At 43.5% G+C, this 288,358-nt stretch overlaps 1 protein-coding gene across 3 annotated transcripts; it reads left to right on the top strand.

Annotated features, from left to right (window-relative positions):
- The first annotated feature begins 33,050 nt into the window (after positions 1 to 33,050).
- On the top strand, positions 33,051 to 219,260 carry LOC137378062 (pleckstrin homology domain-containing family G member 4B-like). 3 transcript variants are annotated; one of them, XM_068048123.1, is made up of 24 exons: positions 33,051 to 33,838; positions 92,975 to 93,172; positions 109,199 to 110,525; positions 125,025 to 125,222; positions 130,080 to 130,203; positions 136,649 to 136,742; positions 140,048 to 140,134; positions 143,064 to 143,180; positions 157,574 to 157,672; positions 158,807 to 158,955; positions 161,615 to 161,753; positions 162,772 to 162,894; positions 165,722 to 165,913; positions 171,724 to 172,550; positions 173,905 to 174,157; positions 175,942 to 176,031; positions 182,892 to 183,116; positions 184,007 to 184,177; positions 188,344 to 188,521; positions 193,349 to 193,465; positions 197,085 to 197,312; positions 210,581 to 210,798; positions 216,403 to 216,467; positions 218,488 to 219,260. In XM_068048123.1, exons 1-23 carry the CDS (start codon positions 33,836 to 33,838, stop codon positions 216,445 to 216,447), a joined length of 5,202 nt encoding a protein of 1,733 aa, XP_067904224.1. In that variant the 5' UTR covers positions 33,051 to 33,835; the 3' UTR covers positions 216,448 to 216,467; positions 218,488 to 219,260. The 3 variants fall into 3 exon arrangements, with proteins under 3 accessions (XP_067904224.1, XP_067904225.1, XP_067904226.1); XM_068048124.1 differs by having other exon boundaries at positions 210,584 to 210,798; XM_068048125.1 differs by lacking the exon at positions 193,349 to 193,465.
- Positions 219,261 to 288,358: the final 69,098 nt, after the last annotated feature.

A 288,358-nucleotide genomic window follows, 5' to 3' on the forward strand; every position in this document is an offset into this window, starting at 1 on the left:
CACTGTTTAGCATGCATGTAGTCCTGTGTTGTATCTTTAGCAGGTTGGTTATGTATTTTTAGGTGTGCCTGATGCTGCTCCTGGTATGCTCACCTACACTACTCATTCAACTAGGATTGGTCACCTGGCTTGATGGCAATGGTAGAGCGAGGGACATGTGAGACCATGAGGTTACAGATTGCAGTGGAGTACAATTCCGTTGCTGCTGCTGGCCCACAGCGCCTTATGGATTCCCAGTTTTGAGGTTTTAGCATGGTGGTAGTGCAATACATTGGAGGGTAGCCTCACACTGAAGACAGGACCATTTGTTGGCCTCGTTGTCACTCCGACCAATACTGCCATGGGCAGATGCATCTGTGACAGGTAGATTGGTGAGAACAAGTAGATTTTCCCTTTGTGTTGATTCTCTCACCATCAGCAACCTGCAACCGCGCCCCTCCCACCCCACCCACCCCCCCACTGCCTGCTGGTAGTCCAGTTTTATGCTGATTCTTCTTTTTTGCAAGAGTTTGATACAACTGAGTCACTTGCTAGGCCATTTCATAGGGCAGTTAAGGGTCTGGAGTTACCTGGAGGCCAGATCAGGTAAGGATGGCTGGTTGCTTTCCCTGAAGTTCAAATAGTTGGGTTTTTACAACAATCTTCATGGTGACCATTGCTTTGGATTCCATTTTGTATTTTAATTAATGGAATTCAAATTTACAAACTGCTGTGGGTTTTGAACTCATGTCCTCTGGATTATAAATCCAATTCTCTGGATTACTAGTCCAAGAACAAAATTGTACTTGTTCCTGCATCTCTTAATAGCCCTTAGTTAGGACACATTTTAAAGTCTATACAGCACAAAACAAAAGCTATAACAGGTATTTAATCAAAGCACTGTCATCTTTCCCTTTCTCTCACTCTTACACTCACACATACCTCTTTTGAAAAAAAGATCAATATAAATGTTATCTCTGCAAAACTTTTGAAATTTGCCCACTTGTTTTCAAAATTATTTGAAGAAAAACTGTTGGGCAGCAAGTGCTGGAAACTAAGGCTGGAATTTAATGGTGAGGCGGTGGCCCCGCCCACCAGCTGGAAAGCCAGGGGAGAGCCCGCCTTCACCGGGCCTGAAAGCCACACTGCTATTTTGCACACCCTTAATTGGCTTCAGTCGGGGCCTCCATCCTTCTGAGACAGTAAGTCCCACCTCTCAGAGCTGCCGACCAATCAGAGGGTAGGGGGTGTTGTTTTGGGAGGTGAGGCCCGTGCTTCTGGTGGGGCTGTCAATGGGGCACAGAGTGCCTGATGAGGAGGGCCCCCCAACACCCCACCCCCAGCCTGCAAAGAGGCTGCCAGGTATTACTGGGCAGTCTCCTCAGGTGCTGAGGTGCCGGACTGCTGCTGGTAGAATACCAGCGGCGGTGGGAAGAGGCCCACAAGTGGCTATTAATTGTCCACTTAAGAGCCTCAACTGGCCTCTGGATGGGAAGGCCATTTATGGTCTTTCCTGCTCCCCAACAAAATCGCATGGCAACAGGAAGGCAATGGGCACTCCACCCTGCACCTTCCGTCGCTATTTTATGGGCTTGCACGACTCCGTTCCCGTCCCTAGCTGACATCCTGGAAAACTAGGCAGACTGCTCATGCTCAGACTGAACAAGCCAAATTCTGCTCACACAGTCACAGTCTGGATGGCATCCTTCCATCTACGAAAGATGATGGACATGCAGCAACCAATCCATTTAGATGGGGTGTCTTCTCTTGGTGAATCTTTGTTGATGGCTGTGAAGGCCAATCCTTGAGAGGCAGGTTCTGCCTCAAGTGCTGCACGTGAAGCTGCTAAGTGGCACAGTGAGTTCTTGTTTTTAATGTTGTCGCCTGGTCATCATGATAGTGGACACCAGTCCATAGGATGTGTCACCATTTCCTTCTTTCGCCATCTCGTGACTCCCAGGTGCGATAGCCTACATTTAGGGCCTTCATGTCACGCTTGCAAGCATCCTTGAAGCGGAGCTTTGGGCACCCCACTAGTCATCTGGCCCTGGTTACCTCACCATACAGAAGGTCCTTGGGTATGTGACTGTCTTCCATCCCGCGGATGTGTCCGATCCACTGATGCCGCCTCTGTTTGTTTAGTGCTAACACACTTGGGAGCTCTGCTTTTGAGAAGACTGCCACATGTGTGATTTTGTTCTGCCAGGATATACCCATAATGTGCCACAGACAGTGAAGATGGAAATTATTGAGCTTCTTTTCCTGGTAGCTGTATGTCGGCATGTTTCACAGCCATACAGCAAGGTGCTGAGAAGATAGGCCTTATAAACCATCAGCTTGGTCTTCAGGGTCAGACAGTCACAGTACTGGGAAAAAATATCAAGTTCAAGCTCATGCAATTGGAAGAGGATGAGGATTTCAAGTAAAAATTTTAGCAAAGGATTAAAATACACTAAAGAAAATTCAGCGCATATATGCATATATATCATATTATTGTGAATTAAGTATTTTTAACATTTTGATATTTGGCTTAAACCCTTATTTATGATATTAGAAATTTCAGTTATTGAGGAAATAAAGGCAGCTGGAAAATATTTTCAGAAAGCATTGTGAGCAATTTATGAGAACACAATGATGAGATTGTGCAATCTCAGGACAATATATTATAAATATAAATAGCAGCTATTGTCTGACATGCAGCGTGACACCTTTAACAATAAAAAAATCATCAAAGCATCCCTTACTTACCATGGGATTTCAATGCAATGGATTAGCTTTTTAACATGTGTTCACGCTTGGGGTTCATCCAAAAGAGGGATGTTCAGATGCCATAACTGAGAGATAGGAGATTCCCATTCTGTGTTGCAGAGTATGGTCAGAAATAATTATTCTTCTGATATCATGTTCGTCACCATGTCCAAGCATGATATTAATAATAGGAAAAGTTCTGTTCATTCCGCAGGAACATGTGCATAAGTGATAATATATAATCATTTGTAAAGCTGCTGCCATATGTCATAAAACCTCTGTTTTAGAACAGTTTGAGATAAGCAGATAAATAAAGTTTGAGATTTTGCCCCATGAGGAACTATATTCAAGCTGGCGATCACCTTTCGGATTAAGCAGCTGGTTGGAATCTATTTCCATTAACAATACATCAACCGTGAAATCTATCAACACACGGAAGAGCCTGGGAGAAAAAAACCTATGACAGCATCAACAAAGTTCGTAATATGCATTTCTTACTTGCTACTATACTCAGTTTCAAAATGCAACATTAGCAGAAAGGGGTAATGCAATTGTGCAAAAGCATGACAGCCGTTTTATTGGATAAATTGCGAAGTAAGAGGCTCCCCACCGAGTTCCATCTCAGTTTTTTTTTCAATACCTGACGATATTTGTTACAGCTAAGAGCTCATGCTGTTTGTTCCACTTAATAGTTACGTTCTGTTGGTGGGGAGGCGGTGACGTAGTGCTGGTATCACAAGTAACCCAGAGCCCAGGCTAATGCTCTGGGGACTTGTGATCGAATCCCATCACTGCAAACTTGGAATTTGAATTCAATTAATAAATATGGAATTAAAAGGTAGTCTAATGGTGACTATGAAATCATTGTTGATTGTTGTAAAAACCCACCTGTGCATTAAAGTCCTTTAGGGAAGGAAATCTGCCGTCCATACCTGGTCTGGCCTACATGTGAGTCCAGAGCCACAGCAATGTGGTTGACTTTTAAATACCCTCTGAATTGGCCGAGCAAGCCACTCAGTTGTACCAAACAGTTAAAAAGTCTAAGAAAAGGAATGAAACCGGACTGATCGCCCGGCATCGATCTAGACCGGAAACTACAACGGCAAACCCAGTCCTGTCGACCATGCAAAGTCCTCCTTACTAGCATCTGGGAGCCTTGTGTCAAAATTGGGAGAGCTGTCCCAAAGACTAGTCAAGCAACAGCCTGACATAGTCATACTCACGGAACCATACCTTGCAGACAATGTCCCAGACGCCACCATCACCGTTCCCGGCTATGTCCTGTCCCACCGGCAGGACAGACCCATCAGAGTTGGTGGCACAGTGGTATACAGTCAGGAGGGAGTTGCCCTGGGAGTCCTCAACATTGACTCCAGACTCCATGAAGTTTTAGTTTTTAGTTTTAGAGATACAGAACTGAAACAGGCCCTTCGGCCCACCGAGTCTGTGCCGACCATCAACCACCCATTTATACTAATCCTACACTAATCCCATATTCCTACCACATCCCCACCTGTCCCTATATTTCCCTACCACCTACTTATACTAGGGGCAATTTATAATGGCCAATTTACCTACCAACCTGCAAGTCTTTTGGCTGTGGGAGGAAACCGGAGCATCCGGAGAAAACCCACGCAGACACAGGGAGAACTTGCAAACTCCACACAGGCAGTACCCAGAATTGAACCCGGGTCGCTGGAGCTGTGAGGCTGCGGTGCTAACCACTGCGCCACTGTGCCGCCCCTCATGTCATCAGATCAAACGTGGGCAAGAAAGCCTCCTGCTGATTGCCACATACCACCCCCCTCAGCTGATGAATCAGTACTTCTCCATGTTGAACACTAATTTTAAGAAGCACCAAGGGTAGCAAGGGAACAAAATGTACTCTGGTAGGGGGACTTCAATGTCCATCACCAAGAGTGGCTCGGTAGCACTATTAGTGACTGAGCTGGTCGGGTCCTAAAGGACATAGCTGCTAGACTGGGTCTGCGGAAGGTGGTGAGGGAACCAACATGAGGGAAAAACCTACTTGACCTCATCCTCACCAATCTACCTGTTGCTGATGCATCTGTCCATGGCAGTATTGGTAGGAGTGACCACCGCACAGTCCTTGTAGAGACGAAGTCCCATCTTTGAGGGTACCCACCGTCGTGTTGTGTGGCACTACCACTGTGCTACATGGAATAGATTTCAAACAGAAGTAGCAACTCAAAACTGGGCATCCATGAGGTGCTGTGGACCATCAGCAGCAGCAGAATTGTATTCAACCACAATCTGTAACCTCATGGCCCAGCATATCCCCTATTCTACCGTTACCATCAAGCCAGGGGACCAACCCTGGTTCAATGAAGAATGTAGGAGGGCATACTATGTAGAAGAATGTAGGAGCACCAGGCATACCTCAAAATGAGGTGTCAGCCTTGTGAAGTTACAACACAGAACTACTTGCATGTCAAACAGCGGAAGCAGTATGCAATAGATAGGGCTAAGTGATTCCACAACCAACAGATCAGATCTAAGCTCTGCAGTCCTGCCACATCCAGTCGTGAATGGCGGTGGGCAATTAAATAACTGACAGGAGGAGGAGGCTTCACAAATATCCCCATCCTCAATGATGGGGGTCCCCAGCATATCAGTGCAAAAGACAAGGCTGAAGCATTTGCAACAATCTTCAGCCAGAAGTGATCCGATTCACTGCACGTGATATCAAGAAATGGCTGAAGGCACTGGATACTGCAAAGACTATGGGCCCTGACAACTTTCTGGCAGTAATACTTGTGCTCCAGAACTTGCCACGCCCCCAGCCAAGCTGTTCCAGTACAGCTACAAAACTGGCATCTACCCGGCAATGCGGTAAATTGCCGAGGTATGTCTTGTACACAAAAAGCAAAACAAATCCATTCCAGCCAATTACTGGTGCTGAACATTGTGCAATCATCAGCGAACGTCCCCAATTTTAACCTTATGATGGAGGGAAGGTCATCAATGAAGCAGCTGAAGATGGTTGAGCCTAGGATACTACCCTGAGGAACTGCTGCAGTGATGGCCTGGGACTGAGATGATTGGCCTCCAACAACCACAACCATCTTCCTTTATGCTAGGTATGACTCCAACCAAGTGGAGAGTTTTCCCCCTTATTTGCATTGACTCCAGTTTTGCCAGGGCTCCTTGATGCCATACTCGGTCAAATGCTGCCTTGATATTGAGGGCAATCACTCTCACTTCACCTCTTTTGTCCATTTTTGGACCAAGGTTTAGGGCAAATATTCCAGAGCTTGGGGCCGAGGCAACTGAAGGTGTGGCCAACAATAATGGAGTGATTAAAATTGGGGATGTGGAACAGGTCAGAATTAGAGGAGCGCAGATATCTCGGAGGGTTGTGGGGCTGGAGGAGATTAGACAGATAGAGAGGGGGAAAAAAAGATTTACAAAGAATGTTGCCAGTGCTTGAAAGTTGCAATTATGAGGAAAGATTGGATTGGTTATGGTTGTTTTCCTCAGAACAGAGGAAGCTGAGGGGTGACTTAATTCAGGTTACAAAATTATGAGGAGCTTTGATAAAGTAGACGGGAAGAACCTGTTTCCCCTAGCGGAGAGGTCAATTACCGGGGGCACAGATTTAAGGTGATTGGTAGAAGGATAAGAGGGGACATGAGGAAAAACTTTTTTACCCAGAGGGTTTTGGGTGTCTGGAATTCACTGCCCGGATCTGTGGTGGAGGCAAAAACCCTCAACTCTTTTAAAAGGTACCTGGACATGCGCCTAAAGTGCTGTAGCCTACAAGGCTACGGACCAGGTGCTGGAAGGTGGGATTAGATTAGGCGGCTAGTTGTTTCAGCCGGCGCAGACATGATGGGCTGAATGGCCTCCTTCTGTGCCATAACATTTCTATGATTCTATGATTCCTGATCATCAGCAAAGTGATGGAAGGTGTTGTCGACAGTGCCATCAAGCGATACTTGCTCTGCAATAATCTGCTCAATGACGCTCAGTTTGGGCTCCGCCAGGGCCATTCAGTTCCTGACCTCATTCCAGACTTGGTCCAAACATGTTCAGAAGAGCTGAACTCCAGAGGTGAGGTGAGAGTGACATCAAGGCAGCATTTGACCGAGTATGGCATCAAGGAGCCATTGCAAAACTGGAGTCAATGGGAAACGGGGGAAAACTCTCCGCTGGTAGGTGTCATACCTAGCACAAAGGAAGATGATTGTTGTTGTTGGAGGTCAATCATCTCAGTCCCAGGACATTATTGCAGGAGTTCCTCAGGGTAGTGTCCTAGACCTAACCATCTTCAGCTACTTCATCAATGCTCTTCCCTCCATCATAAGGTCAGAAAAGGGGATGTTTGCTGATGATTGCACAATGTTCAGCACCATTCATGACTCCTCAGATACTGAAGCAACCCATGTCCATATATAGCTGACCTGGACAACATCCAGGCTTGGGCTGATAAGTGGCAAAAAACATTCATGCCACACATGTGCCAGGCAATGACCATCTCAAACAAGAGAGAATCTAACCATCTCCCCTTGACATTCAATGGCATTACCATTGCCGAATCCCCTATTACCAGCATCTTCGGGGTCACCATTGACCAGAAACTGAACTGGACCAGCCACATAAATGCTGTGGCTACAAGAACAGGTCAGAGGCTGGGAGTTCTGCAGCGAGTAATTTATTCCTGTCTCCCCAGTGCCCCGTCCACCATCTACAAGGCACATATTAGGAGTGTGATGGAATACTCTCCACTTGCCTGGATGAGTGCAGTTCCAACAACACTCAAGAAGCTTGACACCATCCAGGACAAAGCATCTGCTTGATTGGCACCCCATCCACAACCTTCAACAACTCCCTGCACAACCGATGCTCAGTGTGTACCATATACAAGATGCACTGCAGCAATGCACCAAGGCTCCTTCGACAGACAGCACCTACTAAACCCACGACCTTTACCACCTAGAAGGACAAGGGCAGCAGATGCATGGGAATATCATCACCTGCAAGTTCCCTCCAAGTCATACACCATCCTGACTTGGAACTATATCGCCGTTCCTTCACTGTCTTTGGGTCAAAATCCTGGAACTCCCTGCCTAACAGCACTGTTGGAGTACCTGCACCCCAAGGACTGCAACAGTTCAAGAAGGCAGCTCACCATTATCTTCTCAAGGGCTATTAGGGATAGGCAATAAATGCTGGCCTAGCTAACGACGCTCACATCCCATGAATAATCAAAAAAGAAGCTCAGTGACATTGGTGGCACAGAATTTGCCTTCTGAACAGAAGCTCATGGATTCAAGCTCGGCAGTGAGCTTCCTCACTTGTCAGCCCATCTGCTAGAATACTGAATACATTACTCATAATATGATTGCTTGCCTGGGTGCACTTGAATGGGCAACCCTTGGCCAAGAAATTGCAAGTTGAAGTCTGCTTTTTTGTGAAGCTTGGAAAGTTGGAAATACACTTCACCAAGCTGTTGTCACACAGCAGTTGTGAAAAGCATTAAATATTTACATATTGGCTTGAATATTAAAGATTAAGGGGTGACCTAATTGTGGTATTTAAGAAGATCTAAGGAGTTGATAGGTTGGAGAGACAGAAACTATTTCCTCTTGGGCGAATCCAGAACAAAAGGGTATAACCTTAAACTTAGAGCTTGGTCATTCATGGGTGACATCAGAGCACTTTACACAAAGGTTGTGGAAATCTAGAGCTCTCTCCTCAAAAAAACTGTTGAGGCTGGCTCACTTGAGAATTTCAAAACTGAAATTGATAGATTAGGCAAGGGTATCAAGGGCCAAGGTGGATAGATTGAATGAAAGTGCAGATCAACCATGATCTAACTGAATGTTGGAACAGGTTCAAGAGACTAAATGGCCAACTCCTGTTCCTACGTTCCTTCCTACATTTCCATTTCTGCAAGCACCAGCTTCGTAGATGTGTGATAAGGAATATTGGCAAGTTAGAAGGGGAAGTCTAGTGTTATGACCAGGTGAGAAAGGTGTCTAGGGGTCTCTTTCGCTTCCATCTGGTCTTACTGTAAAGGGATTTTGTTTTTAAACACATTGTGTGTTGAGCTCCCCCTTGGTGAATCCGTGTTCATCGCTTTCCAATTATAAGGCAAAGAAATGAGCACAAACAGGCTTTCTTAGGTTTAAAGTAGAAAAGCAAAATTTATCAAAACTTAAACTTAAACTCTAATTCGCCTACGGATACACGCCGCACCCCACGCTAGCATGCATACGCGATACGCACACGCAAATAGAGACAGAACAGAGCAGAAGACAAATAAAGTGAAAAAATTTGAGGCAGTCTCTGAAGGTTTTTTTTTTTACTGTGCTTCAAGCTCGCTGCAGAGTCCTTGATTGTAGGTAGCCTTGCTTTTCGTTGAGGCCCAGTATTCTTCTTAAACCTTGTTCACTTTGGGAGGCTTTACTCTCTTGGGGTTCATGTGTCTTCAATAGGTCTTCAGTTCCATGAGAAAGAGATGGAAACAGACAGGAAAGAGATGTTCTCAGTCCAGGAGCAAAGAGCTTTCTGTCTTCCAAAACTCTGTGGCCAGTTCAAATTCAAAAAACTCAGGTTGCCCAGCAGGTTAGTCATGTGACTGGGGGGGGTGGTTGGTGCGTGACCACGTCCGTTTGTGTATTCGGCCATCTTAGCCGTCAATCTGGAATGCGAGCCCCTCCACCCTCAACGTCCGGTAATCAAAAGTCCATTGTGGATTGAATGTGTCAGGAAATGGTCTTTTGTCCCTTTTAAGCACTATCTGTAAATACGCAAATGTCTTTCCAGTCAAGGGTTTGGTGTTGCTTTCTTTCAAAAAAGCAAGTTTTTTTTTTACGCCGGTAACAGTTTAAAAATCAATGTTTGTGTGACAAAATATGTGTGCCTCATTCTTGGCAAGTGGGTGCCTGCATGACACGAGGGTTCTGACTCATCCATTCCTCTGGTGACAGAGCTCTATGCCACAGTCTTTCTCAGCATGATACTTGCTCTGGTATGATAAAATTTGACTAGGTATATGGTATATTTGTGACTAAGGCTATTGACATTTACATAGTTCCTTTAAAGTAGTAAAATGTCCAAAGACCCTTCACAAGAATGTAATCAGACAAATAATGACACCAAACTAAAGCAGGAGACAACAGGAGAGGTGCCCAAAACCTTGGTCAAAGAAATAGGTTTAAAGGAGGAGAATGAAGTGGAGAAGCTGAAAGATTTGGGGAACAAATTCCAGAGCTTAGGGCCTAAATAGTTGAAGGCACAGCTGCCAGTGGTAGAGTGAAGAAAGTGAGCGATGCACAAAAGGCTAAAGTTGGAAAAGCACAGAGTTCCCAGAGATTTGCTGTGCTGGAGGAGGTTACAGAGATCGGCAGGGGTGAGACTGTGGAGATATTCAAATACGTGAATGAGAATTTTACATTCAAGGCATTGGAGGACCGGGAGCCAATGTAATTCAATGAGCACAGGGGTGATAGGTCAATGGAATTTGGACAACTGAATTAATCTGCAAATGCTGGAAATAGAAATTGAAAATGCTGGAAATATGCATCAGCATGGAACAGAGTCAAGGTTAATATTTCAGGCTGAGCCCAACTTCAGAAGCAACCATATTCATGTTAAGACACTTTTAAATTGCTTGTTCACCTTTCATTTTTCAGTTCTGAGGACAGGTTGAGCCTGTAACTATGTTTGTTACTCTTACAAACTTGCAGGGGTGGGGGGGGCAACTGTCATCTCACTGTTAACCATTTTCTTGCAGGCCCCCAGCTCCCAGCCCCACACTGGTCAAACACCCCGGCACGCCGCCTCCATGCACGTGCTGGGCTTGGATCTCAGTGGGGCTGCCATCTGCCACCAGGAAGTTACCAGCGACAGCCCCAAGCAGCCCAAATATGAGCATTTAATTAATTTCGGGAGACAGGAACACATCGGATTTCTCTGAAATTCCTCTTGGTGATGCCCAGAAGCATGCCCCTGTGGGACTGGGCAGAGTCTGCCCTATGGGCCTGGGTAGTGAGACGACCATCAGAAAAAAACTTACCGTCATGTTTCCCCAACCACCCCCCACTTCCCCCAACAAGGTCTCCCTGTTGTTTCAGCTCTGTGGAAGCACTTCCGGAATTTTCAATCATCAGTGATAGCTTGGTGCTGACAGTTTGCTAATTTCATTTAAATGAGGGCTAATCACCAAAATCGATTGGTCCTCCTGCCGGCGACATTAGACTACCATGTGAATGCAAGCTGTAAATGAAAATCAACCCCTACTTTATACCTGCACTTGCTTGCTGTAAGTCCAGTAGAATACTGCAGTTCTGTGTTAAATTGTGATTTTACAACTATCTTCAACTTTGCAAAACCTCAAGGAAGATAGGCATAGTTTAGTTCTGTAAATTATTAAAGAAATCCAATAAGTTTTATCCTTTTCCACTTTTACACTTATCACCAAGGCTGTTGATCAATAACCGTCTGCAAATAATGTCACAGTCTTGTTGTGCAATGCCTTTAGTTAGTTAGATTAAATCAATAGATGTATAACTTCCTCAGAACATAATAAAGCATGGTAACCAGGGAGTGCACTCAGGAAATGTCATGACAATTGAGTTTACTTAGGTGTTCAAAGAGCCTGTTTATATGCTCCAGACTTTATCACTGCAATCACTAACTCCTTGTCACTTTTTCCTTTGTTGCATTCCTTATCTTTTAAGGGTATATATCAATAACAAGCCACAATTTGAGAGTGTTCTTCATGTGCAGAAAAATGTCTTCTTGCTCTTTATAAGGCAGAGGAAAAGAATGGATACTGAACAGGAGGAAAAAAGAGAAAAATAGTAGGGTTGATCTTGATTGTATATGATAAACTGGATGACAGCGAATCAGCAGCTTATTATACATCACTCCCCATATAGAATTACTTCAATGGAAATAAAAATTGGGAGAGATTGGAAAGGGGTTGCTGATTTGTTATCGCCCATTCTACATGATTGAATAAAGTCAGGGTCTACCTCAGTGTGTCTGGGGTGTTGGCAAAGTCAAAGGTGAAGACTAAGGTTTTTAGGAGACTTTTGAAATCAGGGAGGGAGGTAGTAATGTGGAAGAATTTAGAGAGTTGAGATTCAGAGAACTGGGGCATAGCGACTGAAAGAGCAACTACCAATGGTGAACTAGAAAATGAGGAATAAGCGAATGTTGTAGGAATGGTGTGTAAAGTGAGGGCAAAGATCTTGAAGTTAATTTCTGGGCACTGGGAGACAGAAGAGCTTGGGATAGATCAGGAAAATGGGCAGGGTTTTTTTTGCACGTGAGACTACCTATCAGCTGTGGTATTATCTACGTGTTGTGATTAGGGAAGGGTGGAAATTGGGATAAAAACAGAAAGTGCTGGAAATATGCAGCAGGTCAGCCAGGAAATTGGGATGCTGGCTGCAAGACCCTTTCAGAGGTTGAGCCCCTAAGTCTCAGCAATGATGGGAGAAAGATAGGGATGAAAGCCAGAGATGCTTTGGAGTTGGAATAAAGTAGACTCAATGACAGATCAGATGTGAGAGAAAAGCCTTAGTTTGAGATTAAGGAGTGCACCAAGGTCCTGCACCTCCAGACTAATCCCGATCAGACACCCAGAACAATAGTGAGAGTCATATGCAGAGAGCCGTAAAGGCTGGCTTCAATTTTGCCCACAATTAAATGGGACAATGTTATTGCTTATCCATGAAAGGCAGTTGGAATGTGTAGCATTGTCCTTGGGAAAACATGAGAGTAGATTTTATGAATTTGCACTTCCAGCACGGAGCTTCGTGCATTGGTGTACACATGGGGAGTTTAAGTGCACAGGTCAGCATCCATGCCGGGAGTACAAATTAATGGAGCCATGAAAGAGCAGTGGCATGGGAATGGATTGTAGTGGAGAGAAATTTAAGGAGGATGGAGTGCTTGATGGTATCAAAGGCAATGGAAAGGTCTGGGGAGATGAGGAATACCAATGTGGGAAAGGCCAGAACAGTACCCGAAGCTCTTTAACAGAGATTGATGGGAGCATAGTGAGAGATATTTTGAGAAACCAAATGATAACAGAATGTTTTGAAGTGGTAGAAAATAAGGAAAGGTTGATGGTTGGGCTGCAGCGAAAAAGTTGCGTTGCCAAGGGGAGGTGATAAAAAATGCAAGCGGTGGACACATGATGGAGATAAATTTAACGAATGCTAGGAGGTGAGATTGAAATGTGTGAAGGGGGAATGTAGCAGGCAGAGGCATTATGAAATATTGGTCATGATAGTCTTTTGGATTCTCGCCATGTTTCTATTTTGTCGGTGAGCTGTGTGTATTGAATATTTGCCCCTCTGTCACTTTCCCAAGCTGGCAGGTAAGGCCAGTCGGGGATGGGGGAAGGTGCAAATTCATGCATGGGTTGGAAATGGGCTGGAAGATTTTTGTGGTACTCCTCCTGCCCTCACAGAAATCTTAAAAAGATTAACAAAACCCATAGCTTTTTGGAAAGGCCTCCAGAAATCCCATTAAAGATCAGCAGTTAGACTTTTCAACAATTAAAGAAATGGGATGGCTTGAGCTGTGCTCCTATTTCCCTTTGAAAACTGCAATCGTGTTCCTGCAACAGGCATTGGACCCCAGTTTGCACAAGTAATCAGTCTCCTGCATGCTTTGGGCGGGAATGTCGGCCATCCATGTAAAGGCTCGCCTGAAAGTTGATTCAGATGGGAAAATGGATGCATAGGATTGAAATCTTAGGCCCCCAAGAGGGGCAGATGGGCATGGAATTTTGTACCACTACAGTGTGCCAGCTTCCTGGCTCCATCCCTTCTCCGGGCCATTTTCCCAGAAGCAGGATGGTGGGGGGGAGGGGGTTGGGTGGTGGGGAACAGGATAACCTGCCTGCAAGTGGCGGGTAGCCAAACTGACCTTGTTAATGGCCTATTAAGGCCTATCGCTGGAGGCCAACTGGAATTGTGGAGGCATCGGGGAACTGTGTTCCCTCTCCATAATGGTGACCCGGCTGCTTAGGGTTTTTTATATTTGAAATTCAAAAGTTGAAGAGAGGGCACCTCCACCTTGGGGTGCCCTCTCCCTCAGTTATCTTAGAGTCATAGAGTCATACAGGCCCTTTGGCCCACTGCGTCCATGCCGACCATAATGCCTATCAATACTAATCCTACCTGCCTACATTAATTCCATATCCCTCTATGCCTTGCTCATTCTAGTACCTGTCCAGATGCCTCTTAAATGTTGCTACTCTTCCTGCCTCCACCACCTCCTCTGGCAGCTTATTCCAGATACCCACTATTCTTTGTGTGAAAGATTTACCCCTTTGATCCCCTTTAAACCTCCTCCCTCTCACCTTAAATCTATGCCTTCTAGTTTTAGTCACCCCGACCATGGGAAACAGACTTTGGCTATCTACCCTATTTATGCCTCTCATAATTTTATATACCTCTATCATGTCCCCTCTCAGCCTCCTTCGCTCCAGGGAAAACAGACCCAGCCTATCCATCTCTCTTTATAACTCAAGCCCTCCAAACCAGGCAATATCCTTGTGAATCTTTTCTGCACCCTTTCTAGCTTAATCACATCTTTCCTGTAGTGCAGCGACCAGAACTGCACACAGTATTCCAAATGCGGCCTAACCAACGTTATGTACAACTGTAACATGACTTCCCAACTCTTGTACTCAATGCCTCAGTCGATGAAGGCAAGCATGCCATACGCCGCCTTCACCACCCTGTCCACCTGTGTTGCCACTTTCAGGGAACGATGTACTTGCACCCCAAGGTCTCTCTGCTCAACAACACTCCCCAGGACCCTGCCATTCACTGTATATGTCCTGCCCTGGTTTAACTTCCCAAAATGCATCACTTCTCACTTGTCTGCGTTAAATTCCATTTGCCAATCCCTTGCCCATTTTCCCAGTTGATCTATATCCTGTTGTAAACTTAGACAACCTTCTTCACTGTCCACTAAACCACCAATTTTGGTATCATCTGCAAACTTACTAATCATGTCCCCTACATTCACATCCAAGCCATTAATATATATGCCAAACAACAGGGGGCACAGCACCGATCCCTGTGGCTCACCACTGGTCACTGGCCTCCAATCTGAAAAACAACCGTCCACTACCACCCTCTGCCTCCTATCACCAAGCCAATTTTGTATCCAATTGGCTAGCTCACACTGGATCCCATGTGTTCGAAACTTCCGGACCAACATACCATGCGGGACCTTGCCAAAGGCCTTGCTAAAGTCCATGTAGACAACGTCCACCGCCCTTTCCTCATCAATCCTCTTGGTCACCTCCTCAAAAAGCTCAATCAAATTCATGAGACATGATTTCCCACGCACAAAGCCATGCTGACTATCCCTAATCAGACCTTGCCTTTCCAAATGCATATAAATCCTGCCTTTCAGAATCCCTTCCAATAACTTTCCCAGCACTGATATAAGGCTCAACGGCCTGTAGTTCCCTGGCTTATCCCTGCTGCCCTTCTTAAATAAAGGCACAACATTAGCTATCCTCCAGTCTTCCACTACCTCACCCATGGCTAACGATGATGCAAAAATCTCTGCCAGGGCCTCAGCAATCTCCTCCCTTGCTTCCCATAGCATCCTAGGATACACCTGGTCAGGCCCTGGGGATTTATCCACCTTAATGCACTTCAAAACCTCCAACCCCTCCTCCTTTGTAATGTTGATATTCTCCAGGATATCGCTGTTCCCTCCCTTCAACCCATTAGTTTCCATGACCTTCTCCATCGTAAATACAGACGAGAAGTATTCAGTTAAGACCTTGCCCATTTCCCGTGGCTCCACACATAGATTACCACACTGATCCTTAAGGGGACCTACTCTCTCCCTAGCTACCCTTTTACTCTTAATATACTTCTAAAATCTTTTAGGATTCTCCTTTATCCTATCTGCCAGGGAAATCTCATGGCCCCTTTTTGCCCTCCTAATTTCCTTCTTAAGTGTACTCCTACATCCCCTACTCTCCTTGAGGGACTCGCTTGATTCCAGCTACCTTCAATCTAACAGGAACATGCCGGCCCTGAACTCTTCCTCTCTCACTTTTAAAAGCCTCCAGCTTGCCAGACGTCCATTTACCTGTAAACGGCCTCTCCCATTCAACTTTTGAGAGTTCTTGTCTGATGCCATCGATTAGCCTTCCCCCAGTTTAGGACCTCAACTTGAGGACCAGTCCTATCCTTTTCCATAACTATCTTGAAGCTAATAGAGTTATGGTCCCTGGTCCCAAAGTGTTCCCCCACTGACACATCAGCCACATGCCCAGCCTCATTTCCTAAGAGGAGGTCGAGTGTAGCCCCTTCTATAGTCGGGCCATCCACATACTGCTTCGGAAAACTATCCTGGACGCACTTAACAAATTCCTCCCATCTGATCTCTTAGCGCTAAGGCAGTCCCAGTCAATATTAGGGAAGTTAAAATCACCTACTATTACAACCCTATAATTCCTACACTTATCTGTGATTTCCCTACATATATGCTCCTCCAATTCCCTCTGACTATTGGGGGGCCTATAGTATAATCCCATCAAAGTGATCACCCCTTTCTTATTTCTAAGTTCCACCCATATGGCCTCGCTGGACGTTCCCCCCGGGATGTCCTCTCTAAGTACTGCCGTGTTGTCCTCCCTAATCAATAGTGCAACTCCCCCTCCTCTCTTACCGCCACCTCTGTCATGCCGGAAGGATCGGTACCCCGGAACTGCCAGTCATGCCCATCCCTCAACCACATTTCCGTAATAGCTATAATATCACAATCCCATGTACCGATCCATGCTCTGAGTTCATATGCCTTACCTGTAAGGCTTCTTGCATTATAGTAAATGCAGTTTAGCCTACCAGACCTTCCACACTCCCTGTCCTGCCCCTGCCCGGCCTGCCTACTGGACTTGCTTGTTTTAGCCTCTACATTTGCCTCAACTATCTCATCGGAGAGGCTACTAGTTTGGGTCCCACCCTCCTGCCAGACTAGTTTAAACCCTCCCGAGTAGTACTAGCAAACCTCCCTGCAAGGATATTGGTCCCCTTCCAGTTTAGATGCAACCCGTCCCTCTTATACAGGTCACCTCTGCACCAGAAGGGATCCCAATGATCCAAGTAGCTGAAGCCATCCCGTCTACACCAGCTCTTCAGTCACGCATTCATTTGCCTTAGCCTCTATTCTTACCCTCACTAGCATGTGGCACAGGGAGTAATCCTGAGATTACAACCCTAGAGGTCCTGCTTTTTAACCTTCTGCCTAACTCCCTATATTCACTTTGCAGGACTTCATCTCTCTTCCTGCTTATGTTGTTAGTACCAATATGGACCATGACCTCTGGCTGCTCACCCTCCCCTTTCAGAATGTCCTGCAGCCGCTCCGAGACATCCTTGACCCTCACACCAGGGAGGTAACATACCATCCTGGAGCCTCATTTGCGGCCACAGAAATGCCTATCAGCACCCCTTACAATAGAATCCCCTATCACTATAGCTCTTCCACCCCTTTTCCTCCCTTGCTGTGCAGCAGAGCCCTCCGTGGTTCCACAAACTTGGCTGTTGCTGCTTTCCCCTGGGAGGTCATCCCCCCTCAACAGTATCCAAAGTGGAATATCTGTTTGAGAGGGGGATGGCCACAGGGGACTCCTGTACTACTTGCCTGCGCCTACTACTCCTTCTGGTGGTCACCGATCCCTTTTCTGCCTGTGCAGCCATTACCTGCGGTGTGTCCACCTCACTAAACGTGCTATTCACGATGCTCTTGAAAGGCCAGCTTCTGCTTCTTCAATACTGGAGGGCCTCCTTTTGATCTCCCAGCCTCGAGAGACTGCCTGCTTTCCTTAATTGAATAGCGAGCCCACCCTCTGGTCACTAATTGGTCAATTCAGGGAAAATGACAGCCAAGTGACTGTTCCGTATATGTGCTTCTGACCCCCACTTGTGCCAGAGGGAGGGGTCCTGAAGCCTGAGAGGAAAATCCTGCCCATAATATCCATATCAGACTTTCAACTGCCGATCTTCTGTTTTTTCAGATGAGAAATGTGCAGTCACCAAATGTTTCACCAAATCTAATCAAGGAGCAGTCTTGGATATATGCTAAAAAAGCATTTCCCCCTTTGACTGCAGGCATTTCCTTTATTCCAATCTATCTTGCGAGAGTTCAAATAGCTCATCTCCACATGTTTGGTGGTCTGTTTTGCACACAAGTATTGAACTATTTCCCTTCCTATTTCTTAATTCTTTCCATATGGATTCTGTCTTAGCATAGCCCTTAAATTCTAGTGCTGTGATACAGTCTTTAACTAATACCACCACCCAACCACTTGTTTCTCTCCCTATCTGTCTGAAAATGTTACAACCACAACATTAAGTTCCATCCCATGCAAATCTAAGTCACATTGTTAATAATGCTTTTAACTCACTAATTTTGTTCTGAATGCTTTATACATTTACATACATACCACTCAATTGATTCCTTTCTTGTGGAACTTTGTCTCCTATTATCATGCTTAGGTTATTTCCTTTAATTCTGTTGTTCTGATATAGCAGTATTCAGGAAACATGATAAGGAACTGATCGCTATTTGTTCAATTGCATGACTCTGAACTGAATCATCCCAAATACCTCAGGGTAAAGTGTGCTGGCAGCATCGCTGATACATCAAGAACAGTGAGAGGCTGGAGTAGTGGAAGATGAGAGGGAAGAAATGTGGTCAAAATGCTTGAGTTCCTGGACAAATATTGAGCACAAATCATTGAATAAAATTCAAAAATCATTTGGTGAAAATACTCCCATAATTACCACTTTACTACATGAATCAAGGCTAAGACGGGTTTTTGTGCAATACTCGAAGAAATATATACAAAAGTTAAACTTTAAAGTCTTACAACACATTCATATTCACTGAGCTAGCTATGTAGTAAATCTCCTCACTCTTGCCTCTGTATAATTGTTTCCATTTGTCTCTGCATATAGTTCAAGCCCTTTGCTGCCTCCGCACAGTGCTGCTCTGAATTTGATTGGCTCCCTCAGCTAACTACTTACCGATATCTTTTTTTAAATAATTTTTTTTAACCTCACACTATTGCTTTCTTGGTTAAAGTGTTTTCAGCTGGGTTTGCACATCCTCAGTGGACTAATAAAAAGAGTTAAACAAAAGAGGAAAAGGGGAATAAGGAGTAAGGGGAGACGAAGAGTTCAGAAAACTGCAGTATTTAAAGATAAGGTTAAGCAAACTAACTAGAAAGAAAAAAGAAGACCACAGGAAATGAAGCCAAAGGTTAAAAGAAAGCAAAGTGAAATGTGATATAATTTCCCCGAATTAATAATGGGAATAATAAAGTACAACGAGGAGATGAGATCAAAGGAAAGAAAAACAAGCAAAATATCCGGAATACAAATTGAATCAGAAAATGAGACAATAAATGAGAAAATGCAAGTGGAAAAAGGGACCTTGAACAAAAATGTAAATAAGAACAATGGAATCTAAAGAAACTAAGCTGTAAGTTGATGCCTTACTGGAGCAATGGTACCTGAATCATACAGTCTTAGAATATGCCTGCTAGAACCCTAGTTGGTACTGAGCTAGCTACGGCAGCAATTGGCCAAAGTATCATCAGGGTAGGGAGGGAAATTCAGCCAGGATTCCTGTTGCTGGTCATTAGGTAGGAAGGTGGGATTTTGAAGTTTTCTTTTGCCTGTGCAACCAATACCCCAATATGAGTCAAGAAAAAAAAAATCACTGCCGATTTGTTATCACCCTTTCACCAAAGACCAGTTTCACCCCCTACGTAAGTACAAGTTGCTATTGGTTAGTTCTCAAAAGACTGTGAAGAGGCGACAAGTACAGGCCATAACTTTGGTGGATGTGCCGTATACACAGCTGTAGAATTTAAACACTGAAACAGACCATTCAGCCCAACTGATCTATTCTGGTGTTTCTGTTCCACATGAGCCTCTGTCCACCCAAATTCATCTAACCCTATTAGCATATCCTTCTGTTCCTTTCTCCCTCACGTACTTCCCCTTAAATGCATCCACACTCTTCGCCTCAACTACTCCATGTGGTAGTGAGTTCCACATTCTAACCACTCTCGGGATAAAGAAGATTCTCCTGAAATTCTTATTGGATTTATTGGTGATTATTTTACTTTTGGACTCTCCTACAAGTGGAAATGTAAACCAGGTGTTTCCACTCGATTGTACTAGTTTTGTTGATGGTATTCCTCACAATTGCCCTAACTGGCGAAAAAGACAGCAGAATTTTAAGTGCAAAGTGCATTCAGTGCAACTCGAGTTTCCACAATCTTTTGCGTTAGTTTTAAAAACATCGTTCCAGAAGCCCCCAGGGTAAATTAACCTCAATTGAGAGTTTCTGCTAACTGTGCCCATTTGCAGGCCTTCAAGGAGGCTGCAACAATTAAGCTGGATCTTTTAGCTATAAGGACACTAATAGGTAGGTTTTGAATGCATTTTTTTTTTATTTACTAAGGAACTGACTACTTTAGCCCAATCTAACTAGAAAATAGTTCTGTATAATTTTTAAAAGTCAAATCCCGTTGGATTACTTCCAGATGATGGATTGACAACGTGTTCATTTTTGTCATGAACCCATTTTCAGCTGTATTAATCGAACTTTACCAAGTTACCACATCTTAAATATATCAAGGAATATTTTTTAAAGCAAAATTGGAAAAAAAAGTTAAAAAAAACTGCCCGAATGCACTTTTTCAGGGCAGATTTTGTGTGTGACAATATGCAAAGACATTTGTGTGGAAACTTGGTGGGAGAAACAGCACCTTTCAACATGGGTACAAGTTGTGGTGGAATCACCAATTGTGCTTAAAATAGAATCTCCACCCCATCTTTTCTACGACTACCCTGCCGAAACTCTTCATCGTTCTGAAGATCTCTATCAAATTAACTCTCAGTTCTTCTCTTTTCTAGAGAAAAGAGTGTCAGTCTGTTCAATCTTTCCTACTAATTGTACCCTCTCATTTACATCATTTCTCCAGGAATTTTTACCAAAGTTACAGTGGATTTTTCCCAATGTAAATTCTGTCTATTTGTACAAATGGTGATTCAGCCGCGTATCCACACCATCACCAAGTCTGCTTATTTCCATCTCTGTAACATCGCCCAACTCCGCCCCTGCCTCAGTTCATCTGCTCCTGAAACCTTCATCCATGCCCTTGTTACCTCTAGACTTGACTATTCTAATGTACTCTTGGTGGGCTTCCCACAGTCTGCCGTCCATAAACTTGAGGCCATCAAAACTCTGCTGTCCATATCCGAATTTGTACTAAGTTCCATTTGGCATCCCGATGCTTCCGGCGAGACAGAGGTGGAGGAAAGAGAGGAGGGGGAGTTGCACTATTGATTAGGGAGGACATCACTCCAGTACTTAGAGAGGACATCCCGGGGGAAATGTCCAGCGAGGCCATATGGGTAGAACTTAGAAATAAGAAAGGGTGATCACTTTGATGGGATTATACTATAGGCCTCCCAATAGTCAGAGGGAATTAGAGGAGCATATATGTAGGGAAATCACAGATAGGTGTAGGAATTATAGGGTTGTAATAGTAGGTGATTTTAACTTCCCTAATATTGACTGGGACTGCCATAGTGCTAAGAGATCAGATGGGGAAGAATTTGTTCAGTGCGTCCAGGATAGTTTTCCGAAGCAGTATGTGGATGGCCCTACTAGAGAAAGGGCTACACTCTACCTCCTCTTAGGAAATGAGGCTGGGCATGTGGCTGATGTGTCAGTGGGGGAGCACTTTGGGACCAGTGACCATAACTCTATTAGCTTCAAGATAGTTATGGAAAAGGATAGGACTGGTCCTCAAGTTGAGGTCCTAAATTGGGGGAAGGCTAATCGATAGCATCAGACAAGAACTCTCAAAAGTTGAATGGGAGAGGCCGTTTACAGGTAAATGGAAGTCTGGCAAGTGTGAGGCTTTTAAAAGTGGGATAGGAAGAGTTCAGGGCCGGCATGTTCCTGTTAGATTGAAGGTAGCTGGAATCAAGCGAGTCCCTCAAGGAGTGTAGGGGATGTAGGAGTACACTTAAGAAGGAAATTAGGAGAACGAAAAGGGGCCATGAGATTTCCCTGGCAGATAGGATAAAGGAGAATCCTAAAAGATTTTAGAAGTATATTAAGAGTAAAAGGGTAGCTAGGGAGAGAGTAGGTCCCCTTAAGGATCAGTGTGGTAATCTATGTGTGGAGCCACGGGAAATGGGCGAGGTCTTAAATGGATACTTCTCATCTGTATTACTGTGGAGAAGGTCATGGAAGCTAATGAGTTCAAGGGAGGGAACAGCGATATCCTGGAGCATATCAACATTACAAAGGAGGAGGTGTTGGAGGTTTTGAAGTGCATTAAGGTGGATAAATCCCCAGGGCCTGACCAGGTGTATCCTAGGATGCTATGGGAAGCAAGGGAGGAGATTGCTGAGGCCCTGGCAGAGATTTTTGCATCATCGTTAGCCACGGGTGAGGTAGTGGAAGACTGGAGGATAGCTAATGTTGTACCTTTATTTAAGAAGGGCAGCAGGGATAAGCCAGGGAACTACAGGCCGGTAAGCCTTACATCAGTGGTGGGAAAGTTATTGGAAGGGATTCTGAGAGATAGGATTTATATGCATTTGGAAAGGCAAGGTCTGATTAGGGATAGTCAGCATGGCTTTGTGCGTGGGAAATCATGTCTCATGAATTTGATTGAGTTTTTTGAGGAGGTGACCAAGAGGATTGATGAGGGCAGGGCGGTGGACGTTGTCTACATGGACTTTAGCATGGCCTTTGACAAGATCCCGCATGGTAGGCTGGTCCGGAAGCTTCGAACACATGGGGTCCAGTGTGAGCTAGCCAATTGGATACAAAATTGGCTTGGTGATAGGAGGCAGAGGGTGATAGTGGACGGTTGTTTTTCAGATTGGAGGCCGGTGACCAGTGGTGTGCCGCAGGGATCGGTGCTGTGCCCTCTGTTGTTTGTCATATATATTAATGACTTGGATGTGAATGTAGGGGGCATGAGTTTGCAGATGATACCAAAATTGTTGTTATAATGGACAGTGAAGAAGGGTGTCTAAGCTTCCAACAGGATATAGATCAACTGGGAAAGTGGGCAAGGGATTGGCAAATGGAATTTAACGCAGACAAGTGTGAAGTGATGCATTTTGGGAAGTTAAACCAGGGCAGGACATATACAGTGAATGGCAGGGTCCTAGGGAGTGTTGTTGAGCAGAGAGACCTTGGGGTGCAAGTACATAGTTCCCTGAAAGTGGCAACACAGGTAGACAGGGTGGTGAAGAAGGCATATGGCATGCTTGCCTTCATCGGCTGAGGCATTGAGTACAAGAGTTGGGACGTCATGTTACAGTTGTACATGACGTTGGTTCTGCCATAATTGGAGTACTGTGCAGTTCTGGTCGCCGCATTACAGGAAAGATGTGATGAAGCCAGAGAGGGTGCAGAAAAGATTCCCAAGGATGTTGCCTGGTTTGGAGGGCTTGAGTTATAAAGGGAGATTGGATAGGCTGGGTCTGTTTTCCCTGGAGCGAAGGAGGCTGAGAGGGGACATGATAGAGGTATATAAAATTATGAGAGGCATAGATAGGGTAGATAGCCAGATAGCCAGAGTCTGTTTCCCATGATAGGGGTGACTAAAACTAGAGGGCATAGATTTAAGTTGAGAGGGAGGAGGTTTAAAGGGGATCAAAGGGGTAAATTTTTCACAAAAATAATAGTGGGTATCTGGAATGAGCTGCCACAGGAGGTGGTGGAGGCAGGAAGAGTAGCAACATTTAAGAGGCATCTGGACAGGTACTTGAATGAGCAAGGCATAGAGGGATATGGAATTAATGCAGGCTGGTGGGATTAGTATCGATAGGCATTATGGTCGGCATGGACGCGGTGGGCCAAAGGACCTGTTTCTATGCTCTACGACTCTATGACTCTATAACACTCTTCACCCATGTGCTTGCATTGGCTCCTGGTCAAGAAACGCCTTGATTTTAAAATTCTCATCCTTGTTTTCAAATCCTTCCATGACTTAGCCCTCTCCTATCTCTGCAATCTCCTCCAGCCCTACAACTCTCCAAGACATCTGCCCTCTTCTAATTGTAGCCTCTTTTAATCGCACCATGACTGGCAGCTAGGCCTTCAGCTGACAAGGCCCGAAGCCCAGGGAATCCCTCCCCACACCTCTCCAACTCTTGACCTCTTCTTTCTCCTTTACGATACTCCTTAATGCTACCACTTTGACCAAGCATTGGTCATCTTCCCTAATATGTGGCATGGTATGAACTTTTGTTTTATAATGCCCCTGTGAAGAGCTACATGAAAACAAGTTTTTATTGTTGTTATTGTGGTGGTGGGGGTGGGTATTCGAAGAGCAAGGCTTGAGGAACTCTTGTGCAGCTCTTAACATTGTTGTTACAACAACAAAAAGTCGTCTACTTACTGATTATGCAACAATGTCTAACACACAAGTTTACACTCCCAGCTCTGAGTTATGTAGGTTGGCAGCACGTTTCAAGTCTTTAGGTCTGGAGGTGCAGAACAACAACAATAGGAACTTATATTTATATAGTGCCCTTAAGATAATAAAACATCCTGAGGCATTTTACAAGAGCATTATAAAATAAACTATGGCACCAAGCACGAAAGGAGACATTAGGTCAGATGGCCAAATGCTTTGTCTTAAGGTTTTAAGGAGAGTCTTCAAAAAGGAAGATAAGGTGGAGAGCTGTATGGAGGCTATTCCAAAGTTTGGGGCCTAGGCAACTGAAGGCACGGCCACCGATGGTGGAGCAATTAAGATCAGGGATGCACAAGATTAGAGGATTAGAGGAATACAGATATCTTGGAGGGTTGTGGGGCTGGAGCAGATTACAGAGATAGGGAAGGCGAGGCCATGGAGGGATTTGAAAACAAGGATGAGAATTTTAAAATCAAGGCATTGCATGACCAGGAGCCAATGTAGGTCAGTGAGCACAGGGCTGAAAGAGAAATGGGACTTGCTGTCAATTAAGACACAGGCAACAGAGTTTTGGATGACCTCAAGTTTACAGAGTGTAGAATGTGGGAGACCAGCCAGGATTGCATTGGAATAGTCAAGTCTAGAGGTAATGAAGGCATCATTGAGGGAGTCAGCAGCAGATGAGCTGAGATGGAGTGAAATTAGGCACTGTTACTGAGGTGGAAATAGGCAGTCTTAGTGATGACACGAATATGAGGTTGGAAGCTCATCTTGGGGTCAAATGTGACACAAGGTTGCGAACAGACTGGTTTAATTTCAGACTGTTGCCAGGGAGAGAGAGATGGAGTTAGTAGCTAGAGAATGGAGTTTGGAGCAGGGACCAAAAACAAGTGGGGGAATTTTATCCTGACGGCAGGGGTCTCGATGCCCAGAGGAACCATCACCAAGATCCTCATGTGGCCTCTTCTGTGGAAGGCCTGCCGAATTTAGTGCCAATCTGGGGGGCGAGGAGTGCCACTAGAACCATGCCTCAGGTAGGACAGGACGGGAGGGGTTTTGTGGGGTAGAGGTTGCGTAGGAGGAGGGGGGGCTGGTCAGCAGCAAGGGCAGGGGGGTGGCCCTCAGCGGTCCTCTCCCTACCCGATGCCGGGTCCCTCCTTCATGCACTAAGTGCCTTTTAATGAGGCTACCTCCCTGCCCCCTGTCGGAGCTGGGAAACAGCCCGCACAGTTTTTCTTCCCGTGCTTCCCATGCAGCGACAGGGCCGCTTGCTGCAGGGCTAATTGCGGCTATGGTGAGAAGAGGCCCTTAATTGTGGTTTAGTTGCCCAGTTAAGGGCCTCAATTGGCAGAGTATTGGGAAGTCCGTTCACATGCCTTCCCGCACCTGAACTAAATTTTGTCATAGGCGGGATGGTGTCAGGAACCTCCCCTCTGCCACCATTCCACTTGATATTGTGCTCTCCCCATCTCCAAACCTGCTGCAGGGGAGTGCATAAGATTCCCCCAATGGCTTCTGTCTTCCCAATATTTAATTGGAGGAAATTTCTGCTCATCCAGTACTGGATGTCGGATAAGCAGTCTGATAATTTTGCCACAGTGGAGGAGTAGAGAAGTGATGGTGAGCTAGACCTGAGTGTCATCAGCATACGTGTGAAAATTAATGCTGTGCTTTCAGATGATATCGCTGAGGGGTAGCATGTCGATGAGAAATAGGAGGGGATGAAGGAAAGATCCTTGGGGGACACCAGAAGTAACGGTGCAGGAGCAGAAAGAGAAACCATTTCAAGTGATACTCTGGCTATGATTAGATAGATAAGAATGGAACCAGGTGAGAGCAGTCCCACCCAGCTGGATGGCAGTGGAGAGGCATTGGAGGAGGATGGTGTAGTCAACCATGTTAAACGCTGCAGACAGGTCGAGAAGGATGAGAAGGAAAGTTACCATTGTCAGAGTCACATAAGGATGTCATTTGTGACTTTGACAAGAGCTGTCTCGGTACTGTAGCAGAGGGGGGAAACTGATTGAAGGGATTCAAACAGAGTTCCAGGAAATATAGGAATGGATTTGGGAGGCGAAAACACGTTCAAGGACTTTGGAGAGAAAAGGGAGGTTGGAGATGGGACGTTAGTTTGCAAGGGCGGTGGGATCAAGAGTTTTTTTTTGCAGAGAGGGGTGATGATGATAGATTGAAAGTAGAGAGTGAGATCACCTCAATGCAGCCCAGTCTCTGCCAGTCATGATGAGCTGGACGAACAGCCAGCAAAATTGGAGCTCAGTGATGCCATTGATTCTCTAGCCAGCGGAAAAGTCCCTGGGAAGGATGGCATTACCCCTGAAATAATCAAGAGTGCCAAGCCTGCTATACTCTAGGCACTCATGTTACTGAACTAGTAGTCCAGAAGTTTGGACTAATGATCTGAAGACAGGAGTTCAATCCCACCATAGTAGATAGAGAATTTAAATTCAATTAATTAATTGATTAAATCTGGAAACAAAAGCTAGTACCAGCTACATGATCTTGAAAATGCTGGATTGTTGTAAAAATCCATCTGGTTCACCAATCTCCTTCAACGAAGGAAATCTGCTGCCCTCACCCAATCTGGCCTACATGTGCGTCCAGACCCACAGCAATGTGGTTGACTTTTAAGTGCCTTCTGAAATAGCCTAGCAAGCTGCTCAGTTGTATCAAACCACTATGAATCGAATAAGAATATGAGTCTAATAAGAATAAAACTGGCTAGATGACCTGGCATCGACTAGGCATCAGACATGACAAAGGCACAATGAGTTGTGCTTCTAGCTAAAGCTGTTCCAGGACAGCTACAACCTCATATCTACACAGCAATGTGGAAAATTGTCGAGGTTTGTTCTATCCACAAAAAGCTGGACAAATCCAATCTGGCCAATTACCAACCCATCAGTCTACTCTCAATCATCAGCAAACTGATGGAAGGTGTTGTCGACAGTGCTATGAAGCGACACTTACTCACTTACTAATAACCTGGCCACCGATGCTCAGTTTGGATTTCGCCAGTATCACCCTGCTCCAGAGCTCATTACAGCCTTGCTCCAAACATGGACAAAAGAGCTAAATTCCAGAGGTGAGTGAGAGTGACTGCCCTTGACATCAAGGCAGTATTTAACCGAGTGTGGCATCAAGGAGCCCTAGTAAAATTGAAGTCAACGGGAATCAGGGGGGAAACTCTCCACTGGCTGGAGCCATATCTACTCCAAAGGAAGATGGTTGTGGTAGTTGGAGGCCAATCATTTCAGCCCCAGGACATTGCTGCATGAGTTCCTCAGGGGAGTGTCCTAGGCCCAACCATCTTTAGCTGCTTAATCAATGACCTTCCGTCTATCATAAGGTCAGGAGTGGGGATGTTCACTGATGATTGCATAGTGTTCAGTACCATTCGAGACTCCTCAGATACTGAAGTAGTCCAGGCCCACATGCAGCAAAACATGGACAACATTCAGACTTAGGCTGCTAAATGACAAATAACATTCACGCCACACAAGTGCCAGGCAAGAACCAGCTTTAACAAGAGAGCATCTAATCATTACTCCCGAACATTCAATGGCATTACTGTCTCTGAATCTATCACTCTTAAGATCCTGGGGTTCACCATTGACCAGAAACTTAAAAGGTCCAGTCACAAGAGCAGGTCAGAGGCTGGGAATTCTGTGGTGAGTAACTCACCTCCCAAAACCTTTCCACCATATAAAAGGCACGATTCAGGAATGTGATAGAATACTGTGCACTTTCCTGGATGAGTACAGCTCAAACAACACTCAGGAAGCTCAACACCATTCAGGACAAAGAATCGCACTTGACTTCCATCCCATCCATCACCTTAAACATTCACTCCCTCCACCATCACCTGCACAGTGGCAGCAGTGTGTATCATCTACAAGATGCAGTGCAGTAACTCGCCAAGGCTCCTTCAACAGCACCTTCCAAATCTGCGATCTCTTCCACCTGGAAGAACAAAGGCAGGGCATGGATGGGAATACTACCATCTGCAAGTTCTCCTGCAAGCAACACACCATCCTGACTTGGAACTATATCGCTGTTCCTTCACTGTCGCTGGTCAAAATCCCGGAACTCCCTAACAGCATTGTGCATATGCCTACACAACATGGACTGCAGCAGTTCAAGAAGGTGGCTCACTACTACCTTCTCAAGGGCAATTAGGGATGGGCAATAAATGCTAGCCTTGCCATTGACAACCACATTCCATGAATGAATATAAAAAAGAACTCACACCTGGTGCCCCACCATACATTCTCACACCTGAACCATCAGCATTTATTCTCACAGCCAAACCCCCCATTAAGCATTCTCATACCTGAACTCCGAGTATACCTTACCACATCTGAACCCTCAGTACACTTTATCACATCTGAACCCCCAGTATACATTCTCACACCTAAACCCCCAGTAAACCTTACCACATCTGAACCCCCAGTAGACAGTCTCACATCTGAACCCGCAGTATACCTTATTGCATATGAACCCCCAGTATATATTCTCACACCTGAACCCCCAGTATACCTTATTGCATATGAACCCCCAGTATATATTCTCACACCTGAACCCCCAGTATACCTTACCATATCTGAACCCTCAATATACATTCCCACACTTCCTCCCTTGACTCTATTCCTATCAAACTGCTGGCACTCAACTTTCCTTCCTGACCTTCATGTTAGTTGATATTGTTGATTGTTCTCTGTGCTAAGATACTGTTCCTCTCCCCATTATATCTGCCATCAACACCCTGCTCCTCAAAAAAACAACATTTAACCCCACTGTCCTTGCAAACTACTATGCATATCTGCAACCTCCCTTTTATTTCCAAAGTACTTGAATGTGTTGTCGCCTCCCAAATTCATGCCCATCTTTCCCGGAGCTTCATGTTTAAATCCCTTCAATCAGATTTCCACCCTGCCACAGTACTGAAATGGCCCTTACTAAAGTCAAAAATCATGTCCTATTTCACTGTGAACATGGTAAACTATCCCTCCTTGTCCTTCTCCATTTGCCTGAGGTCTTTGACATGGTTGACCACGCCATTCTCTTCCAATGCCTCTCTTCTGTTGTCCAACTGGGTCTGACTGCACTTATCTGGTTCCATTCTTACCTATCCAGTTGTAGCCAGAGAATCACCTCCAATGGCTTCTCTTCCTGCTCCTGAACCATTACCTCTGGAGTCCCCCAAAAATTAAGTTGCTCCTTAATACCTAACTCTCTGACCAAGCTTTTGCTCATTGGCCTAATATATCTTTATGTGGCAAATTTTGTTTGTTCCTTTGAGGCACCTTGGGACGTTTTACTATGTTAAAGGCTCTATATATAAATGAAAGTTGTTGTTTATGTTGATTCCCAAGTATGCATTCTCATTCATAAACACCTCATATTCATTATTACAAATAAACCCAGTATGTATTGGCCATGTGTGCAAATTGACTGCCACATTTCCTACATTACAACAGTGACTGCACTTCAAAAAGTATTTAATTGGCTGTAAAGTACTTTGGGTCATCCGGTGGTCATGAAAGGTGCTGTATAAATGCAAGTCTTTCTATCACTACATTCTCATAAATAACTTCCCCCCACCCTGCCCACCCTCACCAAATACATTCTCACACATAAGCCCTAGTATACAAAAAAGAAAGAGACTTGCAATTATATAACACCTTTCATGACCACTGGATGTCCCAAGCACGTTACAGCCAATGAAGTACTTTTGAAGTGTAGTCACTGTTGTAATGTAGGAAGCGCGGTAGCCAATTTGCACACAGCAAGTTCCTGCAAACAGCAAAGTTCTAATGCCTAGATAATCTGTTTTTTATGATCTTGATTGAGGATAAACATTGGTCAGAATACTGAGGATGACTCCTCTGCTGTTCTGTGAAATAGTGCCATGGGATCTTTTACCTCTAACTGAGGGGGCAGGCGGGGCCTCAGTTTAACATCTCATCTGAAAGATGGCATTCCCAACAGTACAGCATTCCCTCAGTACTGTCAGCCTAGATTTTTACGTTCAAGGCCTAAACCCACAGCCTTCTGATTCAGAGGTGAGCGTTCTACCAACTGAGCTGAGGCTGACACATTCTTACACGTAAACGTAGAATACATTTTCATACATAAACCCCAGTGTACATTTTCACAAATAAACCCAGTACATATTCTCACACATGAATCCCAGTACACATTCCCACACGGGAAGCTGCATAAACATCTATCCCAGCTTGTTTTTCCACAATTCTGTTGCCTGTTAGATTATAGAAATAAATTTGATGATTTAGCAGACCAGTCAAAGCTATTCACCTGACAATAATGCATGCCCAGGAATACAGGCAGAGCTGGATTTTGTGAAGGAGGCAGGACTCCCAATGCTGGAATCGAAAAGGTGGGGGGAATCCTAGCTCCACCTTTTCGTGCCCCGCCCCCTGCCCCCAGAGTGATCCTCCAGTATTTTCAAGCTTGTGGCCCGTGCCAAGATCTCGGTTCCTTTAAAGACGGGGATCCTGTTTCCAAGAGCTGCCAGCCAATCGCAGGGCCAGCTGCTCAGCAGTATCAGCAGCACCACCGGGACCAGTGGCTACTGCTAATACTGCAGAGGCCTTGGGCCCAGGCCAAGTGCTGGAACCCAGACCTCAGGTAAGTGATGCGGTGTCGCTGGTGCCCATCTGGAAGGTCCCAGTGAGGGAATTGGGAGGGTGGGCGTGACATTCAGGGGAGAGGGAGACATAGAGTTGTAGGTTTTGCCAGCGGGGGTCCTCTGTGGGCTACAGATTGCCCACGATGGAGGGTTCCCCCCCCCTCCCCCAAGCCCACAGGAGGAGGCCTCAATTGGCCTCTTGGCAGTAAGGCCCTCGTTGGCCTATCCTGCCCCCAGCAAAATAACTTGGCGACCGGGTGGCGATGGGCCCTCCATCCCTGCCATCCGTCGTGATTCTATGGCCCCCTTACCTCCAACCCTGCATCAGGGGGGCCCATAAAATCCAGCCATGATTGTCATGTCAATGTGTGCTACGTTGGGAGAGCTGAGTTACAAAATGCAAAATGTATGTGCTCGGAACAAAGTTGATGAGGTCATCGATATCAACAATTTATGAAAGTTCTTGGAAATTGCCATTTTTAGGCTGACATCACAACCCATATTGCTTATTCAAGGATACGGAAAATTTCTGCATCTGACAGGAGAGGGTTGATTAGATTCAGCGTAAAAATAGTGACCAACCTTGACAATTAGAGACAGACATCTGACAAATAATTTATGGAGAACAATTCACCAGATTCTAGATCCATGGGGAAACATTGAAGAACATTAACAAAGTAAGCACACTATAGTCAAACCAGCACGGATGTTTTTAAGGTAGGATTGTAGGATTCCCACCTATATATATATATATATATATATATATACATGTACAACATACCTGCCTATATATATATATATATATATATATATGGGCAGGTATGTTGTACATGGACAGCCAATGGGTCTGATACCAGTGATGAGCTCGCTGTACAATGCGTCCTTGGGGATCCTGCCATCTTCCATGCAGCTCACATGGCCAAGCCATCTCAGCGCCGCTGGCTCAGTAGGGTGTATTTGCTGGGGATGCTGGCCGCCTCGAGAACTTCTGCATTGGAGATAAGGTCCTGTCACCTGATGCCAAGGATTCTCCGCAGGCAGCGAAGATGGAATGAATTGAGACGTCGCTCTTGGCTGACATACGTTGTCCAGGCCTCACTGCCGTAGAGCAAGGAATTGAGGACACAGGCTTGAAACACTCGGACTTTTGTGTTCCGTGTTAGTGCGCCATTTTCCCACACTCTCGGCCAGTCTGGACATAGCAGCGGATGCCTTTCCCATGTACTTGTTGATTTCTGCATCGAAAGATGGGTTACTGGTGATAGTTGAGCCACTTGAACCACTTCCAGAGCGTGGTCGCCGATATTGATGAATGGAGCATTTCTGACGTCCTGTCCCATGATGCTCGTTTTCTTGTACAGCAAGCTCATCACTGGTATCAGACCCACCGGCCCACCCATGTCTCTGCTTTAAAGACATCTGCAAACGCGACATGAAGTCCTGTGGCATTGACCACAAGATGTGGGAGTCAGTTGCCAGCGATCGCCAGAGCTGGCGGACAGCCATAAAGGAGGGGCTAAAGAGTGGCTAGTCGAAGAGACTTAGCAGTTGGCAGGAAAAAACACAAAAGTGCAAGGGGAGAGCCAACTGTGTAACAGCCCCGACAACCAATGTTATCTGCAGTGCCTGTGGAAGAGTCTGTCACTCTAGAATTGGCCTTTATAGCCACTCCAGGCGTTGCTTCACAAACCACTGACCACCTCTCGGCGCTTACCCATTGTATCTCGAGACAAAGAGGCCAAAGAAGATGTTGTACAGCAGTTGTCAATTGTGGCACAAGATCAAAACAAGGCAAACATGGCAGAAACGTAGCGGTGTGCATCCCCAGACCCATTTCCTGCCTGCCCACCCCAGTGTTACAATGTTATCAGCCTATGCAGTACAAAGTTGTTCCATACCTCACACAAATACTACAAAGTGCCAAGAAGTTGGCAACTAGCCATTAAAATTCTTGAGAACAAATCCTTTCGAGGGTGCATTTAATAGTTTCATAATCTATCACAGAAGAGGGAGCCGTTCCCTTGTCAGGAAGTCCTGGCACAGAGGGCTGGAGGCGGGGTTACTTGGTTAGTGAGTGGAAAGAGGAGTGCCGGACTGTACAGTGGCACAGTGAACCACAGTAGTTCAGACGGACCTGCCGGCTCTGGCAGTTCTAAACTTAGTGCTGGATATTTCAGAATTAACTTAGGCTTTATACAGCTGTGGGGCACAAAATAAAAGCCAGCCGTGATATATGAAAGGGGCTTTGTGCTTCCACAAGCTGTAAATCTATTTACAATGTGGAAGAGAGAATTTAACACATTTTTCTCTGGCTCTGTGCGCACTATAAAGTTGTCTGAGAGGAGCAGGGGCTCTCGGTGACAAGTGCAAATATTTGCTGCAAGATTAATGTATCCTTTGAATATAGTGACAAAAATGGACTTGTGCGTAATAGAGTAAGGTAACATTAATTTACTTGAGCGGGAAAACCTTCATGGAACCCTTTACATTTGGAAACCTTTAAAGAACTATGAATTCTCAAGCCATAACTGGGATTTCAGTGCTAGCTGAAATGTTCAATTGATTTTTGTTTAACTGGTTCAGAGGCTTCAAGCTTTGGGAATTTCTGAAGACAGGATTTATTTTCCCAGACCTCCTCCACTCCCCCTTTTTATCAGCCTCGTTGTCCACTGAAGGAGTCACATTCATGCATCGCTTCTCCCACTGCTAATCACTTTTCTGAGTTCAACAGAGCTCTGAATTCATTGGGTCATGCTGTATTCTCCGAGGCTGCTGCTCTGGGGAGACCTTACAATGTGTGCAGCTGAATGCAGAACTTTGATCGTCATGAGTGGGGAGTGCTGACCCTTAGTACAGGCTTGTTCTTCTGAGTACTGACGGTGTAGGCGGATCATACATCCTGAAGCGATGCAGATATTCAATGGGATGTCAGCTATACTCTGAGGAAGATGGTAAAGCTCTTTTTCAATTTTAAAATGCTGACCTAGAAAAGTTTATAGCTGCATAATTGGCTGGATATGTGACACTTTAAATGACTGAGGACTGCAGTAACATTTCTAAACCTAAATAAACAGTAGAACAAGGTTGCAAGAAATTGTAACTCATTAAGAAATATTCTTTGGAATATAATTCAATATTAGAAAAGTAGAGGAAAGAATGTTTTGTGTATTATGTTTACTGAGCTTTTTATTGACTGCAGATATTCTGTACTGTATTTTTGTCTGGTAATGTTAAAGTGTTATGCTTGCTAATTTTTGCAAAAAGCTGAACATAAGTAAAAAGTGGTGAGTGCTTCTGGCAGACTTGTTTTATGAATAACGTTGGAAATAATTACATTTCAAGATTAATAGATAGTTAATTTCTCTTCAGTATTTAACTTATTATTTTGAATATCATAACGAGACACTAAATGGGAAGTGATTGATTCATCTTTGGGGATGGCTTGTGCAAACCAAAGCTGGTTATTGTCAGTGACTGGTGTAAAGTTACTGTCATTGGTCTTCATTATTGCGTTATCATAGCCCTCGATTTCAAACTCCTTCACCCCCAATTGGCAGGAAAGGGTCAGGTGAGGGGTTACAATCTTGAAAATAAAAATCCTGTCTCCAACCTGCTGCGTTCCTGGCCCCCATAATGTTAATGGCGGAGATTCTGGCCCTCAGAGAAACTGTCTCTAAAAGCAGGCCGGGTCTACTTAAGGTACAAAATTCGAGCCCTGGTGGTGCCAGACTGTAATAATAATTTCAAGCCGTGGGTGTCCTACATGGACTGCAGCCTGGCAGCAGAACAACTGGCCAGAAGTCACCAGGGTAAGTTTTAAAAATGACCTTCCCTTGTGAAGCAGAGTGAGCAGGAATCCTCCCCCCAGACTCCTCATGAAGTTCACGGGCCTCCCTAACCCCGGCCTCCCAAGTAGAAAATACTATTGAGAACCAGGCTGAATATAGAAAGTCCAGAGGGGAAGTGAGAAAGCAAATAAGAGAAGCAAAGAGAGAGCACGAAAAGAGACTGGCAGCTAGTATTAAAGGGAATCCCAAGTTTTCTGTCGACATATAAATAGTAAAGAGTGGTAAAAGGAGGAGTGGGGCCGATTAGGGACCATAAAGGGAATTTATACATGGAGACAGAGGGCAGAGCTAAGATATTAAATGAATACTTTGCATCTGTCTTTACCAAGAAAGAAGATGCAATCCAGGCAGTGGTGTAAGAGGATATACTTCAGACAGTAGAAGGGTTTAAAATGATAAAGAGGATGTATTAGATAGACTGCCTGTACTTAAAGTGGATAAAGCACCAGGACCAGATGAGATGCATTCAAGGATACTGAAGGAAGTGAGGGTGGAAATCGCAGAGGCATTGACCCTAATTTTTCAGTCTTCCTTAGACTCGGGGGTGATGCCAGAGAACTGGAGAATTGAAAACATTACACCCTTGCTCCAAAGAGGATGCAAAGATAAGCCCAGCAATTACAGGCTTGTCAGCTTAACTTTGGCAGTGGGGAAACTTCTAGAAAAAATAATTCGGGACAAAATTAATAGTTACGTGGACAAATGCTGGTTAATTAAGGAAAGCCAGCATGGATTTCTTAAGGGAAAATCATGTTTAACTAACTTACTGGAGTTTTTTGAGGAGGTAACAGAGAGGGTTGATGAGAGCAATGCTGCTGATGTGGTGTACATGGACTTTCAAAAGGCGTTTGATACAGTGCCACACAACAGACTTGTGAGCAAGGTTATAGCTCATGGAATAAAAGGGACAGTAGCAACATGGATACAGAATTGGCTGAGTGACAGGAAATAAAGATTTGTGGTTAATGGATATTTTTTGGACTGGAGGATGGCTTGTAGTGGAGGCCCCAGGGTTAGTGTTGGGACCCTTGCTTTTCCTGATATATATTAATGACCTAGACCTTGGTGTACAGGGCACAATTACAAAGTTTGCAGATGATACTAAACTCGAAAGCATTGTGAACTGTGAGGAGGATAGTGTGGATCTCCAAAAGGACAGAGACAAGTTGGTGGAATGGGCAGACAGGTGGCAGGTTGCAGTGATTTATGACTTTAACCCCTTATAGGGACTAAACAAAATCAGGTATACGTCCTTATGAATCTCTTTAAATATCAGTCATTAATTTGGTGGGGACTTTCTTGCATTGTTTTTCATGCTTTAGCAAAAAGCTGCAAATATTTTAAAAAGTACATTCCACCCCACGCTTGGTCCCTTAATATACTGCAGGCATTGACAGTGCTGTAGGAACGATCATCTATAATGACAACTCCCTCCCAGCCTTTTCCTGTGTCAGTCCAGCTGCTGTGCTCCTCTTAACACCTCAGCAAACAGGTGTGTCCAGGTCTCCATGGGGAGTTCCCATACAGGATACTGAGTCAGACCAAGGACTCATGCAGAGCAAGAATTTCCTAGGTTCCATGCTTTATCTATGATCATCTCAATTAGTAAGGGAAAGGATCCTTCAACTGGTCTCTGCATCACTAATGAGAAGAAAAAGAACTGAAGTGGCTGTATTTTTGGTATTAATAGATGTAAACCTCCACTGAATCAACAGAAACTCATATTGATGTAAATATGTGTTCAAATCTCACCATGGCAGTTTGAGAATTCAAATTTAATTTTAAAAATCTGTAAAAGTGGCCTTGAAGCTATCAGATTGTCATAAAAACTCAACTGGTTCCTTTCAGGAAAGAAACCTGCCATTTTTACCTGGTCTGGCCCAAATGTCTTTCCAGTCCCATGCCAAAAAGTGGTTGATTCTTAACTGCCTTTTGAAGTAGTCTAGCAATGATACCGCTGCAAAGAATATCACACAGTTCAACAAGGCAGATTCTTATGGTTTATTAACTCTTTAGTTATGACCATGAGCATTATATAATGTTGTAGTACTTCTTAACTAAGGTAAAAAGCAGTAAGAATTACTTATTTTACTTCCTAATAATCTGCACTACACACAGAAGCACCTTGGGACATTTTATTAAGTTAAAGGCACTATACAAATACAAGTTGTTGTTGCTTTACCTCTAAATGTAGTTATTATCTTCTGTGACTATATTTATTTGCCTATATTAGTTCACTACACTTAAATGCCCTTAAGAATCCATCTATATTGCACTTTCTTAAGATTTGGTCTAAAGTTTGATTAAATAAACTTACTAGATATTGAATAAAGGGCCTAATTTACTGGACCTACAACCAACAACCTTGTAGGTGCCTTAAATAAAAGCAAAATACTACAGATGCTGGAAATCTGGGCGGCACAGTGGCGCCGTGGTTAGTACCGCAGCCTCACCGATCCAGTGATCCGGGTTCAATTCTGGGTACTGCTTGTGTGGAGTTTGCAAGTTCTCCCTGTGTCTGCATGGGTTTTCGCTGGGTACTCCGGTTTCCTCCCACCACCAGAGACTTGCAGGTAAATTGGCCATTATAAATTGCCCCTAGTATAGGTCGGTGGTAGGGGAATATAGGGACAGGTGGGGATGTGGTAGGAATATGGGATTAGTGTAGGATTAGTATAAATGGGTGGTTGATGGTCGGCACAGACTCGGTGGGCCGAAGGGCCTGTTTCAGTGCTGTATCTCTAAATAAATAAAAACAAGAAATGCTGGAAATAGTCAGCAGATCTGGCAGCCTCTGTGGAGAGAGAAGCAGAGTTAACGTTTCAGGTCAATGACCCTTCATCAGAACCGGCAAATATTAGAAATCTGAAAAAGAAACAGGGAATGCTGGAAATACTCAGCAGATCAGGCAGCGTATTTGAAGAGAGGAACAGAGTTAACATTTCAAGTGAATGACCTTTATCAGAACTGGAATAAGTTAGAGGTGTACCAGGTTCTATGTGAGTACAGTGGCAGGGAAAGGCGGTAGGGGAGGAAAGAACAAAAGGGAAGGTCTATGATAGGGTAGAACACCGGAAAGAGGAAATGACAAAAGGGATGATGGCGCAAGGCAAAAGGGGGTTGGTAATGGAAAAAGAAAAGATAGGTTTAAAGCTGTAAATGCTTACAGGAGAATGATTAACAACAACTGCTGTTGAGAAAATGGGCACAGCAGTTACAATCTGAAATTGTAGGAACTCAATAGTTATAGAGAGATACAGCACTGAAACAGGCCCTTCAGCCCACGGAGTCTGTGCTGACCATCAACCACCCATCTATACTAATCCTACATTAATCCCATATTCTCCACCTTCCCTCAACTCTCCTACCAGCTACCTACACTAGGTGCAATTTACAATGGCCAATTTACCTATCAACCTGCAAGTCTTTGGCTGTGGGAGGAAACCAGAGCACCCGACAGAAATCCACACAGACACAGGGAGAGCTTGCAAACTCTGCACAAGCAGTACCCAGAACCAAACCTGGGTTGCTGGAGCTGTGAGGCTGCAGTGCTAACCACTGCGCCACTGTGCTGCCCCAATGTTGAGTCTGGTAAACTGTATAGTGCTTAATTGAAACTTGAGTTGCTGTTCCTTGAGCTTACATTAAGCTTCATTAGAACAGTGTAAGCGGCCGAGAAAAGATCATAATGGGAGTGGAGTAGAGAATTAAAATGAGAAGCGATCGGAAACATACGTCCCGCTTGCAGACTGAACGGGGATGTTCCACCGAGCGCTCATCCAGTCCTGTGTTTGGTCTTCCCAGTGTAGGGGTTATTGTCCATTCCTAGTTTCCCTTGAGAAGGTAGTGATGAGTCTTCTTCTTGAACCTTTGTGGTAATGGTATTACCTCAATACTGTTAGAGTGGGAGGTCAAGGATCCTGCTTCTTTTCTCTCTCCAGTGCCAATTTGCATAATTGAATCTCATATTACTGCTTGCACTTCTTCTCCAGCTTACAATGCTCCTTTACTTTTTCATCTTGGAAAATTTTCTTCACAAATGATGTTGGCTCTCCTCTGCTGCCAGCCAAGCTATTTCTAAATCTTTTTGTGCCCTTAGTATTGCCATTTCTTTAGTTAGTTAAATTAACCATTTTTTAAACACTGTCTTCTTCTGTAAGCAATATATATTCCACCAACTATCACCAGTTACTGATAGTGTCTGTAAGTTGTGCGTTGCTTATGATCTAAAGTGTTGGGTTACTTTGCTTCTTGTTCAGGCAAAGCCCATAGACCTGGAGATTAACAATAATCCAGTTTATGGTATTGCTACTGGATTAAGTGCACATTCCTACACTCACTTCAAATTGGTACGAATACATTGCAGAATCTCAAGATTCCTCAGGATTATACAACTAATAATTCAAATATATTTACAAATTCATGTACAGTTTTAAAATGCAGAAAATGTAACTAATGCTAAAATAGAGGTGTAAATAATTAAAACATTCAGTTCACTAAGAGCCCCTATCAATTAGAATAGTCTTTTGGAATAAAGTAGGCAAAGTACTACAGCAACAACTTGCATTTATATAGCACTTTTAACATAGTAAAATGTACCAAGGCACGTCACAGGAGCATTATCAAACAAAGTTTGACAGTGAGCCACATGAGGAGATATGTTTAGTTTTTAGTTTAGAGATACAGCACTGAAACAGGCCCTTCGGCCCACCGAGTCCGCGCAGACCATCAACCACCCATTTATACTAATCCTACACTAATTCCATATTCCTACCACATCCCCATCTGTCCCTATATTTCCCTACCACCTACCTATATATATATATATGGAACAGATGACCCAAAAACTTGGTCAAAGATGTAGGTTTTAAGGACCATCTTCAAGGAGAAAGAGAGGTAGAGAAGTTTAGGCAGGGAATTGCAGAGCATAAGGCCCAAGCAGCTGAAGTCATGACCACCAAAGCTGGAGCAATTAGAATTGGGTATGCTCAGGAGGCCAGAATTGGAGGAGCACAGCTATCTTGGAGGGTTGTAAGGCTGGAGGAGGTTAAAAAGATAGGGAGGGGGCGAAGCCATGGACAGATTTGAAAACAAGGATGAGGATTTTAAAATGGAGGTGTTGTTTAACCAGGATCTAATGTGGCACTGATGTGGTGAATGCTAACAGTTCAGACTTCTCATGCCCCTTGGTAACTGAACGTTGTATTCAGTTGTATCCCTTAGATAGGGAAGTTTATGTGTAAAATATGAGTTAAGTACTCATACAGCAATTTCATCTGATCAGCTTTCATTAAGAAGCAAAGGACAGGAGATAAAGGAGGCTTTTATCCACCCAGTTCTGTTGAAGTAAGAAAAACACATGAATTTGAAATCTTTTATTAAACCAATATGTAACAGAATAACAGTGAACACTTGGGAGAGTGTTTAGCTATTTAACTCAATTGCACTTACTCAGTTTTGAAATACAGTCGTAATTAAATCATCTTTGAGTCTAACGTTGCATAATGATGACTTTCATAGAAGTAATTCTTGATAATGAATTGATTGGAAGGCACCAATTGACAAAGTCTTATTTTAACAGGGGTATTAAACCATTATGTTAGAGATTAACACCTATGCTAAAATAACAAACAGGAGAATTTCATACAAACGTGTTTGCTAATTTAGGCTGTAGTCATTTCTGGGGTTTTGTTTCCCAAAAGTAATTTGAACAACCTGGAACTTGGTTTTGATGAGTGCCAGTGATACTATTGTGCTTGCCACTTTGCAGTTCCTGATGGGACTTTTATGGTGCCAGAAGGAGTTACCCTATTTTGTGTTGGGTGGAATATGTTCCAGATGCTTAATGTGAAAGCTATATATAGATAGTGTCATAGTGACTTAGCCACCAGGAAGTTGCAATAGACAGAACCATTGAATGTCAGAAGTTTTCCAAGTTCAGCTTAATAGGATGCATGTTTTTCCTTGAATGGGCTATTTTGAATAATGCCTTCATATAAGTTGACTGGGTGGGGGATCCTTCTGCAGCCACCTGTCTTGATGGATTTGGTCCCGTTGAGGTCCAAAATGGAAGGAAAGCCCAGGAACAAATCTGCAAGATCATGCTTGTTGATGATTTTGATCCATCATCTCCAGTTTAATAAATAACAATTGTGGAGTTCAGGGTTAATTTATTATCCACACCCAATGCTTCCATAGTGCACAGCTCACTATGCACATTTAGTTCAGATCTCTGAAGGCAGAAGGGCAGGTTAATAGGGTGGTGAAAAAGGCATATGGGACACTTGTCTTTATCAAATGAGGCATAGATTACAAAAGCAGGGAGGCCATGTTGGAGTTGTGCAGGACTTTGGTAAGGCCACAGCTGGAGTACTGTGTGCAATTCTGGTCACCACATTATAGGAAGGATGTGATTGGAGGCGGTGCAGAGGCGATTCACCAGGATGTTGCCTGGGATGGAACATTTAAGCTATGAAGAGAGGTTGGATAGGCTTGGATTGTTTTAGCTGGAGCAGAGAAGACTGAGGGGTGACCTGATCGAGGTGTACAAGATTATGAGGGGCATGGACAGGGTGGATAGGGAGCAGCTGTTCCCCTTAGTTGAAGGGCAGGAGGTTTAAGAGGGATTTGAGGAAGAACATTTTTACCCAGAGGGTGGTGACTGTCTGGAATGCACTGCCTGGGAGGGTGGTAGAAGCGGGTTGTCTGACATCCTTTAAAAAGTACCTGGATGAGCACTTGGCATTTAAGGCTATGGGTCAAGTGTTGACAAATCGGATTAGGTAGACAGGTCAAGTGTCTTTAATGCATCGGTGCAGACTCGATGGGCCGAACGGCCTCTTCTGCACTGTATTATTCTGTGATTCTGATGAACTTTTTTTGTGATATGACTGCTGTTGCTCCTGTTTTTGTACAAATCACTTAATTTGTATTGCTATTTGCCTTTGACAGTAGTTAGATCCCATTTTAAAAGTGTGCAAACTGTAATTACTTCCCAGGAGCCAGTACCCTCCACAATGGCTGGCATTGCTCTGTATTGGCCAATGGGAGCATCCTCATCTATTTGGGAAGGAGGTGAGATTTCAGCTGCTCAAGCTGATGATAAAAACAAAACAATCTCCTGTACACCTCCACAGTGAGCTATTTCATATTTATTCTGCAGGAGATAGCAATGTCAGTGGTGCTGCCTGACATCATGGCTGGGATTTTAGACCTCCCAAACGAGTGGGCTGGTGTTGGGGGTGGGGGTGCGGTGGGGGGGTGTTATAAAATTGAGTGGGAGGTGGGGGGGCCGTTCCCAACCCCCTTTGCCCCCGTTGCAATTTTACACAGGGGTGGCGATGGTGAGAAATGAACTACCCACCCCTGGCCAATCAAGGCCCTTAATTGGCCAATTAACTGGCACTTAAGGGCCTCCACCCACCGCCGTGGGTATTTTACCCTTGGCTGGTAGGCTGCTGAGGCCTCAAAAAGTACACGGTAAAATTAGGCGTCCTTCTTGTGGGCTGGTGGGGGTACCTCCTGATCGGCAACCCTGTGCCTCATGGAGGGCCTGCCCCCCGAAGCCCCAACTGCCCCAATGCACAACAGTTCCCCTGCCCCTTAACCGACCCCCCCTTGCCTCGCTGGGGCCAGACCGATTGTCTCCGATGAGGCGCTAAAAACTTACCTTAGTTCCGGTGCTGTCCTTCATCTTCCTCCTGAAGCTGGGTGTAGTCCCAGCAGTAGCCACCACTCCCAGTGGTGCTGCTGGGACTAACAGCTGCTGGCCCGCTGATTGGCCAGCAGCTCCATTAGGCAGGACTTCCTGCCTCAAGGAAGTGGAAGTCCTGCCAAAGACCAATTAAGGGCCTGGGGAGCGAAAAATCCCGCCTGGCTCAGGTCCGGCAGAGGCCTGCTCGCCACCGACTTTTCGACCAGTGGACTTGCCTCCCCGCCTAATGAAAAATTCTGGCCCTTTTTGTTAAGAGATATATACTGTCTCCAGAGGCTAAAATTGTGTCTTGTGCATCACCAATTTGTCACCAAAATGATGGGTGTAGCCCCAGACCCAACAACCTCAATAGCTTCTAGGACATAATGGTTTGCTTGATTAAGCTACCATTCAACTCAATATGACCCCCCCTTTCATTACTAGTGCACTGTGGCTATTATATGTACTATATACAGGATGCACTGCCGCAACTCACCAAGTTAATTCCACAGCACCTCCCTGCACTCAAACTTCGATTATCAACAAAGACCAAAAGAGCATCACCTTCACGTTGACATCCAAGTCTCACACCATCCTGAATTGGACATATATTGCTGTATCTTCATTACCATTGAGTCAATATGGAATTCCATACCTAACACTACTGTGGGAGTTCCATCACTTAAAGGACTACAGTGATTAAAGGAGAAGATGCACCATTAACTCTCAAGGCAGCTAATGATGTGTAATAAATATGGTCTTGCCAGTGTCGCGCACATCTATAGGATAAGGGGTTTATAAAAGAAGTCTAGCCATCCTTACATTTTAATTTTGAAGTGTCTTTTATTAATTGTTTTCTGTTCATCCTGTTAGTTACCTTGCTTCACTCTGGTCTACATATCCACTGTCTTAAAATGCAGTTAGATAGTAAATAAAAGATACTTCTTAGAATTTGTTACTATTGCGTAGAATGTGCTTAAAGAAAATAAATCCTCCAAGCAGTGAAGATCAGTAATTTAGTTGATTTTGGCAGCACAACTCACTCAACATACTGGTGCAAAACATATTGGGAAGGAATGGACTGCCCATGGCATCGAGCAGCCCATCTAGCTTATCACAAGAAAGACAGTGCAGTTGGCCAGCCATCCATTTTAATTGCTACTCACAATCGCTATATTCCAGAACAAAGCAAGAAGGTGCAGGAAGCAAAATGGAGAATTTCCATTAAAACAAATATAAAAGATTGCTAAAACCGTATTTGGAGCAATGCCATCCCCATTTTGGTCAGAAAGGGCATTAGAAAAAGGATCAAAGGCAATAAGGAACAAGTCTTAAATTAGAGAGAATATAAGGAAGCTGAGGAGGAAGGCAGAAAGCATTTGATTGAAATGATGAAGTATTGCTATGACTGAGGTGGGAGGAGTGCACTGTCTTTTCTAGTTCCACTACACCACAGGTCACAACATATATTTAAATATTTGCCCAGTTACCGATACGGTCAATCATAGACTCGACTGTTTATCCCAGAAGAAGATACACCAGCCAGGTTTCTTTAAAAACAGCAAAATTATCAGTTTATTGTGCAAGACATAACCAGTAACAGAGCAAAGCATTAACACACAGACTGAAATATGAAAGTTCCCTTTTACCTTAGCCCCTAACATACAAACACACACACACCGGTTAACCAGAAAAAATAAAGATTTGCTTTTAGGGTTCTGTTACAAAAAAAGACAAAAAAGAATACTTTGGCCAAATCCTTGCTAATTCCTGAAGAAAAAAAGAGAAGATATGGAAAGGTTTTAGTGGTCCCATTTTTGGTTTGGCATCCCAAATACGTGTAGACAGTAATCACTGTGATCTTTGGAGCAATTTGTTCAGGTGGTGTCGTGGCTTTATCTGGCAGGCTTTTCCAGCATCTCAGGAGAATTGTTGCAACGGGGGTTTCAAGTAGACCTTTCAGGATGAATGTAGCATCAATTTCTCTATTTATTACACTTGCTTCCAAGTGCTTCTCAAAGAGATGGCAAAACTGGCAGGTTTTCAAAGAGATGGAGCAGGCTGAGCTGGGTGACTGCTCTCCTGATTTTAAAACTCCCACTGAAAACACTGTCCATACCCCAACTGTCTGCCCAAAGCGAAACCAAAATAATATCACAAGAATCAAGCCTCCTGACCCCCATAAATCTTGACCTGTCACTTCTCCGTAAGCATCTCCCTTAAGGCAAAATGCTCCTGCTGGGTATTTATCTGAAGACAGGTGACTCCCAGTACATGTTGTTTGCAAACAAGACCTCTCAGTCCTTTCAATGACCTCAGTGAAAAAGACATCTGTGTAATCCTTTTCAGTTTTCCCAAATAAAACACAAGTCCTCAAAATGTAACAAAAATTGGAAGTACTTTCATAACAGTATCAAAATATGAGTATAGGGGGTACCCTGAATTATTCCTAAAGGCTTGAGCAGTCAGGATGTTTAGATCCCATCTGACATTTTTGGAAGAAGATTGGGAAGATTAACCAAGGCAGGTCGTACAGCACTTGAGGTGTACTAAGCCCATCTGTTGCTACCCACACACATATGTCATAGATCCAGAACTAGACAGCTGATGCGTTTGGCAATGTTATCTACCCCCATTGATAGTTCTGAACAAGGACTTCATAATAGGTGGCCAATCTGCTACAGTTGAGCTCATCCAAACTCTGTTGCCTGCATTCTAACTTGCGCCAAGTCCCATTCACCCAGCACCCTGTGCTTGTTGACTTATGCTGGTTCCCTTATGCCGCAATTATAAAATTCCCATCCTTGTTTTCAAAACTCTCCATGGTCTTCCCCCACCCCCAATCTCTGTAATCTCCTCCAGTCCTACAGCTGTCTGAGGTATCTGTGCTCCTCCAATTCTAGCCTTTTGCACATCCCTGATTTTCATCATTCCACCATTGGCACGTTTGCCCTCATCTGTCTTGGCCTTATTGTCTGGAAACCGCTTCGCCTCTCTACCTCTCTTTCCTCCTCTAAGATATTCCTTAAACCCTACATCTTTGACAAAGCTTTTGGTCATCTAAACTGATATGTCTGTTTGTGGCTTGCTGTTAAATTTTGTTTGATAGTGCTTCTGTGAAGCATCTTGGGACATTTTACTACATTAAATGCAAGTTGTTGTTAGTTTTCTCCCACAGCTAAAAGTGGAAGTTTCCCCCATTGTGTTTTATTAATATTCAGCAAACTATTAACTATTCTGCTGTTTCCATACTTGGCACGTTTTCACTTACAGGAATGTAAAGAAATGCATCCAGGAAAATGATTAACAGTATAGATGAAAAATGAGGAAACATGAGCTGTAGACAGGAAAAGCTTTCTCATGATCTATGAGCAGTAACCTAACCTGAAGGTAGTTAACGTTCAGGGAATGGCTGATAAACACAGATAAGGTTGTTGACTGACTGACACTGTAGCAACTAGATTATGGATTTTTCTCATTGGAATCACATTTTGTGCAGAGAACCGTGAGTTTGTGTACATTTCACGGCTGGCCCCTTGAGTTAATGCTTGTTTGAAGTATTGCACTGCCCTGTCCTACCCTCAGCTCCTTCTCTGAGTCCATGACCCCATTCTGAGACTTGTGTGCTGGGAGTTGATTTATTCATGTCTCTCCACCTCATGAAAAAAAATGGGCAGTCAAAATGCTTTTGTATAAATAATTTGTAAAACTATCGTGGTAGCATTTTGAATTGGAGTTTCCATTCACTGGGCTGTCTTTGAAAAGGTCTATTTCCTGCAAAACCCAAGTTGACTGCTAGGGAAATTTTGTGCTACAGTTGTGGTGTGACTATTTCCATCATAGATTTAGTTATAATTCTATTTCTTAAATAAATAAAAATGCTTTTCGTTTTGTGCATCTCAGAGGACTGAGCCAATGATGGTTCTCCACGGATTGATAGGATTTGAACTTGCATTTATATAGCACCTTTTCACATCATCTAGATACCTCACAAAGTGCTTCCCAATCAATGAATCACTTTTGAAGTGCAGTCACTGTTATTAAGCAGGGAAACAAGGCAAATAATTTCCCAACAAGATCCCATAAGCAGAAAATGAGATAGATGACCAGTTAATCTGCTTTTGGTGACATTGGTTGAGAAACAATTTGTGAATTTGTGACCGGTAGATCTGGAGGATCTCCTGTTCTTTTTGAATAACGCCATGAGATCTTTTGTATCTCCCTGAACAACCAGAAGAGGCACATTCAATGCTTTATTTGAAAAATGGCATTTCCAACAATGCAGCAATCTCTCAGTTTTGCACTGAAGTATCAGCTGGGCTTAGTTTGGAAGTGGGGTTTGAACTCCAAATATTAAATTCCCAGTCTCAATGTAATTTTCTCTGTATGGCAGTGTAAAATCTGACACCATTATAGCATGATTCCAATCTAACCATCTGATCTGATCCTTCCTCATAGATTACAAAATTTAATGGCATTGTTCCAGGAGACATTGGATATATATCTTGAAGTTGGTGATAAACCTAATAGATAGACAGTGAGCAATGCTTCCTCAAATAATATTGTGACACCGGGTGTAATTTTGCTTTTGGGAAAAGCGCAAGGCTTAGTTTAAGGAGATTAGTGAATTAAGGTTCTTTAGGTACCTTGGGTTTCCAAGACTTTCAGCTGATCAGGATGAGCAACACTAGAACAGTATTGCGCAATAGAGATTGCTGACTAGCTACAGGTGTGATTGCAGCAACACGTCTTTCGTCATTAATTCTATTAGAAAACGCCCAACAGGCACTCACACAGTACTGGTATATGTACTTCAGATTGTGTGTGTTTACTTAACAAACATCTATCATCATTTAATAATCAAGGAAGTAAAGCACTCACAATGATTAAAAAACATTTGCACACTTTGTCGCCTTACCATTTTACCAATAAATGCACAAAAATGTTAAAGTACGTGCCGTGTGAATATTGAGATTACATGCCCAATGATGGGACCTATTAATCATTTTTTATTTATTAATCAAAAATTCAATTAGTCATATTTGGATTCCCAATGAGCAACATGTAGCTCATGCATAACAAATTGGACACCACCGCACTGTGCAGCAGTGTTAGCAACATTGTGCAGATTTCAGTTTCTTTAATGCTCACAAAGGTGATTGCATCAAGTGCATTCAGGCCAGCTTATCAGATCTGGAAATGAATGCCATCTTGCAGAGGTTTACTGTTCAAAATCATATGTGTCTGCCAGTGCATGACAGTTATGGTGAAAATAAAAGCAGATACTTTTAATGGATTCTGCTTGTATTAAGTAGAATTTTGGCAACCACCACTCAAAAAGTAGAACAGGACTATTGATGCTTTCTAGTGGTCCCTTAAAAGACAGTGAGAATTCCATTTCATCTTCCATGTTTCCACATTTGACTTAAGAAAAGGATTTTATTTGGGATGTAATGAAATTCTGTAAAATATGGACACTGTATCAAGTTAGCATTCATCCATTAGCATACCATGCCTTATTGTATTTTGATTCATTGAATTCACCAACCAACTCAGTTTAAAATGTGCATTAAGTAGACATTTCAAATGTCCCTGTAGAAGGTAAAAGTGTATAATGGTCGCATATAAAACTCTGCTGACATTTAAAAGCAATACAAGCACAATGCTTTGTCCTGGCAGAAAGCGTTCTTCAATTTGAGGATTGCTGACCAGTTAGATTGTGGGATTGGTATTCCTAGATATAAATGTTTCTGTATTTGCAATTCTTGACAAACTGACATGGAGAAGCAGCCAATTTTTAAAAACTTTCTCAAGATATTATTTCATTTTTAAACTGTTTCCTCTGCTCACTTTATCCAGCAATTTTTCAGCATTTTTGGCATCTCCTCGAATCTCATTTCTGTCCATTTTACCTCACGTCTCCCTGTTATCATCTATTGTTCCCCGTTGAAACTCAAGGGCACACCTGTCTCTGACTTCTCTTTCCAATGTTAGTGCCAGATTTTCGAATTCAATTTTCAATCCTAAAAAAATGTCTATACTTCAATTCAGTTTGACATGCCTGCAGCTAACATAGTTTCCTTGAATCATTTGCTTGGTATCTTTTACTTTGAGTATTGTTGAAAATAGAGACATGTTGTCGAAGCTTTTCGTAAGCAAACAACTGTTTCTACCTTTTACTATTCTGCTCATTCTGCCTGTGCCAGTGAAGCAACTGATGTTATGATGCTATTTCAGCTGGCATGGAAGGTTTCATACAGCACCTTTCTCCTATCATATCTTGTACTGTACTTTGATTCAATCAGTCTACCATTCAATTGCCTGATAACAATTTTTCCTATCACAACTGAATAGTAGTAATGCACTGTTTAAGCTGTTTAAAACAAAATAAATGGGTTAATGCCTATATTAAAATAGCACACATGGGCTGAATCTTCAGCGCCCACCGCCGACATCAGTGGCGGGCAAATAAAACAGCAGCCCGCCCGTGCAGGCCGCATGTCGTGGGCCGCCTCAATCTTCTGTTCGGCGGCTCATGTAAATAGCCGAGGCGGGCGGTGGGCGGGCGGCCCCTCTCCCCTCCACCCCCATGCCTAATCACATTGAGAGGGCTGGCTGTCCGTCCCTGGCAATGGCATCAGTTGCCTCTGCGCATGTGTTGATGCCATTTTTAAAGGGCTTTCAGCCCTACTGGGAAATTTAAATATTTAAAGGTAAAGTAAATAAAAAGAAATACAGACATTTCTTCTGCCCCTCTCCCCCCCACCCCCCCCCCCCCCCCCATAACAATTAAATTAACTATTTGCCCTTTCCCCCCCAAACCACTTACCTTTACCATTTGACCTTCCGGCCCCACCCCCCAAACTGCATAAACTTTAAACTACAACTCTTCCCACCATCCCCTACACCGTGATGTTAATTTAACCCCGTTCCCCCCCACCCCAGCACTGATAAACTTACCTCCTCCCACTCTTCACCAGGGTGGCATCTTGTTTCCCTGAACACGGATCTGAAGGCATGAGAATGCCAGCCACCGGACCAAAGGTTGCAGCAGGACATCAGGCAGCGATGTGAGCTTCATTAATTAATTCATTTAAATTTCTTTAAATATTCGAATGGGGGCCCAGTCGCCCAGTGGCGGGGGAGGGGGTGGGGGGGGGGGGGGAGTGGGTGTGCCACTACAAGGCCTCGCCACCGGCGGTAATATCGGGCCGGGCCCTCCCGGAGGCATCTTCAGGCTCTCCTGCCACGGAACCCATGCCTGGGGGAGAACAAAATCAAGCCCAAAGAAATTTTACACAAAAGTGTTAACCAGTGCATTATCAGAAGAAATTAAACATCTGGCAGCCTGATACAAACTAATCCAGCATTTTTTCAGTTCATAGGCTCTGTAAACTTGCTGCCAAATGTAACTTTATTCAAAAGCTGTGTCAAATAAGAGGTGATCTTATTGAAACATATAAGATCCTGAGGGGAATTGACAGGACGCTGAGAGGATATTTCACCTTATGGGAGAGACTAGATATAGGGGACACAGTTTAAAAATTAGGGGTCTCCCATTTAAGATAGAGATGAGGAGAAATCTTATCTCTCAGAGATTTGTTAGTGTTTGGAATTCTCTTCCCCAAAAAGCAATGGAGGCAGCATCATTGAATATTTTTAAGGTTGAGTTAGATAGATTTTTGATTGACAAGGGAGTCAAAGGTTATAGCAGGTAGACAGGAAAGTAGAGTTGAGGCCACAATCAGATCAGCCATGATCTTATCAAATTGCGGAGCAGGCTCAAGGGGCTGAATGGCCTACTCCTGCTCCTAATTCGTACTTTCATCTGTAACTGTTATCTTATTGTCTATCCAGACAGTACCACTTCTGGTTCCACACCAAAATTGTCTCTTGTAATCTGTATGAATCAGCAACACAACTTGCAATTAAATGGCACCTTTAAATGGGCGGCACAGTGGCGCAGTGGTTAGCACCGCAGCCTCACAGTTCCAGGGACCCGGGTTCAATTGTGGGTACTGCCTGTGCGGAGTTTGCAAGTTCTCCCTGTGACTGCGTGGGTTTTCGCTGGGTGCTCCGGTTTCCTCCCACAGCCAAAGACTTGCAGATGATAGGTAAATTGGCTATTGTAAATTGCCCCTAGTGTAGGTAGGTGGTAGGGAATATGGGATTACTGTAGGGTTAGTATAAATGGGTGGTTGTTGGTTGGCACAGACTCGGTGGGCTGAAGGGCCTGTTTCAGTGCTGTACCTCTAAATAAATAATATAATAAAACATTCCAAGGTGTTTCACAGGAATGTAATCAAACAAAAATTGACACCGAGCTGAATAAGGAGACATTAGGACAGGTGACCAAATGCTTGGTGCGGTGGGGAGGGGGGTGTGAAGGAAGTTGGTGAATGCACAAGAAGCCAGTGTTGGAGGAAACTGTGCTCTCCAAGGATTGTATGGCTAGATGGGTTTACAGTGATCGAGAACAATGAGGCCATGGAGAAGCTTTAAAATAAGGCATTGCTAGACCAGGACCCAATGTAGGTCAGTGATTACAGAGGTGATGGGTGAATGTGACTTGGTGAGAGTTAGACCAGTAGTCTTTAGCACTCCAAATCAGATGCAATTTTGGGCAGCGGGCCCAGATGGAGAGATCCTAGGACCAAAGTTAATGTGGCATTGGGCTTCGTCAGAATAAATAAAGACAGCTATGGGTGTCAATCAGGGCAACCGAGCAGCTCACCTGTCTGGGCCTTATGAAGTTCAGCCTGCATCAAGGCCCGGAGCCAAATCAGGGAAGGGTGGGAGGAAGTGCAAGGGTGGTTACACATGTAAGGAGAGACAAAACGATAGGGTGATTTGAAAACATTATGAGAATTTTAAAATCGAGGCACTGCTAGATTAGGAGCCAATGTCGGTCAGTGAATCCTGGGTGATGGATGAATGGGATTGTTGTGAGTTAGTATATGGACAGTTTTAAAAGAGCTCAAGATTATAGAGAATGCAAAGTGGGACTGCTGGTGGGGCTGCTGAAGCCTGGAAATGCTAGTCGGTGCTGCCAGGGCCACCTCTGGGCTGCTAAATTGGTTATCGCTGTGCGATTTTGGGTTTATAAAATGGGCACAACAATGTTATATTTATAATCCTAATATTTCTTTTGAGAAATACAAGCATTTGTTAAATATAAATCCCTTGGTCTTCCGATGGATTTCTTCATCCTCTTGTGATGGGAACAGGCTACCCAGCAACAAACAGTAAATGAAGAAGGTGGGTAAAAGGCTTATAACAGCGTTGAACAGAACTTATTAAAACAAAGCTGTTAGTGTTTGGGCTACCAAAGGCATTTTCAGCATGAAAAGCATAACAGTTTCCAACAATTCTGTGAGGAGAATTTTTATTTACTCAGTGGATTGTTGTCTCTTGAGATCTGCAGCAGGGTTCTCTATGCAATGTCATTAATTAAAACGCTGGCCTTTTCCACTACATTCAAAGACTTTAAACATGATCTTTGGATTCATTTTCTTCACACTGAATGAACCCATTCACATGGAAACTCAGGCTTCCCAGGTTAATTCAAAAAGACTCTTTAATTTAGTTTATTCCCTGTTTACACTGCAGACTATGTTTTCACAGGGGAGTCACGGAAGTGTAGTTACAAATCTATAAGACCTTAGTTATTCTATCTTCAGCAATTTGCAAGAACAGACTATTGGGGAGAAGGAGTAAATGTGAAATGGGAAGAAATGTCTCACAACCGTCTATTTTACAGAAAGCAAAGTATTTACTCAGCAAACAAAGTCTATTTTAACAATACACTGCAGCAAACAGTCTACAGAGTCTATTTAAAAGGAATGTCTACAAACTATGGCAAACAACTCATGCTAAATGCAGCAATGTCTTCCGATAAAAGCAGGGTGGTTGATTGTTGCAGCAAAATGCAATGAGTGGAGGATAGTTACATAATACATTGATCATTTCTCCAGAAAAATGTAGTGGGCAAAGGATAGCTACATACAAATTATGTGAATATCAATCCCAGTCACTTACAGCAATGATTGACTCCAGTTGTGTTTGATGGGGGAATTTACCAATTTTCGCCATTCTCATAGGGAATAGTGGTGTCACTATATGCAGTCCTAAAGTTGAGATGCCCTTTCTCTAAGAACCCTTCGAGATGTTACAATGAGAACTCTGCCACTTAATCCCCATGCTACATATACAAAAGAACAACAGTAAGGCAACTACTATAAAAGCCTCAATTACAGAATCATTAAAATTGGTTGAATCTATTCAATTGAATTGGAAAAATATACTATAACACTTGCCAGTTAACTTTTCTTGATATCTCTGTCAAGACATGCTAGCAATTCTTAGCATATTGACTTAATACTGGAATGTTCCAACATCTGCCATAAACATGACAATTAATATCTGCCACCAACATACACTGTAAATTATTTTCATCATTTGTCAACATCATTAACTTCTATGTTTAAATTAAATGCAGGTTTAAATCCAAACAAATAGTAAAGCTGTTGCATATTCTAATTTCTTCCTGATCTTGATTAACAATAATAATTAAGTGCCCCTCTGCCATTACATCATCTAACACAGCGAACAAACTATTGAAACACCAAAACCAGTCAAGGACAATTGTACAGCTAATAATATCCTGAGATAAGAGCTTGCTTTAAGATGGTATTTCAGGCTAATTTGATTTGACAGAAAGAACAGATCAATTCCCTGCTTTGTTTACTTTCAAACCCTTTCATCAATCACTCAAATCTTTTTGGCAAGACAGGGAAATGCTGAATGAAGTGCTGAGGCAACATGCAGGTACATGAGAAAATAGTTGACAAGCTGTGCTAGATTCAAGCTGTGAGTTTCTGTCAACCACAAATATAAATATTTTAATATATTCTTTGTGTTTAAATACTATGATTTTCTGCTTTCATAGAGACCTTTTATTCCAGATCTTAATCCCAGCAGAGCTGCAGCACTTATGTGAGTTATGGGGAGGGACCACAAGGCTGGTGTGGTTCCACTTATTTTAATGAACTTTAAACCTTAGGCAAGCCTTGGAGCTGATTTGAAGCTGCCTGATCCAAAACTGTTTCCTGCCAGTTGTATTTACAGCAATACGAAGCTTTGTACAAGACAATAATTAAATGCACGTACATTAAATCGGCTAAGAGCAAACAATGGTTGTGTAGTCCTTTGGCTTTACTATAGTTTAAAAGATTCTTTCTAATCACTTTGCTAAACAGCTCTGTGAAATGTCATCTATGTTATACTTACTTCACTGAACATCATCTTCATATAATTAATTATGGTGTTAAATATTTTTTAAGAATAGCAATGCTGGTGAAGATGCTCTGAAGGCATTTGTTCTTGAGCCTATATATGTTGATGTAGGGGATTTGATGGCAGATTTATTTTTGCTCTCTGGGTTTGTTATAGTGTGACAGAAAATAAATCTCCTTGGTGGAAAAACTCAAAACCAATGGAGAACAAAAAATGTTACATGTAGTTACGTGCAGATGCATTCATGAATATTTTCGCTGGTTGGTATCCCTAGTAAAATCGTTAAGTGTAATCTTTCCAAACAGTGGAAACCTCCATGAATACATGTACCCATGTTGCTATAAATAATGACTGCACCAATCTTTTCCACCTACCACCCAATATTCATAAGTGTTGAAATGCTTAATGTTTGTTGCAAATTTATTTTTACACACTTAACAGAAAGCTCAATGTGTTGGTTACTAATTTTCAGAATCATGGACTTGTCAGAAAATCCACTGACACTCTAGTCTAACACTTGTTTTTAATATATAGCAAATCTTGACGGCAAGATGAAAGGTTAGGTATCACACCAATAAATCAATCTAATAAACTTTTGTTTCTGTCTTGTGAATCTAAATGAGAAACGAAAGGGTAATTTTTATACTGCTGCTGTTAATAACTGATTTGTTTGGCTGAGATTAACTCACCATTGCATGTGCTCATGATTGGCCTGTTATCTTTAATGGGCCATGGTAGTGATAGATTTTCTTTGTAGAAGAGCTGCTGACAGGCTAACAGTGAAATATCAGTGCGCACACCTATGTTTTAGGTAGAGCACTCAAAGCATTAGATCAGATTAACCTTTGGTCTGTTAAATGACATGCAGTGGGCTGATGTTCAACACCAGCAGCTGGCCTCCTAATTCACTCCCACAGATTTATTGGAAAAAACTATAGAGTTTCATTTAATTGAACTTCTTTAAATGTCCAACATTGTGCTGGATTTTCAGTGCCTACTGCCGGGGGGTGGGGGAGGGTGATAAAAATGTGGGCCGTGCGCCGCTAAGCCGCCGTGGTCTACCATGCAGCGGCTCATTTAAAGACCTGGGTCGACCCCCCAATCACATGGAGGGGGCTGCCTCTGCACCATGGAGCCTCGCCAATGCCGGAAGGATCGGGCCGGGCCCTCCCGGCCTCAGGCTCCATGGTGGGCCACTGCTGGAACAATATTCCAGCCGTACCCCCCCCCCACCCCACCCCTGCCACAGAGCCCGATGTCGGGGGCCCTATAAAATCCAGCCCATTGAATGTGATAAAGGAGGGAAACATGCAGAATATTTAATTTACATCAGTGAGTGGGGGAAATTTTAGCCCCAAAAAAATGAGTTGGCATGGGTCGGTTGTGAGGTTAAAATGTTAAAAATCTGAATCCCGATCCCAACCTGCCCACTTCTGATTTTAACGGAGGGGGAATGCGAGGAGGGCCACCAACCTCACTCCCAAGAGGAAATTAAAATGTTATAATGAGGCTGGCAAATTTATTTTTATGCACCATTTTAAATTTAGTTCTGCACAGCCAGGTCTCCTGAGCGTCAGAACAACCTGGTTGCTATGGGGTGGCAAAGACCGTTGGATGCAAGAGGTAAGTGCCTTTCCACTTATCTGCTGGATCCAGTATGCCAACCTTGTTAAGCTCTCAATTGGAGTTCCAAACCTTCCGATCTCCTCATGACCTCCCACCACCGAGGCCTCTGACCTCTGCTCCACCGAAGGCCTCCATTCCCCCCTCCAGAGCTCTGATCACCCTTATATGAGTCAGGGTTCAGATCCACCTGGTCCTGCAGTCTCTTCTCCAGTATTCCTCACCAGACTGAGGCCAAGCCTGTCAAACAGGCTGACGTCCAGGAAACTGCCAGTGATGTCACTTGCAGGAATTAAAGCTTCACAGTATGTGGGGAAACCTGGACGTCTAGGTTCCCTGTGCACTATCTGCACCCCCGCCCCACCCCCACAATCCCTTGCTCTTGACGAGTCAAAACATTTAAATTCGCCCTGAGTCTTACTAATGCTATTAGTTAAGAGGTTGTGCATTAATCCATGTTGTTTTTGCTTTAATCACCACTTTCCTCTTCTCCTGAAATTATTGACTGAAGATTGATTTATATTTACTGGGCACTCTATGATATTATGCTCAAATGTCCATTATTAATGCGTGAATTTTGACAGTGAGAGTCAGCAAGCTATTCAACCACAAAGGTGTCACAGCCAAGCCCAACCCTGCCCTTGCTCAATGCCCACACACAAACACACGTGAGTGTGCACAGATACACAGATACACACATGCACACGTGTGTGCAAAAACACACACACACACACACACACACACACAGTGCAGGCACACATGCATACACAAACATACACACATGCACACACCCACACGCATACATATACGAGGACATGGGTGCACATGCTCACACATGCATGCACACACATACACACACTGTTGTTACGAAAGTGCTTCCATTTTTTGTTAAATTTTGAGGACTTGTGTTTTAAAACTGAAAAGGATTCCATGGATTTTTTTTAACAAGGGTCACTGAGAGGTTGTTTGAAAACAGCATTTACTGGAAGTCACCTGTCTCCAGATAAGTACACTGCAATGGCTTTTTGATCTGGGAGATGTTTGCAGAAAAGTGACAGGTCAAGATTTATAGGGATCAGGAGACTTGACTCTAGAGATATTGTTTTGGTTTTGCTTTGGACTGTCAGTTAGGGTGAGGACAGTGTTTTGAAAGGAGTTTAAAAATCAAACTACCAAAGACAAAACCCTAGCTCAGCTGTTTCCATCTCTTTGAAAAGCCTGCCAGCTTTTCCATCTCTTTGTGAAGCTCTTAAAAGTGAGTGCAAGAAATAGAGAAACTGATGCTGCATTCCTCCAGGAAGGCCTGCCAGAAACCCGTATTACAGCATTTCTCCTGGAAAGCCTGCCAAAATGATCTTCAATATTGCCTGAAAAGAATTGTTCTAGAAAATTCCCGGTGACAACCGTCTACACGTATTTGGGACACCAGAATAAAGGGACAACTGACATCTTCCCACATCTTTTTTATTCTTCAAGAATTAGCAAGTACTTGGCCAAAGTATTCTTTTTTTGTCACAGAGAACTCTAAAGAGAAAATCCCTTTATTTTTCGGTTAGCCAATGTGTGTGTGTGTGTGTGTATGTGTGCGTGTGCGGGGCTAAGGTAGAAAGGGAACTTTTATATTTCAATCTGTGTGTTAATGTTTTGCTTTGTTACTGGTTAAGTCTTGTTTCTAATAAACTGATAATTTTGTTGTTTATTAAAGAAACCTGGTTGGTGTATTTTATTCTGGGATCTAGAGTAGAGTATGTGATTGACCGTATCAGTAACTGGGTAAACATTTACATAATATGTTGTGACCTGTGGAGAATTGGAACTAAAAAAAACAGTGCACTCCTCTTGCCTCGGTTGTAATACTGTAAACACTTGCACATGCACACACAGATGTACACACACACGTGTGCATAGGCACACACGCACGCGTGTACACACATGTACACACAGACACACACACACAAGCACACACACACGTCCACATATACACATACACACATGCAGGTGTGTGCTTATGTATACACACACGCATGCACATACACACCTACACACGTTTGCATGCATACCCTTGCACACACAGATGCAACAACAACAAGTTGTATTTATATAGGGCATTTAAAATAATAAAACATTGCAGGCACTTCACAGGAGCATTATAAAATAAAATAGGACACTGAGCCACACAATGAGATATTAAATCAGATGACCAAAAGCTTGGTTAAAGGGATAGGTTTTAAGGAGTGTCTTAAAGGAGGAAAGGTAGAGAGACGAAGAGGTTTAGGGAGGGTATTCCAGAGTTTAGAGTCGAGAAGGCACAGCCACCAATGGAGGAGCGATTACAATTGGAGATGCTCAAGAGATCAGAATTAGAGGAGCAGAGACATCTTGGATGGTTGTGGGATTGGAGGAGATTATAGAGATAGAGAGGGGTGAGGTTTTGGAGGGATTTGAAGACAAGGATGAGAATTTTAAAATCAAAATGTTGCTTGACAGGGAAACAATGCAGGTAAGTGAGCACAGGGGTGATAAGTGAATAGGACTCAGTGTGAGATAAGACATGGGCAGCAGAGTTTTGGATGACCTCAAGTTTATGGATGGTAGAATGTGAGAGACCAGCCAGGAATGGATTGAAATAGTTAAGGCTAGAGGTAACGAAAGCATGAATGAGGGTTTCAGTAGCAGATGAACTGAAACAGCGGCAAAGTTGAGTGATGTTACTGAGGTGGAAATAGGCGATCTTAGTAATGGTGCGAATATGAGTTTGGAAGCTCATCTCTTGGTCAAATGAGACACCAAGGTTGCAAACAGACTGGTTTAATCTTAGACAGCTGCTAGGGAGAGAGATGGAATCAGCAGCTAGGGAATGGTTTTTGGAGTAGGAACTAAAAACAATGGATTCAGTCTTCCCAATATTTAATTGGAGGAAATTTCTGCTCATCCAGTACTGGATGTTGGATAGGCAGTCTGAAAATTTAGCAACAATAGAGCAATCGAGAGAAGTGGTGGTGTGGTAGAGCTGGGTGTCATCAGGATACATGTGAAAACTAGCATTGTGCTTTCAGATGATATTGCCGAACGGCAGCTTGTAGATGAGAAATAGGAGGAGGCCAAGGATAGATCCTTGGGGGCACCAGAGATACTGGTGTGCATGCTGGAAAAGGGGCCATTGCAAGTGATACTCCCGCTACGATTAGATAGATAAGAATGGAACCAGGTGAGAGCAGTCCCACCCAGCTGGATGACAGTGGAGGAGAAGCATTGGAGGAGGATGGTGTGGTTAACTATTCCAAAGTCTGCAGGAAGGTCGAGAAGGATGAGGAGGGGTAGTTTACCTTTGTCACAGTCACATTGGATGTAAATTGTGGCTTTGATAAGAGCTGTTTCATTACAGTGGCAGGGGCGGAAGAAACCTGCTTGGAGGGATTCGAGCATGGAGTTCTGGGAAAGATGGGAATGGATTTGGGAGCTGACAACACGTTCAACGACTTTGGAGAGGAAAGGGAGGTTGGAAATGGGATGGTAGTTTGCAAGGGCAGATGGGTCAACTTTGTTTTTTTAAGGAGGGGGTGATGACGCAACATTTAAAGGAGAAAGGAACAATATCTGATGAGAGAGAACCGTTTTCAATATTAGCTAACATGGGGACCAGGAGGGGAAGTTGGATGGTCAGCAGTTTAGTGGGAATAGGATTGAGGGAGCAGGAGGTGAGTCTGATCAACAAGATGAGTTCAGAGAGGGCATGAGGAGAGATAGGAGAGAAACTACAGAAAGATGTAATTGCAGGGCTAGGGCAAGGGGCAGCATTAGAGGAAGTTTGGCCAGGTTGGCTAGTGGAAGGGAAGGACGCGGCAGAGGCAGCCAATCAGATGGTCTCAATCTTAGTGCCAAAGAAGTCAATGAGCTCTTTGCTCTTATTGTTGGAGGTGAGGGTAGAGGGGACTGGGGGGCAGTGTTTAAGAAGTCAGTTTGCAGTAGAGAAAAGAAGGTGGGGTTATCTTTGCATTCCAGGATGATCCTAGAATAGTAAGCAGTTTGAGCAGACGAGAGCAGGACCAGATAGTGCTTTATGTGGTTCAGCTAGATCTGGCAGTGGATGGCTAAACCATTTGTCAAGCATATCCTTTCAAGTCTGTGTCCCTTGGATTTAAGGGAGCAGAGGTAAGGGATGAATCAGGGGAACGGCCAGGGTAAGACAGAATAATAGTTTTAATGGGGACTAGGGCATCAAAGGTGGAGGTGAGGTTGCAGTTGTCAAATCAGTAGCTGTGGAAATGTTGTTGCGAACAGAGGGCCAAAGACTAGATAGTTGGGATTTTGAAATGGCAGTGTAAGTGAATTAGGGGATAGTTTTATCCAGAGAAGCATACAGAAGGAGGTAGGGTTAGGGTGTGGAAGGGGATGTCGGTAGTGACTAATGGAAAAATGTGATCTGAGGCGGCTTTATCTGTAATTGATATGACTAGCAAGACCACATTAGATGGCAAGGTCAAGGGGGTAACCGTGAATATAGATTGGGGACTTTACATGGAGGGAGAGATTTAGGGAGGATAAGAGAACAGTGAACTCAGAGGAGAGAGTAATGAGTTGAGATTGAGGTTGAAATCACCGACAATGAGAAGTCGTTCAGTGCAGAGGCTGAGGTAGGAAAGCAGTGAAGATATCTCAGTGAGAACATTTTTATTGTACGTGCGCGCACACACACACACGCATGCACATGTGCACACGCACACACTCACACATGCCTGCATGTACATATACACACCAGGCAACTCAGCACAGACTGCAGATTGAACCTGGGACCTTGCTGCACTGTATCGCTCAGATACTCATTGGATCAACTCACAGAGTATTGGGGTAGTATTCTTTGAGCAAATCTAACTTACTTCAGCTCAGTAGTTAGACTGTATTTGGCTCAGGGTATAATTTCAATGTGATAAAGTGCGGTTAGAGAGTTTCTATTTATTATTGGGCTTCTAAGCACTATGTATAATTTCTATAATATGTAGACTAGTTTGTGCATTGGTATTTTGTCTATTACAAGTGGCTGTCCAATTTATCCTTCACACTGCCATTCACTGCAAATAAACTGACAGTTCAGCAATAAGGTAGAAGTAATATAGAAGCATTACCAGCTCAAACGTGAGTGCTGGGATCAGCTGATGTATCAATTGTAGCTGTTATGCAGTCCCCAGACAAAGTATCGTTACAGTTGATACTGCTGGTCTTCCACCCGATACTACAGATGATTTTCGTGCTATAGTGAGAGTTTGTAATGTTATTCCTCCTAAATAATGTTCAACAGTAATTACCGCTGGCAGATTAGAGCTGACCTTACTGCTCAAGTTGAAGAATCTTGTATAAAATCTTGAATGTCAGATCATGCCAAATTGAATCGATTGCTGTGGCAAAAGAATATTTGTCCATATTCCTTTTCATTGCATTTGCTTAAGGGATTATCTATGGATGTTATTTATATGGAATTCCAGAAAGCATTCAACAAGAGATTGTTAATAAAAAAGAGAATGCATGGAATTGGAAGCAAGCTATTGGCTTGGATGGGGAATTGGCTAAGAGGTAGGAGACAGAGAGGAGGGCTGATTGGTGTGTGTGCTTTAATTAGCAGGATGTGACTAGTGGGGACCCCAGGGATCTGTACTAGGGCCTCAGCTTTTCCCTATAGTTTTGAATGAATTGGGTGAAGGAATAGAAAGCCATATGTCTAAGTTTGCTGATGGCATTAAGTTAGGTGGCACCATGCATAGTGTAGAGGGAAGCAGAAAGTTGCAAAGGGATATTGATTGATTAAGTAAATGCGTGGGCAAAACTGAGGTAGATGGAATTTAATTTTGGACCTAAGAAAACTAGATCAGAGTACTTTCTAAATGGCAAAATGTTGGGAACTGTGGATGAACAGAGAAATTTAAGGATATATGTACAGAAATAATGAAAGCTGGTGGATAGGTATAAAAAGAATTTAGAAGTCTAATGGAATGTTGGCCTATATCTCAAGAGGGTTGGAATACAAGGGGGTGGAAGTTATGTACAGCTGTAAAAAGCTCTGGTAGGACCCCACTTGGGGCACTGCATTCAGTTCTAGATACCATACATCAGATATGATATATTGGCCTTGGTGGGGGTGCAATGCAGATTTATCAGAATACTGATGCTAAAGGGGTAAAATTATGAGGAAAGTTGCATAGACTAAACTTGTATTCTGTTGAATATGGAAGATTATTTATTTAGAGATACAGCACTGAAACAGACCCTTCAGCCCACCGAGTCTGTGCCAACCATCAACCACCCATTAATACTAATCCTACATTAATCTCATATTCCTACCACATCCCCACCTTCCCTCAATTCCCCTACCAACTTCCTATACTAGGGGCAATTTATAATGGCCAGTTTACCTATCAAACTGCAAGTCTTTTGGCTGTGGGAGGAAACTGGAGCACCCGGCAAAAACCCACGCAGTCACAGGGAGAACTTGCAAACACCGCACAGGCAGTACCCAGAATTGAACCCAGGTCATTGGAGCTGTGAGGCTGCGGTGCTAACCACTGCACCACTGTGGTGATCGAATTGAGGTAATTTCAGATGATCAAGAGTTGATAGTTTCTTCCTTTCTGCCCTATTTCCTCTGGTGGGGGAGTTCAGAATAAGGGGTTATAACCTTGAAATTAGAGCTAGGTCATTAATTGATCATGCCAGGAAGCACTTCTTCACACAAAGAGCAGTGGAAAACTGGAACTCTTCCCCCACCCCCCAAAAAAAAGTTGTTGAGGCTGGGTCAATTGAAAATTTCAAACTGAGATTGATAGATGCTTGGTGGGTAAGGATATGAAGGGTTATGGAAACAAGATGGGTAAGATGGAGCTGAGATACAGCTCAGCCATTACCTAATTGAATGACAGAATAGTCTTAAGGGAGATAATGGCCTACTGCTATGCTCTTATATTTCTGTACTACTAAAAGCAGCATCTAAGCAGTTACCACCCAAGATAATACAAAGTATTCATGTCAGCAGAGCAAACAGTTAGATCAGACACAAAAACAAGAAATGCTGGATTCACTCAGCAGGTCTGGCAGCATCTGTAGAAAGAGAAGCAGAGTTAACGTTTCGGGTCAGTGACCCTTCTTCGGAACGAGTTAGATCAGACAGTTGTCTGAGGAAGGCAAGTTTGTTTTGGCCCAAACAATGATGGTTTGCAGAGTTAATTGGTTAATCATCCTGGGCGGGGGATCATTCTTTATAAGCATCTTGTTCTATGGTCAGACATAACCCATCGTCGCACAGAAATTTCATTACGACACCTAGCTGATGAAAATCCTTTATTCAATTTGCAGAGCACAGTATGAAGTTAGTCAGACTTTTGTAAGCCCGCTTGTCACACCTCCAATGAATGGCCACCAAACTGGGGGACAGTGACTGTTTCCGATACTAATGGGAAAAGGTCTTTAATTAGCTGGAGCCCTTTGTAACAGACAACTCAGGGGGCAGTGACTTTGGGCTGATTTTAATGTGCAGGAGTGCATAGGGTTTGGGACTGAATGGAGTGTTAAAACTGGGGAAACTGACAACGCTTCAGGAAGTTGGCTTCAATCCATTGAATTCCATATGTCACTGCAGTGCGATTAGCTGTGTGTGAGCAACTTCCTTGGGAGAGGTGGGGTGTGAATTTCATTATGTTAATCACTCAATTACAATGATATTAACATGGCTTTTGCCATTTAACTGTGGATCCACAGGTTTCGTGGACTTCGTGGACTTGCAGTTAAAGCAAGGCAAGAGCACAATGGCAATTGAGTGGGTTGAAGACATGACAGTGGTAATAAGTACTGAAACCTCACAGCTGCTACCTTGCCTGCTTGTGTGAAAGGCTTTGTTTACAGTGCTTGTGCTGAGAGGTTACTTCGATAACTTGGGAGATGGTATGCCTGATCTCCAATTTTGGATTTTTGATCGATCTGATCAGCATGGGGGCTGCTTATGTTGTTCTACTTTGGGCCTCAGATGAGGACCAAAGTGACCAGCAGTGGCAGCAGCACCAGCAGGAGCAGCAGGGACAGCACTAGCAACACTAGTGGTGTCATAAATAGTGAGGAGGAAAGCCTTAGATTGCAGGACAATACAGATGGGCTGGTAAGATGGGCAGAGCAGTGGCAAATGGAATTTAATCCTGAAAAGTGTGAGGTGATGCATTTTGGGAGGACTAACAAGGCAATGGAATATACAATGGATGGTCGGACCCTAGGAAATACAGAGGGTCAGAGGGACCTTGGTGTACTTGTCCATAGATCACTGAAGGCAGCAGCACAGGTAGATAAAGTGGTTTGGAAGGCATATGGGATACTTGTCTTTATTAGCCAGGCATTGAATATAAGAGCAGTGAGGTTATGATGGAGCTGTATAAAACGCTAGTTAGGCCACAACTGGAGTACTGTTTACACTTCTGGTCGCCACACTATAGGAAGGATGTGATTGCACTGGAGAGGATGCTGAGAAGATTCACCAGTATGTTATCTGGGCTTGAGCATTTCAGCTATGAAGAGAGACTGGATAGGCTAGGGTTGTTTTCCTTAGAGCGGAGAAGGCTGAGGGGAGACCTGATTGATGTATACAAAATTATGAGGGGCATAGATAGGGTAGAAAGGAAGAAACTTTTTTCCCTTAGCGGAGGTGTCAATAACCACGGGACATAGATTTAAGACAAGGGGCAGAAGGTTTAGAGGGGATTTTAAGAAAAATGTTTTCACCCAGAGGTTGGTTGGAATCTGGAACACACTGCCTGAACGGGTGTAGAGGCAGGAACCCTCACAACATTTAAGAAGTATTTAGATGAGCACTTGAAATGCTATAGCATACAAGGCTACTGGCCAAGTGCTGGAAAATGGGATTAGAATAGATAGGTGCTTGATGGCCAGCACAGCCAAGATGGGCTGAAGGGCTTGTTTCTGTGCTGTATAACTCTATGACTGTATGACTCTATCAGCAGCAGTAAGAACAGGAGAAGTGGAATCTACATCAGCCTGCTCCTCACAGATCTTCAGCTCCACATGAATGAGGGAATCAGCAGAGAGGTGCAGGTGGCAGGGGGCCAGACTGGCCACACAAGCTGTGCAGGCAAAGGATAAGCTTCCTTAACCTGTCAGAACACCAGTGTCTCAGGAGGGTCCAGGTCTCACATCAGGTGGTTACTGACATTTGCAGCCTGCAGGAACAAGACCTGCTGCCAAATGGACCTGGTGGCCATGCTTCACCAGTGACTGTCAAAGTCGCCACTGCCATCAGCTTTTTTGCCTCTGGACCTTTCCAGGTTTCTGCCGGAGACATTTGTAGAATCTCGCAGCTGCTGGCACAGAAATGGATAAGAGAGGCGACTGATGGCTTGTTTGGCAGGGTCAGCTATTGTGTCAACTTGGCCACTGATGATGTAAGCCAGAGTGAGCGGGTGCTCAGGTTTGCATCTCTGGCAAGTTTCCCACAGATAGAGGATGTCATTAACTGCACGTATGTGGCAATTAAGGCACCTCCCCCAGATCACTCAGGAGTGTTCATTACTGACTTCCACTCCATTAATGTGCAGCTGGTGTGCCAACCACAAGATGTTTATGCAGGTGTGAGAAAAATTCCTGGGCAGCTGTCATGATGCTTTTGTTCTGCGGCAGCTCATTCTCCCTGATCTGTTTGCACCTCAAAGCAGGCTTATCAGCTGGCTGCTCGGAGACAAGGGCTACCCAGTTAAAATGTGGCTGATGACCCTATGAGAAACTCAACTGATAAGGCCCATGAGTATTACAATGAAAGCCATATGACAACCAGATGTGTCATTGAGCAAGCCATCAGCATACTGAAGATGTGCTTCTGGGATGGGTAATAAATGCTGTCCTAGCCGGCGACTCCCACATCCTATGAACGAATAAAAAAACAGGTGCCTAGACAGATGTGGAGGCCCCATTCATTATGCACCAGCCAGGGTCTCCAGAATGGTCTTGGTGTGCTGCACCCTGCTTAACAACGAGTGTTGAACCTGCAGGAAAAACAAGGTACAGAGTATAAACCCTCTTCCGATGATTTCAAGGAGGAGTAGGTGGAACATGATGCAGTGCACATTGTTGCCCAGGATGCCCTCACTATTGCGAGATTCAGTTAGGTTCCACCAGTGCACCCATCTGACAGCTACATGCAAAGGCTACTTCCAGCTCCCCACCGTCACCTGCACATTTCCCTGATACAGGGAAGTCCTCCAAACAACTATGCATCAATTTCTCAGCCCCGCCCATTGCTTGGCAAGTGAAGTGAAAAGGCCTCTTGTCATGCAGCAAATAAAAATGGGCAAGAAGGGAAAGTGGTGGAAAGAAATTATATTTATGTGGCTCAAAAATAAAACACAAACTTGTGAATCTAACACTGCGTAAAACACCCTTGTATGTTCCCCTGTGCAACTACAAACCTTTAGTCTGATTCTTCCTAACACTCAAAGACCAAAGACTTGCAGGTTGATAGGTAAATTGTCCATTGTAAATTGCCCCTAGTGTAGGTAGGTGGTGGGAATATGGGATTAATGTAGGATTAGTATAAATGGGTGGTTGATGGTCGGCACTGATTCGGTGGGCCGAAGGACCTGTTTCAGTGCTGTATCTTTCTATGACTGTATGACTTCAATGTGATACAACTCTTGTGTCTTCAGCAGAGGTCAAGACAGGCTGCCAGGATCCCTGCTCAGACTGCTGAGATTCACTTGGTTGATATTCTGTGAGTTTTGGCGACCATGAGGTCACTGCCAAAGACTGCTGTACCTGCACCTGTGCAGGGGAAGACTTGGCCACTGGGAGACAAGGCTGAATATGGGGTATTGGCTGAGATCTGGGAGGCAACAGATAAGAAGTGGAAGCTCTTTGAGCTCAGTCCCCACTTCCAAGCCCCCTTTCACTATTATCCCTCTCGTGGCCCACCTGCACTTCCAGCAATGAGTTGCAGAACACTTTGCTGTAGACCGATGGAACAATGAACAGCCTAGACTCGGCTATCATGCCGGTGAAACAAAGAAAGCAGGTTGCCCATGAGGTCAGCAGCAGCAGTGTGGTGCCATGCTCATGCATTCAATTCCAAAAGTGGTTTAATGACTGAATCAGGGTGGGAAAGATGTGTACAGTGACACATTCACTGACATCCTGATGTATGTATCGCTCCAACCCCCTCACTCTGTCTTTTCAAGCCTATTCCAGAACATCACTTCTCACACCCACTTACAACAACAGCAAAAACTTGTATTTATATAGATGCTAGGTACGTTGGCTGGCCTGACAGAATGCCTCCTGCCACTGTTGAGGAACATGGAGGAGTTCAGTGCATTGTGCCCCAGTGAAGCGGTGCACGACCTCTGTAGAATGGCCGCTAGTGGTGCTATGACAATGTATTTCATACCCATTGTGTCTTCATTGTCTTATATATGAGGGTAGTAGGGAAATATTTATTTATATATCTTGCTGCACGCTATTCGTTCATATATATCTTGTAAACAAAATGGTCCAATCCCAAGTCTCAATTCAGTAAAGGTATTTGTCCAGGCTGTTGCCCATACAGAAAGGAGAATTCACAGGAAGGCACCTGATACCTTACAGTAGTTGGTATACAGAGTAAGCATTCTCCTCCAATTCTGGCCTTTTGCACATTCCCACCATTAGCAGCATTGCTTTGAAATACCTGGGCCCTAAGTTCTGGAACTCCCTCCTTAAACCTCTCTGTCGCTCTATCTCTTTCTCCTCCTTTACGAAGCTGCTTTTTGACAAAGCCTTTGATCATTTATTCTAATATCTTTACGTGACTCAATGTCTTTTTGTTTGAATACGCTCCGGTGAAGCTCCTTGGAATGTTTTACTACGTTAAAGGCACGATAGAAATACAAATTGTTGTTGTTACAATTCTGGAATCATCCTATGATTTATCTAGATACTGGGCAGTAAAAGTTGTGCTATGACAATCAGGCTGCTTACAGGAATAACCAGCAATAGTGAATCTGAGAAAATATCTAATGTAAAAAGCCCAAAAAGTGAAACGAAACAATGGATGTTGTAGGTGTTTCACAATGTTAATATTGATTGTCACAATTTGACGTTGTCACAATTTGATCGATTGGATTGACCTGATAAGGCAAAATGATTGCAAGCAAACCTAGACAGTGTTACTTTGCAGGTAGGCATGAGCTAATGGGACTGAATGATCTCAGCCAATATGTATTTGTTACATTATCAGGTGTGTTTGCTAATCTGAATCAGGACTGTGTGGGTGTGAGGGTGGGGCCAAAGTCGTATGAGTCAAAAGACATGTATCAGCTAATGTTCCGACGATTTAGCCATTGCAACCAAATGTTTTGATTATTTGTCTGGAAGGGAACGATAGTCACGTAAGTATTTAATTTTATTTTCACATAATGTGTCTTTTAGACAGTTTGTAAAGATGACCTTTTGAAATCTCCCTTTACATTTGTCATTCGTTAATTCGTGAATGAGAACATGTTATTCATTTCTTGTAAAATTGGGGTTAATTTTGGGATAAGATGAAGCTCACCATATACATTGTCATGATAATATGTAACTTTGCATTGTGTCTAATAAATTACAGACTTCTGTGCTTGTTTTATTTTAAATGTTTTACCTTTATTTAAGATAAGTGTTAAAGCAGGTACTGATAAGATTTTGCCGTCCCTGATTATTTGAGTGTCCTTGATTATCACAGCCATCAGAGTGGGATCAGGGAATTGAAATGTTCAGAACGCAATTGTTTTCAAACACTTGTATATCCTATCAATGAGGTACAGTGTGCACTTACTTTATGCTTCAACCCAACCCCCTAACCTATCTAATCATATATTTGATGCATCTGTTTTGTGTAATGTTAAATGAAAAGTGCAGATTCGGAATATATATACAGTCTTGAGCTTGACAGCTCAACAGACAATCCTTATTGATTCAGAAATTCAAACTGAAGGTTTAATCTGGCTTATTAGGTTTGCACTTTCATCAAGGCAGTTATTTTTTGTTCACTTTAGAGGAAATAATACTGCAAATCTTGTGGAAACTTGTATGTGTATTATCCTAGGATCTAAACCACTTAGAAATTTCTTAAGACCTTTATTTAAAGTGTTCCTTCACTGGCCAGAAGCAAACTCATTTTCTTAGAGAAAAAGTCGACGAAATATCAGCCAAAGGTCAGTTTTCCTAAGTGCTCATTTATTTGAGTTGCTGAATGTAAATTGTTTATCTGTGTGATGACCTCTTGAACATTTATGTAGATAAAGAATTAAACTTATAAACATTACATGAATGGTATTCAATTTAATTGCAGGAATCGATGTCGGTAAACTTTAATATTTAATCAGAAACCTTTGTGCTGTGTTTAGTGTTTAGAGATACAGCACTGAAACAGGCCCTTCAGCCCACTGAGTCTGTGCCGACCGTCAACCACCCATTTATACTAATCCTACACTAATCCCATATTCCTACCACATCCCCACCTGTCCCTATATTTCCCTACCACCTACCTATACTAGGGGCAATTTATAATGGCCAATTTACCTACCAACCTGCAAGTCTTTTGGCTTGTGGGAGGAAACCGGAGCACCCGGAGGAAACCCACGCAGACACAGGGAGAACTTGCAAACTCCACACAGGCAGTACCCAGAATTGAACCCGGGTCACTGGAGCTGTGAGGCTACAGTGCTAACCAGTGCGCCACTGTGCTCTGGCACAATTTCTCATTGGCTGTGTTTCCATGGAAAATGCTTCTCCCACAGTCAAGAGAGGTAGAGGAAAACAGTGTTATGTTACAGGATAGTGAAAAAACACAGGGCGAAAGCACTTCAACACCTCTTGCTCTATTACTATTTGTAGCAGGAAATGAAGAAGTGCTATTGTTTTGCTGTGCTGATGCAATTGACATTACACGAGTGTACTGAAGCAAAATTTTATTCTACAATGTCGTACAAATAATGACTGAGTACCCTGTACTTAGTCTTGAAAAACATCACGATATGCTCACAGTGCCCATGCAAAAGGCAATAGAATAATTCCTCTACTTTGCTTGGTTAATTTCTTTATAAGAAATGTTAGAGTGAAATCATGTGCAAATGGCTTAAGGACTGGGAATAAAAAACTTAACTCAGATGTTAGCCTCCATTCACTATAACCTCCTCCAGTCCTACAACCCTCCGAGATCTCTGCGCTCCTCCAAATTTGGCTTCTTGTGTCTCCCTTACTTCCTTCACACCAGCATTGATGGCTGTGCCTACAGCTGCCTAGGACCACCCTGATCCCCTGGAATTCTCTGCCTAAACTTCTTAGCATCTCTCGCCTCCTTTAAAACACTCCTTCAAACCTACTTCCGTCCTGTCACTTATGTGACATGGTGTCAAATTTTGCCTGTGAAGTGCCTTGTGTGGTTTACTACATTAAAGGTGCTATATAAATGCAAGTTGCTGTTATTGTTAAGGAGGTTCCACATTGTAATTAGGCCAAGGGATTTTGTCACTATTGTGAATGTTGCAAGTTTTCATATTGGAGTAGATTTATTTTTTTTTGCTGCTGTGTGAAATTTTCTCAAGGCTCTGCACATAAGTTTTTACCAGACTGTTCCAAGAACCCAGCCAACCTTTCAACATGATGATGCCATTCTTTTAAAATTGAATATTCAAAAAGAGATTGCACCTTTTGAAGCAGTAATTTTCTCCCGTGATTTTATCTTTACCTTTGATTTGATCTCTCTTAGCTTGGAATCAGGCCATAGCGTTTTCCAGAATTCTTACTACTTCACAATCAGCTGACAAAAGAGTTAGTTGTAATATAAGGAGTGCCATTATTCTCTCTACCCTGTGCTATTTTGAGGAGCCTGGCAGGTCAGCCTTGGGGATTCAAACACCATCTGATTTGGAAACCAACAGTATCACTGGGTTCATGGTTATTTGACTACATCTCAAGAAGCTTTTAATAGTCTATAGTGGTTGCATGATAGCTCTATGCAGAGAAGTCTGCTGCTATGTACATCATGCAGCAATATTAGGAAATACTAAATTAGGTTTAGGCTTCTAGTCTATCATGGTTCATTTATGTACTAAGGAAATAAATAGACCATGCAGTAAATGTCGCAGACAATATTCACAAACTATCTGAAATACTGCCCTCACCAATGCAGAAGGACTTGTATTTTGCCCATGGAGCATTCTTAACATGTGTGCTTGGTTGAAGATTTATTGTTGAATAAGGTTGGCTCCAGTATATGTTTCAAATCCAAACCAATGCATCCTTTCTGACACAAGAATCTGTACCCAGTGCCTTTGTCATTCCCATTATGCCAAAGCAGTACTGTCAGTCTTACTGAACTTACACTTTCTAACCCAGATTCAATATTGGACTTTTACAAATGTGAGAGACGGCAGTCTTTCATCCCATTAGTCTAGGCTTGGTTACAGAATTAAAATTGGGATGTTTTAACTACCTGCACCACTCAATCTCTTAAGATTAAGTTCATATTCAGGAACTAAATGCAACATTTGGAGGGACACACCTTACTATTAGTGATCCTTAGAAAGATACAGAGGTACATTTGGCCCCAATTGTTTCATACAAGATTTGTGATTGGTGCCCACTTTGCTTTACTGTTAAAAAGGTTTTGTTTGGCTCACAGCTCCTCTGTGTAAATATTAGTGAGTATTGAGTAGCAAAGGTGGTGCTGGGTGTGGGAGTCAACTGTAAATTTTTACACTATAGGCACTAATACAATCTTCTTCAGAAAGCTAGTTGCTACATGCATGCAGAAATTTCTGGCCTCTCATAAGCATAGTCCTGCCGTCAATGCTGTTCAGCTGCAGCAATGTTGATGTTAATGTACGATAATATTACTGCTTAGGAGAAATCTTAAAAAATAAACCCGCTGAACAGTCTATAACAATTCAGAACAGCTGAAGAGTGCAAGTTTTGAACTTAATATGGTCACTGCAAAAACAGAGCTGCCAGTACACACTTGACTACAGCTGACCATGTCCATCACCTTTCACCCCCAACTAGAACCCAAGAATAAGATACATTTCACCAGTTACATTGTCACAAATCTAATGTAAGCTACCCTTTTTCTTGTGTCCTTTTCCTTCCACAAAGTTGGTTGTGAATTATAATATAAAATACCTTTACTGGACTCCCAGGAAAGCTCACCAACTGGTAACTGGGTGCTTATTCATATTAAGTGCTTCAGGATCAAATACACTGCCCCTCTCAAACAAAAAATTGTAAGGACATATCTGCAAAGCAAAAGATTTGAATGCAATCCATAAGCAGTCACATACCTCACAGTTCCCACTTCCGGCCACGGAAAGCTGTATGTTTTATGGCATAATAACATATGCAGAACAGAGAAGAACAGCACGTGCCATAAGACATATGGTTTCTCTTTGCATGTGTGCTTGGTTATGTTTTGTTTACTGCTGCTTATTTTTATTTCTGAAATACCTTCAATTCAAAAGTGGCCATAATAAATTTAATTTTGACAAAGAGTTTGGATTAACACTATTCAGCCTATGTTGGGGAAGAGCTATAGGTTGGTGAATTACAACCGTCAATGTAGATCACACACTTTAGCAAATTGGTCAATAGTCATGGGAAATCAGATCATTTTTGTTGAAGTGATTAGGTTAACTGCTGGAGGCTGTAATATAAAACATTCTTTAATAATACAGCAGTAAGGCCTTTCAGTGCGGTGAAATTGCAAAATATGGTTTATAGTGCGCTTTTGCTGAATAGCCTATTGATCTGTAGTAAATGAGGTTTATTATTGATACTTCACCAATTGGTGTATGAATGTTCATTTGTTACTGATTAAAATGCCAAGTATGCTGTACTTTGAACAAACTCTCTGCTGAATTGATATAATAAAGTATTGTGTCTCTAATGTAACATTTTAGTTCAGTTGAAATTTTGTTTTAAAGTAGCATTGAGGCAGAAAAGCCAAAGGTTGAGATCCCAGCAGTTGTACTTGGTGGTATGGGGGGTGGAGGAAGGGTTTGCCCAGGCCCTTTCCCCCAATCTTGATAACGGTCTACTTGATCCACTCTACTAGGGGTTCAATCTTTCTTTTACTCCATGTCGGACCCCACTGGTGAGTGGCCCAGATCCTCACCTCACTCGGTGTACCATCCTCCAATAATATGCTGGAACCAGACTTAATCAAAGGAACAGGAACTCCCTGCGTACAGATTCCCCATTTTTGGCTTCTGCCACAAAATGGCAGTCCTCCTGCTGTCATTTGCCTTGTAAAGGGTAGACCGAGGATTTTCCAGAAATTGCACAATTGGATTTCTGTTGTTTTCCGGAGGGCTTTGTCAGCTCCTGGCACAGTCGTGGCAGGAGACTGGCAGAACTGCTCTGGAATTTTGCACCCATTGTCTCCACAAAAAAACGTTTGACAACCTATTCTGGTTCACAAACACAAGGTAATAATATGTAAATGACATTCAAACCTTTCGTTGTATCCATTGCATGTAATGGTACCATGATAAGAATGATTTCTGATACTTCTGGATCATGAGCATTTTCCTGACCTGTTTATTTTCCTGGAAACAATGCTTCTTTAAAAGTGTGCTCTCGTTTGTTGGGGATGATGAAAGCAGGACTAATGTTGGCCACTATGAAGGTCAACATACCATTTGCCTTTTTTACTGCGTGTTGGACCTGCATGCTTACCTTCAGTGACTGGTGTACGAGAATACCCAGGTCCCGCTGCATATTCCCCTCTCTCAGTTTATAGCCATTCAGATAATAATCTGCCTTCCTGTTTTTGCTACCAAAGTGGATAACCTCACATTTATCCACATTATACTGCATCTGCCATGCATTGGCCACTCACTCAACTTGTCTAAATCACCCTGAAGCCTCTCTGCATCCTCCTCACAACTCACCCTCCCACCCAGTTTTGTGTCATCTGAAAATTTGGAGATATTACATTTAGTTCCCTCATCTAAATCATTAATATATATTATGAATAACTGGGGTCCTAGCACCGATCCCTGCGGTACCCCACTAGTCACTGCCTGCCATTCAGAAAAAGACCCATTTATCCCTACTCTTTGTTTCCTGTCTGCCAACCAATTTTCTATGGCGATGGAGTGGCATCCTTTGCAAGAAAGACTTGCATTTATGTATGGCCTTTCACTATCTTGGGACATCACAAAGCATTTTACAACCATTGAAGTTCTTTTGAAATGTAGTTACTGTTGTAATTTAGGAAACAATGCAGCCAATTTGCACACAGCAAGTTCCTACAAACAGCAATGACCAGGTATTTTTTTTAATGATGGATAAATATTGGTCAGGGCTTGGGGAGAACTCTTCTATGCTTCTTTGAATAGGGCCATGGATCTTTTAAGTCCACCTGAGAGGACACACGTGGCCTTGTTTAACATCTCAAAACTGTACTTCTGACTACATTGAAGTGTCAGTATAGATTTTGTGAACAAGTGTCTGGAGTGAGACTTGAATCCGTAACTTTCTGACTCGGGCAAGAGTGCTGCCGACTAAGCCAAAGCATTATGCAGCTGGCTGCTCTTGATACTCAATTTATGATTTCTGCCCCTCCCAGTGCTGAACGCACTTCGCTTCCCTTTAGTGTCTCAAACAGACTGTGATGAATCATCAGTGAAAACTCATTCCTTGGGGCATCATATTGTTACATCAATACATAAATTGCCTGAAGTTTAAAGAATTTACTGAGTCTAATTTTCGACTAGAAACACTAGTCAATCTTCTCCACTGTTGTATGTGTTTCAAACTTGAATTATTTTTAAAACTCATGAGTAAATATTTCATGGGACCAGATGATTGCACTGGTGTGAGAGCTGCAGAAGGAACTGTTGCCTATAGAAGGCAGCAGAGTAGGGTTGCAGGAAGGCTAATTGGATTTATTGCCTGATTATTATTGGGATCAAAGAGCATTTATACAGCATCTCAACAAAATCGAATTGAAGCCACGATCATGTAAATTATATGTGGTCTGTGAAAGGAGCAGTAATAATGAGCTGAATGCTTTTTCCTCATGTGTTACAGAAGCTATTTTTATATAACCTGACTTTGGTGAATCTATTGCTCTTTTCTATTTTAAAATTCAACTCTTGATTTTGTGGCTGTTCTGTATTTACAAAAATTGATAACGACAGTGTTTCTTTAAAATGGGAATCAGCTCAAAATATCACATGCGAAAGAAATTGGATCAGAAATTCTAATCTAACTTTTATGGTTTTTGCCCTTTCTGTTGGAAGTAACAGCAAGATGAGGGATGAGAAATATAATAACCAACACCTGGAAATGAAACAGCAGTAAAATGTCTGATAAGCACTATCAGTAACACACATCAAACACATGATGGTATTTGATGATATTTGTCATTTGTTAGTAACATAAGTTGTACAAAACAATAGGATTAGATGAAGTAGAATGAGAGGAGGCTCATGTGAAGCATAAACACCAGCTTGAACTCATTGGGCTGAGTGGCCTGTTCTGCACTGTAAATTCTATGTAGAGTTCTTATTTTATTTATTTAGAAATGCAACGATTTAACTTCTTTAGGACTTTTCTCCCAATTTAAAAAAATCACATAAGTAGGCACTTGGCGTTTTTGCATTAAAACAGTAGCTGCATGTGAACTATATCATGCAAAAAAAACCCCAGGTTATTGGGGAGGCTGCCAGAATTCAAAGACAAAGGCAATATTATAACAGTCTTGCAAATAGTATTTCAAAACACTGAGTCAGAATGAATTGCATGCAATAATCATCACTGTAGCATTAAAAGCCTAAGGCGTGCTTATGTATATAAGTATGTATCATATCCATGTGCGACTTCTGCATTGTGACCCTTTCTATTATATCGCAACCATACTTCCTATGCTGAAGAACTGCTCATTAAATTTCTCTTGAGTCACAATCATAAAATTTATTCGCCCAACTTCTTTTGCTCTCCTTCTCTCACTCAAACCAGTGCTGTCAGAGTGTTACGCCCCCATTCCCCATTGCTGTCATGTCTAGGTCCTCCTTCCCTTGTCCGTTTCCCTGTCCTAACAGACACATCTCATCCTTTGTTCAATGAATCTCCAAATCCTTTCCATTGTCCTGCCCTCCACCATGATAACAAACCCCAGCACCCTGATCCCCGAGATGGCAAACTCCAGGACCCCCTCTATAGTTCTGCAAAACCCCCAGTGAAATCATCCCACTGTTACCAAAGTACATGACCAATGCTATGTTTTTATTTATTTATTTAGAGATACAGCACTGAAACAGGCCCTTCAGCCCACCGAGTCTGTGCCGACCATCAACCACCCATTTATACTAATCCTACACTAATCCCATATTCCTACCACATCCCCACCTTCCCTATATGTGGGTGGCGCAGTGGTTAGCACCGCAGCCTCACAGCTCCAGCGACCCGGGTCCAATTCTGGGTGCTGCCTGTGTGGAGTTTGCAAGTTCTCCCTGTGTCTGCGTGGGTTTCCTCCGGGTGCTCCGGTTTCCTCCCACAAGCCAAAAGACTTGCAGGTTGATAGGTAAATTGGCCATTATAAATTGCCCCTAGTATAGGTAGGTGGTAGGGAAATACAGGGACAGGTGGGGATGCGGTAGGAATATGGGATTAGTGTAGGATTAGTATAAGATGGGTGGTTGATGGTCGGCATAGACTCGGTGGGCCGAAGGGCCTGTTTCAGTGCTGTATCTCTAAACATAAACATATTCCCCTACCATCTACCTATACTAGGGGCAATTTATAATGGCCAACTTACCTATCAACCTGCAAGTCTTTGGCTGTGGGAGAAACCGGAGCACCCGGCACAAACCTACGCAGACACAGGGAGAACTTGCAAATTCCGCAAAGGCAGTACCCAGAGTTGAACCCGGGTCGCTGGAGCTGTGAGGCTGCGGTGCTAACTACTACACCACTGTGCCATCCATGTTGTCAAGTGCAGTAACCTCCCCTTTCAGTATTGCAAAGTATTAATTAATTACCTGAAATAGGTACATCTTCTGTATCATCTTGCTGTGCATCTTCAATTTTAAAATTGGCAATGAGTAAAAATTAAGTACAAAGATAAGGAATGTAAATATTAAAATGTGCCACTCATTTACAGTTTTTCTTAACGGTTGTAGAATCCAATCACTAAGCAGTAGTTATAATCCTAGCGTACAACGTAATGTCCCAAAATGGAATGACAACCTTATTGGTATAAAATGATATGAATTCCGACTCACCATGAGCAAAAACATAACAATAACTTGTATTTTTACAGCACCTTTAACATAATAAGTAATGGACTGGGTTAGGCGAGTAACTCACCTCCTGACTCCCCAAAGCCTGTCCACCATCTACAAGGCACAAGTCAGGAGCATGATGGAATACTTTCCACTTGCCTGGATGGATGCAGCTCCAACAAAACTCAAGAAGCTCAACAGGATAAAGCATCCCACTTGATTGGCACCCCATTCACAAACATTCACTCCCTCCACCACCGACGCACAGTGGCAGCAGTGTGCACCATCCACAAGATGCACTGCAGCAACGCACCAAAGCTCCTTAGACAGCACCTTCCAACCTATGGCCTCTACCACCTAGAAGAACAAGGGCAGCAGATGCATGGGAACACCACCAGCTGCAAGTTCCCATTCAAGCCACACACCATCCTGACTTGGAACTATATCACCGTTCCTTCACTGTCGCTGGGTCAAAATCCTGGAACTCCCTTTTTCACAGCATTGTGGGTGTACCTACCCGACATGGACTGCAGTGGTTCAAGAAGGTGGCTCACCACCACCTTCTCAAGGGCAATTAGGGATGGGAAATAAATGCTGTCCCAGCCAGTGATGCCCACATCCCATGAATTAATAAAAAAAATGTCTAGAGATAACAAAGGTATGTATAAGGGTTTCAGCAGCAGATGAGGTGAGGCAGGGGTAGAGTCAGGCATTGGTACAGAGGTGGAAATAGGCAGTCTTAGTGATAGAGTGGATACATGTTCAGAAATTCATCTCAGGGTCAAATAGGATACCAAGGTTGTGAACTGTCTGGTTCAGCCTCAGATAGTTTCCAGGGAGACATTGGCTGGGGAATGGAGTTTGTAGCGGGGACCAAAGACAATGGATATTTCTATTCATCCAGTACTGGATGTTGGAAAATCAATCTGACAATTTAGAGACAGTTGTGGGGTCGAGAGAGGTGGTGGTGGGGTGGAGGTGGGTGTCGTCAGCATATGTGTGGAAACTGATGCTGCCTTTTTGTATGATGTTGCCGAGGGGCAGCATGTAGTTGAGGAAATAGGAGGGGGCCAAGGATGGATCTGTGGGGTACATCAAAGGTAACGGTGCAGGAGCAGGAAGAGAAGCTATTGCAGGTGATTCTCTGCCTACCATTAGATAGATAAGAATTGAATCAGTTGAATGCGGTCCCACCCAGTTGGACAATGGAAAAGCATTGGAGGTGGTCGGTGCGGTCCACCATGTCAAAGGCTGCGAACAGGTCGAGAAGGATGAGGAGGATTGTTTATTTTTGTCATTGTCACATAGGATGTCATTTATGACTTTGATAGAGCTGTTTGGTATTGTGGCAGGGGCAGAACCTGATTGGAGTGATTCAAACATAGAGTTCCGGGAAAGATGGGACATGATCAAGGACTTTGGAGAGGAAATGGAGGTTGGAGATGGGATGGTATTTTGCAAAGATGGAGGGGTCAAGGGTTGATTTTTTTTTGAGGAGAGAGGTGACAATGGCAGATTTGAAGGACAGAGTACATGAAGAGAGAGAACGTTAACAATATCAGCAAACATGGGAACCAGGAAGAGAAGTTGTGTGGTCAGCAGTTTGGTTGGAATAGGGTCAAGGGAGCAGGGGAAGGGAGTGAAGTGGCAGAGGCAGCTGATTGGATGGTATCGATCGTAGTGACAAAGACGTCCATGAGCTTCTTGCACTTATTGTTGAAGGTGAGGGTGCAGAAGATAGGGGAGAGGGGTATAAGAAGATGGTTTGCAGTACACAAAAGAATCTGCAGGTTATCTTTGTATTACAGGATGATTATCCAGTTCCTAGCAACAGGAGTAGGTCATTCAGCTCTTTGAGTCTGTTATACCATTCAACTAGATCATGGTTGATTTGTATCACATCTCCATTTATTGGGCTTTGACCAATATCCCTTGATATACTTCACAAAAATCTATTGGTCCCAGTCTTGAAAGCTTCAATTGCCCCAGTGTTCACAGCCTTTTTGGGGACAGAATTCTACATTTCCGCTATTCTTTGTGTGTAAAAGTGCTTCCTGATTTCAATACTGAATGGCCTAGATTTAATTTTAAGATTGGACCTCCTTGCTTTGGATTTCGCCACCAGAGGAAATACTTTCCCTGTATCTACTCTATCAATTCTCTTATCATTTTAAACATCTCAATTAGCTCACAGCTCAACCGTCTAAACTCAAGGGAATACAACTTGAGTTTGTGCAACATCTTCTCATCATTAAACTCTTTAATCCCTTGTATCAATTCGCTAAATAATCTGTTCAATAACACCCTTCAAGGCCAAAATATCCTTCCTGTGGTATTGTGCCCAGAACTGAATACAATACTACAAAGGTGCTCTGACCAAGGCTCTGTACAAGTGAAACATCACTTCCTCTCCTTTGTCTTCCATCTTGCTTGAGATAAAGAACAACATTCAATTAGCCTTTTTGATTATTTTTTTGTACCTGTGCACTAGCTTTTAGTGATTTGTGTACCTAGATATTCACATACCTTTGCTCCTCCAGTTTCTATTCTCTCGCCATTAAGAAAATATTCCGATATTTCTTTCTTGGATCCAAAGTGGATTACCTCTCACTTCCTCACATTGAACTCCATCTGCCATAGTCTTTCCTACTCACTTAATATATCTAAGTCCCTTTGTAATTATCTGCTCCCATCTACTCAACTTACTGCTCCTCCTAACTTACTGTGAACTGCAAACTTTAATATTAAAGCCTGTATTTCTTCATCCAAGTCATTGATATATATAGTGAAAGGTTGAGACTCTGGTACAGATCCCTGGGCAGTAACACATGTTGCACTCCCTTTATACCTACTCTGACTACCTTTCAAAACAAATGTTCAACCCCTTTCCTAAAGTTACCTCCAATTCCATAATTCTTACAATTTTCATCTTTCAACAATTACCATTATAAATTTAAATATTGTATGTTCCTATAAATGAAATTGAGTTTAACATTTGATAAAAGACTGCAACCCTGAAAGGGTAAATGCTGCAGCAAGTGAGATCAGTGAATTAGGGGACAAAGAACATGAAATGACATGTGTCTGTACGCCTATATAACCTTTATTGGACATACTTAATTTAAAAATAACACTTAGAAATCCTGTGTTTCCTAGGAACACAAAGAACTACATTGAGTCCTTGGCAACTTAAATACAACGTATCATAAACCCACTTGGTTTCTGCCACCTACTCCCATGTCAGCCACTCCTGAAACTTCTGTCACACACATCGAAACTGCAATGATACAACATTCACGGAGTAACTCTGTAGAGTTATGAGAAAATGGACTTTGTCTTTAAAAAAATGAACCTTTATTTTAAAAAATGAGCAATGGTCCACACTGGCCACTGAAGGTAAAAGGGATTAGCCTTTTTGTGTATCCAAACAGTCTGACAAAAAAAAAGGTGTTAATAAAACCCATTTTACACCTATCCTAAAAACATTCCAGAATTGAATGTCTTCTTCGAAAAAATCCAACATCTATATTGTACAGCAGAGGAAGCTGAAAGTGACCCACCATCTTCAACAGAACCTTCAGTCAAGAGAGAAATCTACAATCATTTCAGGCCTGCAACCATCTAGAACTTGAGTCTCAAGGGAATTCAACAGGTTTATCGCAACCTTTCTCCCCGACTAAAAACCACCTTCCTTTTTTTCTTTTCTCTCTGTTTCTTCTTGTGCATGTGTATGAGAGTGAATGCGTGAGTGAATGCAGTTGCGACAATTTTGGGATAAGGCATATTGATCAATAAACAATTGACTTTCTGTTTTTTAAAACCTACAAGAAAACTTGTTGCTGTATGGTTATTTGAAAAATAAAACACCTAGGTGCTAAGCTCTAATACAAATACATTTACTGCAGTAAGGTGGAGAGTTGAACAGTAAGAACCACCCAAGTCACACCACATGGCCATAAAACTTCCCTCTCAAATCTGTGCCTCACTACTTGAGCCATCACAGGGAAATTCCTTCCATGCTATTTCACACTGCACAGAGGGCTTCCATGTATAGGTTGCTTCTACACACTATCCACTTCAACGTCTCATGTACAGACACACGTCAACTTGCCATCTAGCTGAGGTAGATGCCATAATCGAACACTCTTTATCCAGGAGGCCTTTTCTGCACCATTGGAGATCTGAGGTGTAAAGAGTTGCACAGAGCAATAGTATGCAACATTTTTTGTGATCTTTTCAGCCCAGAGGAGTCCATAGCCCATGTATCTATTGAGCGTGAGAGATTGCACCTCCTATATAGTTACCTGACTGGACTACTCCTCAACTTTTGGTTACACATTGACCCCATGCACCTAATCTTTGGCTGGCTGGTGCAGATGGGGTTGGAGGGGGTTAAGCCAGTGGATCTTCTCTTGCACCTGTTCCAGCTTGACTAAAACAGCAATTTCTTGGTCCTGGATGGGCGGGATACATGGGAGAGGGGGATGGGGAGAGAGGTGGGATTTGTTCTGGCTGTGTGCCTCTCATCTGGGATCCTGTCCATCGTGCCCAAATGGCCCTGGAAAGGGAGCTTGCGGTGTCCACTGGTACATTTGATGCCTACTGCAGGGTGCAGTGTATCTTATAGATCTTGATAACATTATGATTTAGTTGGGAAAGCTTTCTTTGTTTTCATTCAGACTTTGTTACTTATTTTGGCTACTTTTAGTCTGATTGGACCACATGTTTCTTCCCTAAAAAGGGGCATGTGCTGTGATGATTCTCATTTGGTTGCCTTGGGGCAGCCCAGTATTACCCTTATTAGTCCAACAAAAAAAGGCCCATTCTGCCCCACTACTTACTTCAGTGAGCAGTCATTCATCAGCCTTATATGGGACTTCTCACCTGTCCTTGACCCTTTTCATAGAACTTTCAAGAGTTGGGCATTAAACTTACCTTTTCTCACTCTGTAATATCCCATTTTTCAGTAATTCTGCTAAAAAAAAAGAATTCTTGGGGCAGATTTTCCCTCTGGGGGCAGGAAACAGGAGTCGGGACTGTTTCCAGGTCCCAAACCTGCCCCTGGGGGAAGCAGATACTCATTGGGATATTCATGGAGGCACCCCTTTAATTGACATGGAGACAAGTTCCCTGTCCAAGTAAGGGCAGCAAGCAGGTTCTCGAAGCTGGAGGGCTAATCACAGGCTTTCCAGCTTAAGAGGAGCAGCAGCCTGCAATCAATGATAAGTAACTGAGAGGGCACTTCAGCAATGCTGTCACCAACTTTTCAAAAAAGAAACAGATACAGTAGCCAGGCCAACACTATTGGGGGGGGGGGGGGGGGGGAGGGCGGGAGGGAGAGCGGAAAGGGTGGCTGGTTAGTGGTGGGGGTGTCCCTTTACAGGATGATCTTTGGTTGCACCCAGACCCAGGCAAGCAGGGAGGACCCGTAAGACTGCCCTGCATCTCTATTTTATTTAATTAGATATTAATTTGTTTTTCAAATTTCCGACTGGTCTTTAGTTTTTAATCTGTAAAATATTTTTCCTATTCACCTTTAATCTGAAATCAACTTAGAATAGGTAATTCAACTAGCAGTTACTTTGCAACCAATGAACTTACGGTTTTCCTGTGATGTCACTCTTTGTTTTTTTCTCTCTGTTTTTACTCCCTTAAAATACCCTCTCTCTCTCTGTGGTCTCCGACTCTGTTCCTTTTGGCGCACTTTTTAAAGCTCTGCTCCCACTGTGTTTTCTCTCTCTCTCAAAAATAAGTTGAGAGAAAAAGGGCTGGAGATATAATTCCAGCACCCACAGTAAAAATGAAAATTGAAGATTTACAACTTAGCTTCATGGTCGATACAGCCGCAGCTGTGTCTGTTATCTTGGAAGGAAAGTACAAAAAGTTGCTAAGTCACATTCCCTTATAAAAAAATTCATGTTCAACTGACTAGATATTCCAATAACAGAATTCCTGTATTAGATAAAGTGAGTGTTAAGGTGGAATACAATGATGCTTCCTATTTGCCATTGGTAGTAGTAGGAGGGAACAAATTCTCCCTGATGAGAAGAAATTGCTTAAGGAAATATGTTTAATTTGGGCCGTTATTTATATTAGGGATTAGTAAGAGGATGTCTGACATCAAGGAATTGAAGACTAATTCAATTTTAGCCCATGAGTTACCTATAAATTACTTCACATACACAGATGACATGCCAGCATCTGCCAAATAAATTTCTGATGAAACTCACAAGGATGTGGTGCTCAGTAAAATACTCAATTATGTCATGAATGTTGTGTGATTGCCTTTAAGAGTGATGTCCCTTTAAGATCTTATTATGCTAATGAGCTGGGTACTAGGATGCAGTCATGTGACTACATGCCAGTCTCACTCTCCTGCTGTTATACTAAGAGGCATGTTCGGTAAATAGTTAGATTTGCACTGTATATACTTGTTATCTGTTAATAAACCTGTATTGAGATATTCAATCAATTGAACTCCACGCATCTCATTTATGTTGCATCAGACAACATAAACAGCTTCTCATTACATGGTGGCAGCTGTGGTGAGAAGACAAAATCCAAGACTGAAAATCACAGGAAAACAGCTTTAAAAACTACCTACAGCTAAAAGAGAGAAAGTTAAAAGAAACACTGGCCCAAACAGTGCAAAGAAAATAACTCACCTTCAGCTGTCGAAGGCAGAGCACTGAATGATAGGCTGCAAATCAATCACTATGAGCAGGTAAGTCAGTGTGCCAAGATAGAGAAATCCCAGTTTAAAAAAAAGAGAAGCCTTGAATTGTTCGAAAATTATTTTTTTTCTGTCAATGGCTTCCTGGGAGAGTACAAAATACAGGGAAGACCCAATCCCTTTCTTAGGCTGATCGAGGTAGGCGCCATTACAGGAGGCGCCCAACAGCAAAAGGCTCCATTCATGTAGCTGGCAGCTGAAGCTATAAAAAGAAACCCATTAAATCACCCCAACCTGAAGAGTTTTCATTCACTCAGCCAGAGTTTAAAAAATCTTTATAAAACCACTCGAGCATGAATAATCACAGCTGTGTAAACCAAGAGGCTTGAGTACTGCAAAAACAAACTCTTGATAAAAGAGCATTGGAAGCTAGATAAACAGACAAACTACTCCTGTCAATCAAACCAACCAGACTAAAGAACTGAGATTTTTTTAAAGGGAAGCAGTGGAGTCACAGAAGCAGGTTCTTAAAGCAAGGTTAAATTTTTTTTATTTATTTAGAGATACAGCACTGAAACAGGCCCTTCAGCCCACTGAGTCTGTGCCGACCAAGAACCACCCATTTATACTAACCCTACAGTAATCCCATATTCCCTACCATCTACCTGCACTAGGGGCAATTTACAATGGCCAATTTACCTATCACCTGCAAGTCTTTAGCGGTGGGAGGAAACCAGAGCATCCGACGAAAACCCACGCGGTCACAGGGAGAAATTGCAAACTCCGCACAAGCAGTACCCAGAATTGAACCTGGGTCCCTGGAGCTGTGAGGCTGCGGTGCTAACCACTGCGCCACTGTGCCACCCCAAAAGAACAGCAGGAACATGGATACCAACTTTCCCAGCATGAACTGGAAAGCCTTGGACATTCTATCCAAGATCAAACTGTTCCAACAGAGAATGCAATTATGCTTTACAAATCAAGTAATTGTAGAAATCAGAAGAACAGGCTGTAAAAATAATGATAGCAATTGGAAATGAGGGATTACATAGAATCAATACCACAGGCAAATCTGAAGAGGACCAGAAAGATCCTGCAAAGATATGGAAAGTGATGGAAGATCAGCTCCGATTGAAAGTGAATTTTTGAATTCACCACCTGGAATTGATGCCCTATAGGCAACAGCCACAGGAATCAATAAACCAGTTCATCAGTAGATGCTATAGTAAGGGCAATAAATGTGATTTCTTAAAGTCTGAGCTGTCAGACTGAATAATGGAGCTGGTGATTGTCTCAACACTTATTGAAGCATTTCAGAAGGACCTCTTGGGGATAAAGAAAGATCACAGCTTTGATGCACTACTGGAAGATGGAAGGAAATACAAAGTCATTGTAGCTGGGCAACAGCACCTGCAAGAACTAGGTGCAGCTAGCAGTAGCGGCATGAAAACCAGATCGAAAAGGGCAAGCAAGCGGTGTAGTAAGTGTTCCGATGAAAGTTCACAGACCTGAAATGTTAACTCTGCTTCTATCTTCTCAGCTGCTGCCAGACCTGCTGAGTATTTCCAGCACTTTCTGTTTTTATTGCAGATTTCCAGCATCTGCAGTATTTTGCTTTTATATTAGTGTAGTAATTGTGGTTGGCCCCACTCACGGTGAAGTTGTCCTGAATTTTGTGAACTGTACAAGGCGTGAGGTGCAAAAGGACACTGGGCCCACCTATGCAGGAATTCTGGCTCCAAAGACACAGTCATAAGTCATGACAGGATACAGGCAAACAGAAAACAGGCAAGAGAAACAAACAAAGCACCAGAGACCTGTATAAATGCAAGCCGATACACAAAGTCAACAGCAAAGCAGACCTGAGACGAGACCCAGAGAGAAGCAGTTCTCAGACAGAAGACGAACAGGCATTCCATGTTGTGAACCTGACACATCACATTGATGAAGTCCAACAACTGGAAGCTTTTGCCACGATTAACATCATGTGCCCAAGGAAAGCAGGCAAACATACACTCTAGGTCAAGATTGACACCGGCGCTGGTGAAAATATCCTACCAGTCCAAATCCTCAAAGATATGTACCGGAGTCATTGGAAGTCTATGATACAACCGACAACTGCCAAGTTATCTGCATACAACGGGTCACCCATCACTTACAGTGGCACATTAACAATGCAATAAAGATACGGAAAGTCGGTATGGAAACCACAAACGTTCTACCTAGTAGACACAAGCGGGCCAGCAGTGGCAGGACTACCAGCGTGTAAGGACTTCAACATCCTAACCATCCACACAGTCACCAAGGTACCCATTACAGCAGAAGAGACCAAGAATACCCGCATTGAGTCAGTCCACAACCTACAAAATATGTCCCTGGACAGATTTGACATCATAGGAAATTTCAAAGGCGATGCCATACTGCACCTCAGAGAGGATGCAATTCCATCAGTCAATCCTCCCAAAAAGTGTAGCGTGCATATACAAGAAAAACTTAAGCACATGTTAGATGACATGGAATGCAATGGCATCATCCATCATGTGCATCATCATACAGACTGGTGCAGCTCAATCACATGCGTACTGAAGAGGAATGGAGCAATCAGGGTATATCTAGATCCAAGGCATCTAAACCTCTCCCTAAAGAGATGTCCTCGCAAAATTCCGACATGAGAGGAATTGAATCCCAAGTTCACAGGAGCCAAATTCTTCCTCAAGTTGGATGTCAAACATGGATATTGATTGGCACATCTAGCTAAGGAATCTCAAGAATTCACCACATTCAGGACACCATTTGGAAGATATTGCTTCCAGAGACTACCCTTGGCTTGTCTGTCAGTCAAGATCTGTTTCAGTAACATATGGACAGAATTATAGAAAACATGCCTGGCTGCATATGCAATGCCAATGACACTGCGGCAATGGGCAAAACCAAATAAGAACATGATCAAAATCTCTATTCCCTGATGGCGGTAGCTCATCAAGAAGAGCTCATTTTTAACAGCAAGAAGTGCCAGGTGAATGTAAGTCAGATCAATTTCTTTTGCTCCATCTATTCTGGTTGCAGAATCCATCCTGACCCAGACAAAATCAAAGATGTAAGGCATATGCCAACCCCATAAAACAAGGAAGACCTCCAGAGATGTCTTGGATGTTTCAAATTTTTGGCACCATACATTTCAAATTCTTCTGACAAGGCATCATCACTGAGAGAGCTCTTAAAGAAAGATGTGCCATTTCTATGGCAGGAGGACCATCAGCATATGTTTGAGTCACTCAAGCAAGCATTGTCAGCAGAAACCTATACCCTGCAGTACTGCGACCCAAGGAAAAAGACCATTCTGGAAGTTGACATCTCAGAGAAAGGGCTAGGAGCGTGTATCCTGCAGGATGGCAAACCAACTGTATTCAGGTCCAAATGTTTATCCCCAGCACAATCCAATTACTCAAACATAGAGTGTGAAACACTTGCTCTGGTATTTGGGATCACAAAGTTCCACACCTACCTGTTCAGTAAGCAGCTTATGATGGAAACTGACCACAAACCACTGAAGATGATCTGGCACAAACCATTGACAAGTTCACCACCTCAACTGCAGTGACTCTTAGTGAAAGTACAGGGGCACGACTTCAACACCTGCTAAAAACCGGATGCTAAAATGGTCACCTCGGATACGCAGTTTGCCAAACCAGAGCAAGAATGAAGAAGTTCCACTGGATCTACAAGTAGACAGCATGGACATCGAGGTGGATGATGTGCTCAAAATTGACTTATTGTATTTTGGTCATTACAAATGTGACCAACTACAATCAGAAACAGCCAATGACCCACAACTGAAGGCATTGTGGAGAGTCGTCATAGAAGTTTGGCGTGACATGGTAAAAGAGGTACTAGAAACCCTCAGGTGCTTTTGGCCTTATAGAGATGAACTCGGTATCTCGAGAGGCGTCACCTTCAAGGGAAAACAAGTGTTTGTGCCCAAAGCTCTCCGACAGGACATCTTGTCACAATTTCACCAAAGCCATATGGGCAGAGAGCAAACAAGACGACTGGCGCGAGACACTGTTTATTGGCCAGGGATCAATAATGACATTGAAAAGTTAGTGCGGATGTGTGAGGCGTGCCAGAACCACCAGCCACAACAACGTGAAAAACACCTACACCCTCACGAGATTCCATCAGTCCCAAGGTTCAAAATTGCCATGGACCTATTTTCTGTTAATGGAGAAGATTTTATATAAGTCACTGACTATTTCTCCAAATTTCCAATTGTCAGACAGGTAAAAGACACTTCAAGCGCAGTCATCGCAGACACATTAAGTGCTATATTCAGTCTATTCGATGCACCTGAAGAAATCATTTCTGATAATGGGCCACAGTATACAGGCAAACCTTTCAGGGATATCTGCGCCAAATGGGGCATAAACCATGTAACATCCTCACCACATTACGCTAGGTCTAATGGTCTTGCCGAGCGAATGGTCTGCACAGTCAAAGCACTTATCCTAACGTGTAGGACCACAAAACAAGATCTTCTTGTTACCACTTCAGAGCTACAGCTATGGATATAGTCTTACCGCCACGAGCAGAGATCATGTTTAGCAAACAAGTGCGAACGACTCTGCCAAGCCATCATCTATCCAGATTCTCTGAGGTGCAAGAGACACTGCTCAAAAACAGGGGAGAATGAAGATGGTGCATGACCAACATGCAGGGGTGGAACTATCTCAGCTGCATGTAAGACAAAAGGTCAGGGTCAGACAACCCACTATGAAAACATGGTTGCCTGCAGAGGTGGCCGGAGTGTGCAGTGAGCCTAGGTCCTATGAGATTACAACATCTAGCAGAGCGGTGTTGAGAAGGAACTGAAGCCAACTGAGAGAGGTATGCAGTACTCCAGTTGTGCATGGCGGACTCGAGGGAGCACACTCCGATGGTGGGGGTGTGACAGATCAACAAGACGGCAGCAAATGCATTGACAACATGCCTGCAAAATCAGGACAGCCAAGGCTGAAAACCATATCCCCAGAAGGTTATACCATAACCAGATCTAGAAGAGTTGGCAAACCACTGAAATGATACATGGACTGTTGAGCCTTTATATTTGTAAATTTCACAATCTCTATCCATGTGTAAATAATTTTGATGCTATCTAATTTTATGTATTCTTACTTTTAGCATAAGAGACTTATCTTTGGAAAGAAGGGGGATGTTGTGTGATTGCCTTTAAGAATGATGTCCCTTTAAGATCTTAGTATGCTAATGAGCTGAGCACCAGGATGCAGTCATGTAACTACATGCCAGTCTCAGTCCTACTGTAACACCAAGAGGCAAGTCCTGTAAATAGTTAGCTCTGCACTGTATATAGTTGTTAGCTGTTTAATAAACCTGTTTTGAGATCTTCAATCAATTGAACTCCATGCATCTCATTTATGTTGCATCAGACAACATAAAAAAGCTTCTCATTACAATGAATGGCTGGTCTAAAGCGTGTGATGATGAGAAATTGCAGGAGTATTTCACACATAGAAATGAACTGAGTGTAGATCAAGGCTGTCTCCTATGGGATTTAAGAGTCATTATTTCACCAATGTTTAGAGAGAAATTGTTGGAGAAGCTTCATCAAGAACACACAGAGATAGTCCATGTGAAAGCAGTAGCAAGAAGCTATTTTTGGTACCCAAAGGTAGATAGAGATATAGAAGAGTTTGTGAAACTGTGAAATGTATCTCAAAATGAGAAATGTTCCAGCCAAAGTTCCTTATATTCCATGGTCGAATACAAGAAAACAGTGGGAACAAGTACATGTAGATTTCTTTGAAGTGGAAGGTAAAGAGTATTCTGTTTTGGTCAATAGCTATACCAAGTGGATAAATGTTGAGAATATGCCCAATACCACAAGTGCCAAAACTAGTGAGGTTTTGAGAAGTTGGTTTGCAATTTATGCATTGCTAGAAGTGTTGGTGTCGACAGTTTATGTGAGAAGAGTTTGAATTATTTCTCAGTAAGAATGAAGTCAAACATACTTTAATACCACTGCATCTCCCAGCATTGAAAGGTAATGCAGAAAGAAGTGTACAAATTGTAAAGAGGTCTTCGCAGAAATATTTGCTAGGTGACAAGCTAGGCAGTAATTTCCATGTTTCGCTTTGACACAGGATAGACAAGTTTCTGTTCTCTTAAAGAATGACTCCGCTGTCTACAACAGGTTGCTTGTCTTATGAGTTAGCATTTAAACACGTTCCTAGGGCAAGGTTTAGTTTGCTTAAACATGTCGTCAATAGCAAAGTAAGAGAAAAGCAAGACAGAATGAAGATGAGTCATGATATTTGACTCATGAAACTTAGAGAGTTCAGTGTTGGTTAGAAGATCATGGTGAAAAACCACTGAGCTAATGAAGAGAAGATGTAAGCCATATGCCTACCCCACAAGACAAGGAAGACTTCCAGAGGTGTCTTGGATTTTTCATCTTTTTGGCAGCATACATTCCAAATTTTTCTGACAAAGCATCATCACTGAGAGAACTCTTAAAGAAAGACATGCCATTTCTATGGCAGGAGGACTATCAGCAAATGTTTGAGTCTCTCAAACAAGCATTGTTGTAAAAAGACTAGATGCATTCACATACCTAGTGAAGGTTGGAAAGATACTGTCAGTGGTGTGTAGATCATTTGCTTGAAAGAGGAAATCTGACAATGGGAGAGCACGAGAAGCCTCTTCTAGTCCAAGTTCCTACAATTCCAAGCCAAAGTCGAAAAGAAAATGAAAGTCACAAAGAAACTGAATGTTTGCTGGTATCAGAGACTCCACCGGTAGAGCAAAGTGATTCAGGATCTTTGATTAAGACTAATCAATCAATTTCACAGTCCCAACCATGATGTGGAGTTGGTAGTCAAAGTTCAGAGTCGACATCTTATGAGATGTTAGGAGAGCAGAGTCAAGCTAATGGAAATGGAAGGAGATATTCAGACAAAAAGAGGAAGAAGCCAAGATAGGTTAATTGAAAGTATGTAAGAAGAAAGAAGAAATCATTTCTTCCTTTCATTACTTATTGTCAAATTATATTTTTGTTAAAGACATACTGGTGTTAAGGAAAAACAACTTTTTTTACATGTAAATTACTCTGCAAGTATTGGTTATATATGATTTATTTGTGATTACAGTAACAAGCATGCAACCCAACCTGTTAAATTTTAGAGTATTGTTATTGTATTCTGGGAAATTATGTACAAGTAATATTTCACATTTAATGTAAAACCAAAATTAAGTGGGGAGGGAGTGTGATATATTGTTATATCTTTTGTATACTGCCTTTCTGCTGCCCTTTCTGTTGGGAGTTCTAAATACAAGTTTCCACCATGGCTGCTCTCAGTAAAGACATCAGGAGGAATTTTATGCTCTCGCATGCATCAGGTTTTGAGGTGGGGACAGCATAAAATCAGGCGGGATGGTAGTGGAGGGGACCCCCTGCCGCCCCCACCAATATTAAGTCTGGGGCGGGAAGGCTTGTGAACGGCCTTCCCGCTCCACTGCCAATTAAGGTCCTCAACTGGGCAATTAATGCCAATTAAGGCCTCATCCCACTGCCACAATTAGCCGTGCGGCTGGCAGCCCATTTGCCACACAGGAAGCACGGCTGGAAAAACGATGCCGGCTACTTGCCAGCTCTAGGGTGGGGGGTGGGGGGAAGTGGGGGGGGTTCCTTGTTAAAAGGCACTTCATGCCTGAATGAGGCACCTGGCATCAGGAAGGGGGGGGGGGGCACTGAGAGCCAAGCCTTGCTAATGACCCCCATACACTCCCCTCCCCCACAAACCCAACCCACGAGATCCCTCCCACCCTGTTCTACCTGTGGCTTGGGTCCAGCGCCACTCCTGGGCCTCTGGTAGGTGCTCCACTGGCAGTAGCCATTCCCTCTGGACTTCTGGTGCTGGGGTCATTGATCCCATGGAAGGCCTGTCGCTGTCCACTTAACTGCCTAATTGGCACTAGATTTGGTGGGCCTTCCACAGAACAGTCGACGTGGAGCTCGCGGCCTCCCTTATTCCTGACGTTGAGACCCCCGTCACCAGTATAAAATCCCAGCCCTCATGTTAGTTTTCTCTGAATATACAACACCTACACTTTCTGTAATCTTGTAGGCTTCCAGGCTTTCTGCAGTATTAAACTCTCGGTGTCTGATATAAGCTTTCCTTTTTGCCTTAGCTTGCCATCTATGCGCCTTGTCATCCAGTGGCTCTAGATTTGGTTGTCCCACCCATTTTCTTTGTGGGAATATGTTTACCCTGAATCACTTGAATCTCCTTCTTGAATGCCTCCCATTGCTGTGACATCAATTTACCTTCAAGTAGCTGTTTCCAGATCATGTTTGCTAAATCACTTCTCAGCTTAGTAAAATTGGCCTTACCCCAATTTAGAATTTACCCTATTGTTTTTACAAGACAAAGAATATTATTCTTTAAACTGAGGTGAAAGACCAAGGATAGCATTAGGGTTGAAAAGAAGAAAGGAAAAGGCAAGATAAATCAGAAGACAATGATTTTGTTACACCAATTTTGCATTTTAAAATCATGAATGTTGTAGGGTGAGGGAAAGATCAATGGAGACAAAGGGTTCCAGTTTGAAGATTCCAGGAAAGAATGAGTTGATGTTGGAGACAGCACAGTGTACTTTTGGTCTTCGACACAGTGAGAATGTTGACAGGAGAAAGTTGGTGTAGGATGGTTAATTTGAGCCTTAAAATCAACAAGAGAGGCAAAGCAAAGATTATTATAAACTCTGAGAATGGTGTTAGAAGAATAAGGAATCATTGGATGAATTCACCATTTCTGCACCCCCTGAAGGAAGCTATGCTCAGGGAGTGCATGGGTCAGCGAATCAGGGCTACAATGCTACCATCTTATTCCCTATCCACATTTCCTCCAAGTATGGTCCCCACAGTATCAATTAATTTAACTGCCTGAATGCAAGTGCACAGTTTTGGCCTGTAAGAGGGAGCCAAGTTATTTGGAAGCAATGTTTATAATGTAGGATTTCCATTTGAGATTAGAAGAGATCCATCTCTACTGTACCTGAAAGACAAAGCAGTTCTTGTTATATATGCATTATATTCTTTTAATAGAGAAAGACACAGTAAAAGCTGTGTATTAAAGATATTCCTGAATTCTCGAGATATTTTGGATGTTAGACCTCAAGAAAATTGCAAAGGATCTTTAGCTTTAAATCTGTAAGCTCTTCTCTGTTGTAAAATGCAGTGATTATTATTAATGTGATTGGCATGCTGTTACTTTCTCTAGGGAAGCAGTATCTTTGTGAAAAAGTATTTACTCCGCTTTTTTGTTTTTGTTATAGTAGTTTAATTTGTTGATATACATCACTGAGTCACTTGCATTTAAAGCCAACTAACAAAATGATGAAAGCCAGTACAGCATTTTTCCACGTATTTAGTAGCTTTATCATAGGAGAAGATTTACTCTGTGTACTATGTGAAATTAAATCATAACCATGTTCTTTACAAACAATTTTCTTTCACAAAGCACAAGGCACACTTAAGTAAGTTCCCTGTAACACCCATCTGTTTTTTGTCTAAAATTAATAATTAGTCTGTGAAGTTGAGTCGTTGTAATTTTGCATCACTTTGGAAGAAGTTGCTGATGCATATTTATTCTTTTACTCAGAATTCACAATCACTGGACACCTGTATTCAACGCATTCTCTCTGCTTTGTACCCTCCATTCGATGCCACTGCTCCCACAGTCCTCAGTCAGATCTTCAGGGTCATCGACACAGCGTACAAGGGAGATGGCCTCTGCTGTTTACTGGATTTCTTGATTCCAGCAAAACGTATCCTGGAGACTGTGCAACAAGAGGCTTGTGTAAGTGTAATGAATGACAATGTGTCTGTCTATTTGTCTTTTAAAAAAATTCGCGAGGAAAGAGCGGGAAGACCAAGGATAGCATTAAGGTTGAAAAGAACGAAGGAAATGCCAAGATAAATCAGAAGACAATGATTTTGTAACACCAATTTTGTATTTTAAAATCATGAAGGTTGTGGGGCAGGGAAAGATCAATGGAGACAAAGGGTTCCAGTTTGAAGATTCTAGGAAAGAATGAGTTGATGTTGGAGGCAACACAGTGTACTTTTGGTCTTCGACACAGTGAGGATGTTGACAGGAGAAAGTTGGTGTTGGATGATTATTTTGAGCCTTTTGGGCCTGTCTCCCTAAATAAACCTCCCCTTATCCCCAACACCTGCAGCACTAACTCTGAACCCACATTTCCACATTGTTCACCAATTTCTCTCTTATCTCTCCTCTTGCCCTCTCAACTTGTCCATGAGACCACTTCCTGCTTCCTTGACCCCAGTCCCACTAAACCGCTGACCCCCAACCCAACATGTTTGAACCCCTGCAACATCATTGAATAGGCCTTAATCAAAGACATCTTCTGTGACTGCTACCATGGTGGACTAATCTTACTTGTCCTCCTTGACATTTCTGCAGTCTTTGACATTATTGATCATGCCATTCTCATCCAGTGCCCCTCCTTTGTCGTCCAGCTCAGTTCAGCCCTTGCTTTGTTCTACTTCTGCCTATAAAATCATAGCCAGATCTTCTTTCGCAATGGCTTCACTTTGTGACCTGTCATCATTACCTCTGGAGTCACCCAAGCATCTATTCTTGGCCTTCTCTTCCTCATTTACTGCTACATTTTGCTGGCATCATTCAGACATTCCAGATGTACACTGACAATACTCAGCTCTACCTTTCTATCTCCTGCTTTTTCAACATCAACCTTGGATGAACCACAATTTCTTCCAGTTAACATTGTGAAGACCAAAGCCATCATATTCAGCCCCTGTCACTAACTCCATACTCTCGCCATCAATTCCCTCCCTCTTCCTAGACACTATCTCAGGTTGTTCCAGACTATCTGTAACCTCAGCATCCTACACTCCTGCTTTTCATTGAAAAATGCCACAGAATCTTTTGCATCGAGCTGAGCAGGCAAATAGGGCATTGGTTTAACATCTCATCTGAAAGACAGCACCCCTGACAGTGCACCAGACCCTCAGTATTGTACAGACATGTTTGTCTAAATTATGTCCTGGAGTGGGGGTTGAATCCTTGACCTTCTGACACAGAGACAAATGTATATTACTGATGGATTGCTGCACTTTTGGAGTTGCTGATACTCAGGCACGGACATCATTGGGGGAACATTGTCATCTTTGGAAGTATTCTCAACTCTGGATTAGAAGGTTCTGAGTTTGAGTCCAGCCCAAGGACTTCAGCACATAATCTAGTGCAATACTGAAGGAAAGCTATATTATTGAAGGTGCTCTCCAAGTGTTGAAATATTAATCTGAAGCCTTGTATGCTTGTTCAGATGGATATTAGATTTTTCAAATTGCTTTGAGATTTAGATAGGAGAAGGTGCTTTATAAATACAGGCATTCATTATTATTTTAAATATATTAAAAGAGTTTAGGATTATGTAAAGATTCTAATATATATTTACTCTGCCAAGATTTTAGTGCTTAATGAATAATGAGCTACTAAACTGGCTCAATTAACATTTTACAGATTATTATCTTCAGAGGGATTGCTATTCTATTACTTCAGTAGATTCCAAAGCTGTGCACTTAAGCGATTTGCTGCTTACTACAGTCTTTATACAGCAAGGTTAACGAACAAATTGATAGAATCAGGAGCTTGTCTTTGAACATCTACCTGACTGAGCTGGTACACCTCATCCTGTTCAAGAGAAAATGGAAACCAAATACAGTTCAAAATCTTTGTGGAAACTGTCGGAATCTGAGGTCATTTCACTAGCTAAACGATCATTAATCATCATTCTGATAAAAGCCTAAAGGAAGAGAGAATGCCTTATAACAATAATGATTCAGTGTGCACTATGCAGTACAATAGAACCCAATCAGAGGTTAGGCTTATTCTTTCCTGATAGTAGGTGAAGCAGCTAAATAATACAATACAAGCAATTTTCAGGGTATCAGCGGGCCTAATGATTTACTGATTGTGGTAAGCATATAAGTATTGTAGACATAGCCTGATAGTTAACTTGCATTGTGAACATAAAACTAGGGGACACAAATGCACAATTAATAAGCCTGAAGTGACACTAGCGATTAGAAGGAGTAGTAGATGTAATAGTGGACAATAGAGCTTTTCCTAAATTGACCATAGGTTTTTTTCCCCTCCAGTTGTCTGCATGTTCTAGGAGATTGCATGATTGCGTGGGCGTGGGGAGTGATGGTGTGTGAAGGATATACCATGCCAAAATGGGACAGGCTCAATGGACCAGCTGGTCTTTTCCTGTCAATTTTGATTAGTTTGTATGTTAGAATAGGCTCCCAACACTGTGTCAATCAACTCTTGAAAGAAAAGGTAAATAACTGATCATAAATGGGACTGAGGATTAAAGGGTTAAATATTGACACAGATAATGATATAATCCATGGTACACAATGATTCCTGCATGGAAAATATCATCCAGATGAAGCAACCAACAAGAATTGAACAGTGGAAATGAGTAGACATTCTGAAGTTTCACTTGATTACCTTTGAGGGTCAAGGAGGCATTCTTAAGAATCTTCCATCAGGCGACTAAGTGAGTGCACAGAGTCAGTGAAATGGCAGATATGCGAGGTTACACATCTTCTGTAGAAGAAATGGCTTAAAGTGCTGAACAACATTTTCAAAACCCATGCTTTCTTATGTTCGTGATTGTTGGTTTCAAATACAGCTTTTCTGTTGCACAGGGAAGCAGCTAACTTCTACTCATGACTATCATACAACCTTGACAGTTGGAAGGATGTACCGACATAAGCAAATAGATTTTAAAATAGTACGTGCCATCCATTCCATCCCATCTTCTAAGACCGGGGCCTTGAAACATGAAAAAAGCTAAACATTCTTGCCCACATTATTGAAATGTTATACCTTGTACGAAAAGAATTATCAGCAAGCTGCCCCATTGTATATCTGCAGAATCATTTTCATCTAAAGGCTGTTTTGTAGCCATTTGTTTCAGCGCTATAGGTGCCATTTTGGTTCCAAAATTGCATCCACAGTGCACGTGTACATTTCTGGTGTGGTTGCGCTGTACTCCACCTTGGGTACAGTGTTCGTATGGGCACAGGGATCGTACAGCGGAAGTATGCAATGTGGGCAGATCGTGATGATAATCAGCGTGTATTTGACACCAGTGCTGCCATTTTGGACCTCACCACTCTAGCTGATGGCCTCTCTTAATTCTGCACAGTTGAATATACATTCAGCAGCAGCAGCAGGAAGGGCCCCCACCCATGCCTCCACACTGCCCCCAGCAGAGCTATTTTTAGTGAACATCAACTTCTTTCAGGTTAGTTGCCGATTGATTTCCATTGGGTGTTGCTGAATTTGTAGAAGTGTTTGATGGTTTGTACTGATATTGAAAGTTGCTGAAGTCTGAAGTGAGTGATGTGGCTACTGGGTAACAAGGGCTATCCTCTGATCACATGGTTACTGACTCAGGTACACAACCCATGCACAAGTTGGCAGCGTACATATAATAAAAACCATGATACAAGACAAGATGTTATACAGTAGATCATTTGGTTGCTTTGCAATGCTTCTGCTGTCTGTACCGCTCTTGAGGAGCCCTTCTGTACTCAGCCGAAAGAGTGGCAAGATTCGTGGAGGTCTGCTGCATGCTGCACAACCTCACTGTCATGAAGACACAGCCCTTGCCACCAGCTGAGGAGGCAACCAGCTGAGAAGGGGGAGGAGGAAGAGGAGGTGGGAGCAGGGAGGAGGCAATCAACACATCCCCTTCTTTTTCTTTAATTGTTCTTGGGACGTGAGCATTGCTGGCCAGGCCAGCATTTATTGCCCATCCCTAATTGCCCTTGAGAAGCTGATGGTGAGCCACATTCTTGGAACCAGTGCAGTCCATGTGGTGTAGGTACTAACTCAATGCTGTTAGAGACACATTGAACAACTTTTCCTTTAACTCCAGTTATTTTCTCCAAATAAAAGATGCTGCTATGGGGACCTGCATGGGTCCTAGCAGTGCATGCCATTTTTTGGGACATGTGGAACATTCTTTGTTCCAGTCCTATGTGGGCCATCTCCCTTACCTTTTTTTTCAGTACATTAATAACTGTGTTGGTGTTGTTTCCTGCTCTCGCTCTGAACTGGAAAATGCCATCAAATTTGCTTCCAATTTCATCCTTTTCTTATGTTCACATGGTCCATCCTCCTTTCCCTTCCTGGACTTTTGTCTTCATTACTGGGGATAGGCTATCAACCAATATTGACTATCAGCCCACTGAATCCCACAGCTACCTTAGCTACACTTCCTCACACCTTGCTTTCTGGAAGGACTCTATTCCATTCTCCCAGTTTCTCTGGGCTGAAATTTATGTTGCGTGGCGGCTGTAAACAACCGTGGCCCTCATGTGCGGGCCGAGCTTCGAGGAGCCGCTGCAATATTAAACACAGCTGCTCATTTAAGTCGTCGAGGCGGACTGCTCCCCCTGATGATGGCGTGGGGGTGGGCAGTCTGTCCCTGGCAACAGCATCAGGTGCCACTGCCAGGCGCCGATGCCATTTTTAAAGTGCTTCGAGCCCTTTCACTTCATTTAAATATTGAAAGATATATTTTATTAAAATTGAATAAATAAAATGAAATAAATGTTTATAGCGTCTCTCTCACCCCACCAATAACCACAGAATTCATTCCTTGCCCTCTCCCCCACTGCAAAAAATACTTACCTTGTGCACCTGACCTTCCCCGCAACCCCCCACATAGTTCACAAACTTTAATCTTTACCCCTTCCTACTATCCCCTACACCAATTGGAGGAGTTTGATCTTGATCCCTCACCCCGCATTGAGAACATTGCCTGCTCCCTCCTATCCACCATCGGATCCCCGGACGGGTATCCGAAGGCGCAGGAGTGCGATCGGCACCAATATGGCACTGGAACGGACGGCGGGAGCAGTTAAGTATTTAATTTATTTATTTGAATAAATTTCCCTATGCTAGTTTCGGTCCCGTCGCCGAGTGGCGGGGGGTGGGGGGAGAGGGGGCTGCCACGAGGCCTCGCTGCCACCAGCAATATTGGGTCGGGCCTTTGCGGTATCGGGCCTGTACAATTCAGCCCTCTGTCTCTGTCACATCTCTTCTGAAGATGAAACCTTCCAAACTAGCACTTCCGATACGTCTTTATTTTTCCTCAACAGAGGATTTCCACCACTGTGTTTGACAGGGCCCTCTACTGTGTCCATTCCATTTTCCTGTACTTCTGCTCTCACCCCTTCCCCTTCCTCTCAGAACCATGATAGGGTTCCCCTTGTCCTCACCTCCATGCCACCAGCCGTCATATTCAACAGATCGTCCTCTGCCATTTCCACCACCTCCAGCTTGATGCCACCACCAAACACATCTTCCCCTCCCTTTCAGCATTCTGAAGGGATCCTTCCTTCTGTGACACTCTAGTCCACTCCTCAATAACTCCCAACACCCACTTCCCTTCCCATTGCACCTGTCCGTGTAACCACAGAAGATGCAACATCTGCCATTTTACCTCCTCCCTTCCCACCGTCCAAGGCTCCCAACAATCCTTCCAGGTGAAATAGCAATTTACTTCTTGTAATTTCAATTTCGTACACTGTATTCGCTACTCATGATGTGGTCTCTTCTACATTGGGGAGACCAAACCCAGCATTGGTGACCGCATTGTGGAACACCTGTGTTCAATTTGCAAGCATGACCCCAAACTTCTAGTTGCCTGTCATTTTAATTCTCTACCTTGCTACCACTCTGACCTCTCTGTCATTGGTCTGCTGCACTGTTCCAATGAAGCTCAATGTAAGCTCCAGGAAAAGCACTTCATCTTTCAACTGGGCACTTTACAGATCAGCAGACTCAAAACTAAGTTCAACTATTTTAGACCGTAGCCTCTGCTCTCATTTTGTTTCCTTTTTCTTGGCTGGTTTTGGTTTTTCTCTTTTGTTTTGCCTGTTTTTCATTTTTTTTTTGCTTTTGGACAGCAGCTATTCATGATTCTGCTATTCACACCTCCTCTAGGCACATCTTTTGTTTCTTTACTTGTCCCATTACCACTCCCTTTGGCCTTGCACCATTAACCCTTTTGTCATTTAATCTCTCCTGCCCTCCACCCTATCACAGACCTTTCCTTTTGTTCTTTTCCCCACCCTCTCCCTTTTCACTTGCTTAAAACCTGAGACACCTCCAACTTTTTCCAGTTCTGATGAAAGGTCATTGGCTTGAAATGTTCATTCTGTTTCTCTCTCCACAGATGCTGCCTGACCTGCTGTGTATTTCCATAATTTCCTGTTCTTATTTCATCCCCTCTGTGCCTGGGCTGTCCATGATCAGCTCATCTGACTGCGGTACCCTCAACTGCAACCCCAATTTCCCATTCACCAACAGTCCCACACCTTACCTTTCCTCTGTTACTGACCATCACAGCATTCGCTTGGCCATAATGCTAAACAAACATTTATAAATTTATAAATCAAACCATCCAATATTCCATCCAGAAGTCTATTTATCACCCTTGTGCATTCCCTTAGTGCCTGTCTTGCAGGTGCCTTTGCCTGCCCTAGTGCTTCTATGCATTGCTACCCTAGTCGTTGCAACATGGTTGGTGAAAGGCTGCTGATTTTCACTGGGGGAGACTGTAGATGGCCTGGCAGGACACTCTCGAGCGGCTCTGGCCAGAAATGGCACGACTGCAGACTGCATCATTCTGGCATTGCTGACAGCAGTCTGGGCTAGCTGGCTGACAGGAAAGAGCAAGGGCACCAACGGAGTGGCAGGGGAGGGAGCATGAATGCTGTCATCAGGTTTGTACTCCACGTCGTCATTGCTACTGACCCAGCTTGACACCTCAGCAATCCTAGCAGTGCCTTGGAAGACAGATTGCTGGACTACAGTGACACCCTGTAAACTCCATTTGAGCACTGGCATCTGCAGCTATGATGGCAACAGTTTGAGCTTGCATGATTTCAGTCTGAGCTTCCTCTGCAGCACCCAAATCTCGGGTGACTCCTGCTTGTACTGCAATGGAAGTTGAGACATCAGCTGTCTGACACTGCATCAGGGATGGATCCGTGAGTTATCTCATGGAGCTGGCCACAACTTCCACATTGGAGCCAATGTGTGAAGTCTTGTTCCAAGTTGACACTGGACTCCTTCACGTTCGTGACATTGACTGCAGGCTTTCAGGCAAACTTTCCAATGAAGAAGCATTTCATTGTGCATATCCATCAACCTTTTTCTGTAGGCCGCTCCATTGAAGTCCACACGTGAGTCCTGTGCAGCAGAACTCATGTGTGACCTCACCCTCTGCCCTGGCTGCAGGTTAATAATGCCCAGTGTGCCACCACCTGCAGATCCTGCCTCTAAACTATCCTCTAAAGTACACTCAGCATCAGTATCTGAGCCAGAGGCTGTTAGTCTGAGAGTGAGTGACGATGTTTCCTTTTCATCACAGTCTTCCTACTCTTGCTCTTACACCACTGCCTGGCCAGGTGGCAATTCTTGGGTATCTGAAAGGAGAAAGGCACAAGGGTAGGGTTATGATGAGGGGAGACGTGGAAAGCAAGAGGTGCATGCTTACACGATTTGAAGCTAATAAATCAATAAAGATTATAAGAACTGTCTCATCTATGGAGGCAAGGACATGCAGCCACGCCTGTCCCCAGACTGTTAGTTGTTGCTTCCTCCAGATATGCACTACCTTGTCCTACAAGAGAGAGGGATGTATGTCAGTGAGTGTGATGCAATCTGTTCAGGGATTGTCGCTGGCATGGTTGAATAGCTGGCAGTGTGTGCAAGCTGAGAGGTGTAAGTGTGAGGCTTGCAGCATTGCGAAGTTTGTGAGGGTGAGGTGAAGCTATGGATATTAGGTATACAATGTTGTTGATGGAGATTTTTGGTATGAGTGATGGAGGTGTGTAGAATTAAGCAGTTTGTGAGGCCAGTGGTTAATTTGGTAGAATATGATATTTGAAGATGCATTCACTGACCTTAAGTACATGTGTGAGTTCATTGAACCTCGTCACACTGCATCCAGGTCCTCATAGCGATACTGCTGGCATTGACCACAATGGCTATCTGGTCATACTGCCTTCACGATGTCTGTCTGGAGGGCCTTCTGTGGATAGATGACATCTCTCCTCCACTCCACCTCTTGCACCAAGACCTCTAGTGCAGTGCCTGAGAACCTTGGAGGCCACTGTTCCCTTTGTTACACCTTTCGTCACTCTTCTTGCAGGTCAGACAGTCTTCCCCATTACTTCCATCACCTGCTCCAGCCAGAATGCACCTCTCCTTTAAGAGGTGCAGGCTGGCTCTACATACTGTAGGCCAGCTTTAGATGGCATTAATCTCATACAAACTTGGGCCCCCTGCTGTGTCATGCAGCCACTCAACAGCATGCTTGGCACTGGGCTGCAAGCTACAACTATTTAAATGAAGTTTACATACTGCCTGCATCGGAAGCAATGGGCGTGGGTTAATCGCGCATCATAGTCACAGTGCTCATTTGCAGGGGCTATCCAATTTTGACCCTGAGTAATTGGAACTATCCCAATTAGGTCAAAATGATAATTGGGGAATTTATTTTTGAATTATCCTAATTACAATTAATTCTGATTTAAAAATCAAGTTGGAGTTCATTCTAGAAGAGGAAGAGATCAGATCCTGTAAGTGATAGCGCTGAATTATGATCAGATTTGTGCATGTGGACTGCGTGCAAACTAATTTGACTTACACATTTGACAACCAATGGGAGAAAGACAACGATTTTTTTCTATCTATTTGGTGGAGTAACATAACTCAGTTCTCGGAGGTGAAAAGGCAGTATTCTAATGGACTCAGTCTTTCAACTAAAATTTCTGTATTCCCCCTTCATATCTGTAGCTGTTCTTCCACAACCATTAAGAGCAGCTCATAGTCTTCTTCATAGGTTTCATCTTTAATATTCCCCGAAATGCTGCTGGGAAACATGAAGCTGCTCCCTGTGGTGCATATTCTACTCAGATCCTCATTTGGAATGTGAATTTGCATTCTAAGCTGCTTTCCCTCAGGACTCCATTGAATCTGGAATTTATTGTTGATCACGTAATCACATTTTAACTTTCAAATAGTCACTACATTCAGATAATGTACACTTTGGGAGATAGCAAAACAATTATTAGATTGAAATGCAATAAATAAATAAACTGACAACAGTTGTGCTGTTTGAGAACAAAAATGTTCACAATTGTTATAATAGAATTTTGGGTAAAAGAAATAAAAACAAAAAATGCTGGAAATACTCAGCAGGTCTGGCAGCATTTGTGGAGAGAGAACCATAGATGCTGCCAGACCTGCTGAGTATTTCCAGCATTTTTTGTTTTTATTTCAGATTTCCAGCATCTGCAGTATTTTGCTTTTATTTGGGTAAAAGGAAATAGGTTTAAAATTCCGAACTTTTGTTTTTAAATAAATAAACATATCTTGTGAGGTGAGTTGCCTGTGAAGGCACAAGAGACACCATCGGTTCACCCCAAAGATGAGGCCTGAGGCCCTTGGGCCTCTCTGGTTAGGTGAGAGTTAGGCCTGAACATGGATCCCAGGCTAATTTGTATCCCCCATGATGTTCGCAGAAAGGAGAAGCACTTGTGGGAGCATTGTGTAGGAACACAGCAGAGGAAGATGAACTGCATGCCTGTGGTTTCCTGCAATGCACTCACTCCATGTGAGCACCCCTCCCTGCTGACAGCACAAAATTGGTGCTACAATGCAGAAATAGGGCTAAACTTTCCAAGGTCCTATGCCACTGGCCGAACCTTGCATACAACAAGCAATGGCTTGCTTTGTCCTCCTGGTGGTATGAGGCCTCAAAATCCAGCCCAGAGAATGTACAATTACACCAGCATTCAAATCAATGAAAGAAACATTTAATGAGTGATCAAAGACTGCCAAAATCAATACCAAAGCTTTACTTTCAATGAGCGTTGTTTGCCTACTCCACAAATTATCTGAAATATTTACCAACACAATGATACCTGGATGAGCACAAATAAGCAGATTAGTAATGACTACTTTCAGGCTTTACTCAAAAGAAATAAAAGCTTTAATTGGAATGTTTGATTATCAAATTGTAGAAGATACAGTTACGAAAAATGTAACTCCATTTTTCCCATTAGTGTCTGATCAATAACTGAGGTAGAAGCAATACTTGAGTTTGAGGATTGCACTTCGGATTTTAAACTGAGTTTAATTTTCTATGTGAATAAAGAAATAGCTCCAGACCCTGAAGGTTTTCACCAAAATAAGTCTTGACATGTTCTCAGCCAGATCATCCTGTCAAACAAACGTACGGAATCAATCATTAAAAGCTGAAAGAATTCACTTCGTGAAAACTGTTTTGATAATGCACCATTTAAAGATATTTAGTTCTTCTATGCATGTGTTATGGCTGTAAATAAATGTGGCTTATTTTTTAAAGTAAAGAATAATGAAAGATATTAATACTAGTAAAATATGATACAAAAATAGATGGAATCTAAATCCTCCATCTAAATTGCACTGGGCATATTGTTAAAGTCAATGCCAATTAAATAGCCAGTATTTCACTATGGAGGAGTTTAGGCTCTAGGAACAATAGATTACTTGGTAAGCTTTGCTGATAGTTTGCTAACTGGGGAAGGTTGCACTGGAAGAATATGTGTATTCAAAATGATGCAGTGCAACCATCATCCATGCTGTAATGTCATGCCTTGCACACAGGTGACAATGTTGCTTTAACTCTTCCTTTGCATACAGAACCCTTTTTTCACTTTTTATCCTCACAGTGGCCGTACCAAATGCTCTCCACTCAGGCATGGTACAGATCGAATGCAAGGAAAATGCACCCACACATTGTACTAACAAAATGCTTTGACTGCATGCAAACAACCCTCACTGCACCAGTCTGCTATTTCCTTTTCTCACAGTCTTTGCCTCTTTATTGTTACCTCTTTAAGCATGATTGTCAAATTAGTGCCTGACATGAAATTAGATTTTCTTTTGTGTTGCTGACGCCTGACTGAATTGAGATTGACCTAAGCTAATTTTAGTATTATGATCCTTAACATCTATCAGAGGCGAAAAATGTTCAGCTCCAAAGTGACCAACCTACAGATTGATTATCTCCTGTATCATCCGCCCTATTTCTTTGTGAACGAGAGGTGGGTGTATTGGAAAAGCACTTGTGTTTTGGCCCATGACCAGAGGAATGTTGAATGCAGACATTGTTAGTGGGATACACAGCTGGTCACTTGGAACTGAATTTCTACACTGCTGCGACCCAAAAGGAGGAAAATAACTGTGTAGCGTCCATATGATTCATTTGTTTTTTCTGCTGATGCATCACAGAAATATAACAATTTAGTGTGAATGTTCAGTTCGAAGCTTCCTCCAATTACAAGAAGGTGAAAGTTTATTTGCTGTTTATGTTGGAAAGAGGCCTTCTTTTTGGAGAACATTAATTAACTAGTGTTAATAGGAATGTTGCCAAAATTTCAACAAGAGCAGAACTGAAAAGTATCGCCATAAATGATTCTTCAGTTTTCCCTGTAATTCCCACCAATTGAATATTACCTCTGCCTCTTCCCCGATAACATTTCAGCTTGTAAATAGTTGAGTTTATGTTTGGCTTAATCCTATAGATTGGCAGCACTTTATAACGTGCTCAACAGCAAACAAGCATTGCACTTGCATGCTAATTCTGTTCAAGCTCGCATCTGTTTGGTGCATTAACCACTGTGGTCTGTTGAGCTGTGCCAGGAACCCACATTGGCACTAACCCAGCTCAAACCTTCTGGCTCCTGATGAAGGCTCCATTCAAAATGTTAACCTTTTCTTTTCTTATTCAGATGCTGATGAATCTCTTCTGTATTTCCAGAACATTCTGTTTTGATGTCATTGTTCAGGATCTCAATCCTTGCTGTCAGATCTGAACCAGTTGAGAGTGCAGGCAACAAAACAAGAATGTGGCTTTAAATCCCAACAGCAACGATAACTTATATTTACATAGCATCTTTATTGTAAAGAAACATTCCAAGGTACTTTGTAGGAGCATTATCAAACAAAATTTAACACCGAGCCACATCAGGAGATATTAGAACAGGTGACCAAAAGCTTGATCAAATGGTTAAGTTTGGGGCAAACTAAGTGGTCTCCTGATACAGCAGAAACACATTTTTGTACAAATTAACCAAATCTGCTATCTGGTTAAACTAAACGTGCTACTAAAAGTATTATTTTGCCAGTGGGGACAGATATTTAGTTTGTGAAACAAAAACAGAAAATGCTGGAAATGCCCAGCAGGTCAGGCAGCGTCTGTGGACAGAAAGATGTTTAATGTTCCAGGTCTGTGTGAGCTGTTTTCTTCTTACAATACAGTCTGCTTAGTAATAGGGAAGATGACTGAAGATGAATTAAGCTAACAGTTCTGCAATACAGATTGCTTGACCAGTTTCAGTGGCAGTGCTATTTAGGGAGGTCCCTCTCTTGAAACTGTTTAGAACATTTTTCGTGAAATCAGAGCAGGTTTATTTTAGTCAGCCGACTATCATAAACAAACTGGCCACAAATGCCACAAGACTTTACTATTATGTGTTCCTTCTGTCAGTTCCTGTGGTTTTCTGTCTATTGTCAGCCTTAAATTCATGTCCTCTTTTTCATAAGGTTTTACAGCATGTCATCTCAGATTTGATCTTTTGTTCAGTATTTTTGCAATTGAGAAAAGAGTGGGAAGAATGTGGAGCTCTTTATCACCATGAATACTTGTGGTAAATAGCATAGATTTATTTAAGAGGAAGCTGGATAAGCACATGAAGGAGAAAGGAATAGCAGGATATACTGATAGGCTTAGATGAAAAGGGATGAGAGGAGGTTCATTTGGAGCATAAATGGCAGCATAGAACAGTTGAGCCAAATGGCCTGTTCCTGTGCTGTAAATTTTATGTACATCCATGTACTAGAGAGGCATTGTGTCACCTTTCAAAGGTAGTTATCATGACACATTTATCTTACCCACTGTATTACTTTCTGTTGTTGGACAAAGATCATCCTCATTACTTTAGTGTTCGTTGTTCTACTCTCTTAGCTGATACTCCTTGCACAGTGCAACCCGAGATATCCAAATTCTATCTCTCTGATCTGTCTGCTGTCAGTTGCTTACTAGATGGTTTACCATCATATTCTGAAAACAGTTTCAAACAAATTATTCTGTAAGAGACCAGGCTTGTAGCATTCAAGTTAATGATGGTGAAGCATCTCTTAAAAGATCATGTTATCATTAGAAAAAAGCATACATACTGGCCAGGTTAAATGCAATGTTAACTCTTATTTTATGGGTATCTTCTATGTTCCTTTTCAGGCTAAAATATTAAGTATAATATTTTCCTGTTATTTCGGTATCCCTGTCTATGAGAAGGAAAACCTTTCCACCTCCCCTGACAAACTGTGCACATAGTCCATGTTGCAGTCTAATAAAATTCTGCCTCTGATTTTATTCATAAGGATGACCAAGGTGCTCTCTACATGGAACTATTTTTTAGTTTACTTTACTCACTCTGTCCAGACTGGAGGCCAAAGGCAAAGTGAGATCTTATTGTATCTGTCACTACCATCTTTGAATGCTGCTTCAAGATAGTGCTGTGGGATTAGTCCAGAGCCTCAAACCTTCAGCAGAGGTTAAGTTTTTATTCAGTAATGAGAGTACAGAGTACAGTATAGCATTACAAGTGGAGTGTTAAATCTTATATATGTTCCTCTCTTGCTTGATGCCAAAGTTATAGAAAATTCATTAGACCCTGAGGAGAAATGTACCTTATTTTTGAAGATCTAGTCCACACCCATCCCCCCAAAAAGTAGAGACCTTATTATGTCAACAAATCAGTTAGTTGTGCATTTTCATTTGCAACATGACGTCTAGGCCCCTGATGCTTTTTAGTCAGTTGGTGTGCAGGTCCAGAACTATAGCTAATTTTCATGGAACAAGTTTCCACACAACCAATGGAAGGTTATGGAGTGAAGTTTCCGTTTTTGGGCGTCATCAGCAAACTAGATGCAACTTGCGCCTGGAATTGCACAGTGAAGTTATGGTTCAAGTTTCTGCCCAACCTCATTTGCATAATTACAAATGTAAAATCTTCCATGAACCATCACAATTTGGCAGCATAGTAGAATGTAATTGTTTATCGTTTCCTTGAAATAACTGTATATTTAAGAGTCATAACCTGGTGCAATTGAAAATGGGTTTATCACAAAGTATAGACATTTTTATTAAGCATGTCTAGTTCACCAGCTCTGAGTAACCTGGTCTTAAGTCACTGAAAATGATGTAAACATACTATACTGAACCATTTACTAGTTTCATATTGGTGTAGACTAGCCAGTTTCTTAATAAATTAAATACTTTTAAATATGCAAAAACATTTAAAATGTTCCCATTAGAGCCTAAAAAAATGATCTTAATTTGAAGAACCTTCTCAAATGGTTACAAACAGGCACTGTTATATATGTATATATTGTTATAGGAACTAATTAGCTCGGAACTAGTTGTTATGTTTAAGTGTTCCAGTAGGGGGCCTCACTCATACTGCATTGGGAAGTCATATTATATGTAACACAAGAATCAGGCACTACTGCACAAGCATGCTGCTGAAATAAACCAGCCTGACTCCAGCCTTTTCCAAGATTAAAGTGTGATTCATTCCAACATCTGGGAACCAGAAACAACATAAAGGCGAAACAGGCGCAATCAGCAGAAACTCGCCATTCTTGTTATTTCGGCCTGGGGGTATGGTTGGTTTTGTGGATGGGTGCTGGCTTCCAATGCAATATTCTTTAAACTAGCATTAAAGATTTATGCTTAATGTAAACTTTCACTTAAAGTTTCTCATTCAATGGTTTGGCCGATTACTGGAGAATTGCGCTGGTAAAAGTAATGGAAACCCTCGCTTGATACATTTGTCATACTTTTAGTTTGGGTGTAGAAAAATCAATTCATTTGAAATCAAGGATTACAGCCATTGGAAAAAAAAATCCAAGAGCAGTAAATTTAGCTAAGAAAAGATTGTTAAGTGTCTGTTTAATTAGGTCTTGTATAATAATTAGGTGCAGTAGCAATGCAAGTACAGCTTCATTTAAACTGGAGATACAGCACTGAAAGCACAAGGATAATTACACTATAGTATAATGAGCTCCTTGTTCAGTGATTAAAGGTTATATGTTAACATTTTGTTTTCATTAATCAATAATAGCAACATGCACTCAGAAGGCCTGCTGGTTACGTGAATAGGGAAATTGCCTGAATCTCCAGTAAACCCGATGTTCTCTTTCTTCTCTATCCTGCTTATCAGACACACTGACTAAAACCAATAATGTTCATATCCACAAGCACTTATATGCCTTAAAATTAAGCTCTTTAAACATGAACATGTGAATACATAACATCCTCATGTTCTAAAGTTATGCATCTTACTTAATCAGCCTGAGTACACAGACATCATTAGCTGGCTGAGTTTAAAATGAATAAAATCACACATAAACCTGCTGCAACAGTTTTCCCATTCAGACCTGTGAAAATGCAACTGGCATCCAATTGACACTTCAAAACCCTGTGGGATAAGATCACAGATGGGGGGAGCTGGGTGACTCCCAAATGGATAGCAACCCCTCTGTTTTAACTGCCCATGGGTGGGTAGGATTAATATCCACCTCCACATTAAGAACGAACCTACTTAAGTAGCTCAGTGACAAGTTATTTATATAAGTATTTTGCTCTAGTAAGTTTCTTATTAATACAGCTTGCATGTTCTTCTCCCTCAGGCTAGATATTCAAGCCTCCTGTTCCGTCATGAAGGCTGGCCTTTGTGTCTCCATGAGAAGGTAGTGATACAATTGTCATCGTTCAACATCTTTCTTCTACGCCCTGGCGATTTCTATCTACAAATTCTACCTGTTGGAGGGCAGTCTGCACGAATTGTGCTGAAATGCCTGGGCAGAGACCTCTGCAGTGTGGAGGAGAAGCTTGTACCAGAAGTATCCTACACCAATATTTTTACAGTGGAATGGCTGGCTATGATAAACAGTGAACGTGCTGGCACACCATTGCACACTTGCCTGTTAGCCACAGAGAATGGAGTTGTGAAGGTGCTTTGGACTAAAATAGTCAATCCTGAATTTGTAGCTAAAGACAAGGTAACACCAGCATCTGGGCAAAAAACCTGTTCTGTTCAGGAAGCAGAAAATGACTACGGTTCTGCTAGGATGACATTACAGACCGGTATGGAAACTAAACATTTGTTTAGGGCTTCTGAGCAAGACTCTGATACTAAAGATGATAAAAGTATATTCTCTAACTTGGCTCAAATAGAAGGTGCAAAATGTCTGAGTCAACAGCCTGTGATATTGGGAAAGGTCTCCCCAAATCTAAGTGAACTTTCCAATGAAAACGTTGAAGGGGATTATGTGGATTTAATGATGTTTTCCAAAGAAATATGCTCTGAAAAGAAGACCACGCATCCTTCATATAAGAATGGAGAATCTTCAGTGGTTCCAATGAATGGCACATGGGCCTGTGGAGGGACAATAAGGTTTGCTGCAGAACCTTGCACACCATGCTTAAGTAGAAGGTCAAACAGAGATTTTGAACAGCAAGAGATGAAATGTCGCTATCGTGAATCTTACATAGAAGCTTTGCAAAACCCTTTGAACTTTGGGTTCAGTTTACAGGAGACAGAACCTTCTAAAATGAACAAAGAACAACTCTTGATTAACCACGACCGCAATAGTGGTTCAAAAAGTCCAGTCTGCTACAGGCAAAACCAGGAATTTAAGAATTCCAGTAGGTCTACTGTCACATCACCACGTAAGGCAACAAATGAGGACAGATTGTTGGGACATCCCATTCCACATCCCACCTCACATAAGGAACCATATCGTTCTATAGCCAAATGTGATCCTCATATGTTGTCGCCATCTTCAGACACTTCCAACAGACATTCAGTTCCTTACGGTCAAAGGTCATCTTTGCCAACTCGTGATTCTGTGTCCTCAGAAATTGTGCCCAATAGGAAAACTGTGCAAGTTACAAAAAAGTGTTCAGTTGGTTATATATCTCCAAGAATTCGCAGATATAAACCCCAGGGAAAAGGTAAAAATATACAGACTTATGCATATATGGAAAATCTGCAAGTACATAACTATCAGGGCTATTGGCTGAGATGTTACGAGAAATAAAACACAATCATCTTATTTTCCTTTGTTTGGAAAGATTTCAAAATTTAGATATACTCAGATAATCCCTTCTGAAACTAACATAGATTAGAATAGTGCTGAGCTTTCTTTTTGCAAACCATTAGATGAAAGAGTAAGAAAAGCAAGTACTTGCCCATAAAAAAGTGATGTTATTCAGTGTTCATAAACTCAGAAATCCATGGCCCTGCCAGAGCACTTGACTTGTAATTTAGGTGGGAGTCTGCTGGAAGGGTCAGAATTTAGGCCTGGACATACTTCGCTGCAAATTTTTATGACCATTCAGCTTTATTCTGGTTTGCATTGAAGACACTTGAATTTTAGTAGTATTATAATTATTAAAACTATAAATATTTTTGTTGTGCATCTCAAGTGTTGATACTTCGCATGAATGCCAAAAGTAATATTGTACATGTTTTCTTATAGTCAATTCACTAGAACATTAACATTGATAAACCAATAGTTCCTGTTTTAAATGCCAATATTCCAATGTATCAATTTACTTTATCATTTAATTTCAGATTATTTATAAGAAAATACATATCATCTTTCTTTTCCCTTTTGTGCTAATTATCAGCAGTTGGGATGAACAGCAAAAGTATTTATGGGGATGACTTTCCTTGGGGCTGCTCCTATTCTTTCGCTGTAACCTTGGCGTCAATGGGATTTCCACTGAACATCCACTGAAATTATGGCGATGGGGTGAGAGGAGCTCTGAGAAACTTATGCACATATTTTCAATCAATGGCATAAGTAAAAGGGATTGTTTATTGGGCATAATGCATGCATATGTTTTTAGAATCATAGAATCATACGGCACAGAAGGAAGTCATTTGGCAGATTGAGCTGGATTTTGTGGCAATGACGGGGCTCCAGGTGCTGGACCGTAAAAGTGGGGAGAGCCCCGTCTCAGCCTTTCTGTGCCCCCAGTGCAATCTTCCATTGTTCAGGCATTTAAGTGCCCGGCACCTGGATCTCTGTCCCTTTAAAGACGGGGATCCCGCGTCCAAGAACTGCCTGTCAGCAGCATTGGCAGCGCTACTGGGAGTGGTGGCCACTGTCGATACTGCAGAGGCCTAGGTACCAGGCAAAGTGCTGGAAACCTGGATCTCAGGTAAGTGAGGTGGAGTCGCTGGGGCCAGTCTGGGAGGCTCTAGTGAGGGGGGGTGGGGTGGGGGTTGGAGGGTGGGCATGAAGCTCGGTGGGGGGGAGGGGGGGTCCGTGGAGGTGGAAGTGGAGGTTTTGCTGGCGTGTCATCTGTGGGCCACAGATTGCCCATGGAGGAGGGGCCCCCTCAAGCCAGCAGGGAGGGTGCCTTGTATTACTGCTGGTTAAATCCCAGTGGTAGGGGGAAGAGTCCCTTATGTGGCCGGTAATAGACCACAAGGGCCTCAATTGCCCTCTGGATGGGAAGGCCATCATTGGCCAATCCCACCCCTGGCAAAACTGCTTGGTGACAGGCCCTCCGCCTCTCATCACGATTCTCTGGGCCTTCTCACCTCTGTCCCCACCTCAGGGGGCCAGTAAACTCCAGCCCATTGAGTCTGTGCCAGCTCTTTGAAAAAGCTATAATTCTCCGCACACCCCTGCTCTTTCTCCATAGCCCTGCAAACTTTTCCTTTTTTAGGTCATATTCTTAGACACTTTCATTATTTGAACAAATCATCATAGCAGATTTGTTAAAGTGGAAAAAAAATTTTCTCTTTGGTCAGTGGTGATTTGGGCTGTGCATTTTCTGTCATATTTGTACTTGTCCATGTTATTTTACACCTTCCATTGTAAGAAATTGCATACTCACATTCATATCCAATTTGCTGTTGTGATATTAGCTATACACCCAACATTATGAAAGCATTAACCTTGATGTTAAAGGGCAGTGGGTGGTTGGCACTGGCATGGTGCACGCGTGTCTCAAAGTGGGTGGTGAACTCAGGGAGTCTGGGGACATGAAGCGCCAGCTGATAGTAATGGCTACACCTCATTACCTTAAATTTTCTTGGTGACCTGCCCGAACATAGTCAGATCCAAACACTGGCCAATGGGTGGGAGTGGGAATTCAGCAGCAGGACGTTGAAACCATAGCCCATGGGAACAGTCCCGGCAGTCAGGTAAATGGTGAGGGATGCTCTCTGTATGTGATTGGAAGGGGTCAGGAGCCTGGACAAAGGAGGCTGAAGGCTTCTGTCTCTCCTGGCCTGCAAACAACAGCACCCCCCCCCCCTTAAAAAGAATGCAATAACTTACCTACCTGAGCGTCTTCTGGACACGAGGGGCTGGATTTTACCAGCCCCTTGACATTGTGGATCGTGGCGGGGAGGCCCGCTTGCGCGAGTGGCCCGCCACGACCCACGATGCTGTGAAGGCCCCGCCGGATGTTAGCGGTGGCAGCGAGGCCTTGGTGCAGCCCGCCGCTGCTTGGCGCATGGGGCCTTCATTAAAATATTGAAATGAGGTTAATAAAAATGCAAATCCAGCTACCTGTTCTTGGTGGCCATCCCACACCGATTTTACAGACGCTGGCCGCAACTTGCGCGCCATCGGAACTCTGTACTGAGTTCCGAGGTGAGACACTGGTGGGAAGGGGGGAGGAATAAAACGATCAGGGCGGGAGGGGGTGTGGGAGCGGGAAAAACAATCCTTATTCATGATGGGGGGAGGTCGTGAGTGAGAACTCACTTTTTTGGGGGGTTAGGGCATAAAACTAAGTATTTATGCATGGGGGGAGCAGTGGGAGAGGGGTTTGCAAGTGTGGACATACCTTTTTTGACATTTTTATGGACCGGCACCTTTAATTATTTAAATCTCTCCTGAAGAGCTTGAAGCCCTTTCAAAATGGCACCAGCGCCTACGCAGTGGCACCGGACGCCGTTGCCAGGGACGTGACAGCCGCCCCCGATGACGTGGAGGGGGCGGTCGCTCCACCCCCTCCATTTAAATGAGCCCCCTCGTGTAATATTGCAGGGGCTGTGCGGTGGCCGCTCAGTTCAGGCAGGCTGCCAACTTCAAATTCCAGCCCAACAGGTTTGTCCTGACAGGGAAGGCATGACTGCTCCTCTGCTCAGGCCTCCAATTAAAATTGCAGATTGGGTGTGAGTGACATCATTGGGATCCATCTGCATTTTTAAATAGGATCACATTTCCTTCCCATGAATAGTCCAATCATGAGCAGGCTAACATTGGAATACAATAGGAGGACAGCAGGACTGGGGTTGAGGGGTGAGTGTTGGGGGGTGAGTGGAGTAAGCCGCTCACCTCTTTTTAAATGCTCCCCCCAGCCTTGTTTCCGCCAGACAGTGGGTGTTAAAATTAGGGCCTCCAAGTTTGTCCTTCCCTAATCTTCCTTTTGCAAGATAATATCAGCAACAATGTTTTCCCCATATGGCTATTGTTGCCCAGCTACAGAAAGTGGAGTGTGTATTCAACATGCTATTCCATGATGTCCGATGTATTTCGCTATGATGTAATTACCGTGTTTTGGATACTAATGATCTAAGTCATGCCATTCAGAGGGAAGCACTAAACAAAAAGTAAACATAATATGGTGGGAGAACTGTTTTCTGAAAACAGGAATTCTTATTTTATCACATAATTAGGTGTGCTGAACATCTCTCTCCAAGTTGATAAGGGATATGCATTCAAATCTTCAGATAGTTAATCAATTTCTCGGTGGATGAAACTTCATGAATGAAACTGACACAAAATTAAAACAAGTTGAAGGGGCACTTAGATTAGGAATGAAAGGCCCTAGTGATAAAGTATGTGAGTTATCAGAGCAGGATTGCTGCTCTTCTGAGCATGGATTAGAAATACGTTGTAAGTGTTATTAAAAAGGTAGAATGTTGCTTGGTGTAGTATCAACATCCTTACACAAACTAGGAATACTTTAAGTACAAATTGGATAAATAGTTTACTTGTTCTACTCCTCAGCGCTGTCATCCAGGAATGAATTAATCTTCCGTAGTTCAACAATTTTGTTTGAAACACTTTGATGCAAATCTTTAGACTGTTAAGCCCACCTCAGACTTTAGTAAACCTTTCATCACTGCTAATACTGCCCTAAACTTTCTGAAATCATAACAGTGATCAATGAAGCAAGATATTGCAGCATCCATCTTAGTATCAAACACCCAAGCCTTAGGCCATTCATTTAGACTCACATGCATTAGCTAGTATTGAACTACCATCGTTTACAACAGCCAACACCCTGATGCTCTTCCAATTTGATCATCTTCCAGTTCTTCAGTATAAACGCTTCAGGCTGCTACAAGCAGAGACTACGGTTTAGAATGACAAACGCACAAGCTTCCTTCTGTGTTTCAGTTTTCAATCATACTCAACCATGCTTGAACGGGTCTTTTATATGGTCCTGTATATCATGCTGCAAAGCAGAACTGTTGCATAAAGAGACTATTTGCTGGCATCTTACTCTTTTCGCATTCCATTACTTTGAGATATTGAGACAATGTTTTTATAATGTTGTAAAAATTAAGCCTATCATTTTTTTTTTACCATTTCAAATCATTTGTTTAACTGAGATAATCCTAATTAATCCAGCTGGATTCTTGGCCCACAAATGAAAATAGTGCATCAAGAGGAATATTTATTTAATTCCAATTCCTTTTTACAAAAGGTATTAACTGTTGCCCTGGTATGAACTGTAGGAGGCATTCCATACACGTCTGTACATGTTCTCTGCTGTAATGCCAAGTATATATACTTCTCACTAGGGTCATTGGATAGTAATATGAAGAGGAAACCCTAGCTGATGTCCCCTTCCTGTCTTAGGGGTATTAAGCCAAATGTCACACATTTACCATCATCGCAGCTAAAATCAACGAATTCACTATAGCCTGGGGAACAGAAGCCATCGCTTTCTTGGTCTGTATGGTTCAATTCCACATTGGGCAGTGAGCTACTAATAATATTATGTTATAGAAACATAGAAACATAGAAAATAGTAGCAGGAGTAGGCCATTCAGCCCTTCGGGCCTACTCCACCATTCAAAAAAGATCATGGCTGATCGTCTAATTCAGTACCCTGTTCCCGCTTTCTCTTCATATCCCTTGATCCCTTTGGCATATATATCTATCTCCTACTTGAATATATTTAATGACTTGGCCTCCACTGCCTTCTGCGGTAGAGAATTCCACCCTCTGAGTGAAGAAATTTCTCCTCATCTCTGTTCTAAATGGCATACCCTGTATCCTGAGACTGTGACCCCTGGTTCTGGACTCCCCAGCCATCAAGAACATCCTCCCTGCATCGAGCCTGTCTAGTCCTGTTAGAATTTTATAGGTTTCTATGAGATCCCCTCTCATTCTTCTAAACTCTAGTGAATATAGGCCTAGTCGACCCAATCTCTCCTCATACGTCAATCCTGCCATCACAGGAATCAGCCTCGTAAATCTTCTTTGCACTCCCTCCATGGCAAGAACATCCTTCCTCAGATAAGGAGACCAAAACTGCGCACAATACTCCAGATGTGGTCTCACCAAGGCCCTGTATAACTGCAGTAAGACATCCTTGCTCCTGTACTCAAATCCTCTTGCAATGAAGGCCAACATACCATTTGCCTTCTTAACTGCTTGCTGCACCTGAATGCTTGCTTTCAGCAACTGGTGTACAAGGACACCCAGGTCTCGTTGCACCTCCCCCTTTCCCAATCTATCACCATTCAGATAATAATCTGCCTTTCTGTTTTTACAACCAAAGTGGATAACCTCACATTTATCCACATTGTACTGCATCTGCCATGCATTTTCCCACTCACCCAATTTGTTCAAATCACATTGGAGCCTCTTTGCATCCTCCTCACAGCTCACAGTCCCCCCCCCCACCCCCCCCCCCCCCCCCCCCCCATCCCCCCAGCTTTGTGTCATCTGCAAACTTGGAAATGCTACATTTAGTTCCCTCACCCAAGTCATTAATATATATGTGAATAGCTGGGGCCCAAGCACTGATCCCTGCGGTACCCCACTAGTCACTGCCTGCTACCCGGAAAAAGACCCATTTATTCCAACTCTCTGTTTCCTGTCTGTCAACCAATTCTCAATCCATGCCAGTATATTACCCCCAATCCCATGTGCTTTAATTTTGCACACTAACCTCTTACGTGGGATCTTATCAAAAGCCTTCTGAAAATCCAAATACACCACATCCACTGGTTCTCCCTTATCTATTCTACTAGTTACATCCTCAAAAAACTCCAGTAGATTTGTTAAACATGATTTCCCTTTTGTAAACCCATGCTGACTTTGCCCAATCCCATTTATTTATATATATAATTCATTAAATTGAAGCAACACTTTTATATAGTGAGTCTAGGAGAGTGAACCTGCAGAGCATGATAGGGTATTTTTGGTATTTGTGTGGTCATTTTAATCCCATTGCAGATGCTTCTAAACTTTAGTGACAAGCAAAGACGAATGGGAAGTATTCAGGATCTCCGGACACAGCTGCAAAAATAGTGTGCTGAGTATCTTCAGGATAGTGAGCATTACGTTACTACTAGGCGAGACACACTGCTAGTCGGTGACCTGTGCCCCAGCTATACTTTTTGATACCAATATCATACCAAAACTATTTTTGGAGCAATGAAGTGTTACATAGCTGGCTACACTACTTAAAATTAAGGAAAGCAGAGCTTTGTGCAACCATACTTAAAATAGATGCAACCTCTAATAGTTAGTAAATATTTAAATTTAAGAGTAGTCAGCTTTATTTCTATTACGGAAATTTCAAACCATTGAGTGATTGCTAAAATTGTCTTGATAGATATGTTTTAAAAATTCTGCCACACTCCTGTGGCTGTTATTCTTTAGGCAAGTACACCTCTATGAGGTGGTCACAAACAATCCAAAGAATGCTGCATTATAATGCAAGTTTGGCAGGATAGCTGACATTTACACTTGGCATTTTGCAATGTGAAAACTATTTTGCACTGGTTCAGAATATGCAGTATAACTGCAGAAAATTATATAAGATGTACAGCACAGAAACAGGCCATTTATTCCAACAAGTCTCTGCCAGTAATAAAAGCAAGAAGTGCTGGAAATACTCAGCAGGTCTGGCAGCATCTGTGGAGAGAGAAGCAGAATTGACGTTTCAGGTCAGCGACCCTTCTTCAGAACTGGCAAATATTAGAAATGTCAAAGGTTATAAACAAGTAAAGCATTTCCAGCACTTCTTGTTTTTATTTCAGATTTCCAGCATCCGCAGTATTTTGCTTTTATTTTAGTCTCTGCCAGTGTTGCTTCACATGAGCTTCCTCCCGCCCCTCTTCATCTAACCTGGCCAGCATATTCCTCTGTTCCTTTCTCCCTGGTGTATTTATCTAGCTTCCCCTTAAATACATCAATAAATGCAGCACATTTGGTAATAGTTTAAAATTAGTTAAATGATGCTGAGTTGTCAGGATACAACAACAATGCTTCTACAAAAATCCACTACGGACTAGATGTTTCATATAAATATTTAAGTGTTTTATTCACAGTTATATTGTGTACATACAGAGGCATTGCCCATGTGCTGAGACAAAGTACATTAAAAAATGTAGCTCTATCTGCTCAACATTTCTAGCCTGCAGTCCAGCCACTGATGAATTTTTGTGAGTGAAGCTGGCAACCAACTGTTTCATCATCTCTGTCCTCAGCTTCCTGACCATCAGTCTTACTTAAATCATGATCAATTTTGCCAGATGAAAGAGAATTCACCACTGACAGTTTTATTCTGTAGCGTAAATGTGGTGCCTTTGATGATGATAAATGCAAGTCACAGCGAAGCAGTAGCAGCCCTTCATCTTGAACCATAGACAGATGGATTCAATGGCAGAGGTCATGTCCTGATGTCTTGTGAAACTAGAATAAGAGATACATTTTCAATTCCTGGTATCGGAGTGTGCCCAGAGCAGACAGGGACAAAGCGATGATGATTGTATGCACTGTAAGTGATGTTATCAATGGTATGGTATCTGGTACATAAACAATGTATCATAACCTGAAGACAGAATTTTGCTGTCTTGACAAGTGTTTTGAAACAGAAGAAATAATCAGATACATAACTGAAATTGGCAACTTATCTACAGTCCTTTAGCCAGCCGAGGTAGTGGATGCATTTAAATATCCTGGGGTAGAGATTCCACTTTGGATGCAATTACTCAATTGCATTTGTGGGCAGTGCCTGATTCAGGCAAATTACATACAAACTTACAGATTAGGAGCAGGAGTAGACCACTCGGCCCCTCTAGCCTGCTCCACCATTCAATAAGATCATGGCTTATCTAATTGCAGCTTCAACTCCACATTCCCGTCTACCTCCAATAACCTTCCACCCCCTTGCTTATCAAGAATCTATCTACTTCTGCCTTAAAAATATGAAAAGACTCTGCTTCCACTGTCTTTTGAGGAAGAGAATTCCAAAGACTCACAACCCTTTGAGAGAAAATATTTCTCCTCATCTCTTAATAAGGGGTCTTAAATGGGTGACCCCTTATTTTTAAACAGTGACCCCTAGTTCTAGATTCTCCCAATAGGGGAAACATCCTTTCCACATCCACCCTGCCAAGACCCCTCAGAATCTTATATGTTTCAATCAAGTCGCCTCGTGCTCTTCTAAACTCCAGCGGATACAAGCCTAGCCTGCCAACCTTTCCTAGACAACCTGCCCATTCCAGGTATTAGTCTAGTAAACCGTCTCTGAACTGCTTCCAGCGCATTTACATCCTTCCTTAAATAAGGAGACCAATACTGTACGCAATACTCCTGGTGTGGTCTCACCAGTGTCCTGTATAGCTGTATACCTTCCTACTTTTGTATTCAATTCTCCTCGCAATAAATGATAACATTCTATTAGCTTTCTTAATTACTTGCTGTACCTGAATACTAACCTTTAGCAATTCATGCACTAGGACACCCAAATCCCTCTGTATTAAATTAAATCTTGAACCAGTGTAAAGGATCATGGAATACATGAGTGTAAATGGTTTGAGGTGTAACTCTGCTATGTTTCAAATTCCCCAATCTTTTGCATTGGTTTGGCTGATTATACCCAGATTATGCTGGAATCTGGGCACAAAACTAATGGAAACAAGTAGGTACTTCTCCACCCACCCCAACACATTCCTTTTACTGGATTTGTAGCATGTTTTAAGGAGGAGGTGGTTTATGTTTCTCTTCCAATTTAACAGTGCTTCCCTCAGTTAAAAGCACTCTGAAGTCGAGTCTACAGACATATGTAGACCCTCCAGACTTATAACTTTTTATCTCAAATGACCTGACCAGGGCTGGCAAACTCAAGCTGAGGCAGCCCAAGTATGAATGACAATCTGGGCTGGGGTAGATATTAGGCTCTTGTTATATGAAACATTGCCTGATCTTGGCAGAAGCTCCATGCAGTCAGCAAAGGATCTTAAACTCAGTAAGGTGAATGCTAATATCAATTACTGTCCTAAACTAAGGTTAAAATTAACAAGAAATCAATATCTTACCTTTAGTTTTGCCTCTGTGCAACTCAACTTTATTGCCAAATATATACTCACTCTTAGAAATCTGTATAATTGACTCATCAAAAAAATTCTATGACTGTCAACTGTGCCCTATTTATTAACGTCCTTAAACCTTGTGGATAATATGTCCCATTCTGCCACTCCTGTTTTCTGCAGCTTTAGTCCAAGACTTTCCTTTCAGTCCCATTCCTGATACAAAGCCCTGTTTGCAGTTGGTCAGATTGCAATAATAACGGGTGTCATTTGTTTACACATTCTGCTCTAGTTAAAGCCATCGACAACATGCTTTTAATTTTAAAGTATGTTTTAATAACAAGGGCAGGATCTGATTGAAAATGAGATTGATAATGGATCATTTGCAATAGACATTGCAGTTATTTTTTCATAGTTTTATACAGAAAATGGGAAAAAGGCTGTTCCAGTTGTGTTTTCTTGTGGTTCTTTCACTCACTGTATTACATTTCTTACTGACAGCATGTGCAAAGGCATCAATAGCAACAGTGGACTCAAAGTACCATTTTCCCAACATTTGGTGGTGGTGGGGGTCATTCTCTCTTATTTGAAGAAACCTGAGAGCAAAAACAACCTAAGAACCCTGTCTCCTTACACACAAAAAAAACGAGTATTCAATGTAAGGTCGATAGGAGAGAAATAGAGTGCTTTCCTCACTCTTCCTTCTCATGCTGTTAATGTTCTTAAAAGGATCACTTACATAATAAAACTTATAGGAATGAAAAGCTTTCCTAGCTGTAGTCAGAATTTATCTATTGCATGAATCGCTATACAAACTAAATTGGAATCTAAATCCCAACTAACTGCAGCATATTAAAGTTTTGCTGAGATATAAAGAAGTGTATTTGGAATCCTGCACTCTAATTGATAGGTATCACACCAGTATATTGTTACTGAATATTTATGACACTCCCAAAACTGTTTAACTTCTTTTATCATTGTAGTTTTGTTTCTTGCAGAAATCCAGACACTTGAAAATAGTATTTGGCCAAGAAAAATACAAAATATATTTAACAATTACTAAATTTAGTTATCTCATCTGCTTCCAAACTCCCCCACCCCACAACGAACTGTATACACGCACAAACACAGTCACACTTAGCTCTCTCTATGCAGTAAAGCATTTCCAGCCCAAAGGTTGAAACAAAACCTGGTCCAGATAGCTCTGCCACTGACCACCATAAAGCCCAGGACTGTGATATGGGTTGATGTCCCCTTTCATTTGTTTGCTCTTCCCTTCCTGCAAGAATCTGCCTTCTGTGCATAGCATGATGGGAGCTTTGATTTCACTTTAGGTCATTTATTGAGAAATCTAGGCGAAGCTCAAAGGTCATAGTGCAGGATACCAATGTTGAAAAGAGTAAAAGCAAGGACAAGATAAATTAAGAAGTGATTAGCTGACACTAAACCTTAGTTTTAAAAGTCGTCAGATTATCGATGGAAGTGGAGGACAGAATTCTATCTTTAGTCATATGCTATTCCTCGGGGTTCCATTGGTTTTTGGCCAGACAGCCCCGTGGAAATTCCAGGTGCATGTTTATATCTTGGATGGAAAAAGAGAGGGAAGTTCAGATGACCAATGACCATGAAGTTATCAAGAAAGTAGAGACAAGAAAGTTATGATAAAATTAGAAATAATGGAGGCTGGAGGTGATGAGATGGGTGTTTAACAGATGACAAGCTTTCTCCTTGGAATAAATACAAAGACATGACCAGCAAGTCTGTCAACATCTGAAATGAGGAAAGATGTATTAATGTTAGATCCTTCATCAGAATTCGAGAAGCCTTTTCTTGAACTTGTTCAAGTTGTAGGAGATGTTGGAACAGTCACTTCATAGAGAAACACTGTGCTAACCTGCAATCTACTTTGCTACAGCTTTATTTTCATCTCCTCCCCAGTAAAAACTAAAACAGTTTAATTTTCAGGTATGTAGAAACACATTTAATAATGCTGACAGTAAACATGTCCTAAAGGCACAGTTTTATCTAAAGATTAGGCTTATCCAGAATAGAAAACTCCAAGCTTGATATACAAGTTACTACTAGTGATCACCTAAACCACTTTTTTAAAAAAAGATAAACATCCTCAGGTCACCAAACTCTTTGTGCATTGCTACAAAAAGGACAACTTGTAAACTCAGCATGTGATACAATACAGCAATCTATTGAACAGGTCAGGTAATGTCATAAACTACAAGAGCAAAGGTCAAACCGTTTGTTCACATCTGCTGTTCCTCAAGATGTGTCGTTACCCTAAACACACTCCAGCTTATGTTCTTTTTATAACAATAGCAGATCCCCAGTCTTGTCTGGAGTACAGTTGTGATGTTTCGCTGCCAATCTGGCCTGTCTCTTTAAAGTCATGCTCAAGTACTCCCTGTGGAGATCCAAATATTTATGGATGATGGTAAATTTATTGAAAATTTCTTGCTTGTAAATTTCTTGCTTTTGATTTAAGACTCCTGGGCATATTACAATGCTTAGCTTTCTTCTTTTTTTTTAAAGATTGTTTCACATCCATAGCACATGGATGTGACTGATGTGTACTGGCTGCAACACTTACATATATACACCAGTAAATCTTCATTGTGCCCTTCATTGTACGTTGAAGATGCATTGTTTTATAAGGGCAACCAACAACAATAACTTTCATCCATATAGTGCCTTTAACATGGTAAAATACCCCAAGGCAGGAGCAACATATACCACACATTATAGTATTCTGCTGCAACAGTAGAGTTGCATGCAGTTTTGTGTGTTGTGTTAAGGCCAACAATACCTAATTGTTGTGCATTTTGGTAGTTAATTTGTTAGGCAGATCCATAGTCCAGTTTTATCAATTCTATTACAAATACAAAAATGTTTCGCCTACCACACATTTTTGTCCTTCATACTTCAAACGTCAAACTTGGTCATCACATTTTTCTGTATGCAAATTTTGCATCACAATTGTACTTGATTGTATCAATTTAATTTTATGAAACTGCTCGTAACTAAGCGAATAAGGAACTTACTAACTGGCACATAGCAAACAGGAAACTGAAAAAAACTATTTAGCGAAAGTGGATTGCCAACAAAACACTGCTAAAAGATAACTCTAAACCAATCAATTCAGCCCAAGAGTTTTGCAACGTTGATTTGAGCCAGCACCTTGAATTGTCCTCCAACTAATTTATAGCTAACAGTAAATCATATCACATAAAAAGCTCATAAAAATTAACCAATTCTGCACAAAATACTTGTTTTTATTCATACATTTGTCTCTATTATGTCATAAATCCCTGGAAAATGTTTTCTCAGAGATGCTTACTCTGTTACAAGCCTGAATAATTGATTCAAGCTTGAATTATTGGTTTGGGTTTTGTTTGCAATTTTTGTCCATAACTGTTATGGTTTATTGTAATTGGCTGTCTGTCTGTGTCAATTCAGGCAAGACTTCCTCTCGTCATTTTAGTTCCAGGTTGCACTTAGGGCTCCCTCCCTTTTGAGTCTAATGAAATTCAAATAGGAGCATAATGAGTCTCAGGTTAGTGGGGCGGGATGCAGAAATTAGTAACTGAGACGGGCAAATCCTTTTTAATATTTTGAACTTGACAATTTGTAACTGAACTAAATGAGTTTTATTGTTGCTTTGGTAATTATTTGTGCAATAGGTCTTGAGCCCCAAGGATGGACAAAGTGACCTTTATCCTTTTTACTACCGACATTAGATTTGAAAACAGTTGAATCCTGATCGGTCCATAACTAATTTAACAAAGAATGTTCTGCTTTAATCAGATGAATCTTGATAAACAGGATATACATACCATGGACTAATGGTTTATGCAGAATAAATTGCAGACGGGTGCTACCTACATAATTAATGAACAACATAGTATTTTAAATTATATTGTTCAATGTACAAATAGGTTATTCTCTGTTATATTATTATAATAATATAACTTACTTTATATTTGTTGAACAATCTTTAGAATTTAAATACACATTTCCTATTTCCTCCCAAATATATCTTTCTTTCTTAAGGCAGCTAGTCATTAGATTTCCATCGTTGCTGGCTATTTCCTGGTACTCACTGAAATAGATATTCTTCATGTGCGAGTCTAAACAGAGTGCATGCAGGTTGTTAAACTATGAGAGGCATCAGAGACAAGCCTGATCTAGCCCTTCCATTTGTTAATACTGTCACATTTTCCATTGATATTAAGTAGATAGAAATCTGGAGTGAGGACTCTTGCAATGATTTTAAAGTGAATCTTCGTGCCAATCTCAAATCAGATGCCTCCATAAAGGCGAGGGGGTTCATTTTCACTTTTGATCCAAGGCAGGCGACTGATGGTTATAGATGTGTTGCCCCATTGTACACCCCACCTGATCTTCCTTTCTACTGAAGTTGATTCACAATAACCAGTTTTCCACCCATTGTCCAGTGAAAATGACCCTTTGGGGTCTTCCTTGCCTGTGTGGTTAAGAATATAACCTCACAGCCATTGGAGAAGCTGCAGTTTTTACTTTTCATGATTCCAATCCCGCACCAATGTGGTCGACTCTCAAATGCCCTTCATAGTGGCCAAGCAAATCACTCAATTGCATTAAAACCACTACAGCACTCCTGAAAAGGCCCACCGCCACCACCACCACCACATTATAAGAAAACTGGGTAATAAGTGCCAGCCTTGCCACTGGTGGTCACAATAAAAGAAAATGTTTGAATGACAATTAGCTGCGGTTAGCTGTGTATTTACCTGAGGATATTGTACTCTGTAGGGAGGATAATACTTGTTCTATTTTATCTATCTCTATGGAAATCTGCTTATCAATGTAATTTGGGATGTGTCACAGTGTTTGGTGCATTAACCACTGCACTCCACTCTTTTCTCCAACAGATTTCAGTACAGAGGTCAAGACTCATTCAGATGCACCCCTCCCATTGAGTCAAAAAGCTGAGATAATCTTACCGTCTCCTGCTGCAAGTTTATCAAACAGTGAACTTTCCATATCAGAACATCACCAAAAGAGGTTTGCTACACAATCCTTGGATCTCAACAGTGATTTGCTACATTCAGGAGTCGCTTGTTTACCAGGTACCCTCTATTCCAATCAAATTGTCAGCATTAAATGAAAAAGCACAGATACATAGGGTTAAATTTTCTGGCGGGGCATCAGGACCCTGACGTCAGGACGATATGGCCGTCCCAAGCCCACACACATTTTAAGGGTGGCCGCAAGTGCAACCTTCTGGGAGGTTTGGCCACCTCTGCGTTTGCTGACGAATTAAGGATGGTGGGCAGGTTCCCGAGGTGGGAGGCCCAATTAGAAAGCCCCACAGCACAGGCTGGCTGGCAGTCCCACCAGGATCGAGGATTGTTGCTGCTGCAGGTAGGGGAGTGTGAAGGCGCCTTGGGTTTGAGCCACTCTCTGCACAGTTCTGAAAAGTTAAAAATAAAGAGTGGCCACAGCTGTCAGACCATCATTGTGGATGAGGGAACCTCTCCACAGGATTATTTGTGACTGTGGCTGTGGTCCTCTGATCCATGTGGCTCCGTGATGGCGACTCCAGGATGGGAGAAGTCATAGGATGTGTCGATGGCCCCCTGGACTGCCTCTGGGAGGCTGCCTGCAGGCAATTGCCAGGTTTCGGCCTCAGAAGGAGGCCTGTCCCAGAGGTGACACTAATTTTCCCCCAAGTGGGCATTTAATTGTCCTAGTTAGCTACCTGCTTCTGTTGGGCAGCTAACTGGTGCCAGTTTGACCCCGCCTCTGGCAGGAACATGTCGAGGAGGTGACCCAAAGCACTATTTTCTCATTTTGTTCCATCACGCCTCCTAACCCGCTTCCGCAGGACTGGGAAAATTCAGCCATAATTATACTTCAGAATTGCAGCATAATAACATGTTCAGAATAATGTGCAAAACATTGGAGGCATTGTTTTCTAAAAAAATGCTATTTTGGAGCCGGAAGTTCTCAGGCCCAATTCTTTAAGTCTCCTAGTCATATAAGATCTCTTGTAATATAAAGAAATTCAACAAACACCTGGAAAATCAGTTAATAGATTACTGGACTCTGATGATTCTTGAAAAGCAAATATTACTATGCAATAAAACTATTCAAAATGCATTCAATTGCTGCAGCCCAATAGTTGAAATGTGCTCCTAAATATTTGAAACCTGCCAACTATCAACCAGTCATTCTGACATGTGAAAACTTTTAGAAACAATAATCCGGGACAAAATTAATTGGCATTTGGAAAAGTGTGGACTAACTAATGAAAGTCAGCATAGATTTGTTAAAGGAAATCGTGTTTGACCAACTTGATCAAGTTCTTTGCTGAAGTAATGGAGAGAGTTGATGAGGGTAATGTGGTTGATGTTGTGTATGTATTATGTATATGGACTTGCAAAAGGCATTTGCCAACTATCATACGATAGACCTGTTCGCAAAATTAAGAGACATGGGATTAAAGGGACAGTGACTATGTGTATACATTATTGGATATGGGACAGAAAGCAGAGAATAGTGGTGAATGCTTGTTTTTCAGACTGGAGAAAGCTATAGAGTGATATTCCCCAAGGTCAATATTAGGACTATAGCTCTTTTTAATGTATATTAATGACCTAGACTTGGATATACAGGGAATAATTTCAAAGTTTGCGGATGACACAAAACTCAAAAATGGAATAAACAATGAGAAGGATAGTAACGGATATCAGGAGGATGTAGACACACTGGTAAAATGGGAAGGCACAAGAGAGATGAAATTTAACACAGAAGTGTGAAGTGGTACATATTTGTCAGAAGAATGAGGACAAGCAATATGAACTAATAATAATATTTTAAAGGGAGTTCAGGAACAGAGAGACTTGGTGGTGTACGTACACAAATCTTTGAAGGTGGCAGGGCAAGTTGAGAAGGCAGTTAGAAAGCACATAGGATTCTTAGTTTTATTAATAGAGGAATAGAGTACAGAAGCAAGGAAGTGATGCTAAACCTTTATCACACACTGGTTAGGCATCAGCTGGAGTATTGTGTTCAATTCTGCGCACCATACTTTAGGAAGTTTGTCACAGTCTTAGAGAGGGTGTAGAAAAGATTTATGAGAATGGTAGAAAGGGTGAGGGACTCCAGTTATATGGTGAGACTGGAGAAGCTGGGGCTGCTTCCTTAGAGCAGAGAAGGTTAAGAGGAGATTTGATAGTGGTGTTCAAAATCATGAATGGTTTTGATAGAGTAAATAGAGAGAAACTGACAGTAGCTAGATAATGTAGATTTAAGGTGATTGGCAAAAGAACTGGGTGGCATGAGGAAACATTTTTTCTCACAATGAGTTATTATGATCTGGAATGCATTGCTTGAAAGGGTGGTGGAAGCCATGGTGGGATGAGGCCCTTAAGTGGCCAATAATTCACCACTTAAGGGCCTCAATTCGTCTCTGGGTGGGAAAGCCGACCTCCCTGCTCTGGCTGAATTGAAGGTAGTAAGGAAGGTGACAGTGACTCCTCGGCTGGGCCTCCCCTCTTGATTCTATGGCAACCCCCTGTCTCCCAGCCTACTCCCAAGGGAAAAATTAAATTCTGCCCAGGGAGTGGGATTAATTGGACAGCTCTACCAAAGAGTCAGCACAGGCAAGATGGGCTGAATGGCCTCCTTCTGTACTGTATCTTTTTTTATATGATTGTATGATATGCTGTGTGCAGGGTGCATGCATTTTTGGATGGTTAAATCTCAAAGAAGCGAAATGCAGGCTGAAGATCTTGTTGGTAGTGGTAACGTGACTGGAGAAAGAGCAAGTCAGCAATAGCCTTGACTTGATGGTGCTGGAATAGAATAGATTGACCATTGTTATGCAGCGATATCATGAACAACCTCCACCACTTTCCTTATCACAGGCAGCCTTCTATAGTGGGCAAATAACACTAACCATTCGCCATTACCGTAGGAGATACAAGGCGTCGTCTGTAATCTACTGAAGGTGCTGACTATTCCAGGGAGTTCAATAAATTCTTTCTCTTTAAAAAGCTCTGCTGATTTCAGCCAAAATTGGATCTTCAAGCAGCTTCAATAAGTTGTTTGAACCTGTTTGAAGTGCAATTACCTTAGTGATCAGATTCAGGATACGACTGCCAACATGCAAAAGAGACAGTTGCTAAATGAAGAATATCTGTTTTATTTTTTAAAAAATACAAAGTGACTCCTGACAACGCAGCAGCCCGCTGACATCATCAGAGTGCTCCAAGCTGTACACATGTGCAAACGGTATCCTGCGCTGAGTGAGATGCTGCACATGTGCATCCTACGGTTGGCCAGGATTAATTGGCACAAGCGTGGGAAAATGTCATCAGCTACTCGGTCCCCTCGCCTGCTTCCTCCCGCTCAGCCACTCTCTCCTGCCCCACTGGCCGCTCTCCCCCATCAGCCACTCACTCCAGGCCTCGACGCTCTGTCCCACTCTCCCCTCCTCCCCATCGGTCACTTCCCCCCCACAGCCGCTCGCTCCAGACCTTATCACTGCTCTCCCCCACTCCCCTTGGCTCATTATTCCCCACTCCTCGCTTCCCGGGCCCCCCCGCCACCACCCTGCTCTCCGGCTGCTCGCTCCCCGTTTCCCCCCCACCCCCAGAGTCTAGCTCCAGGCCACGCCACTTCCCTCCTCTCAGCCACTCGTTACGGCACCCTGTCACCCCTCGTGGCCCACCTTGCTTCTTTGGGTGGCGCGTGGAGAACGATCGAACGTGGGAGCAAGTGGCCGAGAGTAGAGAAGTGACACGACCTAGAGCTAGTGGCTGGGGTTGGGGCGGGGGGGCGGGTGGAAGCAGGGAGTGAGTGGCTGGAGAGCGGGGTGGCGGGAAACAAGGAGTGGGGAACAATTGGCTGAAGGGAGGGGGAAGGGGGGAGCAGTGGCAAGGTCTGGAGCGAGTGGCTGAGTGAGTGGTGGGGGAGGGGGGGAACGGCGAGGCTATAGCGAGTATGAATGTGTGGATTGGGAGATTGCGGAATGGAGGTAAGGTGGGGGGGTGGGGTGGGGCAGAAATACACAGAGTTATTTCCTCCATAAACGTCACAGTGTAAATGTTGACTTTACCATCCCCTAGAAAGTTGCTTTAAATTCCAAATTTCAATGGCAGTATCATACCAGAGATCTTCTGTTTTTGTCAAAAAAAAAAATCAAAACAGTTGAGCAGGAGACATCCATGAAATGATACAAATGAAGCAATGGCAGGAGAGAGCGGGGTACTGTTGGGGGTGGGATGGAGGTGGCAATGGCAACCTTTGAGGGGATTTTCAGGTTGAAGTTGTTTTTCTGTGATAAATTGAGCAGCGCCATCTTTAATCCTGACAGTAGCCTGAACGTCGCAGACAGTGACGTTCCAGTGGAAGAGGCTTCGTTTGCGCATGTGCTAGTACTGCGCCACCTAGTGGTTGTGTTGTCAGTAAACGCAGCCAAAAGAATATGTGGGTTACTTACCTTGTTAGTGTTAATATCGACTGCCTTTAGTAGATAAATCACATTAACACCTGCTATAAACCATTAGGGCTGTTATGGATTACTTATGCTAGCATATTGAGATAATTTTTAAAATTTGATATTGAGTAGCTCAGTACCTTCCATATTCATTGGAAAATACATGTAGAAGCTAGTCGCATTATATGTGTAGAAAATAGCACATAACTAAAGAAGGTCAAGCCACAAATGAGTTAGGAACTTGAAAAGTTAACAATTTACTTTTATGGATACTGGAATCTTCTCCTTTGGGCATCATTGCAGACATGGAGAAGCTTCTCACTCTGTGATTGGGATTTGCATTATAAGTGCATGTGTTCTATATATGCTGGAAATATATCTTTGATGCAATACAGTATTAAGCAAAGTGATTTAATAAAAGAGCTGGATGAATGAAGTACAAGAACTTATTAAGTAATTTTACATTCTTTAATAATTTCAGGAAACAGGGATAAGGCAGGGAGAGCTGTCTTACAAGTCTGCAGTGATAACAGGTTTTTGCAGAGTCAAACCTTCACCAGTGATGATCTTGCCAGACTACTCCTGTACTTCTGCAACATTCCCAGGTGAAACTTCCATCAGTATTGTTGCTTGACAACAGGGAGGCATTTCAAATTTTGAGGAAACACACATTTTTCAGCTCCTATTTCACTTTTGCAAAAATAAAACCTAGTCCCGTGGAGCAGAGTGCAAGCAGACTGATGTGTTTAATAGCATGAAAATTACATCTAGTCATAACAGTGCGAATGTGTTGGCCAGCCAGAAAAATCCAGCTCCACTCAGACTTGGCTAAACTGTTCAGACCAGGCAGGAAACAAGCTGTAATCAACTTGGCTGGATTTGAATTCTTGCTTAAAAAAGAATGTTCTGTGGTTTAAGAAGCTTGGTGCTGAAACGATGAGAAGCTCAAAGCTGAGGCATTTTCTCACTTGTGCTGTTGAGTTAGAACTCAGCACTTTAAGTGCTTGGTTCTGAGGATCACAGAATGGGGTCATAATGATAATGCTACTGGACTAGTAATCCAAAGGCTCGGACTAATGCTGCAAAGACATGAGTTCAAATCACACCATAAAACCTGGAATAAAAAAGCTAGTCACATTAATGATGATCATGAAACTACTGGATTTTTGTAAAAACCCATCTGGTTCACTAAAATCTGCTGTCCTTCCCTGGTCTGGTCTATGTGAGACTCCAGACCCACAGCAATGTGGTTGACTCTTAACTGCCCTCTGAGATGGCCCAGCAAGCCACTCAGTTATGTCAAACCGCTGGAGAAAAGTCAAATAAGAATAAAATGAGAAGGACCAGCCGGAAACAACAAAGGCACACTTTGCCCAGTCGACCCTACAAAGCCCTTACGAACATTTGAGGACCTGTGCCAAAATTGGGAGAGCCATCCCACAATATCCTGACATAGTCATACTTAGCAAATCATACCTTAATGCCAATGTCCCAGACTCCTGCATCACCATTCCGAGATATGTCCTGTCCCATTGGCAGGACAGACCAGCCAGAGATGCTGGTACAGTGGTATACAGTCGGAAGGGAGTTAGCCTAGGAGTCCTCACATTGACTCCACACCTCATGAAGCCTTATGGAATCAGGTCAAACATGAACATGGAAACCACCTGCTGATTAGCATCTACTGCCCTCCCTCAACTAAAGAGTCAATACTCCTTCATGTTGAACACCACTTCGAAGCAGCACTGAGGGGAGCAAGGGCACAGTGCGTACTCTGGGTGGGAGACTTCAATGTCCATCAGCAAGAGTGGCTTGGTAGCACCATTACTGGCTGAGTCCTAAAGGACATATCTGCTTGACTGGGCCTGTGGCAGGTGGTGAGAGAACTAACGAGAGGGAATAACTACTTGACCTCGTCCTCACCAATCTGCCTGCCACAGATGCATCTGTCCATGACAGTATTGGTAGGACTGACCACCCAACAGTCCTTGTGGAGACCAAGTCCCATATTCACAATGAGGATACCCTCCATCGTGTTGTGTGACACGACCACTGTGCTAAATGGGATAGGCTCAGAACAGATCTAGCAGCTTAAAAATTGGCATCCACAAGGCACTGTGGACCATCAGAGGCAGCAGAACTGTATTCACCCACAATCTGTAACCTCATGACCTGGCATATCCTACGCTGTACCATCATATCAAGCCGGTTTAATGTGGGATGCAGGAGAGCATGACAGGAGCAGTACGAGGCATACTTCAAAATGAGATGCCAACCTGGTGAAGCTACAACATATGACTACCTGCATGCTAAACAACAGAAGCAGCATGTTATAGACAGAGCTAAGCGACCCCACGACCAGCAGACTAGATCAAAGCTCTGCAGTTCTGCCACATCCAGTCATGAATGGTGGTGGACAATTGAACAACTAATGGGAGGAAGAGGCTCAATAAGCATTCCCATCCTCAACGATGGAGGAGCCCAGCACATCAGTGCAAAAGACAAGGCTGAAGCATTTGCACCCATTCTCAGCCAGAAGTGCCAAGTGGATGATCCCTCTCGGCCTCCTCCTAAGCATCACAGATGCCAGTCTTCAGCCAATTCAATTTACTCCATTTGATATCAAGAAGCAGCTGATGGCAATGAATATAGCAAAAGCTATGGACTCTGACAACATCCTGGCTGAGGACTTATGCTTGGGAACTAGTCATGCCCCTGTTCCAGTACAGCAGCTACAACACTGGCATCTATCTGGCAATGTGGAAAATTGCCCAGGTATGTCCTGTCCACAAAAAGCAGGACAAATCCAATCCGGCCAAATATTGCCCCATCAGTCTACTCTCGATCATCAGCAAAGTGATGGAAGGTGTCATTGACAATGCTATCAAGCAGCACTTACTCACCCAGAACTTGCTCGCCGATGCTTAGTTTGGGTTCTGCCAGGGCCACTCGGCTCCAGACCTCATTACAGCCATGGTCCAAACATGGCTGAGTTCGAGAGGTGAGGTGAGAGTGATTGCTCTTGCCATCAAGGCAACACTTGACCGAGTATGGCATCAAGGATTCCTAGTAAAACTGAAATCAATGGGACAAAAGCAAAATACTGCGAATGTTGGAAATCTGAAATAACAACAGAAAATGCTGGAAATACTCAGCAGGTCAGGCAGCATCTGTGAAGAGAAAAACAGTGTTAATGGGCTGGATTTTATTCCGGCAATGGGAATCCCAGCGGCATGCTGGAAGGTGGGGGGAGATCCCCACCAAGATGCTCCATTGGCCCTCTACCAGCTATTTCAAACAGGCAGGCAATTAACTGCCCGCCATCGGGAATGCTTTCCTGAGCTCCTGTCTCCAGAGCTGCTGGCCAATCGAAGGCCTGGCAACTGGGAGCAGTAGCCACTGCTTGCACTGCAAGAGGCCCTGCAGTACAAAGAGAGGCAAGGTAAATGAGGTTGAAGTTACTGAGACCATTCAGGCAGGCCCCAGCAACCGGGTGGGACACGGGGGTTAGTGACAGTATGGGGTGTCTTCACAGGGTGGGGCAGCAATCGTTGCCAGGAGGGGGGGGGTGTTGTCTGGGAGCCCTGGATTGCCCCCAAAGGAGGGACCCTCCCGACTTTGCTAGGAGGCTATCAGACCTGGCAGCATCACCACGCAGCAGCGGGTCCCTCCGCCTTCAATTAATTGAAGTCCTTGGCCTTCCCCGCCCTGGACTAGATTCAACGGGCACTCCACCCACCCCTTCCCTTGCAATTTTATGGGCCCCTCCGCTTCCGTTCCTCTCCCTATGGGGCCCATAAAATTCAGTGTAATGTTTCAGGTCTGTGTTCAGATGAAAGGTCCCAGACCTGAAATAGTTTCACAGTTGCTGCTTGACTTGCTGAATATTTCCAGCATTTTCTGTTTGAAGTTAGTGGGAATTGGGGGAAAACTCTCCACTGATTGGAGTCATACCTAGCACAAAGGAAGATGCTTTTGGTTGTCGGAGGCCAATTATCGCACCCTCAGGACATCACTGCAGGAGTTCCTCAGGGTAGTGTCCTAGGCCCAACCATCTTCAGCTGCTTCATCAACAAATTTCCCTCTTTCATAAGGTCCCTACGTGGGGATGTTCGCTGATGGTTGTATTGTGTTTAGTACCATTCGTGACTCCTCAGATACTGTAGCAGTCCGTGCTCACATGCAGCAAGATCTGGACAACATTCAGGCATAGGTTGATAAATGACAAATAACATTCATGCCACACAAGTGTCAGGCAGTGACCATCTCCAACCACTGAACATCAACATCCGGGGGTTTACCGTTGACCAGAAACTTAACTGGACCAGCGATATAAATACTGTAGCTATAAGAGCAGGTCAGAGGCTGGGAATTCTGCAGCAAGTAACTCATCTCCTGTTTCCCCGATGCCTGTCCACCATCTACAAGGCACAAGTCAGGAGTGAGCGGTGGAATACTCTCCACTTGCCTGGATGGATACAGCTCTAACAACACTCAAGAAGCTCAAGACCATCCAGGACAAAGCAGTCTGCTTGATCGGCATCCCAACCACAATTTTCAACATTCACTCTCTCCATCACCAGCATACAGTGGCAGCAGTATGTACCATCTACAAGATGCACTGCAGCAAGTCCCCAAGGCTCCTTAGACAGCACTTTCCAAACCCACGACCTCTACCACCTAGAAGGACAGGGGCAACAGATGCATGGGAACACCACTACCTGCAATTTCCCCTCCAACTCACACACCACCCTGACTTGGAACTATACTGCTGTTTTCTTACTGTCGCTGGGTCAAAATCCTGGAACTCCCTCTTTAACAGCACTGTGGGTGTACCTACACCAGATGGGCTGTAGCAGTTTAAGATGGTTGCTCAACACTACCTTCTCAAGGGCAATTAGGGATGGGCAATAAATGTTGGCCTAGCCAGCGACACCCATATCCCATTAACAAATAAGCTTGCAGCCAGGTTGAACTACCTGAAAATATTAAACTGTTTGTGTACTAAATATGATTTCTGGGACATGGTGGGGAATCAGTACTGCAAGGGGTAGTGAGTGGCAGAATGGGGTTGTCCTATACAGTAATCTGTGTTTTGTTCATTTCATTCAGTTACAGACAAAATGGTCTTTGTAAATTCGAGTCAAACTGATCCAGAAAAATAATAAAATTGTATTGATCCTGGTGTACCAACTTCATTCTGTACCTTTCTATAAATGTCCAGCTGTTCCAATTATCTGCTGTTATCTGTGCAGTATGACAGTAAAAAGAAATCAACATTGACTGTTTAGTACTGCCACCTACTGGCAGTAAAGATATAATTTGTAATGTCGTTCACTCACCATTAGAAAGAAAAGACTTGCCTTTATAAATGCTTTGCACAAGCTCAGGACGTTCCAAAACACTTTAAAACCAATTGAGTATCATCACTCTTGTAATGAAGGGCAATATGGCAGCCAATTTGCACACAGTAAAATTCCTCAAACAACATTGTGATAATGATCAGATAATTTTTTTAGTGATGTTTGTTGAGGGGTAAATTCTGGCCAGGACACTGGGGAGAACTCCCTTGCTTTTCTTTGACATATTGGCCGCGACAGATTAACGTCTCATCTGAGACACCTCTGACATTGCAGCACTCCCTCAGTACGGCAGTGAAGTGTCAGCCTGGATGTTTTTCACCAGTTCCTGGAGTGGGACTTGAAACCAACCTTCTAGCTCAGAGATGAAAGATACACCAGAGGCCATAAAGTAGCCTCCCATAACCTCTCCAAACATTCAATATGATACTTTTAAGTAGCAAGTGATTTTTTTTTAAATATTTATTTGTTCACGTGGTTTGGGCAGTGCTGATAAGGCTATATATACGAACCACCCTTGCTTGCTGTTAAAAGGTGGCAGTGGGCCTTTTCCTTGAACTACTGCAGTCTGTGTGGTGATGATGCTGCCACAACAGTATTAGGCACAGAATGCTAGAATTTTGACCCCATAACAATGATGAAAGTTATAAATGTCCATCAAGATGGCGTGTGTCTTGAGGATGATGGTATTCTCCTCATATTTAATTGACCTTGTGCATCTAGTGACCAAATGCTTTCTAAAGACCCAATCTGTAACTGCCAGCTGAAAAATAAAGGGTGGAAATATCTTCTATTAATTGTGAATAGAGCCAATTCCAGCCATAGTCTTCTCACATTTGTTGGGACAGTGTACCTTGTTCCCATGATGCATTTAGGTCTTTTGGACATTACAGAATCACAGAATTGTTACAGCACAGAAGGAGGCCATTCGGCCCATCGTGTCTGCACTGGCTCTCCGAATGAGCAATTCACCCGGTGCCATTTCCCTGCCTTCTCCCTGTAACGCTGCACATTCTTCCTTTTCAGATAACAGTCTAATTCCCTTTTGAATGCCTCGATTGAACCTGCCTGCACCACACTCTCAGACAGCGCGTTCCAGACCTTAACCACTCTCTGTGTGAAAGTGTTTTTGCTCATGTCACTTTTGCTTTTCTTACCAATTACTTTAAATCTGCGGCACAGTGGCGCAGTGGTTAGCACAGCAGCCTCACAGCTCCAGTGACCCGCGTTCAATTCTGGGTACTGCTTGTGTGGAGTTTGCAAGTTCTCCCTGTGTCTGTGTGGGTTTCCTCCGGGTGCTCCGGTTTCCTCCCACATGCCTAAGACTTGCAGGTTGATAGGTAAATTGGCCATTATAAATTGCCCCTAGTATAGGTAGGTGGTAGGGAAATAGAGGGACAGGTGGGGATGTGGTAGGAATATGGGATTAGTGTAGGATTAGTATAAATGGGTGGTTAATGGTGGGCACAGACTCGGTGAGCCGAAGGGCCTGTTTCAGTGCTGTATCTCTAAATAAAATTTTAAAAATAAATAAAATCTGTGCCCTCTCCTTCCCAATCCTGTCACGAGTGGGAATGAACATTCAGTGAATTATTCCAAATGATTATAAACAGTGATCAGAAAACAGAAGTGCAAAATGGTTTGTACAACAAGGATTCTTTAATTTTATTCTTAACCTTTCTTATCACAGGAAAGAGGTTCGGGATCTGGGATTGACAATCGTTGTAGATGCCAGGAGACGCCCACCTCATCCTGCATTATTTAAGGCTTTTGGATTTCTTCAGGTGAATAAATATTGGATATGGAATGTCCCCAGGGTATTTTTAAAGACTCATCCTTCCTTCTCTTTGTTATTATGAACATACTAAAACTGACAGACAGAAAAAGGACCACTATTCCATCCAGCCTGACCCACACAGCTGCGATGCCTTGTGCATCACAATATATATGCTCCAAACACCACCTAGAAATCATATGATCTCCTGGGAGGCAAAGAACCCACACCAATTTGGGGAAAAATAATCTGGAAAATTCCTCTCTGACCCCTTAGACGATTGAAGCTAGTCTAGGAGGTCACTCTGGCCCTGATTTACATTATGGGATGCTCACCTCTTGCACGAGGTCATCTGCATCCCAGCCAGAAACAGGTCCAGCTCTCGCGTGAAGGAATTCAGGGAATCTCTGTTCACTACACATGCACTACACTACACACATGTCCATTATTCTCTGGAAAAAGAACCACCTCCAAATATCTAACCTAGATCTCCACTTACACAACTCAAGATTGTGATCCCTGGTCCTTCCTAATCCATTTAGATGGACTGCAGTGGTTCAAGAAGGCGTCTCACCACAACCTTCTCTCGGGCAATTAGGGATAGGCAACAAATGCTGGCCTTGCCAGCAACGCCCACATCCCATGAAAGAATAAAAAAATTGAAACAATTGGTCTACCAAAACGCAATCTAATCTCTTCATCGAATTTAAATCTTGGTCAAACTGAGGTAAGATTCATAAATCCTAATTGAAGATTTCACTTATCTAAATCAAAGGTTCCCTACAATAGGGTGTGCTATGCAATCTCTTTGACTCTTCCATGTTAAGGTTGACACCAAATTCTTTTTCTCTAATCCCTCACCTAGCTTCCCACATCATCAATTTCAAAATAATTTTTAAAAATGCATGCATTATGTAGAAAACCAAAATGATTTGTAGGATAGGCCCCAACTTCCAATCAGCTAATGCCTTGTACATGATTTCCCTAATCTGTTTCTAGTTCCAATCTTCGATCAAGTCTATTTGTTCCCATGCAGCAGTGTGAATAATGCATGAAATTGGTCAAAATATGCTAGAGAAAACTGGCAGACAGAAAAAAATCAGGAGAGCAGGAAAGCAGGGGAACAGTGATAGCGAAAAGCTGTAAGAAAGGAGAGTGAGAAAATAGAGTATCAGAAGACAGGAAAATAGAAGTGAAAAGAAAGAAAGAAAGAAACAGGAATGGAGAAGATAAAATAGTGAAGGAGAGATGCAAGTAGAAGAGAAAAGGAAGAGAGAAAGGAACATAACTGAAGGAGGTGAGAGATAAACAGAAATGAAGGAGAGAAGTGAGAATGACAGCATGGTAAGTTTAGCAAGTGTTGGTTTTAGTATAATAATAAAATCAAAATACTGCAGATGCTGGAAATCTGAAATAAAAACAAGAAATGCTGGAAATACTCAGCAGGTCTGGCAGCATCTGTGGTTTTAGTATTACTTACTAATATCACTATTGTTATGACCATGTGAGAAAAGTGTCTATGGGTCTGTTACTGTCTTCACCTGGTCTTATTGTAACAGGGTTTAATTTTTTTAACACACTGTGTTTTGAGAACAGCTTTGTGAATCCTTGTTCACAGATTTAAAATTATAAGGCAAATAAATGAGCATAAACAGGCTTTCTCAGGTTTAAAGAAGAAACATGAAATTTTATTAAACCTTAAACTTAAACTCTAATACGGTTAACGCCCACGGATATACGACATGCCCACGCTAGCATGCACATGCGATACACACATGCAAATAGGGACAGAAAAGAGAAGAGGAAAATATAGTAGAGAGGGGTTTGAGACAATATCAGAAGAGTCTCTTGTTTACTGTGCTTCGAGGTCACTTGATTGTAGGTAGTCTTGCTGTTCGCCGGGGCCCAGTGTTCCTTTTAAACCTTGTTCACGCAGGAGGCTTTTCTCTCTTTGAGGTTCACGTGTTTTCAGAAGATTCAGTTCCGTGGAAAAGAGATGGAGGCAGGCAGGACTGGAGGCTCTGTTCCAACCAGGAGCACAGGGCATTCTGAATTCAAAACCTCTGTTGGAAGTTCAAATTCAGAAACTCCAACAGTCAGTCAGTCAGTCATGTGACCAAAACTGGTCTGACCACTTATTCTATGTATTGGGGAAGCAACAACTGGGTCCCCATTGTTCTAACACTGTAGGTTATTATGCAAATGTCTTTCCAGTCAGGAGCTTGCAATTTTAAGTTTTAATGTTCATGTGGCGAAATCATGTGTGCCTCAGTCTTGGCAGGTGGGGGTCTGCCTGACACTATCCATAGCAAGAACAAAACAACATGCATTTATATAGTGCCTTTAACATATTAAATGTCCCAAGGCATTTAACACCCAGTATTAACAAAAGAGTTAAGAGAGGAGAAGAGATAAGGTTGGAGGAAGTTTTTAAAAGTGGAGACAGCAGTAGTAAATTGGAAGAGTTTATGAGGAGAGTTCCAGACCATCAGGCTGAGATGGTTGAAAGCTTTGCATTGCTGGTGGAGTGGAGGGGAGAGGCGGGAAGGGGGTGGAGTGGAGTGAATGTAGAAAGGCTTGAGTCAGAAGAGCAGATATCACAAATTGATACAGGACTGGGAGAAATGCAAAGGTAAAGACAAGTAAGGCTTAGAGGGCTTTGTAAATAAGGGCATTTTTAATTCAATTTGTTGGAGGATGGAAAGCCAGTGGATATTGACAAAGGCAAGTGTGATAGGCAAGCAGAGGGTAGAATTTTGGATGACCTGAAATTTATGTAGGGTGGAACTCAAGAGGCTGACAAGGAGAGCATTGAAACATCAGCCCAGGTTATGTGCCCAAGACCTGGAGTAGAACTTGAACCCAGAACATTTTGACTCAGAGGTAAGGGTGCCACCAGAATTAAACAGTTTGTGTAGTTTGGGAGTTAGTGACAAACATTGTCTAGTCTAGGACGACTGCAGTAAGGAAGATTAGATGTCATGTCCATAACAGAGTCCATCACAGAGTCTGTCCAGTTTTTCTTCCCGTAATTTAAAAGATAAATCGGGTGGGCTCTATTGTGAGCATGTGATTCTCACTGCCTGATTTTCCTCTCTGTTCTCCATACGGATGATGCTTTACGTCCTTGCAGTAAATTAACCCGACCCTATTTTGAAAATACGAGGCCCACCAAAGCTGAATATTTGACTACCTAAGTTGATTTTGTTTCTAGTTGCAATATCAAGACTAGAATGTGGTATTCCTGTGCAATCAAGAAAAATATATTGCATTGATCTTTCCAATACTTAATCACTTTGTTGTTCAATTCTGCAGGAGTTTGCTCCTCACTCCATTCATTGTGTCCTGATATTGACAGATAAGGAGACAACTCTCAAACTGGAGAAATGCCCAGGAATATCTGTAAGTGCTATTTATACCGCTTGAGAAATACAAGTAGAATGGTAAAATGCTTTTAACTTGATTTCAGCTGTGTCAGAAGGTTCCTTTAAAATCAAAGTGATACTGATTTACTCGACATGGGCCAGTTATATTAGCACTTTATGCTTTCCCGTATATACATATGTGTCCTTCATCTGGGAGCTCATCTGAGTTAAGCAATAGCTGCTGACCATGTTACTCTATACTGGCTGGCAGGTTATGCTTGTGAGGATGGCAAAGATTTTTATGCCAACTTCACTTTAATGTATCCCTTTAATGCAACCCAGCAATGCAAGGTAATGAGTTGAGCAACACAACTGAAAACCGGCCAGGAAAAGGTGCTTGAATCGCGCGTTAGGTTTTAAAGGAGGACCCTGGATGGGTCATTGTACTAAAACAACACAGTAGCAAAATACTGCAGATGCCGGAAACATGAAATCAAGACCGAAAATACTGGAAACACTCAGAAGGTTAGGCAGCATCTGTGGAGAGAGAAACAGAGTTAACGTTTCAGGTTGATGTCCTTTCACCAGAACTGGCAAAGGTTAGAGAGGTAACAGGTATTAAGCAAGTGCAGAGGAAGGAAAAGTGGAGGAAAAGAACAAAATGGAGTGTCTGTGATAGGGTGGAGCAGGAGAAATTAATTGACAAATGGAATGATGGTGCAAGGCAAAAGGGGATAGTATTGGAACAAATAAAAAAAAAAGTTGTGTCTAGAGGCAACAATAGGGTCAACACCAGGAGCTGCTGTCCAGAAAAAAATGGAGGCAGTGGTTATGACCCGAAATCGTTGAACTCAGTGTTGATTCAGGAAGGCTGTAAAGTGCCTAATCGAAAGATGAGGCACTTTTCCTCCAGCTTACATTGAGCTTCATTGGAACAGTGCAGGAGGCTGAGGTCAGAAAGGTCAGGTGGGAGTGGAATGGAGAATTACTGCTAATTATTAGTTTGCCTCACAGAGGAACCTTCTTATGTGTGCAAGAGATGAGTTATACGTAAAGATTCAGTTCAGTGAGCTCTATCTTAAAGTCTCATTTTATTTTATTTTCATTCCCATGGCAAAACATATAGCCTCTGTTTTTGAAGAAGGTATTGTGGAAAATTAAAGAACAGAATGATTGCGGCTTTTCACCTACTCAAGTGTAACAAGTTTCTGGCATTTGCCATGTGTTTACAGCATTGCACAGAGGTGTGGGTGGTTTGGTTGTGTTTTATGCATTTAAAAAATATGCACCAATTTTGTATGAACAGAAATAGAGCAGAAGAAACAGATACATGTTCTTGTGCGTGCGCGCGCACACACACACACAAACAAACAAGCACAAACACACAAACAAATACGCACATAGACAAATGCACATAGAAACATGCACACGAACACATACACAAATACACACGCACAAGTACACACACTTTTGGGCATAATTTTTCGTGCCTAAAAGGCAGGGGCGAATCCCTCCTTGGCCAGGTGTAACCCACACAGCAATTCTATGGCGCCAGGCCAGTTAACAGCCTGGTGCCGGGATACCCGTCCCTTTAAAGACGGGGAATCCCGTCTCCAAGAGCGGCCGGCCAATCACAGGGCTGGCAGCTCAATGGTATCAGCAGTGCCACTAGGAGTGGTGGCCACTGCTGGTACTGCAGAGGCTTTGGAACCTGGCTCAGCGCTGGAGAATCGGACCTCAGGTAAGTGAGGCGGGGTTGCCAGGGCCAGTCCTGAAGGCCCTGGCGATGGGGGTGGGATGGGGGAGGGTGGGCCTTGAGTACAGGGGAACGGAAGTACAGGGAAGGGTTTTTTTGTTGACAGGAGCCCTCCTTGGGCCACAGATTGTCCACAGAGGAGCCCCCGCTCCCCCCACAAGCCTACATAGAGGTCATCTCGTTTTACTGGACAACCTCCCCACGTGGTGGAGGTCCCTCCTTCCCCCCTCGCTGACTTAATGCCATCAACAGAGGGAAGAGGCTTTTAAGTGGCTGTTAATAGGCCTCTTAAGGACCTCAAATGGCTTGTGGGCAGGAAGGTGTTGTGATGGAGAGGTGATGGGCCCTCCACCCCCACCTCCTATCGCAATTCTCTGGGCTCCCCTCACCTCCAAACATGTCTCAGGGGCCCATAAAATTCTGCCCAAACACACACAAATACACACACACAAATACGCACACAGACAAATACACACAAACACACAGAGACAAACATACACACAAATATGCACACAAACACACACACAGAGGCAAACAGACACAGAGACACATACTCACACACTCACAAACTTACTTAATACACTTTTGCATAAGCACACACAGCCAAACACGGTAGATTTTATACAAACCTCAATATGTGCACTCAAGTGTCATAGCTAATGGGGAAGGAGGCTGGAAATGGTTGCTAGGATTTTTGTAGTTATGTTATTATTATTCTTAACTATAATTTACAAACATAAAGCCATTACTTAAAGATTTTACGATTATCAAACCACCTAAGTATAAAAGTAAGTCTGTTGTGTGAAGACATGATGATTAAAGACTTTCAGAATACAATTAAAGACAAAGTGATTATTGGCTTATATAATTATTCCCTGACCCCTGAAGGCATCAAGTGAAGCTAAATGGTTGATTTCTTGATTGGGTACTCCTGCAGGAGAGTGCCCTTCACAGGGTGCATGAGTTGGAAATTCCTGTATCTTAAACCCTGATGTTTTATTCACTGATTTAAAACTCGAGGTTTGTGGGCCCACTATTTTCCAGACTGGGCTCCATTCAAACATTTCTCTTTATCAGGAGGAACCAGACCAGGGAACCAGTCCTTATCGGATAAAGAACTTCATTAAAGAAAGATGACGTTCTTCAATTTGTAACTGATGTTTTATGCATAACTTGAATTATATAATGCATGTTGTTATTGTTTTAATAGATGGAAGTTTTGACATCCTTGAAAGCCCTGCATAAGTTTATTGACAGCAACCAGCTGACCGAGAATTTGGAGGGGACATTTCCTTACAATCACTCTGAGTGGATTCAATTCCGTATGGTCAGTAATACATCACTTAAAAAAACTTTACTAGTTTTAATAGAGAACAAAAATGTAGATTGTCTTACATTTTGTATTCATATCAATCATTCCAAAAGCATATTGGTAAAATGTGCTTTTTTTAATGATTGCATCAGTTTAGATGTGAAGTCCTATTGTTTGATTCATAATTGAGTTAAATATTTACCTCTCGTGGCATTTCTCACGTAGTTGCAAAGGTTGCCCAAATTGGGCCTGAGTTGGGTTGGTTAGTCTGAGCCATGAAGGATCGTGGGAGAGTGTGTCAAAGGTCAGGGATGTTCATGAAGCCTGGTAGGATGCAATAGACCATGAAGAAAAATGTTTTTGGAACAATTGGAAGATGAGATTTTTTATATTTGCTCTTGGGATGTGGGAGACACAGACCAGGCTACATTTTTTCCCATTTCTAGTTGCCCTGAGGATGTGGGTCTTCTCCTTGAACCACTGCAGTCCTTGAAGTGACTCCCACAATGGAGTTAAGTAGGCAGTTCTAAAATTCTGACCCAGTGACAATGAAAACACAGCAAGGTGTGCTGAAGTCAGGATGGTGTGTGACTTGGAGGGGAGATTGGAGGTTGTGGTGTTCACATGACATTGCAGCTTTTGTTTTTCTTGTTGGTGGATGTCACAGAAGAGGTAGGTGCAGTCAAAGTCACCCTGGTGAGTTGCTGTAGTACATTCTGTTGATCACACATACTGCAGCCATCAATATGTTCGTGATGAAGAGTGTGGATATTGAGTCCAGTGACAGGGGCATAAATTAAGCAAATTGCTCTGTCCTGGATGGTGTCAAACTTATTGAGTGTTGTTGCAGCTGCACACCCATCCAAGCACCCATCCTACTGATTGGAGCCTTGTAAAAGATGGAAAGGCTGGGAGGGATCATGAGGTTAGCTGCTCATAACAGTGTACCAAACCTCTGTGATGGGTGTCTCAACCTCCAGCAAAACTGCCACTGAGAACCCTGCATCACCCCTTCTGTGGGAGGCCTGCTGAATCCAGGGTCAATTAGGCACTTCACAGGACAGCGGCGGGCCTTCCATGAGATCAAGGACTCCAGCGCCGGAAGTCCCGTCCACTGAGAGTTGTCAGCCAATCAGAGGCTGGCAGCTGTTTAACTGAGCGGCGCCACCATGGAAGCAGTGGCTGCTGCTGGTGGAGCACCCAACTGAGGCTTGGGGTAGCGCTGGACCCAGGCCACAGATAGGTCAGGGTAGGAGGGGTCTTGTGGGCTGGGGGTCGTGGGGATGGGGGAAGTGTCGGGGTTGGCAGCAAGGGCAGGGAATGGCTCTCAGCGGGCCCCCCATTTCCCGATGCCAAGTCCCTTGTTCAGACATTAAATGCCTTTGAAAGAGGGATCCCCACCAATCCCCAATTGGAGCCAGCGAGCAACCTGCACGGTTTCTCTTGTCGTGCTCCCCATGCGGTTAATTGCAGCGGCAGCAGGATGGGGCCATTAATTGGGCATTATTGCCCACTTGAGGGCCTCAATTGGTGGCAGGGCGGGAAAGGCCATTCACAGGCCTTCCCACTCCGGACTTAATTTTGGCAGAGGTGGGAATGTGGCATGGCCGCCCCCCACCACCATCTCACCTGATTACATGCTCTTCCCACCTCCGATCCCGCTGCGGGGGAGTACATAAAATTCTCCCCCCCCATGGTGTAGATATGGGTGGCCCAGTTTAGTTCCTGTTGACACTCTTAGGATGTTGATGCTGGGGATTTAGCAATGGTGGCACGGTTGCAGGTCTGCAGGAGGTGGCTGGGTTTTCTCTTGTCCAAGGTGATCATTACCTGCCATTTATATGGTACAAAAGTTACCTGTCTTTTGCCAGTCCAAGACTGGATATTATCCAAGTCTTAATGTAGGTTGGTGTGAGTTGCTTCATTATTCAAGAAGTGTGAATGGAGCTGAGCTCTTTGGAATCTTCAGTGAATGGGCTCACTCCTGATCTGATGCTGAAAAACTGGTCATTGATGAAGCAGCTGAAGGTGATTGGGCCAAGGACACATCCTTGAAGAACAGCTGTGGTGATGCCCTGATGCTATAATGACTAATCTCCAACAAGCACAACCATCTTCCGTTGTGTCAGATACGACTCCAGTCACTGGAGAGTTTCCCTATGACAGTGCAAAAATGTCTACCACATACACACATGTACAAATAGAAATGATAGAATATCACTCTGTATCACTGCCATTACGAGGTAGAATTTATCTCTATTACATTATTTAGAAGTACATCATTGTTGTCTTCATCCTATCGTTGTTCATCCAAACCTTTATCAGCTCGGCCTAGCAGTAGAACTCTTGGCTCTGTGCCATATGGTAATGTATTCCACACCCGCCCCCCACCAAAGATTTGGGTTGAAACTCTATGCTTTACCAAGGGAGTGATACATTGTCAGATGTGATGTCATTTGCATGAGCCATTAAACTGGGGACCCGTTTGTAGGATGCAAAATACTTTTATTTGAAGATGGCTAGGGGAATTCTCCCAGTGAACTGACCAGCTCCTATCCTCCAAAAATAGATTAACTAGTCCCGGACTACATTGCTGTGCAGAAATTGGCTATCCATTTGCCTTCAAAGCAACAGTGACTAAAGTTCACAAACAAGTCTTTGGATATGAAGAGCTTTGGAACACCCTGAGGATGTGAAAAGAACTATGTGTAATTTGTGATTATGGTTACCAGAGCAATGAAGCAACATAAAGCCTCAAGGAATTGTTCAATTACATAGTGGATTTTATCACTGAACCACATAGTTTCTGAACCCTTCAATTCACTTGCACAAAATCTTCCATCAATACATCTCACAAGAAATGTTGTGTAAGTGAAAAGGCTTTGCTTTCAGAATAAAAAACAACTTCTTCAGAAAGGCAGTCTTTCTAAATGTTCAGATTTACAGAGGATTTTGATGTACAGGCCCAGATAACTACATGGAAATATGATGTGGCAATAATGGAGACCTCGCTCAAAAAAGGGCAGGACTGGACATTAAATATTCCTGGATACAAGGGGCTGGATTTTCCTTCTAGGGTCGGGAACCCGACTTTGGGAGAACTTCCGGGTCCCAACCCCACACCATGCCACAAGTAGAATACCAACACGATTTATCAGTCCCAGGTCAATTAATGGCCAGAGGGTGCACTCGCTGTTCAATTAAGGATGGAAGGCATTTTCATGAAGCTGGAGGGCCAAAAGGAGGTCCTCCAGCAATGACAGATCGGCAGCCCCACCATCCGAGGTGGGAGCTGCTGATGTGTGTGGGAGAAAGAGAGAGGGCAGCGACATCTTGAGGCAGCCTCTGAGCACTTCTTAAAAATATAAAAATACAATGAAGCCAAAGCTGCCAGGGTGCCTGATGGAGGAGGAATCCTTTCACACGGCGGCCTGTCGACACAGCTGTAGTCTTTGCGATATGGCGACTGGAGTTTAAAAATTCAACTGAAGCACAGGCCCCCACCTTATCCCCCCTGGTCTGCCACTGGGAGGCTGCTTCCTCTCACTGGCTGTGTTTTGGCCACTGCAATCAGCACAGAAGAAGTGCCTTGATAGGCCCCTTAATTACCTTTATTGGCTACCTGCCACTTGCGGGTGGGTAACAGTTCTGTCCTCCAACCAGCCTTTTTGAAAATGACTCAGGTTGGAACCGTGCCAGCAAACCAGCATGTTGGCCAGCGGCAAGAAATTCCGGGCCTGTCCCCCTCCAGTCCTGCCCCCATTGAGCTTTGAAAATTCTGCCCAAGGTGTTCTGGAAAGATAGGGAAGGAAAGAAAGGAGGAGGGGTGGCAGTATTGATTAAGGAGAATATTACAGTGCTGGACAGTGAGGATGTTCTGAATGGGTCAAGTACAGAATCTTTTTAGTTAGAGTTAAGAAATCATTCAAGATTCCATTATACTACTGGGTGCATTCTATAGGCCACCAAATAATAAGAAAGACATAGAGAAGCAAATTTGCAACGGAAGTACAGAGAGGTGCAAAATTATAGAGTAGTTATAACGGGGGACTTGAATTATCTGAATATAGACTGGAATAGTAATAGTGTAAAAGGCAGAGAGGGGAAAGAATTTTTGAAATGCATTCGGGAGAATTCTCTAGATCAGTATGTTTCTGGCCCAACAAGAAAGGATGAATTGCTGGATTGGGTTCTGGGGAATGAGGTGGGTCAAAAGGATCAAGTGGCAGCAGGAGAACATTTAGGGAACAGTGATCATAGTATCATAAGGCTTAGATTAGCCATGGAAAAGGACAAGGAGCAATCTAGTGTAAAAACAATTGGAGGAGGGCCAATTTCAGTGGATTGAGAATGGATCTGTTCTGGGTAAATAAGATTGGCACGCAAAACTGTAACGAAACAATGGGCTTCCTTTAAAGAGGAGATGGTTTGGGTAGTGTCCAGGTACATTCCCGTGAGGGAGAAATGTTGGGCAACCAAAGCCAGAGCTCCCTGAACGATGAAAGAGATAGGGAGTAAGATAAAGCAGAAAAAGGGTGCTTATAACAGATGTCAGGTTGATAATACAAATGAGAACCAGGCTGAATATAGAAAGTTCAGAGGGGAAGTGGAAAAGAAAATAAGAGAGGCAAAGAAGGAGTATGAGAAGAATCTGGCAGCTAACATAAAAGGGAATCCAAAAGTCTTTGATAGGCATATAAATTGTAAAAGGGTAGTAAGAGGAAGGATGGAGCTGATTAGGAACGAAAAAGAGAACATATGAATGGAGGCAGAGCGGGCATGGCTGAGGTACTAAATGAATACTTTGCATCTGACTTTACCAAAGAAGATACTGCTGAAGTCATAGCAAAAGAGGAAGTAGGTGAGATATTGAATGGGTTAGAAATTGATAACGAGATATTAGAAAGGCTGACTGTACGTAAAGTTGATGACTTCACAGAATCACAGAATAATACAGTGCAGAAGAGGCCCTTCGGCCCATCGAGTCTGCACAGATGCATTAAAGACACCTGACCTGTCTACCTAATCCCATTTGCCAGCACTTGGCCCATAGCCTTGAATGTTATGACGGGCCAAGTGCTCATCCAGGTACTTTTCAAAGGATGTGAGGCAACCCGTCTCTACCACCCTCCCAGGCAGGGCATTCCAGACCGTCACCACCCTCTGGGTAAAAAAGTTCTTCCTCAAATCCCCCTTAAACCTCCCGCCCCTCACTTAAACTTGTGTCCCCTCGTAACTGACCCTTCAAATAAGGGGAACAGCTGCTCCCTATCCACCCTGTCCATGCGCCTCATAATCTTGTACACCTCGATCAGGTCGCCCCTCAGTCTTCTCTGTTCCAGCGAAAACAACCCAAGCCTATCCAACCTCTCTTCATAGCTTAAATGTTCCATCCCAGGCAACATCCTGATGAATTGCCTCTGCACCCCCTCCAATGCAATCACATCCTTCCTATAATGTGGCGACCAGAATTGCACACAGTACTCCAGCTGTGGCCTTACCAAAGTTCTGTATAACTCCAACATGACCTCTAAAATAAAAGCAAAATACTGCGGATGCTGGAAATCTGAAACATAAACAAGAAATGCTGGATTCACTCAGCAGGTCTGGCAGCATCTGTGGAAAGAGAAGCAGAGTTAACGTTTCGGGTCAGTGACCCTTCTTCGGAACTCTTTTTTCCGAAGAAGGGTCACTGACCCGAAACGTTAACTCTGCTTCTCTTTCCACAGATGCTGCCAGACCTGCTGAGTGAATCCAGCATTTCTTGTTTTTGTTCCAACATGACCTCCCTGCTTTTGTAATCTATGCCTCGATTGATAAAGGCAAGTGTCCCATATGCCTTTTTCACCACCCTATTAACCTGCCCTTCTGCCTTCAGAGATCTATGGACAAACACGCCAAGGTCCCTTTGTTCCTCGGAACTTCCCAGTGTCAGGTCATTCATTGAATACCTCCATGTCACATTACTCCTTCCAAAGTGTATCACCTCACACTTTTCAGCGTTAAATTCCATCTGCCACTTTTCTGCCCATTTGACCATCCCATCTATATCTTCCTGTAACCTAAGACACTCCACCTCACTGTTAACCACTCGGCCAACCTTTGTTGCATCCGCGAACTTACTGATCCTACCCCCCACATAGTCATCTATGTCGTTTATTTAAATGACAAACAATAGGGGACCCAGCACAGATCCCTGTGGTACGCCATTGGACACCGGCTTTCAGCCATCTGTCATCACTCACTGTCTCCTACAGCTAAGCCAATTTTGAATCCACCTTATCAAGTTACTTTGTTTCCCATGTGCATTTGCTTTCTTGATAAGTCTCCCATGTGGGACCTTGTCAAAGGCTTTGCTGAAATTCATGTAAACTACATCAACTGCACTACCCTCATCTACACACCTGGTCACATGCTCAAAAAATTCAATCAAATTTGTTAGGCATGACCTCCCTCTGACAAAGCCATGCTGACTATTACTAATCAAATTTTGCCTCTCCAAGTGGAGATAGATTCTCTCCTTCAGAATTTTCTCCAATAGTTTCCCTACCACTGACGTGAGACTCACTGGTCTGTAGTTCCCTGGCTTATCTCTACAACCATTCTTAAATAGAGGGACCACATTAGCTGTTCTCCAGTCCTCTGGCATCTCCGCCGTGGCCAGAGAGGAATTAAAAATTAGGGTCAGAGCCCCTGCAATCTCCACCCTCACCTCCCTTAGCATCCTGGGACACAAATCGTCCAGACCTGGAGATTTGTCCACTTTTAAGCCTTCCAAAACCTCCAGTACTTTGTCACTCCCTATGACAATTTGCTCAAGAACCTCACAGTCTCTCTCTCTAAGTTCCAAATCTACATCCTCATTCTCTTGGGTGAAGACAGATGTGAAGTATTCGTTCAACACCCTACCAATGTCCTCTGGCTCCACCCAAAAAGTTCCCCCTTGGTCCCTAATGGGTCCTACTCTTTTCCTGGTTATCCTCTTCCCATTGATATACTTATAGAATATCATGGGATTTTCCCTACTTTTACCAGCCAGCGCTTTCTCATATCTCCTATTTGCTCTCCTAATTGCTTTCTTAAGCTCCATCCTACACTTTCTGTACTCCACTAATGCTTCCATTGATTTGCTCTCCTTGTATTTGCTAAAAGCCTCTCTTTTCCTTCTCATTGTACCCTGAATGTTTCTGGTCATCCATGGTTCTCTGGGCTTGTTGCTCCTACCTATTATCCTAGAGGTAACATGTTGGGCCTGTACCCTCCCCATTTCCTTTTTGGATGCCCCCCACTGCTCTTTTGTAGATTTCCCGACAAGTAACTCTTTCCAGTCTACCTTGGCCAGATCCTGCTTTATTTTACTAAAATTCGCTCTCCCCCAATCCAAAACCTTTTTTTGCAACTTGTCTATTTCTTTCACCATAACAAGCTTAAATTGTACCATGTTGTGGTCGCGATCACCAAAATGCTCCCCCACCAACACATCAACCATCTGTCCGGCTTCATTCCCCAGAATTAAGTCCAGCACTGCACCCTCCCTTGTTGGATCCTCTACATATTGAGCTAAAAAGTTCTCCTGTATACATTTTAAGAACTCCACTCCACCTAAGCCCTTAACACAATGACTATCCCAATTAATGTTGGGAAAGTTGAAATCACCTAATATAATTACCCTATTATTTTTACACACCTCTGAAAATTGCGCACATATTTGCTCCTCAATTTCCCGCTGACTATCTGGGGGTCTATAATAAACACCTAGCAATGTGGCTGTCCCATTTTTATTCCTAAACTCTACCCATAAAGCTTCATTTGATTCCCCCTCCAAGATATCATCTCTCCTTACTGCAGTAACTGACTCCTTAACTAATATTGCAATGCCCCCTCCTCTTTTACCCTCTCCTCTGTCTCGCCTGAAGATTCTATATCCCGGGATATTGAGCTGCCAATCCTGCCCCTTCCTCAACCATGTCTCCGTGATGGCTACTGTATCACAATTCCACGTGTCAATACTTGCCCTTAACTCATCCGTTTTACCTGCAATACACCTGGCATTAAAAGTAGAGGCCTTCCATCCTGGTCTTACTCCCTTGAAACTTACTTCCGCTGTATTCCCTCTGACTTGTTCGCTTTCCTGTGTTTAGTTGTGTCCCTATTCTGCTAGGAGTCTGCATCCCCTCCCCCTGCCAAATTAGTTTAAACTCTTCCCAACAGCACTAGCAAACCCGCCAGCAAGGATGTTAGTCCCCCTTTGGTTCAGATGTAGACCGTCCCACTTGTACAGGTCCCACCTTCCCCAGAAACAGTCCCAGTGGTCCAGGAATCTAAAACCCTCCCTCCTGCACCAACTCTTAAGCCACGCATTCATCTGTGCTATTCTCCTATTTCTATACTCGCTAGCACCTGGCACTGGGAGTAATCTAGAGATTACAACCCGAGAGGTCCTGCTTGTCAGGACTGAATGAGATGCACCCAAAGATGCTGTGGGAAGTAAGGGTGGAACTTTCAGAGGTACTGGCCATTATCTTCCAATCCTCCTTAGATATGGCGTTTGTGCCGGAGGACTGAAGAATTGCAAATGTTACACCCTGTTCAAAAAAGGGTGTATGGATAAACCCAGCAATTACAGGATGGCCAGTTCAATCTCGGTGGTGGGAAAGCTTTTAGGAACGATAACCTGGGACAAAATTAACACTCACTTGGACAAGCGTGGATTAATTAAGGAAAGCCAGCATGAATGTGTTAAGGGTAAATTGTGGTTAACTAACTTGATTGGTTTTTTGATGAGGGTAACAATGAGGGTTGATGGGGGACATAGGAACATAGGAGCAGGAGTAGGCCATTCAGCCCATTGAGCCTGCCCCGCCATTCAATATGATCATGACTGATCATTCATTTCAATGCCTTTTCCCCACACTATCCTCATATCCCCTTATGTCATTTGTATTTAGAAATCTATCAATCTCTGCTTTAAACATACTCAATGAGCTTCTGCAGCCCTCTGGAGTAAAGAATTCCAAAGATTCGCAACCCTCTGAGTAAAGAAATTTCTCCTCAGCTCTGTCCTAAGTGGCTTCCCCCTTATTTTGAAATTGTGTCCCCTGGTTCTAGAGTCCCCAACCAGGAGAAACATCTTAGCTGTATCTAGCCTGTCAATCCCTTTAACTATTTTGTAAGTTTCAATGAAATCACCTATCATCCCTCAAAACTCTAGAGAACAAACGCCCAGTTTCTTCAATCTCTCTTCATAGGACAGTCCTGCCATCCCGGGAACAAGTCTGGTATACATGAACTTCCAAAAGGCATTTGATAATGTGCCACATAATAGCCTTGTCTGCAAAGCTGAAGTCCACAGAATAAAAGGGACAGTGGCAGCATGAATACAAGTTGGCTGAGTGACAGGAAACAAAGAGTAGTAGAGAACATTTGTTTTTCAGACTGGAAGAACGTGTACACTGGGGTTCGCCAGTGATCGGGACTAGGACCACTGCTTTCTTGATATATATTAATGATCTAGATTTGGGTGTACAGGGCATAATTTCAAAATTTGCAGACAACAAAAATTTGGAAGTATTGTGAACTGTGAGAAGGATATTGATAAACTCCAAGAGGACATAGACAAGATAGTGGTATGGTCAGAAACATGGCAGGTGAAATTTAATGCAGAGAATTATGAAGTGATGAATTTTGGCAGGAAGGAGAAGGAGAGGCAATATAATCTAAAGGGTATAATTCTAAAGGGGGTGCAGAGACACCTGGGGGTATATGTACACACATTTTTGAAGCTGGCAGGGCAGGTTGAGAAAGTTGTTAAAAAGGCTTTATAAATAGAGGCATAGAGAACTAAAGCAAGGAAATTATGATGAACCTTTATAAAACACTGATTCGGCCTTAATGATGTATTGCGTCCAGTTCTGGGCACCATACTTTAGGAAGGATGTGAGGGCTTTAGAGAGGGTGCAGAAATGATTTATGACAATGGTGCTCTTGTGGATAGCTTGGAGAAGCTGGGGCTATTCTCCTTAGAAAAGAGAAGGTCGAGAGGAGATTTGATAGAGGTGCTCAAAGTCATGAGGGGTCTGGACAGAGTAGATTGGGAGAAACTGTTCCCATTCATAGAGGGGTCAAGAACCCCCAGAGTACAGTGATCAAAGGTGATTGGCAAAAGAAGCAACGGCGACATGAGGAAAAAGTTTTTTACGCAGCGAGTGGTTAGGGTCTGGAATGCACTGCCTGAAAGTGTGGTGGAGACAGATTCAATCGTGGTTTTCAAAAGGGAATTGGACAAGCGCCTGAAGAGAAAACATTTGCTGGACTATGAGGAAAGAGCAAAGCAGTGGGAGTATCAGAGTTGCTAACACAGACAAGACAGGCTGAATGTCTTCCTTCTGTGCTGTAACCATTGTATGATTTCTGTGATTCTAAAAAGGAAAATGAGGTGGTAGAGTTTGATGGAAAGGATCATGGGGTAAAAATTGGTACATATTGCACTTGTTTTACTGGCATAAATGGTTACAAAGCATTCCAATTCAGCAATGGAGTAGCCTGCACTCGATCAGTGCAGGCATTGGACCTTTGCTATATTTGGGAGGTCCATTTTTTAGGTGACCAACTCAACCCAGGCATTAAGCCCTTGAATATGTTAATGAGGGGCCCAATGCCTTCAGGAATTTGAATTGTAGGTTGCTTGCTATGCCTGTTGTGGTCCTTGGCTAACTCCTTTAGTTGACGAGGGGTCCAGTCACATTCGTCAGTACAGCATTGTTGAAACAGATTATCTGGTCATTCTCACATTGCTGTTTGTGGGAGCTTGCTGTGTGCAATTTGGCTGCCACATTTCCTACATTACAGTGACTACACTCCAAAAATAATTCATTGTCTGTAATTTTTTGGCATGACCTGAGGATGTGAAAGGCGATATGTAAATCCAAGTCTTTCTTTACTGTAGAGCATACCTGTTTGTTGGCAGCTGCTGACTAGGCTGCAGCAGGCTGCTGAAAATCTGACCGGGCCTGCTTTCTGTACAGGATTGTGAGGCTGTGGCATGCACTACAGGAGGTAGTGATTGTAGCAGTGACCATGTCAGCTTTTAAAGAATAAGTGAGCTAGATAGTTCAAGGTATGCAGGATAAAGGGATATGGGAATAGAGTGGATACTTGGGATTAGGACAACTGCTGACTTGGAAAATAAACACTGACATGGGTTGTGTCGAGTGACCTGTTTCTGTATTGTAATTCTATAAAAGACAGATTGCTTAACATTTACCTTGTGTCCCCGGTATTTGAACCCTTCAACCTAGTGAAAAATATTAATATAATGTTAAGCTAGTAGCTATATATTTTACTGAACATGCTTTTTCATATAGATTGTTGTGTATTCGAGATGAGATATAATTGCAACAGTTTGCTGATAATTGCTAGTGAACCACATCATGGAGTAAATTACAATTTTACAGTATTGAATCTTCAATATAATGATGCCAGATGTTTCCATTCCATCATACTGAGTGCCACAGTTTGCATGAATAAATGTTTATTGAATCAAATAGCTACAGGGTAATGGTTTTAATGGAGCTCTTTTAATTAATGCCAGTACAATACCTTCAGTAATGCAGCCTGGTGTCAAAGGCTTCAGTACGACAGTGCCAGATGTTGCCGTTCCATCATGTTAAATGCTCAACATTCTGTATGAATAAACATGCCCTGGAAAATATATCACTATTGGCTTCTTCGTTCATATTGAAATTCTTCCCTGTGATGAAAGATTCAAACACCAGGGGACATAAGAAAAAAAATTAAGTTAGGAATAGAAGAAAACCCAAGCATAACTTTTTTTCATATAAATAGTTACAACGTTGTGAAATAGGAACAATAGGCCATTCCTGTTCACTCGTATGATCATCCTGATCTCCTGGACTAGGTTTGAATGTCTGAGTGGATTTTTCCAGTTTCCTCCAGCACCTTCACACCGCACCCCACCCCCACCCCCCCCCCCCCCCCACCTGCCCACTTACTGTTATGCCCTGTGCTTTTCTGTTTTCTTTGCCTCTCCCAAGAGATTACCTACCTGCAGGGTGGGGGGAGGGGGGGGGAGTGGTGTGGAAGGAGCATGGGGGGCAGGGTTTACAAGGGTTTAGTCATAATGCTATAAGCATCGTGAGTGTGGGGCAGGATTGTTGAGCCAGATTGTCTTTTCCTGACCATCATTTTTCGATGTTCATATATTCACGAGAAAAGCTAACAATGAAAGGCCATTTGACTGGTTGAAGCTCAACTCTCCGGTCCTCTAACTTTATTAAAGCAACATACTCGTTTTGATCATCCCCAATCTCTGATCCTTTACTACCATGCTGAAAAATTATTCCAAACATTCATCACTCTGAGTAGAAACAATTTTTCTAACATCTGTTTTCAAACCACTTCCATCAAATTTCAATTTATATCTCTTGGCCCTACTTTCCCAACTTAACAAAGTAATCTTGTGGGCTTTTCCTATGTATATCACTAGATATTTAATACTTTGGTGTGATCTCCCTTAGTCACCCTTCTTTCTAAGCTGTAAAACTTAAGCTTCTCTAATCATACTTTATATTTCAATCCTTTTTTATTTGGAAACAATTTTATTTCTCTTTTTGGCATGTGACCAAAATTCAACACTCCTATTCCCAGTGCGGTTTGACCAATGCATTTAAGTGTTCCAGTATAACTTTATTGTCCTACTATATAATCGAGTCACATCATCATGAAGTTGAGTGATGAGGGAACCATCAATCCCAAGTCTCTTACTAAGTATCTCTGCGAATTCACTCCCACTTCTTGTACTCTTAAGATATAAAAGTTTTGAACAATGTTCAATACTTTACATTTACCAGTGTTTAATTTTCCCATTATAGTGTGGCCAGCAAATTTGATAAACTTGCATTTAGTTTTGATATACAGATATTTACTGTGGATTAGAAGCAATGGAGTTTCAGTACTAACCAATGTGGAATCCCACTCAGCACCCAGTCTGAGATTATTCCTGTTCTCAGTCCCCCTACTTCCTTTTTGTTAACTAAATTCTGAGTCAGTTGCTCTGGGAGTGGCACAGTCGTCTATTAATATACTGGAGTGGTACAGTGCTAGTATGCTAAAGCATTGGTGAAGTCATTCACTGGTATACTAATGCATGCTGCAGATCTGACACATGGATACACTATTGTACAGCCAGAGTAACATTCTGGCACACTATTGCACTGCAGGGGTGGAATATTAAAAGTAGATTTTATGAATGGACAATATATTCAGCAGGGCCTACTGATATCAACATCTGAATTCTAACTATGCACTTAAAAACTCCCATGCTGGGAGGGTGATTTTTCAGATCTATCTTCTAATCTATCCAATACATTAGTTAGATAGGATTTTTGCTCCCCGATGTGACAATCCAATTTTAAACTTCGGGAAGTCTGATCTATGTTCCAGCTGGCTGGAAAATTCAAATGAATCAATTCTCTTTTTCTTTGGAAGTACTGTGTTTCTGCCACCAGATGTCAATCTTGTGCTTTGTAATGCTGTGACTAGTGATTGAGGTCGTAGAGGCATGTTGTAGCAAATAATATTTTAAAGAAAGAGGAAAGAACTTGCATTTATATCACACCTTTCACAACATCTAGACTCCCAAAGTGCTTCACAGCCAATATGTTACTATTGTAATGTAGTCACTGTTTTAATGTAGGAAACAGCAGCAAATTTGCACACAGCAAGGGCCCACAGTCTTGAGATAAATGAAACTGCTCTACTGATGTTGGCTGAGGGATAAATTTTGGCCAAGACATCAGGGAGGGCTCCTGGAATGCCTTGAAATCTTTCCCATCCACCTGAGAGTCGCTAAGTTTACCAATTCATCTGAAAGACAGCACCTCCGACAGTGCAACACTCTCTCATTACTGCACTGATGTGCCATTCTACCTTATGTTTAAGTCTCTGAAATGAGTCTTAATCCATGGCCTACTGACTCAGGCTTACACCGATGGAGGATCTTGCCCACCAGCACATTAGCACTTCACACTCTGCTGCTCCTGGTTTTTCTCCTGCTGCAATCAAGCTTTCAAGAGAAAACTGCTGGCTCATTTCAAAGGGAGAATCCAGCCACTCCTTCCCAAACTTGCTTAAAAATGAAATCAACTCAAATCATTCTAATTCAGCAGGGGAATTAAAATATTCTAGGAGAATAAAAGGTATCAGCTGACAATTTCACTCAGCTGTAAACAGGCAAAGATTTTCCGTTATCTGTAAGTTTTGTAGTGTCATATTTAAAGGATTTTTCAATATGGAGGAAAAGATGCTGATTGAATTTTACATATGGCTCCAATGAGTAACATTTATGAAGGATATTTGTTGAACATAAATTGGAATTTTTGTTGTTGCAGAAACTTGAGTTGTTTGTCGCAAACTGCAGAGAAACATCCACTTTGTTGCTGGACACCATTAGAACGTTTGAATCTAACAAACCTGGCATCAGTGCAGAGGTACATAGCAAACAAAAAATAAAATAGACCAGGAATGTGCCAGAAAATAAAATGAGGGAGCAGAGATAACATGATTACAAAACTCTGTGAGAGGATGTCAGATATTTTAAAGAACCAGACATGCTTAGAAATGTATGACAGGGTCTGGTACTGGTGAATGCTATTTGTATCTATCATGGGGACACTGACAATTGATGGAATTGGCTCAAAAATTCACAAAACTATTCCATTTATACAGTAGTTAATGTAGTCATTGACTACCCAGCCATAAGTAAATGCTGATGGAGTCAGGTTAGTGCAAATCAGGCAGTACAGTGATGGCAAACACCTAATTCCTTTCCCAAAGAAAAGGTTGATGACCAGTTGTGGTCATTATCTGACCATTTCCAACTTACTGTCTTGGTGTAAAACCAATTTTTCCCTTTATAGAAGCTTTCTGATTTTAATTTCCAATGGTTTCAAACTGAAACTGTATCTCAATGTTTGCTTGGTGGCAAATTGATTCCACTGTTTACTAGTTAGACTCAATTTCTCAAATTGAGGAACTCAAACCATCAGCCGATATTATAATGGAGACATTAACTCATTTAAATAAACAATTTGATACCTGTGTTAAAATAGCACCCAAAAGAAAATTATAGAAATACTTTAAGCATCTCCAGGTTTACATGCTTATGGTAGTTTTGTGAATATTTGAGATGACCCAGGAGGATCTCAATGTTGAAATATTAAATCGATATCTTCTCTAGCTTCTATATTTGCATGTTTTTGATTTTGTTCTATCTCTTTGCATATTGACCCTTTCCTATGTGTATTTATATTAAGTTAAGATTTTAGAAATTTCTCTCAGCTGATAATGGGGAACGGGAGGAGAGAAAGATGAAGCACCAGTACCAGCGTAAAAATAAACATCTTGCATTTGGACACAAATCAATCACAGATCACATTTTGTAACTGCAGACTAAATTGTGAGGGGCAATTGTGTTAATCAAGCATTTAATCACTATATTACCAGACTGCAATATTGCTGTAGATCTTCTATTCTAATTGTAAATTTGGAGTGTCACCAGTATTATTGCTTTGTGAGAACTTCCTTTCTGCAGCTGCAATTTTATCTTTCACTTTTACTTAAAGGAAGTTATTCATTGCATCAATAAGCACAAGTTGATGATGAAGCATGTTCTGCAAAATGCCCGATTGGTTACTTTACAGTTGGAAGGTGGAGCAGTTCTTGCCCGACTCAAGAAAGAGGAATCTCGATTTAGCTTCTCTGAGGACTACAGGTGGGAACCCAAATGTGTTTGATTCTAGCATTGTAAGGGAGTTTATTGATTTAAATTTTAATAAGAGCCTTTATTGTATCTGCATCAATATAATTGTCAACTGTATAATCATTGTTCAGAACTACTTCCCAACAATGAATAATGTATAGGGTATTCATATAGCGCACACCATCCTCACCGTCACTGAAATCCTCATCCACACTTCTGTCACTTCTGGGTTCAACTTATCAAATAGTCCTTGCCGAGCTCCCAGGTTATACCCTACATAAGTTACAACTCATACACAACTGTGCCAACCATCCTTTATCCCATACTAAGTCCTGTTGACCTATCACCTCTGATCTGTGACCTCCACCAGTTTCTCATGCTCCATCAGGTTCCAGGGACTTGTGAGCCTTTAGTCCCATTAGTTTCCCTAGTACCTTTTCCCTAGTGTCCTCATATCTAAAACAAACTGTCTGGAAGAAGATAGCAAGATGTATAAGCAAGGATAAGTGAAGATGATCTTGGGGGGATTGAGACCTAGGCCAGGAGGGGTCCACCTTGGACCCCTATTCCCTGGTAATTGGACAATTGAGTGGACAGGATGTAATTGAATGAGTAATTGGCATGAGACCTGTGTTGCGTGTTGTTAGTAGCATAGCTGGGGCATTCTGGAGAAAGTCTCAGACTTAGGATAAGGTCAACTAAGAACTCTTTATTATTTACATAATACAATATACACTCTCATCAAGTCTCCTAAGTTTGCATCCTCGGTGCTGCTACCTCTTCTTCTCCCAAGCGTAATCTCATGTGACTGTTACATAATCATTCTTACAGTGGGAGGGGTTGCTTTCACTGTCTTCAGCATTAACCCTTTACATCCTTAGACTACAACATCCAGAGCCCCTGAAGATAAGGTATATAAGTGGGCACCTGGGAAGGGAAGAAACACAAATAAAGTAGTGGATCCATGCTGGCTTTGGCTTAATACCCTTATCAGCCTGTTCCGTCTGATTTAGGAATGGTAAACCTTATCATCTGTCACGGGTCGTATGTCTACTATGTCTATTCTGATTATGTGTTATATTTGAACTGTCACTCCTCAATAAACTGCTTTAAACCTCTTGTGACTCCTCGACCCCCTTTTAGATAATCTGTCACCTTTGATCAAATCTCCCCCCTCCGCCCCACCATCAAGGCTTCTGACCTCTCCCGGGACCCTGGAACAGGAATTCCCTCCAGGACTCTGGGATCAGAATCCTCTCTCCCCTGAAATTGATCTCCCATTCCCATGGAATGCTGACCAACCTTGTCCTGAAGCCTCCTCTGGACTGCTCTCCAACTGACTGGAAGTCAAGCCTGCCAATCAGGCTAGGTTCCGGGTGGGGCACTTGTCAGTGATATCACAAACATGCTGTACTCCATAGAGTGCAGGGAAATCCTGACTTCTGGGTTCTCCACCCTCTGCTGGCACCCTCCCAACACCCCGCAATTCCCAGTGGGTCAGGTAAGTTAAAAACTCTCCCAATATTTCCACAAAGCCAAAGCAGTCATGATTTTTCACTCTATATCATCAGTCAACCAATGAAATTTGGCGTCACCTGGTATTTGTGTACAGGGATACATTTTCATGTTCACTATGTTCTTACAGCTTGTTTGTCATGTCAGCTATATTGTCATAATAGTACTGTTACGACCAGGTGAGAAAGGGGTCTAGGGGTTCCCTCTCAACCTTTTTCTGGTTTGACCATAACAGGGTTTAATGATTAAAACAATGGTTTTAGCTTCTCCTCAGTGAATTATTGTTCACTGCTCTCCAATTATAATGGCAAAGAAATCAACCAGACAGGTTTTCTTAGATTTAAAAAAGAAAGGTATAAGTTTATTAACCTTAAAACTCTGATTCAGTTAAAACTACCAAAAATATGCGATGCGACCACGTGAGCATGCATACGTGATAAACACACATGCAGATAGAGACAGAAAAGGGAAAAGAATCAAGGGAAAAGGTTTGGAGCAATAGCTGGAGTTCATTTACTGTCTTTTGAGTTTGATGCAAAGTCTTTGATTGCAGTTCGATCTTGCCATCTCATTGGGGCCCAGTACACACTTTCAAACTTGTTTCGATGGTTTTCTGTCTTCTTAAAATTCAGTTGCAGTTTCTTCTTCTCATGAAAGAGAGAGAGAGCGAGAAAGAGAGAGAGAGAGGGAGATGCTATCTCTTCAAGTTTATTTGCAGTCTGATTTCAAACTGTTCTGTGAACACAATTCAAACCAAACCGGGGCCAGCAGGCCAGTCATGTGACTAGCTCTTTTTTCGGGGCAACCTGCCCGGCGAAGTTTTGTGGATTCTTTCAATCTTTGTAGACATCCTCAGTAGGAGGCTGGAATGCTGACTTTCACACATTCAATGTCTGGTGATCAAAATCCATTTGGTTAATTGAATCAGGGAGCAGTTCCATTGTCTTCTCCAGGCAAATGTTTCCAGCCACTGTCCTGTTAGAATACAGGTGCAGATTTTTTCAGTCAGGTAAGAGTTTAAAATTAATGTTCCATATGGCAAAATTAATATGCCTCATTCTTGGCAGGTGTGGTTTTCATCATAGTACTTTAAATGTATGTGATTTAATACTTATCACTTGCATGATCTGTAATCTTTCCTTCTGTTTATTTGCAGGGATACAATTGATTCAGTAACGTCTCTCTACAATATGGTGGAGGAGAATGTCCACACTCTAGTGATGAGATCCAATCAGTGTCTGCAGCACCTAGAGTTCTTGCAGGATCTGAGGAGACTGGAGGAGAAATTCAAACAGGTTTGGGTTTATCTATTCATCAGCACCACAGAATGGGGTATGTTTTCCTGCATTGTTATAAATGTGAATATCAAATTTAGTAGAGGTGACTGATTGGATCGATGGAGGGTATACAATAGATGTGGTATATTTGGATTGTCAGAAAGCATTTTATAAACTGTCTTATAGGAGGCTTGTTAGAAGTTTGGCCAGCAGCAAAAAGGACACAACCTAATGTGGGGAATTATGAGGTAATGCATCTTCAGAGAAAATACAAGCAATACAATGAAAAGATGCTGAAGGAGTGTGGATGAACATAGAGAACTAAGGATTAAAATACACAATTCCATGAAAGTGTGAGTACAGAGTAGATTAAGTCATGGAAAGGCCAGAAATGATTTAGGTTTTAAGAACAGATGCATCAGGTTCAAGTGCAAAGATGGACTAGTAAGTCTATACAATGCAACGTTTAGGCCACAGTTATGGATTCTGTGCACTTTGGGGAACCAATTATAGAAAGGACATTAATGCCTTGGAGAGCATACAATAAGGCTTCATTAGGGATAAACAAAAATGTAGGGAAGAAGAGACTTCAGATACTAGGGCTGATTTTAACAATATCTGCTGTGCAGGAAAACAGGGCCCTAGCAAATGGCAGGAGGCTACACCATGCGCACACTAACCATTTGTACCAAGTGACGAGTAGTCTAATCAGCAGTCACAAAATGGTCCAAGAAACATGTAATTTTTTCACCCGCCGGTCATGCATCTCCCTCTCAACGCAGGCTCTGTCTGCTTGCTGCCTTAATTTACAGCCCATTAAAATAAAGGATTAATTTCCAGTAGGGATCAATAAAAGTGCATCTGACATAAAACAGGAAATGGTAGAGATACTCAGCAGGTCCAGCATTTTCCATTTATAATTCTAGCAAAAGTCCCCAAATGTTGATTTAAAAATGCTGAACTCAATCTTGACTTAAGACAGTTAAATTGATCTTTGTAGATATTTTTCCTCATTATCTTTTTGTTCCTTCTACAGCAAAACAACTGGCTTCTTTGTGAAGGTGAATCATATTTACAAGATTTAGTTACAAATGGAGATTCACTCAGTGCCATGCAACAAACACAGCATAACTTTGCTGGATTCTTTGTGCTGGCCACAGTAAGTCATATTTAACACTTCTTCAATTGACTGTATGTACCTGTTTTATTGTACAGTAGGCATTTTCCCAATGATAACACTCTTATATATTGAGTGCTTATTCACCAGTCAGAAGGTATTCAAGGCTGGCTAGGAATTACTTGAAATTGGTTAATACTTGTATTAAAGATGAATAGAAGGATTTAGAACAACTATGCTACATGCTTGTGCAGGTGCAGTGCCGATCAGAAAATATTCCTCTGTATGTATTCACTGCATAACTTCTTATAATCTCACATTTTTTACTGGTTGACCCTAAGAGATAATCCCCATTGTGAGTGACTTTCACGGCAAATATGGACAAGCTAAATTCCATTTGTTGTTTAAAATGGCAAGAGCTGCTGTCAGTTTGAACAGTTGAACAGCACTTGGAGGAAGCACTGAGGGTGGCAAGTGTGCAGAATGTACCCTGGGTGGGAGACTTCAATGTCCATCACTGGTAGCACCACTACTGACCGAACTGGCTGATTCCTAAAGGACATTGATGCTAGACCGTGACTGCGGCAGGTGGTGAGGGAACCAACAAGAGGGAAAAACATACTTGACCTCGTCCTCACCAATCTGCCAGCCGCAGATGCATCTGTCCATGATAGTATTGGTAGGAGTGACCACTGCACAGTCCTTGTGGAGACAAAGTCCCGCCTTCACATTGAGGATACCTTCCATCGTGTTGTGTGGCACTACCACCGTGCTAAATGGGATAGATTTCAAACAGATGCAAAACTGAGCTTCCATGAGGAGCTGTGGGCCATGCACAGCAACAGAATTGTACTCAATACAATTTGTAACTTCATGGCCTGGCATATCCCCCACTCTACCATTACCATCAAGCCGGGAGACCAACCCTGGTTCAATGAGGAGTGCAGGAGGGCATGCCAGGAGCAGCACCAGGCATACCTCAAAATGAGGTATCAACCTGGTGAAACTACAACCCAGGACTGCTTGCGTGCCAAACTGTGTAGGCAGCAAGCAATAGACAGAGCTAAACGATCCCATAACTAATGGATCAGATCTAAGCTCTGCAGTCCTGCCACATCCAGTCGTGAATGGTGGTGGACAATTAAACAACTAACAGGAGGAGGTGGCTCCACAAATATCCCAATCTTCAATGATGGGGGAGTCCAGCACATCAGTGCAAAAGATAAGGATGAAGCATTTGCAACAATCTTCAGTCAGAAGTGTCGAGTTGATGATCCATCTCGGCCACCTCCTGAAGTCCCCAGCATCACAGATGCCAGTCTTCAGCCAATTTGATTCACTCCACGTGATATCAAGAACTGACTGAAGGCACTGGATACTGCAAAGGCTACGGGCCCTGACAATATTCTGGCAATAGTACTGAAGACCTGTGCTCCAGAACTTGCCGCACCCCTAGCCAAGCTGGTCCAGTACAGCTACAACACTGGCATCTACCCGGCAATATGGAAAGTTGCCCATGTATGTCCTGTACACAAAAAGCAGGACAAGTCCAACCCAGCCAATTACCGCCCCATCAGTCAACTCTCAATCATCAGTAAAGTGATGGAAGATGTCATTGACAGTGTTATCAAGCGGCACTGCTTAACAATAACCTGCTCCGTGACGGTCAGTTTTGGTTCAGCCTGGGCCATTCAGCTCCTGACTTCATTACAGCCTTCATTCCAACATGGAGAAAAGAACTGAACTCAAGAGTTGAGGTGAGAGTGATTGCCCTTGACATCAAGGCAGCATTTTTATGGCATCAAGGAGTCCTAGCAAAACGGAAGTCAATGGGAATCAAGGGGAAAACTTTCTGCTGGTTGGAGTCATACCTAGTGCAAAGGAAGATTGTTGAGGTTTTTGGAGGTTAATCATCTGAGCTCCAGGACATCACTGCAGGAGTTCCTCAGGGTAGTGTCCTAAGCCCAACCATCTTCAGCTGCTTCATCAATGACCTTCCTTCAATCATAAGGAATGAAGTAGGGATGTTCGCTGATGATTGCAGAATATTCAGCACCATTCGTGACTCCTCAGATACTGAAGCAGTTTGTGTAGAAATGCAGAATGACCTGGACAATATCCAGGCTTGGACTGATAAGTGGCAACTACCATTTGTGTCACACAAGTGAGAGAATTCAACCATCTCCCCTTGACATTCAATGGCATTATCAACGCTGAATTCCCTACTATCAATATCCTAGGGGTTACCATTGACCAGAAACTGAACTGGAGTCGCCATTTCAATATCATGGCTACAAGAACAGGTCAGAGGCTGGGAATCCTGCAGCGAGTAACTCACCTCCTGACTCCCCATAACCTGCCCACTATCTACAAGGCACAAGGTCGAGACCCCCATCGCCCAGATAAAATCTCGGTCACGTATTCAATACATCTCCAATGTTAAGACTTTATTTCATGTACATTACCACTCAGATCCTGAGTTACAAGTGACCAGTCAGTGAATGGATTAACAACAGCTACATGTAACGTGTTTAGAATATGGATGAAAACGTAATAATGGCACAAAATGATTGGAGGGAATGGAACAAAATGATATTTAATGAAGCTAATATTTTGTTCTCAGTTCTGGAATTCCTTCCCTACACTTCTCTGTCTCTCTATCTCTACCTCCTCCTTTAAGACACTGCTGAAAACTTACCTGTCCTTTCCTAATATCTCCTTATGTGCCTTGGTGTCAAGCTTTGATAGAACTCCTGCGAAGCACATTGGATCGTTTTACTACATGAAAGGTGTAAATGCAGTTGTTGTTATTGTGTCCAGCATTTAGTAATGTTTCATTCCTCATTTCTCCCACAATTTCACCTTGCAGCAGGAATACAAAAAGGGCTTGGAGCTGTTGAAAGAAGCAGATCAACTGGATGGTTTTTCATATCCTGAGTTTTCAGTGTTCAAACATATGGTAGAAGATTTCAAAATACGACTGAACAATTTTCACATTAGAGCTAAGAGACGTCAGGTGGAATTGGAGGCCCTAGTTAACTTGTACACCTACTGTGATAAGGTTGGTATCAGGATAATCAGAACTTGAAGAACTGTAAAATAAATGGCATGTTTACTGGGCGTCGTCCAGTGATATTACAAAATGCATGAGCTAAATAAAATACAATAAAATCCACAATCGCCATTTCACTTTTTAACTTAACAGGACTGATTGGCACTTGAAGAAAAAACTTTCAAGTAGCCATATTGAGGTCTAACCAACATATATAATTAAAGCAGGCTGACCTGTTTAGGGAGTTATGGGGCTGATCTTCATCTAGGTCTAAGTAAGTTCTAATAGATTAAAAATGATGCTAATGCCATCCAAATGTCCGGGCACAAATAGGTCTCCATTTTCTGATGTAAACTAATAGGAATAATTATGTAAAATTTCAGGTGCAAAGTCACATAGGCCAATGGATGTGAAAATTGTGCATAAGTGAAACTTAAGAAGATAAGGACAATTAAAGGGGAGGGGCAACAACATTTATCAAACTTTTGGAGAGCTTTAAAAAGCATTTCAACGCATCAGGTGCCTTTGACAAGGCTGAAGAGACATGAGATCAGGTAGGCAAAGATGAAAAGGAAAGGAAACCCTATCAGCAGGCCTGAGCCTTCAGACATGGAAGGGAGCAGCTAGCACCTGATTTTCAAGGGTCCACTAGATGAAACTGCAATGGGAAGAGAAGCCGACACAAGCAAATTATTTGTGAAAGCGAGGTTATTTTACTTCTTGCTGGAGTTGCGGGAGTGCTTGAGCTGCTGTAAGGGCATAGCACACCTTGCAGGCAGCCGGACCTGCCCAGCATTCCTTTTCCTGCAAGTACATCCCCTCAGAAGTGTGCCATTGGCAAATCCATTATTACTAGTCAAGGAAGGTAGAGAAAAAAAACTCTGCTGCCACAAGGATGTTGCTGGCTGGAAAGTGTTTATGTGAATGTCAGATGAGGAGATGATCAGGTTCAGCATTGTTGTACAATTAATCAAGTAGCCTGCTGCTCATTCTCAAATGTGAAGAGTGGTTACTCGGGTGAGGGCTAGCAACCATAGAATTCAATGAATCGTAGAATCAGAGAATGGTTAAAGCACAGGAGGCATTCAGCCCATTGAGTCCATGCTGGCTCTCTGCAAAAGCAATTTAGCAATGTCACACTCCATCGCCCTTCTCCTGTAGCCCTTCGGGTGTTTATCCAATTCCCTTTTGAAAGCCCATAATTGAATCTGCCTCTAACACACTCTCAGGCAGTGCTTTCCAGATCCTAACCACTTGCTGAGTTAAAAATGTTCTTCCTCATGTTGCCTTTTGTTCTTTTGCCAATCACCTTAAATCTGTGTTCTCTACTTATCAACACTTCCACCAATGGGTACAGTTTCTCTCCATCTATTCTTTCTAGACCCCTCATGATTTTCAACACCTCTATCGAATCTCCTCTCAACCTTTTCTTCTCTGAGAACAGCTCCAGCATCTACAATCTATGCATGTAACTGAAGTCCCTCATCCCAAAAAAACACCCTCTCGAAAGCCTTCACATCCTTCCTAAAGTGTGGTGTCCAGAATTGGACACACTACTCTAGTTGAGGCTGAACCAGTTTTTTTTTTATAAAGGTTCATCATAGCTTCCTTGCTTTTGTACTGTATGGCTCTATTTATAAAGCCCAGGAACCCATATGCCTTTTTAAGCACCTTCTCAACCTGACCTTTCATATTTAACGATTTGTGTACATATACGCCCAGATCTCTCTGTTCCTGCACCTACTTTAGAATTGTACCCTTTCATTTATATTGCCTTTCCTTGTTCTTCCTACCAAAATGTATCACTTCACACTTCTCTGCATTAAATTTCATCTTCTGCGTGTCCACCCATTCCACCAGCCTGCCCATGTCTATATGTCTATGTCCTCTTTATGTTTCTTTCGAGAGGGTGAAGAAAATATTTAAGAGAATTGTTCTAGGGGTGAAGGACTTCCGTTACATGGAGAGATTGGTGAGGCTGGGTTGTTCTCCTTAGAGAAGGGAACATTGTGAGGAGATTTGATAGAGGTGTTCAGAAGCATGAGGGGACTTGACAGAGTTGATAGAGAGAAACGAGAGCCAGGGATACAAAATTAAAGTAATGGCAAAAGAACCAAAAGGAAAACCTTTTTCATGTGGTGAGTGGTTGGGACCACTCACCACATATATGTCAAGAAAAGCAGTAGTCCCAGGACTGACTCCTGGGGAACCTCACCGTAAACTTTTCTTTAGTCAAAAAAAACACTGTTCACCACTACTCTCTGTTTCCTGTCACTCAACCACCTTCAAATCCCTGTTGCCACTGTCCCTTATATTCCATGGGTTTCAGCTTTGCTGGCAAGCCTATTATGTGGCACTTTATCAAACACCCTCATCAACCCTTCCTGTTACCTCATCGAAAAACTCAATTAAATTACTAAAACATGATTTTCTTTTAACTATTCCATCCTGGCTTTCTTTATTAATCCACATTTGTCCAAATGCTTGTTAATTTTGTCTTGGATTGTTGCTTCTAATAGCTTTGTACCAAGATTAAACTTCCTGGCATGCAGCTGTTGGGTTTTTCCTTACACCCTTTTTTAAACAAGGGTGTAACATTTGCAATTCTCCAGTCCTCTGGCATAACTCCAGTATCTATGGAGCACGGTTTTGTGACGGGTAGGTCGTGCCTCACAAATCTTATTGAGTTTTTCGAGAAGGTGACCAAACAGGTGGATGAGGATAAAGCAGTGGATGTGGTGTATATGGATTTCAGTAAGGCATTTGATAAGGTTCCCCACGGTAGGCTATTGCAGAAAATACGGAAGTATGGGGTTGAAGGTGATTTAGAGCTTTGGATCAGAAATTGGCTAGCTGAAAGAAGACAGAGGGTGGTGGTTGATGGCAAATGTTCATCCTGGAGTTTAGTTACTAGTGGTGTACCGCAAGGATCTGTTTTGGGGCCACTGCTGTTTGTCATTTTTATAAATGACCTGGAAGAGGGTGTAGAAGGGTGGGTTAGTAAATTTGCAGATGACACTAAGGTCGGTGGAGTTGTGGATAGTGCCGAAGGATGTTGTAGGGTACAGAGGGACATAGATAGGTTGCAGAGCTGGGCTGAGAGATGGCAAATGGAGTTTAATGCGGAAAATTGTGAGATGATTCACTTTGGAAGGAGTAACAGGAATGCAGAGTACTGGGCTAATGGGAAGATTCTTGGTAGTGTAGATGAACAGAGAGATCTTGGTGTCCAGGTGCATAAATCCCTGAAGGTTGCTACCCAGGTTAATAGGGCTGTTAAGAAGGCATATGGTGTGTTAGCTTTTATTAGTAGGGGGATCGAGTTTCGGAGCCACGAGGTCATGCTGCAGCTGTACAGAACTCTGGTGCGGCCGCACCTGGAGTATTGCGTGCAGTTCTGGTCACCGCATTATAGGAAGGATGTGGAAGCTATGGAAAGGGTGCAGAGGAGATTTACTAGGTTGTTGCCTGGTATGGAGGGAAGGTCTTACGAGGAAAGGCTGAGGAACTTGAGGTTGTTTTCGTTGGAGAGAAGGAGGAGGAGAGGTGACTTAATAGAGACATATAAGATAATCGGAGGGTTAGATAGGGTGGATAGTGAGCGTCTTTTTCCTCGGATGGTGATGGCAAACATGAGGGGACATAGCTTTAAGTTGAGGGGTGATAGATATAGGACAGATGTGAGAGGTAGTTTCTTTACTCAGAGAGTAGTAAGGGCGTGGAACGCCCTGCCTGCAGCAGTAGTAGATTCGCCAACTTTAAGGGCATTTAAGTGGTCATTGGATAGACATATGGATGAAAATGGAATAGTGTAGGTCAGATGGTTTCACAGGTCGGCGCAACATCGAGGGCCGAAGGGCCTGTACTGCGCTGTAATGTTCTAATTATAGCCATTACAGCATCCTCAGATACATCCCAACCGGTCCTGGTGACTTGTCAATTTTAAGTGCAGTCAGCCTTTCTAATACCTCCTCTTTATCAATGTTTAGCCAATCAAGTATCTCAACTACTTCCTCTTTCATTATGAGTTTGGCAGCATTTTCTTCCTTGGTAAAGACAGATGCAAAGTATTTATTTAGTACCCCAGCCATCCCCTCTGCCTGCATGTGTAGATCCGCTTTTTGGTCACTAATCAGCCCTACCCCTCCTCTGACTACCTTTTTACTATTCATATGCTTATAGAGGACTTTTGCATTTCCTCTCATGTTAGCTGCCAGTCTCTTCTCATACTCTCTCTTTGCTCTCTTATTTGCTTTGTCACTTCCCCTCTGAACTTTCTACATTCAGCTTGGTTCTCACCTGTATTATCAACCTGACATCTGCCATAGGGAACCTTTTTCTGCTTCATCTTACTCTCTTTCTCTTTCGTCATCCAGGGAGCTCTGGCTTTGGTTGCCCTACCTTTTCCTCTCATGGGAATGTACCTCAACTGTACCCAAACCATCTCCTCTCCAGGAGAAGTCGAGGATGGAGTGAACAATGATGAAATAATTAGGAATAAAACAACAACATATTTTGGCTGCTTTGGGCAACTGGTTTCTCACATTACCTTTCCCTGCTCAACATAACTGTGCTGCTTAGTGTGGAAGAAAAATATAAGTCTGAATTTTCATGTGGGTTCTCACGACTGCCGCAAATTTGGCAGAAAATCTACAAAAACTCTGGAGAAATGGAGTAAATGGCTTTTACCTCATTTCTCTGGTGTTTCTATGAATCTTTTGCTGAAGTTACAGTGGACAATCGGGGGAACCCCTGGTGAAAATAAAAAGAGTAGGTCTTACTTGTTTTTCACTCTGTATGATTTGTTTGGTACTTAATGTGGTGAGTAAGAGAAGTGACAAACCCACCCTACAAGTGTCTGAAGCTGAAATCCTTGCTTCTTTAGACTTCAGACTGCAAATAGAAAGTTTAAGGCACAGAAGAGGCCACTTGGCCCATCGTGTCTGTGCCAGCCGAAAAACGATACACCTATTCTAATCCCACCTTCCAGCATTTGGTCCATAGCCCTGCAGATCATGGCACTTGAGGTGCATATCCAGAGTCCTTTTGAATGAGTTGAGGGTCTCTGCATCAACTACCCTTTCAGGCAGTGAGTTCCAGACCCCCACCATCCACTGGGTGAAAAAGTTTTTCCTCATCTCAAAATATACCCAAATAGCTAGAAGAAGCTCCAAGAAAACCAGTTAAGGATATAGGTGCCATCATTTTGTAATGCACAGTAAAAATTTATTTTATACAAATAACAGAAAGTGCTGGAATCATACAACAGGTCATTCAGCATCTGTGGACAGAGAAAATAAATGTGCTTCTTCTGTGGGGCGGCACAGTGGCGCAGTGGTTAGCACCGCAGCCTCACAGCTCCAGGGACCCGGGTTCGATTCCGGGTACTGCCTGTGTGGAGTTTGCAAGTTCTCCCTGTGTCTGCGTGGGTTTTCTCCGGGTGCTCCGGTTTCCTCCCACAAGCCAAAAGACTTGCAGGTTGATAGGTTAATTGGCCATGATAAATTGTCACTAGTATAGGTAGGTGGTAGGGAAATATAGGGACAGGTGGGGATGTTTGGTTGGAATATGGGATTAGTGTAGGATTAGTATAAATGGGTGGCTGATGTTCGGCACAGACTCGGTGGGCCGAAGGGCCTGTTTCAGTGCTGTATCTCTAATCTAATCTAATCTAAAACCTCTGTTTGCCTGTTCTCTTCACAGGTGCTCAATTACATGCTGTGGGTTTCTAGCATTTACTATTTTTCCTTTAGATTTGCAGTATGTGCAGTATTTTCCTCTTTACTAACATTCATTTCATATTTGTTCTCTTTTGTTAGGCTGCAAAGTTTTCAGAAGAATGTAAATATTGTTTGAACCAATTGGGAATGTGCAGTGAAGCAATGTTGGAGCATCTTGAGAGTTATCATCAGAGGTTTACAGAGTTCTCTGTTGAAAAATTTCAGCAGATGAAGAGCCAGGTTCATGGCCTAAACAGTACTAAAGGGATGAAAATGTGGAATGTAACCTGGTTGAAGTGTCAAGAGGTCAGGCAACTCCTCGAGGAAAAACTGGAGTTTTGTAGGAAGACACTAAAAGCCAATAGAACTCCTTCCTCAGACATCAGTGGAGAGTCAAAGAGCACAGATCAAAAGTGCAATAAGGATATAATCACAAGTACCCCTCGTGTGTGTGGGAGCTCCAGGCCTGAAGAAGATGAGATCTGGCAGAGAAAGGGAGATTATAAGCCTTTGCCTACCAAGAACATTCGTAGCTGTAAAGAAAATACAACAAATAAACCAAACAGAGCAACAGCCAATTCTTTAACATTTAACTGGCCCCTGTGGCTACACTCTAGTGAAGTATCCAGTGGTGACAGCAGCTCACAGATCTGTTCTCTGCATTCTTATTCAGATCCTGTCTTTTCTCCTCCTATTCGACACAGAAGTTATCCTTCTAAGAAGATCATGCAGGTAGCACAGGGTTTCCAGTTGTCACGGCATGCAAGCTTTTGCTCTGAAGACAAAGGTTCAAAGAATATTACAATTAACAGAAATAGCAGTGGTATTACTCCAGTTATGAGTCCTGACCTAAGTAGACCTCAAGGACCAAGCTCGGGACATGGAACAATACAGGAACCAGAAAAAGAACCTGCAGGAAATTCCTAGTAAGGATATAACTTTGATATTTGAGAGGTAACCTGCCCATTAACTGTTAATATGAGACCAATATATTTTTTTTCAGTTGAATTTTATGACAATTAAGTTTCAATTCCTCATTCCTCAAAGCTTCTCCATCACCTACAAAGCACAAGTCAGGAGTGTCATAAATACTCTCCATTTGCCTGGATGAGTGCAACTGCTACAACACTAAAGAAGCTCAACATCATCCAGGACAAAGCAATCCACTTTTGATTGACACCTCATTTGCCAGGTTAAACATCCACCCTCATCCCAATTTTGCCAGATAATGCTAGCTTTATATCACCAGATGGCAGGAATTTCAAGCCTCCTTGGGGCCAAAATCTATGGAGGGGAGTCAAGGGGAGGGTCCTGGCCTAAGTACTATGGTACTCTATATACGACTACACCCTCTCAGTACCTCAGACATTGGCCCAGCCAAATTTCACAGTCTTGGGGCGATCCTTTGCTTTACATTTCAGTGGGAGTGTCTGCAAGATTAGGGGTGTAGGAAAGAAGTCACAAAGTCTGACATGTTGGTTATGGGGGAGTTTTGGGGGATTCTCTCCCGGAAACAAAAGAAAACTGCTCCTAGTAACTCCCTTTGTAAGGGGGCTATCCTTATATATAAGCTCCTCGACAGGGATCCAGGTCATGATCCCAGCCTGGATCGCTCAGTTGTGTCCAACGTTTGAAGTTGGTTGTCTCAGCAGGTACCAATGCTATGTCAGGTTCAACATATGGGTTAGAAATACAGAAACTTCCAACATATTCAGATCCTGGTCTAATTTTCATGCATTGCAGCAGAATCTATTGTCGAAGAGAATTAGGATTTTTGCAACTTCCTTCAACACTTTACTAATTTTCCACTGTTTATCTTTCCTTCACTCTCTTTCTGTTTGTCTCCTATTCTTCTCTCTCTCTCTTTCTAGATGCCTCAAGGATATTCCCTCATTGCCTTCCCGAATACTCTTAATTTAGGGAATCACATAGATTTGTATTCTACCTTTTTAGGACATCACATTAAGTCATTTTGCTGTGTCCTTTTTTAGAAAATGTTGCCATATTCCTATGTGTGGGTTGGATTTGCCACATTATCATCAATTGAATGGGCACTAAGTACTCAATGGAAAGATCTTCAATTTCCTGGGAACAGCATTCTTTATCCTAAAAAGTACATTCTTAACAATGAAATTCTAGTTGGCAAAGTTAACATGCTGGTCCATGAATACTTTGATGTTATAGTTTTTTTATCATAAGAATCAATAGTTAAAATTGGTAAAAGGAACAATTTCTTGGACTTATATTTATGCTTCCTGTTTGTTCCTTGCTAATCCCAAGTAATAAGCTACAGCATATTATGGAGGAGATACTAATCACTGAGAGAGAGTATGTCCGTTCCCTTGGTTACATCATTGCACACTACCTCCCCGAGATGGAGCACATTGACCTACCCCAGGATCTGCGGGGCCAGCGAGGGACTATCTTCGGGAACTTGGAGAAGCTTTATGATTTCCACAGCCGTTACTTTCTGAAGGAGTTGGAGAGCTGTGCAAGGGACCCCATCAGAGTCGGACACTGCTTCCTCAGACATGTGAGTTGGTAACTAGATTTCTATTATCTTAGTTTCTGTGAATTCTAGCTGGCCTGCCTTGGCATCATTTGTGGACATAAACATTGGGCTGGATTTTACCAAGACCGTGATGTCGGGCTCCGTGGCAGGGAGTGGTGGGGCCAAAGGATGGGGCCAGCAGTGGTCCGGCACAGAGGCTGACGCTGGGAGGGCTCAGCCCAATCCTCCCGGTGGTGGCGAGGCTCCATGGCGGCAATCCCCGCCACTGAGAGATGGGACCTGGATTTCAATATTTAAATTAATGACATATATAAATTTAAATGAACTTACCTTCAATCCTTCGGGTCCACCACGATCTTCGGCGCAGCGGCCGGCACTCCTGTGCCTTCAATTTCCGTCCAGGGAAAGCCGGCATGACACTGGTGGGGAGGGGGAAGAGTTAATATTTTCAGTGTGGGGGATGGGGGCAGTGGGGCCAAATAAACGTAATGGGTGTAGGGGATGGTGGGAAGGGGTAAACTTTAAACTTTGTGCAGTCAGGGTGAGGGGGGTGAGGGGGGTGGGGGGAGGTCAGATTTAAAAGGTAAGTGTTTTGGGGGATGGGAAAGGGCAAATAGTTTCTGTAATTGTTATTGGGGGTGAGAAAGGGGGGTCAGAATTTTGGGGGTGGTTGTATCTTTAAAAATTCAAGTTCACAGGCAGGACTGGCTTCTCTTTAAAAATGGCGCCAGTGCCTGTGCACAGGTAGATGACGCCATTGCTGGGGATGGACAGCCCGCCCCCTCCATGAGATTGGGGGGGCTGGCCACCCTGGCTATTGAAATGAGTCTCCACACATGAGACCGTGGTTGCTCTTTGGCGTGTGCTGGCCGCCATATTTTCAGCTCACCGCCGAGATCGGCGGCAGGCTCTTAAATTCCAGCCCATTATCTGTTTATTTATTTTTATTTTATTTATTTAGAGATACAGCACTGAAACAGGCCCTTCGGCCCACCGAGTCTGTGCCGACCACCAACCACCCATTTATACTAATCCTACACTAATCCCATATTCCTAACACATCCCCACCTGTCCCTCTATTCCCCTACCACCTACCTATACTAGGGGCAATTTATAATGGCCAATTTACCTATTAACCTGGAAGTCTTTTGGTGGTGGGAGGAAACCAGAGCACCCGGCGAAAACCCATGCAGACACAGGGAGAACTTGCAAACTCCACACAGGCAGTACCCAGAATTGAACCAGGGTCGCTGGAGCTGTGAGGCTGCGGTGCTAACCACTGCGCCACTGTGCCGCCCTTTTCTCCTAATTTCTAATTCTATCTCCCTTTCTCCACCCTTTTCCTATATTTCTCTATTCCCTTATATATACATCAAGCCTCCTGTTAAATGCATTACTGCTATCGCGTCAACGCTGTATGTTTTCCCATTTTCTTTAGTATTTTAGCTTTATTTTGGCATATGCATGTCTTTTGCTTCTATTGTGGCTGGGATGTCATGTTTGCTGTTTTCTGAACTCTTCGGCAGTGTAACAAATTACAACAACACTGATAGCAGGAAAAGCTCAGAAAATCTTTAGTAACATTATTGCTTAATTAACTTCCATGAAGTGACTCTTACCTTGACTCTCTAATTCTCCCACATATTCTGAAAAATAGAGATAAAATAAAGCTTTGTTTTCCTTTCGAAAAACTGTTATAAATAGGATTATGAAATTGAAAAACAAATGCTAAATACAATAAATGAGCCAAAAAGAGATTGCTTCATTCTAAACAAGAGTTTTCATCTATCTCTCTTTCATTCTAGGAGGACCAGTTTGGACTATATGCATTGTACAGCAAGAACAAGCCACGATCAGATTTCCTACTCAGAGGCCATGGCAACAGCTTCTTCAGAGTATGTAGTTGAATTATCCTTAGACTGGTGCAGGTTCCTGATTTTAATGAGACATCCACTTCTTTCAGGTTGCCAGCCAGGTCTACTGAAAGTTGCTCAATTCGATATGGTGGCTGGCACACTTCTGGGGGAGATTGGATATTGGGGATTGCGATTCAAAATTTGTCTCCCTATATTCCCAAAACATAGGTGAAACCAATATAATAAAAGCAAAATACTGCGGATGCTGGAAATCTGAAACAAAAACAAGAAATGCTGGATTCACTCAGCAGGTCTGGCAGCATCTGTGGAAAGAGAAGCAGAGTTAACGTTTCGGGTCAGTGACCCTTCTTCGGAACTGACAAATATTAGAAAAGTCACAGATTATAAACAAGTGAGGTGGGGGTTGGGCAAGAGATAACAAAGGAGAAGGTGCAGATTGGACCAGGCCACATAGCTGACCAAAAGGTCATGGAGCAAAGGCAAACAATATGTTAATGGTGTGTTGAAAGACAAAGCATTAGTACAGATTAGGTGTGAATATACTGAATATTGAACATCAGCAAGTGCAAACCTGAAGAAAAACAACCTGAAAAAAACAGTGGGTGAGCAAACTGAACAAACTAAGATGAACTGAAATAAATACAAAAAAAGATTGTAAAAAATGTAAAAAGGAATGCCAAAAAAAAAAAGGGAAGAAAAAATAACTAAAAATGAAAGTAAAGTGGGGGGCTGTCATGCTCTGAAATTATTGAACTCAATGTTCAGACCGGCAGGCTGTAATGTGCCTAATCGGTAGATGAGATGCTGTTCCTCGAGCTTGCGTTGATGTTCACTGGAACACTGCAGCAATCCCAGGACAGAGATGTGAGCATGAGAGCAGGGGGGAGTGTTGAAATGGCAAGCAACCGGAAGCTCAGGGTCCTGCTTGCGGACTGAGCGGAGATGTTCCGCAAAGCGGTCACCCAGTCTGCGCGTGGTCTCCCCAATGTAGAGGAGACCACACTGTGAGCAGCGAATACAGTATACTACATTGAAAGAAGTACAAGTAAATCGCTGCTTCACCTGAAAGGAGTGTTTGGGGCCTGGGATAGTGAGGAGAGAGGAGGTAAAGGGGCAGGTATTACACCTCCTGCGATTGCAAGGGAAGGTGCCCTGGGACGGGGACGAGGTGGTGGGGGTAATGGAGGAGTGGACCAGGGTGTCGCGGAGGGAACGATCCCTTCGGAATGCTGACAGGGGAAGGGAGGGGAAGATGCGACTGGTAGTGGCATCACGCTGGAGGTGGCGAAAATGGCGGAGGATGATCCTTTGGATATGGAGGCTGGTGGGATGAAAAGTGAGGACAAGGGGAACCCTGTCACGGTTCTGGGAGGGAGGGGAAGGGGTGAGGGTAGAGGTGCGGGGAATGGGTCGGACACGGTTGAGGGCCCTGTCAACCACAGTGGGGGGAAATCCTCGGTTGAGGAAAAAGGAGGTCATATCAGAAGCACCGTCATGGAAGGTAGCATCATCAGAGCAGATGCGTCGGAGACGGAGAAACTGGGAGAATGGAATGGAGTCCTTACAGGAGGTAGGGTGTGAAGAAGTGTAGTCGAGGTAGCTGTGGGAGTCAGTGGGCTTATAATGGATATTGGTAGACAACCTATCCCCAGAGATGGAGACAGAGAAGTCGAGGAAGGGAAGGGAAGTGTCAGAGATGGACCATGTAAAGGTGAGAGAAGGGTGGAAATTGGAAGCAAAGTTGATAAAGTTTTCTAGTTCAGGGCGGGAGCAGGAAACGGCACCGATACAGTCATCAATGTACCGGAAAAAGAGTTGGGGGAGGGGGCCTGAGTAGGACTGGAACAAAGAATGCTCGACATATCCCACAAAAAGACAGGCATAACTAGGACCCATGCGGGTACCCATAGCGACACCTTTTACTTGAAGGAAATGCATGGAGTTGAAGGAGAAGTTGTTCAATGTGAGAACAAGTTCAGCCAGGCGGAGGAGGGTGTTGGTGGATGGGGACTGGTTGGGCCTCTGTTCCAGGAAGAAGCGGAGAGCCCTCAAACCATCCTGGTGGGGGATGGAGGTGTAGAGCGATTGGACGTCCATAGTGAAGAGGAGGCGGTTGGGACCAGGAAACTGGAAATTGTCAAAATGACGTAGGGCGTCAGAAGAGTCACGGATGTAGGTGGGAAGAGACTGGACCAGCGGAGAAAAGAGAGAGTCTAGATAGGAAGAAATAAGTTCAGTTAGAACCAGGTGAAACCTGGTGAAACCAAGTTGAATTTACTGCTAAAATAAAAGCAAAGTACTGCAGATGCTGGAAATCTGAAATAAAAACAACAAGTGCTGGAAATACTCAGCAAGTCTGTGGAGAAAGAAGCAAAGTTAACGTTTCAGGTCAGTTCTGATGAAAGGTCACTGACCTGAAACTTTAACTCTGCTTCTCTCTCCACAGTTGCTGCCAGACCCTCACTTTTTGTTTTTAGTTTTGAATTTCCTGCTCCTGCCCCATGCTTCCCATCAAATGTTCCAACCTCGTGTATCACACCAGCCAGAGGTAAACTAAAGTAAACTGAACTTCCCTCTATAGTTTTACAGTAACAAGTAACAGGAATACCTCATATAGCAACAATTTGAATTTTTCCATTCTTTCTTTTGGGCCTCCTTATCTCGAGAGACAATGGATACGCGCCTGGAGGTGGTCAGTGGTTTGTGAAGCAGCGCCTGGAGTGGCTATAAAGGCCAATTCTGGAGTAACAGGCTCTTCCACAGGTGCTGCAGAGAAATTTGTTTGTTGGGGCTGTTGCACAGTTGGCTCTCCCCTTGCGCCTCTGTCTTTTTTCCTGCCAACTACTAAGTCTCTTCGACTCGCCACAATTTAGCCCTGTCTTTATGGCTGCCCGCCAGCTCTGGCGAATGCTGGCAACTGACTCCCACGACTTGTGATCAATGTAACAGGATTTCATGTCGCGTTTGCAGACGTCTTTATAACGGAGACATGGACGGCCGGTGGGTCTGATACCAGTGGCGAGCTCGCTGTACAATGTGTCTTTGGGGATCCTGCCATCTTCCATGCGGCTCACATGGCCAAGCCATCTCAAGCGCCGCTGACTCAGTAGTGTGTATAAGCTGGGGATGTTGGCCGCTTCAAGGACTTCTGTGTTGGAGATATAGTCCTGCCACCTGATGCCAAGTATTCTCCGAAGGCAGCGAAGATGGAATGAATTGAGACGTCGCTCTTGGCTGGCATACGTTGTCCAGGCCTCGCTGCCGTAGAACAAGGTACTGAGGACACAGGCCTGATACACTCGGACTTTTGTGTTCCGTGTCAGTGCGCCATTTTCCCACACTCTCTTGGCCAGTCTGAACATAGCAGTGGAAGCCTTACCCATGCGCTTGTTGATTTCTGCATCTAGAGACAGGTTACTGGTGATAGTTGAGCCTAGGTAGGTGAACTCTTGAACCACTTCCAGAGCGTGGTCGCCAATATTGATGGATGGAGCATTTCTGACATCCTGCCCCATGATGTTCGTTTTCTTGAGGCTGATGGTTAGGCCAAATTCATTGCAGGCAGACGCAAACCTGTCGATGAGACTCTGCAGGCATTCTTCAGTGTGAGATGTTAAAGCAGCATCGTCAGCAAAGAGGAGTTCTCTGATGAGGACTTTCCGTACTTTGGACTTCGCTCTTAGACGGGCAAGGTTGAACAACCTGCCCCCTGATCTTGTGTGGAGGAAAATTCCTTCTTCAGAGGATTTGAACGCATGTGAAAGCAGCAGGGAGAAGAAAATCCCAAAAAGTGTGGGTGCGAGAACACAGCCCTGTTTCACACCACTCAGGATAGGAAAGGGCTCTGATGAGGAGCCACCATGTTGAATTGTGCCTTTCATATTGTCATGGAATGAGGTGATGATACTTAGTAGCTTTGGTGGACATCCGATCTTTTCTAGTAGTCTGAAGAGACCACGTCTGCTGACGAGGTCAAAGGCTTTGGTGAGATCAATGAAAGCAATGTAGAGGGGCATCTGCTGTTCACGGCATTTCTCCTGTATCTGACGAAGGGAGAACAGCATGTCAATAGTCGATCTCTCTGCACGAAAGCCACACTGTGCCTCAGGGTAGACGCGCTCGGCCAGCTTCTGGAGCCTGTTCAGAGCGACTCGAGCAAAGACTTTCCCCACTATGCTGAGCAGGGAGATTCCACGGTAGTTGTTGCAGTCACCGCGGTCACCTTTGTTTTTATAGAGGGTGATGATGTTGGCATCGCGCATGTCCTGGGGTACTGCTCCCTCGTCCCAGCACAGGCATAGCAGTTCATGTAGTGCTGAGAGTATAGCAGGCTTGGCACTCTTGATTATTTCAGGGGTAATGCTGTCCTTCCCAGGGGCTTTTCCGCTGGCTAGGGAATCAATGGCATCACTGAGTTCCGATTTGGTTGGCTGTATGTCCAGCTCATCCATGACTGGTAGAGGCTGGGCTGCATTGAGGGCAGTCTCAGTGACAGCATTCTCCCTGGAGTACAGTTCTAGGTAGTGCTCAACCCAGCGGTCCATCTGTTTGCGTTGGTCAGTGATTATGTCCCCCGATTTAGATTTGAGGGGGGGTGATCTTCTTGATGGTTGGCCCAAGAGCTCTCTTCATGCCATCATACATTCCTCTGATGTTTCCGGTGTCTGAGGCCAGCTGAATATGACTGCATAGGTGTTGCCAGTAGTCGTTTGCGCAACGCCTAGCTGTTCTTTGTGCAGTACTTCTGGCTGCTTTAAGTGCTGCGGATGTTAAATCGCTGGGGGCTTTCTTGTAGTTCAAAAGTGCAATGCGCTTAGCGGCTATGACAGGTTCCAGCTCTTCATTATGAGATTGAAACCAGTCTGCATTTCTCTTCGCACTTTTGCCGTAGGTGGTCAAAGCTGACTCATAGATGGCGTCTCTGATGTGGGCCCACTTGGTCTCAGCATCCCCTGTGGGAGTGTTTTGAAGGGCTGTTACAAGTGAATTTAGAAATTTTTGTAACAGCTGTGGGTGAGAAATTCTGCTCGTGTTGATGCGCGGGTGGCCCTTCTGCTTGGAATGATGCAACTTCTTTGGTCTGAGTAAAGGTCTGAGTAAAGTTACTAAAGTAAACTGAACTTCCCTCTATAGTTTTACAGTAACAAGTAACAGGAATACCTCATATAGCAACAATTTGAATTTTTCCATATACTACACAAATTATGATTGTTGGCTGGTATGAGAGATTGACAATTTAACACTGCCATTGAGGATCTAAGATAAGACTGCCAAAGGTTTGCAACACCCCAACTAATCATGTCCCATCCAAAAGTCTGCGTAGAAAGTCCCATCCCAGAGTTCTGCTGCTAATCCCATCTTGAAATTAGTTATGAGAACACATCTGATACCAATCTGGAAATGACTTGTGCACTGTGGGCAAGGGCTTTGTAACGGTCTCCTTGATTACCTGTTCAGTTTTTATACACGATTATGTGAAATTCTGAGCACAGGTTTGATGCATTGTTTTGTTAACTTTGTTTTCAGAACTTTGTTCACACTAAACTTTTCATTTTGAGTCAGTGTGTTGGCATTTCAGAAGAGTGGGGGAGATAAAACTTCTTCACGTCTTCATCAGCAAAAAAGACTTGCAGTAAAAAGCACTTCAGCACATCTCTGGGAAATTCCCCAAGGCATTTTGCATGATGTGGCCATTCCCTCCCTTCTCAATGGAAAAGAACAGAAATTAATAAAAAGTAATCTAGAGACTTATGATGGCAATATTCTGTGACTTCTGAGATCAGAGGGGATTTGTAATGTAATAAAATGTTTTCTAAAGCTCAAGTCAATGGATTAATATTGTCTGCAACTTTACTTTACAATGTTGATCAGAACAGACATAGGGCCAGATTTTATTATGAAGATGGGGGGCTGTCGGTAGGCTGGAAGACAGGTAGGGGGGTGATTCTGGTCTCGGCCCTCCCATTGGACCCCTGTTACTATTTAACGGTGAGCAGCTAATTAACTGCCCACTGTCGGGGATGCCATCCCTTTAAGGGACAAGCTCCCGCCTCCAGAATTGCGGGCCAATCAGAAGGCCAGCAGTTTTGCTGTAATGGCAGCACCACCAGGACCGGTGGCCACTGTTGGTGGAGGAGATCCCGGGAGAAGTAAGTGGGGTTCAGGCAGACCCGGGTGACAGGGCGGAGGGGGATGTTGGTGCAGGTGGGGTCTTCCCTTGGGGGTAGACCACCACCAGGGGGGCCCTGGATTATCCTAAAAGGAGGGACACTCCCCCAAACCTACTAGGAGGGCAGCAGGCTTTACCTGGCAGTGTCTCCCTGTGGTGGCAGGTCCCTCCACCTTTAAATAAATTGAAATGGAGGCAGGAAGAGGCCTTAAGTGGCCTATCCCACCCCGGACAAAATGGTAGGGGGCCTGGGCGAGGTCAGAAATGGTTCCCCCTGCCATTCTGTTTGCCCCCGCTGACTCCGTGCTCTTCTCCAAGGGCGGCACAAAATCCTGTCCAAAGAATGGTGAATAGGAGAGCAGGGAGCTTAAATAAAGCCATTTACTTGTAGAATGACAAAATATATCTGCAGTTTATAGAACTTAGCCTAAGACTGTCAGCACGAGGCTCACATATCAAGATCAATACCGTTCGATTTTCTTTAAAATGTGGAACCTGCAAGAATACAATGGAATAAGTTTTCCATTATACCATAGCCAAGCTTAAGAAAATTACATCATTAGTAAAATTCACTGGATGGATATTCAAGCATCGCCAATTATATCTGTTCTGACAGAACTCAACCATAATGCAAGTTTCTATCTGAAAAGCTGCAGTGGTAAATTCAGCAATGAAATTGTTTAAACCCATTTCCTTTCTCTTGGCACAGGCCAAACAGCTGGAATTAGGTGACAAGATGGACCTGGCATCCTATCTATTGAAACCTATTCAGAGAATTAGCAAATACAACTTACTCCTGAGGGATATGTTCAAAGAGTGCAGCACAGTCCAGGAGAAAGAGTGCAAGGAACTCCAGGCAGCCCATGAAATTGTGTGTTTCCAGCTCCGCCATGGAAATGACTTACTTGCTATGGATGATATACAGGAGTGCGATGTAAGTTTACATTCACTTTAGAATGGGGAAGCTTTAAATGTTTTTTTTTAAATGCAGACCTCCTTAAATTTTTATTACATATTCAAACAAGAAAAAGAATTGGTTCTATGAAAATTGCAAAATGTTTATCACTTCCTCTACAATTTTATGACAATTAGAAATTCCTCAGTATTTCAACATTATATAATGTCTGATTTATTAATAATGCAAGAGTACAATATGATTATTCACAATGCTATGCCATTTAGATGGGATGATGTATTTTGTGTTGTCACTTCACATTTTTCCGCTATTGGCTGCATTTGGTTGAAGGCACTGACACACGTTAAGGTCTATCACCTTGTCCATGTAGCCATCCTTCACATGTGAGCCATGACAGTAGTGCTGCATTTTATTTTGGCAACGCGTGTCCCAGCAGCAGGCCGGGAAGCAAGCAAAGACTCCGCCACAGCCCTCCGTCAGACCCCCGAAGCCAATCGACGATGGGCAGGCAATTAACTACCTGCCATCGGGGATGCTGTCCCTTTAAGGGACAAGCTCCTACCTCCAGAGTTGTCGGCCTTTTAGGAGGTTGGCAGCTCTGCGGTACCAGCAGTGGCCGGGAGCACTGGCCACTGCTGATACCGCAGGAGGCCCTGCAGTACTGAGGATGGCAGAGACCCCGGGAGGAATGAGTGGGGTCAGGGTTGGTGACAGGGTTGGGGGTGTAAGGCATTGGTGAGGGTGGGTGGGTCTTTCCAGGGGGCTGGCGATCACCACCGGGTAAGTGGGGGGGGCCTCCAGGGACCATGGATTACCCCCAAAGTAGGGAACCCCCCCCACAACCTTGCTAGGAGGCCACCAAGTTTTACCTGGCGGTAAATTGCAAATGACACGCATCTTGTTCCTAGGTGAACCTGAAGGAGCAAGGCCAGTTGTTACGTCAAGATGAATTTGTTGTATGGTATGGACGAAAGAAATGGTACAGACACATCTTCCTCTTTGAAGATCTCATACTCTTCAGCAAGACCAGAAAGTCAGAAGGAAGCAACGACATCTACATTTACAAACAGTCCTTTAAGGTACAATTAGCATTTTCAAGTTTTAAAATTTTCTTCGCTATTCTCTGTTATAGAGAAGAGACCTACTTTATAGAATCTACCTAAAGTCCAGTTGGGAACTTTTGAATCTGGCAGCTGGTACATTTAAAGTGTCCTTTCAAACGATGCAAGAATACTGTAAAGTTATCCTATGAATTAACTATACCATATAGATAACTTGTCCGATACTACATGAAAGCCTGAATTAGCAAACAAACTATATGGGCTGGAATATTCCATAGGGACGGAGGCCCCACCCACCGGCTTCATAGTCGGGGGACGAGCCCGCCTCTGCCGGGCCTGAGAGCTACACAGAGATTTTATGTGGCCCATGCCCTTAATTGGCCTTGGACAGGACTTCCGCCCCTCTGAGGCAGGAAATCCTGCCTCCAGGAGCTTCCAGCCAATCAGTGGGCCGGCAGCTCCTCAGGCCCAGCAGCGCCACTAGGAGCGGTGGCCACTGCTGGGACTGCACACAGCTTCAGGAGGATTGCTGATGCTGGCGCTGAAAAAAGTAAGTGGGGTTTTGGGCCTCGCCGGGGACAATCGGCTGGGACCCCGGTGAGGGGGCTGGGGGTCAATCAGGAAGGTGGTGAGAGGTGCACTAGAGGGGGTGGCAGGAGCTTCTGACGGGCCCTCCATAGGCCACAGCATGCCCGAACAGGAGGGCTCCCCCCTCACCCCCGGGCCCACAAGGAGCCCGCCTGGTACTGCTGGGTGGCCTCCACAGTTGATAAGGTGCCCACCCGCTGCTGGTAATAAACCAGCGGCTGTGGGAGAAGGCCTTTAAGTGGCAATTAATTGGCCACTTAAGGGGCTCAATTGGCCTGGGGTGGGTGGGCCTTTTGTTACCTCTCCCACCACTCATAAAATTGCAGTGGGGTAGGAAGGCAAAGGGAATGGCACCCCCCACCTCCAACACAATTTTACTCTGCCCCCGCCTCTAGCCTGCTCCTGCGGGGACGTAAAATTCTGAGCATGATGTTAGTACCAATACTATTAATCTCATGCTTACATGTTCCGATAAACAACCTATTCTCCTGCAAGAACTTTAGAGTCTTTATGGGACTGAAATACAACTATTTTGATTAAGTAGTTAGTTTACATTTAATAAAAGTAAATTGTGGCAAAATTATAATTTGTTAATATTGGCTAAACTCTCTTGCCCTTTCACAAGACAAGTTGAATGATATGTTTCATAGCAAGTACTGCAAGGTTTATTATTTTTTGGCTAAGGTAGAACCACTGCAACTTAGATTATGTAAGTATAGAGTGAGAACAATCAGAGTTTAATTGCAGACTGGAAGTTGACTGTTCATTTCAGACGTTAGGTCAGTTATCGACTTACTCAATTTTTAAAGATTGTTTGCACCTATAACAATGTGGTGTGTGACATTTCCAGCCTAATGGGTCTACGCAATATGAGACATATATTAGCAGATCTTCCATACAGTTCCCAATAACACATAATATGCTATGTAATAACATGAAATACTCTGTATTATTTTTTGAAGCTGAAATTGTCTCCTTAAGGGTCACAAATTTCATTGTTCAGCAAACATAGACCCAAGTCAGTCAGAGTTTAATTGTTTTTTGCTCAGGGAACTTTGCAGATTGGAATACATTTGTCAATTTCAGGCTGCAGGACAGAAGTGTAGGTGGAAAACATATATCATTCTAAGGTTGTTATGTATATGTAACAAAGCATGAGATCTGAATTCTATCCACACACACAGATGAAGTTTTTAATATATTAATCTATCTATCTATCTATCTATCTATCTATCTATCTATCTATCTATCTATCTATCTATCTATCTATTTGTCTGTCTGTCTATCTATCTATCTATCTATCTATCTATCTATCTATCTATCTATCTATCTATCTATCTGTCTATTTATCTGTGTATCTGTCTATTTATCTGTCTATTTATCTGTCTATCTATCGATCTATCTATCTATCTATCTGTCTGTCTATCTATTTGTCTGTCTGTCTGTCTATCTATCTATCTGTCTATTTATCTGTGTATGTCTATTTATCTGTCTATCTATCTATTATCTATCTATCTATCTATCTGTCTGTCTGTCTGTCTGTCTATCTATCTATCTGTGTATCTGTGTATCTATTGTATAATATGTGTGTGTTTCTTTCAATTTCTGCTTCCATTTGGATTGGAAATGATGCAGCAGGTTCCAATACATCTCAATTAAGGACTATTTTTAAGCCAAATTAAAATACTGAAAAAAAAGTTCCTCTCCCTCTCTCTTTTTAGTGAGAAATAGCAATGGAATGGAATGCTGTTAGCAGTCAGGAGTATCCCAGCTTTCATAGCATAAATTAAAAAAAGAAATAGTGTGCAATGGTACTAATCTTTGTAACAGAACTTTTTAATATGACTTGCGCTTTGGTGTCTGGAGGCGAGCAATTTATTTGCCCCTTAGTCGTAGATGCATAGAGCCTGTAAACCCCGATAGAGGGAGAGAAAACAATCAGAGTCTGCCTTTCATTGGAGACTAAATGCACTCAAAAGATAATAATAAATACAAGTTAAGGATGTCAGTTTGAGCAAACTGCTAGTTTATAATGATGTAATAACTATTAAAGATAATTTTAGGAGGAAATGTGGAATGCTTCTTGGACCTGTTAACATAGCAAGTGAATTAACTGCACTGATTTTTACTCCACTGTGGATTGTTATAGCAGAGTCCAGTCACAACTTGGATCAGACCCTGTTTGTGTTATGCTTAACAAAATGAAGTACATACTAGTGTATTCTAATTAAATGCAGCAACACACAATCAGGACTATTTACTAACTAGTAGGTCTACTGTACGATTGCTCATTTATAGAGCTGGATTTTAAGAGCCCACCACCGATCTCAGTGGCGAGCTCAAAAAATGGTGGCCCGCCTGCGTGGGCTGCACACCAAAGAACCGTTGCGATCTTAAGCGCGACGGCTCATTTAAATAGCCGGAGCGACTCGTTCCCCCCAACCTCATGTTGGGGGCAGGCTGTCTGTCCCCGGCAATGCTGCAGCTGCCTGTGCGCAGGTGCTGGTGCCAATTTTATAGGGCAGCAAGCCCTGCTGCCTAATTTAAATTTTTAAAGACAGACCCCCCCAAAATGAAATAAATAAATTTCTAATGCCCCTTTCCCACCCCCTAATAACAATTACATTAACTCTTTGTCCTTTTCCCCCCCAACACAAGATCTGACCTTTATCCCCCCCAAACTGCAACAAGGTTTACAGTTCAACTCTTCCCACCATCCCCTACATCCATTACGTGTATTTGACCCCGTTCCCCCACCCCCCGCCACACTGAAGATCTTTCCTCCTCCCCCCTCCCCATTAGTGTGGCACCGCCATTCCCTGGACGGGGATTTGAAGGCGTGCGAGTGCTGGCCGCCCCACCGACGATCGCAGTGAGCCCTCAAGATCGCAGGTAAGTGCATGTTAATTCCTTCATTTTATTGATTTGAATATTTGAATTGTGGTCCTGTTGCCCAGTGGTGGGGTGGCTGCCACGGAGTCTTGCCACCGCCGGGAGGATGGGGCCGGGCCCTCACGGCATTGAGGTCCTTGGCGGGCCTCATCCGGAGCCATCTTCAGGCACCCACCCCACCACAGAACCTGACGCCTGGTGGAGAACAAGATCCAGCCCATAGTCTGGATCACAACTGCAATGCTCAGTTGCGAAGAAAGAGTTTTGTCCAAACTGACCTCTGCTTATACTGTCTGTGAGGGAATAGTCTATAACTATGGAAATCTGAGGGCAATTAGAGGACTATTGTAGCTGCTTCTAAATGTCTGGCTCCTGAACCAAAGGACTCAGCATGAAATAACTGCCATTATTTTGATAAAAGATTGTTTTGCATCTGTAAAAAAACATAATGACACTTTGAAATGTGATGCCTTGACTGCGATTACTGGAGTGTGCTAGATGGGAGACTTTTCTATATCCTGTATGTCAGGAATATAGCATATTACATTAGAATTATACACCAAATATAACACATGCTGATTCTGATTAGAAGGCAGGTATGGCATGAGCTTCTGAGGGATAAAAATATGCACAGCAAACTAAAATCCATTGTTGTGTAATTGACTTAATTAATCTGTAGTATTTCTTATCATTTTGCATTTCAGACCTCTGAAATAGGAATGACACAAAACTCTGGTGAAAGTAGGCTGCGTTTTGAAATTTGGTTCAGAAGACAGAAGTCCCAGGATACTTATATCTTGCATGCTGCAACGCCAGAGATAAAACAAGCATGGATAGTTGACTTGGAAAAGATATTGTGGAAACAAGCTGCGAGGAACAGGGGTCAGTAAATTAACAAGGATTAACTGATAAGAAGGAGAAAGCTGCAAGGCCTGTAATAATCTTAGGCTTAAGCTCAAACCATCCTATGTAAATTAATTTTATTTGTATTGTTGTATGCTTTGTTTTTCTATAACAGTGTGATTGTTTTGGTCTTTTGGTGATTTTTTGAATGCATTTTGTTGTGATGTCGTTGAGCACATGATACATGCGTTTGTGGGTATGGATAGCAAGATGTCAGTAACATGACTGGTGGAAGAAAATTTCTGTTTTTTGGTGAACAGATAACTTAGTCTTTTCCAGATATATACAACAATGTGTAGAGGGCCAGTCCAACCATTGCCATTATTATTAACAAGTTACACTCTGAAAATCAAAGCTAGTAAATGTATGGGAGTGTGGCTACTGATTTTGGCAAACCTACATATGGTTTTATTGAAGCGAGCTTGTTCAGACTTGGGTCATTGTGAATCTTTTGTGGCCAATGTCAACAGGGGAATAAAATAACAAAACAACCACACAAGACTCTTATTTCAGTTACATGAGTTGATATATGATACCAAAACATTATCACTTTAGTGGCTCTTACAACAAGCATTGCATCTTGTGCTCATTGTGTGACATGGTAATCTGAATGATTTCTAACAGCACTTTGAAATCTTTTGAACTATTTTGAAATGTATTTAACTCTTTTCATCCTCTTTTCAAAAAGACTGAGTGTTCCCCTTGATTTTGTGAAGTGGTCTCCAAAGGTCACTAATTGTGTCTAATTTTTAAAATCAGGTTTAGATAGGGTTTTTTAACCTTCAATTCTGGTCTTTTGCCCCTCTCCAATTTTAACTGCTCCATCATTGTTGGCTGTGCCATTAGCTGTCAAGGTCCTAAACGATGGAATTCCCTCCCTAAACCTCTCTGCCTCTCTCTCCTCCTTTAGGTCTCTCCAAAAAGCATACTTGTTTGGCCAAGCTTTTGGTCACCTGTCCTTATATCTCCTTTTGTGGTTCAGTTCCAAATTTTGTCTGATAATGCTCCTATGAAGCACCGTGGGATGTTTTTACCACATTAAAGGTGCTATATAAGTGCAAGTTGTTGTTGATGTAATGTTAGTCTGTCCCTTCAGAGAGAGGCTGTAAATGCTTTATATAGTTTGTTTACTAGAGCACATTGATGCTTCAGTTGGTTATGCTCATGCTGAGTTAGCGAGTTTAACTGGGAAGTAGGGATTTGACTCAGGATCTCATGAACAGATGGTGATGGGGGCGGTGGGATGGGTGGAAATGGGGAGGTGTATAGAAATCAGTCAGGTTGTCAGTTTTAAACTTAGTGAAGTCTATTGTTGATGTGGAAATGTCAGGGGAGTTACTGGATTAAATTTGTTTGGGACACTGCCATGATCAAATGACCTGTTGTGACTCACTGTCCAGACACAAGTGAGGAATAGTCAGTGGGTGAAGTGCAGGTGGATTTCCAATGGCTAGAACTGACCCCCAGCATGAGCCACTGCCTTGAACAGAATAGCAATAAGGGAAAGAAAAATAATTAATTTGTCAGCATTTCTTTGAAAAACACTAGGAACTTTTGATTTTTCCTTCCCTTATTGCTCTTTTGTTTAAGGCAGAGACTCACGCTGGGGTTCAGTTCCAGCCACTGGCAATTCTCCTACACTTTACCCACTGACTATTCCTCACTGGTCATTTGATCATGGCAGTGTCACAAACAAGTTCAATCTGGTAACTCTCCTGACATTCCCACATCAGCATTTCCAATAGACTTCACTAGATTGAGAACTGACAACCTGGCTGATTTCCCTGGCTGACAGTATTAACTGTTTAGGCACAGGATTCAATCAGTGCTCACAAGATTTGAGAATGGTAATCGGCATTCTCATGCCCATTTTGAACTGTCATCCTAAAAAATGACAAATTCCCATGGGATTCCAAAATAAAATGGGGAATCATAGGATTCAGTCCATAATAGATGGACTACCTAGTAGTAATCAACTAGCAGAGACCAGCAAAACATTTAGTCATGTTAGTATCTTTACTGCAACAGGTCTTCTCTAAATACAGGATTTCTAGTTACTCTTTCACCAAAGACTTTTATAGAATCAAAACATTACACTCTGGAAAAAGCTACATGAAGCTGTCCTTGTGTAAAAACAGGCCTAGGAATATCAATGCAGATTTTGTCAAGTGTATGACCTTGTAACCTGTTTATAGTCATGTAATATGGAAGTCTAATTGGGAACTGTTTTCTCCTGAGTTGAAAAGACAGATTTACATCTGATGGGCTTAATATTATTCGAGAAATAAACATTCTGGGCCAGATTTTATTCTGGCAATGGGGGTCCCAGTGGTAGGTCAGAACAGAGGGGGGGGGGGGGGAAAGACCAAGTCTCAGCCCTCCGTTGAACCCCCATTGCTATTTCACGATGGTCAGGCAATTAACTGCCTGCTGTCAGGGATGAGAACCCTTTAAGGGACAAGCTCCCACCTCCAGAGCTGCCGGCCAATCGAAAGGCCAGCAGCTCTGCAGTACCAGCAGCACCAGTGGGAGCAGTGGCCACTGCCGTTACTGCAAGAGACACTGCAGTACAAGGACTGCAGAAGACACCGGAGAGGTGAGTAGAGTCGGTGTTGCTGGGGCCATTCAGGGAGGCCTCAGTGACAGGGTTGGGGAGTGATGTTAGTGAGGGCGGGGGGGGGGTCTTTCTGGGGGCGCGGCCCTGCCGAGTGGGCCCTCCGAGGATTGCCCCCAAAGGAGGGTCCCTCTCAACTTCACTAGGAGGCCACCAGGTCTCACCTGGCAGGGTTTTCCCTGGTGGCAGGCCCCATCACCTTCACCAAAATGAGATGGAGGCATGAAGAGGCCCTTAAGTGGACATTAATTGGACTCTTAAGGTCCTCAATTGGCTTGGGGCGGGAAAGCTGTCCTCAGCCTTCCCCGCCCCGAACAAAATAGCAGGGGGCCCGGGCGATGTTAGGTACAGCACCCGTCATTTTGTTTGTCCCCACCTCCATGCCCGCCCCCAAGGGCAGAACAAAATCCTGCCCTCTCTTTCCTTGAGATCTATCTGTTATAATTTCAGCATCTATCATCAAAGAAAACACATACCTAACTACCAATCTTTTTCTATGACAAGTCCTTGTTTAGGATTCAAGTTTCGTAACAACATTATAACTGCCCCTTCCTTGAGTCTAAATTTGTGTGGTGACACGCCCATCGGAGTCAGACTGTCTAATTATCTTCTTCCTCTATAGAATCAACGCTGACATTGGGCTGGATTTTATCATAGGTGGACGGGACTTTGCCACCGATGTAAACGTTGGTGGCGAACCCTCTTCTGTCTAGCCCGGGGATCCGACCCACATTTTACGGGTCCCCAGGCTTTAATTGTTCTGAGGTGGGACTTCCACGCAGTTGAGGGAGGAAGTCCTGCCTCAGTGAGTGCCGGCCAATCCATCAGCCAGCAGCTCTTAGTCCCAGCAGTGCCACCGAGAGCAGTGGCCACTGCTGGGACTGCAGCCCAACCGACGCCATGGAGCCAGGCCCTCAGGTAAGTTGGGCTTGCCTCGCCAGGGGGATGGTCGGTCGTGGCGGCGAGGCAAGTGTAGTCATTTGGGGGAGGCCCTCAATTGGGCACCCTGTGCCTGACTGCCATGGCATCCCCCCCCCCCCCCCCCCACATTGTGCAGAAAGGCCGGCAGCTATCGCTAGGCGGCCTTTCACATCCCCAGCACGCCTGTTTGCCATGGTTAAAATATCCGTAGAGATGGGCGAATGTCCTTAAGTGGCCACCGACCGCCGTCGGCCGTAAAGTTGGTCGAAGATGGGAGGTGGGAAGGCCTCCTGCTCAATTTTACTCCGCCCCTATCTGTCCCCTGCCACCATCCGACCCGCTGGGGCAGCGTAAAATTCAGCCTATAGTCTTTTAATTCACCTGACAACTATTCTAAAACTTTTTCATTCAAATCTAGTGAACCAGGCACTATTCACCAATAGACGTCCCGCTTAAACTGACCAATCAAAACAGTCTGAACAGATAAAAAAACGATTATTATTATAGATGCTGCACTCTTTCCATATGGAAACTTTGGGGAATGTAATATGCTGTTTAAGATATGATTCCCTACCCCTCCTCATTGCTTGGTTATTTGCACATTTTCTGCAAGAATAATTTTATTCATAATATACAAAGCATAAATATAAAACAAAGCCTCAGCAGGTTCCAGAAACTCTTCTCATCCACTATGGAGCTTTATGGTTCTGTATCAAAAATCAGATTGTAAATTAATCTGGAATGCTAATACTGCAGACAACAATGGATTAATTTAAGTATTGAAATAAATATGAAATATTTAGATGGAACTAATTGGACTACAGAAGGCATCAGTCCTTTGCTAATATTGGTGAAAGCTTGGTGTGACTGTAAAACGGAGTTCTTCACTAACACTTACCAATAGAGGAAAATATACTACAGAAGTCGTTAATTTCAAGCAAATTAAGTTCTATCACTTTTGTCTAAAATACTTTCACCCTCAAATTCAATCATGGATCTGTTGTGACACCGGCTGCGAATCCTCTTTGAGCAGAAACCACAGTCTAAATGCTTGCATTTATTTTGGAAAGTACACAGAATTGGTGCCTGGTTTAACTCTCCCATTATAACAGGATGCCCACTAACTGGCATGGACTGTGCCACTAGTTGCATGTAACACTTATATCACTCTTGAGAGTCTGGAAATTGTTCACTTCATCAGTTTTTTTTATAAGCATATGTTTTAATAAAATGCAAAACAGCCCCTATCAATGTTGAAATTCCTTCTTTAGAGCTCCAGATGCAGGAGAGGGTGTTTATGGGCATTGGCAGTAAGCCATTTTTGGACATCAAACCTAGCGAAGCAGCCATCAATGACAGATCGGTTGACTGCGTCACAAAAGGGAAAGGTATGAGCTTAACTCGGAGGTTAGCTGAACTCTGTGAGGGACTGGGTTCTGCAGTGCGTCAGAGCATTGTCCTTTAGCCTTTGGGGCCTGAGTTCAAAGCCTTCTCTCCATAGAATTTCAGGAAAAGGAGTTTTGGTAATCTCAACTTGTAAAACGCCAAGGGTGCAAAAAATGGTTCAGCGAGCAATAATTGGCACCAAATTGAGAACCTTCTTCAAGGCCACACGAACAGAATGTTAGAAATTGAAATGTCAAACTCCTGTGTGGTTGAGATTAAGGTACCTTATACATAGGAAAGTTGGGAATGGATTTGCCCTTTGCCATAGCTAACTTTGATTGATTATTGTCATCACTAGACACATAGTAGAAAAGCATTTCATTCTTTGCTGTTTATTCTGTGCTGTTATACCTTGAAAAGCACACATGCTCGCTAAAATATAAAAACACAAAGTTTCATTCACAATGAAGGGATTACAGTATTATATTGCAAATGAAGATTATTGTGATGCTGATGTTTTTATTTGTTAAATACTAATATTATTTTCACAGTCGTTTTGTTCAGTTTTTCTCCTATACTGTCTTATAATGCCAAAAAGGACTTTATGACCCAGAGAAAATTTATAATTTTATATATGTTGTGTATATTTTCTTTTCCCGTTCAGCAGCCTTCACATATTATAGGAGTTAATTCAGGCCTGGAACTATGCACTTAGTGTGTTTTCTTAATGATACTTGGAAGTCAGATATTTCAGGTTGTCCTAAGGAACATATGACTCTAACATATATACACACTGGTTACTGTGGAGTTACAGCTCACTTTTCCCTGCCAGGAATACCTTTCTCTGCTCCTAAGCCTCGCTTTTCATGGCAACTCCAGTATCCCTGCCCAACATGCAGATTAAAACAATCAGTGTGTTAATATATCCTATTGCTGCTGCCATTTTATAAAGTTTCCGGTTAGTAAAGGTTCCAGTATTTCTTTGTACTGGGTGTCTCGGTCATTGTCCCTCTGGATAAAAGGGCAAGTACCACATCCCACATGTTGATATCAAAAGTATTCACTGGCACCTAATGAATACTGAATCCATACTTCTGCCAAATTCTTCAAGCATTGTATCAAATCGATTGATCTCGTTAACCTCATGATCAATCTTTATGTTCTCCGTTACCCAAGCATGACACTGCTGCATGTCACATTTGCCTCAGACGTTTGGTCCATGCTGATCCACAATACCTAAGTCAGGTCTGCTGCATTTTACAAGACAAAATCAATTTGAAAAATAGGATTGTCAATTGTACAAAAACCACAGTTACCTCCAGTCAGGATCACCATTCAAAATATACTCAGTTCCTTCCTTTCTGGGATCATCAAGAATTCAACGGTACCGAGCAACAAAAAGACAAAGCCATAAAAATCAGCAGAGCAAATGGGTTATCCTCCCACTGCCACCTCATCCATTAGGAATATAGGAACATAGGAAATAGGGGCAAGAGTAGGCCATTTAGCCCATCGAGCCTGCTCCGCCATTCAGACAGACCATGGCTGATCATCTACCTCTACGCAATTTTCCCCACTATCTCCATATCCCTTGATGTCATTAGTATCCAGAAATCTATTGATTTCTGCCTTGAACATGCTCAATGATTGAGCTTCCATAGCCCGCTGGGATAGAGAATTCCACAGATTCACCACATTCTGAGTAAAATAATTCCTCCTCATTTCAGTTTTAAATGGCCTGCCCCTTATTCTGACACTGTGGAAAAACTGACTATAGAAAGGTTCCAACTTTGACCAGTAGCTGATCTCTGATGGTATTGGTTAATGTCACTGTCTGGGACCACACAGACAACTTTCAGCCCCACCCAGGCCTTCCTTTGCTAGGTGGGTGCTGGAGACCCAAGGTATCTTTGGCACCCTTTTGCTTAGTAGATCTCCCATTGGAAGGTTTGGTACTTTTGTGTAGGGCATCTCAAAAAAGTTAATGTTGAGAGCATGGTGTTGGTCTTTGACCAGTACTATTTCGTATTATGAGTTTGATTCTCCTCTCATGCCTTCCTGTCCAATTTTGGTACACTTACCTGAAAACTCTGAAGAGGATTTACACAGTCCATCCCACGTCCTGGAAGTAACAGAATCCTTCTGAGGCACCTTCACTTGCTTGAAGCCCTCTGAATGATTCAGTCCATTTCCAGAGAGCTTTGCTTTCTACCAGGCTCAGACGTACGTGGCCGAATTTTATCAGCTCTCGAGGGATGAGCAGGGTGGTGTGGGGTTCGATAAGATTGTGAGGAAAGCTAGGAAGGTGGTGGAATGCCCATCGCCTTCCCAACGCCATTCAATTTAGTTGGGTTGGCTAAGTTTGAAGACAGCCTTCCCGCCCAGAGGCCAATTGAGACCTTTAGTGACCAATTAATGGCCACTTAAGGGTCTTATCCTGCCGCCACTGGCATTTTTCCAGCTGTGCAGGGGCCCGAGCGAGTCCACCCCACCTACCTCCTCTCTCAGGTTCTATGGCAGTACCAGCAGTGACCACCACTCCCAGTGGCACTGTTGGGACTGCTAAGCTGCCGGCCCTCTGTTTGGCTGGCAGCTCTTGAAGGCGGGATCCTTGTCCTTAAAGGGACGGGGACCCTGGCGTCCAACAGTTAATTGCCTGAGTGCCGTAAAATGCAGCTGAGTCCCCCCCAAATGACCACGGCGGGGTTTCCCCTCTCCTTTTTGGCCCAGCATCAAGACCCCTGCCAGCTGCATAAAATTCAGCTCACAGTTGTTAGACTTCACAATTTTCTGAGTGAAAATGACAACCAATCCATGTAGGCATTGTGGAGCATTGTCTTATTATGCATAGCATTTCCAATTCCCTTGAAAGACTAAGCAGTTATTTAGTTTGCAATTTTTGGATCTGCATCAAACCACTGTCAAAACAGTGAAATAGATGTTGGTTTTTGACACTGAGAACACATCAAGTGGCCCCATCAAAGATCATTCCACCCATTCTAAATAAGGTTCCAATTGATAGCATCTATAAATTACTGCATGAAATAATGTAATTATGTTCCCTACACATTGTTACCTAGATCAGTCCTGCTAGAAGGGTGTTTCCTTTCTTCTGATCGCTGCATTACTTTCTTAGCATCCTACAATGTGTGCACGGTGTTGGATGATGAAAAATAGAATACTGACCTTGTAGGATTTTCTTTGCATAAATCACATCCTCCATAAATTTTAGTTCCTCCCAAATTCCCCCCTCAGACCTTGCAGTGGGTACATGTATTAGGTAAAGCATCTTGATGGATTAAGTACCTCATTAAGGGTTTCAAACGAGTGTGTGATTACGGCGCATATAATGACACAGCAGAAGGATGCCAAATGCATAACCCCTAAAGTATCTGAAGTCAAAATATTATGCAAATCTACCTAGCACATGATGCCTCCAGAACCAATACAAACCTGGTTTAACTCCTACATTACGTGGAAGATGCATATCATTCATAGACTGAAGAAGACCCTACAAAGTAGATAATTATATGTTTCTGCTGATTACATTTTGCAACACCATGTATTTTCACTTTTCTTTCAAAAGTCAACATGCCAACATTGTTAATTTATCTGTTCCAGTGGAGACCAAGAGACCAAATTCCATAGGCTCTAATGGTAGTGCCTCCTCCTCGGGAAGTCAGTCTTCCTCATCATCTTCTGGCATTGGTTCCCTCAATGTGAACATTTGCTCCTGTTCACCATCAACTTCAAGAAGCAATGCTGCCATCAACAACTGTTTTTATAATACACAAACACGCATTGAGGAAGATGACCTGGAGAATAACCCTGGTGGAAGACCTTTTATGAGTGAGTGACAAAATCACAAGTACTGAACTCTATAAGTAATCTTCATGATGTTCACCACCATCTAATGCATTCTCCAGGAGGAAGGATGTCATCCTCTTGAGTAGGGTGGTGAATGGTGTTAAACATCTTGATGATAAGGCACCATGCTGTACTTTTGACCTACCATCCTTGTAGGTTGTACCATGGAGTGGCAGAACAAGAGTTTTATCTCTGATATTTACTGTGGTTAAGCTGCCAGTCTAAGTAGGACTGTTAGGTACATCTGGAAAGTAGCAATAAGGGAGTTTGCTAGGAGGGATCATCTGGAAATACATTCTGTCACTCCTTTACATTGCACGAGCTCACCTGCCTTCCTTTTTGGTTAAGCATTTGTACATGAAATGTAGGAATTAAAGAGGGAGAGAGATAATTTTTTTTTAAATAAAAAGAGAATGTAAGATGGGAAAAGTATTGGCAGTTATTGAATTTCACCACTGCATATATTTCTGCAGGTAGGATGATAGAAAAAAAAATCTGGAATTGAAAGCTAGGCTCAGTAATGCTGCTATGAAACTATCACCGATTGTCATAAAAATCCATCTGATTTACTAATGCCCTTTAGGGCAGTAAATCTGCTGACCTTACCTGGTCTAGCCTACATGTGACTCCAGACTCTCAGCAATGTGGTTGTCTCTTAACTGCCCTCTGAAATGGCCTAGCAAGCCTCTCAGTTGTCAAGGGCAATTAGGGTTGGGCAACAAATGCTGGCCTTGCCAGTGACACCCACATTCCATTAAAGAATCAAAAAAGAATGGTCCAGTTTGTGGACATCTCTTTAGTGAGGGGTCAACAGCAGGTGTACCTAGGTGGAGAAAAGTGGACCATTTTTAAACTTCCCTCATGCCAAGATGGAGCCCTCATCACTGGGTTTCCTCTATCTAACAACCTATTGCTGAGATCTGAGGAAATCAAACATAGCATCACACATCACAGGCAAGCAGGTATGTGATTGGTTTGGGAAGAAGTTACCTGTTTGGTGAGTATCTCGTAAGTGATTAAGGTCCATTCTACTCCAAACGTTTAAAATAACAAAGGAACTAGTGGTAAGCTTAATAAAATATATAAAAAAAGGAAAATAAAATAAATAATTGAATAAAATAATTAAGTAGTTTATTAAAACACATTAAAGATGGCAGATCAGGTGATGTGTCACAGCTGCAGCATGTGGGAGCTCCTGGATGCCAGTGTGATCCCGGGTAAACACGTCTGCAGTAAATGTTTGCAGCTCGAAGAGCTTCAGCTCAGAGTCATTGAACTGGAGTCCGAGCTGCAGACACTACGACACATCAGGGAGGGGGAAAGTTACCTAGACATTTTGTACCAGGAGGTGGTCACACTCCTTAGGATAGGGTCTTCTGATTTGGTCAGTGGTCAGGGACAGGAGAGTGTGGCTGCAGCTGAGGCAGGTAAGGGGACCCAGAGGGCAGGAGCCTCAGCCTTTGTGATTGTCCAACAGGTTTAAGGTTCTTTCAGCTTGTTTGGATGAGAGTGGGGGCTGTAGGGTGGATGAGCAACCTGACCATGGCACCATGGTATAGGAAGCCAGTCAAGTGGAGGGAGAAAAAAGGAATGTAGTGGTAGTAGGGGACAGTATAGTTAGGGGGATTGACACTGTTCTCTGCAGCAATGAGCGAGAGTCCAGACGACTGTGTTGCCTGCCAGGGTTTGAGACATCTGCTCAGGGCTGGAGAGGAACCTACAGTGGGAGGGGGAGGATCCAGTCATCGTGGTCCATGTAGGTACCAATGACATAGGCAGGACAAGGAAAGAGGTTCTGCATAGTCAATATGAGGAACTAGGCACCAAATTAAGAAGCAGAACCTCAAAGGTAATAATCTCTGGATTATTACCTGAGCCACGTGCAAATTGGCATAGGACAAATAAGATTAGAAAAATTAATGGGTGGCTCAAAGACTGGGACCCACTTCTGTGGGTTCCAGTTTGTGGGGAACTGGCATCAGTACTGGGGAAAGTGATGTCTATACCGTTGGGAGGGTCTACACCTGAACCGTGCTGGGGCAGGTATTCTAGAGAGCCGCATAACTAGGGAAGTAGAGAGGGTTTTAAACTGAATAAGTGGGGACAAGGAATCAAATTTGGGAAGATATGGTAAATCAAGGATTAGAGACAAGGCATGAGAGAACGGTATTAATATGGGAAATGATAAACAGACTGTAACAGGAAGGAACAGAGCGTACAAAACTAAGAGTACATCAACAGATAAGGCTAGCGGTTACAAAAATAATAAAAGGACAAAACTATAGGCTCTGTATCTGAATGCATGTAGCATTCGAAACAAAACAGATGAACTTAGAGCACAAATAGAAATAAATAAGTACGATCTGATAAGCCATTACAGCGACATGGCTGCAGGATGACATAGATTGTGACCTGAATATTTAAGGGTACATGGCATTTAGGAAGGGCAGGAAGCTAGGAAAAGATGGAGTGGTAGCTCTGTTAATTAATGATGGTATTAGCGCAATAGAGAGAGATGACCTAAGTTCAGGAGACCAGGATGTCGAAGCAGTTTGGGTAGAGATGAGAAATCATAAAGGCAAGAAGTCACTTGTGGGAGTGGTGTACAGGCCATGTCACATTAACTACACTAGTCTTGACTAATGACAACAGTTTATTTTATCGTGGACGGGGTAGTGATAATCACAAGCAAGCCAACCTTATTCTCATATGATTTCCTTAAGTACAGCAGTAGTCTCTGGATAGCAAGCAGAAGTGAGATCCCCAATTGGATTGTTACCCCAATAGCCTCAAGGTCCTGCAACCACTGGTTCTTGTTTTAGTTTCACCCAGGCATTGCATTTACCTGGCTATGCTACCAAAGGACATCTTCTATATGCCAAAAGACTTGCAGGTTGATAGGTAAATTGGCCATTATAAATTGCCCCTCGTATAGGTAGGTGGTGGGGAAATATAGGGACAGGTGGGGATGTGGTAGGAATATGGAATAAGTGTAGGATTAGTATAAATGGGTGGTTGATGGTCAGCACAGACTCGGTGGGCCGAAGGGCCTGTTTCAGTGCTGTATCTCTTAACAAGGATGGGGCATAAAGGAAGAAATAATGGCAGCTTGTCAGAAAGGCATAGCAATAATTATGGGGGATTTTAACCTACATATCGACTGGAAAAATCCAATGGGCAGAGGTAGCCTAGATGAGGAGTACATATAAAATAAAAGCAAAATACTGCGGATGCTGGAAATCTGAAATAAAAACAAGAAATGCTGGAATCACTCAGCAGGTCTGGCAGCATCTGTGGAAAGAGAAGCAGAGTTAACGTTTCGGGTCAGTGACCCGAAACGTTAACTCTGCTTCTCTTTCCATGAGGAGTACATATAATGTTTTTGGGATAATTTCTTGGAACAATACATTCTGGAGCCAACCAGAGAGCAGGCGATACCCGACCTGGTATTGTGCAAAGAGATAGGATTAATAAATGACCTCATGGTTATGGCGCCCCGAGGTAGCAGCGATTAATATGATTGAATTTTACATTCAGTTTGAGGGAGAGAAGAGTGGGTCCAAGACTAGTAATTTAAACTTAAATAAGGGCAATTATGAGGGCATGAAAGCAGAGCTGGCTAAAGTTAACTGGCAAATCAGGTTAAGGGATAGGTCAATAGAGATGCAGTGGCAGACATTTAAGGGGATATTTCAAAATACACAGAATAGATACACTTCAACGAGAAAGAAAAATTCCAAGGGTGGGACCTGCCATCCATTGTTAAGTAAAACAGTTAAAGATAATATCAAACTTAAAGAAAAAGCCTATAATTGTGCAAAGATGGGAGGCACATCAGACGATTGGACAGAATATAAAAAAACAGCAAAGAATGACTAAAAGATTGATAACGAAGGTAAAAATTAGAGTACGAGAGAAAGCTAGCTAGAAATATAAAAACAGATAATAAGAGTTTCTATAGATTTTTTAAAAAGAAAAGAGTTAACAAAGTGAGCGTTGGACCTATAGAAAGTGAGTCTGGGGAATTAATAATGGATAATAAGGACAAGGCAAATGAATTGAACAGGTATTTTGCATTGGTCTTCACTATTGAGGATACAAGTAACATCCCAGTATTAGCTGGAAGACAGGAAATGGAAGAGAGGGAAGAACTCAAGAAAATTACAATCACCAGGGAAGTGGTACTGAACAAATTGTTGGAGCTGTAGGCTGACAAGTCCCCGGATCCTAATGGACTTCATCCTAGGGTCTTAAAAGAAGTGGCTCGTGAGAATGTTGATGCATTAGTTTTAATGTTCCAAAATCACACAGATTTGGGGAAAGTTCCATTACATTGAAAAATAGCAAATGTAACTCCTTTATTCAAAAAAAAAGGAGACAGAAAGCAGGAAACTACAGGCCAGTACACTTAACATCTGTCTTAAGGAAAATGTTAGAAGCTATTATCAAAGACATTATAGCAGGGTATTTAGAAAAATTTAAGGTAATCAGGCAGAGTCAACATGGTTTTGTGAAAGGGACCAATTTATTGGAGTTCTTTGAGGGAGTTACATGTGCTGTGGATAAAGGGAAACTGGTGGAGGTATTGTACTTAGATTTCCAGAAGGCATTTGATAAGGTGCCACGTCAAAGGTTATTACAGAAAATAAAAGCTCGTGGTGTAGGGGATAACATATTAGCATGGCAAGAAGATTGGCTAGCTAACAGGAAACAGAGAGTCGGCATAAATGGATCATTTTCTGGTTGGCAAGATGTAATGAGTGGTGTACCACAGGGATCTGTGCTGGGGCCTCAACTTCTAACAATTTATATAAATGACTTAGATGAAGGGACCGAAGGTATGGTTGCTAAATTTGCTGATGACACAAAGATAGATAGGAAAGTAACTTGTGAAGAGGACATAAGGGGGCTACAAAGGGAAATAGATAGGTTAAGTGAGTGGGCAAAGATCTGGCAACTGGAGTATAATGTGGGAAAGTGGGAAATTGTCCACTTTGGCAGGAAGAATAATAAAGAAGCATATTATCTAAATGGTGAGCAATTGTGAGCTCTGGGATGCAGAGGGATCTGGATGTCTTAGTGCATGAATCACAAAAGGTTAGCATGAAGGTACAGCACGTAATTAGGGAAGCTAATAGAATGTTATTGTTTATCGTGAGGGGAATTGAATACAAAATTAGGGAGGTTATGCTTCAGCTCTACAGGGCATTGGTGAGACCACATCTGGAGTACTGTGTACAGTACTGGTCTCCTTATTTAAGGAAGGATATAAATGCATTGGAGGCAGTACAGAGAAGGTTTACTAGACCAATACCTGGAAAGGGCAGGCTGTCTTACAAGGAAAGATTGGACAGGCTAGGCTTGTATCCACTGGAATTTAGAAGAGTAAGAAGCAACTTGATTGAAACATATAAGATCCTGAGGGGTCATGACAGGGTGGATGTGGAAAGGATGTTTCCCTTTGTGGGAGAATCTAGAACTAGGGGTCACTGTTTAAAAATAAGGTGTCGCCCTTTTAAGGCTGAGATGAGGAGAAATTCTTTCTCTCAGAGGGTCGTGAATCTTTTGAATTCTTTTCCTCAAAAGGCGGTGGAAGCAGCTTCTTTGAATATTTTTATGCAGAGATTGATAGATTCTTGATAAGCAAGGGGGTGGAAGGTTATTGGGGGTAGGGGGAAATGTGGAGTAATCAGTTCAGCCATGAACCTATTGCATGGCGGAACAGGCTCAAAGGGCCGAGTGGCCTACTCCTGCTCATAATTCGTATGTTCGTATGAAATGTCTGAGTGTCAGATAGCTATGGCATTTAGACTCAAGCTTTTCTGTTTCGGAGTGAAGCTGCTGAGCCACCCTTCTGTTAGAGCTCTTGGGGGTAATTTTGCCTTTGAGCAATAGTGTAAATTGGGCAATTTCGGACCAGCTGCTCATTATACATTTCTCCCAATTTTCATTTCCATTGAAGCGAATAGAAATAAAAATCAGGAGAGATTTATAAAATGGTGGCCTATTATTTTTTTATATTGCTTTGTGGGATGTGGGTGTCGCTGACTAGGCCATGTGTCAGTCATTTTAAATTATTGCTCAAAGCCAAAATTACCCCTGTCGTGTTCCCCATCAGATTCCATCTGCTTACAAGAATACCTTTAAACAACATTTTTTTCCAATTTTGTACACAGTGCACTATTATATTACACAATATAACAACCCAGCAACACAGTACAGCTAATGTCACTTTGATACTTTTAGCCTATAGAATAACTGATTGACATAAGTTCGCATAGACACAAGTCAGGAATGCTGGGAAGTGGAAGCAAAATACTATGGATGAGAATGTGTTTGGTGACAGTTTTGGGAAGGTGGATTTTCTCTGCTCAGTGCTTACCAATTTCATATAACTGAAGGCCACGTAGGGTGACAGCTTAGAAGTTACAACACAGAACTGGGTCATTTGGGACAACTAGTCTATTTTGGAGTTTACCATCCACATGGGAAAGTAATTCTAAACACAAATCTTGTGCTACTCTACTGCATGGCACTACTAAGTGCCAAAGCTGCATGATTTTTCAAACTTCACTAATTGTCAAGAAAAATGATATGCCAAATAAGGAATTTTAATTAATTGGTTGGAAACTTACATTAAACTTTTAATGGAAAAAAAATCCTGCAGTTAATTTAAAAAACTTACTGGCAGCCAAGATGCCCACCGCTATTTGCATCTGAAACACCTTTTCACATTCCAAGGCTCAACAGAGGTCTGAGGAGCATGGACCTAGAACAATGACTTTCTCTAAGTGATTGAATTACCTAAGATTGCTTCATTAGCCTGGCATTCAAGGAAATCCTAACACCTTGACTTTGAAAAAGCAAACACCTCCAAGTGTAAAAATTGGCATCCTGGGGCAAGGCGATCTAATTCCAAACCTTGAATCTCATTAGAAGGTTCCAGAGAATACACTGAGGCAGTTATGTGATCACCTGTCCATCTCTGTGAAAGCTGGGAGTTTGAACAAAGACAGTCAAGTCAGTGACTCATTCTGTGTAGTAGGAGAAAGGCTGTGTCCCTCTCTCTCTCCTTCTCCAGATGACAGCACAGGTTTGAAACCCATCTGCAACTCTGGACCCTCCAAACCTACAGATTGCTACCGACAGAGACCAGAGGAAGAGAGCCACCTACAAGCCTGCCTCCAAGAAATCCCTGAGCCAAGCAGGCCAGCCACGAAGTGCACTTTGACCCGCTAAAGACTTCAAGAATATAACTTAATCGGAAGACCACCAAATCCTCTAACCTCACAGACTGTATGTTTAATTTACATTTATCCTGGACTTTAATCCAACAAGAAAATCTACTTTTCACTCTGTAGTCTATTTGTGTGTGTGTGTGATTCTTGGGTGAATGTGTGCGTGAATGTATAGCGTATTTTGTTAGTACTTTTTTTTAGATTGGGTTTAGATTGTTAGGTATAATAAACTTACCTCTTTCTTGTTTAAACTCTAGAAAATCTTATCTGATTGGTTCTTACATGATCACATTGAAGGTAAAGATGAAGCACTCACTGAGGTGGTAAGCACAACCACTGTTTTAAAATAAAGGAGCAAACCCTGTTGTAGTCAAATAAGAGGAAGCGCAAGAGGAGAGCCTGTGACCTCCTCCTCACCTGGCCATAACAGAAATTCCAGAGTCCATGATCGTAAGCCAACAACAAAGAAGAAATTGGAAATGGGAAACCAAATTAATCCCTGGTAGAAAATTTATAAACTTCAATACAGATTTTCACTGGTTTTCACAGCTAGAGTACTAACATGTCCACATTCGAGGCCAGTACCTTCCTAAGCCAGAGTAAAGTAACTTGGGACAGGTTAAAGGCCCTGTCTATTGAAGAGTTGAGGAATGTAGCTGGGCAGTTTGGGATTACTTTCCATTCAAAAGCTAGGAAATCTGAAATCCTAAGACCAACCATTTTTCACTTGAACATGAAGATTCAGAAACAGGGTTAGAGTCAGAAACAGACAGGGTAATAGTAACTAAAGTGCAATTAGAACAGAGGAGACTAGAATTAGAATTCCAAGAAAAAGAGAGAACTTTCGAGAGAAAGAGGTGAGAGAGTATAAAGAAAGGGAAAAAGAGAGAGCTTTCCAGAAGGAGAAGGAAGAAAAAGAGTTAAGGTGGCTTGAATTAACTAGGGGAAGATCCAGTACACCCATTGAAGGCATGGCTAGTGAGGAAGCTACCCCTAGTTCAGGACAGTGTGCTGAGCTCTTAAAGTTCTCCCAGTTGATTCCAAAGTTCAACACTTCAGAATCACTTTTGAAAAGCTTGCAAAACAGCTGAAAGAGCTGGATTCTGTTGTTACAAAGCAAGCTAACAGGAAAAGCCCATGAGGTTTATTCACTGTGGCCAGATGAAAGTTCATCAGATTATGATATGACTAAAAATGCAATCCTGGGCGCATATGAGCTAGTACCAGAAGCGTACCACCAGAAATTCCGAACCCTCCGGAAGCAGCCTGACCAAACTTATCTCGAGTTTGAAAGAGTTAAGCAACTTGCTTTCAACCAGTGAATATGGGCACTGAAGATAGAGCCCACATATGAAAACTTCGGAGAGGTGATCCTTCTCGAAGAGTTTAAAAACTCACTTCCCCTTTCTATTAAAACTTAAGTATAGGAACAAAAGATTCAAAGAACCAGGCAGGCTGCAATTCTGGCTGGTGAATTTACCCTAGTGCACAAATCCTTACCCCAAGGGAAACCCTTCCCTAATCACCCCACAATCCCGAAAAGGATGAAAGGTGGGAGGGGGATAGGAGCCTGAACAGCTTTGGGCAAGAAGGGAAAGCTGAACACACAGGAGGCCCTCCTTAAGCCACAAAGGACAGTGATGAGAGCAGGAGTGACACCTGAAGACCTGTGTGCTTCCACTGTAACAAGGCAGGTCACCTTTGAGCTCACGACTGGAAATTATGGAGAAAACCTGTAGGATTAATCAGGACACATCAGACCAGTCCAGGACAAGGGACCCTGGTGGAAAGCACAGCAGAGCAGGCTGTGGCTTTAACTGTGGCAGTAAGACCCAATAAACCTAGCGCTGTGAGTGTGGGAAAATTTGGCAAAATCCCTGTAAGTTGCCAGGATTTTGTATCCCAAGGAAAAGTGACCCCATACCCCTCGAGTGAGGCAAGCAAACCTATAGTCATAGTTAGGGATACAGGGGCCACCAAATCCTTTCTTTTGGGAAAAAGCATGACCTTTTCTAGCAATGAATGCTAGAGTGTTGGTGAATGGTATCAGAGGGTGGTGTATGCCCATACCTTTATATCAGGTGCACTTGGATTGCGGCCTTGTTTCGGGACTAGTAACAATGGGGATTGTCCCTAGTCTACCGGTGGATGGGGTCGACCTGCTCCTGCGTAATGATCTGGCGGGGGTGAAGGTGGTAGCTTCCTCAGTAGTTTTAGAAAGACCAAAAGAAATCAGGGAGACAAAGCAGTTGCAGGAGAAGGTCATCGGCATTTTCCCTGACACTGTGGTGACTCAGTCCATGGCCAAGCAAGCTCCATCAGAGCAGGCTGAATTGGCACTGCAGACAGATGACCCTACTATCTGGTTATCTGAAACCTTCTTTGGAAAGTTAAAGGACCCAAAGGTTGGGTTAGACAGATCATCCCTAGTTGAGGCTCAGCAAGCCAACCGAGTATTAAAGAAGGTAGCACAGACTGCTCAAACCAAAACTGAAGCAGAGGGCGTTCCAGAGTGGTATTATTTAAAGAATAAGGTGCTGATGAGGAAGTGGAGACTTCCTCACAGATCTGCAGAAGAAGAGTGGATAGTGATTCACCAGGTAGTGGTGACACCGAGGTACCATAAGGAAATACTAAGAATAGCCATGAACTTCCAATGGCTGGACATATCAATGTACTTAAAACCCAAGCCTTCATAAGACAGCACTTTGACTGGCCAAAACTCCACAAAGAAGTGGTAGAGTTCTGTAAAACGTGCCACGTGTGCCAGGTTGTGGGAAAGCTCCCATCTACAATAAAACCTCACCTCTAATTCCCATACCAGTTTTTGGGAAACCCTTCAGCAGAGTGCTGGTGGATTGTGTGGGACCCCTACCGAAAACGAAAAAGGAGCTACTGGTATCTTATGACCCTTATGGATGTGGCTACCCGATTCCCAGAGGCTATTCCCCTAAGAACTATCTCTGCCAAGGTAGTGGTGGAGGGGCTAACCCAATTCTTCACCCAATATGGGCTGCCTGCTGAGATCCAGTCAGATCAGGCACGAATTTCATGTCTGGGATCTCTAAAAATGTCCTGGGTAATCTGGGCATAACCGAGCTGAAGTCCTCAACCTACCACCCACCGTCATAAGGAACTTTAGAATGGTACCACCAGACCCTAAAGACAATGATCAGGGCATACCGCTATGAGTACCTCCATGACTGGGACGAAGGGCTGGGATTTCTTCTGTTTGCCACTAGGGACTCACCCAGTGAGTCCACTGGCTTTAGTCCCTTTGAATTAGTTTATGGACACGAGGTAAGAGGTCCTCTTAAACTAATCAAGGAGAAGGTTTTGGGAGACAGGAATGAGTGTTCCATGTTAGACTACATTTCCATGTTCCAGGAGCAGCTCATGAGAGCCTGCTCAGGAGCACCTAAAGATCTCCCAGGCAGCTATGAAAAGGCAAGCAGACAAACATGCCAAGATCAGAACATTTCAGCCTGGAGACCCTGTATTAGTATGACTCCTAATTCAGGGTGAATCCCTGAAAGCTCAGTTCAGTGGCCCATACTGAGTGGCAAAAAGGATTAGCCAGGTAAATGATTTGATTGACACCCCAATCGAGGGAAAAAACAAACGCTGTGCCATATTAACATGTTAAAACAATATCACAGCCAGGAAGGGGACAGACAAGCACAGGTCTGTCAGACAGTCAGGCAGGAAGGGGATGAAAAGGACAGAGGACAGGTTAGAGAAGGGCTGGGGAGGCACCATATCAAAGCTGCTAACAGCATTTACAGAAACTTGCAGGGACAAGGACATTTCCCAAAAAGGCAAACCAACCATAAGTGAGATGTCCCAGTTGAAGTGCCACAAGGGAGTGCAGTGAAAGCTGGACAGACACTTATGATTGCTAATGTCCCAGAGGACATGCGGCAGATTAGCAAAGAAAACCTCCCCACAGTAAAGGGAAAAGGGATGGAAAAATGCCCTAAGTTAAACAGCACTTGTGTGACTCACCAGAAAACTAAAAGTGAGGTCAGTGTGCATCCAGCCCCGAAGAACCCAATGATTAGGTCCCAAACCCGAAGCTAATCCAACCCAACAAGTTCAACTCAGAATTCAGCAAGAACAAGGGCCCAGAGAAAATCTCAGACACTTCAAATGGGCTAAAAAACAATTTATTACCCACTGCCACTATAGGGAGAAAAAATTATCAAGGTGCTGGAACCTGAATGGTACAAGCTGCTTTGCAGGAAAAAACAATGTAATCGCTGATGCATTGTCCAGGGTCTAATCCGACACATAACCATCCCAAACAAACTCCAAAATAAAATTAAATCAGCATAGCTGTTGCAGATAAACCAGTTGCAGGAATTCTAAGATTAATGAGTGAATTTGATGAGTGAGTGTTGAGAATGAATGTGCGTTTTCTTCTTTTTCTTTTCTTTTCCACATCATCACATTTCATTCCGTGTGGTGTGGAGGTGTCAAGAAAAATGATATGCCAAATAAGAAATATTAATTTATCGGTTGGAAACTTACATTACACTTTTAATGGAAACAAAAATCCTGCAGTTAACTTAAAGAAAAACTGGCAGCCAAGATGCCCACCACAATTTGCATCTGAAACATCTTTTCACATTCCAAGCCCCAACAGGAGACAGAAGTCAGAGCAGCATGGACCCAGAACAATGACTTGCTCTAAGTGACTGAATTATCTAAGATTGCTTCATTAGCATGGTATTCAAGGCAATCCTAACACCTTGACTTTGAAAGAGCAAACACTTCCAAGTGTAAAATTTGGCATCCTGGGGTCTGGGGAGCTAATTCCGAACCTTGAATGTCATTAGAATCTTCCAAAGAATACACTGAGACGGTCATGTGACCATCTGTCCATCTTTGTGAAAGTTGGGAGTTTCTTGAACAAAGACAGTCAAACAGGAGAAAGGCTATGTGTCTCCCCTTCTCTCTCTTCTCCCAGATAACACCACAACTTTGAAAGCTGTCTGCGACTATGGGCACTCCAGGCCTACAGATTGCGACAGACAGAGACCAGGGGAAGAGAACCACCTACAAGTCTGTCTCCAAGAAAACCATGAGCCAAGCGGGCCAGCCACAAAGTATGCTTTGACCAGCTAAAGTCTTCAAGAATACAGCTTCATCTGGAAGACCACCGAATTCTCCAACCTCACAGACTGTGTATTTAATTTCTATTTATTCTGGACTCGAATACAACCACAAAATTTACTTTTCACTCTGTAATCTATTTGTGTGTGTGTGTGTGATTCTCGGGTGAATGTGTACATGAATGTGTAAAGTATCTTGGTTTTTTTTAGATCGGGTTTGGATCGTTAAGTATAATAAACTTACCTCTTTCTTGTTTAAACTCAAGAAAACCTATCTGATTGGTTCTTTCATGATCACATTAAAGGTAAAAGGTAAAACGGTCACTGAGTAAATACAATCACTGTTTTCTATTTTTTTTTATAAAGGACTAAACCCTGTTGCAGTCAAATAAGAGAAAGGGCAAGAGGGGAACCTAAGGCCCCCTCCTCACCTGGCTGTAACAGAAATGCTAATTATTCTTCATGGGCTTAATATTTTTATGCAGTGGAAATGATTAGTTGTTTATTACTTCAACTGAAATAGGAGGAGAATTTCCACAGTGGGGTGGGGTTTGATCAATCATTTACTTTAACCTTGGTGAAAATGGTGTGAACATCAATTATGTTGATTTTCTGGGTCTTCCATTGGCTCTTTCTTCAAGGTTGCTGCAGATGGACAAGGAATTCGCCCTCATAATAATTGGTTCCTATTCCATTAAATGCCAGCCTAGATGGAAAGATGGAGTAATCAATGGAAATGTGTGACGAACATGTCTCACTGTTTTTGTAATCTTTCTAACAACTTAGCTAAACCACCAGGAGGAACTTGCTATGTTAGGAAATTTTATTGGGTACGCCACAGGCAGCTTGAAAGATTGGATTGATGACAATGTGACTCAGCTTTTCTCTTCATTTACAGTAGAGAGTTCGGAAACGTCCTCACAGTGTAACTCTACAGAGAGCGTTAGCGGTTTCAGCAGTTCTGAACACAGCAGCCTTTCTCTGACTGGAGGAGAGACTGAAGAAGCACTTTCTCTCTGCTCAACATCATACAAGCCCAGTTCAGATCCATGCTCACTCTGTGCATCGTCATTACTGCCAAAGGGAGATCTGCCATTTGGAAATTTGCTCAAAAAAGTAAGTGTCATCTCAGATGGATTTTGTGCATTATCTTTCCCTATCTCCCAAAAAATTGACTGAAAAGTTCTGGCAAAACCCCATTCAAAATTAGGCAAATTAATGGCAATTTTATTTTTCCCTTCAATTTTCTACCCTTTTTTGAAGATGTTGACTGTTGGTGTGGTATGATTCCATGGGAAACAGTTGTTCTTCTGGACCTTAGGCAATTGACCCCCACAAGTAGGTATCAGCAAGCTATTCAATTACAGTGGGCATCACAGCTAAGCATGATTTTGCCATCACCAAACATTTAGAAAAATAAACATTGCAACAAAAGTCACAGGATAGCAGTCAAGAGTGAGAAATCTGATTTATTTTTCAGTCCTTACCCTAAAGGCACAGAAAGCAAATGTAGGATTCCAGTCGCTGCCCCAGCTAACATCAGTTAACTCACTACAGACTAGAGATTGAACCTTTGTTCTTTGTGATCTGTGTGGCCCAGTTCTACATTAGGCAGTGCTTTGAATAACAAACTTCGCTGGGGAGCATAATGAAATATCTGGCTATTTTCAGTGTAACTGGTTTTGTTTCGGATGAATTTTTTTTTGTCTTTTTATCTAATGTTTTTAGATCTTCGTCTTTGACTTTGAATTAATACTTCAAAGTTCAACTCCATAACTTTTCTTTTTAAGAACCTGTTGTACTTCAAGGTGAACTTCACCTTGACAAGTACAGCAGGGCAGTTAATGTTATTTACTATCAATGATACAGTAATAATAACACCACAGTGGGGTAATACCCTTCTGATCAGTGAAGCTCTGATAGAAATATTCAAGGGTGCTAGGTGCAAAAAACAAAATAACTGGAGTAAAATACAATGGTATGAGCAAAATTTGGTTTGCTGGATTGGCTGATTTTTCTGAGACATATTAACCAGTCTGGTGTAAACAGACCTGGGGCCGAATTTTCAAAGCTCACTGAGTGCGGGTACGGAGGCGAGCACAATTTCAATATCATATTCTCTGAGGTTGGTGCTGGGACTCACCGTCTCCAGAACATGATGCCATTTTTCAAGGGACGCTGGCAGTGAGGGAATGGGTTGGGCGACACTTCCATTTAATTGCCTGTTGAGCTCATTGAAGAGCTCATTAACTGGCATTTCAGCAACAGTTTTTAATTTTTTTTTATTCAGTCATGGGATGTGGGCGTCGTTGGCCAGGCCAGCATTTATTGCCCATCCCTAATTGCCCTAACTGAGTGGCTTGCTAGGCCATTTCAGAGAGCATGTAAAAGTCAACCACATTGCTGTGGGTCTGGAGTCACATGTAGGCCAGACCAGGTAAGGACAGCAGATTTCCTTCCCGAAAGGACATTAGTGAACCAGATGGGTTTTTACAACAATCAACAATGGTTTCATGGCCATCATTAGACTAGCTTTTTAATTCCAGATTTATTAATTGAATTCAAATTCCACCTTCTGCTGTGGTGGGATTTGAACCCATGTCCTGAGAGCAATACCCTGGGTCTCTGGGTTACTAGTCCAGTGACATTACCACTACGCCACCGCCTCCCCTAGGCTGGGAATGTGAAGGATGCCATGGGGGGCACATGACAGGATGTTCAAGTCACGAACACAGTGGGGGTCGGGGGCAGTGGCAGGCCATGAGGGCTATGGAAAGGGCTGATTAAAATACTGCAGAGGCATCAAAAAAAAGCTCAGCTACTTCAAATGTGCCAGAGTGGCCATTGCTGCAGCTGTAAGACATTCAGTAGTGAATGGCAGGAAACCAAAGAGGGACATGAGGCTGCTGGCATCACTTGGGCACCTGGAGTTGGCAGGGGAAGACCTGGTGAATGCACAAAGCCCAGCTGAGGGAGTTTGGATGATAACAGGCTACTCTGACATTGGACAGAGCAACCAGGATGAGCCACGGCAGATACAACCTCCTGGACAGCAGGAGGCCAGAAGAGCACAATGGGGCGCTACAAGAGGAGGAAGGCGTTATCCAAGACATCAGGTGCACAGCCTAAGAGTCAGCGACCTGCAAATGACAGAACGCGAGTGCTGTTGGAGCCTGCACCTATCCAGGCAAATGGTCTCGGTCCTGTGTGCTCTTATCTGTTGTATGATTGTCTTAAGAGTGATGTCCCTTTAAGAACTCAGTATGCTAATGAGCTAAGTATCAGGATGTAGTCATGTGATTAGAAACCATAGTCACTCTGCAACTGCAACACCCGAGACAAAGGTTCCGTATATGGTTTGCTCTGTATTGTATAGACTAGTTGTTAATAAACCGTTTAGAGATATTTAAGGAACTGGAATCCATGTACCTCATTGTGTTGCTTGAGATAACACAAAGAACTCATGACATGGTCCACAATGACCTGAGGCCTCATTGCCTCCATGGCAGTCCCCTACCTGCAGCCGTCAAGGTCTCTGTTGCCCAGAATTTCTATGCAAATGGGTCATTCCAGGGATCAGCTGAGGTCCTAAGTGGCCACTCAGAGTCGGCAGCTCATCAGGCAGGTCACGGATGCCGTTTTCAGGAGGGCAGGGGGCTACATCCACTTTGACACAGATGGGCCTGGTTTGGATATTGAGTTCAGACCCCATTGCTGGATTCCCCCACGTCCAGGGAATCATTCCTTGTGCTCATGTGGTCATCAAGGCACCCAGCAACTGGCCTGTGAAATCCATCAACAGGAACTCCCTCAACATCCAGCTGGCCCATGACCACCACAAGAGCTTCCTCCATATGTGCGCTCACTTTCCTGGCACTGCCATGACTCCTTCATCCTCTTCTCGTCCAGGCTTTCTTGATACTTCACTCCATCCTGCAAAGTGCATGGATGGATCCAAGCGGACAAGAGAAATCCCTTAAAGAGATGACTACTGACCCCTCTATGGGAGTCCCACACAGACGCATAGAGGCAAAACAGCCAATACCACCTGCTCAGCAGGCCAACCATTGAGCAGGCCGTCGGGTTTCTGAAGATGCGATACTGGTGCCTGGATTAATCAGGTGCCGCCCTCCAATACCCTCCTGCAAGGGTTATGGTCATTTTGGTGGTCAGCTGCGTTCTCCATAACATGGCCCTCCAGAGACCTGTGGACCTTGAGGGCAGTGAGGCCTTGGAAGGAGACAGCTCATCAGGGAAGGAGCAGGAGGTAAGAAAGGAGGAAGAAGAGGGAGCAGAGGAGGCAGAGAGGTCAGAACGGGTTAACACTAAACAGAGGTGTTCCTGCCACATGACGACGTGGCATCCTCCTGCCACCCTCTGGGAAGAGAACCTCCCTCCTCTCCCTCACGGCCTGCAGCATAAGATCCAGGTGGGCATCGAGGAAGTGAGCATCTGCCCTGCCCCTAGTGCCAGGCTTCCAGCTACCCTGTTACATCTCATTTCCCTCTGGTGCTGTGAAAGGCAGATCTCTCCCTCAGGACAACCAGCAGCCTCAGTGCTGGTTGCTGTGGAAGTCTACAGGCCAGATCTTGTGCTCGTCCAGAAGATGGGTTCCGTGGCGGAGGGGGGGAATGCCGAAGAATCAGACCGGAACTGTCCATCATGGAACCCGATGCCTGGATTCTCTTTTCTGTTCTTCCTGGAGGTGGGATAGACCAACGACAACCTTCCCACGTGAGGCCAATTGAGGCCCTTAAGTGGCCTATTAATGGACAATTAAGGGTCTCTTCCTGTTGCCGTTAGGATCTTACCTGTGGCAGGGAGCCTCCACTCCACTGGGAAGATGCCTTGTAAAATGAGGCATCCTCCCTGTGGGCTTGGGGGGGTTCTCTCCTTCATGGGCAATTCGTGGCCCATGGAGTAACCCCCCCCCCCCCGACCCCCCCGGGACCCCCCCTCCCCGGACCAAATGACCACATCCCACTCCCCCTTTATGGATCCTTCCAGACTGGCCCTGGCGACCACCCCCCACCCCCCCACCCCCTACCGCTCACCTACCTGTGTTCCGGGTTCCAATGCTGGGCCTGGGTCTGAGGACTCTGCAGTACCAGCAGTGGCCACCACTCCCGGTGGCACTGCTGATACTGCTGACCTGCCGGCCCTCTGATTGGCCTGCAGTTCTTGGACATAGGATCCCCATCCTTATAAAGTCTTTACAGGACGGGGATCCCGCTTCCTAAAACTTTGACTCCAAAAGATCAGAGGATCGCTCTGGGGGGGCCGAAAAAATGTGGAGTCGGGGCTCCTCCCAGCTTTTTGGCCAGACGCCGGTAGCCCAGCCTCCTGCACAAAATCGAGCCCTACAATGAGCCCCATATTTGATCTGACCCACTGCCATTTTCAATCTCACTGGCTCTAAGAGGACAGCAAACTCATCTCAATAACAATTAAGGCCTTACCCATTTGAAAATTGCAACCTGAATCAGCTTCCCACAGGAGGCAGGTTTCTGACCCAAAACCAGTCCTGTTTCCCACCTCCATAATGAAATTCCAGCCCCTGGTCTCTGTCGGTTATGTAGACAGGCCTATTGGAGTATTAATCTACAGTTAGCTGTTTGGTATTCCCTGAATAGATATTTTGTTTCTTTCAGATATTGGAAATGACTTATGGATTGTGAAGACAAGGCCATTTACCTTTCTTCTTCAGATCCACTGTTCTGTAGAAAGTCTTGGGTCAGTTGCCCTCTGTGATTTCTGGTACAGTGTGTTGATCAGAGTGGGTTTGCAATGCTGCAGGGTGGACCACTACTCCAGTTTACACACAGTAGCAGAATCAATTACTCAGTGTCAAATGGTTATGATGATCAGGGAGTGGATGTCGAGAAGGAAATGATTCATACCTCAGAACTGTCGTTCCACACATCTCACGAAGATTAAAATGTCTCTCACTATAGGTTGGCCTGAGTGAAGTGTATGGCAAATGTAATTACATGTGTATGCCTGCCCCATATCATCTACACTTCACATGAACCATTTTAAAAAGTCTATCTGATTCAAACTGTATTCCACTAAGCTGAAAAAGGCATGGTGAACGAACTAAAATCAGGATGATACTATTTAGTTTGAGCTTCTCTCCATAAACAATTTTTTTTGAAAGTGGAACCATTTAACTGTGTTTTCATACTGACCAGAATTGAATATGTTCTGTTTCTGTTATTTATAATTTTCAAACAGAGCTATACCATACAATACTAGCAAGCACAAAAACTGTTGTGCCATGACTGATGACTTTTTCTTGTGAAATATATTTCCCCAACACTGACATTTTTTGTCTTGAGAGGTTTGAAGCTTTTCCTGAAATTAATCTAAACAAATGCCTTTGTCCAAAAGGTTACCTTCTGAGGGAGTCAATAGAGGAAAAGAACTCAATTGGTGAAGGCCTCACGCTCAAAGTGTTTTGAAGACTTATACATTGATACTCCAGAAGCTCTTTATCTCATAGAAAATTGAGAGATTAACTCAGTATTTTCCTTTCCTTAGGTTTAATTAAAACATTACTTCCTCCAATAATTTTAGACCAACGTATTGGTCCATAATTGCCTTGCGTATGTGTACATAAAAGGACATGTAAATCACTGTGCACATATTTATAACATGGATTGACTGTTATTTAGTTCCATTATATTTAGAATTTAAATTGACTGCTTTACTTTGATCCAGGATAAATCATCAGAAATGCCTGTGAACCGTTCAACAGCTGTCTGAAGCTCTGAGGAACCAGTTTGGTAAATATTTTCATCCCAAAAAATTATCACACATTGTTAGGGGAGGCTCTACAAACATAACTTGTTCATTATTTCTTGGGACTAGCAGAACAAAGAACAGCTCATCAGAACATATATCTGTGTGTGGTCACAAATAACAAAAATCTTTGCAGAAACATTACACAATATTCTTAAGGGTTAATAACACATATTTTAAAAGTAGTTAAATAATACAAGAAAAATAATTACAGTGTAAAACAATAGTTGTTGGCAAAATGTAGTCAGTTGACTTTGAGGTACAGCATATGACAACATATGGCTCAGTGAACAATAGGACATGACGTCACCCCACCGTTCCATACAGAGGGTATTCAATATCAGATATACTGCACAGGGTGTATCCATGCCAACCATCTGCTTCACATGGACTGCCAGCAGTTTCAGATTGATGGATGCAAACTAGCACTGCTCCCAGATCCTCTCTTCAGCACAGTGCCCAGATCCCCATCAGCATTGTGCTAGTTTCCCTTCAGTGCCACTCTTCATTGCTCCTCTTAGTGCCGCTCCCAACTCCCACCTGCTGTTGCTCAAGCACATTGAATGTCATTGCCTCCACCCCCATAGGCAGGAATTCTCATCTTAGTTTTACTAAATAAGGAATTCCTGCCAAAATGGCCAATGGGTACTCAATTTCCTGGAGTAGCCAGAGCCTGGAGCAGCATTGAGAGGAAAGGGGAAAGAGTGTTCCCTTGAGCTGCTGTGGAGGAACAGAAATTCAGTGATGAGTGCCAGTATAAATTTGGGAGAGCGAGGAGTACCAGCAGAAACTGAGGTGAGGGAGGAGAGAAGAGTGCCAGTATGAATGGGAGCGGGGTGCTGGGTGGGGGAAGGGGTGGTGCACTGGCATGATGGAGGAGAGAAGGCAAAAGTATGATTATGAACTGAGATATGTGTGACTGAGTGCCCGTGTGACTCGTGACAGGGCCAGGGCAGAACAGAAGTGTCACTTTGATGACTGTATAAACAATTTTAAAACAATGCATTAATCCTATTTAGTAACTGAGAGTCCCAATAAATATCAGTACATAATATTCCACTGTTCCTGCACAAAACTTAAGGAAAATACCAATGATTTTTGCCACAATCACTGCCTGTATAAAAGTTGGAATGTCGGATGCATTTGTCACTTAGGTACTGACAGATCGATCCCCCATTCTGCTTTCCATGCAACTAAATATAAGAGGTAGATATATTCAGGTCATTTTTGAGTTGTCAGCTCTCTTGGGACTGTGTCAGATTTTTTGAAGCTTTGATCAAGTTTTTCTAATTTCCTAAGTTGGCAACTATGAGGGGGAGGGGGAGGGAAAAGAAGGAAGTGAGTAGACGTGACTAGACAATTCTTCAGAAACTGATTCACAAATGTCCTCCAGCTGACCCAGCAGCTGGGTGAAGAGAAGCATTGCCAAAAGTACAGGAGCTGGTCATCATCCATTCCTTTCAGGGAGAAAAGAGGAGATTTTGTTTTTTAACTCAGCGAGTTGTAACATTCTGGAATGCATAGCCTGAAAAGGAAGCATATTCAATACAAACTTTCAAAAGGGAAGTTGATAAATATTTAAAGAGGAAAAATTTACAGGGCAGTAGGGAAAGAGCAGAGAAATGGGACTAATTGGATCACTCTTTCAAAGAGCTGGCACGGGTACAATGGGCCAATGACCTCCTTCTGTGCTGTATAATTCGGCATTCAAACTGAATAGTTCTGTTTGGATGTCAGAGGGTAGATTTACGTATTCTCAATGGGGAAGCTGCACCAGAAGTGAATGCAAGTTGGCCACATGACAACAATCCTGTCGCATTGATTGTCCTTCTTGTGCTCTGCTCAGGCTCTTTGCCGGGAGAGTGGGATCAGTCCTATTATTTTAGGAATGCTCAATTCTCTTAAAAGGAGGATTTTGTCAGTATATCTTGCAAGTTATTGTGGTGTGCCATTATTCATCATATTAAGTTTTAATATATAATTTTAATCTTGTTATTTTCTTAGGCCTGAGAATCAATGAATTGCCGGTGAAAGTGGCTCATTGTTGGTATTCCAATTGCTGAGCTGAGCTCTGAAATGTAATTCCAGTTTGAAATGCAGCAAGCGAGCAGATTTGCAGGAGGTTGCTGTGCCATCTGGGCTTTGTCCCGACAGATTGTTGATTTCACTTGCTGGAAAACAGATGCTAGTGTGTAGCAGAAATCTTTATTAAAAAAAAAAGCCTCATTATTCTCAAAGATCCTGCTGCATGATCCAGGTGGTTGTGACATAAACTTCGGCCATGGTACTTCCCAGGGTCACTGTATTGAAGAGGGAACACTTCTCCCTGTGGATAGATGCTATGAGTTTTTGCCCCCCTCTGCACGGTATGTGAACCGATAACAAAACATTCAGTCATGCTTTCCATCCCCAATGTTGGCTTAATGAGGTTCAGAATCACAAGCCCCAATGCAAGAAGGAAGAACCATCAAGTGCAGGAGGGACATTCACCCAGGAAAATTTGACTTTGGAGAAAATGGCACTAAGAACAGGTCTAAAGAGGGAGACCAATGTAACATTTTCATTTAACTATTGAATCTTATATAAATTTATTTTAATATCCATTAAAAATGATTAAATAATATTACATTGTATGTTGTACTGTTGCCTTCTATTGCATACCTGTTAGCTTTATTCACAGCATTGTTGTAAAATGCAGAAAGATGTCCGCTAAGATGTCAGTACTTATGTTTCCTATTTTTACATGTTTACAATATTAAAAAGAACCATAGATTTTCTTGATGTTGATGATCTTTTGGCCCCAATTTGTCATTTTTGTACTATTCGAACATAGCTTCATTCTTAACTGTGTTTTTCAAATTCAATTCATGCTCCAGTTCTAGCAAAAGTGTCTGCTTAGAGTGATACTTAATCAGCAGACCTCTGTTACATTGCTGCCTCCATGGACTTGCTGGCCAGACAAGACAGTGCTCAATGTATTTGTGATTGGGTGAACACACTGTAAATTCCGCCCACTGGTACTGAAACAGTGGCTTAATCTTTAATATCACTGAAAATTGAATTTAGTTTACAAACTGTTTAAAATTTCCCTAAAACGATTCAATTGACTGCCTGGGGATCTTAAGATTCACTTTAAACTCTGGTGGGTACACAACCAAAGCCATATCTGCCTAGCTTTTGACACTGTCTTTCATGGCTTACCTAAGTTTCACATGAATAATTTACTCCTGGGATATACTACACAGTTTGGGCAGGATTCTCTGCTTGAATAACACCAGTTTTCTGGACTGGCTTGAGTGAATTTGTATGGGAATCAGTCCGGGGGTTGCTTTGCTGGCACTTCTGGGATTTTTCCCCTAATGTGAGCAGAAGTCTTTAGATGATAGGAAATAATTCAGCCAATGTATTTCCCAGCTTTTGCATTCTAGCACTGCTGGGTGTAAGGAACGATGTTGCATTCCTGGCATAGAGGTTGCTATTGTGGTGGAGGAGCAGTAAAAATTTTAAAGGATCGTCTTAGCCTCTGCGATCAGGCGTAGGATGATCACATGGTAATCAATGCCTAGGCTTAGAGGATGATTTTAGAATTGAGAAAATGATTTTAAAAACATTGATGCCAGGCCTGGAGGGAATCAGTTATGCAACACGGCAGCCAAGACCTAATGCCCACCATTTTCCAACTCCTACCTTGGTGAGCGCAATGACTTGGGCAAATCAGCTGGTAGTGGAACAATAGGGCAGGTGGAATGCCCATTGTACCAACTGAGCATCAGTGTTCCACCAGAAGCTAGAAACAGTTTCAACCTCATATCAATGCAAGTTGTGCAATATAATTGCATTATTTTTCTTACTTTAAGTTATTCCAAATCTCCACCAAATGCCCCTTTGTCCTTCAGTTATTTGAATCACAATACTATCTACTGTAAAATATTCAGGTAATGATTAATGTCCTGTGATATAATTTCCTCTGTTCTCTATTTTTACCAAAAAAAGTAAATATGAGTGTAAAGTATATGATTATGTACTCATGCCAACTTTGCGCTAAAAGTAACAGAGCAAAATACACCCCTTAGTTGCTCTAATGTGTCTTTTTCATGTAAATTAGAATTAGTGCATTAATAACTGCTGAATTTTGTGAAGTTACTGTGTAATTTCCATTCTATGCACTGTGGTATTGTTGCTACGCAACTGAAAATGTATTAATGGTTTGATTCGAGCCATTTGGTATTGGAAGCTGTGTCCCATTTGTGTTTCTCTTCTAAAATGAATCGTTCGGTTGCAAACTAACCTGGAGACAGCAAGCGTTATGAGTGTTCATTGAGATTAATGATATTGGAACATCAAATGGTCCCAGAGCTGTCTGATTCCTTCAACACATTTGATGAAAATGCATTTGAATTAAATTGAGTTTACTAAATTATTGTGTTGAGGCAAATGCCTCTGGAATACACAACTATGGGAAAAATGTTGCTTGTGGTGAGGATGCTGCTTATCAGACATGTTGTAAAAGTCTAATGTACTTTGGAATTGGTGTGTCACCAATAATGGACGTTATGCTTTGATAATCAGGTACCTCATCATATAGCATTAAAGCCACAATAGGATGTTACTAAAATTACTCAATAATGTACCATTCTGCCTACAGAAAGAAAAGACTTGTATTTCCTTAACTTTTCATAACCTCAGGACATCCTAGAACCAATAATTTTGAAGTGTTGTACAACAGGGAAGGCAGCAAATAAACTGCATACAGCAAGCTCCCACAAACAGCAATTAGATAATTTTTTTTTAGTAATGTTGGTTGCGGGCTAAATACTGACCAAGACACTGGGGAGAATTCCACTGTTCTTCTTTGTAATAATGCCATGGGATCTTTTGGAAGCACCCGAGGGAACAAACAGGGTCTGAGTTTAACATCTCATCCGAAAGATGGCACCTCCAAAAGTGCAGAATTGGAGCGTCAGCCTAGATCTTGCACTCAAGTCTCTGGATTGGAACTTCAACTAACAACCTTCTGATTCAGAGGTCAGAGTGCTACCAACTGAGCCACAGCTGACGCCAGTATGATCTATTACTTAACTTAAAGTTTGTATTCATCTATGTTATTTAGAAAGTGATATCTGCCCATTTTGTATATCAAATTGGTTTGCCTGTCCCAAATCTCTCCCATGTCATTGGTCTAACATAGTTCATTAGCAAAATTAATGTTGGGTTAAAGTGGGCTAGGTGACCGAGTCTTGACCAATAGGAGGGACGTCAGGCAAAAGGAAGTTGGATGGTGATGTGGACATGATGGTTTTCCTTTTTTTTAAAGTAAGCGTGACACGAGCAGCAGGGCCTGTACTGCTTTCGATATGGGTCAAATCCTGTTACTCACCTGAGTTTGAACAATTTGGCGAAACACTCTAATTATCCTGTAAATGGGCAAACTCAAGCCAGATTCCCAGTCCTTGATGATAGGAGGAGACGTGTTTTGCTGCCAAGGTCCAGGTTTCAGTTCACTGTTGAAGTTTCATCTAAACCACATACAAGTGCTCGGGCACTTCAACAACAAAAGAGTATTGAGACTAGCTGCCGTTAAGCTGAGCTGGAGAGAAAGGTTAGAGGCAGGCACTCTGCATGGCTCGGGGGAGGGAGGAAGAGCCTCCTGTAATATATAGTGACTGGTTCATTCAGACAGAGGAAGTGGTTCACTGGTACTTGAGCCTCTGCAGGTGGGAAAAACTCAATCAAAAGTGGGTAGGGATTAGCAAAAGCATGAGAAGCGAAGACTAGCAGTGTATAGAGAAAGGAGGGAAAACACTCCTAGCAGTGAGACTTTTAGCAAAGAGAAAGAATACTAAATTCAAAGATCAAATCATTAATGTCCAAAACCATGTAGGAAAGATGCAAAATCCGAAACTCATGGTTCAGTCCAAAGTATAATATTTACAGAACTGATCAGGAGACACTTTGAGATGTGAAGCATTAATCCCAACACTTATTTTTTGAATTGTGCAAAATGGAGAGTTTCAGTAAGATGGAGGAAGTCAAAATGGGTAAGGAAAAGAGGGGGAGAGATCTGAGCATGAAAAAGTGTTGATTAGTTAAGTATAAAAATGTCTTTAAGTTTGCCTGAGTTTGAACTAATGTTGTTAATTAATGACTGTATAGTTTTAACCTGTGAAGCTTTGTCATTGACACTGAGGAAGTCAATTAATACTGAGGATATTCTGACAGATTGGAAAGAAGCAAATGTAGTTCCTTTATTGAAATCTTATCTGTTAACAACAGGTCCATTATCCCAAATCCCATGATTACAAAATGAATACAATCAATAATCAGAAACAGAATGGAACGGTACCTTTATAAAATGAGAGCAAACGCTGCTTTAGAACTTGTCTAACCCAATGTTATCCAATACTTTTGACACTTGCCAAATGTGGCAATTTGGCTACAGACTTGTGATAAATTAATGTTGTTCATTTTTCAAGGCACACAATACTGAATTGTGTTGCAGTTGCAGTGGTGGGTAATGGGTATGGGTGTCACTCACGAGACCACTATTTGTTATCCGCCCCTAACTGAGCAGGGAAGAATCAACCATGTTGCTGTTAGACAGGAGTCAGAAATCGGTCAGATCACGACTATGTTTAACAGAATATAGTTCAGGACCAGAATTTTTCGCTGGGTGAGAGGCCCCGCCAACTGGCCAAAAAGTCAGGGTCAAGCCTGCCTCCGCCAGGCTTGGGGGGGTGCCATGCTGGGATTTTATGCTCCTGAGGCCCTTAATTGGCCATGGGTGAGACCTCCACCTCTCTGAGGCTGGAACTCCCGCCTAATGGAGCTGCTGGCCAATCAGTAGACTGGCAGCTCTCAGTCCCAGCAGCGGTGGCCATTGCTGGGACTGTACCCAGCCAACAATAACAAGAGGGATGACGGCCCCGGAAAGAATGCACGTTTTTGCGGCCTCGCTGGGGGAAATCGGCAAGGCAAGGGAGGTCGGTTGGTGGGGGGGGGGTGGCGGTGGAGGTGTTGCGCAGTGGGGGTGAGCCCTGCGTGGGGCATGGGGTGCCCAATCAGGAAGGCCCCCACAACCCATAAGAAGGCTACCAGTCTTTACCTGGCGATATTCTGGGGGCCTGAGCCGCCCCCGGCCATTGGTAAAATACCAGTGGCGGCGAGAGAAGGCTCTTAAGTGGCAGTTAATTGGCCACTTAAGGGCCTTGATTGGCCTGGGGTGGGCGGGCCATTCATCGCCACCGTCGGTCTCGTGAAATTGCAGCAGGGGTGGGAAGGCATCAGGGATGGTACCCCTCACCTCCCATTCAATTTTGCGGCCCCCTCAACCACCGCCACCAGCCTGCTCCCGTTTGGGGGTGGTGGGTGGGTTGCGTAAAATTCCAGCCCAGTTGTTGGGTTTCTAGTGACATGGAAGCTGAAGAGCCACTTGCTCAATGAAACAAGAAAAATAGTCTGCTGTTTATTACCTTCTCTGTTCCTGTTCTCTCTGGGTGCCTCTAATGATAGTACAGTTAGATCTGTGGGACTGCTCTGTGAAGCACTGTGAAAGCATGGCCAGCTTTCAGAAGAACAGTGGTCTGAATGCTCTCAAAACTTTCTTGGGGAATCTCGTATCACAGGGAATGCCAACTGAAGACCTTGCTTTTGTTTAGCTGGTAGTTGGCAATTTTCACAAAACATTTGAGGTGCGTGAGTGATGGACAGGGCTGCATGGCTGTCAGTGAGGGTTGAAATGTGCAATTGTGGTAAGCCGGGGCGGTGCAGCAAGATCCAAATGTGTTTAGCCTTTATCTTAATAGATCTGTTGAAACGGATGATTGAGAAGAATAGGGAGCTATTGGCATAAAAGAAGTGATTACAGGTGGTTGGCCATGCACTAAACATTTATTAAAAATTTTGGAAATGGCAGGCAGCAGAGCGTAAGCAAGGCAAAAGTCTGAGTGCAGAATCCAATACCTAGAGAATTGTTGACTTTATCCTCCCCGAGTGTCCTGTTTAGTTTAGAGATACAGCACTGAAACAGGCCCTTCGGCCCACCGAGTCTGTGCCGAACATCAACCACCCATCTATACTAATCCTACACTCCTACCACATCCCCCCACCTGTCCCTATATTTCTCTACCACCTACCTATACTAGGGGCAATTTATAATGGCCAATTAAGCTAGCAACCTGCAAGTCTTTGGCATGTGGGAGGAAACCGGAGCACCCGGAGGAAACCCACGCAGACACAGGGAGAACTTGCAAACTCCACACAGGCAGTACCCAGAATTGAACCCGGGTCGCTGGAGCTGTGAGGCTGCAGTGCTAACCACTGCGCCACTGTGCCGCCCCAATAAATCAATTCTGATAAAATAGAGACAGTTTACTCTTGAAGAAACTTGTTTTTTCGAAATAAGCTGGAGCACACTGTCAGAAACAGACACTTCAGTTAACAGGTTGTCATCACCCTTTGAGAGTGTATACAGCAGACTTGCTTTGCGAAACAGTTGGATTGCAAAACCCTTTTGAAGCTTTCTTGCTCTGGCAGTGAGTATATCGGCCTTGATTGCTGATGGTTTTATACCTCAAAACTACTTTCAAAAGATTGTGCATTTGTGTTATTAATATTGTATATATTTTGTATCATGTGGCGAATACCACAAGTTTGGTGAGCACCAAATTCCTATTGGACAACACTGGTCCAGACAACCTCACAGATTTTTTTGTGAATGTAACATCCCAAACTGATGGAGAATGGGGAGAGAAGCTAATGGCTCGACGGCTGATAACGCGATGTCCACTGCCTTTTGATCTGAAGTGCACCATATGCCAACTCTGAGGGTTAGTGGAGTCCTGATGTCTGTAGTATAAGGATATCAAAGGGTTCATCTTGAGAGAATGTAAAGATTACCACTCACAAGGATGAGACAAGAGATCATGTGGGAGAGACAATTACCGTGTGACAATAGAAGGAGACACAAAGGCTAGTGTGGCGTTTGTATACTTACTATAAAATAAAGATTAATGTTAAACACGACAGTCTGTTATGAGGGTTTCCATTTTTGTTAAAACTTGAGAATCTATATTTTAAAAACTGAAAAGGAATCCATGGATGCTTGAATTTTGAAGAAGCTGAACTGGAAAGCATCTGTTTGCAAATAACCCAGCAGGGGGGTTTGTGCTTGTGACTCTGAAAAGGATGTTTACAAGGGAATGACAAGCCAAGATTTATAGTTGTCATATGACTTGCCTCTGGAAAGGTTTTAGTTTCATTTTGAACTGTTAAAAAAGCCAGTGGGTGTTTGGGCAAGAACAGAAAGAGGTTTGCTTCCTAACCTGCCAGGAGAACAGAAGAAGACAGCTGATATCTCTCTCTCTTTGAAGAATCCCTGCATCTTTAAAGAATTCCTGCACCAAGTTGTGCTATTGCCTCCTATATTTGAAGAAATCATTTTTTGCAGAAATTTTTGCAGAAACCTTGCAGCTTTGATGCAACTTTGCATCTAATGTGTGAGAATTGAAACCTTGTTGCTGCACACCTGATGTAAGACCTATGTGAATCCTTCTGTGCTGAATCTCTTTGAAAGCCTACCCAAACTGACCATCAACATCGCCTGGAAAGAACTGTTCTAGGAAGATTCCTAGTGGTAGCCATCTATTCGCCTTTAGCACACCTCGGCAAAACAAAGGATTTCCTTCCATACCTTCATTTAAACCAAAGTGTTTTTTTTATTCCTTTTATTTCTTTGTAAAAGCTGTAAATAAAAATCCTGTTTTTCCCAGTTAACCAGTTGTGTACATGAGCGTGCGCATTTGAGGGCTAGGATAAAAATAAGGGGCTTTAATATTTCAATTCGCGTGTATGTTTACTTCATTATTGGTTTAGATTTGGTTTATAACAAATGGATAATTTTGTTGTTTATTAAAGAAACCTGGTTGGTGTGCTTTATTCTGGGGAAAAGTAGAGTATCTGGTTGATTGTTACGGTAAGTGAGAAAATATAAATATATATTGTGACCTGTGGAGAAGTGGGACTGAATAACATTGTACTCCTCCCACCTCGATCGTAATAAGTCTAAGAACATCTCTGGCTAGATTTTATATGGTGGCAACATAAAGAAACATATATATAACATGGTGAACAGCACTGGGATCGAAGAGAAAATTTGAAACAACAATCATCCTTCAGCCAGAAGAGAAGAAACTTTAAAACAAGTAGCTGAAGAGAAAAAATAAACTACGCACCTTAGAAAGCTTCAAAGAACGGAAGCGTGGCTGTAAAGCAAGCGATCGGGTGAGTCATTGTGCCAACAATCGAGAAATCCCGGTTAAAAAAAACCTTTGAAGAGCTTAAAAAATTAATTTTCTAAAGGATCCAAGTGAGCGAAAAAAAGGGGAAAACCCTGAAAAGCACATGAACTGGAAAAAAATTCTGATAGTGAAGAGAAAGAAAAAGCATGGGAAACCCCCGAACACAGCAGAGTCTCCATTACTGCAGCCACGCTGAAAAAAAATTAAAGCAGTCAAGCATGAAGGTAAATAAATAATTTCTTGTTGTCAAAAGCAAAGGGGAAAACCTTTGAACCATCTATCGAACAGCTCTGTCAATTCCAATAGGCTGTTGTGTAAACATTTCAGTGAACTGCTTAAGCACCTAAAACAAAAACAAACAGGGAACATGCTCAAGCATCTGCTACACTCTATTAAAGCAAGCTTGCCTGAAAAAAGTGTTTCTTAAAGGGGAACACCTTAAGAAGTCTACAAAATTTTTAAAAATGGATCAAAATTTGGGAGTGCCAGAGAGTTTCAAAAGTCATGAGGGGTCCAATCAGACTCAAAACTGGAAACTAGGGAGGAAAAGTTTTCTCAGGTATAGAATTGCATTGAAACTGGATAGCAGATCCAAAACAGAGCAAGTTAATACATTATTATATTTAATTGGTGCTGTAGCAAGACAATGATGAAAAACCAGCCAGATTTGATTAAATCTTAAAAGCTTGTGATTCCTACTTCAATTGGCACAGCAATAATAGACCAATCATGCTAGGTGAGAAAGGACCTTGGTACAGGAAACCTCCTGCAATTGTTCAGTTCCTTCACCAGAGGGCTGAACAAGAGGCAGCAGGAGAACAGGTACACTGGGGAGGTGGGATTGTCGGGGGGGGGGGGGGAGTGAGAGCGAAAGACACCTTTAAACCCTGTCAACGTTGTTGTGCAGAAACTTCCCACAGGTGTGAACAATGTCCTGCCAATAGAGCAGAATGCTTTTATTGCAGAAAAATAGGCATTTCAGTAAGATGTACCAAAATAAAATCTTGACTACCTCAACACCTAAAGGAAAAGTAGTTAAGAATAGAGAGGTAAATGAAGTTATACAATCTCCTGCAGCAGACCAATCAAAATATTTTCTGGGTGAGATCAATGATCCGAAGCAAGCATTTTAGTCAGCAGATGTACATGTTAATGGGCATATCACTAATTTCAATCTCGACACTGGAGCAAGTTTGTCGGTCCTGTCAGATAAGGAGCCATGGCTTTCCACACATGTGGAAACTCAGTTACATGGCCCAGGAGGTGTGGTACTTGAAGTAAAGGGGAAATTACAAGCAACGCTTCAATATAAGGGAAAGCAGATATTAGAAACACTGTATGTCCTAAGAAATCAGGAGTTTTCACTCAAATAGAAAAGCTTGTATTGACCTTCATATGATAAAGAAAGTTGAAGAAGATAAACTGGAAGAATCCAGGAGCCAGGACAGAGGGAGAGTCTCCCAACATGACCTGAGCACTGCAGAGAGTCCAGATTCCGCAAGAGAGCCCGCACAAAGAAGAGAGAACCCGCACAACACAGCACAGCCCACCATGCCACTCAAAGACTACCAGAGCGAGAAAGAGCAATGCTGCAAATTTCTACAGGAGTGCTACACGGACAGAGAACTTGGAAGAAGCAAGTCCAACAACATTGCCAGGTACGCATACAAGATCAAAGAACTAGTACTTTCAACCCAATTCCCAACTAGACCGTGGGAACGGTTGACGGTGGATTTATTCTTCTTCGACGGAAGATCCTATCTAATTATAATTGATTACTTCTCAAGATGGATCGAAGTTACACGGATATACATAACAACAACTGAAGCAGTCATCAGAGTTTTACAAGAGGTTTTTGCAACACATGGTATACCTGATCAGATAGTATCTGAAAATGGACCACAATGTGCAAACGATTACTTCATGCACTTTGCAGAAGAATGTGAATTTGTTCACCTAACAAGCTCTCCTAAGTATTCACAATCAAATGAAGAAGCTGAGCGAGCAGTCAGAACCATTAAAACTACATTGATGAAAAATCAAGATTTACAATTAGCACTACTGACATACAGAGCTACTCCATTATTATGCAAATTAGCACCATCAGAACTCTTAATGGGAAGAAAACTTCGAACCCAACTTCCAATTCTAACCAAGAAATTACTTCCAGGATTGCAAAGCAAGGATTATTAGAAAGTACAAGACAAAGAAAAGTCGTATCAAAACAAACAGACCCATAATTATAACAGAAGATACCGTACAAGAAGCCTACCAAAGTTGTCAGAAGGGCAAAAGGTATGGGTACGAGACCAAAACAGAGAAGGGGTAATTCTCCAGAAAGATGAGAATCAACAGCGATCTTATCTACTATAAACTCAAGAAAGTTCTAAATGGAGAAATAGAAGGAATGTTATTCCTTTACATCAAAGACATCAATCTGCCATACATTTAGACGACTCAGATGATGAACCAAAAATTCAAAAAGCTCCGAATGCTACAAACCTCAACAAAGGCCATCCAAGTCAAGACACAAGGGATGAGAGAAAGACTACCAGTCTTCCACATCTGACCACAACAAGATCAGGGAGAGTTGTGAAGCATCCTAATAGATTGAATCTATGAAGTCAGAGACTTTGGTGAAGAGGGGTTGCATGTAAATAAACAAGTGCATGTATGTAAATATATATTGGGATAAAAACTTGAGGGGAGATGTAGTATAAGAGTATCAAAGGGTTAATTTTGCGAGAATGTAAAGATTACCACCCACCAGGATGAGGTAAGAGATCATGGGGGAGATACTCAAGAACAGTTAAAGGTTGACTTTTGAAGGAGACGCACAGGCTAGTGTGGAGTGTATATAGTTACTATACAATAAAGATTAATGTTTAAACACTACAGTCTAAGAACCTCTCTGGCTAGCCTCTATATGGTGGCAGCATAAAGAACCAAATATATAACAACTTGCATGGTGCAAGCCAGTGCAAGGGCATGCACAGTGTGTATTTGGAGTCTGCACACAGGTTAATTTTGTACTTTGACTGAGGGTGATTATGTATAAAGGGCAATATTGGAGCAGTTGCCCTTTGTACATCCTGAACCTGATTCTTATTTCCATTTACCCTAGAATGCGTACAATGCTCATTATAAGCTAATTATAATTATAAGCTTAGATGTCTCTCTATAGTGTGATGAAAGAGGCAGCATCAGTATCTGATAGGCAGAAAACTCCTTTAAATCAGGTATTTGTTGTGGACAGCAGTTCCCTTCAGTTTGGTCCTTGTTCTTAAAGGGACAATGTTGTTATTTCTAATTTTGTTGTGCAAAACAAAGTGAGGCAGTTAAACTTTCTGGAGTCTTTGTTGCATAGCATCTTTTGTCAGTGACTGCTTGGCTGTAGCTGTTAAGGAGGTCACGCCCTCCAGCTATGCCTATGGCTAAAGGTCTCCATTTGCTGGTTCTGGAAGAGGAGGATGAAGATGACAAGATCATAGAAAGAACCATAGAAAGTTTAAGGCACAGAAAGAGACCACTTGCCCATCGTGTCTGTGCCGGCTAAAAAAATGATCTCTCTCTCTCTCTTTGGCCTCCTTGTCTTGAGAGATAATGGGTAAGCGCCGAGAGGTGGTCAGTGGTTTGTGAAGCAGCGCCTGGAGTGGCTATAAAGGCCAATTCTAGAGTGACAGACTCTTCCACAGGTGCTGCACATAAAATTGGTTGTCAGGGCTGTTACACAGTTGGCTCTCTCCTTGCGCTTTTTTCTTTTTTCCTGCCAACTGCTAAGTCTCTTTGACTGGCCACTCTTTAGCCCCGCCTTTATGGCTGTCCGCCAGCTCTGGCGATCACTGGCAACTGACTCCCAAGACTTGTGGCCAATGTCACAGGACTTCATGTCGCGTTTTCAGACATCTTTGAAGCGGAGACATGGACGGGCAGTGGGTCTGATACTAGTGACGAGCCCGCTGTACAATGCGTTCTTGGGGATCCTGCCATCTTCCATGCGGCTCACATGGCCAAGCCATCTCAAGCGCCGCTGGCTCAGTAGGGTGTATATGCTGGGGATGTTGTCCGCCTTGAGGACTTCTGCATTGGAGATAGGGTCCTGCCTCCTAATGCCAAGGATTCTCCGGAGGCAGCGAAGATGGAATGAGTTGAGATGTCGCTCTTGGCTGGCATCCGCTGTCCAGGCCTCGCTGTCATAGAGCAAGGTACTGAGGACACAGGCTTGATACACTCGGACTTTTGTGTTCCGTGTCAGTACGTCATTTTCCCACACCCTCTTGGCCAGTCTGGACATAGCAGCGGACACCTTTCACATGCGCTTGTTTATTTCTACATCGAGAGACAGGTTACTGATGATCGTTGAGCCTAGGTAGGTGAACTCTTGAACCAATTCCAGAGCGTGGGGTCGCCGATATTGATGGATGGAGCATTTCTGACATCCTGTCCCATGATGTTCGTTTTCTTGAGGCCAATGGTTAGGCCAAATTTGTTGCAGGCAGCTGCAATCCTGTCAAGGAGTCTCTGCAGACACTCTTCTGTGTGAGATGTTAATGCAGCATCTTCAGCAAAGAGGAGTTCCCTGATGAGGACTTTCCGTACTTTGGTCTTCACTCCAAGACGAGCAAGATTGAACAACCTGCCATCTGATCTTGTGTGGAGGAAAATTCCTTCTTCTGAAGACTTGAACACATGAGAGCAGCAGTGAGAAGAAGATCCCAAACAGTGTAGGTGTGAGAACACTTAGTAGCTTTGGTGGACATCCGATCTTTGCTAGTAGTCTGAAGAGATCACATCTGCTGACGAGGTGAGATCGATGAAAGCAACGTAGAGGAGCATCTGTTGTTCACGGCATTTCTCCTGTAGCTGGCGAAGGGAGAACAGCATGTCAATGGTGGATCTCTCTGCTCGAAAGCCACACTGTGCCTCGGGGGTAGACACGCTCAGCCAGCTTCTGGAATCTGTTTAAAACGACTCGAGCGAAGACTTTCCCCAGTATGCTGAGCAGGGAGATTCCACAGTAGTTGTTGCAGTCACCGCGGTCACCCTTGTTCTTATAGAGGGTGATGATATTGACATTGCGCATGTCCTGTGGTACTGCTCCCTCATCCCAGCACAGGCAAAGCAGTTCATAGAGTGCTGAGAGTATAGCAGGCTTGGCACTCTTGAAGATGACAAGATCATAGAAAGAAGCATAGAAAGTTTAAGGCACAGAAAGAGATCACTTAGCCCATCGTGTTTGTGCAGGCCAAAAAATGATCCACCTATTCTAATCCCACCTTCCAGCATTTGGCCCGTAGCCCTGCAGATTACGGCACCTGAGGTGCATGTCCAGACTCCTTTTGAATGAGTTGAGGGTTTCTGCCTCAACTACCCTTTCAGGCAGTGAGTTCCAGACCCCCACCACCATCTGGGTGAAAAAGTTTTTCCTCACCTCCCCTCTAATTTTTCTACCAATTACTTTAAATCTCTGCCCCCTAGTCACTGAGCTCTCTGCTAAGGTGAATAGACCCTTCACCTCCACTCTATCCAGGCCCCTCAAAATTTTGTACATTTCAATCAGATCTCCCTTCAGTCTTCTCTGTTCCAAGGAGAACAACCCCAGCCTATCCAATCTTTCCCCATAGCTGCACTTTTCCAGTCCTGGTAACATCCTCGTAAATCTCCTCCGTACTTGCTCTAGTGCAATTACATCCTTTCTGTGATGAGGTGACCAAAACTGCACACAGTACTCAAGATGTGGCCTAATCAATGAGTTATACGGTTCCAGCATAACCTCCTGCTCCTATATTCTATACCTCGGCTAATAAAGGAAAGGATTCCATATGCCTTCTTAACCACCTTATCGGCCTATCCTGCTACCTTTAGGGATCTGTTCACATTTCACTCCAAGGTCCCTCACTTCCTCTACACTTCTCAGTATTTTCCCATTAATCGTGTATTCCTTTGCCTTGTTTGACCTCCCCAAATGCACCACCTCACACATCTCCAGGTTGAATTACATTTGCCACTTTTCTGCCCATCTGACCAGACCATCAATATCTTCCTGCAGCCGACAGTTATTCTCCTTGCTATCTATTTGATCACGCCCCCTACATTTACATCCAAATCGTTAATATATACCACAAAACACTACAGAACGCCACTGGCCGTCTCAACCTTTTTCTTTGTGGGAACATGTTTACTCTGAACCCCTTGAATCTCCCCGTTAAATGCCTCCCACTGCTCTGACACTGATTTACCTTCAAGTAGCTGTTTCCAGTCCACTTTTTCTAAATCACTCTTCAGTTTAGTAAAATTGGCCCTGCCCCAATTGAGAACTCTAACTCCTGTTCTATCTCTGTCCTTTTCCATAATTATGTTAAAACTGACTGAATTATGGTCACTACCACCGAAATGCTCTCCCACTGCCACCCCTTCCACCTGTCCATCTTCGTTTCCTAAAACTAAGCTTAAAACTGCACCCTCTCTTGTTGGACTTGCTACTTACTGGCCAACAAAGTTCTCCTGAATACAGCTCAAGAATTCTGCTCCCTCACTTCCTTTCACACTAAAACTATCCCAGTTAATGTTAGGGTAGTTAAAATCCCCTATTATTACTGGCCTATTGTTCTTGCACTTCTCTAGATTTTCCTACATATTTGCTCTTCTGTCTCCCTCTGACTGTTTGGGGGTCTATAGTACACTCCCAGCAGTGTTATTGCCCATTTTTTGTTCCTTAGCTCAATTTATGTGGCTTCATTTGATGAACCTTCCAACATATCATCCCTCCTCACTGCTGTAATAGTTTCCTTGCCCAAAATTTCCACTCCCCCTCCTTTCTTATCCCCCTCCCTATTGTGTCTGAAAGCCCTATAACCGGGAACGTTGAGCTGCCATTCCTGTTCCTCCTTGAGCCATGTTTTTGTAATAGCTATGATATCATACTGCCATGTGTCTATCTTTGCCCTCAGCTCATCTGCTTTATTTGCTATACTCCTTGCATTGAAATAGATACCCTTGAGCACTGTCAAACTTTTTTTATTTTCTAACCTTTGTTTCCTCTGCCTTCCAGATTCATCCATTAATTTTCTGCCTTCCATTTTAATTTCTGATGTTGCCTCAACTGAGTCTACCCTCAGGTCCCCATTCCCCTGCCAAACTAATTTAAACCCTCCCCAACAGCACTCGCCCATCTCCCCCAGAACCGGTCCCAATGTCCCAGGAATCTAAAGTCCTCTCTCCTGCACCATCTTTCCAGCCACGCATTTATCTATCTTATCCTTCTATTTCTATACTCACTTGCGCGTGGCACTGGGAGTAATACGGAGATTACTACTTTTGAGGCCCTGCTTGCTAATCTCTTACCTAGCTCCCTAAATTCTGACAGCAGGACCACATCCCTCTTTCTACCTATATCATTGGTTCTGATGTGGACCACGACTGCTGGCTGTTCACCCTCCCCCTTCAGGATGCTCTGCAGCCGCACAGTGACATCCTTGACCCTGGCACCAGGGATGCAACACACCATCCTGGATTCATGTCTGCGGCCACAGAAACGCCTGTCTGTTCCCCTGACTATTGAATCACTTATCACTATGGCTCTTCCAGTCTTCCCTGTACCCGCCTGTGCAACTGAGCCACCCATGGTGCCATGGACCTGGCTCTGGCTGCACTCCCCAGGTGAAGAATCACTTTCCTCAGTATTCCGAATTGAATACCTGTTGGAGATTGAGATGCACTCAGGGGTCTCTTGCACTAGCCCAGCCTGATTCTTTTTGACTGCCTAGTGGTTACCCATTCCCTCTCTCCCTACATACTCTTAAGCTGTGGGGTGTCCACATCTGTAAACGTGCTATCCACATAGCTCTCATCCTCATGAATGCACTGCAGGGTCATCAGCTGCCACTCAAGTTCCAAAACCCAGAGCTTATGATGCTGCAATTGACACTTCCTGCACAAATGTTTCTCCAAGATACGGGAAGCATCCTGGAGCTCCCACATAGCACAGGAGGTGCACTCTTGAGGTTGAAGCACCCCTGCCATTCCTTTCTTTATTAGGTGACCCTTTGCTACTGCTAAAAAAAAATCCTACCAATACTGCAACACCTTAGAATTATTAATAAAACCTTACTAGTACTGATAAATTCTACAAAAAAACACAGTTCAGTAGTTAAAATAAACCTTACATAAAAAACTCACCATCTACTCACTTGTTCCTTACTATTAATACTTCATTTGTACTCTTCTTTAGCCTGCCAGTTGTTGAGACAATATAACCCAGCTGTTTACACATGCACCCTAACAATAATGTAATAACCCAGCTATTTACTGATACTCCCTGACAACAGTTACTCACCAACCAATCACCTTGCAGTTTTCCTGTGATGTCACTGTTCACTTGGTTTTCAAACTGAGGTGCGCCTGGACCTCTCTCCGCTGCTCTCCCAGCAGGTAAGTGCCGTAGGCCATGATCCGCGGGCTGTATTTATTGGCTCCGTGTTCTTCCCGCAGGTCCGCTCCTCTCCGCTGCTCTTCCAGAAGGTAAGATGTATGAAAGTCACTCCATTTGGACATATCCTTGTGCCAACGCTTGTATATACAGGGCTAGGGTCTCTTATCTCAACTTGAATGACAAAATCTGCAAGCCCAGACTTACATTCTGAAGAAAACCATCTTCAGACTTTGCAGGCTCTTGCAGCAAGACTTAGGTGCAGTTCCTGGACAGGACTGTGCCAGTGGCTGCCAAAGATAAAACTGCTTTGAACATTCACAGCTCACAATCCTTCCAGGCAAGTGCCCATCTGTTGCACCTCCTTGCCTTCAGTCCACAGTTGTAGTAAGCATGTGTATTGTTTGCCAAGATCACTGATTCCACCTTATTTCTTATGAAAAGTAAGAATGAGCCTCCCTTTTCTTACATGGGAGGGTTATGCAGAATTGATTATCAAATTAACCTTTCCTTGGCAATTCCCAATGTTCATTCATCCTCTAGTAGCCAATGATGGAAGATTAATTTCATATCCCCGAAAACTTCAGGCCTAGCTTTGTGTACACCAAGGATATGCTCTGAAATCTGTGGCTCATGACACTCGTACAGACAAAAACTGGGGAGAGATACAATGTGGCTCATACAATCACACGGTGTACTGATGAAGCATACTGGCTGAGCAAGTACTGTACTACAGCCCAGTCCAGCTTTGTAAGATTATTGTTGCCTGCTTAGTTATCTGTAACTTTGCCCTACAAAGAGGTAAAATAATGTAACAGCCAAGAGCAGAACGACAGCAAGAAGCTGAAGTAGCAGATGAGGTCAAACCAACTAAGCAGTCTATTCAGACTGCCTGCAGTCACCAAACACAAACTAATTATGAAAACATTTCATTCATTGTCTTTTCCTGCCAATGCTTAACAATTGCCCCCTTCTTGCTCAGTCTCCACACCAAATAAAGTTTTCCTTACATTGGGTCCAGTAGTACATCAGCACTCATGAAGGCACATTAACGGACAGTAAACATTGCACTGTATGATCAATCAATGCAACTTTTATGAACCTTTGCATGGTCCATTGTGCAAATTTATGCAATGGGGTTGATTTTCAACTAGTTTCCTGGTTATACAACTGCAACTTAATTACCCTTTATATAGAAATTGCTCAATTTTCATAAAACACATGGTTCCTGTAACAGGTGGCCAATCCACAATGCCAGTTTTATGGCTGGGTCATAAGTTGAAAATCTGTCCAAATCTGTCCACTTGAATTAAGTACTGATGGGCACCTGGCATGGGTGAAAACAAAAGCCATCAAAAATGAGGCTGATGGAGGGGGAAAAGATTCATGAAGAAAAAAGATTGCAAGAAAAAAACAAACACAGATCTGTTGAAAGATCCCAAATATTAAATCCATTTAAAAGTAGGTTTTACATCACTCTTCCACTTCCAGCAAGGTTTATTTTCTGACTTTGAGAGTCTCATTGTATTTGTGCTGTTGTAGTACCTAACCTTCCAAGATGCAGCAGCTTCATGATGTCGAAACCACATCTATTCCACAGACCAAACTATTAATGATTAACTCAATGCTTTAAACCCTTTGGAATATGTTCAGTAACATGTTGAGTATTTATAATTGAACAACTGTGCACCATCCATCAAATCTCTCTGTTATATTAATTTGTTAATTACACAAAAACTAGCAGTTTAACTGTCTCCGACACTTTTCATGCAAATCGGGCTGCATGGGGTAAGTGTAGAGGTTTGCAGGATTTCTCATATCATGTTGTTTCCTGTCACATCATTTAGCTGAATCAGTCATAGAATTTCATAGAATGTGCAGCACAGAAACATGCCATTTGGTCCAAAAGGCAATTCAGCCCAACTGGTCCCTGATGGTGTTTACGCTCCACCCAAATCTTCTCCCTCCCCTCTTCATCTAACCCTATCAACATACCCTTATATTCCTTTCTCCCTTTTTCTGAAAATAATTTTCCAAAAATAAAATGCATTAATAGAAAGATAACGATAAATGGAAGGAATTACAGCACAGGAGGAGTCCGATGGTCTATTGTGCCTTGGCTGTTCTGAGTTCCTTAACTAGAGATATTTATTCAATCCCATTTCCCTGCCCTCATGCTATATCCTTTTATGGTCATGCTTATCAAATACTTAATTCACTTCTCCTTTTGTTAGAGTTTCTGCCTTGCAAGGCACTTGTAGTAAAACATTTCATTTTTTAATAATGCTGTGTGAAAAACTTTCACTTCCCCCTCATTCTTCTAGTGATTATTACAGTGTATCTTCGTATACTGGAGCACCCAGAACTCCAAGCATTACTCAAACTGTGGCCTAACCAGTGACCTCTACAAAATCAACATACAGTTACTTGTTCTCATATTCAATGTTCCTATGTGTGAAGACCAGAAACCCATTTTCCTTTTTTATGGCCTTACCCCCTTGTACTCCAATCTATAAAGACCTATGTATCTGCATCCCTAGATCTCTTGGTTGCTCCATTCTGAAAAGAATCTTATCTTTTACAGTTTACTTACCTTTTTACTGCTCTTTTTCCCAAAGTGTAACACTTTGTCTTTCTCTACATTAAACTGCAGTCAGAACCAACCAGTCTATCCATTTTACTAATCATCCTTATTTGATATCATCATTAAACTTAATGTTCCTCCTGTACAGATTTTCAGTTCATTTATATAAGAACAAAACAAACAGAAGTGGCTCCAACATGGATTCCACATCTGACCTAACTAAAAAAGGAACAATTGTGTGCAACCATATACAAATGTTTAAGAAAAGCCTTAAAAGTTTCAACTTATGGAGTAGTTGCCAAATGGAATTAACCCAAAAATTCAGGGCAACTTTTGTTCTGAATGCAGAGCAGATACAGTTGTGATAGAACTCCAGTCAGGTCTTGCTTCCTTCCCCTACAAAGATATTGAACAACTTTCAAATTGTCTGGGTGGTTGCATTTAAGGTTTTAGACTAGACAGTCTATGTTTTGAGTGGGCTTTCTAGAATTTTCTAAGATGCAAATCAGCCACCAACAGTCTGTTTTTAATAGCAATCACTAATTTCTGTATCTTGTGATGTAGGGGCATTCCTTATTAAAGTTTTCAATTAATTTTCACCTGCAGTAAACCAAGCCTAGGAACTCAAGTCATAGTCCCACTCCCTCTCTAGTTTTGGACTTGACAGAACAGCTGTCAGTGTTATCAATAAAGACTAGTTTCAATATTAAGGCCATAAGAAAATCTGGAATATTTGGCTCATTATGCCCACTCCATTCAAAGTCCACATGACTGTTCTGTCGAGGATTTCCATTAAGATACTACCAATTGTTGATACTCACTTTAAGGAATGCTGATCGCTTTCCTCTACCTTCCCAGGGAAAAAAGCCTCAATCCATCTCCTTGACAAATATTGATCTGATTCCCTTTTACAACTGCCTATTGGCCCCAAATGAATGATCTTCTCTGGAGTTGCATCCCCATCTTCTTTAGTTCCACAGAGAGCAAATTTTTCCTAATCTTTAACTTAGAGTTTGTGAATTGTCCACTTGTGTTCCCTAATCCTTTGCACAATGCCCAACTTCCTTACTGACTTTACCACCATCTAGACCTTCAACTTTGTCTATAGCTTTCATTATTTTATGGACCAGTACCCTGGTCATTTGTCTCTGAATCATTTTTAATGCATCTATACCCTTTATTGAGGTCGGGCAAGCAAAGCTGCATTCCATGTTCTAGAACTGGCCTCAACAATGATCCATCAGTGAAACTTCTTACTTGTAATCTGATGCTGTCCTGATACCCAATTTGTCTTATTGATAACCACTTTATACTGTCCAGATGCTTCCAGGATGATCATTCCCAAATTATTTTCCTTTTAGTCCTTATTTTTCAGACAAGATGTTAAACGAAGGTCCAATCTGACTGTTCAGTTGGACATTGAAGATCGGGAAATGTACTGTTAACTGTTTATATACGAATAATCCCATATTTATCCACGCTAAAATGCACTTTTCATATCTCATCTCATCTACATAATTGGCCGACAATTGGCAGGTCTTGGTTTTACTTGTTACATGCCGAGATTGCATCACACCATCAGTAAGTTTAAGAATGCTTCTCCAGACACCCTATTCCATATTTCCTTCCACTTGAAGAAGAGCAGAGAGATATCATGGTTTCCTGGCTAACAGTCCTCCCCCAGCTAATACCAAGACCACACTTGGTGTACTGTGTACAGTTTTAGTTTCCTTACCTAAGGATGGATCTACTTGCCTTAGAAAGGGTGTCATGAAAATTCACTAGATTGATTCCTTGGATGAAGGAGATATCCTGTGAAGAGTGATTGAGTAGAATGGGCCGATATTCTCTGGAGTTTAGGAGAATGAAAGATGATCTCATTGAAATGTATAACATTCTTATCAGCTTGACAGGGTAGGTGCTGAGAAGTTGTTTCCCCTGGTTGGAGAGTCCAGAACTAGGGGTGTTAGAGTCCCAGGATGAGGAATCGGCCATTTATGACTTAGATGAGGAGAAGTTTCTTCACTCAGGGTTGTGAATCTTTGAAATTCTCTACCCGAGAGGGTTGTGGATGTTCTGTCATTGAGTATATTCAAGACAGAGATCGATAGATATTTGGACACTAGGAGAATCAAGGAATGTGTGGATAAGGTGGGAAAGTGGGATTTAGGTAGAAGATCAGCCATGATCTTATTGAATGGCAGAGCAGGTTCGAGGGACCATAAGGCCCAGTCCTCCTCCTATTTCTTATGTTCTTAACACCAAAAGACACAGATTGATTGGATACACATTTATTTGTTGTTTGTAGAGTCTTGCTATGTACAATTCAGCCACCATATCGAACAATTTTAATGATGTTCAATCAATAATGTGAACACAGTTACATTTCAATTTAATTAATGACCATTCAAAATTTACCCAATAACTTTGGTAGAAGTAATGTATTGAAAACAATTTATGTCCCTTGACAGTCTCCTGAAAAATTTGGTGCATAGAAATCATAAATTATATAAAATAAGAAGGATCTAAACCTTTAAAATAAAGTCACACAGGAGACAAGGGAACCAATCTACAAATGGGTGAATGAGGACTTTGAAAGTGAAAAGGTTCAAATTTTACAACGCAACACACTGTCAGAATTGTCCAACAGATAGCAGCAAAGTACAGCATCAGCCACAAACAGAATCCAGTGAAAGGCATTTTCCACTAATGGCACAGCACCCAATGGGTAGCAGATAGCTCATTCACGTCCGGCTCAAATCTACTGTTGATATGTGTACTTGCACATTGTAATCTGGGAAGGATGTCAATCATAGAAGTGCTAATTTGGAAAAAAAAACTGATGTTTTGCAACTAACTTGAGAACAGCTAAAAATGGTACGGATTAGAGGAGCAATATTTGGGCGGGTGGGGGTGAAGGCATAGAAACATAGAATCATAGAATAGTTATAGCACAGAAAGAGGCCATTCATCCCATCAAGTTCATGTTGGCTGACTGCAAGAGCCAATTTAGCTAGCCGCACTCCCCTGTCCTTTCCCTGTAGCCCAGCAAATCTTTTCTCTTCAGGTGCTTATCCAATTCCCTTTTGAAAGCCACGATTGAATCTGCCTCCACAACACTCTCAGGCAATGCAATCCACATCCTAACTGTTCACTGCATTAAAAACGATTTCCTCATGTCACCAATCACCTCAAATCTGTGTCCTCTAGTTCTCAACACTGCTGCCAAAGGGAACAGTTCCTCTCTAAATACTCTATCTAGATCCGTCATGATTTTGAACACCTCTAGTAAATTTCTCGTCAACCTTCTCTCAAAGGAGAAAAACGCAGCATCTCCAATCAATCTTCGTAACTGAAGTACCTTGTCCCTGGAACCATTCTCTTAAACAATTTCTGCACCCTCTCTAAAGCCTTCACGTCCTTCCTGAACTGCAGTGCCTAGAATTGGACACAATACACCACTTGAGGTCGAATCAATGTTTTATAATGGTTCACCATAACTTTCTTTCTTTTGTACCCTATGCCTCTACTTATAAAGCCCAGGAACCCATACGCCTTTTTAAACACTTTCTCCACCAGTCCTGCCACCTTCAACCATTTGTGCACATACTCCCAGATCCCTCTGCTCCTGCACCTCCTTTAGAATTGTATCCTTTATTTTATATTGCCTCTCCTCTTCAGTATACTTCCAAGTTTTGTGTCATCTGCAAATTTTGAACTTGTATCCTGCACACCCAAGTCTAAATCATTATTATGGATCAAGAAAAGCAGTGTTCTTAATACCAACCTCTGGGAACCCGACTATATATTTTCCTTCAATCTGAAAAACATCTGTTCACCATTACTCTCTGTTTCCTGCCACTCAGCCAACTTTGTATCCATGCCGTCACTCTCTATTTTATTTCATGGGTTTTAACTTTGCTGGCACTTAATCAAACACTTTTGGAAGTCCATGTACAACACATCAACTTATTACCTTCACCAACCCTCTCTGTTACCTCATCAAAAAGTGCAATCAATTTAGTTGAACATGATTTGCCTTTAATAGATCCATGCCAGATTTCCTTAATTAATCCACACTTGTCCAAGTAACTGTTAATTTTCTCCTGGATTATCGTTTCTGACAGCTTTCCCACCCCCGAGGTTAAGCTGACTGGCCTGTAGTTGCTGGGCTCATCCTTACGCTTTTTAAGAAGAAGGGTGTACTGTTTGCAATTCTCTGGCACCATTCCTGTATCTAAATAGGATTGGAAGATTAATGTCAGTGGTTCTGCAATTTCGACCTTTACTGCCCTCATTATCCTTCGTTGCACTCATCCGGACCTGGTAACCCATCTACTTTAAGTACAGCCAATATTTCTAGTACCTCTTCCTTATCAATTTTTAGCTCATGCTGTATCTCAACTATCTTTCACTTTGACATTAGCAGAATCTTCTTCCTTGGTAAAAACAGATGCAAAGTATTAATTCAGTACCTCAGCCTGCCGTCTGCCTCCATAGTTTAGATTTTAAAGCCACTCCGCCGTCGGGAGTGTTGGCGGGGTGGGGGGGGGGGTGGTGGCAGTGAAGATAGGTGCAGCGGAAGCCAGCCACGACTATGACAGGCCCCGTGCTGATCTCAGCGACGGCAGCGAGGCCTCGTGGCGGCTGCCCTGTTGCTCAGCGACGGGACCCCCATTTAAATATGTAAACTAATTTACAAACTGATTTAATGAGAGTCCCGTCGTCTCCTTGATCGCTGCACCGATCTTCATTTGGGCGGCCGACAGTGCCATGGCTTTGAATCCCCTTTCGGGGAAACGTGGTGCAACACCTGTGGAGAGGTGGGGAGGAGGATTCCTTTCTCTGTGTGGGGTGGGGGGGGGGGGAGTGGGGTTAAAACGCTGCAGATTTATTGGGGGGTGTTGGGAAGGGGTAAAGGGCAAAGGTGCCGAACTTTGGTGGGGAAAAGGTCAAATTCTTAATAAACAAATTCCGGGGAGGAAAAGGGCAGGAATGTTTTGAAATGCCATTGCAGGGGGCGGGGTGGGAGAATTAATTTTATGGTATTTTAATTCTATTTTTGGTCATTGAACTGTCCTGGCCCTTTCATTTTAAAATCTCCATTAAGGGCTGTAAGCCCTTTAAAAATGGCGCCGGCGCCAGCTCATCGGTACCGGACACCATTACCTGCGACGGCTCGCCTGCCCTCTCCACGTCATTGCGGTGTGAGGGGAGGGGTGTTGGGTGCTGTGGCCATGCAAATGGCCTGGATGTCACTTGTATTATCCACCTGACATCTGTCGTACACCCTCTCTTTCTGCTTCATCTCTTTCTTTTTCATCATCTGGGGAGCTTTGGCTTTGGTTGCCCTACCTTTGCTCTCATGGGGATGTACCACGACTCTACCTGAAACATCTCCTCTTTGAAGTTAACCTACTACTTTACAGTTTTGTCTGCCAATCTTTGATTCCAATTTACCTGGGACAGATTCATTTTGAACCCACTGAAATTGGCCCTCCTCCAATTCAGTATTTTTACTCCAGATTGCTCCTTGTCCCTTTCCATAGTTAGCCGAAACCTTATGATACAATGATCACTGTTCCCTAAATATTCCCCGACTAACACTTGATCCGCTTGACCCACCTCATTCCCTAGAACCGGATCCAGCAATCCTACTTCCTCGTTGGGCCAGAAATGTACTGAGCAAGAAAATTCTCCTGAACACACTTCAGAAACTCTTCACCCCTCTGTCCTTTACACTATTACAATCCCAGTCTAGATCCGGATAATTGAAGTCTCCCATTTTCACTACTCTATAGTTTTCATCTCTCTGTAATTTCCCTGCAAATTTGTTCCTTTATATCCTTCCACTAGTTGCTGGCCTAGAGACTACACCCAGTAGTGTAATGGTGCCTCCATTGTTTCTTAACTGAAATGAAATATTCTCTGTCCTTGATCCCTCCTGGACATGCTTTTTCTCCAGCACTGTAATACTGTCCTTAATCAATGAAGCACTGAGAACATTTCCCCAAGACTTAATGTCAGAGCCACTCCTGTTTCTACATTTCATCAATTACTTGGATCCAGAAGCTCAATGCAAATTGGTCAAATTTGCAGACAAAACCAAACCAGGCAAGGCAGTGAAATTGAAAAAGGTATGCCAGAAATAACATCAATTTGCAGTTATCCAGCATCTTTAAAATAAAGAAATATCCAAAGGTGCTTCACAGGAGCATAATTGGACAAAAAATGGCAAACGGTGACACCAAGCCAATTCCACTTACAGGCAGTGGTGGTATGTGCCTGGTCAGGCTCCCATGCTTCACACTCCATAAACCTCAGCTCATACCATTATCCTATCTTGCACCAACTCCCACTCACCCATTGCCTTTGTGTTCGCTGTCGCACATTGGCTCCTGGTCATTTCAATGCCTCAAATTTAACATTCTGATCCTTGTGTTCAAATCTCTTCATGACCTCCTCACCCCTCCTTATTTCTGTAATCTTCTCCAACCCTACAATCAGTGTTGCTCCAACACTGGCCTCTTGGGTATCCTCCCTCTCATACAGCAGATGCTTGTCATACGTATTAATAGGGTTCAGTTATTTATTTTATTTACAGATACAGCACTGAAACAGGCCCTTCGGCCCACCGAGTCTGTGCCGACCAACAACCACCCATTTATACTAACCCTACAGTAATCCCATATTCCCTACCACCTACCTACACTAGGGGCAATTTATAATGGCCAATTTACCTATCACCTGCAAGTCTTTGGCTGTGGGAGGAAACCGGAGCACCCGGCAAAAACCCACACAGTCACAGGGAGAACTTGCAACCTCCGCACAGGCAGTACCCAGAATCGAACCCAGGTCCCTGGAGCTGTGAGGCTGCGGTGCTAACCACGTGGCCACTGTGCCACCCCACTAAACACATTTCTTGAGAACTATCCCCTTTCTGGCACTTTCCCAGATTTGACCCTTTCATTTCCTGGCATGTTGATGGCACCAGGCATCTCAGGGAAGGACAACCATCCGTACCATATATTCTCTCCTTTCTTTCTCACAATCTTTGAAGCAGTGCTTCCAGCACCTAATTATTGAAACAACACTTCCTTTGCCTTCTTCACTAATAGTACAGGAAAATTTCTCATTAAATAATGGGATCCCAGGTCCTACTTCAATGGTTTAATTTGTTGCCTGGTTTTGTTAAAATGTGCTTATCATGACTTTTAATCATAATGCTCCATTGGAAGCCACACCATATGGTGTCATTGCATTCCTTATATATTGCAGTAAAGCTATAAAACACAGATTCCTGAGATGAATTACATTGAAACAGCTTAAGCAGAATCAAGGTAATCTTTTAATACTGCACAGTCATTTCTGACCTGTTATGCCGCACACACGCGGGCCAAAATTTACACTCTTGCTGCTGAAATCAGCGGCGGGTGCAAACAATGGTGGCCCGCCAACATGGACCGCACATTGCGAAGCCGCGATATTAGGCGCGACAGCTCATTTAAATAACTGGGGTGGATAAATGGCATGGAGGGGGCAGGCTGTCCGTCCCCAGTAATGGCATCAGCTGCCTGTGCGGAGGCGCTGGTGCCATTTTTAAAGGGTTTTGAGCCCTACAATTCAATTCAAAAATTTAAAGAGACATTGAATTAAAAAATTAAAAACATTTATTTTTCCCCTTCCCACCCCTCCAATAACCATAGAATTAGTAACTTGCCCTCTCCCCCCAGAACACATACCTTGTCCACCTGACCTTCCCCAACAACTGCATAAGCTTTAAACTATAACCCTTCCCACCATCCCCTACACCAATGATATTAGTTTGACCCCACTCCCAACCACCCCTCGCCACACCCGCACTGAGAAACTTACCTCCTTCCCCCTCCCCACAGTGTTCCGCCTTGGTTCCCTGGACAGGGATCCGAAAGCACGGGAGTGCCAGCCAGCTGCAAGAGGATTGCACCAGGACAGATGGCGGAAACGTAAGTATTATTACTTCATTCATTTAAATTTATTTACATATGTTCATGGGGGTCCCGTCGCTGAGCGGTGGGGGGGCCATTTGCTAGCCAGAGGATGTGAGAGAGATCTGGTGAAGCAAAAAAAAAACTGCTGAACAACAACTTGAACAACCACTACAGCAGAGACATTACAAATTGACTTTGAGACTCTCCATCTGTCAAGGTAACCACATTCACACCTTTGTGCTAAGTTGTAACCACCAAGATTCTACAACACAGCCACAAGTTCAAGACTACAAACATCCAGCAAACATCCAGGCCTGCACCTTTAAAAAGACTTTCCTCCTAAGAATATTCAACAGTTTTCTGTAAACTACGAATTCCTACATGACATTAGACTTTAAATGCATCCTACCCTTTCTCTCTATTGTTATGAAAGTGCTTCCATTTTTAATTTTTTTTGAGGACTTGTGTTAAAACTGAAAAGATTCTTTCGATGTGTTTTTTTTTACCAAGTTCACCGACAGGACAAGATGTTGTTTGAAAGCCACCTATGATTTGGGCTGAGAAGACAGCTGAACTCTTGGTGACCGAAAAAAATGGTTACAAAGAAGCCACATATCAAGGTTTAAGGAGGTCAGGAAGTTGACTCATTGTTTGGGGTTTGAACATTGTTTTCAGTTGTAGTTGTGGTATGAACTGTTTGAAGACAGTTGGTGTTTTCCTGCCAAGGAAAAGAAACCACCCAGCTGACCTCTTCCTCTACCTTATTGAAGAAATCCTGCAAATATCCAGTGTGGGAGAACAATCCCTGGTGCTGTACAGCTCCTGAGGAGCTGGAAAAAAAATCCTGCAATTCAAGTGTGTGCTGGCGGAAAAACCTTGATGCCACGTTTCTCCTAGAAAGCCTCCAAGAATAAATAATTCTTGACATCTCCAGGACGGTCTACTTCTGAAAATATCCCACTGACCATCTCCGTATACCCGGATGCCAGCCCAAAAAGGGACAACTGACGTTGTTCCAGATCTTTCTTTTTTCATCAAGAATTAGCCAGTATTTGGCCAAAGTAGGTTTTTTTTTATAACAGACCTCTGCAGAGTGAACTTCTGTATTTTTTTTTACCAGTGTGTGTATGTGAGTGTAATTGGGGGAATTTAAAAAGGGAACTTTCATATTTCTTAATCAGTGTGAATGTTTTTCTTTGTTACTGGTTAAGTCTTGTTTTATAATAAACTGGTAAATTTGTTGTTTGTTAAATAAACCTGTTTGGTGTATTTTGTTCTGGGATTAAAAAAAATAGAGTATATGATTGGCTATATCGGTAACAAGGCACAAATTTTAATAGATGTTGTCACCTGTGGAGAAGTGGAACTAGAAAAGACAGTGCACTCCTCCCACCTCAGTCATAACACTATGTGTGTGTGTGTGTGTGAATGCATGACTGGATGGAGGTTGTGACCATTTCAGGAATTGTTTATAACAAAATAGTTGTCTTCCTTTTTTTAACCCATGAGAAAACCTGTCATTTGGCTGTTTGTTTGACCCTGAAAACACTCAGGGACTAACGCACCATTTTTAGCAAAACATGATTGCAGCCAATTGGGAGGTGAAAAGTGGAAGCCTGTCCATAACACAATGATTAGTTTTGTGGTGATGGTGCCATTTAAAGTAAGTGAACAGCTGAAATGCTGAATTAAATTTGTGTGAAGCTTAAGACCAGCATAAATCAGTTGGTCTCAACGGCCTGTTTCTGTGCAGTAAATTCTATGCAAAAGTGAAGTAAAAGGTTCTTCCACAGTGTCTGGATGGTCAGATCAAATGCAACCAATACCAGTTGCAACCCAATGGCACAGTATTGATGTAGTGTGCTATGTGGTGGAAGAAGGCAGGGTTGTGCCAGTAATTCCCTCGCCCACAGAGAGCTCACAAACTCTTGCTGTTGTATTGGGTGAGGTGCTGACTGCCGGGGCCTTATGATGGGAGTGGGGAAAGGGAAATGATAGAATGAATCATTTGTGTACTAGGCTGGCGTGTGGCATACAGCATAGCAAGCCCTGAGAGAGCAGTACAGAGGGAAATGCAAAGCAGCTTACCAACACCCATAAGCACAGCACTGGAAATCCTCTCCCGTTTCCAAAAAACACTCCTAACCATTTGGCTTTGTATCAATTTTATTTTTAAGTGGGATTGGCCCTTCCTGTTCACCTTTATTTGGGAAACAAATTAGTCCATCAGCTCACTAACAAGAGGGCATTTATTCATTCATTCATTCATCCATTCATTCATGCTTTTACACATTGACAAACAGTCACTGTTTCATGTTTTCCACTCTGTTTCTTCATGAATGCTAACTGAGATGAAATGATGTAAGTTAGTTTTAAACCATTAGTGAACAGCAAACCCCACCTCTGAAAGTAAGTAGAACTGCCTATGAGTAGGTTCTTGAATTGCACTTTTGTCACTCCCCTCTAGGACACAAGGCTCTGAAGAAGTGGGGTGGTTTGTGGGGGGTGGGGTAGGGGGTGCTGCAAAAGTTCAACTTAAGTGCAAATGGGACAGGAGGGCTGGAATTTATTGAGGGATCCTGTTCCATTAGTCTCTGCCCCTTTTTTGGGATGTTTAAGAAGGGTGGTAAGGATAATACAGGAAATTATAGGCCAGTGAGCCTTACGTCAGTGGTAGGGAAACTATTAGAGAGGATTCTTCGGGACAGAATGTACTCCCATTTGGAAACAAACAAACTTATTAGCGAGAGACAGCATGGTTTTGTGAAGGGGAGGTCGTGTCTTACTAATTTGACTGAGTTTTTTGAGGAAGTGACGAAGATGATTGATGAGGGAAGGGCAGTGGATGTTATCTATATGGACTTTAGTAAAGCCTTTGACAAGGTCCCGCATGGCAGACTGGTGCAAAAGGTGAAGTCACACGGGATCAGAGGTGAGCTGGCAAGATGGATACAGAACTGGCTAAGTCACAGAAGACAGAGGGTAACAGTGGATGGGTGTTTTTCTCAATGGAGGGATGTGACTAGTGCTGTTCCGCAGGGATCAGTGCTGGGACCTTTGCTGTTTGTAGTATATATAAATGATTTGGAGGAAAATGTAGCTGGTCTGATTAGTAAATTTGCGGACGACACAAAGGTTGGTGGAGTTGCGGATAATGATGAGGATTGTCAGAGGATACAGCAGGATATAGATCGGTTGGAGACTTGGGCAGGGAAATGGCAGATGGAGTTTCATCCGGACAAATGTGAGGTAATGCATTTTGGAAGGTCTAATCCAGGTGGGAGGTATACAGTAAATGGCAGAACCCTTAGGAGTATTGACAGGCAGAGAGGTCTGGGCGTACAGGTCCACAGGTCACTGAAAGTGGCAACACAGGTGGATAAGGTAGTCATGAAGGCATACGGCATGCTTGCCTTCATTGGTCGGGGCATAGAGTATAAAAATTGGCAAGTCATGTTGCAGCTGTACAGAACCTTAGTTAGTCCACACTTAGAATATTGCGTGCAATTCTGGTCGCCACACTACCAGAAGGACGTGGAGGCTTTGGAGAGGGTACAGAGGAGGTTTACCAGGATGTTGCCTGGTCTGGAGGGCATTAGCTATGAGGAGAGGTTGGAAAAACTTGGATTGTTTTCACTGGAACGATGGAGGTGGAGGGGCGACATGATAGAGGTTTAGAGTGGATAGTCAGAAGCTTTTTCCCAGGGTGGAAGAGTCAGTTACTAGGGGACATAGGTTTAAGGTGTGAGGGGCAAAGTTTAGAGGGGATGTGCGAGGCAAGTTTTTTACACAGAGGGTGGTGAGTGCCTGGAACTTGCTGCCAGGGGAGGTGGTGGAAGCAGATACGATAGCGACATTTAAGAGACATCTTGACAAATATATGAATAGGAAAGGAATAGAGGGATATGGGCCCCGGAAGTGCAGAAGGTGTTAGTTTCGGTAGGCATCAAGATCGGCGCAGGCTTGGAGGGCCGAGTGGCCTGTTCCTGTGCTGTGCTGTTCTTTGTTCTGATTTTCTGGCAAGGGAAGGGGCTAGCAACAGCTCTTCTCCCACTCTCTGCTGACAACGATGGAAGATGAAGGACTGCCAGTATGATGTTGTCTGTCAGATATCCCACCATTGTTGCCTGACATGCCCCTGTCACTAAGACTGTCTGCATGGATAAATATTTGAGGCAGAGAAGACACAAGGCTATGGGAAAGGGGGTGGGGCAGTGAGATTACTTTTGAATTGCTTTGGAAAAGTGCAGGCACTGACATGATGGACTGAGTGGCCTCCTTCTGCACTGTATAGTTTTACGCTTCCACAGCACATTTGTTGTCAGGTCTTCTGGCCATTTTACCGAAACACCAACTCCTGTTGAACTGTTCTGTAGGGAAGGAGCCTTTGAATACTGAACAGGGGTGCTCTGCTTACAGTTACCTCATGAAACAGAAGCTCCAAAGCTGCGACCATAAGGTAAGGTATCCATGGATGCTGTCACAGCTGCTCAGTTCAGCAGCGAAGATTTCCAGGTTAACTAGGATTTTTAAAAAGTTAGTAGGGGTGCAAATGGGTGGGAGCAAGGTTGTGAGTGGGGGCCTATAACAGTCTTCAGGAATGCTGTGGAGCCAAGAGGATTGCTTCTGCTCCTCTTGGCTTCACATTCAGGTAATCATCCAATTAAAAAAATGCACCATTTTGATAGTGGTCTCCAACCTTCCCTTAAAGGACAGCTGGTTAGGCCACGCACAGGCCAGGGCAGCACAATTTCAGGAAAGAGGCCTATGCAAAGGGCCTAATATTTATTTCAGGGCCTGGACTATACTGAAGCTATTACCACTATGGCAACACGCTGCCCCCTCACCCGCCATATCTCATTTTTAGGTGTCAGTGTTATAATCATAACCAACAACCCCAACCTGGAGGACAAAGGTCAGTGTAAAATTGGGCCTTGGGTTTGCTTCAATAATTTGGCCCAGCTACCAGTGCCTGCTGTTCCTCCACAAGCGATTCACCCAGTTGGGAAATCAATGTTGTTTTTTCCAAAGATAATTCTCGGGGGTTCGGGGAGCAGGGAGCAGCAACAGGTCAGATGCCAATGGCAAGTGCTGTGGTGTTGGGGAGCAGTTGTGCTCCTTCTGGCTCAACAGCAATGATTACCCATGGATTTAAATAAAAATTACAGAAGAATAATCAGAACAGGCCTGGCAAATACTCCACTGGTTGTTAACCAATTTCTGCAAGGGAACCTGAATCAGGCATTAAGCCCTTCATTTACATATGTAAGGATACCAAGACTTGTTTTATTCAACCACCTTGAGCACCTTTTAAGCTGCCTACAACATTACAATGTAGGATGCCAAAAGTACCTCAAGTCCTGATTAGAGATACAGCACTGAAACAGGCCCTTCGGCCCACCGAGTCTGTGCCGAACATCAACCACCCATTTATACTAATCCTACACTAATCCCATATTCCTACCAAACATCCCCACCTGTCCCTATATTTCCCTACCACTTACCTATACTAGTGACAATTTATAATGGCCAATTTACCTATCAACCTGCAAGTCTTTTCTGATTCCACACAGGATCTTACACTCCGAAATTGATCCCTTTTGCCCTCATTTTCTACATGGAAAACAGATGCAACAAAGTCCAATTTCTAGTCCTAAATGTGATTTTATACTTCAAATGCATCTTTGACAAACTGGTACACTTCACCAAGCTGCGTCCATGTTCCATACATTATATATTATTTAAGGGAGAAAGTTATTGACTATTCAAGTAAACTAATGTTATTGCTAATGCTCTGCAAGATTTTGGGAAAAATTGGCTGTCCACCAAAGCTCCTCAGTCTCATCCACTCCTTCCATGACAACATGCACTGCACTGTACAGTCTGATGGCACAATTTCCGACAGTTTCAAAGTGAAGAATGAAGTGAAACAGCATTGTGTCCTAGCCCCCACTTTATTTGGCATCTTTTTCACCATGCTCCTGACCTTCACCTTCCACACGCAAGGGATAACATCAAGCTGAGCCTTAGGACCATTTGTACGGTTTATAAGCCCTGTGTTTTCAGCACCTTGCGATATGGCTGTGAAACTTACAGCTACCAGGAAAAGAAGCTCAATAATTTCCATCTTCGCTGTCTGCAGCACATTATGGGTACATCCTGGCAGGACAAAATCTCAAATGCAGCAGTCCTCTCAAAGGCGGAGCTCCCAAGTGTGTTGGCACTAATCAAACAGAGCGGCTTCGGTAGTTCAGACACATCTGCAGGATGGAAGATGGCTGCATACGCAAAGACCTTCTGTACGGTGAGGTAGCAGCGGCCAGACGACCAGTGGGGTGCCCAAAGCTCCACTTCAAGGATACTTGCAAGTGTGACATGGAGGCCCTAAATGTCAACTATCGCACCTGGGAGTCACGAGCTGACGAAAGAGGAAAATGCTGACATCCTGTGGACTGGTGTGCACTACCATGATGACTGTTGGCTACAGCAGCTTGGCAACTGGCGCCAATATCAAAAACAACAACTCACAGTATCAATTGGCAGCTTCACATGCGGCACTTGTGGCAGAACCTGCCTCTCAAGGATTGGCCTTCACAGTCATCAGCAAAGGCGCACCAAGTCACCCCACCTAAATGGATTGTTTGCTGCAGATCCATCATCATTCATCGATGGAAAGATGCCAACCAACCAAGGGAGAAACGTATTGACTATTCAAATAAACTAATGTTATTCCCACATAGGCATATTGCAAGAACAATGTTGTGTAAAGGTCACTAAGGATACATCCTGTATGGATATCCTTACACAGCATTATTAGCCCTTGTATTCTGTTTTCATGGTGTAATCAAAAATTGCAACAATGCATTTGAAGAAAGGTTGGCCGAATGGAGGCGTATAACCATATCTAATACAGACCTCTAACTCACTAAACCACCAGGCAAAGAGAGACATATCAACTGCTAGACTGGTGATTGGAGGTTCTTGATCCAATCCATAACTTTGTGAAAAATCAGTTTGCTAAATATAATCAGTTACAAGTTTTAAAGAAGGAAATGACTAAGATGGTTCACTTCCTGGCTTTTTGATTTGTCATAAATCACCATTTTCGCTATGAATTAGTGTGGATGTAAAAGTTGCTGATATCTCTAGTTATGGTGACTTGAGAAATGTGTGGGAAAGCACATATCCCACTCCTAATGACTGGTGGGTGACCTGCCAAGCTAGATGACAAGCCCGTATGGTGCGAGTCTGTACTAGCAGATCATGGTGAGGATGTTTCAAGGTAAATCAAATGTAATGGATGCAGTAGATGGGGCATAAACCAAACAATTACTGTTTCAAATGAGATTCTGAAGCACAGCCAGGGGATTGAATGCTGTTGTGTGTCATGGGGCAGATTTAAGGGACCACAAACACAGTGAATCTGGTGCTGCATTTACACTGAATCATGGTGAACAAATAGCCATTAGATGGTGTACTGGTGCATTTATATCTCACAGGGATGATGAGTATACTGAGGGAAGAGTTGCCCACATTCACAATATAGTGAGAATGATACATACCTTTGGCCAGTAAGATTTCAGCTAGGAACAATGACAACCCTTGCTGCATAATATATAAGCTTGTGACAAGCATAATGCGCAGGAGCTGAGAGAGACAGTGAAAGAATGCCTTTTGGACAGATTCCATACATCCCGTGAAGTTTTAGATTTGGAGAGACTTGTGTTGACATTGATATTGCCTGAGCCAGACACTGCCAATATTTCTTGCTCGTCCATGTAAGTTGCAGCAGAAACAACATCTTCAGGGGAGGGGTCAGGTTTCTTCTGTACATTGCTGCTTCATGTTAATAGATATTTCTAGATATTCCTATATTATCTCATTTTATATAACTTTTTACCACTGGAGTTGTGGCTGCTAGGATTTCCATTGTACTTTGCCTTGGGAGCATTAGATGGAGCAAGTACTCAACACTGGCTAATAGCCTGTGATTGCCACAGCCATTAAAAATGGGGGTGCTTGGAGGGATGGGAGAATTAATACGCCAGCTGAAAATTCTATGAGGCTTTGATTCCACTCTGGTTGTCAGCTTTGACTCAGTTGCGGCACTCTCAACTCTCGGTCAGAATGTTGTGGGTTCAAGCACTACTTCGGGCGCTCGAAGGAGTGCTGCACTATCAGAGGTGCTGTCTGGTAGATGAGATGTTAATCCAAGGCCCCGCCTTCTCAGTAAAGTGGACATAAGAGATTGCACGATGCATTTTGATGAAGAGCAGGGTAAGTTTTCTTGGTGTCCTCGTCAACAACTATCCCTCGTCATTGCTGCTTGTAGAACCTTACTATATGCAAATTGGCCACCAAGTTACCCTACATTAGGACAGGAACTGCACTTCAGAACTATTTCATTGACTGTGAAGTGATTTGCAATGTGCCAAGGTCATAAAAGACACAATAGAAAAGTAAATTCTTTCCTAATTGACAAAAATGTCATCAGAAGTTAGGAGGAAATTTTCCACTTCTGATACACTAAAGTGTTCAAAATACTTAACGCTGATCACAAATCTCTTGAAAAAGGATTTGAATTTTCTTCAAAAATGCTTACTTGTTTTGAAACATTTTCCTTGATCTTAAGTGATAAGCTGCCTGGAGAATTGTATTTGTTGCTAGGCCTCTCCATTCACTCAGCGCAACTGGATTTCCATGTCAATAGCTGTGAGGAAGAAAACCAGTGAACTGAAGCATCTTGTCAGATTCATCCAAGAATCAGTTAAAAAAAAAGTCTGAAAGGGGACCCTTAGAAAATTTTAAGAAAATGTCTGTTACTTTGGATTACAAAAATGGTTTCAATATCAGTATAAGTTAAATATTAAGGTGTACCTCCCAATGCCATTTCTCCCCAGATCACACACCATCCTGACTTGGACTTGTACTGCAATTTCTTCATTGGCACAGCATAAAACCCTGGAATTCCTTATTTCATATAATTGATGGAGCACCATCAACATTTTAAGTAGAAGGTCCACTGCTACCACCTTTTCAGGCCAACATAGGATGGGCAGTAAATACAGACTTGTCAGCATTACCCACTTCCTGATTTAAAAAGTACAGATAAAGTTTATCTGCTGATTTATCTTGCTTTTTTATAAATTTGTACTTGACAGTAAATATGTTGTATCGTTCTAGCCTGAAATATGTGATTTATCAGTATGTTGTTTCTCTTACCTGACAAAATGGTCGATATTGTGGGCACTTGCTACACGTTGAGTGCAAAATATTAGGTGAAACTGTAATTGTTACTTCAATTAACTATTTAGTTTATTTAAGGACCAATTGATTCTGTTCTCTTTCAGATTGGAACTACAGCAGCTAGAGAGAGGAAGGGCAGAGCCCACACCCTTTGGGTTTCCACCTGGTCCTGGTCCCCCCCCAAAATTTCCAAATGGGGAGGAGGTGGAGTGGGTATGCTTCTTCATCCCACCTTGCCTCCTCTGTCTCAAGGTTGTTTTTGTGGGCATGCCTGCTTGGATTCCATGTTGTCTCAGAACCAGACATACAAGCTGTGCAGGGCAATATATCGCAGCCACAATGCCAAACTCTCGGAGAGACTGATTTGCAGGTGAAAGCAAAAGTAATCTGGCTACTTTAAAATGTTCAACCAGATTACTGAGCCCAACAAGGAAAGGGTGAGGCACTGCTCTGAAATGCCAACATCCCCACACAGTAGATGCCCAGTAGTGCCAGGACTGGAATTTTTGGGCTTTCAGAGGTGAAATTGTTTTTACACATAATTCTGTGGTTACTAACTGGTTAAACCCTGTCTACAAGATAACAATTTGCCTTTTAGTATAAAACACTAACTATACTCAACAAGGAGTTGCCCGGTGAATTTAGAATGTTTGGTCAAGCTAAGAAATGAATGTTTGCTCTGGGCAGACTCCAACATGCAGTAGACATCACAGTTTATTTTCCTAGAACAGGCTCACACCACTGTAGGGGAGGCAGCCGTCACAGGTAGACAGTTTGAGCACTTTATTCAGATTGCTACTTCATTAGATGATACCAGCATTACAGTAGCTTTGAAATACTTTGGCTCAGTGTCCTTTTTTTGGAAAAAGCAGAAGTCCTGTTTATACCTGTGCTGTAGTTTGATGTGAATTTTCTAATATCCGAAGACTGTCAAGTAGAAATGTTGTGAGATGATGACTGTGATTTTATGCTGTTGACGGGGGTCTCGATGTCCTGCAAAAGTGACACCAAGAACCCCACGTTGCCTCTTCTGTGGAAAGCATGCCAGGTCTGGTACCAATTAGGCACTTAAATAGACAGTGGCGTGCCTCCCATGGGATCAACGACCCCGGCGAAGGAAGTCCGACCCTCGGAGAGCTACTGGCCAATCAGAGGCTGGCAGCTCTTCCTCTGAGTAGCACCACTGCAGAGGCGGTGGCTGCTTGTGGTGGAGAAACTAGCTGAGGCCCAGGAGCGTTGTTGGACGCAGGCTACAGGTAAGTCAGGGTGGGAGGGGTCTCACTGGATGGGGGCCATGGGGGAACGGGTTGTAGGGGGGTCGTTAGCAAGGGCAAGGGGTGGCTCTCAGCAGGCACCTCCCTTCCCAATGCAGGATCCCTCATTCAGGCACTAAATGGCATGTAACGGGGGACTGCTCACCATCCCCACCCCCCCCGCCGCCCCGAAGCCAGGAAGCAACTCATATGGTTCTTCGTGCTGTGCTTCCCATGTAGAGACAGGGCCACCCATCGCATGGCTAATTGCAGCAGAGGTGGGATGAGGACCATGATTGTGCATTAATTGCCCAGTTAAGGACCTCAATTAGTGACAGGGTGGGAAAACCGTTCACAGGCTTTCCTGCCCTGGACTTAATTTCGGCAGAGGCGAGAAAATGTCGGGGACTCCCCGCCCCCAAATTTTTTATGCTCTTCCCACCTCCACACCCACTGCAGGAGAGAGCATAAAATTCCCCCCGACTTCTTGGATAGAAGTCTGAGATCCAGGGCAGGGGTTTGGGTTTTGTTTTGGGACATCAGGGTCAAATGGGGGTCATAACCCCACACTGGACTGGATCTTTTTCTCCTGCTGCCAGGAGCAGCAGCAGACGAAAAAAATGGCGGCCCACATCTGTGGCTGTGCGTCGCCATGCCGTTGTGATCTAGCGCTCGGCAGCTTATCTGCATACGTTGGGTGGTTCGCCCCCCCCCTCAATTATGTGGTGGGGGGGGTGGGCTCTGCGATGCTGTCAATGGCGTCAGCTGCCTCTGCGTGGGCGCGGGTGCCGTTTTTAAAGGGCTGCCAGACCTGCACAGTTGAAGCCCGAACCCCCTTCCCCAAAAAAACACTGTGAATTTATTTGTGGCCCATACCCCCATCCAATACAATGAAAATAAATGGCTGCCTGGTTTTCCCGCAATAGCGCCCCCCCAACAAACACTTGTATTTAATATATGATCTTTCCCTCTGCCTCAACTGCACAAAGTGCAGAGGTCACCCCTTCCCCCCTCCCCTACACTACACATGCTGATTGGAACCCACTTCCTCCCTCACTCCACTAAAAATCCTGAATTCCCCCCCTTCCCCACCTCAGTGGTGCCAGCTGTCCCTGAACAGGAAAGTGAAGACACATGAGTGCTGGCCGCCACATGCATGATTGTGAACAGTCAGCAAGATCACAGTGAAAAGTATGTTAATTTATTCATGTCCTTTATTTAAATATTTAAAGTTAGGTCCTGTTGTCCAGTAGCAAGGCGGCTGCCACGGAGCCCCCCGCCACCCAGAGATCGGGCCTGACAATCCCGGCAATTAAGGATGGCGGGCAGGCTCTCAAAGCTGGAGGTCCAATAGAAGGACCTCAAGACAGAGGCACTCTTTCTCCAACCTTTTAAACTTTTAAATATAAAATAGACTGAGCAACCAGGCCACCATTGTGGAGGGCGGCCGGTGGCCACAGCTGTGCCCAGGCAGGTGGGGAGGGCCACGGCCTCAAACCTGCCTGCAGCGCTGGCCCCCCCACACCCCACTACTGTGTCTACTGCCAGGACAGCACCTCCAGGCAGCTGGCCTAGTCCCTGATGTCTCGGGGGTCCTGGAGGCCAACTGGAAGATTTCAGTTGGTCTCTGATAATGGGTCTTTAATTCCCATTAACTGGTCATCAACCGCGGGCAGGCAAGTAGACCTGTTGCCCCCATACCGCATCCGGGAAATGTCTTGGGGGCAGGATGGTGCCAGCAAATCAGCACACCAGACTTTCAGGCCTGCCCGCCTCCATGCTCGTCCCCATGTGGGCTAAAAATCCTGTCCCCAATCTCCCACCATATAGAGCATGGACTATTTGAGCTGATGGACCCATTGCAGCACTGTGCATTCTATGTAATTCCCCTTCCCGTTTCCCCTCCCCTTCCCTACTCCTCCCTATCCCTTCCCTTCCCCTTCCTCTCCCTTCCCCTTCCCTCCACTCCTCTTCCCTTCCCCTCCCCTTTCTTTCCCCTCCCCTCCTTTCCCCTTCTCCTTCCCCCCTCCCTTCCCCTCGCTTCCTCTCCCTTCCCTCCCCTCCCCTTCCCTCCCTTTCACTGATTTGTGATTTCCAGCCCTAGGGTGTTGGTGGGGGGAGATCCACAAAGCAGCCTGAGTGACAAATCGCAACTTCAGGATTTCAGCGCTAATCTGCACGTGCCAATATCCTGAAGTTGCAATCAGGCTAGAGTTAGTATAGGCTGTGATTTGAAGCAGAATGTTTGTACGAGGCTGGTACAGAGACTGATGCGAAACTGCTGTAGTTTTTTACTGATCTATGGAAAGCATTGCCTGCTTTGGACTGATAACATAATCACTCTCATAGCATCAATGGGTTTAGGACAACGCAAGTGTGAAAACGCCGGAGGCATCTGTTTACATTTCAGGTTGTCTTGATCCAAATGGAATGACTGATGGTGCTGTAGAAAGGAAATTAGTTTGTTTCACAGCAAATAGGAAATAGAGAGACAACTGAAAAACAGTCCCGTTTAAACAAATAATATGGAAACATCTCACTTCATGTTGGCTTTCATATTTTTCTCCTTACACTGTCACACAGCTTAGAACAAGCTAAGGCAAACACCATCAAAGTGATAAAGGAATGGTGACCAGGGCTTACAAATTTTGAAGTGATCACTAAGACAGTGAGGAGAGAGGTTAGGAGAATATTCTTAGATGGGTGTTGGAGCATGGAATTCATTGTCACAGAGAATGGTTGAGGCAGACACCATGGCCCAGAGTTTGTGGTCAGTGGTGAAGCAAGGGTGTTTATTGTTGACCTCAAAGTAAGACTCACTAAGAAGTCCAGTGATATCTCTGGTGAGAATTTCACCTCTTATCCTGTGCAGCAGTACTGCAACTGATTGCAGCGTTATATGCTGGGCATTCCTAGAGTGGAACTGGAATGATGTCATCAGATTATCCAAGCAGCCAATCACTTTAAAGGATTTTCACAGCCACCCAAACAAGAAATAAAAAGCACAAAACTAAAATCGCCTTTAATTTTTTTTTTAAAGATTGGAACATATGGCGGCACAGTGGCGCAGTGGTTAGCACCGCAGCCTCACAGCTCCAGTGACCCAGGTTCAATTCTGGGTACTGCCTGTGTGGAGTTTGCAAGTTCTCCCTGCCTCTGTGTGGGTTTCCTCTGAATGCTCTGGTTTCCTCCCACAGCCAAAAAAAGACTTGCAGGTTGATAGGTAAATTGGCCATCATAAATTGCCCCTAGTATAGGTCAGTGGTAGGGGAATAGAGGGACAGGTGAGGATGTGGTAGGAATATGGGATTAGTGTAGGATTAGTATAAATGGGTGGTTAATGGTCAGCACAGACTCAGTGGGCCGAAGGGTCTGTTTCAGTGCTGTATCTCTAAATCTAAAAATAAATCTAAAGGGTGAAGGCAGAAGCTAAAATATTCTGAGAAATGTGTTTTTTTAAATTCATTTAAAAATATAGCTTAACAAATCTACTAGTTAATCATTTAACAGCAGTCCATAAATATAAAATTATTTTTTCAGGGCAGGTTCTGTCATTCATCAAGTTTTATTGATCAATGCTGTTAAATACACAGTTACACCTGACTGAAGACTTGTAACTTTTTATGGGGTTTGTAACAGGGATGTGGAAATGGGAAAGTTGAAATTCTCACTGATTTCAGTGGCCCTAGAGGGGTGGTGAGGGGAGAGCCACAGCACAGTCTGAGTGACAGACTGCAACTTCAGGATATCTGCACTAATCTGCACATGCCAATATCCTGAAGTTGCAGTCACTTTCAGAGGGGTAATGATGGCGAATGCTGACAGATCGCCATCAATCCCCACTACTACCCTGAATTCCCCCAACCCACCGCGCCCACCGCCCCCCAACCCCCAACAAAATCCGGCCTCATTGCTTCTTTTAAGGGAAATTGGATTTACATCAGGAATGTGCAAGAATTGGAGGAAAGCAGCAATTTCGAAGGATTGTCAGGGTGGAGGAGTTTACAGAGGTAGGAAGATTTGGGGTCATGGAGGCATTTAAACACATGAGAACACATAACACCAAAATTATACAAATTTCTCCAAATCTGTCTGAATTTTAAACAGGAGAAATTCAGTTTAACTGCATTTGGATATGTTGACATTTTTGATTTGTTTTTGGAGATCACTATTGTTCCAGTCCCATTCCCTGGCTTTGTTGAATTATTTTTGGATCAAACTCTGCCTTAATCCACTTATATAAGGCTGTAATTTCTCACTGTTTGATTAGATAGGAGTTGCATGATTTTATAGCATCCAGTGCAGGTTAAGGTACATAAGTAAGGGCGAAATTTATACCCCCTTCCCCCCCTACAAACGCCGCGTCAGATTTGGAGGCGGGGAGAGCATATAATTGGGCGGGATGGTGGTGGGGGCTTGCCCATCACCTTCTGCCTCCACCCAACTGAAGTCCTGAGTGGGAAGACCTGTGAGCGGCCTTCCCACTCCACTGCTAATTGAGGCCCTTAAATGGGAAATTAATGCCTAATTAAGGGCATCATTCTGCTACTGCCAGAATTAGCCCAGTGGTGGACAGGCCTGTCGCCGCGTGGGAACAATGCCAAGCAAACTCATGCGTGTTGCTTGCCGGCTCTGGGGATGGAGTCCCTCATTAAAAGGCACTTAGTGCCAAAAGGAAGGACCCGGTATTGGGAAGGTGGGGGTGGGGGTGGGGGGGGTTGCTGCTAAGTCTTTCCAAATCCCCTTGAAGCTTCTTTGCATCTTCTTCACAACACACATTCCCACCTAGTTTTGTGTCATCTGTGAACTTGGAAATATTACATTTGGTCCCCACATCCACATCAGTGATATATATTGTGAACTAGTAATGGAAGGTGTCATCGACAGTGTTATCAAGCAGCACTTGCTTAGCAATAACCTGCTCAGTGACTCTCAGTTTGAGTTCCGTCAGGGCCATTCAGCTCCTGATCTCATTACAGCCTTGGTTCAAACAAGGACAAAAGAGCTGAATGCAAGAGGTGAGATGAAAGTGACTGCCCTTGACATCAAGGCAGCATTTGACTAGTATGGCATCAAGGAGCCCTAGCAAAACGGAAGTCAATGGTAATCAGGGGGAAAGGTCTTCGCTGGTTGGAGTCATACGAAGTGCAAAGGAAGATGGTTGTGGTTTATTTTATTTATAGATACAGCACTGAAATAGGCCCTTCAGCCCACCGAGTCTGTGCCAACCATCAACCACCCATTTATACTAATCCCATATTCCTACCACATCCCCTATATTCCCCTACCTATACTAGGGGCAAATTATAATGGCCAATTATGTATCAACCTGCAAGTCTTTGGCTGTGGGAGGAAACTGGAGCACTCGGCAGAAACCCACACGGTCACAGGGAAAACTTGCAAACTCCGCACAGGCAGTACCCAGAATTGAACCGGGGTCGCTGGAGTTGCGAGGTTGCGGTGCTAACCACTGCGCCACTGTGCCGCCCATGGTTGTTGGAGGTCAATCATCTGAGCTCCAGGACATCACTGCAGGAGTTCCTCAGGGCAGTGTCCTCGGACCAACCATCTTCAGCTGCTTCATTAATGACCTTCCTTCAATCATAACGGCAGAAGTGGGGACGTTCGCTGATGATTGCACAATGTTCAGCATCATTCGCGACTCCTCAGATACTGAAGCAGTCCGTGTAGAAATGCAGCAAGACCTGGACCATATCCAGGCTTGGGCTGGTAAGTGGCAAGTAACATTCACGCCACGCAAGTGTCAGGCAATGACCATCTCCAACAAGAGAGAATCTAACCATTTCCCTTGACATCCGATGGCGTAACAATTGCTGAATCCCCCATTATCAACATTTTGGGGTTGACCATTGACCAGAAACTGAACTGGAGTAGCCATATAAATACCATGGCGACAAGAGCAGGTCAGAAGCTAGGAATCCTGTGGCGAGTAACTCACCTCCTGGCTCCCCAAAGCCTGTCCAACATCTAAAAGGAACAAGTCAGGAGTGTGATGGAATACTCTCCACTTGCCAGATGGGTGCAGCTCCAACAACACTCAAGAAGCTTGACACCATCCAAGCCAAAGCAGCCCACTTGACTGGCACCCCATCCACAGACATTCACTCCCTCCACCACCGATGCACAGTGGCAGCAGTATGAACCATCTACAAGATGCACTGCAGCAATGCACCAAGGCTCCTTAGATAGCACCTTCCAAACCCAGGACCTCTACCACCTAAAAGGACAAGGGCAGCAAATGTATGGGAACACCACCACCTGCAAGTTCCCCTCCAAGTCACACACCATCCTGACTTGGAACTATATTGCCGTTCCTTCACTGTCGCTGGGTCAAAATCCTGGAAAGCCCTTCCTAACAGCATTTTGGGTGTATCTACCTCACATGGACTGCAGTGGCTCAAGAAGGCAGCTCGCCACCAGCTTCTCAAGGGCAATTAGGGATGGGTAATAAATGCTGGCCAAGCCAGAGACACCCACATCCCATGAATGAATATAAAAAAACACAGCTGGGGCCCAAGCACCGATCCCTGTGGTACCCCACTAGTCACAGACTGCCAATGCAAGAATGACCCATTTATTCCCACTCTCTGCTTTCTGCCTGTTATCCAATACTTTATCCAGAAGCTGGCTGAGCGCATCTACCCTGAGGCACAGTGTGGCTTTCAAGCAGAGAGATCCACCATTGACATGCTGTTCTCCCTTTGCCAGCTACAGGAGAAATGCCGCAAACAACAGATGCCCCTCAACGTTGCTTTCATTGATCTCACCAAAGCCTTTGACTTCATCAGCAGACGTGGTCTCTTCAGACTTCTAGAAAAGATCGGATGTCCACCAAAGCTACTCAGTATCATCACCTCATTCCATGACAATATGAAAGGCATAATTCAGCATAGTGGTGCCTCATCAGACCCCTTTCCTATCCTGAGTGGCATGAAACAGGGCTGTGTTCTCGCACCAACACTGTTTGGGATCTTCTTCTCCCTGCTGCTCTCACATGCGTTCAAGTCTTCAGAAGAAGGAATTTTCCTCCACACAAGATCTGGTGGCAGGTTGTTCAACCTTGCCCGTCTAAGAGCGAAGACCAAAGTATGGAAAGTTCACATCAGGGAACTCCTCTTTGCTGACGATGCTGCATTAACATTCCACACTGAAGAGTGTCTACAGAGACTCATCGACAGGATTGCGGCTGCCTACAACGAATTTGGCCTAACCATCAGCCTCAAGAAAACGAACATCATGGGACAGGACATCAGAAATGCTCCATCCATCAATATTGGTGACCACGCTCTGGAAGTGGTTTAAGAGTTCACCTGCCTAGGCTCAACTATCACCAGTAACCTGTCTCTCGATGCAGAAATCAACAAGCGCATAGGAAAGGCTTCCACTGCTATGTCCAGACTGGCCAAGAGAGTATGGGAAAATGGCGCACTGACATGGAATACAAAAGTCCGAGTGTATCAAGCCTGTGTCCTCTGTACCTTGCTCTACGGCAGCGAGGCCTGGACAACGTATGTCAGCCAAGAGCGAAGTCTCAATTCATTCCATCTTCGCTGCCTCCGGAGAATCCTTGGCATCAGGTGGCAGGACCATATCTCCAACACAGAAGCCATCGAGGCAGCCAACATCCCCAGCATATACACCCTGCTGAGCCAGCAGCGCTTGAGATGGCTTGGCCATGTGAGCTGCATGGAAGATGGCAGGATCCCCAAGGACACATTGTACAGCGAGCTCGTCACTGGTATCGAACCCACCAGCCGTCCATGTCTCCGCTTTAAAGATGTCTGCAAACGCGACATGAAGTCCTGTGACATTGATCACAAGTCGTGGGAGTCAATTGCCAGTGATCGTCAGAGCTGGCAGGCAGCCATAAATGCGGGTCTAAAGTGTGGCGAGTCAAAGAGACTTAGCAGTTGGCAGGAAAAAAGACAGAAGCACAAGGAGAGAGCCAACTGTGTAACAGCCCGACAACCAATTTTATCTGCAGCACCTGTGGAAGAGTCCTTCACTCTAGAATTGGCCTTTATAGCCACTCCAGGCGCTGCTTCACAGACCACTGACCACCTCCAGGCACTTACCCATTGTCTCTCAAACAAGGAGGCCAAAGAAGAAAGAAGAATCCATGCCAGTATATTCTCTCCTATCCCATGTGCTTTAATTTTGCCAACCAACCTCCTGTGGGGGACTTTATCAAAGGCCTTTTGAAAATCCAAGTATACCATGTCCACTGACTCCCCCTTATCAATTCTATGCTTAACATCCTCAAAAAACTCCAACAGGTTTGCCAAACATGATTTCCCGTTCATAAATCCAGTTGACAATGCCCAATCAGATCATTATTATCCAAGTGTCCATTTATCACATCCTTCAGAATAGATCATAGCATTTTCCCAACAATCATTTACATTTTGAGATACAGCACTGAAACAGGTCCTTCGGCCTACCGAGTCTGTGCCGACCATCAACCACCCATTTATACTAATCCTGCACTAATCCCATATTCCTACCACATCCCCACCTGTCCCTATATTTCCCTACCACCTACCTACACTAGGGGCAATTTATAATGGCCAATTTACCTATCAACCTGCAAGTCTTTGGCTGTGGGAGGAAACCGGAGCACCCGGCGAAAACCCACGCAGACACAGGGAGAATTTGCAAACTCCGCACAGGCAGTACCCTGAATTGAACCCGGGTCACTGGAGCTGTGAGGCTGCAGTGCTAACCACTGGGCCACTGTGCCGCCCAAATCAATGTAAGGCTAACAGGTCAGTAATTCCCTGTTTTCTCTCTCCTTAAATAGTGGGGTGACATCTGTGACTTTCCAATCTGCAGGAACTGCTCCAGAATCTATAGCATTTTGGAAGATGATCACCAATGCATCCAGTATCTCCATAGCTACCTCTTTCAATACCCTGGGATGTAAATATCAGGTCCTGGGGACTTATCAACCTTCAGCCCCATTAATTTCTCCAATACAACATTCTTACGAATACTAATTTCCTTCAATTCCTCATTCCCCCTAATCCCTTGGATCTCTAATTCTGGGAGATTTCTTGTAGTTTCCTCAGTGAAGACAGACACAAAATAATCATTTAGCTTCTCTGCCATTTCTCTATTTCCCATTATAAATTTTCCTGACTCTGCCTGTAACGGACCCACATTTGTCTTAGCCAAACGTTTACTTTTTACATACCTATAGACGCTTTCACAGTCTGTTTTTATATTTTTTGTTAGCTTACATTCATATTCTATTCTCCCTTTCTTTATCAGTTTCTTTGTCCTCCTTTGCTGTATTCTAAAATCCTCCCAATCCTCAGGTTTACTACTATTTCTGGCAACTTTATAGGCCTTTTCTTTTAATCTTATACAATCCTTAACTTCCTTTGTTATCCACGATTGGCTGCCTTTACTTTTAGGGTTTTTGTGACTTGGAGGAATGTATAGTTGCTGTAATCTGTATAATATTTCTTTTAAGACTATCCATTGCCTCCGTACTTTCATACCTTTTAATATATTTTCCCAATCCACCTCAGCCAATTTGCCCCTCATACCTTCATAATTTCCATTGTTCAAATTTAACATTCTGGCTTCAGATTGAACTACCTCACTTTCAAACATAATGTGAAATTCTATCATAATATGGTCACTCATCCCTAAAGGTTCTCTTACAACATGATTATTAATTATCTCTTTCTCATTACATAAAACTAGATCTAAAATGGCCTGTTCTCTAGTCAGTTCCTCAACATACTGCTCGAGAAAACCATCCCTAACACACTCGGGAAACTCGCCCTCCACAGAATTAGTGCTCATTCGGTTTACCCAATTTATGCAGATTGAAGTCACTCATGATTACTGTGTTAACCATGCTACATGCTTCTCTAATCGCCTGTTTAATGCCATGCCTCACACTACCATTACTGTTTGGTGGCCTATAAACAACTCCTACCAATGTTTGCTGTCTCTTGCTGTTTCTTAGATCCACCCAAACAGATTCCACATTATGTTCCTCAGATCGGAGATCATCCTTACTAATGTACTGATCCCATCCCTTATTATCAACGAAATACCACCACCTTTTCCTTTTTGCCTGTCCTTCCGAAATGGCGAAAATCCTTGAATATTCAGTTCCCAGTCTTGGTCACCCTGTAGCCACATTTTCGTTATGCCAATTAGATCATACCCATTTACCTCTATTTGAGCCTTTAAGTTATCTACCTTGTTGTGAATGCTGCGTGCATTCAGGTAGAGCTCCCTTAACTTAGTCTTCTTGAGATTCTGCATTCTAAGCCTAGTTGATGCTCACCTTTGTTTCGCCCGTCTTCTCATGTCACTTGATACTTTTCTACCTCCTGTTACCTGTTTTACTTCCTTCCGATTTGAGCGACCCCTCAGGTTCCCATCCCCCTGACAAGCTAGTTTAAACGTTCCCCAACAGCACTAGCAAATCTCCCTGCATGGATGTATTATTAGGGCCACAACTCTGCATACATGTAGGGAGGTGGAAGGGGGGATGGCATTACCGGGGGCACAACTCTGCAGCCATGAAGGGATCAACTGTGTACCCTACCTCTGTAAAGGGGGGCACTCTGAACCATTGAATGTTTGTGTGAGTGAAGGAACAATGGCACTCCGGGAACCCTGTGTGTGGGTACCATAAACAATAGGTGTGTAAAGGTAATTTGGCTGCTGGGCCAATCGATGCAGCTGCTACAATTTGAATATGGTCATGCTGCGCCACTCTTAGTGGAAGCTAAGACGGGCAATGCCATGCCATGCCACATAGTTGATGCATGAAAGCACCTGATTTACCAGTCAACATCATTCTTTGCCCTGTGAGGTACCTTCCAAGAAGTGAAGGAACCGAGTATAATTGCAACTTGGAGATGGGGATAGTACACCCTATAATCATTGATCCACTTGTCATGAGGAGCCATATGCGCCACAGGCAAAACCAAGAGGCAGGTGCAGCCCACGTATAAGCCCCTGGTCATGAGCAGCAGCAGCACCCAAGGCGACCTCGGCACTATAGCTCGCCACACATCTACAGGTCTCGCATGACAGACCTGCAGCTGTCTGAGCGCCAGTGTCAGAGGCAACTGCGGATGTCAAGAGAAGCAGTGCCGCATCTCTGAGCCCTGCTCAACAATGACCTGCAGCCGATGGACCTCTGTGGACATCCTATGCCTGTGGCCCACAAAGTGACAGCAGCTCTCAACTTCTACACCTCTGCATCATCTCAGGAAACGACCGGCGACCTAAGACGAATCACACAGTCAGCAGTGCACCGCTGCATCAGGGAGGTCACCGATGCCCTGTACCGGAGGGCCAGTGACTATGTCCGCTTCAGGACGGACCCTGAGAGCCAGACCCAAAGGGCCATTGGATTTGGCTTCATCGCAGGATTCCCACAGATGCAAGGGGGTCATAGACTGCACCCATGTGGCCATCAAGGCTTCCGTCGGACGACCGGCTGCATACTTCAATAGCAAGGGCTTCCACTCCCTCAATGTGCAGCTAGTATGTGACCACCGTAAGCACTTTATGCAAATCTATGCCTACTTTACAGGCATCTGACATGGCGCCATCATCCTGTGCCAGTCCCAAGAGGCCGTTGCTGATCACTGAACTGTCTCAGATGGAGGGGTGGCTTCTTGAAGACAAGGGCTACCCCTTGCAGACATGGCTCCTGACACCAGTGAGAAAACCCCACCACTGCTGCAGAGGAGAGATACAACACCAGCCACGGAGCTACAAGAGCTATCATTGAGCAGGCGATCAGCATGCTGAAAAAGCGGGTGTTGCCTTGCAGTACAAGCTGTAAAGGTTATCTCGTATCACTGCAGTTTGCTGTGCTCTGCACAACTACACGCTCAGTAGCGTGTAGCAGGACTCATCCTCCGATGATGAGGATGCAGAGGGCTTGCAGCAGGAAAGGCGCATGGGAGGACGGAGAGCATCCAGGCACCGCATGCAGGGCAAGCAGCGAGCAAGGGATGCACGGGAACAACTTATTGATCAACGGTTCTCCACACCACAAAAACCACCATAGGCTCTGCAAGCCACATAGCACCCTCGTTCACCTGTTGTGCAGCAGTCGACATCTGCAACATCTTTGTCTCCATCATTACTGGCAGGAACAGACTGAGCCATTGTCCGTGTTACTGCATCCGTGGGGACGCACATGAGTAATGCTGGCATGGCAATGATGTTATTCCATACATTGGCAGTGCTGAAAGGCCAATGATGTAAAGAGAGGAGACATGAGTGGTAAATGCTGGCACATGTCATTCACACTGTAAAAATGACACAAGTTAGTGAATAACATTTAGTGAGATAATTTTTTACAGTGTAGAGGCACCCGTGCACTCCCATTTGTGTAACTGTGTTTTTTTTAAACGTTTGCGAGTGCTCCATCTCGGTGCAATCTCTGTGCTAGCAGCCTGACTGGAAGAAGGCTGCTGATCTAATTGCCCTTTGGCTGTGGATGACTTTGGCAGTCGTCCTCTGTGCGCACGAGGCCTGGAGGGGAATCCTGCATCAGCGCAGAACTCTCCTCAGACATTGTGTCTACTGGAGCTTGACTCACCACTGGAGGGGCAAAAGGGCTGGCGCCCACATTTGAATCATATGGAGGGCGGACCCCAGATATGGTGTGCTGGCTTGCCTCCTCCATCTCAGGGCTCATTTGAACCCCTCTGCTCTCCCGGGAAGGTCCGGGACAGGGAAAGTCTCCATGCCCCGGTCTCTTTCTCACCTTGCCACTGCTGTGTGGATCTGATGGCCTCAGCGAGGGATTGCAGATCAGCATGAACCAATGGAATCTGGCTCTCCAGGAGGACCAGCGTCCTCTCCATGGATGAAGCCATGCGCTCAATTGCCTGGGACATGGCAGCTGTCATGGTCTGGATGGACTCCCCCATCATCCTCTCAAGTCTGCACATGGCCTGTGGCATCTCCACCAGATGTTGCCAGGACTGTGCAGCAGCTCCAGCATGCCCTGTGCTGTCTACAATAGAGGGTCGTCAGTAGCTTGGGACTCAGTATGGGCCTGGATACCCACAGCCGTCTGACTGTAAGGGGCCTCAGCTTTTTTTTTAATTTCCAAAATATACTTTATTCATAAAAATCTGTAAAAATTACATTACCAGTTTCAAACAGCACCAAGTCAAAAAATACAAACAGTGCAAAGGAGGTCCGTTTGCTTCATTACAATCATGAGTTGCCTCACAACCCTTCCATTTCACATTTGTCATGCCAATTACATTTTTACATTTTACAGCAAATGAAAATTTTCCCGATACAGTTCGAGGGGTTTCCCATGGATCCAGCCCCTCAGTTCAGCTTTGTGGGGGGACCTTACACTGTGGTCTTTCCCCATTGAGCCTTTGCTGCGGCTGCCCCAAGCTTTAGTGCGTCCCTCAGCACGTAGTCCTGGACCTTGGAATGTGTCAGTCTGCAACATTCGGTCGTGGACAACTCTTTGCGCTGGAAGACCAGCCAGTTTCGGGCAGACCAAAGGACGTCTTTCACCGAATTGATAGTCCTCCAGCAGCAGTTGATGTTTGTCTCGGTGTGCGTCCCTGGGAACAGCCCGTAGAGCACAGACTCCTGTGTTACAGAGCTGCTTGGGATGAACCTCGACAAAAACCACTGCATCTCTTTCCACACCTGCTTTGCAAAGACACATTCCAGGAGGAGGTGGGCATCCGTCTCTTCCCCACCACAGCCTTAGCGGGGGCATTGCGCGGAGGGGGCAAGACTTCGGGAGTGCAGGAAGGATCTGACGGGGAGGGCTCTTCTCACCACCAGCCAAGCTACATCTTGGTGCTTGTTTGAAAGTTATGGTGATGAGGCATTCCGCCAAATGACTTTGGCGGTCTGCTCGGGGAACCATCCAACAGGATCCACCGTCTCCTTTTCCCGTAGGGCTTTGAGGACGTTCCATGCAGACCATTCCCTGATGGATCGCTGGTCAAAGGTGTTTTTCCGCAGAAACTGCTCCACGAAGGATAGGTGGTATGGCACGGTCCAATTGCATGGAGCGTTCCGCGGCAATGTGACCAGGCCTAACCTTCGCAACACCGGGGACAGATAGAACCTCAGCACGTAGTGACACTTGGAGTTTGCGTACTGGAACTCTACACACAGCTTGATGCAGCCGCACACGAAGGTGGTCATCAAGGTTTGAACATCGTGTCCCTCCGGACCCGGTCCATTTTAGATCCCCAGATGCAGCGGAAAATGGCTCGGGTGACCGCCACAGCGCAGGAGTGGGGTATGGGCCAGATCTGCGCCACGTAGAGCAACAACGTGAGCGCCTAGCACCTGATGACCAGGTTCTTACCCACAATGGAGAGAGATCGCTGCCCCCACAAGCTCAACTTGTGTTGTACCTTGGCTACTCGCTCCTCCCAGGTTTTGGTGCATGCCCCGGCCCTTCCGAACCATATCCCCAGCACCTTCAGGTAATCTGACCTGACGGTGAAGGGGACAAAGGATCGGTCAGCCCAGTTCCCAAAGAACATGGCCTCGCTCTTGCCGTGGTTAACTTTGGCTCCTGAGGCCAGTTCGAACTGGTCGCAGATTTTCATCAGTCTGCGCACGGACAGCGGATCTGAGCAGAAGACGGCGACGTCATCCAAGTACAGGGAGATTTTAACCTGAGTGCCTCTACTGCCTGGGATTGTCACCCCTCTTATGCTCGCATCCTTCCTAATGGACTCAGCAAAGGGTTCAATACAGCAAACAAACAAGACAGGGGAGAGAGGACAGCCCTGTCTGACTCCAGATTGGATCGGGAAACTTTCCGATTCCCACCCATTGATTGAGACTGCGCTACTGATGTTTGTGTAGAGCAGTTTGATCCAATTGCAGTTTCCCTCCCCAAACCCCATTTTGGAAAGCACGTCCATCATGTAGGTGTGCGATATCCTGTCAAAAGCCTTCTCCTGGTCCAGGCTGATGAGGCAGGTGTCCACCCTCCTGTTCCGTACGTAGGTGATCGTATCCCTGAGTAGCGCGAGACTATCAGAGATCTTCCTGCCGGGTACAGTACAGGTCTGATCGGAGTGAATCACCAACTCCAGAGCAGATTTGACTCGACTGGCTATGACTTTGGACAGAATCTTGTAGTCAACATTAAGCATTAAGATGGGCCGCCAATTTCTGATTTCTGCCCTCTCCCCCTTCTGCTTGTAGATGAGGGTGATGATGCCTTTCCTCATGGATTCTGACATGTTGCCGTCCAGGAGCATACTCTCGTATACTTCCAGCAGGTCCGGGCCGACCCAGTCCCACAGGGCCGAGTACAACTCGACCGGTAAGCCATCGCTCCCGGGAGTTTTACTCGTCTCGAAGGACTCGACGGCCTTTGTCAGCTCGTCCAGAGTTAGCGGCTTGTCCAGTCGCTCCCTCGTGCTGTCATCTAGGACCTCTGTGATAGATGACAGGAAGGACTGGGAGGCTCTGCTGTCTGTGGGCTTCGCTTCATACAGCCCAGCATAAAAGGATTTGCTGATCCTGAGTATGTCGGACTGCGAAGACGTTACCGAGCCATCCTCTTCCTTCAGGCTGCTGATAACAGAGCTCTCTCTGTGTACCTTTGGGAAGAAGTAACGCAAGCACGTCTCATCCTGCTCGATGGAGCGGACTCTGGACCGGAAGATGATGTTTAGTTTAGTTTAGTTTAGTTTAGAGATACAGCACTGAAACAGGCCCTTCGGCCCACCGAGTCTGTGCCGACCATCAACCACCCACTTATACTAATCCTACACTAATCCCATATCCCTACCACATCCCCACCTGTCCCTATATTTCCCTACCACCTACCTATACTAGGGGCAATTTATAATGGCCAATTAACCTATCAACCTGCAAGTCTTTGGCATGTGGGAGGAAACCGGAGCACCCGGAGGAAACCCACGCAGACACAGGGAGAACTTGCAAACTCCACACAGGCAGTACCCAGAATTGAACCTGGGTCGCTGGAGCTGTGAGGCTGCAGTGCTAACCACTGCGCCACTGTGCCGCCCTTGGAGGCCTCCGTGGCAAACAGCGAGGCCTGCTGTTTCTTCACCTCTTGGAGGTCCTCCTTGACCTCAACCCCCATCGACTGCAGCCGGAGCAGATTTTGCACACTTTCCTGGAGTCGGGACATTTCCCTCTGTCTCTCTCTCGCCCTCTGAACATCTTTGTGGAAGAAGAACCTCTTGATGTTCTCCTTGATCGCTTCCCACCAGTGAACTGGAGACTCAAAGAGGGGTTTCACGGTTCTCCAACCATTGTAATCCCTTTTGAGTTCCTCAACATTCTCTGGGGTCAGCAGTGTAGCATTGAGCTTCCACATCCCTCTGCCAACCTGCTGACTGTCCTGTAAGTTACAGTCGGCCAGTAAGAGGCGGTGGTCGGAGAAGAACACCGGCTTGACGTCGGTGGATCTGACCGTGACAGCACGGGACACAAACAGGAAGTCAATCCTGGAACGGGCAGACCCATTTGATCTTGACCATGTGTATCTGCGCTGCGCTCCGTCTGCAGGTTTGCTGAAGACATCGTGCAGTTTGACATCTTTAACTGTTTCTATTAGGAATCTGGACGTAGCGTCCAGTTTGCTGTCGTCTCTGCCGGATCGTCCAGCCGCATCGATGATGCAGTTGAAGTCACCACCTAGGGTGATCGACCTGGACATCGCCGGCAGCAGTGCGAGCTGGTGGAAGACGGTCAGCCGCTCGCTGCGTTGTACCTGGGCGTACACGTTGATCAACCGGAGCGGAGCGTTGTTGTACATTACGTCTGCTACGAGGAGGCGACCGCCCACCACCTCCTTAACTTCGGAGATGGTGAAGTTACCTCCCCGCAGCAGAATACCCAGACCGGAGGAACGGCAATCATTTCCCCCTGATCAGATCGATGGCCCATGGGACCACCATCGCGACCACTGCCTGTAGGTGCTGAGGTGTGGTATTCCACACTCCTGCAGAAACAGTAGGTCGGCTTTGACCTTGGCGAGGTAATCCAAGGTTGAAACACATCGCATAGTGGATTTAATGCTACGCACATTACTGGAAGCAATTCTTACACTCATTTTTTTAAAGTTCGTTGTTGCTTCCCATACCATTTGTCCTTGCTCGTCCCAGTCCTTCGGGATGTTCCTGCATACCCATCGTGTGCGCAAGCTGTTTCATGTTGGTTGGGCTCAGAAACCCCTCCTGGTTTTTCATGCAGGGGTTGTTCCGCTGGGGTGACATCGGGGGGGTCTTGTAGGCAGCAAGGATTGGGTTGTCCTCTGTTGCTTCCCTCTGTTCCTCCTCGAAAACATCACTGCTCCCGGCTTCCCGGAGCTGAGGTGCGCCAGACGTGTCTTTGCTCTCGGTGTCCCGGAGCTGGGATGCGCTGGCCACGTCGTTACGTGTGGCGCTTTGGGGTTGGGGCACGCCAGGCCCATCACAGCTTCCAGTGCCCGGGGGCTGGGGGGCTTTATCTTCCAACTCCTTGGAGGTCTGCCGCCTCTTTTGAAGGGGCCATTATTCCAGCATTTCCCCGTCCAGTGAAGAGGAGATGTTGTTGTCTGTCTCAGAAGGTAGCCTCCTCTTGCCACTGGTTTGGGTGGTGGCCTGTTCCGCTTTTGGAGGTTTTTTCTTTGTGATTTTCCTTTGTACCACTTGCCACTGACCTGCTTGTCCATCTGCTGCCTCCTCCTCCATTGATTCTGTCTGTGGAGGAGGGCTTTCCGGGTGCAGGGTAGGTGCTGGGTCACTGGTTTCAGCTGCCTCCCCTTTCTTCTCCTTCTCAGGTTGAAGTTCCTCACTGCGGAGAAGGTTGCTGGTCTCCTTTCGAACACCGGACGACTTCGTCGAACCTTCTCCCGGCCTTTCCTTGGACCTTGCCGCCTGAGCATAACTGAGGCAGCGTTTGGGGCAGGTCTTGTAGAGATGGCCTGCCGCACCGCACAAGTTGCAACACTTAGTCTGCTTACAGTCCTTGGTCTGATGGCCTTCCTCCTTGCAGTTCTTGCAAACAACCATGCTGCAGTTTGCTGCCACATGACCAGATTTGCAACAGGTGCGACAAACTCTGGGCTGCCCAGCGTAGACCAAGAACCCTTGATTTCCCCCGATAGCAAAGCTTGAGGGAGGGTGGATGATGGCTCCACTGGGATCGACCTTCAAGGTCACCTTGACCTGCCGCTTGCTGGTCCAAATCCCAAAGGGGTCCTTGACATCAGTGCTGCTGCCGGCCACCTCCATGTACCTGGCGAGAAAGGTGAGTACATCCACCACCGGAACATGGGGGTTGGAGAGGTGAATCGTCACCACCCGGTCCCGTTGTGACGGAAGCGTGAAGAGCGGCTCCGCTGTGAGGATCGACAGTGGCGCCCGGTCCCCTTTCTCCTTGAACGCCTTCAGGAACTTGATGCATCCCGCCACATTCTTGAAAGTCACGTCGAAGTATCCACTGCTGGGGAAATCCTGCAGGCAGAAGACGTCCGTAGCTTGAAATCCACAGCAATCGAAGAGGATTTTCTTGATGAAGAACGTGCGATCGACCGGTGCATCTCCTTCCCTGTCCTTCACGAACACCCGAACGGTCTTCCGCACTCCCTGGCCTGAAGCTCGAAGATTGGTTATAGCCATTTTATTCAAAGCCTACCCAGAATCTAAAGGCAATGATCATGGTCTCTTCTCTGCCAAGTAAGTACTGATAAGAACAGATACTACACTTGATCTCCGCCTCAGTCAGCTGCTCAGGCGCCTGTGCAGTGCTCTCACCAGCTTGTAACCTAGACTCTAAGGCTGACTGCATACCCACCAAGGTAACTGTAACTGCGCTGGCGGAAGGTATGTTAGCGTCATGGGACGCTGCTTTCTCGGAGGTGCCATGGGCTGCCGGGGTCAATTTTGACCATTGACCTGGAAGATACAGTGAGAAAAGCACACTGTCAGTCTTGAGGTTGCTCATGCCATGATTATGACAGCATTGTCTCAAACAATAACAATTGCACAGTGATCATTGTGTATATTAAATCACTGTTTGTTCACCTAGGGCCCTGATTTCTACATCACTGAATGAGCAGTCTACATGGATCAAAGAGATCTCCAGGGCCTCCTCCTCAGCGTCAGTGAGCCTTCTAATGTCTGGCATGCCTTCACCGGTGCAGCTCGCCTCCCTTGCATTGGGGGTCCTCTTCGCCTGGTGGAGTAAGGAGACAGATATTAAGCATGGCAGAGCAACAACACGACACATGTCACAACAGAGGTGCTGGGCCCAAAGGTGGGGGATGCTCGGTGTGAACTACTGAGTGAGCCACTCATGTAGGTGTCATGCTCCGAGCATCAGACAAAGGTAGTTCTTTTCATACATTCATCCATTTATGTCACGTCATTCCTCCCTGCCTGATCTCCATGTCTTTGGTATGGCGGTGACACATATGAACACACCCAGGTTCGGTGGAGTCCTGATATAAAGTGCCACTTAATTTTGTCGAAGATGGTTCATCCTCTGCGACACTAAACACAGTCACGCCAAATGGCCACATGGCTACTGACCTCCTCTGCCCCCTGCAGCCAGGCTACCTTGGTCAGACTGGAGGGCCTCTTCTTACCATCGCTGGGAAAGAGAACCTCCTGCCGTGCCCGCACAGCCTGGAGGAGAGTGAGCAGGGAGGCATCGCTGAACCCTGGGGCCACCTTGAAATGCCACTCTGACATCTTCTGAATTTGGGGCTGTGAAAAGAATTAGCAGAATCTTCTGGAGCACAAAACTTCAGTGCCTTGTCTCTGCAGCTTTCTTGTAATGGTTTTGAAACATTAATGCCATATTGGCGGCCCTTTAAATAGGGCCCCAGCACCTGATGTGCACCTGACCCGAAGTCGATACCAGCTGATGACATAGAGGGGACGGTCGTCACGTCCCCGGCAACGGCGTCCAATGCCACCGTGCAGCCACCGGTGCCATTTTTAAAGGGTTCCAAGCCCTCAGAAGTAATTTTAATTTTTAAAGGCATTCATTTAAAGGTATTCATTTATTTTTTTGAAACAAACAACAATGATATGGAGGCTCTTCCCCAACCCCCACAATGGTCATTTCATAACCCAATATTACCAAAACATGACTTTTTCCCTCCCTGAACTTTACCCCCCAACCTTCTAACTTTTGCCCTTCAACCCCTTCCCACCATCCCCACATCCAATCAAAAGTGTTTTTCCCTCTCCCTCACCCCTCCTGCCCTGAAAATGTTATTCCTCCCCCCTCCCCACCAGGTTCTCGCCTCAGAACTCCATATGGAGTTCTGAAGGCACACAAGGGATGAACGGCGGCAGTAAAATCGGCGTGGGACAGCCGCCGCCAGCAGGTAAGTGAATTTACATATAATTTAGGCTAATTTGAATATGTAGATGAAGGCCTTGCCGCCAAGCGGTGGGGGTGAGGGGGGGCTGCACCAAGGTCCCCCCGCCGCCGGTAATATGTGGCGGGCCCTTCTCGAAGTCGAGGGTCGAGGCCGGCCTCTCCCCACAGAATTTTACAGGCGCCACTCACCCCCCGCCCACCACAACCCATGGTGTAGAGGGGCTCATAAAATTCAGCCCTTAGATACACCTACAGCTTCCCTATGTGGCTGTCTTGGGATCCTCTGATGGATCCATCGAGGCACTCTTCACTGCCTCCTTATGAGCAGCAAACCCCACTGTCCTATTCTACACTGTTACCAAGCTTCCCACCCTGCGCACCTGCTGGGGCATAATCTTGTCAATCTCCTTTCCATCCAACTCACCCTTTCCAGTGCTGACCCTATTAACTCTGCTAGTGAATCAGCCATCATCGCCTTTCTCCTCATCACCCTCCAGAATGTCTGTTCACTTCGGAACAAGGTCCTTGCCATTCATGACTTATTATGGGTGATTGCATCAACATCATGGCTGTGATGGAAACCTGGCTGAGGTTTCTCCCTATATATAGTCTCCCAACTGTTCTATATCTTCCACCCTTGTCCCATCCAAACCACTGTGGTAACTGTATGACTGTTATCACCAAGTCACACCTTGGTCTGTCCTACTCCTCGGGAACACTTTCTTCTTTTGAACATTTCAGCTTCTGCCACCCCTCTCTCCTCTCATTTAAAATCATTATTCTCTACTGACTACCTCGCCAAGTTTCTCACTGAGAGATCTTCACTGCTTTCCTCCCTCAGCCTGTGCATCAAGTGACTTCCCATCCTTGATAGTTTCAAACTCCATCTCAACTCATCATGCTTGCTCTCCTAATTTCACTGTCCTTTTACCCTCCCTAAATCTCTCCCCTCATGTAAACTCTGCAACCCATATTCACAGCTACCTTTTTGACATTGCCATCTCAGCTAGCCTCACCACCACCATCATGTCAATCACTCCATGCACATCCTCCTTCTCCCTCCCAACTCCACTTCCTTTTGTTGCCTCCCTTGCAAAAATCTCTCTCCCAATTCACTTACACTTGCACTTCCAAAATGCCAACTGTCTAGCATTTGGCCCTCCATTGACCACGACATTTCTGTTCAAGCACACCCTCATATTCACCTTCGATGCTGAGTTCCCATTAAAACTATTATTCTCTGTCACCCTGGCTGTTCCCCTGGTATGGCCCTCATCTCCACTCCCTTAAGTCCAAAGGACGAGAACTTGAATGCACATGGAGGATCTGGCTGGACCACATGAAGCACTATCAGATCCTGCTATCATCTGCCAAAACTGCTCACTATTCCAGGATCATCTTGAAATTCAAAGCTACCCCTGGCTTCTTTTCTCGACTGCAAACATCTTCTTCAACCCCTCTCCCCTGTCCCCTCCATCCTCACCTCCAACAATAAGTGTCAAGGACTTCTCTGTCTCCAAGACTAAGACCATCCATTCTACTGGCTCTACCACTTCCCTCCCTTCCCCTCCACCAGACTAAATTTCCCCTCAGGTTCCCCATGCCGTAGCCCTGAACTTGAATATTTCTTTGGTTTCTCTCCTATCTCCCCTCATGCCGGCTCCCAGCTCATCTTGTCCGTGAGACCCACCTCCTGATCCCTCGATCATATTCCCACTAAACTGCTGACCACCCAACTTCCCTTCCTGACTCCCAAATTGCGGATATTGCTAATGGTTCACTCTCCTCAAATACTGTTGCACTTTGATTCAAATCAGCCCTCATCACCCCTCTCCTCAAAAAAACCAACCTTTGACCTGTCCATTCTCACAAACTACCAACGTGGCCAGTCTCCCTTTTGTCTCCAAAATCCTTAAATGTGTTGTCACATCTCAAAACTGTGCCCATCTTTCCCAGAACCCCAATTTTGACTTTCTCCAATTAGGTTTCCACCCCTGCCACAGTACTGAAACAGCTTTTATCAAAGCCGCAAATGACATCCTATGTGACTGAGACAAACGCAAACTATCCTTTCTCATCCTTCTTGATCTGTCTGCAGCCTTTGACACAGTTGACCACCCCATCCTCCTCCAACACATTAGATTTAGATTTTTTAGATTTAGAGATACAGCACTGAAACAGGCCCTTCGGCCCACCGAGTCTGTGCCGACCATTAACCACCCATTTATACTAATTCTACACTAATCCCATATTCCTACCACATCCTCACCTGTCCCTATATTCCCCTACCACCTACCTACACTAGTGACAATGTATAATGGCCAATTCACCAATCAACCTGCAAGTCTTTTGGCTCCATCATTGTCCAACTGGGTGGAACTGCACTTGCCTGGTTCCACTCTTATCTATCTACTGGTAGCCAGAGAATCACCTGCAATATTTTCTCTGATCACTCCTGCAACATTACCTCTGCTGTCCTCCAAGGATCTATCCTTGGCTCCTCTACCTCACCACTAGCTCTCAATTTCTCCACTTTCTCTAAATTTTCAGATTTTTGTCAGACATCCAGTACTAGATGAGCATAAGTTTCTTCCAATTAAATATTGAGCAGACCAAACCCATTGGGCTGAATTTTACACAGCCCCTGAAGTTGGGGGTCGTGGCGGGAGGGGCGGAAAATGCCTCCAGGAGAGGGCCGCCATGCACCCCGATGCCATAACAGCCTGGCCCGATATTGCCAGCGGTGGCAAGGCCTTGTGGCGGCCCCCACACTTCGCTCAGCGATGGGACTGCCCTTAACATATTGAAATAAATTTAAATGAATGAATTCATTACCTTTACATTCCCACCCATCTGTCCCAGTGCAATCGTCGTGCCGCTGGCTGGCACTCCGGCGACTTTGGAACCCAGTCCCGGGAACTGAGGCGTAACAATAGTGGGGAGGGGGAGGAGGCAAGTTTCTCAGTACGGGGGGCCAGGGGTGGTGGGGGGGGGGCGATGTCAAAGTAATATCATTCATGTAGGGGATGGTGGGAAGGCTTATAATTTAAAGTTTATGTACTTTTGGAGGAGAAGATCAGCTGGACAAGGTAAGAGTTTTGGGGGGAAAGACGGCAAGTAATTTAATTGTCATGTGGGGGGGTGTGGGAGAGGGACAGACTAAATGTATTTAATTTTATTTTTATAAATGTTCCTTTAAATACTTAAATTGAATGGTAGGCCTCGAAGTTCTTTAAAAATGGTGTCAGTGCCTGCACACAGACAGCTAATGCCATTGCCAGGGCCGGACAGCCCGCCCCCTCCACGTCATTGGGGGAGGCGGGGTGCATTCCAACCCGGCTATATAAATGAGATGCTGCGCTGAATATCGTGGTGGCTCCAGGATGTTCAGTCCGCGCGGGCGGACTGCCATTGTTTTCATGTGCCGCCGATTTTGGAGGCGGGAGTATAAATTTCAGCCCATTCTCTTCGGTCCTGCAATAAACTCTGTTCCTTAGCTACCATTTCCATCCCTTTCCCTGGAAACTGTTTGAGGCTGAATCAGACTGTTCGCTACCTTGTGCCATATTTAACCCCGAAATGAGCTTCCAATCACATGTCCACGTCATCATTAAGACCACCTATTTCCACCTCCGTAACATTGCCTGTCTCCACAGCCGCTTCAGCTCATCTGCTGCTGAAACCCTCATCCATGCCTTTGTTACCTCTAAAATTGACAATTCCAATGCACTCCTGGCCAGTCTCGCACATTCTACACTCCATAAACTTGAAGTCATCTAAAACTCTGCTGCCCCTATCCTAAATCATGCCAAATAACATTCACCCATCACCCTTAGGCTTGCTGACCTACACTGTCTCCCGGTTAAGCAATGCTTTAAAATTCTCATCCTTGTTTTCAAATCCCTTAGTGGCCTTGCCCCTCCCGATTTCTGTAAGCTGCCACACAACCCTCCAAGATATCGGCACTCCTCGAATTCTGGCCTCTGGAGCATCCCTGATTTTAATCATTCCTCCATTGGTGGCTGTGCCTTCAGCTGCCTGGTCCTACGCTCTGAATCTCCCTCCCTGAACCTCTCCATCTCTCTACTTCTCTTTCCTCCTTTAAGATGCTCCTTAAAACCTACCACTTTGACCAAGCTTTTGGTCATCTAATATCTCTTTATGTGGCTCGGTGTCACATTTTTGTTTTATAATGTTCCTGTGAAGCATCTTGGACATTTTATTACATTGAAGGCGCTATATAAATATGAGTTATTGTTATTTGCACTTTTTTCCCTGAAAGCATCAAGTTCAATTCCAAACAATAAAATTATAATTCTTCTCCATGGTGTATTTAACTATTACAGTTACACAAGAAAGATGCAGTAATAATAGTAGGGGTAGCAGATGTAGATGAGTAACTTAACATTTCCAGGAGCAACAACATTTATTTGTGCCCATTCTTTTTTTTTGACGTTGTTGTACTGTATGAACATTAAGATTCTATGCTGCATTAGCTGCTAAAGAAGTAAGTAAGAAAGAAAAACTTGCATTATATAGCATCTTTCAGAGCCTCAGGACATTTCAAAATGCTTTACAGCCAACTTTTCAGGTGATTAAGGCACGCTATAGCCTGCCGGACTGAGCAGCGAGTTGAATAATTTCAGATGATTAGCCGGACTGAACATTGAGTTCAATAATTTCAGAGCATGACTTTTTTTGTTTTTATTTTTAGTTATTTTGTGTTTTGTGTTTGTTTATTTTATTTTAGTTTGTTTAGTTTGTTTTTACAGTGTCTACCCACTGTTTTTTTTTCCACGTTTGTGCTTGGGGCCAGGCTGTTACTTTTTCTGTCAATTAACACCCTCTCTGCCCTTACTTTTTGTTTTTCAACACACCATTAACATACCATTTGCCTTTGTTCCATGACCATCTGGTCAGTTATTCTCTGTGACCTTGTCCTATCAACACCTTCTCTTTGGTTACCTCTTGCCCCACCCCTGCTTTTCTTGTTTAAAACCTATTACATTTCTAATATTTGCAAGTTCTGATGTAGGGTCACTGACCTGAAACGTTAACTCTACTTCTCTCTCCCCAAATGCTGAGTATTTCCAGCATTTCTTGTTTTTATTTCAGATTTCCAGCATCTGCAGTATTTTGCTTTTATTTTGAAATGATGTAGTCATTGCTGTAATGTAGGAAATGCAGCAACCAAATTTCATGCAGCAGGGTCCCACAAACAGCAATGAGATAATGACCAGATAATCTGTATTAGTGCTGTTGGCTGAGGGATTAATTATTGCCCAGGACACCAGGGAGAACTTTGCTGTTCTTCTTCAAAATAGTGCCATAGGATCTTTTACATCCACCTGAGAGAGCAGATAGGGCCTCAGTTTAACATCTCATCCAATAGATGGCACCTCCGACAGTGCAGTGCTCCCTCAGTCTTGCACTGGATTGTCAATGGACGTGAACCCACAACCTTTTGACTCAGAGGTGCGAGCATTATCACCGAGCCACAAAATATGACAAAGTGACAGCTAAATATGCCAGAGTAGTACTCGGGTGCTTCTACACTATAATTATTAACTAATTCAATGCAAGGAACAACTTTGACATTTAGAAAGGTATCTGTTTAACCTAAGCTGGCCCTAGTCAAATCATAAGTTCGATATCACTCTCTGGAAAGGAAAAGCTGTGAGTGCAAATGTTCATTCACCGATATGTTTAATGTTCGTTATCGACACACGCCATGCCAAACTGCTTTGTTGAAAGATAATTTTCTTTAATACACCGACCAACTGGAAATCTGAATTTACTTTTTTGAGGAAATTTTTAAAGTTAGAAAAGATGGCTTTGCTAGTAGCTTAAGGTGGCTACATAGTTGCAACAATGTATCCTACATTGCAAGGCTTGTGAGGAGGGAGACAAAATGACTGTCCCCAGCAAGAACCAAGACCCAGGAAGTTCAAGGGAACTAATAGTCATTTGGTAGTGTAGAACTTGAGTATTGCTGAAAATAGAGACATTTTGTTTAAGCTTTTTGTCTTGCATTCATCAGGACAATTTGCAAGAATAACCAATGTAAGGGAAACAACAAATTTATACTGTATAAGAAGAGAGTGCTGATTGGTTGGCAAGTGGACTCTGATTGGTAGAGGCGTTGCCAAGGAGAATGCACCAGTTTACGGTGACTGACAGTTAACTGCCAGGCTTTGTTTAAAATTTAAACCAGGCAGCTTGGCTCTGATTGGTCAAGGCATCGCCCTGAGGAATGAACCAGCAAATGGCTGCCACTTATTTTGTTACTTGACCATAACAGTTAGTTGTGGTCGGATGCAACAGTCAACACCCTGATGTTAAAAAATGTTTAAAACATTTCCAGATTGCCTGCATTTTAATATAACTCATGTGAGACTGAAATATTATGAGAGCACGTTCTCATGAAGGTCAGTTGGGGTGATGTCACAGACAGAGCCAAATTACACTGTGCATCTCTGCATTGGTGCAAAGCTGAAACCCAGTTCCACTGGGAAAAATTAAATTGTATAATCGACCCATTAACAGTGTTCTTTGCACATAATCTTTCAATGGGGATCATGCAGCAGCCAGGTCATATTATTTTATGCACAAATTGTTTGTTTGCTTTGAATAATTTAACTTAAACCACATAACATACATTCTTCAGTTAAAAAATTGGCACTTAAATGCACAGACCAAGGCAAACAAGAGTTGTTCTTGCAAGATAATTGCTAAAGCCAAAGCAATTTCAGGATTTGTTTTTATTTGCACCATAACAGTAAAATGATAACATGTGAGGTGATTTCAGACATCTGTTATCATGTCCAGAATAAATAGTGTTTCCAACTCCTTCGTTTGATGATAGAACACCATACCCTAATTAACAGAATTGTTAGGGGATGGGACCACATAGTGATATCAATACTAGTGCTATTATAAGGTTCCACCCGCATGGAATCAGATCATGTATCCATTCTGTCTTTGATATTCAAGAAGCTTAATATGAAATCCATGTCCAAACAGCCAAGCAACATGCAGTGTAATATGAAGCCATGTCGACTGGTTAAGTTAAAGATTTCATTCCAGGTCTGTATAATTATTTGATTTTAGCCAATATGGCAGGAACAGGGCTATATCATTACCCATGGGTGCGAAAAAATCAGAGTTCATGATCCTGATCACTATAAATAACCCCATAAGTGTTTATGTGTGTATATATATGTCTGTGTATGTGATAATCAGGTAACGAAGTTGGACTTAAGTTTCATGCCTCCTGGTTTAATAGGCTGCTGGCACTCACTGTGCAGATGCACACTTAGATGTGACACCGGAGCATTATATAGAATTACACAGGAATTATATTTCAGAAGAAGGCTGTTTAGTCCAACCAATCATCAGGAGGAACAATTCCTAAATCTTTCCACCTCTGACAGATTTGCTTTGCCTTATGCCTCATGGAATGATTGGGGTGAATAACATTGATGCACTTAAGGGGAAACTAGATATATAGATAAGGGAGAAAGGAATAGAAAGATAAGATAGGGTGAGGTGCAATAAGGTGGGAGAACGTTCAAGTGGGACATAAACACTGACATAGATCAATTGGGCGGAATGGCCTGTGTCTGTGCTGTAAATGTTATGTAATTCTATGTAATTAACCAATCTGTGTGAGTTTATTTTCCATCCAACCAGTAATCCTAATCTCACATGCCTGCCCTATTCCTATATCCCCTTACTTTCAATCATTTATCTAGTTTATTGTTAAATGTTGATGTGGGTTCTGCTTCAACTATTAACTCCAGTGATACTTTCCACAGTCTCACAATCCAGTGTGTTAAACAGTTTCCCCTGTTATTTGTTGGAAAGGGTTTCTGGAATTTTATGGCCCTCCAACAAGTGGACGGGCGGCATGGGGAGGGGGGCAGAAAATTGAGTGGGAGACGGGGAGTGCAGTTCCCGATGCCTGCCCACCTCCGCTGCAATTTTACACGGGGCGGCAGTGGCGAGAAATGGCCACCGCACCCCAGGCCAATCAAGGCCCTTAAGTGGCCAATTAACGACCTCCTCCTGCCGCCGCTGTTATTTTACATATGGCGGGTGGGCGGCAAAGGCCTCAAGAACACCGCCAGGTCAAACCTGGAAGCCTTCTTGCAGGCTCGGGGGGCCTGTCTGATTGGGCACCCTGTGCTCCAGGGAGGGCCGCCCCTGAAGCTCCAACCAGCCCCAATGCACAACACTCCCCCCACCCCTCCCCCAACCAACCCCCTTTGCCTCGCTGGGGCTAACCAATTGTCCCTGGCGAGACCCCAAACACTTACCTTCTTTCTGGGGCCATCCTTCCCCTTCCTGCTGAAGCTGGGTGTAGTTCCAGCAGTGGCCACCGCTCCTGGTGGCACTGCTGGGACTAAGAGCTTCCAGCCTGCTGATTGGCCGGCAGCCAATCAAGGAGGCGGAAGTCCCACCCAAGGTAAATTAAGGGCCTGGGGAGCGGAAAATCCCATCGTGGCTCCCCAGGCCCAATGGAGGTGGGCTTGCAACTGACCTTTCAGCTGGTGCATTAAATTCCAGCCGGTGAGTCTGAGAGATGATTTTACAGAGGTGTATAACAGCAACTTGCATTTATATAGTGCATTTAACACTTTAATGTAGAAACATGTGCCAAGGCTCTTCTCAGAGGCATAAAAATTGATGCCAATCCAAAAGACAAGATATTAGGAGGCATGACCAAAAGCTTGGTCAAGAAGATGGGTTTTAAGGAAGGTCTTAAAGGAGGAGTTTTTTAAAAATAGGAGCAGGAGTAGGTTATTTGGCCCTTCGAGCCTGCACCACCGTTCAATATGATCATGGCTGATCATCCAAACTCAGTACCCTGTTCCTGCTTTCTCCCCATATCCCTTGATCCCTTTAGCCCAAAGAACTATATCTAACTCTTTCTTAAATATATTTAATGATTTGTCCTCAACTGCTTTCTGTGGTAGAGAATTCCATAGTTTCACCACTCTCTGGGTGAAGAAATCCCTCCTCATCTCAGTCCTAAATGGCTTACCCCTTATCCTTAGACTGTGACCCCAGGTCCTAGACTCCCCCGCCACTGGGACCATCCTTCCTGCATCTAGTCTGTCCAGTCCTGTTAGAATTTTGTAGGTTTCTATGAGATCACCTCTCATTCTTCTAAACTCGAGCAAATGCGAGCCTAATCGACCCAATCTCTCTTCATATGTCAGTCCTGCTACCCAGGAATCAGTCTGGTGGACCTTTGCTGCACTCCCTCCACAGCAAGAACATCCTTCCTTAAATAAGGAGACCAAAACTGCTCACAATACCCCAGATGTAGTCTCACCAAGGCCTTGTATAATTGCAGCAAGACATCCTTGCTCCTGTACTCGAATCCTCTCGCTATGGAGGCCAACATACCATTTGCCTTCTTAACTGCCTGCTGCACCTGCATGCTTATTTTCAGCAACTGGTGAACAAGGACACCCAGGTCTCGCTGCACCTCCTCCTTTCCCAAACTATTGCTATTCAGATAATAATCTGCTTTTCTGTCTTTGCCACCAAAGTGGATAACCTCACATTTATCCACATTATACTGCATCTGCCATGTATTTGCCCACTCATTCAACCTGTCCAAATCACACTGGAGCTTCTCTGCATCCTCCTCATTGCTCACACTCCCACCCAGCTTTATGTCGTCTGCAAACTTGGATATGTTACATTTAAGTCCCTCATCGATATCATGAATATATATTTTGAATAGGTGGGGTCCTAGCAGTCATCCCTGCAGTACCCAACTAGTCACTGCCTGCCACTCGGAAAAAGACCCATTTATTCCTGCTCTTTGTTTTCTATCTGCCAACCAGTTCGCTATCCATGTCAGTACCTTACCCCCAATCCCACGTGCTTTAATTTTGCACGCTAATCTCTTATGTGGGACCTTATCGAAAGCCTTCTGAAAGTTCAAATACACCATATCCACTGGTGCTCCCTTGTCTATTTTACAGGTTACATCTTCAAAAAATTCCAGTCCATTTGTCAAGCGTGATTTCCCTTTCGTAAATCCAAGTCCATGTCCAATCCTGTCATTGTTTTCCAAGTGCTCTGCTATTACATATTTTATAATGGACTCTAGCATTTTCCCCACTACTGATGTCAGGCTAACTGGTCTGTAATTCCCTGTTTTCTCTCCACCTCCTTTTTTAAATAGTGGGTTACATTAGCTACCCTCCTATCCTTTGGAACTGATACAGAGTCTATAGAATTTTGAAAAATGACCAGCAATGCATCTACTATTTCTAGGGCCACTTAAGTAATCTGTGATGTAGATTATCAGGTCTGAGGGATTTATCGGCCTTCAATTCCATCAATTTCCCTAACACCATTTCCCTACTAATATTGATTTCATACAGTTCCTCCTTCTCACTAGACCCTATGCTCCCCAACATTTCTGGGAGGTAATTTGTGTCCTCCTTTGTGAAGACAGAACCAAAGTATGTATTTAATTGGTCTGCCATTTCTTTGTTCCCCATTATAAAATCCACCGTTTCTGACTATAAGGGACCCGCATTTGTCTTCACTAATCTTTTTCTCTTCACATATCTATAGAAGCTTTTACAGTCAGTTTTTATGTTCTCTGCAAGCATACTCTCATATTCTATTTTCCCCTTCTTAATCAATCCCTTCGTCCTCCTTTGCTGAATTCTAAACTGCTGCTTGTTCTGGCCATTTTATATTTCTCCTTCTTGGATCTAATACGATCCCTAATTTCTTTTGTAAGCCACGGTTGAGCCACCCTTCCTGTTTTATTTTTGCACCAGACAGGAATGAACAATTGTTGTAATTCATCCAGGCGCTCTTTAAATGCTAGCCATTTGTCCACTGTCAACCCTTTAAGTAACATTCCCCAATCTATCACAGCCAACTTGCGCCTCATACCTTCGTAGTTTCCTTTATTTAGATTCAGTCTCGGAATCAACTCTCTCACTCTCCATCTTAATGAAGAATTCTATCATGTTATGGTTACTCTTCCCCGAGGGACCCTGCACAACAAGATGGTTAATTAATCCTTTCTCATTACACAATACCCAGTCTAGGATGACCTGCTCTCTAGTTGGTTCCGCAACGTATTGGTCCAAAAAACCATCACGTACGCACTCCAGGAATTCCTCCTCTACAGTATTATTGCTAATTTGGTTTGCCCAATCTATATGTAGATTAAAGTTGCCCATAAGTACAGTTGCACCCTTATTGCATGTGTCTCTAATTTCATGTTTAATGCCATCCTCTACATCACCACTGCTGTTTGGGGGCCTATATACAACCCCCACCAATGTTTTCTGCCCCTTGATGTTTCTTAGCTCCACCCACACAGATTCCACATCAGGATTCTCTGTGCTAATATCCTTCCTCACTATTGTATTGATTTCCTCTTTTACTAACAATGCTACTCCACCTCCTTTCCCTTTTTGCCTGTCCTTCCTAAATATTGAATACCCTTGAATGTTCAGTTCCCATCCTTGGTTACCCTGCAGCCATGTCTCTGTAATCGCAACTATATCGTATCCATTTACATCTATTTGCGCGGTTAATTCGCCTACCTTATTGTGAATACTCCGCGCATTGAGACACAATGCCTTTAGGCTTGTCTTTTTAACATTCTTAGTTATCTTAGCATTATTTTGCACTGTGGCCCTATTTGTTTCTTGCCCTTGATTTCTATGCCTTCTACTTTT

This window comes from Heterodontus francisci, chromosome 16 (genome assembly GCF_036365525.1).
Source record: "Heterodontus francisci isolate sHetFra1 chromosome 16, sHetFra1.hap1, whole genome shotgun sequence".
Lineage (NCBI taxonomy): Eukaryota > Metazoa > Chordata > Chondrichthyes > Heterodontiformes > Heterodontidae > Heterodontus > Heterodontus francisci.

What these genes read in the sequence shown, in the direction of transcription:
- LOC137378062 (XM_068048123.1), top strand. An exon ending in AGCTTCTCTGAGGACTACAG is followed by an intron (nt 158,956 to 161,614) that starts GTGGGAACCCAA and finishes GTTTATTTGCAG; the next exon opens with GGATACAATTGATTCAGTAA. An exon ending in GACACTGCTTCCTCAGACAT is followed by an intron (nt 174,158 to 175,941) that starts GTGAGTTGGTAA and finishes CTTTCATTCTAG; the next exon opens with GAGGACCAGTTTGGACTATA.